The 220,405-nt window shown below is 41.3% G+C and overlaps 8 protein-coding genes across 10 annotated transcripts; 6 read left to right on the top strand and 2 right to left on the bottom strand.

The window, feature by feature from the left end:
* Nucleotides 1-275: 275 nt before the first annotated feature.
* clstn2a (calsyntenin 2a) lies at nucleotides 276-151,241 on the bottom strand. The gene is made up of 18 exons (XM_070974154.1): nucleotides 151,093-151,241; nucleotides 75,842-75,964; nucleotides 45,640-45,835; nucleotides 43,113-43,224; nucleotides 42,533-42,629; nucleotides 37,025-37,174; nucleotides 33,837-34,022; nucleotides 32,706-32,963; nucleotides 30,901-31,022; nucleotides 17,149-17,311; nucleotides 10,589-10,755; nucleotides 9,816-9,964; nucleotides 6,661-6,866; nucleotides 6,348-6,515; nucleotides 5,934-6,079; nucleotides 4,462-4,582; nucleotides 3,476-3,666; nucleotides 276-3,295 (listed from the first exon to the last, which is right to left on the bottom strand). The coding sequence occupies exons 1-18, from the start codon at nucleotides 151,163-151,165 to the stop codon at nucleotides 3,077-3,079; spliced, it is 2,847 nt and encodes a 948-aa protein (XP_070830255.1). The 5' UTR covers nucleotides 151,166-151,241; the 3' UTR covers nucleotides 276-3,076.
* Nucleotides 151,242-153,884: 2,643 nt separating this feature from the next.
* Nucleotides 153,885-161,261, top strand: nmnat3 (nicotinamide nucleotide adenylyltransferase 3). 2 transcript variants are annotated; one of them, XM_070974528.1, is made up of 5 exons: nucleotides 153,885-153,958; nucleotides 155,269-155,402; nucleotides 156,896-157,079; nucleotides 158,471-158,553; nucleotides 160,442-161,259. In XM_070974528.1, the coding sequence occupies exons 2-5, from the start codon at nucleotides 155,291-155,293 to the stop codon at nucleotides 160,855-160,857; spliced, it is 795 nt and encodes a 264-aa protein (XP_070830629.1). In that variant the 5' UTR covers nucleotides 153,885-153,958; nucleotides 155,269-155,290; the 3' UTR covers nucleotides 160,858-161,259. The 2 variants fall into 2 exon arrangements, with proteins under 2 accessions (XP_070830629.1, XP_070830630.1); XM_070974529.1 differs by having other exon boundaries at nucleotides 153,904-153,958; nucleotides 155,257-155,402; nucleotides 160,442-161,261.
* A 1,628-nt stretch (nucleotides 161,262-162,889) lies between these two features.
* rbp1.1 (retinol binding protein 1, cellular, tandem duplicate 1) lies at nucleotides 162,890-166,192 on the top strand. The gene is made up of 4 exons (XM_070974530.1): nucleotides 162,890-163,054; nucleotides 163,520-163,698; nucleotides 164,412-164,513; nucleotides 165,443-166,192. Exons 1-4 carry the CDS (start codon nucleotides 162,982-162,984, stop codon nucleotides 165,491-165,493), a joined length of 405 nt encoding a protein of 134 aa, XP_070830631.1. The 5' UTR covers nucleotides 162,890-162,981; the 3' UTR covers nucleotides 165,494-166,192.
* Nucleotides 166,193-169,432: 3,240 nt separating this feature from the next.
* On the top strand, nucleotides 169,433-171,278 carry rbp2b (retinol binding protein 2b, cellular). The gene is made up of 4 exons (XM_070974531.1): nucleotides 169,433-169,505; nucleotides 169,917-170,095; nucleotides 170,959-171,060; nucleotides 171,225-171,278. Exons 1-4 carry the CDS (start codon nucleotides 169,433-169,435, stop codon nucleotides 171,276-171,278), a joined length of 408 nt encoding a protein of 135 aa, XP_070830632.1.
* Nucleotides 171,279-172,678: 1,400 nt separating this feature from the next.
* Nucleotides 172,679-179,704, top strand: copb2 (COPI coat complex subunit beta 2). The gene is made up of 22 exons (XM_070973967.1): nucleotides 172,679-172,821; nucleotides 173,275-173,412; nucleotides 173,578-173,664; nucleotides 173,775-173,901; nucleotides 174,077-174,225; nucleotides 174,420-174,566; nucleotides 174,809-174,908; nucleotides 175,010-175,152; nucleotides 175,340-175,539; nucleotides 175,663-175,773; nucleotides 175,872-175,960; nucleotides 176,057-176,163; nucleotides 176,422-176,565; nucleotides 176,825-176,955; nucleotides 177,170-177,377; nucleotides 177,664-177,774; nucleotides 177,878-178,092; nucleotides 178,216-178,354; nucleotides 178,467-178,604; nucleotides 178,695-178,772; nucleotides 178,945-179,106; nucleotides 179,231-179,704. Exons 1-22 carry the CDS (start codon nucleotides 172,819-172,821, stop codon nucleotides 179,324-179,326), a joined length of 2,823 nt encoding a protein of 940 aa, XP_070830068.1. The 5' UTR covers nucleotides 172,679-172,818; the 3' UTR covers nucleotides 179,327-179,704.
* Nucleotides 179,705-180,439: 735 nt separating this feature from the next.
* Nucleotides 180,440-195,600, top strand: LOC139339192 (segment polarity protein dishevelled homolog DVL-3-like). The gene is made up of 15 exons (XM_070974690.1): nucleotides 180,440-181,047; nucleotides 182,777-182,846; nucleotides 185,040-185,155; nucleotides 185,967-186,079; nucleotides 186,227-186,362; nucleotides 187,193-187,283; nucleotides 187,410-187,479; nucleotides 187,747-187,886; nucleotides 188,576-188,652; nucleotides 188,806-188,873; nucleotides 189,020-189,169; nucleotides 191,153-191,284; nucleotides 191,588-191,755; nucleotides 191,940-192,143; nucleotides 194,319-195,600. Exons 1-15 carry the CDS (start codon nucleotides 180,887-180,889, stop codon nucleotides 194,681-194,683), a joined length of 2,061 nt encoding a protein of 686 aa, XP_070830791.1. The 5' UTR covers nucleotides 180,440-180,886; the 3' UTR covers nucleotides 194,684-195,600.
* An 850-nt stretch (nucleotides 195,601-196,450) lies between these two features.
* On the top strand, nucleotides 196,451-209,381 carry LOC139338824 (AP-2 complex subunit mu-A). 2 transcript variants are annotated; one of them, XM_070974095.1, is made up of 12 exons: nucleotides 196,451-196,585; nucleotides 198,039-198,160; nucleotides 202,696-202,961; nucleotides 203,237-203,332; nucleotides 205,124-205,252; nucleotides 205,747-205,891; nucleotides 206,219-206,236; nucleotides 206,814-206,933; nucleotides 207,181-207,316; nucleotides 207,406-207,503; nucleotides 207,852-207,963; nucleotides 208,171-209,381. In XM_070974095.1, exons 2-12 carry the CDS (start codon nucleotides 198,087-198,089, stop codon nucleotides 208,303-208,305), a joined length of 1,329 nt encoding a protein of 442 aa, XP_070830196.1. In that variant the 5' UTR covers nucleotides 196,451-196,585; nucleotides 198,039-198,086; the 3' UTR covers nucleotides 208,306-209,381. The 2 variants fall into 2 exon arrangements, with proteins under 2 accessions (XP_070830196.1, XP_070830199.1); XM_070974098.1 differs by lacking the exon at nucleotides 206,219-206,236.
* A 255-nt stretch (nucleotides 209,382-209,636) lies between these two features.
* pcyt1aa (phosphate cytidylyltransferase 1A, choline a) lies at nucleotides 209,637-217,754 on the bottom strand. The gene is made up of 9 exons (XM_070974789.1): nucleotides 217,391-217,754; nucleotides 214,716-214,829; nucleotides 214,345-214,444; nucleotides 214,030-214,146; nucleotides 213,549-213,700; nucleotides 213,309-213,387; nucleotides 212,664-212,806; nucleotides 212,326-212,514; nucleotides 209,637-212,065 (listed from the first exon to the last, which is right to left on the bottom strand). The coding sequence occupies exons 2-9, from the start codon at nucleotides 214,827-214,829 to the stop codon at nucleotides 211,844-211,846; spliced, it is 1,116 nt and encodes a 371-aa protein (XP_070830890.1). The 5' UTR covers nucleotides 217,391-217,754; the 3' UTR covers nucleotides 209,637-211,843.
* Between the last annotated feature and the right edge of the window lie 2,651 nt (nucleotides 217,755-220,405).

The following is a 220,405-nucleotide window of genomic DNA, read 5'->3' as shown; positions in this document are numbered from 1 at the left end:
GGAAACAAAATCTGACTTCTAGGACCTCTATAGCTAATTTACTAGCATGTTTGTTCAAACCAGACAAAAGCGGAAGTATAAAAACTATAATGTATGATTTCATGGGGGCTTATTTTGGGACCTCTTCGGGAGTCCCAAACTTCTGGTGTTCAAACAGCTGATTTCATATGTGCTGCAGATTGTTTGTGTAGCTTTAATAAAGGTTATGTATTGAGACCTCAGTTTGCAAATACACACACACACACACGTCTAGTGCACAAACAAGGAAGGCTGTGTAGAGTCTAAAACAAGTCTTTATTGGTCAATATACAGAAAGCAGTGGGATGACCACTAAAGAGAGAGAAATCCCAACCATTTTGTTTACAAAAGAAAAAGAAACAGATATATAAAATAACTGTCTTGAACATTTTTACAGGGTTTGTTTTTATATGTAAAAGAATCTTTTTCTCTTTAATCTTTTAGAAGCACAATATGACAAAGGGGGGTGAGGGAAACAAGGCAGTTGTTTCACAATGATGACATCACAATCACAGGTGCTTAAAGGCCAACAGAGGGAGGGGAAGGTGAACGGGAGACGTATCAGTTAAAGAGCTCGGGGGGAGTAATAGTCACTGAGACTGTCTGGACGTGGACAGGTGAGAGGTGATTTCTCTGAGTAGAAATGGGAATGCCAAAGAGATCGGTAGTTACTTTTCAATCATTTGAATGGAGGTGAAATTGTGGAATTACATTTTGTCTGAGCAAGCTTAATCCAGAATAACAAAATGGAATTAATATCAGTGAAGTTTCCACTTTTGCTTGTAGTTCTGATGAAGTTGTGCTGACTTCATGACACCAAGAAAAAAACATCACTCTGCTTCTTTTGCTTTGTGGCTCTGCACCTGACTTTAAAGGGGTACTCCGCCAATTTTACACACTGAGTTCACTTTACTTGTCAAAGAGAGCAGTCGAACAATGTCATCAGTGACTCTGGAGGAGCTTTGTCAACCACAGAAAATAACCCTGATGATGATGTAATGTTATCTTTGCTTGAATATGAGACATTAGACACTGCAGGCATAGAGTTCAAAATTCTTGGGACCAGCTTCTCAAAAAGTTTGTTTTAGACTAGTCTGTTGTGTTAGGCCAGTCTTAACTTTGCTCTCAGATGAGTCTCATGCAGTGGTTTTCATCCTGGGGGGCATAGAGCCACTGCAGGACCAGGGGAAAATTATGGAGTGAAATTGAGTTGAATAAATATGATTTATGTTGGGAAAATAAACAAACCAAAGTGTTGGCTAATGCCATCATGCTGAGCTTTAATTAACTTTCACTTTTTTAGTTGCTTACCCAGTTATTGTAAAATGAACTCTTTTTTTTGCCCCTCTGAAGGGGGCATAAGGTTTGAGAACCACCGGCCTAATGCAAGATGGACAATGTCAAAGAATAAAGACTTATTTTACCCTGAAAAGTTAGCCACCTTGCATCCATCGCTCAAAATTTAGAGCCAAGTTTCCATGGTAACAATCAGTGTCTCCTGCTAATTAGTGTCACAACGTGAAGAAAAGAGAATGAGGCTTGTAATTACTGGTTTGCTAATAATGCTGTGGTTTGACAAAGGTGCGCAGTCAGTCATGCTTTTAGTTTGAAAGTCTTAACTGACACAGAATTCAGAGCAAATTAGTTTTACTGAAGATAATCGAGAATGAGGCAGATTTATGCCCAGTATTCATTAAGATGTCAATCTGAAGTCTGACTGTCAGTTACTGTCAGTGCATCTTTGTGAAACTAGCCCCGGGTTATTTTCCACATACAGGTCTAAGAAGAGATGCTACTGAGTTGCATTATGGGAAGTTTTTGGAGTCTGATCCATATGAGGCTCTAAGTCAGTAAATTGTGGCTTCTGTTGCAATTTTGACCACATTTTCAAATGTGTCTCTCATAAGTTGTGCAAAACTAAATTGCTGGAGTACCCCTGTTTCTGTAGACTGATCTTCTATACTGGGCCCATAATTGCATAGAGGGCTCCCATTACTATGGAATTAAAAACAAAGCAAAGACCGGATAACCAGGAGCATACAGCAACATCATTTCATCTGCTGAAGAAAGAAAGATAACTGATCGAACCCCAACCAGCAAAGGCTACAACAGACCACAGAATCACTTCACTATGCTCATAATTCTGCTTTGTTTATAAATCAGAAAAAATGAGGAATGTTTATGGGCAGAGATAACACGATAACAGGACCTTGTTTCTCTTTAGTGTCCAGGCCACAGAACCACAGCACTGTGATGTATTTAGAGAAAGTCAGCACGGATCACACAGACCTCAGGGACAGAACGGTGTCTGGGTTGAGTTAAAGATGAGAACAGAGGATACACACCGAGTGACAGAACACCTATGTTATACCTACTGTATAGGCCAAACGAACTATATTAAAAGGTTTACAGATACATTAAATAATGAACGTGTATATGCATACATCTCGCTGCTAAACTTGTTAATAACCCATCACATTGCAGACAATCTGTTTAAAAAATAAACACAGAAAGTAATCTGAGGACACATGTAACTGCAAACATTAAATGCTGGGATAAAAGCCCACATTATCTTTGTGTCAGTGTAAGAAATGGAGATGTGTCACTATATTTAAGATCTGACTCATGTTTGTTGAGTTTGAATTACATTTTATCAGCACAGTTCCAGCTAATTGTGTACGTCCAATGAGAAGACTGTGCTTATTTGATATTCATCATATATTTTGCTTCTTTGTTGGCTGTGATGTGAATAGTAATGCACATACAACGTTTTCCAGCACTGTGGGACCACAGCTGATTCTGTACTTCTGACTTTGTCCAGCAGAGGGAGATGTTTCATTAAAAATGACAACATGGAAAGATCAGAAGTGTTTTTCCAGCAACAGATTGTAAATAATTTTGACAGATTTTGTTTCTGTGTGTGCGTGTAGAGAGCATGAAGGATGGTGTGTGTGTGTGTGTGTGTGTGTGCGTGTGTGTGTGTGGTAGTTGGAGAGAGGGTGATAGAGTGAGAGAGAGATGCACATGTTTGTATGTGCAGGTACATGTGCATGTGTGATTAGTACATCATGGAGGAACTGTCCCACTCTACTTTTCCCTTCTGCTTCCTCTCTTTCACCTCTTCTCTCTCGCCTTCTTCTTCCTCCTCCTCGTCTTCATCACTGTTGTCTGACTCAGCACTTGTCATTCCTCCCACCCGTTCCTCATCCTCTTCTTCCTCCTCCTCGTGTCCTTCTTCTTTTACCTCTTCATCATGCGCCTGAGCTCCTTTTATGTTCTAGAAGACAACAGGTAATTTAGTAAAGGTCACCCCCAGATCCCAGATCCAGTTTACAGAGAAAGCAATGCCACTGAGCTATTTGTAAGAAAATCATCTTCTATCCTCCAGTCAGCCCTTCTGTCTTTAGGTATACTGCAGGAATAAAACCCCAAAATTTAAATGTAAATGTCATCCAACCTCCATGGGGTTGACAGTGATCGTGAGTGCAGAGTTGTCCCAGTCGTCCTCAGGGTCTTTGCCCCCATCCTCATCGTCTCTGGACCCCTCCTGATGTGTGGCATGGATCCTGTACACGCCGATGACCACAATCACCACCAGGGCGGCGATACATACCACAATAACCACTGTGGCTGCTGGAGGTGCTGCTCCTGGGGGGAGAGAGGCAAAAGATTGCATGATACTATATTGAATTCGAACTAGAGTCTGTCTCATTTTGCTGTTGGCTGAGAACTGCCTCTCTTCTTGTCTCCCTGTTTTCATTCACCATTTGCTCTAAATTCACCTGTTTGTTTAAGCAATGGTTAAAAAAACTTTATATATACAGCTGAGTCTACTCATACATGGCTGCAGATCTTCAGCTGTTGGTGTTCAACTTTTGGCTTGAGCTAAATATTTTTAAGATATATGCTGCCTCCCTTCTGTGATTAATCCAGTCTTTATGACTCTTGTCTTATTTTTGTTGTCCTCACCATTGTTCTTTTCAGTTCTGACAACATTTTACCCTTGAATTTGATTGCTGAGGTCTGGAGACGTAGTAACTCAATTAAATAGAGCATTAAATCTCCAGTTTGATCGTCTTGTCGGAACTGCTTCAATGAAATGGAAATCAAGGGCACACAATTCTAGATGTCCGTTATTATCATCCACTGCAGTGTGAAAGTGGGTCTGAAACCAACTGCTGTACGGTAAGAACAGAACAGTAGGTCTGAGCTGAACCTGTAGGAAGGAAACACATGTATGTCTTTGTTTTCATTTCCAAATAATAGTCTGATTAACAAAAACGTTGCCCTGTTAGGCAGCAGGTGACAGAAAAGTCAGTGTTTTGTGTTGTTTCCTGACGGCTGGTATGAAAAAAGTAGAAGATAGACCAGTTTAAACATCATTCTGCTCCATCATTACAGCATCAAATATTCACCACAGAAAACATTTACATTTTAGCTTACCTGACATGTGTGAGTTGAGAGTGTGTATCATGAGTGGGTGATGAACGGGTCTCATGTACTGAGGCTGAGCAGCCATATGATTGACATGTCCCACCGGTGCTGAGTGGTGAAGAACACTGACCTACAGAGGCAGACAGACAACATTATCTTCAGGAAAATGAAGGTGGATGATAGGGTGGGGCGGTAATCCAGTAATAAGGTATCCCGCGGTATCTAAAAATAGCAATGGTATCAGTTTCATTACCGTCATTAAAAAAAAATGCTGCGCACATAGGTCTATAGGGGTCTAACATAATTGTAGCATCGTCATAACAAAAATGAAGTCAACTCTGTTCAACGTATCTGGTTGAATTTTTACTTGAGGAGAAGGTGACTGTGCAAAACTACATGCGAAGAACGAACCTGAGCAGTTTTACAGATGTTTTAACACAGGTACGTCCAGGCGCTCATTGAGGTGCATCTGGGCAGAGTACCGTTATCTCGTCCAAGCACACGGAGAAACTCCTCTGTTGAAAACTGTTTTTCAGCCATTTTCTGCTTGCTAACAGTAAAATAAGAATTTGGGCTGCTCAGCAGAGTCCTCTGTGAGCGCTCTGCTCATTCATGAGACGGATCGGTGAAACTAACTGTGTGGTTACGCCGGTCAACAGCTCAGTGACCCGCCCAAATTCACCATAGAAACACCAATGATGTTCCAGAAGGAAGTAAGCCCAGAGATAGGTTATTGCATGAAGAGCGCTCCCTCCACTCTAGAAACCCCCTCCTCTTTATGTAAGCAAGCAGGACCTTTGTGATTGATCTCAAACTAACCAGAGTCATAGGAGGAGACATTAGTAGCGTGTTTTTGGGCTGGAATATAACTTTTGACCACAAAACAGAACAAAACAAGGTAAGACATTCTTTATGATTTAGCAAAGTTTTTTTTCTGTTACTCTTTGGCTGCTAGCTCGCCGAGTTTTCGTCGCAAAGGCAGACATTTTCGTGTTTTCATTACATGCGCATATAATTTCGTGGGGTATCAATTATGTTTTGTTTGGGTGGCAATGCTTGGTAGAGGCTTTTAGCTGAGTTCCTCGCCGTCATTCTGGTATGCTACAAGTTCGGATTGGTGCCTCTTAGCGTGAGCATTGACCGTCTGAACTGTGTGCATGTCACGCTGCCCTGCAAAGTGATTTTTAATTAGTCACGGTAATACCGTATACCCCAGGGAAATTGTGGGGAAAGTTTGACGGTATCAAAATTTGGATACCGCCCAACTCTAGCGCATGATCATTTTTGCAACCACAGAATAAAACAAAATAAAAAAACAAATACGTTTTTGAACAATGAAGAATGCAAAAGAGCATGGGAAAGATTAAAAAAAAAAAAGCATATGGAGAAATGTCAGGGATTAGTTAAACAGTACAGGACATGAGGATGAGACAAGAGTGACAAAGAGTTGAAACGTGGCAATGAAAAGAAATCAGACTGACCTCTAAAGTGAACTCGTTGCTGGTGTAGCGTCCGTTGAGTTCAGAGCAGGTGAGTCTGAACCTTCTGTCAGACAGGGTGGCAGGTCGCCAGTTCCTGTAGCGCACCTGTCTCAGTGCCTGCTCATAGTGGGCCATGGAGTCCACGCCTTGTAACACACAGGAAACACATGTTATACCGCAGCCTAAAATATGTCATGAAGCGCTGTGTGTGAGTCTGGATCTGTACTAAGTTATGACAGGAGACTGCTTCTCTGACCTTTACAGCTGTCCTATTGTATACAGTGTGAATGTTCATCTTACTGCTGTATAAAGGGCAAGCCATTTTTAGCGACATTCTTTAAGATTTTAAGGTGAAAAGGTGGTGCATTTCTTCCCACACATCACCACTCTTCGCAGAGTGTTAGCCCCGCCTACCATAGATCGATATTCCAGAGGTGGAGTTGGTGGCGTCCAGGTGTTTTCCCAACAAAGCACTGTGATGTATCTCCAGACTCTCTCTCTCAGGATTCAGTTCCTCCCCAATTACCAGCACATCACAGTAGTCCAAGTTATGCATCACCTCCATCACACCTGGTCTGCGGGCTGACACCAAATGACAAAAATGAGTTATGTGCGCCTTAACAGCACCTCAGCAGGACTCTAAAACCACAGTTTCTGTCACATTAACTGAAACATTACTACAAGGCTGTCATGACGCGAGAACAACACAGGCAGCCTCTCCACTCACATCCACCGAAGCTGTCTCCCTTCATTACTGTGCTCGTGATGTGAAGCTCTTTGAAGGGTGCCACACCCAGTGGGCCCCGCAGGTCACCGGCAGGCCTGACGAGTCGATTAGATCCTGTAATGGTGATTCTCGGTTCGCTGGGTGGCAGGACCATCACTATCGCCTTGATGTCTGGAATGGAGAGACACGTGTCCTCCCCGAAACACCTGACAGACACACACACACACACACACACACACACACACACAGATGAAGACGAGAGGAGGGAGAGGTTACAGGGAGTGACAGTGCCAGCGTTACTGCTTCACTGCTGATTTGGCTTGATTTAACTGTATTGGTGTTGCTTTTCTATGTAGCTGTCACAAATAATGATCATGAAATGCAAAAATATTGTGTCATACTGTGAAACTGTGTTGACACACACATGAAAATTTTAAGTATTTCTCTATGAGATCAAATATTCATGATCAAATAAGTAACAATGTTACCATTTGTTTGGGAGTTTAACACTATAAACTAAAGTGCTTCATCAGGACTGTGTAGGTGTAGTTTGATAAGATTTGATTGACAGTGGCCTGGCGACATCACTGCCATTACATTTTATTTTTTAGCTGGCAGAAAATGTTCCTGTCGAACCAGATCACTCTCGGTAAGAACCTCACAGAGAAAATACCTGTACTTTTTCAGAACCTTCAGGTTTCATGAGGTCAGGCGCATGATGGCAGATTACTACTATTAAGGGTACCTGAATGCCAGAACAAGAAGGTAATAAACATTTAAATTGGAAAGAATGAAACATTCCCTAATGTTCCTCTTTTATGCTCCATGTTGTGTTCAGAAAATCAGCTGCAAATGAGAAATACTGCCCCAACCACGAGAAAATCATCCTCTAATTTGACTTGATCATTTTCAAAATTGTGCCCAAAGTGATGTTTGTCTTCAATTATGGACAGAAAATGTATTTGATGATGAGAGTGCAACTCCATGGATGCTGAAGTTATCGAGTATTCACTTTGGGATCTCCATTTACTCCAAGGTGTATATTTGGTAAAAAGCAATGGTTCATAGCTTTTCTCATGTCCTGGCATTCAGTTTTGTTTGTTCTGAGCTGTTTCAATATTATCTTCTCAAAATTGTGTCTAAGTGTAATAAATACCCATCTTTTCTAATCACCATATACGAGTCATAAAAGTACAGTTTAAATTCAAGTATCTTTACTATCGTATATATAAAGTGAAGCCTACCATAAAACTTTGAAGTGACAGCGATTAGCTATGACCTCAGCTCTCAGCCATACAGGAATAAATGTCCAAAAGGAAAAATAATCAATTTTAAAAAAAATCATTATACATAAAGAAGGACGTTATCGTAACCCTGTGGTGTTTAAAAATTCTAAATCCACTGACCCTGTGAATACTGGAGTGGCAATTATCAATGCTCCAGCTCTAAGTCAGGACTTTAGACACAAGGACAAGACAGGCAGCATTTAAACAACAACACCTTCAAGAAGAACTGAAAAAATATCATTGACGTGTAATGGGACTTCATCTTGTTGTCTTTGCCTCAGCTGCAAATTCAACATATCTGGTGAGGCAGATCTATCTGTCTTTATCTCGAAGGGAGTCATGAAGTGTTGTTCAGAATTAGTCAGCCTCCATTGCTGCTCCTCGAGCTCCACCCTCTTTATCGACCATCGCACGTCTCAGCTGATTTGACCTGCCTGCGTTCGCTGCTCAACAAATGAGCAGGTGCCGAATGTGTGTGGAGACGTATAAAGTATATGCTGTGAGACACATCACAACTCCACACACACAAACTCGCTTTGTACTTCTATCCTTGTCAGGACGCTCGTTGACATAATGCATTCCCGAACAGGCAAAATTGTCCCCCCTCCCAAGGACTAAGGTCTACACGTGCACACGCGCAGAATTTACAGAATTAGTTTGTGCACTCAACATGAAGCAACTTATTTGCAGTATTAACTAGTTTGTAAGCATTCTTCTCTGTCATTCTGTTGTTGAAGGTAAACTATGTATTGCGTTACTTTATGATTCACAGTTTTCAGGGTATGCAGTACACATACAAGGTTAAATCATGTGGTTCTGATTATGCAATGAGAGGAAAATGGAACAGAAAAGTTATGCTAGCAGAAATGTGAAAGGCTCAGCCATTTATTACCTGTCCATTAGATTTTCAGATCTCCTGTGTGTAAATGGAGAGTTTGAAAATGCCAGGGATGTCATTGAAAAGATTAGTATTAGTCCTTTGAATATTCATAGCAGGTATCAAGGAAATCCAGTCATTTTCAAGATATAGCGCTTTGGACGAAAGTCTTTTGATTTCCGAACAATGTGGTTGGCAGTCAAGATATTTTTGCTTTGGACAAATTTTGGACAAATAGACCGACTGACATCACCGTCCTTGGGATCTGCGGCTATTGGGCAAAGAAAAGTCAATTCAAATCAAATTATATCCAGAGATAGATACACAGAAGGACACTCAGAAAGACTGACAGAAAATGAAAGTCAGGAAGAATGAGACAGGAAATAACACAAAAAGCAAGGAAAACAGACGCCAGCAAGATGGTCTTTCCATTCACCAGAAGGCTTAATGTCCTTAATGGCCAGCTGGTCTGTTTGGTAATTTAATCGTTTTTACACTAATGATCCATCCTTTGCCATCCCACTGGGAGTTCTGTGGCTTAAAGACAAAGGCACACACGACACATCTGACAGAGCCTTCCTTTCATGCTTTAACCACCTTGCCCCTGGCTGTTTGTAACTTTTGCAACCATCTACGGGAATTCAGTTGACCAACTTCTTTTATGTGTTACGCATGTATCATTTCGCAATAGTGTTCTCCTGATAGTTACCTCACACTTTATTCAACAGCTGAGTAGGCCCCTCAGACAGACTACCTGCAAAATGTGCCTCCTTAGTGATCACTACCAAGATGTGTGTCCTCAGCCGAGGTGGTAAACAGAAAGGTCTGAGATGTGCTCATGAGTAAGGCCATAAACTCATCCAGCAGAGCTGCTCAGTGACAGCGACTGAACTGTGCAGTAAATGCCAAAATGTGCGGCTAAATAAATGCAAATCCGGATGTTAAAACAGTCAAGCCGTGAGTGAAAATGCATCAAGTGTATGTGCACTTACTGTACTGTGGTGGTGATGTGTAGCCGGCGGAGGCCTGGCGTGGGGAACTGGCGAGAGTTAATGTAGGAGACCTTTGTCATGGCTGTGTTGATGCTGTCCACGTCCTCTCCTTCCACCACCAGCACAGACTGCGCAGGGTTAAAGTGGAACTGGACACACAAACAATTTGTCCATCTGAGCAAATGATTCCTTTTGACAAAAAACATCAGCCTGAACAGTGTCTTACTTCTATATTATCACTAAGGCAATCTCAGAACTCACTGACAATCATCTGACAACAATTTAGCCTCTGGAGGCAACAGCCCATGTTTCAGGGTGAATATCTGGATAATGGATATCCGCTTCCGTGCACCAGTCCTTGTTTATAGTCTTAATTTAAAAAATGGACAACTTGACAGTTCAGCTAATCTATAATACAGATATCTGCATATAAATTCAGAGAACTTGAAATAAAAAGCTAAATCGTCATCAAACGATAGCCAAGATTGCATTTCAGCCATTCTGACTCTTTTGCTCTCCACGTGGACTATTTACCTGCACACGACCAAAGCCTGCTCAAATGTCATTGGTCAATACAACTCAGACCACAAACTGAAACCAAAACACTTCTGATATAAAATCTTACCTCTTGCCTTCAGTTGTTTGCGTTCATATGCAGACATCTGTTTATAAAAAGTACCCCAAAAGTGGTACGCTAAAAACTAAAAATGTGAAGTCTGTGTGTGTGTGTGTGTTTGCTGTATTTTGGAAACACCTCCATTATTTCCACACACCTTGATGTCCTTAGCGAGGCTTTCAAGGGAGTTAATATCAAGGCCTTCTTTGCAGGCCTGCAAACAGGAGATAACCTTCTGGGTTTCAATGCGGCCTGGTCGGATTGTCAGACCTGACAGGCTGCCATGGAAATACTGGGTGAACCTCGGGGTCGCGACCTCACCACCTAATGAGAGAGGAGAGAAAGGAAGAAATTCCACAGGCAGGGAAAGTGGAATGAAAAGTGAGATACGAGCGTTAAGGCAGAATTGGGAAGGACGAGAGGAGAAGTGACAAATGGGTCAAACAGGGCTATTGTCACAATGTCAGCCAATTCCTAGCCTCACATTTTCCTTGTCTGGGTTTTTCACCTGCCATGCACCAACTCTCCTGTCGTTTCAGACACTGCCACTCACACCTGGCCTGCAGTAACCCCTGCCTTCCCAACATTCCCCATCACCTGACCTCCCCTGCCCACCGCACTTTCTCATTAGCCAAGCACCATACTGTATGTACTGGCCCAATTCCATTCATTCCCCGCCAGATCGTCTGTTGTGCATCTGCCTTAGCACTCCAGCCATTTTCTGTGCCTGTTAAGACCCCCTGCCTGCCTTTTGATAAGGCTCTCTCGCCTGATCCTTGTTGTTATATGTTTGCCTCATCTGCCCAGCCTTATTTTGACTTTTGCCTGTTTTTGACCTCAAGTAAACTTGAACTTTTTCTTTTGCCGGCCTGGTCTCAGAGATGTGCTCTTGGGTTCAAACCTGTTTTTACTGAGCCTTTGCAGGGTAAAAGAGACAACAACATGTATTATGTATCTTTCCAAGGGAAAAGCACACACAGTTTGCTGAAAATAACATCTGTGAATCTGCTTCAGAAAAAGCTTACAGGACCCAGTGGATAGCAAGCTATGAAGAATTTAGCGGTTATTTTTCCCAAAGTTCACAATGGAGGTAAGAAAAGAAGTATGTAAAACAACTCTGACACTCGTTCAGACAGGGAATAAATGCAACGGAATCACATTGACACGGACATTGTGTTTTCAGTTTTCTAATGTCTAATGGAGTTTTCATTAGCAAGGCTGGAATGGTGAACTGTTTAGTATAGACGACAAAAGCATTTGTTTAATTGATAATAATGAACAACTTAACACCTGTAACTTCTAATTTAAAGAACTTTTACCATGCAGGAAATGCTTATAATCACATCTCTGTATTAAATATGCTATGGGAACTCATATGGTTGGATAAAGACAAAAAGCTACCTAAGAGCAGGTGTTATTACACAAACATATAAGTTAGTCGGCAAAACTCAAACAACTATGATATGACACTCTTGCAACACCTGGTACAACTGCAGATATTTTGACACTTCCTGTCAGCTTTATGCATTGAATTTGATGGATGAGTTTGACACATGTAATGCGTGCTTGGCCTGAAATGTTCTGCAACTGCCACAGAAAGTGGAGAGAGTGGGAAATACATCCTTTCATGCTAAATAAATGGAACCTCTAGTGCAAGCCAACACATTGGCACAGTCTGTGTGTGCGAGGTATCGCAGCACTGCAGTCTGTGGGGTCAGCTCCATCACAAATTCAGTCATGCCCTGGCATCTTATGTAGTAAAAGTTTTTCCATCCATAACACAAGATTTCGCCCTGTGGTGCAAGTCCACCACTTCTGATGAAGCCAATATTCATACTCTATGCTGTATCAGTCAATGGCAAATCTAAAAATGTCACAGAGGTGTAATATGAGCTGCTGGAAAGCAGTCTCGCTCTTGATATTGCACATTTACAGCTTCTTTAGGAAGATGCACTTTTGAAATCCAGATAATACACTACTACTGCCTGTCCTGTACTGTCCTGTGCTTTTCTGTTAACTGAAACATTTGAAAGGAGCTCCATCACTATAATAATGTTGGTATTGGTTTATAATAATGAAATCAAACAAAAACAACAACAAACAATAAATAAAATTATTATTACATTAACAATTATCTCCCTTTTACATTAAAAAACAATTTACTGTACTTACAATTTACTATGCAAACACAGAACAGTTGTGAAAATGCTAACACACTTAAAGGATACTTAAATAATTTAGTTTGTTAAAAACAAACAAGGAGAACTACGTGGTTATTTTTTGGTTTCCTGTTGAATAAGACAAAAATAAAGTTCTATAGTAAACTACAGCAAAAACCCACACAGTTTAAAAAGCACAGCTAGGAAACAACCTACATTGCACTTTGATTGACTTGTAATATTTCCCATTCATCACCAATACGCAGGCACGGTTTGTTTGTTTACATGTTTATTCCAGGTCCTTTGTCCAACATATTGGACAACAACGCGTCACTGTTTTCACTCCTGAACTAACAATTGTCAACCTGCTGCAGCAAAATTAAAACCCCTGCTGTCAGACTGAATATAGCTCTTCAAAGTGCTTGAACGCTGGATAAATAATTTTGCTGTATGAGGTTACTAACCCAACTCACCACGATGCAAGCTGGAGGTTTTCCTTGTACAGATCTATTCTGCGGAGCAAGGCTCAGGGGAACAGTGGACAGTAACAGCAGATATTATTCTGAACAGCAGCTACCAGCCAGCCAGCATGGGCTGGAGGCATCTACTCTCTCAGCTCTGTCAACGTGAATCACGCAGCAGTGTACACATGTAGAGCTGATCCTGTCACAGAGACAGCAAACAACTGCCTTCAGCATACAAGGCAACAGGAGAGTTACATTTTACATAGGTCGTCCAGGGCCACAATATTAACATGCTGAGTATTAAGTATCTTTAGTATTGTTTTGAAACAGATTACTGGGATTCTGTCCTTTTTATCAGCGCAGTCGTCCACTCTGTCACATGTTTATCTCCTGGAGCTCTGAGGTGCAGACGGTGGATACTGATGATACTACTGAGCAATAGTGCAATTTTAGGATGCGGTCCATGTTCTTCAAGAACCATTAAAACAGCATATGATTTGCAATATCCATGTAAACAACACTACAACAAACAGCAAAAATTAGGATCACTTCAAACAATCCAAATGTCTGAGGAAGGTGTCTAAACTCATCCTGTCTCTTCTCCCAGCATGGCCATCCGACCAGACACTGACTGACTGGCCTGCGTTTGTTCTGTGTGCATGTATGTATGCAAGGCCATCTTCAGTGTGTATTCACGAGTATGTGTTGAAGTCATTCTGGCATTTGCCACCCACATTTCACTAATCATGATTGTTCTCTGCAGCAGGTTTAAAAGGTCACACCTTGAAGCTTACTTGCTACACTACATTATGGACAATATTTCACAACTAGGTCACAACCAGAGCATGCTCACACACTGAGGTGTGTCAAGAAACGGACCACTGCAATGCTGTGGTTGCATTTTTGTGCATTGCTCTGTCCCTTCATTTTTCATAAGACCACGGTCTAGGAAGTGTGCTTTTTCCCAATGAAACACAAGATAGGCCATTTTTGTGTTCCCCACCTGATAACTAATGTCAAGCCTGCAAACATAAAATAACTAAACGTGATCAGAAACCTCTTTGGTTTTATTTAGAATAAATAACAATTTGACTTGTGGGTGTCACTCTGTGTTCATCAGATACTGCAAGAGCTACAAATATCATCCTCATTATAGGTTTTATTATTCTTATTCTTTATACTTGCCCATGCATTAGGAACAGACATGTAGACACTGTTTGATGACAGTGGGTGTGAGTGAGGAATTTTCCTAATGAGTGTCCATCACCTCCCTTTCTGTCTAAATGCAGAAATATTCCTCATTATTCTGTCCTGCAGTCTCCTTCTCGATCTCTGCTTGAAAGCTTTTCATCAAGGCACCGTCTTTGTGATTCAATTACTAAGTGTGAACTGATTGTGTCTCGACGTGTATGTGTTTTTACAGATTCACAAAAGAGAGGAGGGAAAGGACAGAAGAAGAGGAAATGTCACATGTTGCACGGCAGCTCTTACATACACATTAACACAATGAAGCGCTGACAACTGGGATCTTTTGTAACTAAGCAATCGCTGCTAATTTACATTGAATAGCTGCTGATTTCATTGAAACATGCTGTTTGTAATTCTTCTATTTGTATTTTTGGTTCCCTTTGATTCTCAGGCAATTGAGCCCAGGAGCTACACTGTGCTATTCTCTTACTTGTGTGATACAGTGCGACATCCAGAGAGACATATTTACCTGATCAGTGTGTTTTAAGTCAGTAAATCTGTATGTCAGTATTCTATAGGTCTGAGTTTTTGTTTTGTTTTCAGAAAATGGATCGCTCGTCAGACACAGGTGTAACCAATAACATTGATAACTGCTGCTGCATGTCATTCCAGATCCTTGGCACTTTATGTGTTAGCTTAAACCAGAGCCATAAAGAACCATAATTAATATTATTAGCTACACCTGTGCTTCTTCTGCTTGGACGAGCCAAAATGAGAGAGGTCTAATGGATTACTTTCGAGTTGAAGAAAAAAAAACAAAACACTGTTTATGCTTGTAACAGTACGCTGAGATATTTAATATGGCTTCTTTTCTCATTTCACTGTGTGCTAAAAGAATACGATCACAAAGCACACCGTGCTTCTACTTAAACTGCAAATCATTTTAAACTTACTCGTGTATATGTCAACTGGCGCCTTTCATTATCAGCATAAAATTACCCAAGGCTCTTGATGCCTACACTGTGCTTCTTTGGTAAGTATTTGTGTACTGTACTGTGAGGGTTGCTTTGAAATTGCACACCCACTTTCCTGTGGCACATGAAATGCGATGGTAAACACACATTCCGATCCCAACTCAAAAATAGCTTATAGTGACAAAAACTGCTTAAAAACCTTCTACAACACCCGAACCATTCTCTTGTTAACCTTGTATGGTGACAACACACTTTTTCCTTTTTGCTTGCAGGGCAGTGAATACAGTCGGAATGCCTTTCATTCCACATGTCTCATCATTATGTTGTTGATTGTGGGGAAGAGGGGATGGAGAAATGAGAGGCTGAAAGGCAATCTTGCTTGCTAATGGCCTGCAAAGTTATCAGTTGCGGCTTAGTGAAGCTTAAAGCGGCTTCATTGGGATGTAATAGCTGGCAAAGTTGTCCTCCATTCACTCTAGCTAATCCTTCCTTCAGGGCTTTCTCTCACAATCAGAGATTCATGGAAAGAGGCAGAAAGACCAGGCGCATGAAGCAAGGAAGAAAATGATGACGACAAAAAGAAAATTTGCAATCAGACACAGGATGAAAAGACATTTAAATGCCAACCAAAACAGCATCAGGATAGAAGCTTTAGATGATGCTGGCGAGGGCTGTGAGCGTGATTTAGGCAAGCTGCAGAACGGATCACTACTGTGTCATTCTGCCCTCCTGTAAAGCATTTTTTGTATAATTATTCAAGTCATAAACATGGCAGCAGGGTAGCTCTTATTCATTACATCGTGATCACTACCCGCTCTCGTTCCCTGTCGCTGGAACTGACACGCAGAATTTCCTGTTTGATACCCACATAGCCAGTGCCTCTCCATTTCAAAGAAGAAATGCTTGCAGCCCTGGGGCATGAATCTTAATCTCTTTATTTATCTTAACATTAACACTCCTGCTTTCTCCCTCTCTCTGTTTGTGCTTCAAATGTAATTATCATCATCTTTCAGTTGCTGCTGTTGATGCTGTTTCTCTATGGTTGGCGTATATTGCCATCCTTTTCCAGGTATTTCCCATTTGCATATCTAGAAAAAATGACATACTGTATATTTCACAACACTTTGATTAATTGAAGAATTAAATAATTGTCTCATTTTTTCTCAGGTCTTTTTCTGTGCCAATTGATTATTTGTCATGTATTGCAGAGTTTCTGATCAAAATACTGACACTGTTTAAATACACTGCACAAATTTAGGCTATTCATGTATTATTCAATACAATAGTACTGTTTTGTATTTAATCAAAACTGCCCCTGAGTAAGGACAACGCCCTCTGTAAAGAAAGCAGATTCATTATCTTGCTGTGTACATACACACACTACATATACACTATATATTGGTGACAAATAAAAAAAACAACAACACACACAAAGTGCCTTTGTAAACTCCAGCGCTCTTTGGCACAGACTCTCCTGGAACATTCTTCCAAAAAGTACTCCCTCATTTTAATGTCTTTTTTTTTAACCCCTTTATTGGTTTTCACAACAAGCATTTACAATACTAAAGCTGCTGTAACCATCAATACGCAGCCATTAATCAATTACATAACAGAACGAGCTGCGGTGCTTTCAAAGGAAGTGGTGAAGATGATGTTTCTCCTGTGCAGATATGGCTCCTTTTTGTAGGAATAGCCCTATAAATAACTCAGTTTCTTCATTTTATGCGGAGCATATAAAAACCATAACCTCAAGCTGAAAAGCCTGCTGCATATAAAACAACTGTCAGATTATAGTATAGCTGTAAACAATCCCAACAAACCAATAGCAGTTGTGTCCCATTCCTGTCTGATTTCAGCTTTGTTTAAGCCATGGACAAATTTCTGCACCACTCTAACACTACTGTACATTTTTAGACATACACACACACTGACCTTGCCAGCAGGCGCCCACAGTTAGCTGCGTATCAATCTTGGCGGTGTGGATGGGCCAGTCATCAGTCACCAGGTAGGGTTCATAGGTCACACCATCCACAAATAGTGTCACTGCAGGAAACTCCACATTGATCACGTAATAGTGCCACTCCTTGTCACAGATCTGTAAAGGGGAGAGAGAGGTTGTCATGTTACTATGCTGCAGTGCTATGTGTCCACTTATTATGCATTCAAATAAGAAAATATCCTTGCTTTGCACATACACATGCAAAAATGGGGCAGCTTTAAAAATACATTACTCTGGCAACTATATCTCTTTTTTGGGGGGGGGTCTTATTTAGGTTAGGAGCATTTTTCCGTGGAGGATTATGTTTATAAGGGATGCCGTTACGAAGATGATGATGTTTACTCCAATCATGCAGCTGAGACCGAAAGCGCATCCTTGAACGTTCCCTGCCTTTCTACCGTCAATGAGAGCGATGCAACAAATTCCTCTCCTCATCTCTGGATCATTTGCTCCCTATCATCAGATAGCTAATGAGGTTTCTGTCTAATGAGCTGTTCATTAAAGGCACATGATGAGTGACAAACACGGCTGTGGAAGACCTGGGAAGACCTGGTTTTCTTTGATTATTTGGAGAACTTATAAGGACACGGCCTGTTCTCTCTCTTTCTCCCTGTCTCTCTGCATCATAAACACACAACCACACTCCCCCCGCCTGGGCTACAACAAGATGTGAACACCTTTCCTATTTTGTATACATGTGAGTTGGAGCCACTACGACTGATTACTTTCATCATCGATTAACCTGCAGATTGTTTTCTTGACTAATTAATTCATTGTTTTATCTATAAAATTTCAGAAAAAATGCCCATTATGATTTGCAAGATGTTGCATTATTTGTTTTGTCCAAAACCCAAAGATATTTAGTGTGCTGTAATGTATGAAAAAACAGGAAATCGTCACATTTGAAAAGCTGGAACAAGTGAAATTTTGGTAATTTTGCTTGAAAAATTACAAAATAGTTTTTAAGATTAATATTCTGTTGATTGACGAATTGATTAATTGACTAATTGTTTCAGCTCCACAGGGCTTCTGTTCTTAAATCATTGATTACAGTGAAGCCAGTACTGATGGCTAATAAAACAAGAATTTAGAAACCGTGCTGTCAGCTCACAGTGAACCTGACCTGGGTTGCTGGCTGGGGCCGTCCTGTGTGGGGTTTACTTTGCATATTCTATATGAGTCACCCTGTGTTCACTTCACGTGGGATGGGAAAAGGCAAATAATTCCCACGTCTATGACTGGAGAGCAATTCTGTGATGGGACGACTCCAGATGGTCCATAACTCAGTTGGTTATGCAAGGCTGAAAAATACTGTGCATTGAAAATATAGCACTTTGTCCACGCATCTTGGCTTAGCTGTTTGCATTTTCAGGCACATTCATATTAATAATATTATTATTATGTGGCGAGTCAAAATATATCATTGTCAGAAAAATCACAGACGTACTGCTGAATACTGTTTACAAGTCGGTAAACAGCTAAACAAACTTAGAATTATGGAAACATTGATATAACGTGAACACAGCATTTGCCCTGTGATTGACAGGTGACCTGTCCATGATCTACATTGCTTGGCTCCAGTTCACTGACACCCTGAACAGGATTAACAGGTATAGAAACACAAACACACACAAACACACACACACACACACACACACACACACACACACACACACACACACACACACACACACACACTCATTCAAAGCACCCAGGGTAGACCGTGAAGATTCATGTCATATTATGCCTTATTATATGCTGTGAAATGGATAAATAGGAATAAGTGCTGTTTTCACCTATTTCACCGGGTGAAAAGGATGAATGACAGATACAACCCACCATGAGGTCTTGAAAGCAGCAACATATCATGATGCCTGTTGTCTCACAGGGAGACATGCAAATACCCTTTATTTAAAGCCATTTAAACTGCAAGTGTGCTTGCTTTTAAAGTGACATTTACAGTTATAATGTCTTTAGCAATTTGGTGAAGTCTCAAAGGGTTTAGAAGTCCTCAGGTTCTTGTTCCTCCTCTTATGGTTACGGCATGTTTTTCTGCAGTCGGTCTGGTGAGAAGGATTCAGTTGAATTAACAGCAAACAATTTATTTTTGTCTGAAGAGGAGAATATATGCTAATTCGAGATGCACCAAAAAGAACAGCAGGAAAGGATGCAACATTCAGACAAATTTTCATTTCTTTCCAAGGCTCAGTGGCCAAACACACACACACACACACACACACACACACACACACACACACACACACACACACACACGCACAGTAGTTTATTCAAGCTGTGATATGTGATAACGAAATTGAGACCTGTGCTGGAGCCATCAGGAATCTCCAGGGATGTTCAATTTGGAAAGTAGAGTCTAACCCTTCACACGTGTGGAGGCAGAAATTCCCACAGGGAGGATATCCAAGAAACCCCTCCCACACAGTGTCGTGTCACAGCTCTCTGCAGATACTGGGAAAACCACTACGCTTTTTCTATGGATTCCTTCCTTATAAGAGATTTAAGGCCCAGATTCCAGATTCCTGCTCTGGTTTTCAGATTCCGGTGCTGTTCACAGACTGAGATATCGCATGATTCCAAGCATGTTATTGACAGTGACAGTGTGTTTTAGTTTCATCAGCTCACATTCAGGATCTGTATGTGTACTGGAGTACACAGGCAGAATGGATTGCCACTTTCATTTAGCCGCTGGCTGGCTGACTGCCTGCCTGTGGAGGTCACTGCAAAAGATAGACACTGAAAAATAAGAATTACAACAGGCATGTGATCTTTTTGAACTTGCTGGATGTTGACAGGAGCTGCAGCTCTCTTGGTCATGTTTTTGCCGCTCTCGTTTTGGGCTAATATTATTATAACGAGTTTACAATGCAAACGTTCAGATGTGTAGCAGATATAATCCTTAACATATTTAACATCTTAGCTTAGTGTGTTAGCATGCTGACATCCGCTGATTAGTACTAAAGACAAGGTAGAGCTGAGGCTGAAAGGAATGTCATTAGTTTGGCAGGTAAACAGCTAGTTAAAATTTTGACCTGTTGATGGTGCTAGATGAAAAGTTATTGGATCACCAGTTGTTATAGTTATATAGTACAAGTCATCTCCACCTCCACTGCTGTCACGGCATTTCAATTTTATCCATCAGAGGATCATCAAAGTTATTAGGATTCATCCTCCATGGACCATGAATGTCTGAACCAAATTTAATGGCAACCCAATAGTTTAAAAAAAGAAAGAAGCCCTGTAAAGCTCTGCTCCAGAAAAACTAGAAAGACTCTTGAGTTCAGGCAGTATGGAAACATAACAGAGTTACATTATTTCTCTCTTATCTTGCACTCAATTATTCTTCCTCTCCCTCTTTGAGAGTAATAAATGATAACTGCTGCTGGACTGAATGGCAGAAAGAGGGCATTAACAAATAATGACCCTTATGTCTCTATGCTTGCTTAGAAATGCATGTACGGTGACTGTCCTCACCAGGAGGTTTCAGTACTCTCCTAATCAGACTTTATTGCATGAATATTACAGCACAAATGGAAGCTGGCAGGCACTGAGGGTCAGACAATGAACACAAATGCTGTGTATATCATCATTTAATGTGCACTAGTGTGTAAATAAGAAAACACTGTTGACAAGAACACGGGTCATCTTGTTAGAGACTGACTGAATGGCTTTTAGTGCAATCATTTACTATATGTGCACACACTGCATGTGACTACGGTAATTAAGAAAAGTTAAAGCCATGAATGTAATCCAGCATTTAATTTGTTTATCTTGTTGACTAACTTAAATTGATTCATAACCCGCACTTACAAATGCACATACATGCTGCGGCACACACACACACACACACACACACACACACACACACACACACACACACACACACACACACACACACACACACAACACACACACACACACACACACACACACACACACACACACACACATCATTAGCAGACACCATCAGATGTACTGCTTTTGCTGCAGAGGCATGTTTGCATACACAATGCATGTCTGAAGGCATATTATTCAGTGGGAGCTTGAAAGTATTTCTCCTCTGCACCACTGTAACAACACAACGAATGCTGAAACACTGTAATGAGCTGGTCCCCAAGCACGTTGCAGGCCTGCTTAGAATGAACAGAATCATCAGAGGAGTCCCACAACAGAGAGAGAGAGCGAGAGAGAGAGAGGAGAGAGAGAGAGAGAGAGAGAGAGAGAGAGAGAGAGAGAGAGAGGGAGGGAAGCAGCAGCAGCAGAGGTGTCTCTATGCCTCTGCTAAGACCATGTCCCTGTTAACGTAGATGCATTATAAAATATATTTCGTGATCCATTTTGGACTTCTATTCAAAGTAAATTGCTGTTTTCTTTCACCAAAAACAGAATATTTTGAATAAGACTTTCGTGATGCACTCACAGTGAGAGGATAGTTATCATTTTTGCTCTCTCTCACTTCCAATGTTGACATTTCTACCTTTTTTGACAGAATAAACCGCTTTGGTTGAATAACTGAGGGAGACAGTAATTCAAGAGAAACTCTGAGGAAAGGCCGTGCAATCCTTAACTTTCTATGGATTCGTAAACGTGGCCTGTTTGACGAGAAGTGTGAAAAACAGCAACATTGCCTCCGATGAAAACTTTAAATCTTTACTTCCTTTTATCGCTCAGAATGCTACAGCATGGTGAAGATTTGCGGCTTGTTGGAGCAAAAATTCAGCTTCTGATGGAATAGTTGCTTTTCAGCCAAATGGATTACTGCAATGAAATGACTGATTTCAGCAGGTGAATACACAGCCTACCTCGGGGGCAGGATCACTGAACTTGGACAAAGATTAAAAACTTCAGTAGAACAAGCTGAGGACAGCAGCAGATGCTGGGAAACACAGAAGAAATTTGGCCCAAAAAAAAAAAAAGATGACCAAACTAGTTTATTCTAAGATTGAAAGGGTTCATACAACACAGCGTTTTATGTGTAGCATCTACGGGACCCCTTAGAATAGACCCATGTCACGATCCCAGATGGTGCTTTCTATTATTTCACCTGGTTAGACCTCTTCTGAGGGCTTTTATGCTGGTTTCAGACTACATGATACCAGCCGACTCGACAGATGTAGGACATCAAGAACAAAAATGGGTGTCGGGGGGCGAAAATTGATTGTTTCATCCTGAGTAGTGTATCATAGTGGACGACAACTGATGCTGCATACAGGACGTTGTGAGGCATGGAACTATGAAACGTAGGAAATGTCACTGCTGTGCTTTTTTTCTTTTTTCCTTTTTAGGCTTTTCTGACCAAAAGAGAGCCAGTATCATACACACTGCCATTGTCTGTTTACATTCATTTTCCCAAAAATCAGTCCCTGGCACCTCCTTCCCGTCATGAAAAACCGTCAAGATATGATTGGAGTCTATAATCACCTAATCTGACACAGTAACCATCTTAACAGAAAAAAAAAAAAAAAAGTGAACTTGGCATTACTGTAATCTTGTTACAATTTTGCACCATTTAGGGGTTCCAGGGTCCTGTGGGGGTAAAGGCCAGGAGAGGTTTTTACTCATTCTATAACTCCAAAAGTATTCGAAAAATTATTTACGCAATTTCCCTTTTAATATTGGACAAAATAACAGATATGGAGGCTGTTGTCTGATTTCCTTTATGGGTAAGAGGTCAATCTCCAAAGTATTAACACTGCACCTATAACAGGTATATAGCATACACTTTCTCCCAGCCTTTGCTACATTGCTTTCTTCATACCGTGAGATGACTTCGTATTTCTAAACCTACTGTAATATCGACATTTCACCTCCCAGCCTTTCAATTTATACAGAATCTGGAGTGATCACTCAAATAGAAGAATATACTCTCCTCTTTTGGTCATTCTCTAAAATAGATTACTTCCTTGATTTAGAACTGTGTTGGACATGATCAAGAACTGTACAACTGGTGTCCAGACACTTTCCAATCATTCCTCTATTACTATAACCATCTCTCGTCCTTATAAAGATTCAGCTTGCAGATACCTTCCTGAGCCAGATTCCCTTTGTTGAGTGCACTAACACGCAATAGCAGTGTTTTATTGCTGAGAATGAAACACTAGAGATAAGCCCGTCTATCTTGTGGAAATCTGCCACGGCGTATTTACAAGAGGCTATTATATCTTATACATGGGCACAGAAGAAAGAAGATCTTAAGAGCCAATTGGACCTTGAAAATACTATACAGTCTGGAGGATGAATTCAGGGTGTCACCCAAAGGATATCTGGTAGAAGAAGTAGACGATGCCTGGTCTACTACTCACACAAAGAGCACAGTCCCAGATTGTTTTCTGTGCCAAATATACGTAGGTTATAGGATTCCAGTAATAAAACCAGAGTGGCTTATTGTGCATCTTGATAGGGAGAAAACCAAACATAACCTCTTATTCACAGGGCATTTTCTATCTGCTGACATAAACAGAATAATGAGGACGTTCTGCTGGCTGCTGAAAAGCCCTTTAATAGGGTCAGGTTTATTTTGATGCATTGGAGAGGCTTGGGATGGGATGAGACATCTTTATTTGGATGCAAACCATATATAATGGTGTTCAGATCTGTTTAACGTGATGAACAGTGCCTGGCAGGGATGTCCCATTAGACCACTGATCTTCATGATGCTGATGCTTTGGCACAGATCCACAGATGAAGACTATTGATGATGTGAAGGATATAATGATTGGTAATAATTGGGGCATGTTTTCTTTCTTGTATGCCGACAATACTCTTTTGCTGCTGTCCTCTCCAAACATATTGATTGCCTGCTTTCTGTGAATTTAACATTCAGAGGATAATTTGATGATAGCTGAAGCTTTGCTTTTAGGCATCACTACCCTCCTCTCCCCCTCTCATCTGTCCTGCTCCACACCCCTTTGCTCTGTTATCCTCTCCTGCTATCCTCACCTCCACCTCATCCCTCCCCCCTGACATGCACCTCTCTTCTCCTTCTCTTTTCATCTCCTTCGTTCCGATTTACATTGCTTGCCTCTCCTCTGCTCCCCTCACTTCTGCCAGTGTTGTGGCACTACATTATTGATGCAAGCCTATTATGTGTCAGTGTGGTGGTAGGCCATGACAAGGATCGTAAAAGAGAAAAATCAAAGAAAAAAACAGCAAAAGACAGAAAGGAAAGTGCTTTCCTAATGTGCTCATAAGTGTGTCCATAAAACACACCTTTTCATACAAAACCATCTCATTTCTGATGTAAGATGTTTACACTGACATGCAGACCATGTAACATTCATAACTACAAGAAATAATGTCCTAATGAAAAGTTTTGTACTAATTGAAAAGAAAAATGGTCTAAAGAGAGCATCAAGGTCTGCTTTAAGGAGTTTTACTACAGCATCTATCTGCAGCGTCTGATTCATGTCAGTGACACAACTGACAAAATCTAAACAAAGAAAGATGTGAGGCACAAGACTAAATAAGGACGCAGAACATGGCTGCCACTTTAAGTCAAAGGTCCACTTTGAAATTAGATTTTGCTGCAGGAATTCTGAAATATCTTTGTCTCTGTCTCTTCTGTAGCCTCAGCAGCTCTTACTTGGTTAATACAGCAATATAATATTGGTGAATTATTTAGGTTGTACATTTAAGGTCAGTCAGAAAAGCCCCATTTTTTGCCTACGGTAAGGCAGGAATTAGAGAAGGAGGAGGAAAAAAGCAATGGACAGAGGGGTAGAGAGGTCAAGTCAGAGTGAGAGAAAACAGAAAATGAAGACATGGAATAAACAAGCTGTCAGTATATTAGTGTGCTGACCGAATGCTTATACAGTGCTGCTGAGAAGTAAGTAACTACTCCACTTTTTACACCAACAAACACACACAGTCACTCTTGCTATCCGTCACACTCCAGTCTCAGCACACACACACTGCAAAGACACACACATTAAGTGAGATGCAGCAGCTCTAAATACTGTAGAAATAACACAGGAAGTGCCTGAAGGAGACAAAGTACAGCTGAGCTCTCAAATGACTTCATTTGGGAAACAGAAGCCAGAAATAAAATAAACGCACACACTGGAAATGTATACGCTAGAGGCAATGTTCAATATCTTCTCTGTTGCGCTCGGTCTTTTTCTGTTTTGCTCATACAGAACACCAAAAAATGTGTATTTCATGATTGCCAGCTTGTGCTCTTTTCGACTGAAGTATGCTACATACTGAGTCCTTGTAATAACTGACTTGCAAAATCATACTTATTCATAGGAAATAATATTTACAGAATAAACACAGCAAGGCCAGAGAGCACATGAGGCTGACTGAATGACGGAATGAATTTCATGCAAAACAACAAGCATTTTCACTTCAAGGAGTTTTTTTCTTGACTGTTACAAGATCACTTTTCACCTGTGTGGTAAACAAACACAGCCCTCTTGCACCCTCATTCCTGGCACTTTTGCTTTAGAGGCAGAATGAGTAGGATTTTCCAAAAAAAAACAAGAGTGAATCCGGGGTTGGCTTGCTGCCGCTGTCAAGGTGGCACACTGTTCTGGCAGCCGTGGTCAAGGGGTCAAGGGGCATGTGCTTCTGGTGCCGTTGAGGAAGGGCCAACTTTGAATGTTGTGTTTGCAAACTGCAACTGACACGTCCTACTCATTCTGCCTCCACCTTTAAAAACTGCACTGCTGTGCTGCTATAACAGCATTCTAAATATTATAAGCACCGTAAGCATGCGAGCAACTGAGCTGAGGCACTTTTCTCTTGTGTCTGAGATGGACCTAAATCACTCTCTGAATAAGCACTTGATTGTCTCCTGGTATCTACAACCAAACGCAGAGAGGCAATGCACTCTCATGAACACCACCACCATCCAATTAATCTCAGAAACAAAGGGAGGCTTCTAATAAACACAGGACAGTGAACAAGCCATGGCACAACGAGTATGGTAATAGCAGGCAGATAAGGCACATAATTGCAGATGCTGTATAGACAAGCAGTGAGGGTGATTTTGTGCTACTCCAGTATTCAGTCCCTATAATCAAACTCTGACATAAATGATAAATAGCAGGGGGTCTGTAGCTGTTTCAAGCCGTGCAATTGGTGAAATTGGAAAGTTTGTCTGTAATTCACAACGTGTGACTTGTACACTTCTCTTGGATTGATGTGAAACAACTTCCAGCACCAATACATCTTTGGCTCTTGACTTATGGCTTTTAAATTTCTGGCCTCAGCTGAGAAAAATACTATTTGTCTCAACTCTCACCTCTCTGTTAACATAGATTTTTCCTACTCTAAGAACCCTGTTGTGAGTAAATAACACCTCATTTGTAAGGATTTAGATCAATGCCACATCACAAACACACACTTGTTCTTTATCTTGCTAAGCTGGGCAAACTTGATCCATAGGTATAGTACAAAATGGTCCAGACAGAGAAAAATGACTTCTTTATCCACTTTTTTTGGTTCTGATCTTTAGTTATTTCCCTCTCTCCTCTGCTTTGTGTGGCTCTGTTTGCGTGTCTGACACATTCCTACCCTGTTCGGCTTACAGGACACTAGAGGAGTGAATCTTCATTTGTATAGGACCATTTGACTGTGAGTGAACAACTTTTGAACATCTGGATTCAACTGATAGGCTCTTTAGACTCAGGGACGGCGAATAATGTCCACAGAGAGGAGTGATTCATCCTGTAGTCCATTACCATCTGAAAAAGAGCAGAGACAATAGGCATCCTGTATGTGTGTGTGTGTGTGTGTGTGTGTGTGTGTGTGTGTGTGTGTGGCGTGTGTGTGTGTGTGTGTGTGTGTGGTCCGGGTATACACTCACAGTTAAGTCAGTGCCTGTAGATGTGTGTGTAAAAGTTTCTGTCAGATGAGACATTCCTTCAGTACGTTCAATCGACATGGAAAATGGAAGCCTCGTTCTCTCTCTCTTCGCCAACTTCCTTTCATCCCTCTCCTCTTCCTCCCCCTTCTCTCTTGGGGTGAGAATTGTAAAATCAATAGAGCTAAATGGAGTTGCAGCAGAAGCCATTGAGTGTCCTTTCTAAGTGCTGGAGGAACAAGGACAGTATAGAAGCAGCTGTGACAACCCATAGTGACCTCTTCTCCTTCTTCCCTCAATCCACAACACTCCGTTTTCAACACGCTACAACTCTGAGCTTGTCCTCATTATTCGCCTCAAGGTACTGTAGCAGCTCCTGTTCATAAAGTAAAAGCCACACCAGTCAAATGTCAATCAAAAAACCAAGTGGGTGTCACGGAGAAAAGAGAACCAGGAACTGATGTAGAGGCTGTATTGGGAGCTGCCCACTCCAGACTACTGTTGAACACAGTATGCAGTATGTACCACACACTGTTCGTCATATGGAACGGTTAAATTGATCAGGCTTAGCTGGTTTCCAATTTTGGAAAGCGGAAGTGAACAATAACATGGCTAAATCCAAGCAATCACAACTGTGCGGCATCCCTTATGCTCTAAAAAAGAGAAATTATAAATTTGGATTTTCACATTTTTCTGAAAGCTGAACATTTAAAAGTCCGATATTCAAAATCTACACAGTTGATTTCTTGCCTTAGAAATTGTGAATTCACTGATGATATAGCATGAAAATTGCAACAGTTCTTGTGACGTTCCAGCATTGATACATACTGGAGATCTTTGCCAAATCAATACAGCATCCGGGTATTTTGGGCGCAAAGCAGATTTTGCTTTTGTCTGCATACTGCATGCTACATTTTGGCCAAAGCAGCACATACTGCTAGTATAGTAGAAGATGCACATATGTAATCAGAACCTAATAGATCTATTCCTGTCTACTCTTCAGTACTGCACACTACAGATGGAATAATGTGAAAAGGGCCCACAACACAGTGCCATTGAGCATTCCCACAATGGATCAAGTAGTCCATGGCACTTCAAATACCTCAATGCAATGCCCTTTATAGATGATACAACGGCATTTTTTCATTTGTTAAAATGCTCACTATAGAGTAAACCTCTGAGTATCTGTCGTATGCAGTAGGGAGGAGTGAATGAGTGAACAAGAGAGTTATTTTTCGCAGCCTTTTACTTGTGATAGCAGGAAACAGGTGTAACCAATCACAGTAAAAATGGCTCTGTTTTATCATCTGGTACCCTCGCAGTGAGCCGACATGCACAATATCACAACCTGGAACTGGGTCATCCAAATGGAAGGGAGTCCTGATAAGAGCCCTGCTATGACATGTCAAAATGTCTGCAGAGAAAAAGCCAATTTACTGACAAATATTTGATCAGTATTTCATTCCCTTAAACTTAATTCACCATGGCAATGGTAATGTTGTCCTTGTTGATAAAAGCTCACATTGGACCCTGTGAATTACAACCCAAACCATATTGTAGGTTCACTGACGGTCATGGATGCAAGATGAAAATACATGTGCTTGCAATTTCACTCAAGTTATACAGTTCACTAAACCCTCTGGCATCTTCAAAAAAGATCCAAATTGTATTTGAGGAACACTGCCGCTGTTTTCAAGGACACTGTGCTCACTTCTCTTGGACCTAAAATACAGTGCGCTGCTTCAAGGCACACATTAGGTTTTGATGTCAGTTCTTCAGATTCAAAGAGCAGTGTTCTGTACTCACCATTTTGCAGTGAGATTCAACAATAACACAGACCGAAATCATATGTAAAAAGAGACACCAGTTTCTTCTTTGGCAGAGGCCAAAGTCAACAATCAGCATCTGAAATCCTGCATGCAGAACCAATGGACAAGTGCTTGCCAAAGAATTATTAAAAACAAAAATCCAGGAAATCAGTAGCATAAGCAGAGATACTGGACATAGATACATAAATCAATGCAAGTGCTCCAAACTGTACTGTACATCAAGGCTCAATGAAATGGCAGTTTACTGAAAATATCCTGAGTAGTTTTTCCTCCACTTTGTCCATTCACGGTCCTATGATGTCATTTCTCTGGTTAATCTGGTATTTCAGACCAGTTTCCATTTATATTTCATGAGAATCTCTGCACAAGTGATTTGTACTGGTGAGTAACTCATCACATATTCTCTTTGACTGCACGGCATGCTTCCTCTGCGCTCCTTCCCAAGATCCAACTAAAGGAGAAAATGGGATCCCCACTATTGATGTGCTGTATTTGTGTGTGGGAGAGAATGACAGAGGGAGAAAGAGCAAGGGAAAGATAAGAAGAGAGCGAAAGAGAATGAGATGAACAAGACTGAAATAGGACTGAGTGTTGAGGTTGTTAGCTAAGAAAGCTCAGCAGTCTGCTGCTTGGCTTCTCTTATTTGCATCTCCCTGTTTTTTTACATCAGGAGAAAAGAACACTGGACAGAGAAAAACTTTTCAATCTACCTTTGAACCAGAACAACAACAACCACCTGGCTGGAAGGTACACACCAGCACCGGCAGAGACAGCACCAAGAAAACACACTGGGATGACTGCATGCACACAAGGACTGACTGCATGAGCCTTGCATGTAATTTTTCATGCAAATGTGAACAATTTCTAAAATAAAAGCAGTGATCAGAGTAGACACACATGTTGATGCAGCCATGAGCGCACTCATCTGGAAAGACCCAAATACAAATCTCTGATAATCTGCTTAGTGAGCAAAAACTCCTCACAACTTGCTGTAATTATGAAGCATTTTCTAATCATTTCAGCATAAAGTGGATATACGTTGTATCCCAAGGGTAAACAATTTGATTAGATTTACATCTACCATCCATTATTAGTGAGCTGGGGAGACTGTGGAAGGATTTCTGGGAGTTCATTGGCTTATCATGAAAATCATTTTGACTCCAGGCAGTTTCTTTTCTTTTTACAGAAGGATTTTCTCTGCTCAGTGACTGCCTGCTGAGCTGGAGTGACCAGACACCCTTCAGCTGGGTGATTCTCAATCAAGCGTCTGCCTTACTGAGGTGTCCTTGAGCAAGACCTTTAATCCTTCCAGTCACTGGTCTGATAGTGTAATGTCTTTATGCGGGGTACAAAAATAAGATGTAACTTTGTGGACCACAACTTAAGATATCTATGTTTATATTTAGATTAACTACCTGCCTGCTGTGCATTATGTCATTCATTAACTGTACTGTGCTGTGTACATCTGCAGCATAATTACAGCAGCAAAAGCACTGACACATTTAGAGAGAGAGAAAAAACAACAACTTATTATGTACATCTCTGTAGTTGAAGCAACTTCATATGGTGCAATGTTTTCCTTTCAAAGGCTTTCTGCAGTACTGAAACAGTGAGCTTCACTGCATATTGGTTCAACAACACTCCACAAGCATGGCAGATAATAGAGATCTGCTGCCAGGTGAGCTATTATCCATAACTAAACACAATTTCCAATTTGAGTCTATGCTTGTGTGTTTGTGTTTGTGTGTGTGTGTGTGTGTGTGTGTGTGTGGGGGGGGGGGGGGGGGGGGGGGTCTTCTACAGTGTCTTCTACCCTCTTATCTCCTGCAGCGAGCAGAAGAAAGTGATGGAGGGCCTCAGGTAATTAGAATGGAGAGCCTCTCCCTTCACTACACAAATAATGATAGCCCTTCACCTGCTGTAGAAAATCACCCCGAATCTATGTTTGCACTCAAATAGGACACAGACAAGCTCACACACACACACACACACACACACACACACACACACACACACCCACACACACTCCTCACCTGCTCCAGTTTCCAGTGGAACTCAGCAGGTCTGAAAGTGTCGACCTGAGTGAAATCTCTTCTCAGCAAGAACACCAGGCGGCAGTTGTGAACATACAGAGAGTAATGGTGGCGGTTCATTTCTGCAAAAGGAAGATCATAAGCATGCACGGTCACACAGAGACACAGGCACGTGCACGCAATTAAATACAATCCAGCATTAAACAATGTATCAGTCAACAAGCCTATGCCCTCGACTTCGAGGACAGTTCCTGATGCACCTGCTCCTTAAGTTCTCTTTTGGAGGCAGTTTGATTTGTTTTTCTTGAACCATCCAGAAAATGTTGTACAGTGCAGCTGTGAGAAACTCTTCAGCTACTGCAAATGGGTTCTCCACATCAAAACACAGCTATCAGCATGACAGAAAGGGTCTAGTGAGCGTGCTCACAGTGAGCATACTGCCAGTATTTTTTCATCGAGTGGTGTCTGAAGGAGATGGCGATGAAAGGCAAGTCCCACTTGCTCTGCTTTCATAATACACTAAATAAGCTTGAGGTGGGATGAGGTGTGGGATGTGCAACAGCTTCTCTTCTAAATGCCACACAAGTCCTCAGTTGCGAACTAATGCTTTCAAAGACAATGCTTGTATTGTTTTGTATGAGCATATTTTGGCGTTAAAATGACTGAAATGCGAACAGATGTTTGTCATCCCAAACTTCTATAAGTGCAAATCCAAACATGACAAAGTAACATCTTGAAAATTATTTGATTCTTTGATTTATCATGACAAGGGTCTCAGAGAGTGCATTTATCAATTTCTAAGTGATCTAAATGTGAAAAAGGCACTCCCATTTCATTTTTACTCCTTTACTAACAACATTATAATTTCCTGTCCATGCATATCATTGGATTGTTGTCAAAATTCCCATTTCAAGACGTCACTTTTCTCATGTCCAAATGAATGATAACATGTTAAAATGGACCAAAATTTGAGCTGAGTTTTAGAGACAAAAATGTCAGCATGATAGCATCAGCTAACTCGTGTTTGTTTATTTTCCCAACATAAATTCTATTCATTCAACTTTGTTTCACTTCATGTCTTTCTCCTGATTATCTTCTGTCCAACCCCTGCAGTGGATCTCTGGATCTCTCCCCCCGAGTTTGAGAACCGCTGGATTAGGAACAATTTGGTAATTATACTGACATGCTGCCATTGAGATAATATTGTGATAATTATCATGATGATTATTTTGTCCGTATCTGAGCCAGAGGAATAATAGGATATAATACATGGCCATTTTTCCACAGAGTACGCTGATCTGGCCCTCACACTCAGCCTTCTGGTACCATTCACATCCTTAAGCAAAAAGCTGCAAATGAAAAAAAGGGTTGAGAAGATTTTGATGGTCTAACACAAACTACTCTGCAGTTTTGCATTACAAGATCAGACTACACATTTCCTAAGCTAATACGCCATCTGTGAGACCATTGTGAGAGCGTGAAATGTGCAGATGGCTTGCTTAATTACACAGTTCAGGCAGCTTAGTTCAGACATGCAGTGGGGAAAAAGTTGCAAATTTCAAAGGGCATTGTGGGCTTCAGTCTTGGCTTAATTATCTTATTTTGAAATGATGTTTTTGATCATGTTATGTTCGTAGAATGGTTCTAAAATCACAACAAGAAGAATCAAGTTGTTTGAAATGTGAGTGAAGTTAAAGGTCAAATACAAACTCAGTGTTTAAACTTGTTTTGCACAAATTTGCCAAAACATGTTTGATGGAAAGAATTTGCTTCTGAACAGTGAGCATGTGAATTGTTTTCCTCACCAGTCTTGTCAGAGTTACACAGTAAGGTTTCCTTCTCAGCTCTGAGTCCTGGACTGGGCCCGTGTTTCATCCATGTTGCTATGGTGAACTGATCTGTCAGGTTTTGGGGCACCACGTGATCTGGAATATTAGCAGCCTGACGCCCGTCGAATCTGTAAATGAGGTCGCTGTCTCGGCCGCTGTCAGTCAGGAGAGACGCCGTCCAGTTTGTGGAAGGGGTGGGGGCAGGAAGGAGGTCGGTGCTGCCTGATGCTGCACCTGGATGTGCCAATCAGAAGATACGATGCTGTCAAGACGGCTGCACACAATCAACCTGGAGAGAAACTGCTTCTCCAGAGCGATCTTAATTTCCATGTGATTTTTGAATAGCAGAAATCTGCAGACATCAGTTCAGAGACCCAATGTTGTTCGTGAATGTCACAAATCATTTCAAGACTAATCATTTCATTTCAAGGTAGACGGTGAATCAATGCATGCTTAGAAATGGTGACTACTTTGTTATTAGTGCACCTTATTTAATGCACCTTTTGAGATTTATTCTTTCACAAGACACAATACAACTAACAACTTGCATCCAGAAATCCTAATCCTAATCTTAACCTAATTGTAAAACTGACATCAGTCCTTTTTAGACAAGTTTCAATAATGAGGAGACATAAGAAAGCAAAAAATATAGAAAATGATCATTGTGTATAACATTAAATCTCTTTAGACAGTTAGTTTCCCTTAAAAATGAATTCATCCTAATTTGTCAGTGGGAATATTCTCTTTGTCTGTTTGACCTGTGCTGTATATTACAGTGCAAAGCCGTGAGCACGTCACAGTTTGGAATAGCACTTGGAAATTTAATTTAAAGTAAACATTATTTCAAAATAGTCTGCAGGATTAAAGTGGCATGAAAACTGGCATATTAATAGGCCGCAGAAGGTATGATGTCAAGAGGTAATTTCTTCTTTGAATGAAATTTTTCCTTGTCTCTCTCATTATTATTCCTACCCTTTGCTCTTTCATAGTCCTCGACTCTTAAATAGCACCTCACTATTTCAACAAGGCATTTCAATCCATCATTTTCCCACTTCTCGCCTCAACTTAAACTACCTTTTCTCTCTTGTTCCTTTTCTCTCTACTTACCGCAGAGTTTTTGCAAAGACTTCTCAGAGTACGTTTCCCGGTCACAGCCCTTCCCGATGTGATTGGTCTGCAGCTCTACCATTGCCTTCACGCCAGACAGGGGACCTCCACATGTTTCCAGGTGCATCTTGGGAAACAGCTGCCTGCTTCCAGTCCCCGGCTCATAGTCCACCCGCTTGTTCCAACCTTTGAGGGTCAAATTTTGTTTAGCAGTTGTATTCACATGAGAAATAAATGAGACATGATGTCATTGTCACTACATGTGTCACTACATGGATAGCTGTTGGTCCTCTTGAATGTTCCACTAAAATTGACCTTCTCTCAGGGTAGTACTCTGAGATCACATGCACACTGGGAGAGCTGAGCATCAGTACCATGTGGTTTCACTGACAACAAAATTGACAATTTATACCCATCCTAATATAGTCCCATTTGACTTGAACCATTGTGGTGGAAATATACAATTAAATCCAATTTGCTTATCGTAGTGTGTAAACCATAGTAACGATACATATATATTTATATTATATATATATTTATTTCTTTAAACCTGGTTCCATGTACGACCCACATATCTCTTGTTGCAAATCTTTCCTTCAACATTTCAAGCATCACTGGAGCAGTCCACAGAAATGCAGGAAATCTTATTATATGTTCTACTGTAGGTGGTTTCATAATGAGCATGTGAGTCTTGAAAGAATGACAGGTTGGCAACTTTGGAGCCTGGAATTTCCTCAGTGAAATAATGCCCTGTGTCAAGTCAAAAGGACACTGAACGCATGACAGGCTTGATAGAAAGGGGTGCTTACCTTCCATTAACTGTCAGTGCCGTTTCAAGGTGCTATATTTTCATTACCCAGGTGTTAGAACTATCCTCATTGTACAAGAATCCCTGAATCACAGTGCTGAATGGGATGTGTAGAGGGATGTGTAGAGGAATGTGTGTGTGTGTGTGTGTGTGTGTGTGTGTGTGTGTGTGTGTGTGTGTGTGTGTGTGTGTGTGTGTGTGTGTGTGTGTGTGTGTGTGTGTGTGTGTGTGTGTGTGTGTGTGTCTGCGTAGGTGGACACTTTGGGGATCTTGCCAAGCCTACAGATTATGATATCAAGTCTCCTGAGACAAACATTCACAAAGAAAGAAAAGGGGCTGTGACCAGGTAGGAGTGAGGAGGAGTGAGAGGTGAGGTGGAGCCAGATGCATTTAGCCTCTATTTATGCCAAGGGGCATTCTTCAAAAAACAGCTGCAGAAGCACTGCTGACCTTTACAAACAGATGATAAATAAGGTTGCATGGACAAATGGCTTCAAGTTTGAATGCATCATTGCTTTATGTATTATTCATGGATTTAAGCTACTATGGGTTAATGGCTTTACAACAGGATTATGCAGTATGGCTTCTTTTATGAGGCAAATTGCAAAGCATTATTCAATATTGATGAGGACGTTAGCAGGGTATGATAGCAAGTGTTTCTTTGTGATTCATATGCAGTGTGTCGGTAACACCGTGTGCCCATTTTTTCTCAATGTTCTTTCCTTATTAGCAAAAGGAAGATCCAGCTGGTATTTTTTTGTCATTTTGTTGATTTTGTGATTTGTTAATCACTATATGCTGGCTTAAAAATAGCCTGTACCTTCTATTCTTCAATTATTTCTTTGGTTAGGGCTACTGTGTTAAAATCAATGGCCCCTCAGAGCTCCACTGCACATGAAGATGACATTTACATAAAGTTTTAATGGCATTTCAGACTTTCTCAACACTGCACAGACTCTTTCTCTCTCTGCACCTCCACCCCTCTGCGATATGCACTGACATTTCTCTCAGTGAGTGTCCCTAAATCCTAAACAACTGGCATTCACGTCATTTTCAGTATGTGCTCTCTTTGCACTAATGGATGTGAATCTAAGGTCTGAAACATTAGGCTTGGTCAGCTGTGATTTTAACTAAAATGATCTTTGAGCACAAACTGATGACGCCATTAGACACAGTGCGAGATGTCCAACACTGAAATCACAAGTATATTTTGGGTAGCTGAAAAACATCCATCAAACCATCATGAACATTTATAGCATGTAGCCATGGACTTTAGCTGTTGTTCAAATCAACAACTTGATTTACTCTAAACAAAAGACACCCACTTTTTAATGCACAGCAGTATTAATTTAATGTATTATCACAAATAACTGTATCCAGCATTGTTGTTTGATTAAGTTGTTGTGGCGGTGGTAATTCCCAGGTCAGAGTTCATCACATACACTCTGCACATGTCTTGATATACCCTCCACATAGGAAGCCCTTGCAGCTTTAGGGTTAAACCACAACATCTCTGATTTCCTGCAAGGAAAGGATCTCTCTCTCTTGTTTTCCTCACATCATCTGTAATAAATTCACCCAAATTACTTAAGATAACTTGCATTATTCTTGGAGCTCTTAAAAATATGATGGAAATTAATGAAACTGTTCAGGGTCATAGATTCAACAACAGCATTACTTTATGCTTAAGAAACGTGCCTTCAGATAATGAGACAGTTTTGTAGTAGATTGGGGATTTAGATTTTACTAACTACACCGCACACAGGAATATACTGTATCCTGGTTAAGTCATTTATCTCCACCCAGATCTGTGATTTTTTTAAGACTGTAGAAATAACTATCACCTCTTTCCTTCCATGTAACTTTGTTTCTCCCTTTCCTCCCTTGAGTTGCCTGCTCATTCGGTCTCTTTCTTTATCTCGTTCTTCCTCCCCTTCCTCTCTCCCCTTTTATCTTTCCTCTGTCTTCCTCCTTCTTTCCTGTGTGAGCATGACTCCTGAGATGCTGTCAGTGCTGACAGGTGAAGCAGCAGGGGAGACAGGCTGGCTCAAATGCCAAGCTGCTAGCATGTTAAAGGAGAAAAAAAAAGAACACACTCCAGTCAACTTTCCCTCTGGAGGTTTTTGTCAGGTCTTCTGATTTCCTCGAGAGACGTTCGTTCTAAAATGAGATAGAATTCCCTTGAGGGGAAGGATCTGCTCAGAGACTACACTGAACCGCCTGCTCCAATTTGGATGGTATTGTTTTATATTAAATTATGTTTAAACAATATGTCAGTGCACTTTATTCCATGCATAGCAATAAGTTAATTTCTGTAAATTATTGCAAGGTAAATGAAGGCACTTTGAACGTATGTCAGTGGCTCTTTATTATCTCTGACCTTGCCATCCAGGTTTGCAGACAGGCTTGACATCAATATGCACAGCTACATCCTCCTTTGCTCTCTTCTGACCACAGTCAAAGGCCGTCACCATAATCTTGTAGCTCTGCTGCTTGTCATAGCTCAGCCGCTCTGTGTTTCTGATGTTGCCTAAAGGGAACAGAGGAAATACAATTCAAATTATTCACTGATAAAGAAACATAGGCTGTTATGTTCAGTTGACAATAAGATAGCAAGAAACACTTTGCACTGAGCAATAATTGAAACTGACTTTGCATTTAAGAAATGGCTCCTTTAACTCTTTGTGCTTATTGAAACCTTTTAGTGAAAACTCAAGGTCCAATAACCTTGTATTGCATTTAAATATCTAAGCCTCTTTGTAAACAGTCAATGTAAAATTGCATTGATGGATTATCTTCACCTGTCACCAGGGTAACAGTGTAAGAACAACGTGATAGAGAGATGCTACAGACATGTGGATTTTCAGAAACGTGGCTCAGGTACAGCCTCTCGACGAGGTTATACACTGAGTTTAATACTGTCCTTTCACACCGGTAAAGTGCCTTCTTGACATAATGTGTCTTCATGGCGTTGAATATTGTCAGCCAGCTTCGGATTGGCTGCTTCCATTAAGCTTTGTATTTCCACAACTTTTAGATTGTTCTTATTGTGAACCCTAACCCTGTGTGAATGAATCACATATGCCTCTAAAAGGACAAATGAAGTATTTTAAGTTGAATTGAATTTTCATATTCTTTATTTTATTAAAATCTCTTGGTCGTGGCTTCTGTCCTCTCTGTCTGGCATATTAAGTAGCACAGGGTGACACTGAATGTTAAAGAAAGTAATTGTCCCAATGAATAGAGTCAATATGATGAAGCCAAAAAGTACAAAATATAATAAATTCATAAATAAATTTGAAGAAAGGCATGAAGAAAACGATTGATGGCTGTTTGTCTCACCAAAACAGCTTTAACACTGTGCAAAACTTCATTCACGACTGAACAGAGAGCTGCTCCAACAATTACTTTGTTGTATATTTTAGCTCTGTTTACAGACTTTGATTTGAAAGTAAAAAGTTACTGTCTGTGAGCGTTAATGCGCTATTGATGACACAACATTTGCGTTACCTTCATCAAAATAACTACAGAAGTAAAAGTAGTGTCATACTTGTCTATATCTTATGGTCATATTATGCTTTGTAATAATTACATTACTGCTACTACTGTATAGCCCTGGCATAACAGGAATACAGGAATTTTGCTGAAAAGCTTCATAAGATGCGTTTTTCCCACTCACGTGTCCATGCAACAGATACGCTCTAATTTGAATCTATGCAGCAGAGTGCACGGCCCTGTGCAGGCTTGCACATCAGTTGCGTCTCACGGGCAAGTCTGTTTTTTTTGATAATGTACATGTAAACAAGAGGTTAATGCCGAACAAAACTAAATCAATATATTTATCTACCTTTTGCAGCTTTGGTCGAGCAGAGTGTGGTGCTCTCTGCACAGAGCCAGCCACACACACACACACACACACACACACACACACACACACACACACACACACACACACACACACACGAGCCAGGTGACTGGTATGTGTCTTGATATCAGCTGTATTTTCTATTTTGTGTTTCTGAGTTCTGTGTTGAAAATGATGGAAGGCTGAACTTAGCTGAAAGTTGACAAACACTTAAATACAGGTGGTAAGATGTGACTTGATATTGTAAAGGTAATAATATCAACCAGAACCCTAGTAACACGTTATCGTTAGCACCAAGTGACACACACAACACAATGAAGACAGACTGCAGTCCATTTCATTGACCACTGGACATTTCATACATTTTATTCGTTAGATACAACCTCATTCATTTTTAGATTTTAGTATTAACTGTTTTGAAAGTTTTAACATTTTTAAAGACAAAAGCTCGCAGCTACTGATTCATGAACAGCTTTTATAGCAGTGCAATATTTTGTGTTTCATCTCATCAGTATCTTCTTGTTTATTGTATATTTCAACAGCATGCTTTACTGACTGAGCTAAACTTTAACAATGCAACAGTGAGGTTGTTGTACATCTCGAAGAACATCAAAGCAGAAAGAAAATAGGACTAAAATCTTTTCCAATTGATGATTAAACACATTATTTATATGTGAGGCTTTAATACAGATGTTTCTCAAGATAAACAACAAAAAAATGTCACATTCTTCTTTTGTCATTTTGCATCAGTCAATGCTGCCACAGTCTGTCTCCAGACCTACGAGGACAACTGAAGCTATTTTTGTTGTTTGCATCCGGAGGCTTGGCTGTATGAAAGACTGTCACTCTGATTGCTGTCGGAGAGCAGAGGAGAAGAAAAGAGGGGAGACCAGAGGAGAGGAGGTGCAGCGAGCGCTGGAGAAATCAGTTCAGAGCACAGCGGTACAGAGAAGAAAAGAGCTGAGCTTGAAATGTCATAGGAAGAGAGGTCAGGAGGCCAGAGTCAGACCGTTCCAACACAAGTCCCCTACAGTGACTGTTTGATCTGCAGCTGGTGTGAAGAGTAACAGCTAAGGTTCTGGAAATCAACCATCTGCCACTTTTTCATCAACAGGGACGCTGATAATTCAACTTAACAAGACATTTTACTCTCGAAGCTCAGTTCACTTCAGTCAGTTCTGTGCTAGTTACTGAGGACATTAACTCCAAACCACGCCTCCTGTCGGTCTATCTTCATGAAATGATGTTCCTGAAATATGAGCTGCTCCCTGTGCTAAATATTCAGAGTATATGTGAGAATGAATCTCCCACCTGACATCCTCAATTGCAGGTGAATGTACACAGGCTGCAAAACTGTCAGCAACCCAAAAGAAAAAACAACTTAACACTTTAATTTTTAACTGTACGACCAACCCAAGACATTTTGTAATGTGGCTGATTTGAAATTGATGTGGGTCTTTCAGTTCCTAAGTTAATACTATATTTAATTATATCACAGCAAAGAGACGTTATACAAGAGCTCAATTTGACTGCACCAACCGTCCGAACAACCCCGCCTGAAATCTGAACCCTGTTAAACAAGTTGTTTTAAAGGTCCAGTGTGTGGTATCTAGCGGTGAGGTTGCTGACTTGAATAGCCCCCCCTCACTCCTCCCTTTCCAAGCATGCAGGAGAACCTTCTGTGTTCACGAAACAAACTCCCTCTCTAGATATAAAGGGCTCGTTCTAAGGTAACGAAACACAATTCTCATTTTCAGGTGATTATACACAAATGAAACCATAATTATGAATTTTATGTACATTCCATTTCTGCCAATATATTGTCTTAAATCTCACCCTGCAATCCTTTAAATGGTTCTATTAGGTGCCATATATCTTAGCTCTCACTGCAAACAAAGGTAGTGTTTATGAATTTATCTATTCTTAATTCACTGTCAGTTTTAAGATGATCATACTGAGAGACACATACTGCAGCACAGCCCATTTACTTCTATATTTTATCTTCCCTCAGTGCACAAAATTACCTTGTTCTATAAAAAAGGTCTAAATAATGTGCTTTGTCTTCGACTTTCTCCCCAAATAATCTTATTGCACCTGGGAGGAGATCGAATCAAATAAGCCAGGCTACTGTAAAATCCAGTAAGTAAAAGACCAGGAGGTTAACCTAAAAAAGCAATGAGACAAAATAATAAATATGACCCTGAGAAAGAGAAAGATTGAGTAAAGAAAGCAGTGTGTGGTTCTGACTGATTCATTGGCAGAAGTCAACAAACACACACACACACAAAGCCCTGCAGTCTCCCTTCACTTTGAATTACGCTGCACTCAGATCAGGACGGTGTGGATGTGGAAGCTCAGGGAGAAGGCAGCACAAATCCCAAAGCTGAAAATGTTATATAGGCAGATATGCTCAGAATAGCTCTCAATTTGAAATAAAATACTCTCCACTTGTGAACTAAGACTGGTGTGCAGCCACAATAGACGAAAATGAAATCTAGAAAGGAAGCTGTCAGAGTAATGTGGATCCTAATCAAGTAACGTTTGAGCTACTTCACAGCCCACAACATTATTGCAACAGAAAGAGGAATCAGGTTCCCTTTTCATTTTTCTATGTGTATTCACAGTAATCTGTTTGGTAAACATCCATAAAAAGATGCCTGGTGCCATGCCTGCTGTACATACAGATAAAAAGTTTCAAAGCAGTTTGTGGATTAACAAAATCTCTAATCTTCCACCACTTACGAGCAAGCGAATGTGACTTAACAGCTTCAAATCATCGTCGTATTATTATTTTACACAGCGCTGGTTTCTGTTCGCTGTCTGTGCCACGATTCATCTCTGGGTTCAGTCGGTCTGAGCTGGCTCTCTCATGTCTATCTTTAGTAGAGAATGTTCCTGTTCATACGAGGTTCAGCTGCTTGAGATCATAGAAAGAACATATGCAAATGTAGCCGAAGAATGGCATTTAGCTTTCATCAAGACATTTACCATGCTGTTTGTGCTCGAGTGAGGCAGGAACAGTGCTGCTATTTGTGCATTTGAAATTCAAGTCTCAAACAAGGTTCAAATGAAGTTTTAAGTGAAATGATTAAAGGCAGGAGTTTGTTTGTCGGTTGCAGTTTGTAAACACAACACAGTTGGCGCCTCCTTCCCGGCGCATCAATTTTCACAGCTTTCTCAATACAAGCTGGCCCCTGATCACTATGCTTTTATAGAGTCCCATCCTTACACACTGTTATTGGCTGCGAGCGATACACCCACTGCCTAAAGGTTGACGCCCAGAAACGTCCTGACCAAAGCAAAACGAGAGGACAGGCAGAGGGCAGGTTCTCTGCAGATACCACCACACACTTCAAGTGGGTCATTCTGCCTTTAAGTAAATGATCAAATCCATCAATCAAATAACAGCATTCACCCTATTTTGCTTCATTTGAGAGGGCAGTCTCATCCAAAGGTCCATTTAGTTTCTGCTGTGGTTTCTTTTGTTTTCTGACAAATTGGTTAGTTGCTGTCAGAACAAACAAAGAACTTTAAGTCCATTCCAGAATAAGCCGGGGGAGGCCGCTGCCATTAGGGCGTGCCGTCGCCAAAGAGGGGGGTGAGTATGTTTGGTCTTCAGCAATGTTTGAGCGGATGTCGCCTGTCAGGGTGGCATCCACATGAATAGCAGGACTAAAGGTTTCCCAGCAGCTTGTATTTCATTTTAACAAGATGATCAATGTTATTCACTTCAGTCGTCAGCGGTTTTAGCGTTGTGGCCTATGTAAAAAAAATGACATGTTAGCTTAGAGCTCATGACCTACTGTACAATTTTCACACTAATTGGCCATGCTAATAATAAATAATTTAATTAATTTCATAGAGCCTCCAGGCATGCAAATTGTCCCTGGCTGTGCTATCCCACTTTCTCATTCTCTCTCAGACATACACTTCACTCCCAATCACATCAGCAATTATAGCTGCGGTCCAGTCTTCCTTTCAGCCGAGCCAGTCTAACACACACAGAAATGCACACACACTTACCATTGCGGTCTATGGCAAATGGCGTCCCTGCAGTGACAATTTCATAGTTGCAGATCTGGCTGTACTGTGGTGAGCAGTCCTGGTCCCAAGCTTCCACCTGCAATATTACAACAGACAGTTTCTTCACAGTTCTCCAACAACAACACTGAAAAGACAGTAGACCACACAGAGCTGTGTGGGGACTTCTTCTGCACACAGCTGCGGTGATACAGAGGCTCAAAATTTTGTAGTACAAGGCTCAATGCATGTGACTGGCAAAGGACATTATTCTAACTGATACGCTCTCCGGACCGACTGGGCCCTTTCCACTGCTGAGGAATGTTAGATTCCTGCATTTTCTGAATTCATTAATATTCTGCAGGATGGACGTGGCCCTCAGGCTGCCAGTTGATGTTCACTGAGTTTTGGGCTGGGTCTGGATTGAGATGCGGACTGAGGTCCAGACTTTGAGAAGCCTTGCTGTAGCGAACTGCAACATCTCAGAGTGCCATCATAACTTGCATAGTCATCTTTCAGGTTGATTCTGACAACAAAACAATGGCACAAAATTCAACAAAGCTTTGTAATATAACCAAAATACCTGTAAAATGCTGTCATAGATCTTGCCTTCTGTCACCAATGCCTTGTACAGTGACTCCCGAAACACAGGGCAGAACTCATTGACGTCATCCACCTGGATGTGAACCACCGCCCTGAATGGAGGAAGGAATGAAGGAATGAATGCAGGGAGGGAAGGATGCAAAGAAAGTGGAGTGGAAATGATTGATGGAGAAAGGGAGGAGAGAGGACATAGGAAGAGAAGAGATGGATGGAGGAGAGGAGAGAGGAGGGAAGGAAAAATCTCTTGAAGTCATTAGTGATGATTGAAATTAATTAAGACTGAAAGTATTTCACTGTTGATCTTAAAACCAGTGGTTAGCTGAAGGCAGAGGAAAGTGAAAAGAAGTTCCTCTGCTTATAGATTTGTTCATAGATTGAGAAGAGTTGATTAAAAGTTACCACATATACAGGTAAGGTTTGTTTATTGCTTTATGAAAAGGGTTCCAGTTACTAATTAGACAGTAATTGGTAGGTTTTGCTTAAGGGAGTTGACCTGTTGCCCACTGTAGTTATATTTAATAGGCTTTTCTACTGACATAGACTCATCCACAGCAGATTTTGCAGCCAGAGCTTTTCAAGGTCCTAACTTATCTCTGTAGCTTTCTTTCAATTTCCTTCCCTCTTAGTCTGATACACATAAACATACAAGCTCATCTGCTGGAATGGGCTGCTGAAGATATTAACTAGGCACTCTGATAACATTTGTGCACTAAAGTACATAAATGAAGCTGTAATTCAGATGCATCATGAAGTTTTATTCACCGGTGACCTTCCCTGACAACAACTCACGGTGTATCTGAAGAAGCACATCTGGCTAATTAATGACATTAGCTTAATGAGGCCTATTTAGAATGTCATGCAGTGATAATGTCACACACACACACACGCACGCACACACACACACACACACACACACACACACACACACAAACACGCACGCACGCACGCACGCACGCACGCACGCACACACACACACACACACACACACACACACACACACACACACACACACACACAGAGTGCATCATTCATCATCCACTGGTGAAATTCATCACAGATCCCTGAGCTGATAAATGTCTCTCTTCTTCTCTTTAGTAACAAGCCTGCAGCAGCTTATTTTAGCAGCTCCTTGTCCCCGACTGATGGACCAGAGGGTTTGATTTGCTGCTGTCCATGCCAGTCTGCCTGCCTGTCAATCTCATTCACATAGCGCTGCCACACACACATGCGGACACGCATAATATTGATGGGCCATTAGGGGGACATATCCTGAGATCGGAACAGCAAGTCTCAGCTGTCACTGCTGCCGCGCTGAGAGATCTTGGGGATAAGAGAAAATAAAAAAAGAAAGAAGACAGAAACAGTGAAGGCGAGATCTAATTATGGTTTCAATGTATTTTTCTTTAGGCTGTGAGTGCAAAATATGAAGTTTTGTATTTTTGCCTTAAACACCTTAAAAACCCATTAGTGTGTTGGTATTTTTACATATAAACTAATCTAAAGAGAAGGCTTATTGTATTATACATATAATAAGAGATACAGTTCTAATCTTTTTTTCCAGTTAGAGGATGTCTCCCTGTCATGTATTGGGTTTGTTCTCTGTCTGTAGACACCAGGATAAGTGGCTTAAGTGCTGCAGTGGAACTAAGTAACGGGGATCCTAAATCACAGAGATGAGCACTCAGAAAACAGTTTCCAGCGCACACTCCATCCCAGTCATCTATCTCACAGGTTCTCGAAACCACAGGTGGAAAAATGACTTTTGACCTCTTCTCTCTTTCATTTAGGTCATGCTTGGCAATCACACAAAAACATGGCCAAGAAAATCTGCAAAATGCAGTCTAGCAAAGCAGGGTGCTGTTCTATAATTACAATGTTAAGCTTTAATTAACACCGTCACAAAGGTGTTAATTCGAGTATCCTGCCATTTTTCTGTTTGTGTCAGTGACTCGTGACCATTGCTCCACTTTGCTGATAAAGTTTTCCTCCGTTTTTAACACATTGTCAGGATTTTTCAGACTTTTTGAGAACTTGATATGACTCTTTTGTGCGGCTGCCTTTGCAACTTTGATTTAAGTACTTTTCATGTTAATATTTGTTTCTATGTCATGTCATCCACCCACTTAAATCAGAATTACTTTGACAGCTAAACAAGTGAGTCATTCTCAGATAAATAATAATTGGCAGTATGTGACAGCTTTAATACAGGGTCTGGCAATCTCCATTTTCATTTTTGAGCTTTGAGGCAGCATACAGACAGTTTCAAAGATACAAACATGTAAGCTATTCAGTGGGTGAAGTGTTCGTGAAGTCACAAAATGCATAAAGCTTTAGAGAATACATGTCGTGAAACACACACAAAAACACTTCTTGGAAATCGTCTTAATGCAAATTGATCATTTGAAGCTTCAGAAAGGAAGAATTAAACTAGACTAAATTAGACTAGATCTGTCTTATTGACAGCTAAACTGAACACACTCACAACACATGGACACTGGTTGACTCACTTGTGGGATTTCTTCCAGTCGGCCCCGCTGGGTCCGGCCCCACAGTCGTAGGCCTGGATTATGAAGGTGTACTCTTTCTGGCCCTCACAGTCCACGGGGCCACTGGCCCTCAGAACACCTTCTCCTGATGTGCGATTCAACACGACTGCTTCAAACGGAGCATCCTGACCATAGATCTTAAAGGCACAAATCTCCCCTAAAAAGACAAGGAAGGAGAGGTGTAAATGATTTATACTGACAATATCACCACAGAGACATAGCTATTGTAGTGTTCTCCACAGTATCTCCTATCTTTAGTGGGAACCATGCTACCATTTCATCAAAACTCATTTATTCTGCTGTTGTGCAAAAAAAGAAGGCAGCACTTTCAATCTGTACTGGACACAACAATGTCATTTAGCAAGTCAGGAGCTCAAAACTAAGAAAGGCAAACAAAGAAAGTGTGAGAAGTAGCAGAGCAAGGACTTTCGAACACATTATTTGGACGATCTTTAGGACAGTAGTTTGTGTATCAGTCAGACATCTTGACGAAACCCCAGGAGTTCTAAAGAAGAAAGCCAAAAATAGAGAAACCACAGCGATATAATGGGCTTCAACATGCCTGTTCCCCAACAGAGGGTGAAAATGTTGCTCAGCATGTGGCTCGTCAATGAATGGACAAACACCAAGAACTCTGGGTGCTTAATATGGAAGCAGTCGACACAACAACTATCACACTCCGAGTGAAAGACAAAGTCTGATACTGCACTTAATTTCAGGCCAACACTGTGGGAACAAACAAATCATGGGAAAACATCTCCAAGTGCTGGACTTTTTTCATTCAGCCATTCTTCTTTCTCAACACTGCTGGTAAAGTATTATTTTGCTGTTTGTTTCTTCCTTTTCCCCCCTGTCATTTTCTCAAACCAAGCAGCAGCTAGCAATTGGCTCAGATGGTTGAGGATGTATCAAAGTGCGGGTAATGAAGTAAAGACTAACAATACACACTGTGACACTTTCTTTACAGCACAGCTATCACTTCAAATTTCGGCCTGAGTCCCATTTCTGGACACAGCGATCTTTGTCAGCATGAGCCGCTCATAAAAAAAACAACAACACAGTATACAGCTCCTGGAGCGCAGTTAAGAGAAACATAATTTCTGATATGTGTCAAACTCTGCCAGCTCAACAAAAGACAAAATTTGTTGTGCTCACCGAGCGTTCTACCACACATACTGAGTGTTCTGTGTTTGCCTAAACGTGTGTGTGTTTCTGTGTGCAGATCTGGTTGTGAGTCTTGAGTCATCTGTGGAGTTCATCCCCTGCACAAGTGTTCATTTCAGGGATTTGGGAAATCTCCTCGCGCAGGGCACAAAATGCTGCAGAGCTCTGACCCTGTGTTGGCTGATAGCTCTCAGAACACAGAGGGACACAGCGGAAACGGAGAGCTACCTAGCTATGGGAATTCTGCTTGCATGCTCAAACCCCACTGACAAACACAAAGACAAATTTCCCTCTCACTACTGGCTTCTTTCCACTTCAGTTCCTCAAGTCCTCGTATCCCGCTGTCTTAGAGCCACTCATTTCTCTCTCTTATTTCCTTTTAACCTGATTCAACTTTTTCAAATCCCCTTCTTGGTGAAATAATGCTGCTGCCAAACATGGTGGGCTTCAAAATTTGATCCCTGACCAATTTTCCATATGCCTGGTGCTCATAGTTGCCTGTTTGAGGAGTCATTGAAATGAAAAAAGTCCCCAGTATGGCAGCAGGATGTGGTTTGTATAGAAAAATACTAACAGGGGGTGGTATGGGAGAAGGGCCATAAGCACACATCCATACACACAAACTGTGCCAATGAGGCCTTAGATGGGACCAAAGAGGGAAGGATCTGGTTTGAAAATGCCAGTTATTATAATTCACTGCTGCAGCCCTTCTGCATAAACCTTGACTTAGTGGTGGGGAGCACGAAAATGTACTTCCACTGAACAGTTTGGGGTTGGATGCGAATCCATTTTCCGCTCCATCTGCTGTGGCAAATTCATTTTTCTGGATTACATTTTACAGGAAAACGTCATGGAGAGGTGGAACGATAGAGAGAGAACTAGAAGAGGATGGAGAGAGAGAGAGAGAGAGAGAGAGAGAGAGAGAGAGGTGAGGATGAGGAGAGATGTGATGTGCCAATGTACATGTAAATGGTAATGACAGAGATTTCTAACAGATTCCTACTGTGTCAGCAAATGTGTTCTTTACACACTCACACTTTCTTTGCTGCCACTTCTCTCAGCTCCACCAGAGGGAACGCTATAATTTTCACCACGCTGTGGTGTATGGATGAAATGAAGTGTAATCTTTTGGCCTATACGTCACAAGGGAAAGGCGTCGCTTTCAAAGTAAATATCTTGGATTTTTGCTTCAGGGACCTGGCCTGTTGCCATGGCAGATTGAGAGTAAAATGGAGGAGTCAGCGAAAAATGGTTCGATTATAACATTCATCTAAAATAGATGGCACTCCGCAGAAAGCTTGAGCGGCATAAACTGCATTAACGGAAAATGTCAAGCTGCGAGGGAATATGTATTTCACAGGATGTTAAATTGTCTATATGATGGAAATGGGTAAGATGGATATAATTATGAGAAAATGACTCTCCAGAAACGTCACAAGGAGCCAAAATTAATTTGTAAGTGATCTGTAAGTCCTAACATAAGTAGCAGTACTGGAGAGAGCAAACTTTTTTTTTCTGTTTGTTGGATTTAACAATTGCTTAAACTTCATTTTATTATCCACGGCTGTTTTATAAAGGGTAGAAGAAACCTCAGATGTCAAATATAGTGTTTCTAATCTCAAAACCAGGTCTGGCTATCGGTACATTTCAATTTGTATTACTGGCTTGTTGTGACTAATCTCTCCACTTCCTGGGGACCTTTTCAGTGAGCAATCTATGCTTCATAAAACCTTTGCATTTTGCTCACAATTTAGTACAAATGAATTCATGTTCATGTCATTAAAAATGAATACTTCCAAAGCGTGCAAAATTAAACTAAACTGACTGATTGTGAGATCAAACTGGTTTATAACAATAATACTCATGAGTTTGTAAAGTTTGCAGTTTGTAAACTTCAGAGAAAGGCACTGTGAGAATTCAAAGCAGACTTGTTGTCCATAGAAGCTTTCCATCAAAAGAAACCCTGTCATGAAATATGAATTTATTACATAACAGTCAGCTACGTCAGTAGTAAGAGGACTTCTAAAATGACTGAATTTTCTTGTATTTTCTCTTTATAGATCAGGACTTTTTTCTTATTGTGGCTCGTATACTGTCTGTTGTGTCCTATATTGAGGACATTAAAACAAGCTGAGTAGGTATACACCGTTTGTGCAATGCACAAAATTAGATTAAAATATCAAATCAGCCGTCTTATTACTGAGCTCATCTGTAATTTCTGTCTTTGTTTGTGGCTCTGCTCCATTTAAGAACCTCGGTGTACCAGCATGCACAAGCCAATACTTAGTTAAAGGTTAAGCTTCTGATGTGCGGGTGTGACACAGGCATGAAAGGCAGTGTTAAAATTACAGGGCTGACCTGAGCAACACGATGAAAAAAACAGCACACACTTAAACTACACCAAGACGCTCTCTGAAATGGAAGCAAGGATCAGTGTTTAGTACAAACTGCGGTCAGAACCTGCGATTTCTGTCTTCAATTGGAGGTTTTGGGTAATTCACCCCCTGATGACAAGAAGACAATTATGTAAAGTAGACTGGCTGCTTCAGTCCTTTGGGTTAAAGGAGAGGTACAATTGTGTATCATCAGCATGAAAATGAAAGAAAATGTCATGCTGTCCAATAATGTGACCCCTGGGTGACATCAGTGGGAGCAAATTAGGACGCGGAATGAAGGGTTGAATTTCTGTCTGGGATGACAGGCGAACGCTTCACCAATTAGTGCCCTACAAAAGGAAACATCTTTCTTCTTTAGATTTCAGCAGTTAAGAATGTGATGTACCACCTTGAATCATGATTGTGATTGTGTGACCTACCGTGCTGTAACAGTGAAACTTGAAGAGCAACTTCAAGCGTATAAATCAAACACTTGTTTCCTTTGCTCTCATTTTTCATCAGCTGAAGTAAAAGATCTAAGTTGCTGGATAATGGCCGTAATTCAAACATGCTGTCATACCTGTACCTGAGTATGCAGGCCAGGCGAGAACTGGAATATAGTTTTCAGCTTCCAGCAACTGTGTACAGGTCCTTGCAACATGGGGTCGTGCATTATCTTGCTACAACATGAGGTGATGGTGGATGAATGTCACAACAATGGTCCTTAGGATCTTGTCATCATATCTCTGTGCATTCAAATTGCCATCAATAAATGGTGCCTCAGCAGCTCATCTGGTAGAGCACGTAGCATGTATCAAGGCCAAGTCCCTACTGAAGCGGCCGGGGTTCAACTCCAGCCTGAGGCCCTTTGTTGCATGTCCTCCCCTGCCCTTCCTGTCTCTCTCCAGCTGTTGCTACTGCAAAAATGACAAGAACAAACACAACAGAAATGCTCCTGTGTATCGTCTGTACCTTTTATGTGCCTGCACCATAACCCCACCATGTTCACAATACTCATATTAGAAAGCCACTCGCACACACAAAGCCATACACTCTGTCTGGCACAGTGAAATCCAGGTGTCATCCCTGAAGACGACACCTCCAAGTGCCAGACACCATCAAAAGTGAGCATTTGCATTAGAGATGCATTATTAGTACCAGGTGTAAATGTAATCAAGTTAAATCATATCTGGATATGAGACACATTTTATTTGAGATGTAAAGGGGGTGAAATATGCATTTAAATACATTTCTGCCTAAAATTTGAGAGAAATAAGCCTTTTGTGTGCACAGAAAAAGTCTCAGATCGATGAAAACCAATGAAAAACAGGAGCAAAAACAAAAGTGTGTTCTGTCAGGCACTGAAAGCCTGACGTGAACCCTCTTTCTTAGTCAAGCCTCAACAGAGAAACAGAAAATTCAATCATGTTAATTCCTATTCTTAATCAAATACTGTTGTGACTCCATCTGGTGTGTCTGTGCCTGTTTGTCTGTCTCTGCGTAGAGCTTTAGACATAAAAGCTTCAGAATCTGACTCTGTGTGTGTGTGTGTGTGTGTGGGGTGGGGTGGGGTGGAGGTGGCAGGGGGGGCATTGTAAGACTTTGATTAAAGTGTTTCTAGGCAGACAGTGTACTTTAAGCCCTGATTCCTCCACTCTCCTGCCTTCAGTACTGAGCTCACAGTCACCCTTGTTCTTGCCATTTAATTAGTGACTGGATAACGCTTCATCTCACTGCTGACCCACAGAAACACCCTCACTCCACTCACTCAGACACACACACACACTCACACACACACACAATATACAGTATGTGCACACACATGAATTTCACACACGTACGTGATGCACAGTGAGCAACAAAAATACACACTATGGATGAAAATGTAAAGCATGCTTCATTAAAAGGTCTCAGATTTTAATAAGGCTTTATTGACTCAGATTTGCGTTTTTTTCACACTCAAATTAAAACACAAAGGCTACAGCTCTATTAATCTCAGATCTCTCAAGATTTCAGGAAGCCAGCAGCACACTGACAATAATATGATTATATTAAATGAGTCTTCATTTTTTTCAGAAATGTGTTGTCTAAAATGTCACCAGATCCGCGGAGAGGTTTGTGTTTTTCATGTTTAATCTTTTGCGAATTTCACTGCAGACATAAGAGATTTCCACCATGAAGAGGCAGCTTGCTCTAAATAACCTCATGGCATATGGAGCACACGGCGGTGTATGACTGAACAAATAAGGGAACGTGTTCTAAGTCTTCTCCTGCTCTGGAGCTTCAATCACTCCAGCTGTCCCAACTTCTCAGCAGGAAGAGCTGGAGAACCAGATACTTCATGTCTCGCTCTGCCTCTCATGGCAGCCTCAGCCTGTGCTTTAATGGACACTGCAATGCAATTCATCCATACATTGAATATTAAAAACACTTCAATGTATAATGTGGTCCCATTTCACAACTCAAGTCTCAAACTAGCGTGGAATTGAGCCAACTCTTCTCTAACACAGTTTCAAAGTGAACTCTTTAAGCATTGCAAAGGTAGGATTTATTACAGGGTGACAGACTGTGCAGGTGAAGCTCGTAAATGTCTAACTGAAATCACATTTATAATGTCAATGTGCTTTTTAAATGTATTGTTTATTGCTTTTCATTATTAAAGGGAACAAAAAAAGGTCTTTTGGTGAAATATCAGAAAATGGATATGCTTAATAAATTGTAATGCGGGTACATTCGAGAAAAATGTCTCTAATTGTACTACGCAAAAAAGAAATAGGTTGCAATAGGTTGTGCTTTGTTTGCATTGTCTGTTTGTTTGTCTGATCATATGCGGGTGTGCTCTGAGAAATGTGATTTTGGTTTTTCAGTACTTATAACTCTTTAAAAATCTAAAAACATATAAGTGTCTTAAGTTGCAGCTGCAGTCTCTTTTAAATCCCTGCTCATCTCAGCCTTCATAGAAAACATGAAAACTCACATATTACATACATGTGAGTCGCACACAGTTCCTTTTCTGTATCGAGGCTGGACATTTCAATTAGAAGTTTTATTCAATGTGTCTAAATTGTTTTGAAGGTGTGGATATAATGGACAGCCCATCTACTTCACGGTGCATTTTCCTCTTATTCAAAACATTAGAATTAATTACACTGGCTGAACATTGGAACTCTCTCTCTACTTTTGTAGGTTGAGGGAGGATGGACGAGGAGGATCAGGATGAAAACAAACGACGGGTCACAGCCTTCCACTAAGCCTTTATCGTATTGGCTTTAATGGGATTTTCTCCGTACTGTCTCAAGGTTTTTGGTGGGGACACGATGAGGACACTGAACAGCAGGCAGTTAACTGGAGGATAAGTTGTCAAATGTCAGTGGTGGCTCTGTAGATTTGTCACTGCCTGACATATGGCTTTGTAAATCTACACTCAAAGCATTTCTCTACTACTTCACATCAAACAAACTTAAGAATAGGGAGGCACATTGCAGAAAGCACAGTTCATTGCTTTAAAAGTCATGACTTAGACTTAGAGGTCAATACTGTGTTACAGTCAAAAGGGTCCATGCGCTACATCACTGCATAGTATGATCTGTTTAAAGTTCTGCATGTGCATCCTCGTCACCCACTCTTTGAATACTAACAAATACATAGAGTATTGATTAAAAGCTTCTCTTTACATAGAGACACCCACGCACACACACGAAAATACACCAAGAACGGCCTATAAGCAGCTTTCAAATAATTTCAAGAGTTCTTTAAAATCAAGCTTTAACAACTCCTGAAACGTCTCCTCTGCCTTCCCTTCCTCTCCTCAATCCCATCCAGAAAATTCTGCCATGAAAAGCCTTGCAGTAAAGAAACAATAATCTCCATGAATTTCCTCATGACTCGTAGGCTAACAGGCTAGTATACACACAGTGCAGTGTGTGTCAGTGTGCATGAGTGCATGCATTTGTTAACGGGTGCAGGCACAGTGGGCTCCCAGTCAGTCAACGAGAAACATGCAGGAGCAATTCATCAGAGTCTCGCTGGGCTCCTTCAGATAGCCAGCCACTTCCTAATTGCATCTGGGAGTCACACCATCCACTTGACCTCAGGGTGACAAATCAACAACTCCCTTAGATGGGAAGCCAGCACACACACACACACACACACACACACACACACACACACACACACACACACACACACACACACACACACACACACACACACACACACACACACACACACACACACACACACACACACACACAACTCAGGTTATCTATTCACCCAGGACTGCTGATGCTTTGGACAACACAATATAGGAATGGGACTATTCAATATCGCAGACAATCCACATTCATTCTGCTGCGGGCTTTGGTGGTCTGCAATGCAATTAGCGTTAATTGCAGCCTCTGAAGTTGTGGGATTAGAATTCATCAGATGAACTGTGACTGTCAGTGTTGCCTGTTAATTGAACTGTGTGAAGATGCAGTTGTGTGACTTAAATGCTGAAGAGGAGAGCTCTGAAAAATTCTGACCAAGGTGCTTAAAGCTGATATAAAGTGGAGTGTTAACCACTAAAGTAAGGCACAATTATGAGTGGTTTAAGCTGCGACTTTTACAGAAGCTACTTGTGACTTAAGGGTGGGTTTGAGTGCCACGACAGGCAGGGAAATAACTTGCCTTCAGCTAGGCGCTTAACTAGCTAGGTGCTTGAATTTAATTTCAATTGAAAATATGTAAACAGGAAAAAGTAAATAGGCAGGAGGCTGTTTATCACGTGAAGCATGAAATTGTGAAAACTGCATGTGTGGGTCTGGCAGGGTGTATCAAAAGTTGGACCACCGTGCAAGCCTTTTTTTTTTTTTTTTTCCACTTCTATGTGTCACAGTGTAAAGAAAATTCAGAACCAGGGCATGAGTATAATGATAGGGAGAGCAAACAACCCCCAAAATGGATGAAGAACACCAGACACATGAGGAGGATACCAGCGACATGCAGTACAGAGGAGGTCAAAGAGATACAAAGAGTGGATTAAAAAGTGATAGAGAGGAGAGGAGAAGCTGCAGGGAAAATAGAAAGGAGGAGGAGGAAAATAAGGAAGGATACACAGCGATAACACAGTGTGTGAGATAACTAATGCAAGTATAAACAGCACTATCAACCTCTTGAGTATCTCAGTGTGCTTCCCCTCCTCCTCCTCCTCACCTTCTCCTCCCAGTGTCCCTTCTCCCTTCCTCTGCGGCAGATTTCACAGCGGTAAGCAATTATTCAACTCTTAACATCAGCGCTCAGATGCACCGCTCAACCTTGCCCTCCTCCACCCCTGACACGCCTCACCCACGCTTGTCTCTGCCCTCTTTCTCACCTTCCTCCCCTCCTCCTCTGTTCCTCAGTCACCTGCTGTTCGCCGCAACTGACAGTTCACTGCTCTCCAAGGGTCACCAGTTGACAGTTAAATGGCTTCTTCAGCGGGAGGAATTTTACGATTTGGGGATGCATGTGTGTGCAGTTGCTCTCTCACAAACACACACATGCATATAAACAGACACACAAAGGAGAAAGGGTAGCAGGTTGAGAGATGCTGGCCAGTGTCACACGCTCTGAACTGAGGTGTAAAGGAGCCAAACGCAGACCAAGATTTGTAGTCATGCATCTGAGGAGGAAAGTATAATAACAGTATGATACATGATGAGGATATAAGACATATTTTCAAAGGACATCTCGTCCCACACTACAGAAAAATCAGTCCCCACTATTGGAAAATGCAAATAATATATCATCAGTCAATGAAAACCTTCATCCGCTGTATTTTTTTTATTTTTCCTAACCATCTCCTATCATCTGGGTACCATCAAAGTCTATAACATTTTCATCTTATTGACATTTCAGTCTTGACTAAAGTGTTGTACTGACTGACTGGGCCTCTCTTTCTGCATGCAGCGGAGCTTAAGGAACATCTGAACAATACTAACAACAATTTGTCTGTTTGAGGCAACGTTTGTGATTCAGAATGATAACATTTGAATCCCCATGAGACAAAATTAACATAACCTCACACTGACCGTTCTCTGAAGTCCATCTGCTGCCCTCGTAAACCTTTCCATACCTGTCCTCACCTGTCCATTATCTTTTCAACCGAATCACACCTCTCCAAAGTGACATTCACATCTTTGTGCTTCTTTTCTTTTCTGCGGCATGGTTCTGAGATAATCACAGACTGCCAGGTGCAGCAGGGTGTCTCCATAAGCCTCTGAGCTGTAAATGTCACAATGTCTCCGACTAAAACGTCTGTCAGCTCAGCAGCTCACCGAGAAGAGAAGGACATGGCCGGTCGGTTTATAGAAGACACACACTCACATGCACACGTACGTTCATGCGCATGCTCAATGTACACACTAACACGCATGCACACTCACTAGCACAAACATTTGTACATGAACAAGACAATGCAGTGACAGTATAAGAGTAAGGATTTGTAATAATTGATCAAAAAGTCTGGTTTTAAGCATACTATATATGTGCATTTTATCTGCTATGCAAAGCATTCAAAATGAAAAGACATTTCTCTCCCCCTGTCTGTCTTGTCTAGGCTGTGTCAGTGCGGGTTGTGATTGACACGTTGGGCCCGTCTCTCTCCTCCTGACTGCAGCTGCACTCAATCGAGCAATCAGACCCATCCGCTACTCAGTATACAAGCATCCGGGTTCTAGCTATTCGTCGAATCATCAGCCTATCTGCGTGGTAACGACCAAGACCAAGATATCGCTAAGTACCTTTTGATTTTTCGCCTTGTCTGCTACCTGCCTTCCTCACCTCCTTTTTGTCTGTCTGTGCTGAGGCACCAGTCCCACACCTGTCTTCATCTGTCCCCTGCCAGTCTGCTCTCACTGAAGAAACTGGACTTGTCACTTCCTGGACTCAGTGCTCTGGATTTCTCAGCTCATCTGGATTCACCTGTTACACACTGTTTGACTGTTAACCTTTGACTCCTGTCTCGTCTCTCTGAGCCTGGTATCTTGGGTCCTAAAAACTATACGAACTCTAACACATTCTGCTTTTTATGACTTGCTCAGTTACAGCTGTGTGGCTGGTAATGTCCAATCATAATCATGCAGGAGTATAGTACAGACTGCAGGCATTATGACCTGGCACTATCACTGTTTACTCTGCTAATTACACTCATGCTAACACCATTTGTTGCTGCAGCTCCCTCCACCACCCCACTGTTCTCCTTCATGTGGTATTGCTTGGATTCACTGAGAGCTACCTTAAAGAGCAGCGCTTTTTAGAACAAATCTAACTGTATAACCATTTGCTATAAATGGTCATTTCCTTTACAAAAGTGTCTCTGACTGAACCATGTTTACAGAAACTGTCCAGCTGTTCAAAATCAAGAATGCCTCATAAATAATACAAACAACCTGAAGAGGTCACACACAAGCAAAGGCTATAGTTGAAAGTTGACAGCATCCTAGAGGTGAGACCACTGTAGTGTGAGGGCTCCTTTGACTAACTACCTATCAAATTACGTCTGCTTCCCAAAAACCACTGTGACTACATTGTATGTCAACACTACTAAGCATTGAATTTTATCAGCATAAGAAAAAGCTGAAGAGCATGTTTCCGTATCTATACTAAGGTTTAAGGTCATCTAAAGTATCAATACTTCAATAATTTTTCGATACTGTGCATTAAAAATGATACAACCTCCGTTAATTACACATTCAATAGCAACAAGTACTACAGCCATGAAAAAATACAAATCAAGCAGATTTTCAACCCATGAAACCAATGAAACAACAAGGAAGAATTATAGGAATTATTATTAAGAAATATATTATTACAAATGTGTTGGTATGTGTTGAGTGACTTCACCTGCACCGGAACTTTTTGCAGGTTGTTAGTAAAAAAAAGGACAAAGCAATTCTACTTTATAAGCTTAGCACTTTTTTCTCTTTGCCATAATATCAAAAGATGCATAGAGTATTATTTTTCATATCGGTCTTGTATCAAAGTTTAAAATTCTGGTATCATGACAACATTTCTAAAGAAAGATGTTTTGATTCTAAGATGAATGTGAGATTTGGGTTAATGTATATAAATACACTTGATTGCTTCAGATAAAATCACTAGAGGAATGTGAGACCAACTTAATTGACATATTTATTGACATGTACAAAAACAAGGACAATAGGAAACTTGTTTCAAAACTGTACTCCCATTTTCAATTCAATAAGAAACACTCAACAGGTAAGGTTAGATTAAAATGGGAGAAAGAATCTCAAACTGTCATCACAGAAGAAGATTGGTTGAATATTTGCTCTGTGCAGTCAACTTCTACTAGTTCTGGTCTCTGGAGAGATTTCTGCTGGTGGAATCTGGTTAGATATTTTACAACTCCTAAGTTAAAATATGTACAGACAGGGGAGACGGCCAGGGGACTGTGTTGGAGGAACTGTGGTGAACAGCTAGCAGACCATTTTCACATATTTTGGAGCTGCCCAGCTGTTCAGCCATATTGGCAAAGACTGGATCGATATTGTGACCAATATTCAAAACATGGAAAGGATGACCTTCTCGTTAAATCTACAGACTGATAAATATATGCACTATTGGGAAAAATGGATTGTGTACATGTCCACAAGAGATGCTCATCGAGCCATCATGTATTTGTAACTCCATCAGTATATTGTCTGAATGAATGTATAGGTGACCAAATGTTCGTTCTATGCTTTTCTGTATGTTGTCTATGTTCCTTTTATAAAAAATAAAGTACAAAAAAAAAATACGCTTGATTGCTAAAATGTGAGTTACTATGACATGTGTGTCTGCATTCCAAGTTAAGTGTAGGTTGCATCTCTGTGAAAACTCACCTGTTGCCAAGCTCCACAAAATTCTAATCATGGAACCACATCCCACATTAAAAAGACCAGGACTCAACGTAAAACCACAGCAGACTGTACCTGGGCTGTGGTTTTATATTAAGTCATAGCCGATATGCACACTGCATAAGATACACTCAGCTGTCAGTTTTTTTGCTAACATGAATGCAGTCTAATGCAACAGTCCTGCTCTAAATCCTTCCTTCAGGAAGGTTGTAATGTCAAGTTTTTGTTGAAACTGCTTTAGAGACCATCATTTTGAGGGATGTAGCTGCTGGTGTTGTTGAACTGTATTGAATTAAATAGGGTAGATAAAATAATAGAAATTGTTGGTACAATGCAATAAAAATTCAAACAGCCTGCAAAATGACCACACAGTTCAACCAATACCTCTATAAAAGTTTGCACCTTGCAGATTTATTGCAGGACTGTTGTATTAGACTGCATTGGTTTCAGCTAGGGGGTAGCTGATAAACTGCTAACTGAGTGTAAATTGCATAGCAGATGCCAGACTACAGCTCTTGCTCTATTGGCAAGTCATCATCAAATCATCAATTCTAACTATCTGAGCAGCCAACTAAGAGACCAGTATACCACAACTTGAAGTCCGATATGTGACACAGCATTTTCCATTTGCATTAGACTCCAGTACAAACATTCAGCAAGGAGTCTGCATGTAAATACTCCATCACCTTATCAGGTTGTTATGGCATTAGCAAACAATGGCCTAATTATAAGTTCAGCACGAGTATTCAATTAAAGTCCCTTTTCTCTCCACCTGTTCAGCTTGCAGATATTTGCCACTAAGTTACACCGTCGTTTTGCATTAGACTTGTGTGCCAGCAACTTTATATGCTTGGTCTGAGCTGCAGGCTGACCTGTCAGCTCTCACTGGGTTCACACTCCTTGCATCACTTCACTTTGCAGGGAGTCATGCTGTTCTTTGTTGAAAAAATATTGTTTAATGCAGCTTTACTGAAGATGTCAGCAGAGCTGCTGCGTCACTATGCAGATTTATCCAAACAGAAAGAGGCATATCTCCTATTCAAATCAGCGCAACAGACAGCACCAAGTGAAACTCAGCATAAATACATTTATCCGGCTCTTTTGTATCTCTCTCTGTCGCTCCTCTGTTTTTCCCTCCACTTGCTCTGAACACTTGGGTACAAAATAATTTCCACATCATCTCTTCTGTATGTTAAACTAAAGCTTTAGTTAAAGCAAACACAACATCAATGAAATCTGGCAGCTGGCATTTGCGAACCCCAGGAGACCTTTTGCCTCCTAATGCACGCTTATTAAAATGACACAAGTAAACCGTCAGTCAGGCAGGCCAGCAGGGGTGTGGGCTAAGAGACCGCATGCAGCATTCATCAGGAAGGTAAATTCAGAGAAAACATCTTGAGAGGAGGTAATGAGCAGTGTAGTTTTGATATGCTGTGGAGGTTAAGATAACCTAATCTGTCATCTTTCATTGATCACTGCATGCTAGTTATGTTTGTCATAACATACGGCAGGCAGTAGCTCATGCGTGCGTCCCTGTCATGTTTGATCATTTGTCAGCTGTGGTAAAAGTGAAGGGGTCTTTTTGTTTTCCAGTGAGAGCGGCTCACACCTTAAGCTGTTATGCATCTACTTTCTGTCACTGCACACTGTAACAACAACATTTACCAGGTAGGGTAGCGATGCTAAGACCAATTTAACACACATGTGGAGAAAACACACTGTAGACACAAAATCACATTGTGACACTGGAAAAAGAATCATCTAAGACAAGAGCAGAATCTGAGCATCAGTGATTTGCAATCCAATTAAAATGAGGATAATGTGCCACACGGAAACAGTGAAAAGGTCAGAGGGCATTTCAGCCATCAAAGAATTGTCCAAGACTGACGATGTGAAGTGTCTGTTCTCCACCACAGCAGATCTGTCAGCACATAACAGCCCACCCATACGGACTGTGAGCTGACAAAATCCTCACCTCACATTGACAGCCCCGCTTGTGATAGAGTTAAATGACACAAAAAGGTCAACAAAAGGTCTTAGAAGGGCAGGAAGGGGGTGGTATTAGACTGTCTTCATCTGTTTGTCCCATGGGAGGTAGAGGAACATAGATTACGGAGTCATCCCCCATTCCCTCTTTTTTCATTTTGCCTTTATTCTCAATTTCTCTCTCACAATTAGCAGAGACAAAGATATCCTCAACGGAGAAGCACTAGATAAAAACCTGTGACAGAATACTGATAACGCTACAAGAAATCATAAATTAGCAGCTGCAGTGCTGTGGAGTGCTGGATGTCATGCTTGGTATACCATGTCTTCACAGTACTTGCGCGGTGCCTTTCATTTGTTTTTAACTATTTATGAACATTTAGAAGGCCATATTGAACCATTCTCTCTAATTATTGAATGAAATTATCTTAAACCTCTCTGCTTAAAGCATTAGTTTATCTTTTAATACCAGTTGGCCTGTTTGTTTACTGGCAGTGAAGCCCTCAGCGGGCATTTGATCTATATTTACTCTGAGCTGATATCATTACTATTGTTTCCAGCATCCACTCCATGTGAACAGAGGAAAAAAGTCTCTTAAGGATTTAAACTTGTTTGACTCTTTAGATGCCCATCATGGGAGATTATCATCGCTATCCTTTGGGGACATACATCAGGGTTTTCTCTTCATTCTGCCGTGTCTCTTGAAATGACCAGTGACACAGTCAGCCGTCAGAAACTCAAACAGCGTCTCAGTGACACCATTTTCAAAATACTTGATGGACATGTTCTTCCTACAATATATCTGTATTGTGAACTTTTCAAAGCAATTTCCTGTTACAGTGTTCTGCCTGGGAGGGAAACAGAGTCATCTAAAGCTAGCGCAGACACATGAGAGTGGTTCTAAGTATATGTTAGCTACAGCTCTGACTTAGTTCTGTTCAGCACTTGACTGATGGCCCTCGCTGCCCTCATCCATTACTCTGTCACTCGTTTGAAATTGCCTTTCACACATTCTGGCACTTCTGGAATAGTGAGCACTCCTCTTTTTTCTCTGGATAGCTCAATGAAGACGCAAAAAATCTTCATTTTACTTGCACGGCCGTCGAATCCAGTGGGACCATTTCAGAGGCGATCTACCTCTGCGCTGTGATCGATATGCCAAAATGAGCAAAATACACTGAGCAAAGGAATTAGGAAGGACAGTGGAAAGAATCAATGCACAAACATGCTGCAAAAAGAATAGAACTGGAGACGACTCTTGCCTCTTGACTGGATGTCAGAAATGATATGACATGTGTGAGTAGGCGCTGTGAAATGCATGGAACTTGACAACTGTCAACTGTGTCTACTGATTTCATCAATGTAAGAATTAAGCTTCTGGATGCAGCACATCTATGTGTAAATATGTTTTTCAGCATACATGTAAACTGTAGTCTTGACCTCACTGCCTTCTCTCCTGACTCTCGTCATGTCTCCATTCTGTCCCTGTGTGTGGGCCTGGAGACATGACAGCTCATTCCTAGACACTATTAATGACAGAGCTCCCCTTTTCTCTCACTATCATCTATCACCCCAAGCCAGACCGGCCATCACTCCTTCACTAAATTACAACCCACTGCATGAGATATAAAATAGGGTAATGGGCTGAAAATTAGCCAATTACAATCATTACACTGCCATAATTGACCCTGGAGACCCATGTCCAGCAGTACACACTCTACCTTAAGGTTATCTGTGTGTTTGTGTGTGTGAGGCACTTAATTAGGAGTAGATTAGACCATGAGGATGAAATCTAATTTATTGAACAGCAGCAATCTAACAGCTGACTGGCAGTAAACAGGGAGCATTTTAAGAGTGAGTAGCTGAGATGCTTATAGCAAAGACTAGAAAAAAATGGAAAGAATAGGAAAAAAAAGGAACAACAAATGAATAGCAGGGGAAAAGATGCGTGGAAGGCGAGGTATGTATTTTATCCACAAGGGAAAAATGAAAGACTAAAACAGGGGAAAGGAATATAAATAAAAAACAAGCAAAAGAGAAAAATGGGTCGTTATTTCTCAAGGAAGAGCATAGCCGATAGATGTCAGCACCCAAATATTATCTCATGAAATATTAAGAGTAGATCACAGGCAATTAGTCTAAAAATTAAAATAATCTAAAAAAATAATAAAATTACACTTCACATCTTTTCCAGATTTAACAAACAGATATGATGTGGGGCTCTTTTTGCTCTTGTTTTGTGTTCCATAATATTTTGGTCGCTTTCTTTGGTGAGGGCTTAATGTGAACCTCTTTGAAATCACACACACGCTTTCATTTCTGTTCTGCTCATTTTCCACCTTATGTTTTCCAACACCTGATATGAGATTATGCAGAAAAAAAATCAAGCTGTGTTTCGATTATGGCATCAATGCCAGAACATCAAAACAAAGATTAATGGGGGAGTCTTCCCAGCTCCGTAATCCACCAGTTAGCCTATACTGACGGCCTTTTCGTCACTCCGCTGACTCCTAAAGTCACCTGAAGGCAGCAGCTACCTGTTTCATCTGCACTCTCTAATTGGAGTGATGATTTTTGTAAAGCCAACACCAGAAGCGCTAATAACACCAGAAACATCTGTGCTTTACACTAACAGTCTCATTAAAATTAACTATTCTTCTGCAGTTTAAATTAAAGCTGTCAGAGACGGATGCATTGAAAATAGTGAGACGCACTTTGAAAAATCACAGATGAATTAAAACTTTGCCCACTAATAACTCCCTCAGGACCGTCCGTTGAGGTATTTGGGGTAATAATCAATTAATGAAATAAAATTCAAATTAAAATGTGGCTGTGACGAGCATGTCTGGGTTAAACCTTATAGTGGCATTCCCAGACAGAAGAGGATGTTGCTTCTAAAACACTTTTATTTTATGACAACATGAATAGTGAGAAAGAATTTAATAACACCGACAAAATCACTTTGTCCTTTTGTACTCCTACTCCTTATTTACTCTCTCGCTCTCTCTCTCTCCAACACAGATGTAATCTCAAGGTCTCTCAGACTGAGGCATCATTGAATAAAAAGGCTGTTTGTCTCTTTCACCTTGACAGAAAACAGCACGACATCCATCAGATTTAGACCACGATTTTCAAAGGTGCCCCATAACCCAGTGTAAAAACCACAGCGATTGAAAAGGTATACAAAACGACAAAGAGAAAAACGACAACGACAGAAGTGACATCTTAAAAGAGTCCGTTTGCATTTGCTTCATTCAAATTGTACTTGGATAGTAAAGAGTTTGTACACTCTTAAAACAAAAACAAAGATTTGTCTGAACTTACACTTAGACTGTAAATGATTCTGTATACAGATCTACGGCATGCTGTTGTGCTTCTTGATCCACTGCAATCTGAGCAAGTGTTTATGTTTAACTTACTAAATTAGGCCACAGCTCTAATCAACATTCTGCACAGTTCTGTGCTGTACAGACAATTTATAATCAACATGGACATGATACATGACACACCTGCAGCATTGTTCTCTATAACCACAGATCCTCTGTGGATTTTTAAATTGCAGAGTGACTGTATCACAGGGCTTATGCTAATTTCTCGCTTGTAAATGTTGTGCACTTAACTAAGCATATTCAATATTATAGCTTGATACCAATATGATATAATACATAATTAAGGAGTCATTTTAGCAAGATGCAAAGCAAAGCAATCTGTGTTTCTGTTTTGCCAAAAAATACTCTAATTAGCTTACTGTGTGGACTTTCAATGACATTTACTGTGCCAGCTAGCATCAGCCAAAAGGGACACAATATGTGGACTCTATGCTGAAAGCTAATAACAGAATTAATGGTGGAGCTGAACTAAGACTGAGATTTGTTAAATAAGTGAGCAAGATACAGTTAGACTGAGTTTCATTAACTTAATTTCATATTTCTCAAGTGTACAGCAATTTGGGGGAAAAATGTTTATTAAAGGAGGGCTGTTCTCAAACCACAGCCATGGCCCATTCATTCTCAGAGAGTGTTTGCATACATGGTCTTAGCTAGTTCACCATTTATCATACAGCGGGCATAAAATATTAATTGGGTCTCTTGAAAGAAAAAAAAAGCTATCAACATCTTCAATTAATGTCAATCAGGGAGTGCTGTTGTGAAATCAGGATAATGACAATGATGAGAGAGGAGAGGGAGTTGAAAGGGGAGAGTATAATATTTTCTGTGTGATTTTTTTTCTTTTTTCTTCTTCTACCTTTTATCTTATTGTAATCATACTGAATAAATGAGTTTTCTAGAGAGTAGTAGAGTAGAGGCTAAGATAAATAGGAATGGGAGGGTGGAAGGGTCATGGATGACGGAGGATAAAGTTAGTCTGTGTGACTCTGATGTCGTACACAGGTCCAAAAGCCAGATTATCCTATTTTATGCTCACATGAACAAGGCAAATGGAGCGAGGAAGATATGCAAATTGCTGTCTAATTGGCCTGTCAGGATACTGAAGCCCTGTCAAACCACTGTCAGAGAGGGAGAGAGCAAGAGCGAGAGAACATAGAGAATTACTGGATTAGTTTCAGCTGCCATTCACTGCACATTTCATTAAGTAATTTCAGCTCACATCGCGACCATGGGTCAGTGCTCTATCCTTGAAGAGCAGGTTCTTTCCAGCCGGCATTTCAAGAAAAGAGAGGCAGCACTTCTCCTCACTGCTCTACGTACCACCTCCTCCTGTCTGTCTCCCACAACCAAAACACAGACACTGCCAGTAAACAAGTCTTCACTGGCTCCCCTCCTCTGCAGATGGCACAAGGAAGACACATTTGAATGCAGAGAAGGTTACAAGAGACTATCCTATGAAACAAAATATTGAAACTGCAATAAATCTGTTTACAAATGTCACTCAAACAGCATTCTCCGTCATCTTCTCTTTCCATTTAAACTAGTGTTAATAAACGAACTTCATAGATTATTTCATCAATACTTGTATGAACACTGCTTCTTAATGATACATAATATATGAGATTACTTCATATAGTACTGAGAGTTTGCTGCGTGCTCACAATCGACAGATCACTAAGCTCTGTTCCCCTTATATACTGATTTCTATGCCTTTCCGTTTTCACACAGCACCTATAAACTTAAACAACAACTGGTCCTTTATATAAGACAGAAGCAGACAAAAGCAGCTACTTATCTGAAAAGCAGCACAGAGCTTCATAACATTACCCTGAACTCTGTCAGCATCTGAGACCAGCTTCCATACATTGGGGAAATACTACATGGGATATACTTGTAGGTTAATACTGTGCCATTTGGCCTTGGAATATGCAACAGTATGTATCATGCTAGTTAGCTGGACATGCTAATGATTGGAGCTTACACTAGAGCAACTCTTTACATGCTGATTATTGCTTTTACTGCAGTATTTTGGAAGTAATTTGATGGTGACATAAGCGCACGCGCGCGCGCACGCACACACACACACACACACACACACACACACACACACACACACACACACACACACACACACACACAGCCAAAGCTCATTATGAATGGACACACAAAAAAATGGAATAGAGAGCATTCAAGAAATTGAAAGTCATCACATCGTGTCAAAACATGAGAGAAAGATCCAGTTCAGAATAGAACAAGGGAGTAATAGGGTAATAAGGGAAGAGACTGGGTCCTGCACAAAATCAATCAGAGGCTAAGAGGTTGTTTGACGTTGTGAGCAACTTGCATTGATGACAGAGCTCCAGTGGAGCATAACTGGACATGTAATTACTCTGAACATCTTATATGGATCCAATTAGCTTGCTTCAACAGTGAGAAGCCATGGTGATTCCCATCACATGAACGGGCTTTCCCATGTTCAGTGTGTCCCAGAAATACATGCCGTACCAAAACAAGTAGTAGATCTTTTCAGCAACTGGAACTTGACATTTTTGATTAGATGCAGCTTACTTTGGATTGTCCTCAGACCCTGAAACAATCTGCTGGATGATCAATCAATTACAGATTACAGAAAATCAATTACAGAAAAAAATTATTCCTCTATCTTTAAATTCCCTTGTTAGGTAAACTGTTGTTTCACTGAAACAAGACACAAATGCAATCAGCCTCAATAATATAGAATTGAAGATGGCATAGCAACAATATTCAATTAAGGCTGCACACTCAGTTTAAGCAGTAAATATCAGTCTCCTCAAAGCCACCAATCTCCGTTAACAAAAACAGTCATTTTTACCTTTAATTTTCATACTCTGGATTTAGAAGTCAGTATTCAGCTTGGTGCTATGTCTTCCATCTGCTGAGTGACCTAAACGCATGGAATGCAATTATTAGGTTGCTTCAATTAAACGTGAATGCCTTCAGCTGAATGCATCAAACTGCTCTCTGCCATCTTTTACACTGCTGTGTGGGAGGTCACTCTCTTCATGTCTTCACAAACATGGGGACACTAACATGAATGTGTAGCTGGACTGACTACCAAAACACACACAGAGGGAGTGTAGCAAATAGTAAATAGTTGCTTGCTGCTATAATAATGTTCAAAATGGTCTCCTGACACTGATTAAACCCTTAAAAACTCATCCAAACTACATATTTAAAAGTTATTCCCATGAGGAATATCCCTTCATACTAATATGCAAATATAATATAACGTCACCTCATCATCCTAACACTGCACAAGCAGCTTATGATGTTCATCATGCTTCCTTCCCACGACATGTTTTCTCACCATCTAATCCAGCATCAGCTATCTGACACACTGTTTTAAGTAACATTTGCCATAACTTTCTTTGTAAGCACCCTCATGCGACATGTGTCCTGTCAGCAACTGACATGAATCATCATGGCAAGCTAAGGCTGTCCAACATTATCTAGCACACTACAGATTATATGGAGGCAGTCAATAGAAGAAACACAAGAAAAAACACCATATGGACATGTGCACAAGGTTAACAGCTTGATTTTCATTGGAGGGGTCTTTAATAGTACAGTCACACACAGGTGGGTTCTAAAGGAAACGGAGTATGCGTAATCCATTATATCTTGTTGACAACAGAAGGCTACAAACATTAACACAAACCCTGAGACAAACAAACTCACATCACCTACAGAACAAGTGGCAAATGTGTTCTTTTGTCTTCTGCTGAATTGGCTTTTTAATTAGGACTCTTCATGACGTGATGCAACCTCTATAACAATGAGTGAAAACACATTGAACAACACATTTAATGAACTTGGTCTTTGCATGTCTTTTTAGAGGCGTGTTCTCTCCCTCTCAGATAATTAGAGACATATCTAGATACAGTGCAATTGTTCACAATTCAATACAAACATGATCTAGGATGAAGATAAGATGCACTGTGATTCAAAGCTGGGCCAATACAATTTAGCTCAGATGTGATTTTATATTATATCAGCTCAAACTTGATGGGATTTAACATTTTTACTTGAATCAAATGACGGGATGGACAGATTTCTGTATCTTTTTTCCAACGTGTATTAGCTTTAAACCCCTTCTGCTTTTAGTTATAGTTACAATATGCTTTGTTTCAATTCCAGTGAAAATCACAAAGTCTTAATTAACTATTAACCAATCTAACTTAGATTCAGTAATTATTTCAAATGCCTGCAAGTGGCATGTGGAAGCATAGTTGTAGAACAGAATCACGGCTCTCCTCTCTCACACATTGTCTACGACCTCGGCTACATTCAAATATTGTCAAGCACATCCTAATACGACTTGAGAGAATTCCATTAAATTCATTAACAAGCACAGCACTAAAATCAAAGACAATCATTATGTAGGTATTATTCATATGCTCCCCAGTGCCTCTTTTTTTTGCAGCACTGTCCCAGAATACTTAAAACTTCAAATTTCTCTCTTATAAGTGACTCATTTTGTCAACATCAACCTCAAAATGCTAAATGAATATCAGGGCTAGATGCTAATCCACAGGACACAAACTAATGGAGCAAAAATCACTGATGGAGAACAGCTTCCTCCTTTGATTATATTCAGTTCTGAGAAAAATCTGCTGTACTTTGACATTTAATTTTAGGAAACTTAATAATTTAATAGAATTAACATTTTGATAGTAAAATGTTACTGCCTCCCCCTTTCTACAATGATTAGAACAAGGTGAAAATGTGAAAGTCTTTAAAGATCCTCGTGTATAAACAACAGGCCCTCTGGGAAAAGCCAGTGGCAAGAAAACCCTCATTGGGTAAAGCGTGCAGGTCAGATATAAGTGAGAGCAGAATCAATACATGTGACAAACACGAGGTTTCTCTGCTTTGTAATAAGAGAAAGTCATTGTCTCAGGCAGGAAAAATATGACTGCGGGTGCGTTCGGAGAAGTTCAAATGAAGATCTACTGTGATGATGGACAAATGAGAAAAAGCAGGAGAGAGAGAGTGAGCGAGGGCAAGGGGGAAACCAGAAAAAGGATTGAGAGGACTGAGAGGGAGAAAAAAGGGGAATGTACCTGTCCTGCTGGGAGCAAACACAAAGAGATGGGTGTGGAGGCGTAGCACTGAATCTCATGTCCTAAGGCAAGGAGGAGGTATCAATACACACACAATCTGACAGCTCACCGAGAGCCAGTTGCCTGCTCTGAACAGAAAAAAGGAAGGGAGGTACAGTAAGAGGAGAAAAGCTTGCACAGACAAAACTGTACTACAACTCCAAAACCACAGCGGACTTGTGTCTGAGCCTGGCAGAACTTTCAAAAGTGTTGTATCCCTTTTTCTGAACATCTCCACTTTTTGTGTCTGTGGCATAGTAGGAGGTATTACACACACACACACTCACACACACACACACACACACACACACACACACACACAGTGAAAGCATGTAGTATGATAAAGCATATTACAGTAGTACTCCAATCAAAACCGGTACGACTTTACAAACGGCAAAGCTTGACTTAACTGATGATGTAATAGTAATGCTGGACTTATAATATAATAATAATAGTCCAGATCCACATTTTATCATGTTTGTATAATTGGGATATTTTAATTGGAAAAAAAAAAAAAAACTTGCACTCATAACAATGTAATAATCACAGCTTTTTTACCACTTGGAGACAAAAGAATGAACTTTCAACATAACATTGATATATAAGCATTTTTAAAGTTGTTGCAGCAAACATGTTGGCATACTTGTCTATTTATGCATCCAGCAGACAGGAGCAACATAAGCTCTCATTCTGAGTCATGTTTATAGCTCAGTTTTTAGCTCTGTTTCGGTCTCCATCAGCTTCTGAGGGGAATATCCGGCTCTGGGGCTGCTAAATGTGCCACTGTGTTGACGAGCTAGTCACTGATTTTGTCTGTATGCCATCTGGTGCAGGGCAGTTTTCCACTGAAAACAGACCCCTGCTCCAGATGGAAATATGGTTGATGAGAGCCAGGAGACTGTACTAAAACAGTAAACCTGGGGGCCAGAAAACCGAAACAAGGTGCTAAAAGATGCGAAAAAGCTCTGTCAAGCTGAAGGGAGCTGCAGAGCAAGGAGGCAATTCCTTGTACATTCCTTTACACGCAGGGATTTCAGCCTGTTGACATGAAAATATCAATTAGTGCTTTAACTTATTGATGTGATGTTAAGACTTTATTCAGGGATTCACATTCACAGATATGATACTGACTGATGAAATAAGATGTCTGTGCAGATCTGCTAATGCTAGCTGCAGCAGAGAGAAATCCTGCTTGCAGATGGGTGTTGGCCCTCTAAAGACCAGACGGAATCTTTGATGTTCTGCGTCTGTTTCATGTTGCAGACCTGCCTCGCTGTTACCTCATGACTAAGCGCCCGCTGCAGAAATTTAACAGCTACACAAAGGCAAAGAGGACAGAGTGAGGGAGAGAGACAAAGAAGGAGAGAGAGAGGCGGGCAAAGTGATATGTTCCTCTCCTCGGGGCGGACAGACCGACACCTGCGTGGTTTGATCAGACTGTCCCTTCAATACTCTCGCTTGTCCTTTGATGATCAATCACATCATCTCTGACTATTCCCCCTCTCTGTCTCTCTCTCTTTCTCTCTCTCTCTCACACACACACACTATTTCCTGGGTCTACCTTTGTTTTTCTCTTTCATCTCCCAAGCTCCGTTTTTCGAACATTTTTGTTTTTTGGCTCTCTCCCACCTTGTTCCGCTTCCTCTTTTGCCTCACCACCTTTGAAGTGTGTCACGGCTCCTGCTTTGTTGGGCCCTACAGTTTAATTAGCACCTCTGTTTTTGTCACCTTGGTGCAGTTTCACTTCCAGGTAGTCACCGTAGGTAGATTGGGATTTAGCAAAGTGAAAGTGACAATTGTTATTATGTGAAGATGTTTTCTACAAGACAACCAAAACCAGAGCCATGATCTGTTGTAAAATTGCACGTTGATGCAATCACGCAGTTAGTTTCCCTTATTTGTTCTTATTTTCTATTCTCCTCTTAAAGTCCTGTCTTTTCAGATTGTGACTCTGCTGTTCCTCAGCAGATGGAAAATATTTCAAAAATAAAAAAATATATATTTTTATGGTCATGGTTGTTTCTGTACAAAGGAAAAACACAATACAGCTGTAAGCAAAAGAGCATTAGGCAGCAGTGAGAACGTGTCGATCCATTTAGTGGTTTTAATCATGATTGCAAAAAGCAACGGGGGAGCTACGGACCACTTCCTGTTTGTGTCTTCATTACAACAAGTGACAAAAAAATGATCATATGATCGTTCCTGACAGAAATCAAGGAATATTTATACTTTTCAACAGTTATTCAACCATCCATCTCTGTGCCTCATCAACAAGTCAGGTATTGTAAATAATGCATGCCCACATTCAAACAGCACGTTTCTCATTACAAAAATCCTTCTTACTGCTGATTTTCAACTTGTAAGATAATGAGCAAATACATTTTCTTTATCATAAAACAAGCAAGAAATTGATTTTGACTATGTGCTTAGCAAAGGTAGGATGACTGGCACAGACAAAAATGGAAATTATTTCTGTTTTCTGTTTTTCTCAAGAGTAAGTAACTGAAAAATGATGAAATTTGGACTATATGTTAGCATTCCTGACAGCAGGCAACAGTCTGACTGAAACAATATTATCTAATGTTGATATTATCTAATTGAAGCCAGGCTCATTCAAAACACGACTGAGATATTTGAGCACAGCAACAGCATCTAAAGCATGACTCCTTGCAGACCAAGTGAAGATTAAAAAAAGTGTTCTTGACTAATTAAAATTTGTGCTTGATTTCACTTGACCAAATTATAATTGTTAAGACTCCTGTTAGTGGCTTCAAAACCAAAATCTTAGTTTTGGCATCATGCTGACATTAGATGGACTAATGGACTGGATTTTGACACAGGTACCTTAAGGAATTATGTATCAGCTGTTCATACAACTCAGACATCATTTCACAAATCTGGAAAGTTTCCATGGCAGCAATCGCTTTATCATTTGCTGTGACAATCGTGAGTTAAACAGTAGAAATACACCTTTTACCTCACAAAGCAATCAACCAAGAATGCACGATTTGCATGTATTTGATTATGCAACACAGTTCCTTTCTGGATGGTGCATTTTCACACAGGGTAAAGTTAGTCTGAACAAGATGAAGTTCATAATAAATGCCAAACATGCCTTCTTTCCCATGTGGTACATTTAGCAGCATTTATTGACAGACAGTAAAAAAGAAGCTGAAGAGTTACAGCCCAAAGTAAGGCCGTCTCAGCATTGGCATTTCAGCCATCTCACAAGTGTCTGACAGAACAGATGCACTTAAACTGCAATCAATGCAGCTGTCTACACTGGCCACAAAAATCTACACAAATCTATTTTATTGTGTCTTTATTGTATAACTGCAGCGACTGTGTGTTGGGCTGCAAGAGTTTTCCAAGCAGGTCTGAGCCCACAGCACACACGAGACATGAGGATCGAAGCGCCGCTTAGGGTTTGGAGCCTATGTAAACAACAGACTGATGGTGGACGTTCAATGCAAAACAGCGACTGTAGATGGTGAATTGATTAATTAGTAGGAGATAAAGTAGAAAAGTACACATCGACAAAACATTCAAGCTCAAACTCAAAAAAGAAGGGCAAGAAGATTACAGATACTGTACCTCTGGACTTACTGTAAAACATGAAGAGAATGACACACACACACACACACACACACACACACACACACACACACACACACACACACACACACACACACACACACACACACACACTAAACCAACCAGTGGGAATAATCAAACATGTTTTTTGCAGCAGCTGCTGGTGATGAACCTCTCTCAATTTCTTTGTCCATCTGTCTCCTCCATTTTTTTACTCTCAGCTATCTATTCTCCCTTTCTCTCCAATTCTCCAACTACTTTTGTTCCTTTACCCTGTGCGAGTTCGGCAGAGGAAACAATGTACCACAGCACATTATTCTGGTACCATGATGAATGGGGAGAATCTGTGCCTGTTGACTGTGGCCTTGAGATAAAGAATAAGCGAATGAAACTGTCTGCCTGCCTTTCTGCACCCTCGAGTCCACTGCCACCGCTCCTCATGCTAATTTGATTGAGAACGCTCGATCAGCACATAATCCGCAACCCACACACCTTTGCTCCATGGGAGGTGTTTGCGGGCAGGGGGGGTGCACAGGATAGAGGATGCCATCATGGCAAGCAGTAATAACAATTTATCTCCAGGATGCCTGTCTCAGCATATAATGTTCAAGTTAGGCCCACTGTGGGTAGTTTGCATCAAAGAGAAATGTGGAACAGCAGGAGAGGAAAGGACAGAAAGAGAGACAGGAAGGAAAAGAATATTCAGATAGAAAGGTGAGAAGTGAAGGGGGGGGGGGGGGGGGGGCGGGAGAGGAGTGGCACGAGTGATGGAAGGCCAGTGGACGGGAGAGGGAATAAAGGATGACAAGAGAAAAGTACAAAAGAGGAGAAAATAGGCAAGTACTTAACAATCCTGGACTGTGTTCCCACACTGCAATTAATGTGGAGCCAGAAGGACAGCCTACTCCATTCTGCAGTAAAACAAAACCGGGATTGATGAGAGTGTCTGTAGCGCATAAGTGACTGAGTGTATCCGGGCTCGCTAGGAGCAAAGTGTCGAGATTGAGGAGAGGAGAAAGGGCAGTCCGAGTGAGAAAGGGAGAATGTGGCACTACGTGGAAAGAAAGACACAAACGAAGGGAGAGAGTGAGATAAAGATTTGAGGAGGGAGCTGTGTGAGTTTGTGCAAAACAAGGCAGAGCTGTAGACAATTGCAAGGGAAGATAAATTGGGACAGAGCTGCTCTTTTGATGGCCGTTTTTTTTCTTTTTTTCAGAGTCTCCTTGGTAGCGATTGTATGGGTTTCATTCATTAGGCTGCATGTAATGAAAAACAAGGGGAGAAATATCACCAGTCAGCAGCCAGTGCACAACTCTGCTTTTTCCTCTCAGGCAATATTTCACCCAGCTTGACCTTCTCAAGTCAACAAACCAAAGTGTTAATCATGGAGAAAAGCAATCAAAATTCATTTCCTCTTTTGTTTGGCTGCTCGTTGCGGTGTCATTAAACCTTCACTGCGTCATGGATTTGGTTACTAGGGAAATCTATGTACTGTAAATTACAGTAAGTCAGTCCTGCTTGATTGGAGAGGAACAATGTCTGTTAGGAATACCTTCAGCAGCTCCACTTGAGTGCTATGAATAAAAGATGAATAAACTTCTTGCATAATATATTCTGTACCATTTTTCGTGCTTTGGATAAAACTTAAACCCCACCAAAGGATCATTAAATCTTCATCTTCAGTACAATTTTGGATTACAGTGTGCAGTATATGTACAATACAGGCCTGTCCAAAGCCCTGTCAGGAGAAGCAGAACCAAAGAGCCTTTAACATGGATCCGGGTGGTTTCATACTCAAGGTCAGCTATTTATTACACAGCATTTCCCACAAAACATTGAAAAACATAAAATTATGGCTGAACCATACGAATAGAAAAAAAAAAAGAAAAAAAAACACGCATACACACAAAAAGGAAAACTGAGGGAGAAAAATAGCCAATTATCACTTTTCCATGGCTGTCAGCACTGGGATTAATGGGAGCCATTTTATCATAATGAGCTGTTAAGCGTTAGAATACTTTGTCCACTTACAAGAGCTCTCTCTGTCTCTCTCCTTCCTGTCACTGTCAGCGCTGCTGTACCTGCATGACAGCTGTCTGATTTCAGCTCTTGTTAGACAACACAATCAGCAACTGAAACAGTCATCTGGAGATGAGGTCTATAATGATATGTTACTGTCAATATCACACATGTACGCTCCCAGCAGCCAGTTTAATGGAAACCATTAATGGGCTCTGTGGCTATCTGCCTCAGACTTTCAAAGGAATAAAAGGTTAAAAAGCACAAGCGCAGCCCTGAAGTTGTTCTTCACGACACTTCAAGGAACTTTTACAGCCCTACAAGGCTGTGGAAACCTTTTCTCTGACAGCTACAGTGAGCTCTCAGTAAACAAATTTTGAAATGCAGAGCATCGCTAAATCTAACACTGCCATTAAATACCGCTAAAGGGGACATCCCCTGGTCAAGGTCCCTTGTTAATACATTTTTAAAGAGTAATAAAGACTTAGCAATTAATTAATAAACTCACAACATTAATAAATGAATGGCACTGTGGCTAGGACCAAAACAAAACCAAGTGCTACTTCATAGAAATGTATGAGTAATGAGTGTTCTGGTAACAAAATAAGCAAGACAAAACGCTGTCTTGCTCCTTTTGAGGTGTCAAATTTTAGAAATTAAAACTGTGCTTTCTGTTAGATATCATAGTTTGGAAACCAGCTCCACAATCACATTAAGATTTAGGCTAGAAAATGAACGCTGTCATCATGAAAAGCAGACATTGCTCAGGAACGATATGATATTGTTCCACTTTTGAGGACAGCCTTTGGTCGGGTTAAATACGGCAGTTCAGCAGCAAGAAAAATGGTGACTCATGGCTTCAATTTCATGACTTAGACCCCCTGTCAGGCGGGAGTGCGAATGCATTTCCATAAACCTCTTAAGTGGGAATCAGTCAGTCAAAATCCATGCTACTGTGATTTTAAATCACCTAAAACCCAACAAACAAACAGAAGAAGGTTTAAATGTAATCATATACTGCTGGTAACCACAAACAGCAAACGTTTCGTTATTTGGCAGCCCTCTGTCTTGTGAGTTCTTGAACAATTAAATACAATAATGAGAAGAAAGTGCCTTTAAAAAAAAAAAAAGAAAACCATTTGTTTAACACTTCTGTGGGTGATAAATGGAACCCAGTCTGCATAACAAGCAGTGAGTACAGCGAACTGTCGCATCATCTGTTTTTGTCTTGTGGTGTGAAGTTGCCACAGTTGCCTGGACACAATATAGAAGCATCTCAGCCACTGAGTGTGCGTGTGTGTGTGTGTGTGTGTGTGTGTGTGTGTGTGTGTGTGTGTGTGTGTGTGTGTGTGTGTGTATACTACTCGTGTTGTGGGGACAGTCACACTGAGGTAACTCCTCTTCTTTATGGGGACCAAATGCAAGTCCCCGTTAAATTTTAGGCTGAAGTACTAGTTATCATTATGGTTAGGGTAAGTCCTCAAGTGTGTGTGAGAGAGACACAATGTGTGTGTGGGAGGATCTATATTCTGTATGTGTGTTATACTCTCTGTGGATACTTGAGCGTGCACATACTGTGCAGCAGATTTTTTCTCTGTGTGTGTATTTGTTGTTCCTACCAGCGTAGGGGACTGGAGCGTCCTTGTCTAGAGCCACCAGCGGAGGGTCCAGCAGCACTGTGTCCATGTTCTCCGTGATCACACCATGGTAAGATGTCTCTATCCACGGCTTGTGCTTGTTCACTGTGGAAGAAATGGGAAAAGAGGAGGCATAGCATCAATGTTACTGTCTTCCTTTGTAATTTTGTAGCAGTACTTTTTCTGTAATGCACATTTCAGTTCATAGCATTACTGAAAGGGTAGTTGCTGTAATTTCCATGCTTTGTTGTTTCTTGTTGCGTCTGAACATACTGAGTCACTTCTCCCCTGTTTTAAAACACAAAGTTGTGATCATGCCCGTGGTTTGTGATTGATCTCAGGTTTTTACAGATGACAGGGAGACTAATGGAAGCGGGACACTGAACGTTGTGAAAAAAAAATTATTAATGTTTGCTGTATAGCTTTACATCTGTGAATGCCTTGCTTTGAAAAGGGCTCTGTATTCCCTAACAAAGCACTGCCGAGAACTACTAACAACACAATTCCTCACTTTTACAGGAGAAGAAAAACAGTGAAACCGTTCACATTACCACTCCAACCTGCTTTTTCCTCCCAGTTTGTCTACACTGTATACACCCCTTCTCTGTAATAACTCTCTGTTGGCCTGGGGAGGTCGCAGACAGCCATGTGTCTCCTCACCAATGGCTACACTGCCAGTTACACTCGCTGGGGCACTGTAGCAAAGCTTTTCACTTCTAAGATCTTGACTTAATGGGCAAAACAACAGGATCTCAGCAGCTTAGAAAAACTTTCAAAACCTTGTTATACCTATCATCTCTGATTCCAAAAAAGTTGGGACACTTTGTAAACCATAAATAAAACAATGTGATAATTTGCTAATCCTTTTTTTACATGTTGAACAAGTTGGGAGAGGAGCAACTAAAGACTGGGAAAGTTGTGGAATGCTCCAAAAACACCTGTTGGGAACATTCCACAGGTAAATTCATTGGTAACAGCTGATAGTATCATGATTGGGTATGAAAGGGGCATCCTGGAAAGGCTCAGTCGTTCACAAGCAAGGATGGAGAGAGGTTCACCACTTTGTGAACACATGATTGCATGAAGGACATGGGCTCAGGAACACTTTGTAATACTGCTTGTTTGCAAATGACTGCATTCTGTTTTTATTCATGTTTCATACAGCGTCCAACTTTTTGGGGTATTGGGGTTGCATAATCGCTTGTTTTTAGTGAGTTCAGAGATGTAATCTTAACCCAGACTTATCTGGGACATCTCTGCAAGGGTTCTACAAAATGGAGAACCCAATCACTAAGCCACAAATGTGATTGAAAGGTCAGGAGGATGAAGCTGGAGATTAATGCAGATCACCATCACACGTTGTCACTGACACTGTAAATTAAACGTCCTCCCACTTTGTCACAGCAGGATCTCACAAGTCGATAGAGACCGGTGTGCAGGCCACAAGAACAACCATATGTGCATGTGCGCTTTAGTGTACTCACACACGCACACACGTATATGCAAATATCCGTGGTGCACAAGTGTCACTCTTTGCAGGGAGCTGGGATGTCAACTTGACCTTTCAATCCACTGAAGAGAAACGCTTTGTCTCATGCCAATGAGCAGATGACATGTCCAGCTGGCAGTGATTTAAAATGCATCAAACTGTTCCTAAAACATTCTCAGAGCTTATCATCCGTTTGGATCATTTCACTAGTTTTGTCCCACTACTCCATTTTCTCCCTCACCTGTCAGGTTGAGAGAACAGGAGCAAAGTAAAAAAACAGGAAACACTTGTTAGGTCGGTGCAACGGCATCATGTTCGTGTTCATTCACATCGAAAATGTTGTGAATGAAAACAGAAATTAAACTTGGCAGCTTCTTATTAAAAGACAAAAAAGTGGTTACTTAAATGATTAAAGTTTGACGCTAATTTTCAGTGGTTTGTATTGGCTTTAATGACATGAAAACAATATACTGATGAGAAGAAATATCATTAACAAAATGCAATTACTGCACCAGTGTGTTACTTCTAATTCACACTCGCCTTCTACTCCTTCAATTCACTGACAGAGACTGATGACTGCTGATCATTCCAGACTCTCAACCTGCTGAGACCGGAGTAGGGAGTGGATTATACGGAGTGAAAGAGAACCACAAGGGAAGACATTATTCATACTAGGAGTCTCATCTCTTGCTCATGCAGGAGATAGAAAGTACTGCAGCGAACAGCATGACTCTGCTCTGCTGGAAAGTGGAGAGAAGAGATTGGAGGCCCGTCTTCCGAGTGGTGTTTCAGCATCTTTACACCTGGAGTATTTTACTTGTAATGGTGGAAAAATCAGTGGATTAAAGCACCCCAGCAAACACACTTCTATGGTGTCTTTTAGATACAGCTTCACCCTTATACAATATTTACAGCTTTCTTTGGATTTACTCCTCTGTGTTAGTAAAATTTCCACCCAAAAAGCAGAAGTGAAAAGAAATGAAACTTTCTTACAAAATGAGTCTTCAAAACTAAGACCACATTAGACTGAGGCGCTGAGGTGACTATTAAACAGACTATAAAAATGGGCATCATTCAAGCGAGGCTTCATTTCTGTGTGCTCGCACTTGGCAGTGGAAATACATATTAATCCATCGTGCTCGCATAGCATTTGATTTACATTTGAAGATGTCTTCACTAAGTCTAATAGTAGCCCACAGCTAGCGCAGTTTACTCATGGATGGCAGGTTCAATTTCTAGCTCAAGGTCTTACATTTATCCCAAACAAATTGGGTGGTGGTTGAGGCAGCGGAGCTGTGACTCTTTAAAGGGAGTCTAATATAAGAGGTGTTTTGTAGAAAGAGCACACATCAGACCAAGGAAATGGGCTATTTCCAAAATGGCTTTCATGACATGTAGTACTGTAAAGCCATTAGTGATGCATTTAAGGTATTCATCCATGACACCCTTTTACTGAAGCTGCAGCAATGAAATAAAAATTGAGGCAAGCTTGCAATCGAAGAGAAAAAACTCTGCCAGGAGCAGCTGCCAAGACAAAGTCAGCCCTGCTCTAATATACCGTTCAGCAGTTTTCTAAAAGATCATCTCTGAAACTGAAACAAGACTCTGCAGCCATGTTAGCAGCTCTGTGGGGCTGTGCTGACACACAGTCCCCCCATATGTAGACGAAAGCACATACAGTGAATCCTAGAAACGCCGCTAGGCAACCACTTGCTTTAAAATATCAGAGCAGGTGCGCCCCATGTATTGAGGCTGTTAGTCCTCTGCAGCGGCCACAGGTTCGACTCCCACCTGCGGCTCATTTGCTGCGTGTCATCCCCTCTCTCTCTACCCCCTTTCCTGTGATACCTTTGGTTGTCTCTGTATTAAAGGCTGGAAAAACCAAAAAAAAATAAATACAAGGGGGGTAATACAAGGGTTGGGTTAACTAGCTACTAAAAATAAGCAAGGGACAATGTTTAGGTGGTCAGAACCAGATACCTGGTTGGGAGTGAAATGTTGTAAACATCCCTGTATTATATAAATAGAAACACAAAAGGGCATATAAATTCAGCACCTAGTTTAAATATGCATAAGTTTAAGGATATGTACGACGCACTTACACATTACGCTTCACTTGTCATTTTAAGAGAAGCTACTGCAAGAGAGACAACTGGTCGGAGCGGGTGATTACGAAAATGGATTGGACAGATAGTAAAAGTGCAGTCATTGGTGGAGTGTGCTTCTGCGCCTCTTGGGCATGATAATGCTCATCCTGATGATGGCACAAGAGGAAAAGTCAGGGGATCATGAAAATTCTCACAATTCATCCCAAGAGGGACATGAACGTCCACACAAAATTTCATGACAATCCATGAAATGGTCATTGAGACACTTCACTGAAAACCACAAATTTGAACCTCACAGTCAGGGGATCACCAAAGTCATGTGGTTACAATGTCTGTGAGCCATGAATGTCTGTACAAAATTTCACAGCGATCCAAGTGGTAGTTTTTCACTCTGGACCAGAGTGGCGGACTGAGTGACCTATAGACAGACATTGCTATCTACAGATCCATGCCAGTAGCATAGCTAATAAAAAACACTGTTGTTGTATGTGGTTTCTCCTTTAATGAGATTACAAGTGTCTTTGGCCTTTTCCTAAGGAACATCTGCAGCCATTACAGCATCAGATTGCACATTATGGAGGGCTAATTCACTTAGTCGAAGAAACTAAAGTCTAAAAGTGGATATAGTACAGCACTGGATAAAATCTGATATGACAGTAATATGAAGGCAGAAATGCACAAACAAGATAGTGCTTTCCTGTTAACAACATTACTGCAGGGGATTGTCAACTTGTCCATCCTGATACTGGAATAAAAATATCTGTTAGTGTCTTCCCTCGGGACTGAGGCTCATGAAAACATATTACTACAGGGACACAGCCGGTTCATAGTCTATATTTAATTTGGGTTCCAGCTCAAGAGACCCCACATTATCATGTTATGTATTGACCAACTGAAGTCATGTCAAATCTATTCCTTGTTAGAATTTATTTGCCTGCAATGATATAATGGAATAGAGTCATGCCACCATAGACTACAGTAAGGCAAAATACCAGCGTCACAAAAAACTAGTGCTGTCAATCGATTAAAATATTTAATTGCGATTAAGCTCATGAATGTCATAGTTAATTTGCGATTAATCTCCCTTGAATTTTTAATAATATAATTAATAAAAATTAATTTTCATTTTAATACTGTTATCAACATGGAAAAGTGGATAGGCTTGCTCTGTGCTAATGTTTTTTCTTAAAAACAACGTGTAGTGTTTTATTTCACACTAACATTCTCACTTTGAGCAGTCATTGACATTTGAATGAATCAAATCTCACACAATTTAACACTGTCAATAAACAGATGACAAAAAAAATAAATACTTGGTCACAAAAAAGCCCCTTCAACAGCCCTTTCTAAGGGATCAAAACAGGGTGATACAAAATAAAGTTACAAAGTGCACACCATTGTAAATTACGACTCAGGCTATAGTGCAGTTAAACCATGGCTTGAACTTTCCTTTCTTAAGTTTCCTTTGAACACAACAGCATCCATATGCCTCTGTCAAAGGCTAACCATTGTCACCTGGTTTTGACAAGGAGATGGCAGAGAATTCGCATTCGCCGTATGTTTGGCCATCAAGTGGTATTTCAGACTGGATGTGCTACAGTGACAATTCAGTTCACACCGACAATACGCACAGATAACTTTGGTCTTGTCAGTCGACCCATCTGGCAACTTTTTGAAACTAAACTTTCCATTCAGAATCTTGTTCGCATCCATTTTGCCGTTTCGCACTCGACATCCACACAAACCGGTAGCCTACTCCTTTACAGCTAGCGAGTAGACAAGACCAAACACGTGCGTGGGGCGTGCCTATTGTTTTGTTTCCGGTTTACAATTGGATCCCGTAGTTTTTCTTACGTTACTAGCAGTGGCCAGAGCTTACAAAAAACTACAAGTTCACTAGGTCACAAAGAGCGTTACTCTCGCGATAAAAAAAAGTGACGCTGTTAAAATTGTTTTGCGTTAACGCATAAATAATGCAATATTTTTGACAGCACTATAAAAAAACCCTTGTTCTAAAGGTGCTGAAAAGACATTTAAAATATACTGATTCTGAAAGTCCCATTTCCTTAGGCATGGTAAGTCAGAGCTGAGGGGCCTCCTTCAGCAAACTGGCTCATCCACAAACCAGGCTGCACAGACAAACCACTACAATGGTCATGAGGTACTTGACAATCTATACAGAATTTTGATTTTCTTTAATGCAGTGTAAATCACAAATATAGAAGGGAAGACAAAAACTGGAGGTGGTGGGGGTGAGTTGCGTGGGTGGGTTGAGAAGGGAGAGATAATAAAGAAGAGGGGAGCCAGCAAGAGAATGGGGCAACTGGGGCAGAAGAGATAACAAGCGTAGCTAGCACTTCCTGTATGAAAAATAGACTGCTGCCTATAGCATCTAACAAATTCTTCAATCTGTTTTCTGATCAAAATATTACATTTAATTCCTATTGGATACATTACATGCCTAACACCATCCATCATCAACTAATAGCACTGATTCGAGGGGGATCCATCTCACTCATGTACAGAGAGATCTTGCAGAGGCCTCAAAAATGGTGATTTAGGACAGGGCTGTTTTTTGATCTGTCATGTAATTTGTGTTTAACTTTAATTTAATAGATTATTCTTGTTCTTTGTCACATTCTGAGCCTGGGCCAGTTTGTGACACTAATCACTGCAGCTTTCCAATCCAAGCTAAGACCTTGGGTATACAACTCATGTGTACCATGTAAATGTCCCTGATTGGAATGCTTATCATGTGTGATTTTCCACATTCACTGTGTGCTTGTTGTCTCTCTCGTCAGTCAAAACCATCCAATATGTCCAAAAGGTCATAGAAAAAATCAAGACAAATGGCGAGGCACAAGCTACTGTAGCAGCCTATTTGTCACATGTCATCAGCCTTTCTCTCTCCTTTCTTTTCTCTCTTTGCTGTCAACAATCAAATTAGAGGAAAAAAGCAATAAATCACTCATGTAAACAGTACAACAGGTCCCAATGGATCTGTGTGATATCTGAGATCATCCAGAGAGGGATTTTAAAAACTCAGTCAAAAGAAGATGAAGTTTCTAACCTTGTTAGCATGTCCATATGGTGTTTTTTTTTTTTAATATGCTACGTGACATATCATGAGTGAAATAAGCAGTCAGCGCCATGGCTGAGCATTTATGCCGTGGAACAATGACAGTCTCACAAACACGGATTCAGACAGCCAGGGTTTCATACTTAAACTGATGAACCAATCCCATTAGCTTCCAGGTCACTATACTGATTTCTATAATTCTGACAGAAAACATCACAACTTCATGGTTGATCCGGTTCCAACATGTATGGCTGAGTTACTCTGAAACTACCATTGTTGTTGTGTACAGAAGCTCCAAAAACAGAAAACAAGCAGAGATTTGAGCTTTTAAGGCATGAAGGGTTTTACTGCCCATGGGAAATACTTCAAAATACGTAATTTTGATTAACAGAGATTAATCAATGCCTGGAGAAATACTAAAAAGTTATGTTTTTTTTTTCCAATTAAATATTTAAAAAACACTATTTCTGCTTTAATTGCAAAATGCTATTTCAGCTCCATGTTAATCACTTTTGGTGTTGTTTTCACACACCTCATTTTAAACCAGAGAGGACTGGTGTTGAAACATGCAGCAACGAAATGATGCCCTTCTCTTCTTTCTCTTTGTTTCTAGCTTCAGTAGCAGACATGAATAAATAAAACACAACTGACTTACAATTATTGTTAACTGACTGCATGTGAATTTAACAGAAATTCAGAGCATGAGAGACGATAAAAACATCTTTAATTATCTCACAAATACGATACACATTCATCTTGTACATATGAGAAAACAGCATGACAGACATCACAATACTAAACGATATCTTTTATTCTCTAATGAGGCACTCAAAACAAATCACCCCATTCTGGACCTGTCTCTTATAGTGATGTGTCCGTGTGGAAAGTGTTTATGATGCTGTTAGTTTAATAGAAAATGCGGTCAGAGAATTAAAACTGCAGATTCAGAGGCATTCAGCTCAGTTAGCAGGTGATAATTGCTTCAGTGGTGAACAGTGAATCTCAGCACAATTCCACCATTAATTGACGGCAACATAACATCTAAACTACGAAGGCATTAATCATGAGCTGTATAGCAGTTAAAGACGGACATGAGCAGACATGATGGACAAGTTCAATCCAATATGCAGATTTACAGCATGGGGCCACATTATGTGTATAGAAAATCATTCAAGCAAACTAAGATTTCAGTGATGCTAATTATCGATCAATTGTACCTTCTTACTCACATAGAACACAATTTGCCATAATGCCAATGTTTCTGATTTGACCTTATTTATGAAAACAGCAGTGGAATAACTTCATAGCTTTGGTTATGGCCAATCAAGGATTTCTTGGGGGGAGTGCATTAATCAATATTTTATAATAGCAAGGATCAAATGACCATTGCAGGGTTTCCATAAATATGTTTTCATGTACATTTTGAAGTATCGCACTAAAGCAGGTTGATTGAAACAGCAAAATTTGAAAATAATCCCTTAATTCCACCAAAAGGTTTTTACATTCCCTTAAGAGCTTCTGCACTTAACGCTTAATGGGAGATGGGAACACCTTTTTTGACATGGCAAACATTTAACTCACATGACCAATCAGCTGTTTCTGAAGATGAAGAAGAAGAGGAAGCTGTTCCCACAGATCTGAGGTAGCCTTCCTCATATTAACGCGTCATACAAACAGACAGAAATGTCATATTTCCATCGTGTTTTCGACATATTTTCACCATTTGAGGTTCGACTTGCATTCTTTTAATTGCATCATCTTGTTGCATCCTCTTCTTCTGCACTGGTATTATGGTTTCCCAACTGGAGAACTGGCACCACCTACAGCTTAGCTTGATGAACCAACTCTTAATAATCGCATACCACTAGTGGAATGAAATGAGCATTCATTCACACTTTCTTTTGCTCATTTTCTAGAAATTTGGTTAGAAATTTGGCAAAACGTTTGGATGGAAACATAGATTAGGTGTAATGTGAAAGGGCTCACTTGTGGTGACAAACCCACAGAAAATTATCACCAAAATCTGCCACATGTGCAGTTTGCTTCAGCCCTAAGGGGTGTTTTTTGCATTATTAAGGTCACTGTTATAGTCTTACGGCCCCCGACTTGGTTCATTCTAACTGCATTAGCATCTCTGGTGAACACAGTGGACCATTTAGCAGCTAAAGAGTTTTATTTTTCCTAAGTTTGTCAAGTGGTGAGACATAACAACTTTGTAAGGTTCTTTCTTTAACTGTATTTTCCTGCTTTCTTTCTCAGGACGCTGCCATTGATTTATCACTTGATTCAGGTACCTAGAAAGCTTTTCTACCTGGAGGGACGATGCGTGCTGGACATTACCATGAAACTCTGAGCAATGGCCAATAAGGGAACTAACTACAACAGCAGTAGATTAGGCATTAGAAACTCCCACACCCAAGAGAGGAGGGGACAAAATCATTATATTATGTCCATAAGTACTATTTGCATCCACTCTGACTTTTACAGTCCCTCTGCTGAAGTGGAAGATGCAGTTAGCAAGATCAGAGTAATTAGGCATATTGACTGCTGCATATAATTCCTGCACTTTAAGCAGATCTAGGTTGGAGCTGACCAGTGGGTCATTTTCAGAACATTAGTTCTTCCCACTCACTCTCTCCCAGGACCCTTCCTCCTCGTACAGTTAGATTTGCAGGCAGTGTTGTTGTTTTCTTAGTCTTTTTTTTTTCTTTCTTAACAACTCATTAAAGGGGCCATAAACTCTGATCTCCACCAACCACAAGCTATAAACCCGCCCCCCCCCCCCCCCCACCACCACCACCACCCCCACCCCCCACCCCCCAGTTGTGAAGACAATTACTTTACGGAACATTTTGATTTAATTTGGTTTTGTCCACAATCCCATCAAGACAATCTGGTGGTTGCTTTCCTATCTGAACGATAACACGTGAGATACAGATGTGCCATAATTGCTCTGCGTCATGCAACTCCCCTTTCCCGTCCCCAGCCCGGTGCTGAAAGCATCTAAACAAACTGAGGAGGGAAACAAAGCCACCATGTTTAATTGGTATCGAATATTTTGCACGTACCAGTGCATTGTCTATGGGCACGCAAGAAAAACAACTGCCATTATTTCGGTATGTCTGACGACAGAGTGTGCAAGGGTGTGGATGTGTTTGCAGAATAGATGGCCATGGACAAAACCTAGAGAAGAGAAGAGAAGAGAAGAGAAGAGAAGAGAAGAGAAGAGAAGAGAAGAGAAGAGAAGAGAAGAGAAGAGAAGAGAAGAGAAGAGAAGAGAAGAGGAGAAATATGTAATTGCAGCAAGAGGAGAGAAGGGAGAGAGGATGCAGGGTAGAAAGTTAATGGTCTGTGGTTGTATTGTATCTCCTTTTGAGCTTTAGATGAAACTCAGCAGGTTTCTAATTCTGGTGGATCTGATGAGTCAGCAGAATCCCATGGAAACTATGGAGGGTGAGTGGGTGGGACTGTGACAGAAAATGATACTTATTAAATAAAAGAAATCTGATGTCTGTTAACATAATGATGAATGTGATTTACCAGTTTATCAAGAAACAGTACATCACAGATTGAGGGCCCGAGACAAAATAACTAACAAGTCATAAGATAAATGTGAAAGGCACGACAGACTAGATATTAGATATTAGATCGATATTATCACTCAAACATCAGAGTGGCTCACCTCCAGCTTATAAAGCATGGCATCTGACAGAGTTCCAGGAGTTTTGATTGCATTTTAGTCAGATGAGTCAGCAGTCAGCTCCTTCATTTCATTTAACAGACACACTATTTGCATTAGCACCAATTCTCAAAAACAATAATCAGAGTCATTACAGTTTTAAGCAAACATTCCAATTTGTTTAACTCCCTGATTACTTCTTTATTAATTTTTTCTCAGCTGTGGCATTTCCTGACGCCAGAGCTAAAGCGATACCCGGGGAGTCTCAAAATGTCAATTGTTTGCCATTAGAGTGCTTGGCATTCACTATAAGGAAATATTGAGAAGAAACTGGGTCTGCCTGCCTTACAGAGTGGTACTCAATAATAAACCATGTTTGTTTTTCCTTCTTTGTCTGTCTCTTCTACTTGTTATGAATCATTTGTTGATTTACAGTACAATGGGAGAGGAACGGAGCGTGTCTCGGATAACTAACAATGGCTCTGATTAGTTTCTGCAGAAGAAGAGATGCTGAGTGCACTGGGTGATGGCTTACTGTCGATTAGTTTCACTGAGTGGGCCAATGAAGAGGCACGACAAAGATTTGAAAGGAGCGAAGTAAAAGTGGAGTGGAGGGAAAAGGACAACAAAGAGAGAACAGAGAAGGAGGGAGGAGGTGATATCTCCTTTAACAGAAAGCAGCAGGCGGCGAGAGGAGCCATGGTGGGGAGAAATGGGTGCCTGTGTGACTGACTGGATTGAATAAGAAACAGTTCCACTCCGCAGACCCGGGCCTCATGTGATGATCAAGCAGCATAAACAGTCACCATTTGCACTTACTTCAACTCACTTCAAATACAACAATCTGCTACGTGTTGAAAAACTTTCAATGCAAATTCCACACCCTGACTGGCTAGAGAGAGTGGTTCCTCCATCTGTTTGTGTCTACTTTTGGATCACAGATTCAGTGATACTTTTTTTTCATGTTTGATGCAAAAAAGACTTTAAAGAGTGTGGTAGCTGAGAACAGGTTTGGGCAGATTTATATGGCGTGCACAAGTTCCATTCCCCAACAAGGAAGACGTATGTGCCAGTTCATCACATGGCATTGTAAATGAACAGATTAAGGGAAATGCCAATATCATTTAAATCTGCTTACTCCTGTCTGCATCCTGTCAGCATCACCAAAATAATTTCATAATGTATGCATGCACTTCTGCATCTTTTGATATCATGTTTTCTAGCATATTCAATCAAGCAGTTTAAGATTTGGGGGGAAGTTCTACGAAGTAGTGAAGTTGTTTTATGAAGAAAAATGACAGGCAGCAGATTGTTTCCTCTGAGGGGTTCAAACGAAGCCCCTGGTATCTCCAGCTACACTGAATGTGCGCAGACACCAGCAGGGAGCAATCTGGCCTGTCCTCTCCATTTTCTAACTGTCAGTAATTATGGTTTCATCCAAATGCAGAGTTGTTAAAAGATGAATATCTAAAGAGTTGAGAGAGTAAAATGCAAATCAAAGCGTGTTTGCTGTTGAAACTACAGAAACTACTGTTATGCAAATAGCGTATGTGGCTGTGACAAGATTACAGAACTAACTGAACATCAGGAAGACACATTTTTGCTTAGTTTTACTCAAGATTCAACGTTTTACACTGCTTTAACTTGTGTACACTCACTCTTATCAGTTAATTCTCAGCTACAAGCCTCTTCCTGGCTAGAGAGGAGTTCAATTTTGAATCTCTTCCTGAAGCTTTTATTACTATTTGCTCTTTATTATTAGCAAAGAGCAATGAACATAAGTTTAATGTTAGCTCACTGTAGTCACTGCTGACCATTCACTTTTGTTAGAATAATAAATATCACTGGCAGCAGATAATATCAGCTACATAATGCTAATTCCATCACAGCTCAAGTGAAACTTTTGGCTGGAGTCTGGCTAATGTGCTGTCTGAAAGCCTGTGTCTCTGCTCAGCCAGAGATCGATGGTGAGGGAGCAGTAACATCACTCTGGAGCCTCGCTTAACAACCAACAGACTGGTGAATATTCAGTGGAAATATCATCTATCTGATCACGTCACATCAATTTCGGGAGAATCATATCAATATTTGAGGTTGAATAGTTTTGCGTTGGGACTTCTAGTATATACAGATTGTGATAGGCAACAACTGCAATTTCAGTGTTCCAGATCATGAATATTTCATGTATTCTCATATTACTATCTCCTTTTCAGCTTGTAGTTAATTTTTTGTCCCTTTCACTAAAAGCTGCTCAACAAAAGGTGATAAAAGATCTTGGAGTTTTAGCTTTTTATGAGTTTAGTGCTTTGCAAATGTTTACAGCTAAACCCTTTCAGATTCAGTTAACAGTCTGAAAGGATCTGGATGTGCTAAAATGCTATCAAACCCCAATTCTTCTCCCAGCTAATTCACTGACTAACTAGGTTCCTCAATATTTGCTTTCCCTGTTTCTTCTTTGTCACATTAGCTCCCTGCTCTACCAGGTTTGGCATTCAACACACCATGCTGGGTAAGAGACACATCACTTGATCCACTCCAGTCATGAAAGTTGTACTGTGGCAGACATGTTTGGTTGCGGCGCTTCTTATCCTTTTTGTTGCTGACTCACGTCTTAGCTGTATCAGCTGTGTCTGACTATCCCTTACTTTTCTCACCATCTGTCTCAGATCTTTTGTCTGTCACTGTCTGCCGCCGTAAATCTGTCATCTAAACCCACTTAACCGTGTCTTTCTTTTCCTCACTCTCTCACTCCCTCTCTACCTGTCAGTGGTATCAGGTAACAGGTGTTAGCCGTCAGTCTGATAATTTGTTGGGACTTTTTCCTGGGTTCCTGGTGAAGGCTTATATTAAATGTCCCTTGACTGAGCAAGCAACAAAGACCTCGCCTTCACTGACACTGACCTGTCAGGGAAGGCAGCGCAGTCAAAAAGGGGATGGAATATTTAACACGGATTTCAAACTGTGGCTTGCTGTTGACGTTTCTAGCACTGCAAAACAGAAGAACGCTGTCATCCTCTGATACACTTTTACTCGATCAGTAAGATACTATATCCTACCTCAATTTCCAACATCTACAACTCCACCAGCAGCATAATGAACTAAAAAGAGCATGAGATCTGTTATATCTCAGCAAACTGTAGGATGTCTGATTCAATTACAGCCCAGAATCTGTTCCAACAGCTCTCTAACAAGAAGGGAGCAGGAAATTACTTCCACTTCCAAAAATGGCTAGGCCGCTCCCTTTGTGATGAAGATGTCACACAGATATCATTTTTAGGATATGCAACATGGACTGAAAGAGACTCTCCATTAAGGTAAAAGACAAACTAATGTCCTCATAATACACTGACCCTCCTGTGTACACACAAATATTCCTTTAGAGCTGCTGACCGTACTCAGCGATGCCTCCAACAAACTTGCCATCGTAATCACAAATAAACATGCTGTCACAGGTCATGTGGGTGCTGTTATTGCTATATTAGAATTACTTGTGTCCACAAAGTGCTCTTAAACATAAACCTCATTCTCTTCAGGGTTAACAAGTTCTTCTGCTGAACTCGCTCAGAAACTGCCATTTTCACAGTACCAGTTATCAGCCATTGTGTGACACTGTGTTTCTGTCCTAAGAAGTATTTATTCAGATTCATTTGATGTGTAAAAATGTGCCATGGAATTAATTCGGATGGCGAATCCAGTCTTAAAGAACTTGAAATATAAAGGCATGCCATATGGCTGGAAAATAGTTGCAAATCCACGTATGGTACCATGGATAAAGAGTGAGAAATCACTCCAGGGAGGTTAAAGTTGCTGGCAGAGGCATTTTCAATGCAGGAGAAAAGCTTTAGTCATGGCTGAAGGGTCCTATAAGCCCCTCTAGACAAGTATAAGCATGAAACACAGTTACTTTGCACAGCAGATTCATTTACTACACACAAATGTGTATGCAAACACACCAGCACACAGTAACCCAACAACACTGACAGAATTAGCAAGTACTGCTCCACTGGGAATGAGGCTTTAGAGTTTTTAAGCACTGTTTTATTACTCTCACAACAGTCCTCTGGTCATAGCGGCATGCACAGGAGTGGGTGTCGTATTTGAGCTCCAGGACTCAAAAAGATAAAAGAAAGTTAAAAAAAAGTTTAAAGGTGTCAAAGCACACCGACTGATTCCTGAGTGATGAAGTCAGAAAGTCAAAAGAAACTGGACAGTGATTTGAACTGAGCTGACGTCAGGGGGGTTTGTGTGCATGTGTGTGTGTTTCGACAGTATAATGTGTAAATCACTTCAGCAACCTTTTTTATGAGCATAAAGAAATTTGAGTCTTAATTAGCCTACAACGTGAAACCCACCATAACAACAAAATCAGACTGTGGCTCAGACTTAAAATTAACAATACTTATTATACTTCCCCATATCTGTGCACGCATGAACAAACAAACGAGTGAACGAACCACACCTTTTCCTTCACCGTGTTCAGAGCAGTGTGGAAGGTCAGTATGTCTTACAGTAATCTGTATGTCTGTAATCCATGTACATAATTACCCTGTCAAACTAGCCTGACTAATTGATTGCACATTTGTGTTTTTCTTTTTTCCACATAATGAGCATGATGAATAAACACAGCATACAATGTTAAAACAATGTGTGAAGGGCTAAAATGGAACATTCGCTTCTGTTGCTCAGGCTCAAGAGAACAGAAATCCTGGCATGTTTTCAAAATGTTTTCCAGTGTCTTACTCGCAGCACGGTATCGAATACCACTGATATTAGCACTCAGTGTTGTCTACTTACGTGAAAAACCCATGCAATCCAACACAGCGCATCACCGAACAGTCTGTGCCTAAAAATAAACAGCCTGAATTTGGTATTACATACAGACGGTAGGCCACGCCTTTGTGCTGCCATGGATGTGTATGTTGTGAGCAAAGGTCTCTGTAGAGCTACAGGACATTAATCATATTCCATGATATTATGTTAACTCCAATAATCAGTAACCAGGAGCGAGCTTGTTATGGGTCAACAGTGTAAATGTTTCATCTTCACTCCAATTCCACTTGTTTTTCAAATGGCCCATTTCATTATGGTCTGAAGATAAACACTGTTGATACTAGGCCTGTGTGGAGCCATTAAGACTGGAATGAGGCTCTTACTATTGGAAAACTATTTTCTTAATCTGTTAATAAATATTTCAGGGTTTCCATCACTCTCTGCCTCTCTCTACATATATATATATATTTATACCTGCTCATTTTATGCCTCCAGAATCACAAACACACACACACACACACACACGCATTCACACACACAGCTCGAGGCTATATCCAAACCACCATGGTAGAGAGGACCAGGGGTGATAGACTATTGACTGATAGAGCTCAAGCAGTCCATGTAACTCTTGGTGGTTAGTCAGTCATTTCAGCAACAGCCTTGGGCAACCTGCTACTATTCACAGTGTGTGTGTTTGTGTCTGTGTGTTCTTGCATCAGGATTTGTGTGTTTGTGTTTTTGCTGTGGACTGATGGAATTCCCAGAAGCCTGTGAGAGTGACTGGGAGGATGTCTGACAGGTCAAGATAAACTGGACCAACAGCCAATAACACGGAGGCAGTGGGCTTCATAAGAACAACATGGCCAGCAGAACACATTGTCTGTTCTGCATAAAAGTTGTCTGGGATTTAGCGGGATATGGCACTGCATTCAAGCATGTAGTGGAGCTGGCAATGCACAGGGGCTGTAGAGGTGTGTATAGGTTATAGAAGCATGTGTGCATGTGTGTGGTTCAATGTAAAGGTGAGGAAATAAGTGCAAAGGAAACAAAGAAAGGAGGAGGGAGCAAAATGAAAGTGAATGTAACTGCAATGAGAGAGAAAGATGGGGGGAATATATCAGGGATTAGTTATGGACCAAGAGGTAGAGCAGTAGATAAATCAGCACCACCTCAGGGCAGCAGAAGAGGAGGAGTGCTCAAAGTACTCCTCATGTTTTTAGATTTCATCCAGAAGAAATGGTTTGAAATGGAGTCGTCTAATATAACAACAGACACGTACGTTACACCAACACCGCGGCCATCACAACCTGACAATGCAACTGAACCGGTTATCATCCAAAGGCTGCATGGAAGAAGGGGAAAGGATAGGCAACCTAGCTTTAAGATGTGTGTGAAGTGCCATGGTGGTAAGAGACTTTCATCTTTTACACTATCTTAAGTAGACACACTGATAGATTTAATCCATACCACCACATGCCACTCCTCTGCCACTTCTTCCTTTACCCTTAAGTACCTACACAGATAAGAGCAGACACCATTAGGGCCTTTCCTGCAACAGAGGTCGACAAACACGCACGCACGCACGCACGCACGCACGCATGCATGCGCGCACACAGAAACAAACAGAAACAAACAGAAAACAGATGGGAATCCTGATAGACTGATGAATGCACCCAGCTATGTCAGTGGTAAAAAGGCGCAGTGTGTGTTTGTGTGAGGAGTGTCATTTTTCATTCCCTCTCTCAGCAGGTTTGGCCCTTGATGTTTGGATAATCTTGTGAACTGAAGGCTCCATTAGTCCCTGAGGTGACCAAAGGAAACTATTTGCAAATTTAATGCTTCATACTGTTCATATTGGCTGTATTATCAACTGAGAATGTCACATTCTGCACATAGATACATTTTAAAAACTGCAGTTGTAATATACCTATTATTAGTTCAAGTTAGCTGTTATTTATAGCCTCACTGGTGCAGAACCCTATGTTGGATCCCACAAATCACCATGAGCCAAAGGAAGAGCTTTCACAGATCCTAAACATCTTGTTTCTGTGTCTGGGCTTCATCTTATAAGGTTCTTTTGTAGAGCGATGCCCAGTGAGCAGGATCCAGCACAGCTCAACAGTTATACTCCAGGACATCAAGCCAGTGTCTCGTCTCTCACACACAGAGCGTACAAGCATTCCAGGCTGATAGAGATGTTATTCCATTCAAGTAACAGGCAAAACTTCTCCATTACAAAAAAGAATTAGCTTATAATAAGAAAAGAAAGTAGGGCATAATTCCACACAGAAAGGGTTGGAACAATGAATCTGACCTTCTGACCGACTGAGACCTTCCTCGAGCCCACCAGAGTTCCAGTGAACCTCAACCAACACATTATGAGTGAAACACTACCTCATGGAGCGTGAAAGTTCATTCTGACCTGGGAAACAATGGATGAAAAAAATCAAACTTAGGGTCCACTTAGAAGTTTGGGTTTTTTTTACAGCTTTTAATTGTATCCCACAGTCTTCCTCTTCATCAAACTCCATCTGCTGAGGAAGACCATGACATGTGGTGAAAGGCTCCAGATTCAGATCCAGATCATGGATCTAAATATAGTACAACTGAAGAGCTTTTAATACCTATTATTTGTCAATTTGAATCAAAATTATTTAAGACCCTACAGATACTCTGCTCCTGCGTGTGCGTATGTGTGAGGAAGAGATAGTAAGAGAGACAAAGGAGAGGCAGGGAGGCTGGGCCAGGGATGAGCCAGCTAAGATCTATGGGCTGTCAGTAACACTAATCAGGCTTTCCCCAGCAGCATTCATCTCTGGAGCAGCACCACAAACTGGGCGCTGACCAGCAGCCGGCCAGCCAACTAACCACAGGCTGCCATGGCTACAGCAACTGCCCAGTGATAACGATGGGGAGGGCAGATTCTTTCAAATAAATGACTTGTCATATTGAGTAGCAACTGCTTTTTTGGATCTTTTGCTATCTTAGCTATGATTTCCTCATTTTGAAAACTGTCTACTTGAGGAAGCTTTTTGCCTTCTGCGAGGGTCCCTGTGGTGTTGTGACTTCCTGACTTACTTGTCAACAAGCTGCCTGGCGAAATAATTGTTAGCAAGAGCAAAAAGAAATAAGAGCAGACAGGGAAAACTAAGATGCAAGTATGTATCATATATTTTCAGCAACATGCTGAATGGAGAATGAGACGTCATTGTGAGAATGTGACGAAACACCATTCAGGCTATGACTGACTTCAAGGGAAAAGCCAAAGAAAATACAGTCAGCAGTCCTTCAGACGAGCTAATAGCATCTGAGCCCTTTTCATTCTTGTTACTCTACTGCTGTGCCATTTCCAAAACCGCTGCCTCTCCCGACCAGCTTTATGTTCACTTTCAATCCTCTGCAGATTGCATCTGACTTTGTCAAAGTTGTCCGCATTACATTTGAAAGAATATGTCATTGGAGTAAAAAGGCAAGTGGGAGGAGGAGTGGGGGCCAAAGTAATCAAGGGAGCTGAAAAGCGTGAAAGTACCATTACTCATAATGCCATATACACATAGGAAAGATAAATGACTGCAATCCAATGGCAGCCCTCTAATACTGGATCCAGTTAGGCGGAAAGGAAGAGAAAAACCTTCCCCTTGCTTACCATCTCACCATTGTTTCACATAATCGTTACACATTGGAAGCTCATTTGAAAATACATGTCCTAAAAGCTGTGTGAAATAAAAGAACTGTAAGACAACATCAGTAGCTTATGGCTTTATAAACCAAGGTCACATACACAAACTATGACTCTGTTGTGAACAATTTCTACATCCCAATATTTGCCTCACACCATGAGCTTACGGGTGTTTTGAGTCTGTGCCATTTGTTGCAGGTGTTCACAGGGTTGTGGCTGTCAAGATGAGGCTAGCAGCCACAATACAAGAAAAGCAAAGCAAGAGAAAGAGAACAAAACTCTTTTCTGTAACACGCAAAACAAAAACTGAAGCTGAACAACAGCAGGTGAGACGCTACCTCCGTCTTCAGCAACTGTGGTGGCTTTATAGGTGCCAGTTATCTCTGCCTCCGGCAACATGCTACAGAGTGGAAGGCAAGGCACCACATCAAGATGGAGACGTGGGCTGGGGAAGCTGACCAACTGACGGAGAAGGGAGGGGGACGACAATACAGTCCACTGCCTCAAAGCTCCTCCTCCACAGGAAAAGTTACAAATTGCAGGGATTATGAATAAAGGCTCACTGTCAGACATTTTTCAATAGCTTCCAGGTCATGTGACAATAACTCCAAATCACCACATTGTATTACTATTTCTTTTGATCAAAATTAAGTATTTTTTTTCAATAGCTTTCATGTCATGTGACCCACCTGTTGATATTTGTTCACACTGGAATGCCATTTTCCTTCAACCTTCTTGTCTTCACTTTTTCCATCAGACGCTGTGCCATTTTGTCCCTTTCTGCCCCTTTTCTTTATCTGCCCTTGGTTGGTTGCAAAAAGTCACAGCGTGATTTTTCTCATGGCTCTCTAAAGTTGTACAGACAAACTGTTCACCCATGCATGCCACACACGTTCTCCAGCCTTTGCCACCTTTGCCCTGACTTGCAGAACCTCACAGGTCTGTTAAGCACACTAATTTCTGCACCTACAGTGATTTGAGTACATACAGTCAAATAAAAACGCATGCAAATAAAAACACATTTCAGAGGCATTAACTCTCATGAGCAAACTGTGCCAAGAAGCATGACTGACGTAAATTATTTGTCATGGCTTGTACAACACTGGTTATAAACAGCAGCTCCTCTTGACACGAGCATCCACCTCCTGGAGTGATTTTACTCTCCTGTCATTTTTCAGAAGTTGTTTAGCTCCTCAGAAAGCCGTGGGAGCTGGGGAGAGAGTTAACAATTGCCAACTACACAAAACTTTCCGAAACAAAAGAAAGAGAGCGAGGTGAAAAAGTCAAAAGAGAGGGGGGAACAGAAATGGAGAGAAATAAGGAGAGTTAATTAGGGAGCCTCTACTTGGAACCAAGAGGTTCACATAATAAGTATTGAGAGGCTGAATAACACTCTCTAGAACTAGTGTCATATACTGAAAACAACCTGCAGTAATAGTGAGAAACACTTATGCAGTGTTACATCATGTTTCCCTCCGGGCTCGAACACAGAGGTTCCCATCATGCCACAGCAACGCCTGGGTCAGGGTTGCAAATTAAACTCTGACCGTGAAATTATTTTGATGGTTTCAAAGTAATATTTTTTTTTTTCATACAAATTGTCATATTGTATGAAAATGCTTTACTGGCTTTGCTCTTCACAGCCACTGCTTAAGGTAGGCTTAAAAATGGTTATGTGCAAGCAGGGGAACAGGTCTAAAAATAACTGCAAGGTACTTTGTGAGAGAAGCCCACTCATTACAACATAAAATATTATTTAAGCTGCAGACAAATCTGTCTTTTGATGTAACTTGTCATTATGTCACACCAAACGCAGGCTAATTGGAAACACTTCATTACAGTCAAAATATCTATTCCTGTCAAAACAATGATATTGCAGGAATGACTCTACATGACTCTATGACGAACATTTTTCTTTTAAAGCTGAGAGGGGAAAGATGTCAGTCCAAATAACCCAGACAAAAGGCAGCAAAAAGCTACAGCCTTGTGATGGAGAAAACTGACAACAAGATATGATCGTGATGAATACTATTAAATTAAATGTCTTATCTAGTTTCCTGGCACACATATTTTTTCATTGTTCCCCATTCTTGGCAATTCTGCATCAAGCAGATACACAAGCCTGACAATTAGATGAGTTACTGCAAAAATGACAAGTGCAGCAGCATTCACCCAATGTGAGAAACAGTGGGATATTTACAAGATGATAACGCAGTACAGAAATACACACTGTGGAGTTACTACTGCATCTTTTACAAAACCATATTTCACAATGTGGGTTTGAAAAACACGCCTCTCTCTCTCATTCGCATGCCAACACACACGCAAGCACACACATCAACCCACCTGTAAAGATTTTGGGAAGGGAAGTGTTTTCAAACTCCACCACTCAGGCAGAAACAGGCTTGTTTTCCCACCACAGTGTGTTCTCAGAGGTGAGGACATGACACTCAAAAAAAATGGCCCGACACATTCCAGCCATTCCAGCCAGCCAATGGCATTACAGCCAGATATGTTGATTCATCAGCAGTAGACGAAGCATAACAAGACCTTGATGTTTACCACAAAGAGAGTTGTTTCCCTTAATGAGAGACAGGCATTTAAAGGTTAAATTACATATCTGACTTCATTGATCTGAGTCTGCTATGACCTTGTTTCAAGTCACTTTAAATGTTGCTGTAATGATGAAAGTTTCCAGTGTCAGGTCAGCGCAATAATCTTTCTAATATGTATCTTTGTAGCAGAAAAAAGCAAGTAGATACAAAATGAACTGGGCCACATTGTTTATTTTTAACTTATCATTCAAACTTCATAAACAGGAATAAAAAAAATATATAACCCAGTACAAGCGAGCCAATAATAGCCAATAAGCCAATAGATCACAGTGCACAAACAGCACAGGGCAAAACAGTACAGCAAAAAATGCTTTACACTGTAGACATCAGCAAAATCTTCATGATTACCACTTCAATCTGTAAATTCACCTTCTTCTCCCACCTACTCGTCTAACAATCCCATACCTTTCCATCAGACTTCCACCATTTTCACTCTCTGCACAAAACCTCTGAGCACAACGTTTGCCTGGAGTGTCACGTTTAAAGGAGTAATCCATCTGGATACAGTGACAGTACACCGGTATAAATCTGCAGTGATTGATGTTATGGAACTTTTCAATAAGGCTTTTTGTGAGTGCAGTATTGTAAGATAATTGTTGGGTATAGGCTGAACTTTCTGAATTCAGATTAGGGCGGCTGGGAAAGTATAAGAGAGCTGGTTAGAGTAGCTATTTCCTCTTTTATCAAAAGTGTTCCTTTCTGGTCGACTGAGGCTACCATGATACTCATTTATCATTCAATGATGTGTACATTTGGTATAAAAGACCGATACCAAATACATATTTCTGTTGATGTCTGACTTAAAACTTGCTGGAAATGTAAATTAAGTTGAAAAAACATGACAAAAATGACCACCAGACAACAAAATGGACCCAGAATTGCGAGGTAATTTGCTGTTTTTGATAATAGTTGAGTTTTCTATTCTGGAAATGGTCCAGTTGCAACTTTGGCCAACAACCTCCTCTCACGTGTCTCCCCTCTGCTTTTTCACTTTCTTTCTGTCTCATTAAACAAACAAAAACTTACAAAGTTTCCGTCTGGCTATGTGTCCTCTGGCAAAAGGGGCATAATAGGCTTTGACTTTAAAAAATGAGTTGGCCTGCAGGGGTGAGGTGGCAGTTACCTTGTACAGGGGTGCAACCAAGACATTAAAAATGCAGAAGGACTAAGCTGGTAAAATGTCATTTTTCAAAAAAGACTTAAATAATTTCATTGTTGATGGAAGAAATGGACATGGACATGCAATAAAAATCCATGGACATGACCTTGATGTCCTCATTGGTACTTTCAGCCTTGATACAATATACGACAGCAAAAAGGGCCACAGCACAGTGTGAAGACCAGTCAATAATCCGATAAGCAGAAGGGCAGACGAGACAAAGTCAGTGACGAGTGAGCTGGTCACTCAGAGGCGATGCTCATCACCAGAGAGTGCTTTATCCAGAGGTGCTGTAGCACTGAGGGGAACAGAAGTGTTTTCAAATCATTGTTTTTCTCTTTGGCACAGCTGACCCTTTTCTCACAGCTGCAAGTCAGTGACTCTCTCTCCGATCTTTCCTATCAAATTCTATTCACTTCCCTTCAGGCTTAGAGTAGAGATTCATTGAACCCAGATCCACCTTTCATCACTCTCACGAATTACTCAGAAGACTGGCATTAAGGCTGGGTCTAGTTTGGGTCACATTTAGAGCCAAATATTCAATATTGAATTCACATCTTCAAGCTTTCGAGTAGGGTTGGGCAGTTTACTGTTTTAGTCACCGTCACCAGTGTGACCTGATGCCACAACATGGATTTTGCAAGTTTTAGCATCTGAAAAATAATGCATTTTACTGTGACTACTATTTTCCTCACTACAGCTCTGACCCTGATAACATGGAGATGTGAAGGTAACATCATGAGCAATGTTCGCTGAGTTTTCAGTTGTTGGCTGCAAGAGCCAACACAAAAGTCTTCATCTACTCCCACCAGTCAAGGGAGTGAATTCCCAGTGGATTGACTTGATGGAAATGTCCCCACAACAACAACTAAGAAATCCTCAGGCTAACTTCAAACTTGGAACCTGCAAGTTTTGCCATTTCTATGTTGCTTTCCTTCACGGAGAGCTTTTCTCTCTGCACTTTCCATGTAGCTTGTCCAATGCTGGTGTCTGTTGCTGCTGTATGTAAATATACTTGATTGACTGTTGTACTTATATAATATACTGTGGGTTTTCTGCCAAATAAATGCTGCTGGGATGCCTAATCGAACCATTTGACTAAGTCTGAGAAAGAATCACATTACATTAAATAATTAATCTGTGGGCCTATTTCTCATTTACATTCCTATGTGGAGCCAATAAACACGTCCATTTTTAAATCTTATTTTCTTTCCAAAGATGTGTTGCCCTACATTGATAGATTGACAATGATACATTGATAGAGTAAAAGGAGGTAGCATCCTTTTATTTTTGTGATATTTTGATATAATACCACCAGCATTACAAAAAAATACACTGATAGAAATTTTCGGTCATATCACTCAAACGTACTTTCTAGAGTCTTCGAACACATGACCAACCAAATGAAATGTTTTGGGTTTTTTGGTTTTGTTTTTAAAAAGAAACCTGGAACAACAACAATTGTAGTATTTTATGTGATTTCTATTAATGTCATGACAAAATCACTTTTTGATTTTGATTTTCATCCAATCATATATTTCCAGTAAATTGCAATCATTAAAATAGGTCAGAAAAATCTTAATCACAAATTTTCACCCAAATCATTTAGAGCTAAAATGTGATATAAAAATCTGCTCATAATAATTACTCAAAACAACTGAAAAATCAATTCTCTTACAAACTGTCAAAAAAAAATTCTGTTTGGAAAAACTCCAAAAAGCATTTGCTATGGTCACTAAAGCTACTAAGGACAACACAATACACATCATAATACACGCATACATGCACCCAGATTGATCTGCAGCCAATACACATGCAATGAGCCAAGGTAGAAATATCTTCACAAAATGACACCATAATTGATCCAGAGTGCTGAATCTCTGCACGAAACATTCTTGGCACTGTAATTGGCTACGACTGCACAAGAATTGCAAGGAACAATAATGTGACTCAGAACAAAGTTATTTAACTGGTATTCATGCTGCTGCTACCTCTGGAACATTATGCTTGGCCTGCTGTTTCATGCTGCGCTCTGAACAGTGGTAGTGCAGTAATCATTAGGCCTTTGTGCTGCTCAAGTCTACACAGCATCACTGCATGGCAACTGCTTCATGGCCACTTGATAAAGGCATCAGGTCCAGAATGCAAAACAGCTACACACAGGGCCAGCGTTTTCTTGAACCAAATTTTCTGTGGTGCTGTGGACACAAATTCTGTATGTACCCGTAGTTCGTTGAAGCTGAAGAACTGAACAGATGACTCATAAAGTCTAATGAGGGGAGGCCAGCCTCTTTTATCGCCACAACTATGATTTCAAAGTTGCAGAGCATGACTATGTGGATGATGTGTGCTGCCTAGATATGAGGTCAATTCAGGTCTTTTAAATAAGATGATTCACTCATTGGGGAACTGCATCTCAAACAAGCGCAGAAGTGTAGTCACTCAAAGCCCCCTCACTTATTCCAATACTGTGCCTGTGCACCAAGCTTTGAAGTCTGACATCTGTGTTTGTTATATTCTCACAGCACAGAGGTCTTTAAATCCATCTCTGGCTGGCTTCAGTTTATGCTAACTGAGATGCTGTGTAAGGGCTAAAGGCAGATAACACAATCTGTACTTATGTTTGACTTCCTTTTGGAAGAGAATTTCAAGGAAAGAGAAAAGATTCAGGAGCTCGCCCTGGTAACACTACTCACTGCGTTAGATTGCATCACTCCGAGTCTACCTTTGTCCCTTTAGGTTAAAAAAAAAAAGCTGTTTCAGTGATAAAAAATGACTGCTATGCCATGAAAGCTGAACAAGTGGCACTTTGAGTCCAGGGAAAAAAAACACACAAGAAATTCCTCTGGAATGAAGCCTTCGACCATGGTGGATGGAGAGGCATCAAACAGTGTGACGAAACCATCTGACACATATGAAAAGGTGCAGAGAAAACAGGAGGTAGAGAGGCGAGGGGGAACAAGAGGAAATCGCTTAATAGACAAACCATTTAGATGGTAAAATGTGTGTGAGTGTGTGTGTGTGTCAAAGAGAGAGAGGCAGACACACAACTGGAAATAGGAGGTCATAGGGAGAAGCAGAAAGTCAGTGGGTGAAAAGATGAAACAGGTAATTTTCATTTTTCCACATAAAATTCCTCTCGCCCCAACTCTGACTGCCCCCCCTCACGACTCCACCTACACTCCGCCCCATCACATTTTCCCTGCCTTTTGACTCTTGATTTGAATTTAGACAGGGAACACTGAGCAGAGTGCAGGGCTGAGGTTTACAGCGGGTGATTTGTCCTCTCTACCCTTGGAGTCTGAGGGACAGAATTCAGTTCTTTCCAGCCATGCTGTGTAGCAGACACACCAAAAACAGGAAGTCATTTTAGAGGTTATATAATTTTGTGTCCAAGTGGGTAGAGGTTTCAGACATTTTCAAGACCAGTTCAAGTCCAGCTGGGGACCCTGTTGACATGTCGTCCCCTGTCTCTCCCTTTATTTCCTGCCGGCTCTCTATCACCTCTTATCTACAAGAAGCCAAAAACACAATGTGTGTACAGCCAAGTTTCCCTAAAAATCTTGCTATTTTTGCACAATTGCACGATTTACGTCCAGTGCCAAGATGCAGTTTTAATGCCATGGGTAAGTAGGCTACGTAGTTAATGGTTTCTCTTCTGTCTGTCTTAATTGTGTTTATTGTATATATACAATCAGAGCTCTGCTCTTGGTGTTTTATTTTGAAAAAATGGCAGGATTCTTGATGGTGTTCCTGTGTCTGCCTTCCTGCCCACCCCGATCTGCTCTGTGCAGCTTGACGCAGCTCCTGTCAAAATCAGGCTGGGTGCATATTCTCTGTGGAGCAGAGCACAGAGTGGCTTCTGGGATGTTTCTGAAATGTGCTGCGACACTTCAGGTGGAATCAAAGCATTCTCTGGAATGGCTACAATTAGCTCCAGCGGCGACATTACTGTGAGAAGAATAAAAAAAGAGAGCTTGAGAGAAAAATTCAAACCCTACTTACTTTCTCACCTCAACACACACACCTGGTGGGTCGCAGCCTGAAGTGGACATGATTGTTGGTAATTGGAACATATTGAAATATTAAGTTTGGAGGACATACTGTATATAGTACAAGTAACTGTCACTGGGGAAATGTTGGCGGATGACATACGAGAGAAGAATAGAATAAAGGAATAGCCAGACAGGCAGAAGCATTGAACCCAGCAATGAGAAACAGCGCTGAAGAGAACATATCGAACTATGTTCTATTCTCCACACTGAAAACTTGTAAGTAACAGTTGGCGTCTCAAGTCAGTGAATCACACGGAGAAAAGTCTGTCCATGAACCAAAGGTTTTACAATTGAGGGTAAAATGCTGTTTGTTCTTCAGCGCCTTGGCAACAGAACAAGAAATAAAACATTTTGTTGTCTGTTTGATAGATTACCATCTGCCCACTATTCCCACAGCATGATTCTTCAATCAGACACAACCATAGATCTTTCCAGATAAATCCCCCTCTCTAATACTGTAAGGGTAGATGGGGGGAGGCAGAGAAAACAAATCAAAAATCTAATTTAACTCACAAACAGTCGAATGTGTACATCAGATTACAATCAAATTGAATTTCCTACTCTCTGTTTCCCAAGTTGCCTTTTTTTATACATCCGCTTGTACACAAACCTCCTTCAGTTGTTTGCTTTGATATTACAAGACATCAGCTGGGGCAGTCCCTGGTTTCCATCAGCCCATACTGAGCACCACAGTGCTTCTCTGCGCGTCTTGTGACATTTGTATTTTCAGAGGGGTGGGCTCGTATGCTTTTGCAGCAGCAGCATTTATGAACACAATAGACACTAATCATCTGCAGGTAATTTCCCAAGGCAGAAAACTAAACTCCTAGATTTCCCTTGAGGTGGCTGTCTCAAAATGCTCCCTCTCCTTATGGTCGCTGTTTTACATACTTTCGATCTTTCTCATGTTTTCATCATCCTCTCCTTATCGCCCCCTGGCAGACTTCAAAAACAGCAGCGATACTTTTACAGGACTCAGATTGTGGGTTGGTAGGTGTGCATTATTAATTTAAACAAGTTAATTTCAAACAAACAAACAGTATTTTATATGTGTGAAGAGTTTCTAATACACCAATCAATAACTTAGTAAGAAAACAGACATGAGTTGCTATTTTGTCATTTTCCAACTTAAATGACAGCAAAAACCTGATGACAGAGCAACAAATTTCTCCCTGCTCTGCTTCCATATTGTTGGCTTCACTATCAATAGGTCCTGACATTAATTAAATCTCGTCCAATCAGGACTGAGGATCTTATCCCATATTATTTGTACAGCTGAGTAAAAACAGGTCACTGAGGTCATAAGCTTCATAGTGGAGCTAGAAAGATGTGACCTAATCATACAGGCCTTGTTTGTGTGTGTGTGTGTGTGTGTGTGTGTGTGTGTGTGTGTGTGTGTGTGTGTGTGTGTGTGTGTGTGTGTGTGTGTGTGTGTGTGTGTGTGTGTGTTTTATTTTGTATCCCGATGCTGACTTGACACAAAACCACAGGAACCTCAATTTGGTGTCCACCGTGCTTTTTAAGGTTAGGTTTGGATGAGGGCGGGCATTAGGGTTAGGCATTCAGCTGTGAAGGTGAAGGTGTGGGTAAGGAGCTAGGAAACGCATTATGTCAGTAGAGTGCCCAACCGCGGAGATAGAGACACAAACGTGTGTGCGGAAGAAAGGCTTTGACTCATATGAGGCACTGGAGATAAGCTATGGGGTGTTAAAAAACCTCAACTAAGAAGTCTGCAGTTAAACACAAAGGAGGTGAATCATGACCTCACATTAACTGCAGAGCTGGTTCTTTTATTTGTGTTATTCAATTAGTCTGAGAATTGGAGACAGCTGCATGTTTTATTTTTAGGGTTTGTTAAGAGTATGCTTAAAAATAGCATTAACTTTCAAGATCCAGTCATAAGTGTCATCTCTCAGTCAGAGCTAATCTCATTTTGCATACTTTCTCCACCCTCTTCACTCTTATACTGTATTGCTTCTATTGTTTTCTCTCTCTCCCTCTCTCTCTCTCTCTCCCTCCCTCTCCCTCTCCCACTTAAGAACGATCACATTAGGGGATACATTAGGTGAGAACAAAAGGGAGAGAAAATGCAGCTAGCGGACAAACTGTTAACACAGCAAGGTCAGCAGATAGCCATCAGACTGTTATCAGGAAAGGTCACAGCCATAATGATAATGTGTGTGTGTGTGTGTGTGTGTGTGTGCGTGCGTGCGTGCGTGCGTGCGTGCGTGCGTGCGTGCGTGCGTGCGTGCGTGCGTGTGCATATGTTTGTGCACACATTAAAATGTGTATAAATTAACATGTTTTAAACAGATACATGATGAAGTCTCACAGTGTAAAGGATCATTTACATATCAACATTTCTCTACATCGTTCCAGGTAAAGCTTTATTCTGCTCTGTTTTTAGTGTTTCTTCTGTGAAAGCCAAAGCTGTTCTGAATCACAAGGAAGTATGTTACCGAGGGATCGGACCATTAGCAGTCTGTCTTTCTCACGCCATGTTCCCCCAGGCCTGAATCAGACCGGACGTGGAACACTGCTGGAACACTTCATTTTGGAATCCATGTTACCCCAACATGAATGCAAAAGTGATCAATGCATGGATACTGATTGATGTATCATGTTACTGCTGTTACTGGCGTTTTTGGCTCTGGGTCTGTTATTGATTTGTCAAAAAATAGCTCACCTTCTGTGTACCTAGCAAATTTAAAAAAAAAAACAAAAAAAAAAAACTTTTGAATGGATCAAATGCACTTAAAGGGTTTGCTTCTGTTGTATCTCAGTGGTGCTGTTGTTGTTAAATGTATCCTGCTGGCAGTTAAAATGTGAGTGAACTGAATGCAAATTACAAATAGGTGGTTTTACTGTGTATACTCTGTTTACTTTGCAATACATCACCAGTGTGTCTGTACCAGTATACAATGGCCCATACAGTCTCTTCTATATGTGGCACTTTTTACTGCACATCTGCTGTCTCCATAGCTTCAGTTTCTTTTCATTCTCCTATAATGTGTTTTTGTCCTCTGCCTCCTCCAGTCTTTTTATTGATCTGTCTATTTTCAGTTTCATGCTCACTCACACACTCGTATAGCATCAGCATGGGTGGCAACCCCGCCATCTGTCCTCTTCACCCTCCTTCCCTGTTTGCTGCTTGCTAATATGCTGGTTAATTATAGAAATTCAGGGGATCAGTGCAGCCTCTTCATGACATAGACTGTGTTTATTGTCTTTGGGAAGAGCTGATTCTAATGAACTCATAAAAACATTTGGCCTTTAAGCCAGCCAGTCAGCCACAGTGTCAGGGAACACATTTAAGGACATTCACATTCACAACACTTATAGTGCAAATTCTTTACTTCAAGCCTAGCAGGTCATTTCAGGGGAAGATGAGTAGCTTGTGTAAAATTGCTTGAACAGCTGAATTCCAAATTGGTGTTGTGAAGCTAGTTAGCTCATCTGTAAAATCCTACAGATGGCCCAAAATAATATAATAATACAGTGTGTATTATATTGGACCCTTTTCCAAAGTACAAAAACAAAATGCTGTATACTGTATGCATGTTGATACACACTTGCTGAGATGTGTACTGATGATTTGAAGCATAATATATTAATATTTTACAGCAAGAGGTGTACTGTTCCTGCAATTTAGCATTATGGGGAAATAAAAAATGTGTTGTCTGAAAATATTTTGGATGGTGCAGAGTATGAAACATTCATGTCCTTTGCCAGTCTCATGCCTATTTAAGTGACTGCACGACCTGTGGTTGTTTCATTGAGATAGTAACATGTTTTATAATCATGGTACAATTTTATGGCCTGTACTACAGAATTTTTAACCTCTGTAATACCAGTGTTTTGTGCAATGTTAATGTACAGCTCTGTGTGGTCACTGTATCGTATGATTATCATGGTCATGAATGGGACAGATGGACAGACAAGACCACAAAGAAAACACTTAGCTAGGAAACACCCAATCCACTGCCTGCACCAATTATTTTGAAAAGGGGAAAGAGAGTGAGGATGCATCAAGCAAGGGGCTTCAGGTTGAAATCAAGCCCAGGCCACTGTGGTAAGGACGCAGCCTTAGCAGATGGGGGGCCTGTTCCACCAGGTGAGCTATCAGGATGCCCCATCTGCACCAAAATTTTTGGTGCAACAAAGAAATATAAATCCTGTTCAACAGGCAAAACAATAGCACTCAAAACAAAACTGAAACTACACAGAAACAGAGTCATTCAAACAAACTAAAAGATAACAAACATGTTATTTTACTCATAAATAAATAGAGAATTTTAAGTCTTGTAAGGATGCAGGCCACAAAGCAGTCCTAGCTCAGACATTTCTGTGCCGTAGCTGAGGTTATTTAGACCTTGGGTTGCAGGTGGGATGGCAGATGTCTGACGATGGAGCTAATCAGACTTCCTGCTTGGTCTAATGGCTGAATAATTGTCCCAGGCTTAGCCATGGTCTGATAACGCCCTATCAGCCCGGAGTCGTCTTACAGAGCAAACAGGGATGGAAAGTAATGCAATAGGGAGAGTGGGCAAATTTTATTAGAGATGATAAAGAATGGATTCATAAGTCTGGATGGAAATAGCAAGAAGCTGTGAGCTGCAAAGCTCATTGCTCTGAAAAAATGGCTCTCATCCTCTGACCTTTCAGATACAGAGCGGGAGAGAAAGAGGATCTCATTGAGTGTGAGGAAGTGTTCCTTTGTGTGATGAATTATTGTCCCACCGTCCATCACATTTATAGACTTTTGTATTTCTCTCCTATAAAAAGCAAAGCAAAGGGAACTTGGTTAACAAATAAGAAGGGTTAGTTTTAATCGTTACGGCATTACACTGTCGTTAAGAGAAACATTAGCTCATATCCTGACATACTCTACATGTATAGAGAAGCTTAACATACTTTCATTGGTTACATTATAAAAATGAAATCAGAACTAAAAGGACTTTAAACCTAGCAAATGAATTTAGGAAATAAAATTCATATCAATTACTGATGACAGTTCTATCTCCTCTGCTGACCAGTGTTCATTGTGTGTACAATTGAAAGGCCTCCGAAGGATAAGACTGGTTCTTTCATGTGCAAGCAACATAAATTTAGTCAGTCCTAGTCCTATATGGAAAGACCTCTTTGAACTATCTATGCACATGTACTACCTACACTTTGCAGAGAATAGTAGTAGTAATAGCAGTACTTGGTAAAGTGTAGTCCACTGAGTTTACAACATGGTGATGATATGGCTTGACTGGGGAGTCAACGCCATGCCTACCTTGTGACAACAAACAGGTACTTGCAAACATCATTGTTCTATTTCCATGCATTCACACAAATACATGCAAAGGTTGAGTCCATTTTACACTAATATGCTTTTGAGTACAGACTTACATGAAAGGCCAGACTCCTAAAAAGAAGCTTTTCATATCCATGGCCAGATACTAAATCACAACAAGTACTGAAAATATCTGCCTTTCCTTTATTTCCTAAGGTAATTAAGAAAATGCACTAGAGAAGACATAAATGTGCTCCACAATGTATCAGAATTCTCTCTGTGTTTTTTTAAACAACTTAATTCTCAAATGTTCACAATTTCAGAGAATTCTCATTCATTTGAACATATTTAGTGTAAGTGCATAAATTGAACCTGATTCAACCTGCCAACCGATCCAAAACATCTAACAGCAAAGGAGTCACGACATGAAGAGTAACAAGTGGTTACTGAAGCGTTACAAAGCACAGAACCACTTTTAGTTAAGCACCTTTTCAGAAAAATGGCATGCAACTATATACACCTCACCACCTGAATGAAAGATGCAATAAGACTTTAAGGTTTTTACAACAAAGGTAAAACTATGGATTAAACCAGCAGTAGACAAGTTAATTGCTTTCACGTATCATTATGCAGTAAATGCTGATTGCACAATATAATGGCTACAAAATAATGATACCATCTGCGTTACGATTGGTTCCTTTTACATGAGCCTCGCCTTCACTGTGCCACAGGTTACAATCTCCAGGAAAAATGACTGGCGATCTAGTCAGGCTGGCACAGTTTCTTTGTGCTTTCATGTCTCCATTATAGATCAGATGAAAGAATGAACTTGCGCTTTTTCTCCAAATGTTTTCTTCTCCTCCCCCACCCCAACAGCAACTCCTGCTATAGCTGTTTGTTTGTACGAAGCAATATTTAAACCATGGTATTACTCCATATAAAATTATAATAATTTCACTTCACTAACTCTTCAGTGCACATTCTTCTTTCTTCTCTCTGATTTCCAAAGTGGTGTTGATCATTTCTTCACAGACATTTGGAAACAAATGCAGTGTGCCATGTGCTTTTGGTTGTTGTTGGGCTCTGAGGAAAGTGATCTACAATAATACCACTTGGAAATGCTAGAGGGGGTCCAAAGGTTGCCTATTTCCACTTTCCGCTGAACACTGAATGAGTTTTGACTGGATCCACTTGCCAAATACAGTAGATGTACAGCAGGCCTACAGACTTACAGTCACCCACACATTGTCACATCTACATGTGAATGCATACACATGTCCAGTGCATACTGCACTAACACAGGCTCAGATCTAGACACATGCATGAAGTCTGCAGTTTTTATCGTGTATCTGTTTTATACACTTGTTTGTTGAGTATTTGCATAAAAAAGGCTAAAGAGGAGACAGAGGCTACAATTGAGCTCGAGCTAGACATCATCCTATTTACATCTGCTGCACTATTTCCTCCTAGGTAATAATGCTTTTCTGTATTTCCCCTGTTAAATAAACATACGATTAAAACATTCAAATAAACTTCTAACTCTGAATCATTTCTCTTTATTATAACTGTCACTGTTGCTGGTCTCCTCAAACAGAGAGGAGAAACCACACAAATACACAAACATGAGTGCACACACACTAAAACACATGTCAACAACCGCAACCGACACGTGAACCAACGGAACTTGAAAGGAACAGATTGTGTAGCTGGTATTTCACTCTGCTGAGTAGAACAGAAACATTCCCCCACTTTTCACTGATAAAAGCAAATTAAAATCCCCTTACACTCTGGCAGCTCGCCACTGGCTCCTTCATTCAGTGAAGAATTTGAAATCAATTTAAAAGAGTCTTGGTGAAAGCTTTCGGTGTTTGCTTTTTAAACATTGTTGGCGCTGAATATCTGATTACAATGTCAAGTTATGCTCTTTAGATTGTGTACAAACTAGAATTACCACCTCATGGTTGTATGTCTCCACCAGACAAATTACAGTCTGCCCATAAAAGATATTAAGCATATCTTCTGGAGAAATGGTAGTCATCACAAATTATTGACATGTATGATTCCAGTGAATATTTTCCAGTGAGAAACATGCTGTCTTCACTTAGAGACTGTTTTTACAGAGGAGGACAGAGGACTGATAGAGCTTCATCACATGGTGCAAACATTCACCTGAAGCTCAATATCAGCAGATCCAATGAGCCTGTGGAGACTATAATGCTTCAAATATGGATGTTGCTGCAAAGAAGCTACAAACTGTAAAACGTGGATGCTTCACGCACATCTTCAACTCAGCAGCACAGAAGATCTACACAGTCAGCACAGTTTGAAGGAGGACACCCAAGATTAGAGTCACTGATCTGACCAAATGTGAAACAAGGTCACAATCTCACTTCTGTTCCTGAGTTATGGTGTTGAATAACGGCCAGAAAAGTGTTTTGCAAACATTATGATGTTACAGTGAAGGTGACCTTTGGCCTTTTGGATATAAAATGTCACCACTTCATCATTTTATCCTGTGAGACATACGAGTGACATTGTGTCATAACTAGCATATGAATTCTTGAGTTATGGCCTAAAATGTGTTTTGTGTGATCACAGTGACCTTTGACCACCAAAATCCATCAGTAATCAGTTCATCTTTGAGTTCAAGTTAACATTTGTGTCAAATCTGAAGAAATTCCCTCAAGGTCTTCCTGAGATACCGTGTCCATGAGAATGGGACAGATGAACCACCCAAATACATAATGCCTCTGGCCACAGCTGTCACCAGCGCAGAGACATAAAAATTGCTTTATATGTCAGACTGCACCTGTTTGGACTCCTGCACAATGACAATGAGATTCATAACCATGAAGTGAGTGACAGCATCCTGTTTGGAATCTCTGTCTCATTACCTCCATCTTTTCTTCAATTCAACATCAGTGACAGGTCTCTGTGTTTCCATATCTCCGTTAATTTCAGTGCTTTTGTTGGATGTTTTTCATTAAAACGTGTTGTGAAAGAATTCATTCACAAGAACAGCATAGATGGATGTACAGACAGACCATCTGAAAACATAATGCTTCTGGCCACGGCTGTCGTTGACAGTCACATTGGTGCATTCACGAAAACAGAATTCAATCCAATTGCCTGTTCTTTACAGTATCCACTGTGATGGCTGCATTCCTCACATCTGTGAGCAATGGTTTGCGCAATAATATATGTGTATCATCTCTCCACCAAACTGTTAATTTCATCCATTTCTTCAAGCTTTCAGCTTCCCCCGGCCTGTTTCTTGTGAATTTTTTACAGTGCATTTTGTGGGGTTTTTTTCACGGATGTGATTTGGTGTGTAACTGTGAGCAGCTCTGCCGCATGGCTGGATGGAAAATTCATGTACAGTCTTATCACCAGCTCACATGGTTCTCCCAGATTGTCCACACTGGGTAATAAGGACAGATGTTGGATATGTGGTGCTCCTTCATCTCTATGTCTAAATTTGTTTTGGCCAGTCTGAGTCATATCTCCAAGAACAAAAACGGTCTTTTAAGTCACTCACAATATTTTACTTCATCAAACTCTTTCCTTTCATCTCAGTGACATTTAAATGGGCAGACGTGATTAAGCAGATGTGTATGTTTGTTTTTGATCTGTTATATTTAATCTGCAGACCGACACTGAAGCTCTGTATGATTTCATCAAGGTTTAATTAGGAAATTGTGTCATCTTACCAAAAAATGTCAACAAGCAGGGAACCATACATACATAAAAGAGAATATTATTTTTTCCATCATGTTTTTTGTTTTAGGTCTCACCTTTAACTCTACATGAATTTCATTGGTTCATTTAACTTCAGAAAGGAATCCTGATTTAAGCAGGACCCCCTAAAGTTAAATACCTCATACAATCAAAGTATTTCAAATGTGGTGTTTGTCAAAAAGATTATTGCACTCATGCTTTCTTGCATCGCATCAACAGTTTAAAGTCACTTTAAAATTTTGTAGCCGGCAGTAAGTCACGCTTCAGCAGAGTTCAGGCAGCAGCTTAGTGATGCACTAAGGCGGCCAGTGTCCCTCACTGACTTTAGCGGCCCTGGGGAGAAAGCAATGATGCAAGATCAAAAGAGGATAAACCACCCCAAACTCTCCATTTCAAACATAATGGGGAGTTCGTGGGTGCAGATAAGCGGGTGGATTCTTGTATAGCTGCATATAAAAATGGAAACAATATTCACCTCCCCCCTTTTTATGTCACTATACATCTTCAGACCAGCGTATCCTCAGTTGTATGACTTTATGACCCACAGTCTACATTAATTCAAGTCATCAGTGTTGGCAGTAGTGAGCGTCTGCATCTCAAGCAGAAATTTTCAGCATGATGTGTCTGTTTGTGGTCAACCAGAAATACGGGTCAGCAGACATGGCTTCTCTGCTATCTGATGGCAATGCACCAGACCCCAGTACCTTGCCTTGCAGGTGGTGTGCCCATATGGCAGCAGCTCCACACTGCTACTTGGGCTGCGGTACAGTCCCAGGCACTCATACTCATTCAAGCTCTCCTTCTGAGTCAGGCTCCAGCAGAGGACCCTTCCTCCATAGTCAAGATGAGGTTGATTCATTCCAAAGCTATTGCAGCTATTTAGGGGGCTTGAAGTTGCTGTTACTCTGGCCCCGTCCTGAGACCAACTTGCCTTGGCAGACCCTAGAAGAGCTGTTGCTCCTATGAACACCTTCCAAGATCATTGGGGGGGAGGGGCATGAAATAGCTGAATGGGTCAGCATTTTATAGTGGAAACCTCGTCTATATACGACATAAAGAGCACTCTGACCACTGACCAGCTGGACTTGCATCACCAACGGCTGTCAATGTGGATAAATGGATGGTACGATGAAACCAAATTTTTTCAATACATACTAACATCTATAAAACTTAATATCTCAAGCAATCTGCTTGGGCTGTCAGTGCAATGAAGGGCAGTAAAAATAAAAATGAAGCATCAAGCTTTTTCCAGAATTTACAAGTGGTATAACAGGGTTAATGAATATGCCTTGATGTTCTTTTTTCTCACCATTATCATATAGTAGATTGAGTAATTCAGTAGCAGGTGTGCAGTAGCAGTAGTAGTAGTAGTAGTAGTAGTAGTAGTAGTAGCAGTAGTGGTTGTAATAGTAGCAAGAATTTAGGGCACCGTTTCAAGATAAGGTTTAATTAATCTTATGCTGCAAAGCAGTTGAGTGAGTTTCTCCAATTCCCTGTTGGGTTAAAAACTGGAGAAAAGTTAAAGAGAAATGTTATTGAACTCCAGCTGCACAGTTTTCATTGAAGCATCATGATTTTAGTGCTGTATCTCTCTACCTGCCTTTGCAGCTCTTCTTTCATGCAGTGAAGTTACTTAAAAAGGCTAATGTTGCAAGACATTATCTTTAAAGTTGCCATATCAAATTCTAGTCTATTGTTGCCTGAGGGGCTAATTGTGGCCAATGCTGGTTGCAAGTGCAGTGGGTGTGTGTGAGTGTGCGTGTGCCCTTTAATCGCAAAAACATGTGCACCCTTGCTGTCCAAGGAAAACCATGTATCTCCAAATATTTAGATTTTTGGATACACTGGACGATTAAAAACTCCTTCACAGGCTGAGACGAATAAAATGCTCTGGCTTGTTCGCTTGTTATTTAACATTTGAGATGAACTTTCATATGCTATATTAAGCTAAGTGGCACTTTTTTCAAGGCTTTCAACTTGAAAGAAAGACGTTGGTTAAATTTATGAAAAGTACTTGAAATTACGTGAGAGAACCTTTCTTCATTTGTCATTTCACAATAACAAGATGTGTTTTCAGTACAATATTGTTCAAATGAAATTGGCAGTCTCTGTGAAATACTCATTTAACTGGACTCAAGCAACACTGCTACACTGACAGAGGGAACAACCCCCCATGTACATGTACATGTGGTCTCTGCCCCCCAGTCTGATCTACAGATGTGTCTTCAGTAGCAAGGCCAGACAATATATACCAATATATAACACTGACTATTACATGCTTTATATGTATATATACAAAGACATGTTTAAATATTCATATTGTAAGTAGGACATGACTGACATCAAGGAACACACGCACGTTTGTATCATTAACCTTAACACACACACACACACACACACACACACACACACACACACACACACACACACACACACACACACACACAGAGTAAACCAAGAAACATGACACAGGCTGATGTGCACATGCTCGCACTTGCCATTTTTTTCCAGCCATTCTTATATGTATGTGCAGGCATGCACAGTGAGAGCAAACAAAGGCTTACACAGACACCACACATGACTAACCACACTGCTTTCTACATTTGTAAACATCCTGTCTGGATCCATGCTGATAGTCTTTATCATCCCTGCACCGCTGCCCGACTCAGTCGTCATGTCACACAGCATACCTGCTATTGTCAGGGCAACATTTAACAGAATGTGACAGTGTTGTAGATAAAATACACTGGAGAGACAGGGTGAGGAAATAATGTGTCATTTTTCTGAAACAGTATTAGTGTGTGTTTGCTTGTGATTCTACCTGTATTCCTGAGGGCAGAAAGAATTTAACAGCCATCTCAAGGTTTTTGTTTGTTTGATTGCTTTACAAAATGTATTGTCACTATCAGTATGGCACTGGACACTCCATAAGATGTGATCTAACAGCAGAATGCAAAAAAATATTTGGACATTCCATGCATAAATATCTACCATGTGTACTCTGAACAGCCAACTGATGTTATTTGTCAAAAGTTGTGTAGAGTGAGGTTGAGTTTGAATAAAGTCGATTAATATTATATTAAGTTGTTTATTTTCATTCAAATACATGTACAGACTGCTGTTCAGCCGTTCTGACATACTTCTGTGTTCTGTTCAGTTTCCAGACACTACCAGTACCACATGTTGAACAGATGTCATTTGAAGTTTTGTCAATCTTGGAACTACAGAAATCGGGTTCAATCAAACCAAACTGTTGGCAGTGTGTGAGATTTGGTAATGCACTGAATCTTAAGAATCCTGTATGTTATGAACACAGCTGTGCAGCCCACAAAAGCAACCAATTACAATAAATAAAAGCGCGTGAAGGTGCAGGTGAAGTGAAACCACTGATCAATGTAACCCTGCAGTGTGGTGCCTGAACGCGTTCACTGAATGATAGTTCATGAACTCGTTTTATTTTGGATGAACATGAACTGAACGTACTGTATTACTGCCTGATGAAAGTTACTGTGAACTTGTTCATTCTGGTGTCTGTGAACGGCACGCTCTCTCAGTTTTTCGTTCAATAGGGTACCAGATTTCTATAGAGCCTTCCAGGCGAAAACCTGGCTAAAACACACTATAAACAGGCCTTGATATGTAGCGGAAAAAATACCCAATCTGGCAACACCAGCCACCAGTGTCGCAGCGTCACATGCGTCATCAATACAAAAAGCAGCATGGAGGCGACAAAGAGCAAGGAGGCGTCGTATGATCATTTTAACTAGTTTTATGACAAGGTCGGTGAGGATGGGAAAAATCTTACATTTCTGTGCAAACTTTGCCCTCCGGCTTTCAAAAAGAAAATCTGCACTTCAGTCACATGGGGTGAAAGCTGCAGCTGCTACTAGTGTGGACTGAATGGACAGCAACAAAGCGTTAAAGCAAAAATGGGGAAATGCTGTCACCTCAATGCTAATGTAAACCCTGGTTGGATAAGGATTCAAAATTGGATATGAAGATGAAATCTGATGCATACTCTCAGTGTTAAAACTGATAAAACAATTGCTGTCTGTGGTTCTATCTGGGCTGTGGCAATAATTTTGAAAAAATAATAGCTCGCAGCAACATATGGAAAAAAAAGAATTATGAACTAGTTCATTTTTGGAACGGTGAACTTAGTTCAAAATTTTGAATTATGAACTGTGAAATGAACTAGTTCATTTTAAAATTTGTGAACTGAACTTTGAATTCAGTTCATGTAGAAAGTGAACTTTCCCAACACTGTAACCCTGTATCCATACACTCTTTCTCATTTTCTCAAAAATTACCTCCCTAAGTGGACATCATGCAGGTGCACTGCAACTGCAACTTTGCCAGCTTTTTTCCACCAACCTGCACCTGTTTGGCATTTTGGTGTCTCTCAGTGTGGGAGGAGGAGCACGGCATAAGGGGGGGGTGTCACTTTAAATCTAGTTGCACACTGCTCCTCTGATGTCAAGATTGGCACTGTTGTGCACTGTCCCTCACACACTCACTGGTCATGTGAGATACTTTTCAGTTTTCTTTCAAATTCCACCCTGTGTCCATGTGCATTTAGCATGCACCACTTGCCAGCAGCCGTGCAGTTTCCAAAAGTGCAGCCCCACTTCCTCAGCACACTTGACTGCGCTTCATGCCCTGCTCCGTGGCTAACAAAATTTTCACCCGAGGAGTCTTCACTTCTGAGTTAAGTAAAAAATTGGTTGTCTGCTGCAAGACAAACAATGTTCATTTTAACATGCAAATTGTATTCATTGCAAGTCTTGTAAATACTAATTTACTATACATTACTATATATATACTATACATTACCTCCCTAAGTGTAGACTTGGTTGCAACAAGAAAGTACAATATGAATGCCTATGAATGCACTGTCCCTTTGGTCAGAAAGCAACACGGCACAGTGCTATTAGTTGAAAACAATACTGGCCCATCTGGATTTCTCCCCATCCTCCTGATTACCACTCCAGTAAAGAACAAACCAAAGGCACATTCTGGTTTTCAACTCACCTGCACATGGGCATATGAGCATGTTATTCTATGACTATGGTTGAAATTGGCAAAATAGCTCAGTATTACAGGGACTACATCATAAGAGGATAATGCTATCTAGATACAGTACAGTGCATGCAGGAATATATCACACAGCCTAAGCCTGGGATTAAAATATTGGTGTGTCATACATGCTACACTGCATTCATTTTTATTGGACTACCCTGTGTGTTGTAGTCCAGTGTGATGTATTGGGGGTTCTGGTAGACTAATGGAGTGTATGGGCGACTCTGAGTAAACATCCTACAGATGATAAAGCTCCTGCATCCAGCAGTGATCTATTCCTGGATAGGAGCACAATCTGTTTCTACTAGGACAATGCACATACACATTTATAAAGAGACACACACAGGCGCGCACACACACACAGCTATTCCTGGACACACAGCCAGACAGAGGGGTTGGCCATGTCTGGCTGGCACAACCAGCAGCACAGCTGACACTGCAGGTTGTCTATCTGTGCATGTGTTCTTATATGTCTATGTTTGTGAGGACCAGTTTGAGTTTCAGGCCTTGAGAGTGAGGGTAGTTTTGGAAAATGAGCGGGCCTGACACCAAGGTGAGGCATTAGAGTGCAATTCCACAGCGAGGAGAGGTTCTAAGGATGCTGCAGCGGCCAACCTTCCCCAGGTGGGTGACGTATATTATGTGTATTGGGTTTTTATGTTTTGTGTCACATTACATCACATCTCTCCCACTCCTTATCACCCACAACATCTTTTGTTTTAATTTTTGCAAGTGTTTATTTCCAGATGGTTTCCTTTAATATTTGTATAGTGTCCTTCCTTGTCTATTGGCTCATTGATCTGTTATGGCAGGAAGATTTGGACTGGATTCAGACAGCCTCTCTAGCATGAACAAAATATAGTTCAAATGCAGCTTTCAACCAAAAAATATCGTGAATCTTGCATAAGGATCATGATGCAACAGCCCACCCGGGGGAAATCAGATACTAGTCCAAGAAGTTTCCTCTGGCCCTCATTTCTTCAAAAGCTTCTTTAAGACATGGTTTTAGGATTAAGGTTACAATTACAGTACTGTATATTTTTGTCAAAGTAAGGGTTAGGGGCTAGACAGAGCAGTGAGGGACACCAAAATATATGGGACAAACAGGTAGCTGTGGGCGTGCGTGTGGGGTTGTGTGCATGCATTTGAGCTTTTGTTTCCTTGTTACATGCACGTACATTAACTCCATGGCCAGGGGGTGCACTGTCCTAGATAGTGAAGGTGTGAGCAGTCTAAGATGCAGAGCTCAGTGAAAAGTAAAAATGGAGCACCGGTTTCTGGGGGAAAATAATTTAAAATTTAATGAAGACAGAAACTTAACACTCTAATGAGCAATGACTCCATGCAGTTGCAAAACATGTTCAACCCACCTCTTCAATACCCGGCCAAGTCACAGATTTATGATACTGGTTTATAACATAAGAAGAGTAGCAGGGTTTTAATGAACCTGGATTTACAGAGGAAGGTTTAAAAGTAAGTTAAAGGGAAAGAGTACAGCCAATGAAATACTCCATGCTTTTTCTGTGTGCCCCAGTTTAGCCAGTGAATATTTGTAGCTGTTATCTATATTTTGAAAAAAGCAAAGAGCTTCCTTTGCCTCTCATCAGTAAAGTTCCTGTACATACTCTGAAAGAATCACTGGAAAATATATCCTTTAGCTCAATGGTACTAAAGTGGATAAAAATCCTTTTTTAAATGAAAATCAGATAGACATCATTAGTTCGGAGGCATGCAGGCCTATTTTTGGAGGAAAGATCTGATTTTGGTGGGGAAGTTCAAATAAACATTCATCTATCTATTACTTGGTGTCAGTGGAGCAGCACCAGGGATTGTCTCATTATTTTTGTGAGAGAAAGCATGAAAGTGAAGCATGAAGGCAAATTAAAGGTTGTTGACAGAGCAGAGGTGTCAATACCAATAAAGCAGACAATCATCAAGCTTAAAAGAATAAATGTGTTGTCCACATGGTTTACCAGTTAAAATGCCAACAATGAAACATTATATGCTGTTTCGGTCCGACCTTTGGTGCATCTCTCTCTGTCCCTTATCACATGTTATCTCTCAGCTTGCGATGTCTAATAAAGGCATAAACGGGGTGATTTATACATAATAATGGTTACAACTCCTACATGATTATTTGATACAGATGTAAACACCCCTAAATCAGTGATGAAACTGTGCATTTCACCATGTCGAGCTGTGAAGGAGGACCGAAGAATGACTACATCAGTGGAAACTACTGACATGCGTGAGATCAAGCCAACAAGACGTGTTGTACCAAGTTGAATTACAGAAAGAACAAATATGTGTATTTCTTCTTCAAATTATTGTAAAAACGTTAGCTACTCCTTAAAACCACAACCACAGCTCCTGTGTTGACTCCTAACGATGTTGGCAGGAAGGATATGCCACTTGCTTAACAGCAAAATTAACGACATGAAATGAATTATTTAATAATTAATTAATTTTAAAAATATGATTGCGACTGTCAGTCTATGTGTGACTATGTGTATTCCTTGAAATGTGCTTTACCTGTCCCTTTAGTATTCTGGTGCTCAGTGTGCATGATATGACGGGAGAAGAAACACAACAAGGCTGATGTTTCATCTACAGTACAGGAACATTAAGTGTGGCAACATATTTGTCACGCCACATGTTTGCGTGTTGCCACTCTGAAACTTCTTGACAACAGTATTATTTTAATACTGGTGTGCACCCTGCTTTCTATTTGATGAACCATTTTCCCCATGTGTGGCCGACAGTATTATTACTAGGGACGCGGCAATCCACTTTTTTCACCTCCGATACCAATATCTGATGTTTAGTAATCAGCCGATACCGATCCGATACCAATCCAGAAAAACAGCGCTGAATTACCTAACAAATGGTATGTCTCATTGTGTGGAAAAGACCGGGATCATAGTGACTTGACTTAAACATTTCTTTCCTGTTTTTGTTTTTTTTTAACAAACAGATATAAATGTACTGAGTTATTTATTTAATAACTATGCGCCAGTACAACAATATTAAACCAATAACTTCTCTAGCTTGGTCAAACACCATGTAAAAAAAAATATAACAAGTGTAACTAGATCTGTCATCACTCACAGTGCGCTGTGATAGAAGTCCCTGGTTGACAACCAGCTGCATTGTATGTGCAACGCAGCCTAAACTACGCACTCTCATGCTGTCCATTGCCTTTTGCATGTTGCTGGCGCTGTCCCTCAGAATCACGTGGACTTTACTCAACATGCGTCATACATGTCCTTTAGGGTGGCTGCGATCGCATCGCTGGTGTGTGACCCATGGAAGTTTGTAGCATTGAGCATTGCACTGTGTGGCACGTAACTCTCATCCAGCCAGTGTGCAGTTAAACTTAAAAGTGACACGGGACATCCTCTCCATGATTTTTGTTGCCTGCACACTATTACGTGGAAATTTTCCACCTCTTTCCTTCATCTCCTTCAAAGTCAACTGTGTCATATCGCCTCCTTTTTGTTTATTCAGTTCAATGAACTCAGCGTGCTCCCTGGCGTGAAATCTCTGTAGGTGCTTGATCAAGTTGGTCGTGTTATAACTTGACGTTTTACCACCGCCCCTCGGAACATTTACTGCGCAGGTATTGCAAGTAGCCGTCGGGTTTGTAGGCTGAGACAGTTTGAAAAAGTTCCAGATAGCCGATCCTTTCGCTCGCTCTATTTTGAAAACAATGCAGTCCACATTATGTGCGCTTCAGCACTGTGTGTTGCTTGTGCATGACGCCCCTCACAGCGCCTCTAGCATAGCGTTAGACTGAATAGATCGGCCCCTATGTATCGGGTCCATTGTCACCGATACCCAATCTAGAATTTTCTTCAATATCGGGACCGATACCAATACCAATATCGGATCGGTGCATCCCTAATTATCACTATAGATAAAGACATAAGGACAGAGGAAAAGAGAGGAGAGGTGAGGCTGTACTGTCAGGTAATGTTGACACATTGTCAGATACTCCTCCAGGGCTTCCGGGGACAGTCTTGTCTTAAGTCTATAATACCACTTAAGTCCAGCCAAGGTTCTCTGCGAATCATGGCTAACACGACCATGTGACTATGGATTGCAACCTTAAGATTTGCTCTTGAGGTTGCAATCCATAGTCACGCTCTCCTAAGAATCCCCTCTGATCACTTGCAGAGATGTTGAGAAACACTGAATACCGAAGTTACTGAAAGATTATTTTCTTGAACAGCAAAGGCAAAGGTGCAAAAGGATTTTTTGAAGACTACTGTAAGTTACAGTTACTGAGTTGCGACAGTAAAAGGTGTCTTTGAAACTGTGAGTATTTTAAAAGACTTTGCAGGAATGGGAAGCAAGTCCTCATAATGTCAACCACAAACTTTTAGAGCGAAGACTTGGGTTAAGGTGAGGGTAAGAAGTATGATTAAGTCTGTGTAAGTCTACGTAATCTCCCCAAAAACGATGGAAACACGACTGTGTGTGTGTGTGTGTGTGTGTGTGTGTGTGTGTGTGTGTGTGTGTGTGTGTGTGTGTGACAGGAAGAGAGGTGATAGAGTGGAAACAAAATAAAGCAAAAACAAAGAAAGCGAGTCAACATGAGATAATCTGCAATCATTCAAAACAGGAGAAGCTCTAACCATATCTCAAGACAGGTAATTGTATTATCTCTGTAAATGTTGTATTTTTCATTGAAGATTGTTTATTCATGCATAAGGCGACTGGTGTTTCTGTAAACTGTCTAAAATGATCAATGGCTCTGCTTTACACTCTTGCAGATTGTGTTATTCATCTTCCTCTCTCTCTCCACAACCTTTCTCTTCTGGAAGGGTCTCAATTAGACAATCCTGGCATTTGAAACATTAAATCTGGGCTGAAAGGATGTGTGGATTGTCCTAGAGGCAGAGGTGGAGGGATTTTATCTGGATGACTCATACACCTGGGTAGAATCAAAGGATCAAATTCACTTTTCCAAGACAGACTGTCTGAGAACTTGAAACAGTGAAAGAGTCTGATGTGTAACCCCATTTTCAGCCAAAAAGAATAAATGGATTTCATTAAATAACTGGATCTAACAACTAAGGAGAGTTACATACAGTGACAGAAAAACGTTATTACGGTGGACCCTACAAATTTAAATGAAGTTATTAGATGACTGCCAACATCAAGAATTACATACAGTATGTTATTCACTATGGACACTGACTAACAAGTGAACCAATGCAAGTAGCTACTGTTCCACAGCCATTAGAGTGCAAAGCTAAGGAACTGTAGTTGTGAAAGAAAGAAAGCTGACATCTTAGTCTACATTTATAGCATGTTGCAAAACATTGGCAACTTGAATAATCATTAAATAAAATCTATATTTTTACACGCTGCCATTACCTGGACTTTTAAACCTCTGAGTTAAGGGTATGATGCCACTCACACGTTACACTTTATTTGGTAAAGAGCTATCGACACACATTTGGTAAAAAAACAGACTTTCTTTCTTTCTTTTTTTCTTTCTTTACAAAAAATACCATTCAATTCTCATTCTTTTCATTGGGAGAGATGGAATCTGCTCTTTTCTTCACACAGTGCAGATTCTGTCAGACACGTTTTCAAGGATGAAGAAGAAAGTGTGTCAGCAGCTACTTTCATATAGTCTGGAAAAAGATGCAGAGACTTCGGTATTGTTAGGTTTGTCATTCTTTTTTACGGTAATAGTTCAAAGCCATGTGGAACACATAAATCAATTCAGCTCAAAATTGTATTGACACAGTGATTATCTCTCAATCAATAAGATCAGCTCAGAGAAAGAAGTGAAAGTTGTGAACTAAGAGGCAGAGCATAAGACTTCTACTCTCTACTGTTGTACTGCTCTGGCTCGTTTATGCATACTGCCAGAAACCAACCTTTTTGTTATGAAAAAGAGATTTATTTGAAGAGAAAAACAACGTGATATTAGAGGCAGTAAAGAATTACGTAATGCAATCTCAACAGCAATCAAACTGAAATAACATTGTTAAATTCTGACATTCGTATTTAAACCAAATACTGTATCCACTAAAGTTGTGCAAGTACACATTTGTACTGAATTAAATAGAATTATAAAGCAGTCACAGAGTACAAATGCATCTACAGAAGGACTAAGTGGAATTCTTTAGATCCTTCATCATCATGATGTGTGTGAATAAGACTACAGCAGTGCATCAACAAAATACAGTGCTAGCTGAGAGTGAGTGTCAGGACAACTACGTCCACTTTCACATACAAACAGACAGATCTTTCAATTTCCATCTTTCATAATTCCAATGAAGCATTTTAAGAAGGGCACAGAGTGTCGCTCACAGATGTTCTCTCTCTCACACACACACACAAATTAAGACATGTAGGTATAACAGCAAGTTGGAAACACAAGGGTTCTTCACCATCACCTCTTGAGCAAGAATAGAAACATGCTGTCATGTAGCAAGGATGAGGATGTACCGTAATGAGGAAATAATTTATTTATCCTTTGATTCAAGCAAGAAGAAAATCAGCTAACCTCTATGCCATGGGGCTTATTTAGAGGAATACTAGCTACTCAATCATGTCATTTTCTTTTGAGTTCCCCAAAAGATTAAAAATAATAATAAGACAGCTCATTACAAAATATGATAAAAGAGACTAATAATACACTATTTACAGGCTATGTTTACATAGCACATCGGCAGTGGAAGCCCGCTGAGACAAGAAAGGGAAGCTTTTTGTTTTACTTTTCAGAACATTTAACTTGAATGATGAGTGGAATAAAACCGAACATCTGCGAATCCTACAACATCAAGGCATTCATCACACAGATACTACATGTGACAAGCCAGCCCCACCACCCAGCCACAAAGTTGTTCATACTGAAGGAGCGAAGAGCGACAAAGGGAGAAATAAAAGGAGTTTGGGAAGAAGGGAGTGAAATAAGGACAGGGAGTGAGAGATTAATTCCTTGTCTCTCCCAGGCTGTTTTGATCTGCCTAACCCATTGTTCCAGGAAGTGAAATCAAATCAGAAATCATCCAGTTGTCCAATAATGCATTTTGCTCTTATCTTTTGTCAGAGCACAGAAAGAACACATGGCAGAAAAAGACAAGACGACAGAGGTTAGAAACCACTCTACGAACAGACACACGAAACGTTTCCATAGATATACCATCACTTTTTATCTTATTTACAGTATGTTCATGTACAAATCAAATATATTTTTCTGTGTATTGTCAATATAGACAGCTGAGTTGCACATTTTAATATGCTTTTTCGATTTGAACGACAGTAAAAGCAGAGGATGCATAGTGGTGTGTTACTATTCTGTCCTTGTATTAACCCCAGCCAATTATAAATCCAGGCAGGTGATGTTTTCCCCAAAATACTGCATCAAATTCACTACCTGTATTTTCATTTCATCAAGTCTTTAATGCAAAGTCGTCGATTGCCAGACTCCAGCTTGGGCTTGTTAGCTAGTCTTACAGTCAGCATTTTGCAGCACACAAAATGAACCTGGAAATGCATGAAACAGAAGTGCAGGGAGTGATGAGCCCTAGGCGAGCCAGAGAAACTCTTATTTTCTATAACACAACATCACAAGCCCCTGAAAAACTAGCAGCACCATCCATCAGCGATGATATCTCAGCTGACAAGAGCAGCCCCAAACCAGGCAGCAAGCCAATACACCACATCCAGTTTGGCCCGGAAGACCCAAAATATATAATAAATCATGATTTATTAAGTCAGTGTAATACATACTTAAATTAATGTGATATTCAATAATAAGCTATGTCTTCTTAATGCCAACTGATAGGCCAGTTATTCTGTTAGGTATATAAATCCAATAAACATACTGGAAAGATTTAAAGAAGATTTCTCTTCAGCAGTTTATTTACTCAAAGGATTTTATGGCAGAAAAAATCAAAAAGATTTCAATCTTCTTACTTGGTGTTGGATCAAAAAGGAAAGCAATTACTGCCCCAAAATCACTCTAATGGGAATACTTATCCTTGAAGAGTGTCGATCTGTTTGTGTTTGAGCTTGTGAGCAACTTTTCATCAGCTTGTTTCGGCGTCCTTCGAGCAGTTTGAAAGTCAAACATTGGCTGCCCTTCCCTCCCTCAGAGTTTGTGCTGTCTCTCTTCCCACCACCTGCTGGCCCAACTGTGTCTCACTCAGTCTGTCAGTCTGTTGTTGTATTATGGTAATCATTGTGCATGCACATGTGCACAGTTGTGTGTACACAGTTTAGGTGACACAGCTCTTGTGTGAGTGTGAACCCTTCAAACTTTCATCCAATATTGTCACCAAACAGAACAGCTCAAGGGAGGATTTCTGAAAGCTCAATGTCAATTTCCTCCCGTCCTCTTCTGCTACCTATCGACATTTAATTTAATACTGCCGGACAGCACTGTAATCCCATAGGAAGGGGGGAAAATGAGAGACTACAACAAAGATAAGGTTCAACAAACTGTGCCAGAAATTGTTTAGGTGTTAAATCTCACATTAAGAACAAGCAGTGGACAACACAAACTTTAAAACTTAGAATGCTGTTGTGATTTGCTTGTAAATAATATTTACAGAGCGTCTGTAATGTCTTGAGGAGAGACTTTTTGACTCTGAAAGCTGGCTTTCATTTCAAACTGTTATCTGCCAATCTGCACAGAGGCCATACTGTCTGTAGATCATATTTCTAAAGCAATGTGTTAACTGTTGCTTCATTTTATTCCAGAGATTAACTCATTTTAATTGCTATTGATTATTTAAAACAAATAGCACCTCAAAAGGACACTGAAGGGCCAGTCATAAAAGCTTGGGAAGTGGAGGAAACGTCACGTTAATTTTACCTTTCAGATTAATATATGTGCAGCTCACTGTTCAGTATCAATCTACAAATGGCCTTACAGGAGAGAACGAGTGTTTGAAAGAGAGAGATGAGTATGAGTGGGCAAATGAGAGAAGAATGGTAAATGTTTTCTGTCAAGATACACATTACTAGCTTCAAAGCATATTTTCTTCCTCTGTCTTTCTCTCCACTTGTCCTCATTCCCCCATCATCAACACCCAGAGAAACTACAGTATTTCACTCAGAAACTCTCAAACTTTCCTATTAATCTAGAAGTGTTCCAATAATACCAATAATAAATAATTATTAGGATTATTACAGACTATTATTAATAAATTTCTGATGATGATGGTGATGATGAGGATGATGATTATTACATCATTTATAAATATTACAATGAGCATAATTATCAATTATCATCATTATTATTATTAATACACCTTATCTGTATTTCTATCCTTTAATTTGTTTATTTGTTGTTCTTTGTCCTGCCTCATGTCATGTCTCATCATGTATGTCTTCCTGTTAATCACTTATCTTGCTCTATTAATCAACATAAAACAGTATACTCTTGCTCAAATTATAGCAAATATCCATATTTACTGTATTTCATCAGCTGCTTAGTTTGAGTGCCTTTTCTTTCATGGGTTTTCTAAAAATCTGATACTGTGAAACCAGATTAGCACAGGCTCTCGTGGCTAGTACAGGGCTGCACTGGTGCTACAGAGGTTAAACAGTCTTGCAGCACAGGCCACAAATACAGACCTCCTGTCTCAATAGACTTAAATGCATTAGAGGCACATCTTCCATGTACCAATATGTTGGCCAGCGTCTAGGAATAATTTTTAAATGCACTAAAGACTACAACTACCAATTAAAATAAGGATGCACCATAAAATTCACCTCATGGACAAACAAGCAGCTCTGGCTACATCCACTCAAATATGTTTTCACTTTAAAACTGCATTTTAAAATGAAAACCATCTCCATCCAGATGTTTTTAGCATCATTTCAGACTGTCTCACGCACACACATTGCAAAGATGTACCGCATGGGTGTCATCATTTCATTCATCACACAGACTGATTTCTTTGTAGCACGTGTGACATATATGTCCCACTGTACAGTCCTGCAGCAGTCAATGCTGATGACAGAAGACATATTGAATTATTTGTGATTCCATCAGTGAGCAGTTCAGGCTGAAATACATGAGCACTTTATGCATCTCTCAGGTCATAACTTGAACAGAATGCAGCAGCATTTGAAGAGAGAGAGGCATAAAAGAGAACAATATTTAAGTGATTAAGAGCTATTTATTTGAAAGCTGCCACCCCCTTCGCCTGACCATTAAAAAAAAGCTTTCATTAGTGTCTTTCGTTGACCAGATACTCTTAGAGAAAACAGGCTGATATTGTTCAGTAAAATGACTAATCAAGGTAATCACAGTGGTTTCCTTTTAATGCTCCACAGCAACTCCCAAGTCCAAATAGCCCATTAACCGTTTGAAATGAAATTATGCCATTATCGGTGGAAGACAGGGCTATGCAGGTTTTTTCTACTGTGTTTATGGAAATAATAGCATGGGAGTGACACTGTTTTTAATAAAGCATCTGCTCAAATGATGACTTAAAAGATGCTTCAGTTTTTGCCACAGCTGCACTTGCTTTCTCTCACTGTTTTTCATCAGTAAAATGCATCTTGGTGTTTGAAGCATAAACAGGGTGAAGGGCTATGAATAGCTAATCAGTTTTTAGCCACTTAAGGCAAATGTGCTTCATCTATTAAAAACTCTGATAAGCTTAGACCTTTTCATGGTCTTAGCTCAAAGAAAAGGCGATGGCTGCCTTCCAAATACTCTAAAGCGGTGAACTTAAAGTGTGTGGGGTGGTCCCAATCTGAGATAATTTAATCATACATTTAAACACTACCCATTAGCCCTGGTCTTATAGCAGGGCACAACAAATCAAGCTTTTATAGCATTTTATAAACTAGAGCATTTACATTTGATCCCGACTGTTCCAAAATCAATATTGAATAACATTTCATTTCAGACACTGTGCCTAATTATTCTGCCTCAACTGTTCCCTCTACTAAAGCCCAACCAACGTATGGCCATGGTCGATACAACAGTTGATTTTATCTGATCACATCGCGTCCTCCTGGTGTGCAGCTGCATTCAATCACTCAGTCGAGGCTCACCTGCCGTCACAGTATATAAACCCTGGCCCTCCACACGGTCTTCGTCGAATCTTTCATTCATCTCCGTGGAAACAACAGAGACCCAGCAGAATCTGCTAAGTACCTTTTGATCAGTTTTCCTTGTTTGCTTGCCTGTCTGCCTTCTTGACTCAACTTTCTTTTGTATGTGCTCAGGCATCTTGCCCTCACCTGTCCTCGTCCCAGCCTTGTCAGTCCACGTCCTGGAAGGAAGCTGGATCAACACCCATCTAGCCTCCACCTCTTCAGGATCAACCCCAAACTCTGAAATCTCTCGACTGACTTAGACTGTTTTTGACAACGAGAACCTTTCCCAGTCTCTGTCCTCTCTGCTTTAAGTGTGGCATTTGGGTCTGTATTCAGTTAAACTCAGGCAAAGACAGGTTTGAGGCCATTACATAGTTTGTCCATTAAATTTCAAGTGTAAAATGTTGGTAACAGTTCTTTAATAGCCAAATGTAAGGGATCATAATCAAAAGACTTTAATGTGCATATTATCTTTCAAAAGTTTGGAATCACTTGTTATATTGATGTTTTTCTTCTCTCCAAAAATGACTATTTTGACACAGATAAAAATATAATTCAGAGACCAAATGTGCATTGTTTAGATTTGAAATAGTTGTGGCCCCAAAAGAATAATAATTAAATGGCTAAAACTTGCATTCAGTCAATGTCACCACAGTGTTGCAGGAATGGGGAGAATACTAACCACTTTTCCCTGCAAATGCCCTTCAATGTTGAATTTGTTTTCCAATCCAGAGAAGTGTAAGTGACCCAAGATCATTATTGAACCACAACAGTGCAATTGGGCTCTACATATTTTGAGAATTCATTTTTCTTTGGTCCCTTTACAGTCTACTCAGCAGTTAGATTTAACATGTTTAAACTGTTACTTTTTCAGTCCATAGTATGTTCAGCTGATATTCTGTTATCTAGTTTCAACAGAGGTAACCCTTGACTAGCCATCTATTTCTGTTTTGAAGTTTGCTAAAGCAGTAAGTCTGTTAATTCGAGCTAGAGCTCCCATTATAGGTATTACTGTGGACTCTGGTTCCTATTCAAATCTGCACAGACTTTGATACTAAGCTTCCAATTTCTTTTACCAGTGGCTGGTGATTTCTTATATTATTTAACTGTTGCTCAGAGGTATCTTTGTTGCTTTCTGCCCTCTCACTCGTCTGGTTGAACCATTGTAAAGCATTTTGTTCTCCATGTAGAAAACATTCCTTTTTTTTGCAAACCTTTCATGCAAAATCTATTTGTAAAGAGGACTTTCTACAACCTAAAAGCATAAAAGACCATTAAAAAAAAGATTAGTCCCTTTTTTTCATCATCCTCATTAATTGACTACTGGTCTGGCTCTACCCTACACAAAACTATACAAAATGCTGTGAGACACTGCCCAAATCTAGTAGACGTCCTATTTACCAGTACTGGGAGACACTAGAAACACTGTGGGAAACTCCTTCTGTGGAAATTTAGATTCTATAAATAACATCACAGACAACCTAGTTACAGAAATAAACAAAGGTTTTCACAAGTTACATATATTGTAGGCTATAACTAGGCCACTTAATCAATTTCAAAAGCAAAGGGTAGGATTAGGCATTTAAACAGAATTTGTTTGGCAGAAAACTTGCAGTATATTACAGAAGTACAAGAGCCAATCAAGTACATTTACATACGGCAGCAACAGACACCGGCGTTGGGCAAGCTACTTGGAAAGTGTAGTGAGCTACCAGTTACTCTACATTAAATTAAGCTACCCCCAGAAAAATGTAGCATCTCAGCTACATGGAAAGTTTACTACTTCAAACTTTTTATTTTGTCTTTTACATTGAACCAACTTCATTCCAAGTCAGTGCTGTCTCAGTGATCAATAAAACTGTCAGTCAAACACATAGGCAGGCAAAAATATTATGTTTAAATGCCAATTAAACAATAAGCTGTGTTTTCTGCTCCAAAACCATTATGGCTACAAAAACAAACAAACATTTATGTTTGCTTGTGTTGCAAGGGTATGCTCAATTTAGACTGAACTGCAGGACAAACAGTTAACAGATAAGCTGTTATCAGAAAACAGCGACTACCACCACACTACTGAGAAATGTAGTTATACTAATATACTTCAGCAGAAAACCCAAAGTATATTGTATAAGTACAGCAGTCACTATACGACGGAGCATGTCTATGAAGTACAGTTACATACAGCATCAACAGACACACATACAGGCACAGTACGCAGCGAAGGGGGCTTTCCTGTAACAACAAACCAGCTGAGTTTGTGTTGCAGAATGAAATGTGCAGATAATGTTAGGTCTGGATAGAAAACACAAAAAGCAACATGAAAAAAACAGTTTCCCATATCCAAGCTACCACTCTGGTTATTTAATTGGATTCGAATGAGGCTTAACATTCACACAGTTTCTCTTGACTGTCCGTCAAGGTTAAACATTCCAACACTGCTCCAGCGTGTGAGTCTGCACTTGATGCCAATAGCCACATTAGCCGCAGAACGTGCCAACACCAAATTCAACAGGTTAACCAGCAGAATTAACAGTCAAGCAACATAGAAATGGCAAAACATACAGGCTCTAATTTTGACGTTAGTATCGATCCATCCTTGAGCTTCAGTTTTGAAGTGAATCCTGCTTTGTATCGGCCCTCAAAGCAGTCCAAAATCAAATGATTAGCACACGTATAACATTACAACTGTTAGCCTAACAGCTTCCCAGTTTTCCATCAAGTTGATTCACTGGGTCTTCACATCCCTGGAGGATGGGAGGAGATGAGATTTGTGTTGGCTTGTGTTTGCAACTGAAATTAGTGTGTGCTGCTCGTAATGCTAGCTTCATATCTTCATGTCACAGGAGTCGTCAGTTTAATAGCAAAGAAAATAGTAGTTAGTGGATGCAACTCCAGCTCGTTGAGTACATGCATAGCCCTCCACCTGTATGTTATGGCAGCCACAGTAAAGCGCAGTATTTTTAAGATGGTAAAACTCCCATCACAGTAATGACGGTTTTGCAAAATCCATGTTGTGGCATGACGTAACAAAGGTGGCAGCCAAAACAGTATACCGCCAAGCCTAATGTAAGGACAGATGTATCCATAATTATTCATTATGCTGAGTATTAACCAGAGATGTATGAAATTGAGATCACTGTAAATGTTGATGACAGCATAATGGGTGAGAAGATGTACTTGTTATGTAAATGAATAAGGATTTAAGAACAAAATTGAATGAAAGTAAATAACATTACTTTGAAAGATAAGGAAATTTGAGATAATTCTGCAAAACACAGAAAGCACAGGCACACACAACGCAGGCACACGCACACACACACGTGTATATATAGCATTTCTGCATAATATAGAGAGAAGCACACAGTATGCACATTCTGCTTAAGAGCTGTCCTGGCACACCATGTCAGGATAAAAAAATATAAATGACGTTCTGCTCTGTTTGCCTCCAAGATTGTGCTGACAGTGCAACACTGCATATGAGTAATCATATTCCAGAGCACCCGAGGGCACACTAATACTCTTCAGTAATATAGAGTGTCAACTAAATGATTATAGTAGATGATGGCTTTGACAATACCTCCCCAATTTAGACACACAGTTTAATAGATATTGTCAACATGAAGTAATAATTTGCATCTCTTTTTTTAACTTTGGCACATTTGGTGCTAAATGTTCATTATTTATCAGTCAATGTGTCCAGTGCTGTGACATCTTTAGACTTAACTCCATCTTAAAGGGGCATTCCATCTATTTTACATATGAAGCTCAGTCATGGGGAGCACAACTAAGCCTGGCCTCCATGGCTCCGGAGAAGCTTTTCAGTGTTTGAAAAAATAATCCCGATGGTCATCATCTCAGAAACAGAAAGACTACTTTAAAAAATGAAGGTGTGGGGTTTGAAAGAAGCCTGAATTTAGGAGGCAGGCAGAGTCTAATAAAAGCTGCAATTAAGTTGCATTATAGGAAGAGAAGAAGAGCTTTGAGTTTAAACCATAATAGAGACTAAAAGTCAGGATAGCTCTGCCTTTGATGTTTCAATTTAATAAGAATTTTTGTTCCCTGTGTCATTCTGTTTTCGTATTCTCAATCAAACCCATACATAAACCAAAACCAACAGTGAGTCTCTTAATACCATCCCACATCTTCCCCTGTCTGTGGCACTCAGCCCCAAGTTTGTTTTGAAGATGTAAATCCATAAAAACAGTTCCCAAACATATTGTTTCACGTTTTAAAACGGCTAAAAAATTGTCTAAAACAACTGGATATTGTAGCTTTGAGTAAATATCCCAATTCAAAGTAAATACTGCATGTGTAATTATTTTCAGCCACGTATTAATACACATTTGGTGAGGCAGTGAGTATTTACAATCGTGGAACAATGTATGTGGGATTGACTCAAAATAAACTACTGTGTGCTCATGGAAAAACGTGTCATGGTGGGCAATATGGCCAAAATCTTCTATTACAGTACATGTACAGTAATTTTCTATTACGGTAACAGTATATATTATGGTTTAGTAATTGTTATGTAAATCTAATTAAGAAATGGCTTAAAATAACTAGATCATATCATACTTCATCATATCTAATTACTTACTTTTTTTATTTAGAACTTCAGGCCAACCATAAATAGAGACGTAGTACGACCTCTGAACCTGTAGCCTGTATCAGGGTGTGACTGCTCAGGAAAAACTTGTTAGGATAAAATCATTGTTTTGGTCTTTTCATTTGACGTTCTGAAAGTAAGAAAAATACTGAATATCACCAGCCACTTCATCATCATTACTTTATCTTTTATCTTTTTCTATTGAGCCATTTTCCAAAAGTTTATTGTCGTTTTGCCACTAAAGCATTTTTTCCCCAACAAATTCAAAATGCTTTCATGAACTGGGTACAGCCTGAGCTAATGTTGCAGAACATAAATTAGCAGCAGGGACCGGCAAAGTGGAGCACTGCTTTTATGAAAATGTTTTAGATTCTTACTTTTATTATGTAGACACCAGATAAGTAAATAATTGTTTGAAGAATAGAGCTGCCACGATTTGTCGAATTATCAGTTGATTGAAAGAATTTAGTTGCCAGCTATTTTGATAAAAAATTCATCTTCTCAGTCATTTTTCAAGTAAAAATGTCAAACACTAACACGTAAGGATTTGCTGTTTTTCTTTGTCATCTATCACAGTAAATGTACAGTCTTTGGGTTTTGGTCTGATGGTTGGACTAAAGAAGCTATTTGATGACGTCACTTTGGGCTCTGAAAAGTTGTGAGCATTTTTTACAATTTGCCATTTTATCAACTTATGGATTAATGAATTATTTGTGAAAATAATCAGCAGATTAATCAATAATAAAAGAATCATTAACTGCAGCGCTACTGGACAATGAATTGGATTAAAACATGAATGGTGGTACATGTACAGAACTGAACTCATTTTTGAGACAAGCAAGTCCGTAACCTATACAATATTCATGGAGTGACAGCAGTAAGAGAGAATGACACTGGTTTTAGCTGCAGCCTTGGCAGACATACCACAGAGGCGATCATTAATCATTTAGACTTCCCTACCACCATACTGTGCATTAGAGACTTAGTGCACAGGAAGTGCACATGACAGTATGCTGTGTATGTGTGGTGTGTTTGACTGCTACAAAAAACACCCACCTACAACTATATTATGAACACAAAAAGCTGCAAGCATCCACACAAAAAGTTACAAGCACCAGGGATTTCTTTTCACAAGTTCACACACAGACACACACGACAACATCAGGTTTATGTGCAAAACTGCTGACATTTGGACAAACAAGCACTAGGGTTCATCACTGCACTGTGAGCTGTTTTTGGAAGAAGTGAAAGGTGGCTGACTGGGATCAGTAAAGAGAGAAACATACGTAAAAGACACATAAATGATCAAGGTAAGAAATGACAGCAAATGTCACAGAAGAAGTCAGAGACATGCAAAGGGTAAAGAGAGAATCACAGAAAGAGGGTGAGAGGGAGGAGCAGATGGAGACAAAAATTGACATTTGACATTCAAACCACCTTTAATGAGTCACTGCAGCTACATGTGACATGACGGAGGGGAGTAAAAATAACCAAAAACATTGACACAGAAAGCTAAAACATGCCACCAATTTGTAAATGTAAAAAGCAACACATCATGTGGACCTGCCAAACAAACAGCACAACACACATACCAGATACTTTCAAGAGTCCAACAGAAAAGGGGACTAAGAGACTATTTTTACAGGGAAGGACAGAGAACAGAGAGTTTTGTCACATTGTGCAACAACAATCACCTGAAGCTTATTAGGAAAATCAGTGCGCTTGTGGTGGAGGGAAGGGGTGGAGCAGACTGTTCTTCCTCCAATGGGAGTTGTTTCTTATCTGAGTCGAGGGTCCAAGGACAGAGGATGTTGTTTGCTGTACAGATTGTGAAGCTCCTTGAAGCAATTTTTTTTTTTTATGGGTGACACAGGGCTTTATAAATAAAATAGATTTGACTTGTTCTTGTTCTGTATGTGTGTCTATTAGTGTGCAAGTTCAGAGAGAAACAAATAACAAATTCCTTGTATTTGTTCCAATGCTTGGCCAATAAACGCTGATTCCAACACAACACAGAGTTACAGCGATGACAATGGCTTCAAATATGGATGTTGCTGCAGAGAAGCTACAAACTGTAAAACATGGATGCTTCATGCACATCTTCAACCTGGCAGCACAGAAGATCTATACAATCACCACAGTTTGAAGGTGGGCACCCAAGATTGGTATCAATTCAGTATCTAATCAAATGTGAAATATGGTCACAACTTGCACTGAATAGTGGTTTTGCTGAACATTATGTCACAGTCACAGTGAAGTGAAATTTTGTCATAATTCGCATATGAATTCCTGATCTGTGGTCAAAAAGTGTTTTGTGAGGTCAGAGTGACATTTGATCACCAAATTCCAATCAGGTCATCGAGTCCAAGAAAGCATTCACAAGAATGGGATAAACATACAACCCCAAAATATAATGCCAAGGCTGTCGTGAGAGATATCCAGAAGGTACAACAGAGACACAACACACACAGAGAGTGACCAACTAGATTCTGGCTGGCAGAAACAGATGCCCAAAAATAACAGCAGCCTCTGCCTCGAGTGTGCCCAGCCCTGCCTACTGTGACATTACCTGCCTACCACCACATAACCGTGATGAATCACTCTGGGGCTTGGGCCGACCAACGCTCACACCACCAAACAGTGAGCGGTAATGGCAAATGTCCCCACATTGCACAGTTTCTCTCCCTTTATCTTCCCTCTTTTTCTGTCATTTTTTTCATTCTTTTATCTCTGCCTCTCTCTTTCTCTCTTTCATGTCACTCCTCTGTCCTTGGCTTCTGCACCATCTCTACACTGTCTCTTTTCCGGCCCTCATCTTCTCACCTGGTCTGACTCTTTTCTCTCTTTCTTTGTATTTTCTGATGCACCTCTGTCCTTCATGTCTTCTTTCAACTTCACAAGAAATGTGCAGGTTCAATACATAGAAGGAAACTGCATAGAAAGATACTGGAGGTAGGACAGACAGTATAATAACAGCTAATCTGATGATTTGGAAGAATTTCAGCAAGTCTACTGTGAATGGGGATAGTTACTGAGCTCTTAAACGAGCAGATGGTAGATCATGTCAGTCTGCTGAAATGTGAAAGCCATGACAGTGTACTACATGTTAAACCATATTCATTCTGCTCTGTACACCTGGTAATGAGAGACAGCTCAAGACTTCAGACTTGAGAGGTTTGCCGGATGAACTGTAATTCTGAGGCAGGCAAAGATATTTCTGGGAAATTTCACAGTGTTGCCAATATTTTCTTCATGGCATTTGTTTTCTACATCATCTCTCAGCAAAAGAAATATGGACGATGAGGTCGCTACAGGGGGGAATGTGATATTTGGAGTATTATAGTCCCATAGTGCTATAAGAAGACTGTGGAGGGCATTTTCAGAATTTAATAATAAGCCAAGCCACATTACTCTCAGCAGTTTGTTTTAATCTACCACAAGGATCAGTATGGGAAAGAAAACATTATTTATCATCACTTTTCTTCTAAAAATCAATATCTTGACAACGGGGATGAATTACATATTCTGCAATAACAAAGAGGATAGCAACACCGCCCCGTATTTTTCTCAACTGGCGCCATGGCTACAAAATTGTCCTCATTTCTCAAAGACAGTTGAAATAACACAGGACTAAAAGAAGAGTGTCTTGTGAAGACATGGATACTTTTCAACAGAATACCTGTAAGAGCTGCTGAAATCCAAGATGGTGAATTTCTGTCATGACTCCCAAAGCAATTAGCAGTGCTTCCCCTTCACTTTGCTTCTCTTCTAAGTAAAGAAATGATGCTTAAGAGGCAACCAGCACCTTGAGAGGTTAACAGTGTAGCTCTTTAATATTGTATGATGTCTCAGCTTTGTTGCTACCAATGTGAGCAATCCTACAGTATCAGTAATCCAAGTGGACAGAAAGGAAGAGAGACAAAGGTCGAGTGGTTAACAAGAGGAGTAAGCTGGCCATCTTCTCCCTGATTTGTCTCATCTGCAAGCATCTGTCTGATCCTTTGTGGAGCTGCCATCTTGGACCATTCCACTCACAGCTGATGCCTATTACTGGGGAAGACAGCAGCCTTATTACAGAGGCTGAGAAGCTGCTAAGTGAATGTGTACGTGTGTGTGTGTGTGTGTGTGTGTGTGTGTGTGTGTGTGTGTGTGTGTGTGTGTGTGTGTGTGTGTGTGTGTGTGTGTGTGTGTGTGTGTGTGTGTGTGTGTGTGTGTGTGTGTGTGTTTAATTGTGCATGAGGGAAGGAGGGAGGATGTCAGTGTAAGGGCCATGGGGGAAAAGGGCAGCTGTGGGAGAGAGTGTATGAAGGAGCCAGGCAGAGAAACAACACGCTCATGTCCAATAAAAGCAAACAGCCATCACATCCCTAAGTTGCAGGCTTGGAGCTACCATACCTGTGAAAAGGAGTACTTTCCTTTCTGTTGATCTGACAACTCAGAACCATTTTCTGGCCAATTACTTTAAATAAAGTGTAATGGGTGAGTGATCACACAGGGAGAGGAGAGGAAAGGGGAGAGCACACTGCTGATGTGTTTTAAAGCTAATACGTCCAAAACAAATACATCAGCAGTGTGATCTGTGCTATTTTATTCACCTCCATACACTTACATTGTGATTACTTCATCTGTGACCCTCTCCCCTCCTTTAGGCCTCCTCTCTCCCCACAGAAATGCCTCTGGGGCATTGGATTTCCTTTACAAAAACACTCAATAAATATGTCCCGTGACACTTAATAGTGTCATCACAGGCTGAAACCACCACCAATCCAGGCTTTAAAAGGTGAACGATAACTGATATTCAACACAATGATGGCTTTTAAATTATACATTTATCATTGTAATGGGCTCCACTTCGACGCAGTGCTTTATATAGTAAATGTAAAACATAATTCAATAACATAGTCAATGTTGCCGGTGGATCACATAAATGGTAAAATGAAAGCTGTTAAGTTTTTATTGTCTGCAGCGTTGAATTTATTCATCCAATAATCTGGAAGAGAAAAGCACATTTCTGACAATAGTGTTCTGGTGAAAAGCAAAATTTTTAGTCTCAAGAGGATATTAAGTGTATGTTGCCATAGTGAAGAGGCTGTTCCAAGTATTTCCTTGTTTTCAACTATCAAATGTAATTTTTGCAATCTGATGTGCCAGTATGGTGGCACTGCCTTTTCAACTCAATACAATAAAGTTATTGTGTGCTTGTGAAGAAAATTGAGTATAATTACACAGGAAAATTCCCACAGAGATACGGGGGTGAGCAATCCACACAAAAAGTCTTGGCAATTTAATAGAAATTTAACAGTTCAGTCGTGGGTTAATTGTGACAGGTAGACTGAGGAGACATTGTTACTTCTTTCCAGGCTTTTTGTTTGGAAGACCATCATTTATTTGATCTGACTGCCCTTTTCTCTCAAAAAATGATGCAGAAAAGTTTATTTAGAACGGAGAAGGAGTCATTTCACTGTCTGGCAAAGACATAATGTCATTGTTTTTGTCTGCTGCATCCGTCTAATCAGACAAAACAGACTGTGTTTGAGTGTTTTCCTTTAACAAAACTATTCAGAAAGTGCAATAAATCGTAAGTCATCTTTGCTTAAGTACAACCAACTTCGATAGAAACCACAAGCCAAAAAATGAATATTCAAGAAAAAAGATTGATAGCAAGACACAAGAAGAGTCTGTGGCAGCATCATCCAGCACAGCACAGCAACACCTCATGTGGACAATCCTCAAAGAGAGAGAGAGAGAAAGAATCACATGTGATCCATGTGGGATAGTGTAGTGTATGTTACAAGACATAACCAGCAGGGTAAGGACCAATTATCTTTTTATGAACAATGTTTCAATTAAACCAATTACCACACACACACACACACACACACACACACACACACACACACACACACACACACACACACACACACACACTTCACACCCTTACAATACAAAGCAGTATAAACACTAAAATGCAGCTTTTTCTCAGTCTTTCTTTTGGAAGTGTCACCTCAGACAAAGATGTCATTGTTGTATGTAAGTGTAAGCTGATGCGAGATTTCGTACATCAGAATGGCCAAAGGCCTAGCAAAGCTCTTGGTGATAAAAGCGTTGTTTCATTTTGCATCTGCAATTATGAATGTCAATCGATTAACAATAATGAGGTTGGAAAAACCTGAGCAAGCACCTCTATCAGACTGTGCAAAAACAGTGCTGAAATTGCAGAAAGATTAATAGGATTTTTTGCTGACAGAGAGCAGAGTTGTAATAGCAAAAGCAGTGGACCGTGAATAAAATAAACAGAAAATGTCATTACACCAAAGTAAGTAAAAATTAAAACTCATCTGTTGTGACATGGAGTTGATGGGAAATGCTGCTATGCTGACACAAGAGTGGTGGGTGGTTAAATACTGCTCATTCCTTAGGGACAAAAAGAGAAAGAGAGGTGGAAAACAGGGAGGTCAAGGGTGACTATAGCTGCGTTTCCATTACAGTTGTTCACAAAATAAAAGCAATATTTCTGAAATTTCGACAAAGTTCAAGTGCTACTTGCAGGTGTTTCCATTGAACGGCATTTTGCGAACTAACCGAAATTCTCGTAAATTCTCGGCCGTCCCGCGAGACTGGAAGATGGCCGAAAGTGTTATGTGTCTCGGTACACTGATCTCAGGAGCCGCTACGGCTGTTGCTGTACTTACTATGAACAGAAGGCGGAGGCAACGTATAACTGTTCAAAGGCGAAGCCCTTATGTGTGGCAGCGGCCACGAAGAAGGGATTTCTTACAACATTTTCGGATGACCCGGGCCACGTTCAACGAGCTTTGCGATGTTCTTGAACCTCTTGTGGCACCAGATGCGACATGTAAATGCAAAAAAAGTGTTTCCATTACACTTTTGCGATACACTTTTATATCGACACGTCTGAAAAACCACCTCATGAGAGCGTAAAAATGTTTTTGCGATATTTGAGAGGATTTTCGAAATATAGGTGTTTCCATTACCAGTATTTTATTGCGATATTTAGGTTTTGCGCATTTCTAGGGGTAATGGAAACGCAGCTTATGTAAGTTAAACAGCTTGGTGGCGCATCAACAGCAGGACAAACTCAGCAGTCAGGTTTTGGATGAAAGGTCATATGAGCATATAGGAAGTGTGGAGGAGGTGGACCAAATGAGCAACAACAAACTATACATCAAAAACACTGCAAATGGAAGTAACAGCGGCAAAGATGGGGAGCAAATTACAAATCGGAAATTGAGGCTGTGTTCTGACACATTCAGATTTATGGTTGAGGGAAACATGCAGAAGGTGACTCACAATCACACTACTTGTTTTGTGGCAGCACATTGTAAAGGCCCCGTGAGCCCTATGCACACAGTTTATCTTTCATGTGGACACACACACACAACAAATGACACTTTGAAAGTATGAAAAAACTGGATAACACAAATGAGGTCATTAACTCCCTGGAGAACACTTCCTGTTACAGAAACCAGTGATTCGGAAAAGTCAATATTTGAGCAGGTGCGAAACCATACCAGGTTTTCATCTACAAATTATGCATAGTATTAAGTAGATAAATAAGCAGGGTTCCAGCTGTTTTATGTCAGTTTATGATTAATGTATGAACAGTTTTTTTAAGGACATGACTACTACTGTGTTCACGCTATGTTAATTTGTATTTAGAACAACGGCACCAAGAATAAAATATGTGTTTTACTAAACTAGAAAGCCTCTTTTTATGTCTCTCTGTCTTTAATATTTATTTCCTGCCAAAAAACACATCATAACTTCCCCACCTGTGCAGTACACAATAAAAGTTAGCTGAGGAGCATGGGCAAAGTGAGCAGAAAAAGAAATAACAGACCACAAAAAAGAAGAAGAAAGTGTGCTTTGTCCTTAAATAAATATTTGTGAAAGACCCAGAAAGAACAGAAAATAAACCAGTTTCTCTTATTCCCACCGGTCTGAGCATCATTTCTAATTAAACAGCAAACATCTCCACACAAGAATATCTCAAAAGAAATGCTGTCCATTTCTCATTATGGTACAGGATAATTTATTTTATAACTTCAAAACTTTTGCCACTTCAGACTTGAATCAAAAATGCACTTCTCTACTATTCCATCAAGGAGGTGACATCATTTTTCAGGAGAAAATTGAATTAGGAAATTAGGAAAAACAATTTCTCGGTTGTATATATAAAACATATATAGAGGTATATGTTCTGTTCACCAGTCAAGCAAACTAATCTATTTTTAATCTGCCTGTTTTACAAATTTTAATTTCTTTTCATGCAACATGACATCACATTACAAATGTAATCTAAGCCAGAGAGGCATGAAGCACATAATTAGCAGGTGTCGCAGGTAGACATATTGGTACGTGTACTACGTGATAAGCTGCTACAGTGGATTTTGCACAAAAACTCCAGTATATACACAGAGACACAATATATGAATGTGTTACACATACACACACACATTTATACATCATCTAATTTATCTACACCAGAAGAGACTGAGTAAGGGGATGGAGAGCAGATGAGGAAGAGTACAAAAGAGGAGACATGAACCACAATGGCAGAGGCGAGGACACACTCTCTGTGGTGAGGTGAGGCTCAACAGTGACAGCCTTACAAAAGAAGATGATAAAAATACAAAAGTGATCTGCAAGAAGAAATGGGATATTTGCACTGACAAACACAAATCCAAATCCTCAAAGCTAATGTGCTGCTGCCGGGAGGGGAGAAGAAAAAAGAGGCAAAGTCAATGACACACACACAGAGACAGGTGGGGTGGTAGAGTGAGAGAGAGTCCTGGAGGAAGACAGGAAGATAGACAGAGAAACAGATAACTCATCTGACTGATGACTCATGAAAATTAAAACCTTTCTTCTTGAGGACATGCTTTCATTTTCCCTCCCTGCTGTGATTCCTTTCTTCCTGAGCAGCAGTTGTAGCTTCAGGTACACCAGGTGCATGAGCCAATTGTGTGCATGCATGTGACTGAAGGTGTGAGGAAAAACCACACAAACTCTCTGCCTCTTTCTCCCACATATACACATTAGGTTTTCAACACTTCTATATAGACTTTCATTCATTTCCTGGAGACTTACCACAACCACAACCATAACCACTACTTGCCTAACCCTAACCTTAACCCCAGTCTTTACCCTAAAATTTAATGATTTACATTATGCCAGCCTGCATTTTGTCCCCACAAATAAGACAAATTCCCACAATGTGACTGTGTTATCAGATTTATGTCTCCACAACGTGAGTAATACATGCCCCACACACACGCACTCACGCACTCGCACACACACACACACACACACACACACACACACACACACACACACACACACACACACACACACACACACACACACACACACACACACACACACACACACACACACACACACACACACACAGCTACGTTCTGTCTCCGCTCAAAATATTCCTTTGTTGTTTTAAAAATGATTTGCTTTTCAGTCACACACTGAGTCGCCTTGCAGGCAAAGTATTAGGAAACTTAAAAGAATTCCCTTTGGCATGACTCGCAGTAACACCTGTGATGTTACACTATATAGTTTCACTTTGTAGCCTACCTCTCCAAAATTCATGAAAACCTGTGGTTGTAGAGCATCTCCAGAATCATATTGCATGATGGAAAATAAATGGCTCTTTCATGGTTACTGTGGGAGGGAATCAAAAGCACCAAAAAAAAATCAAATATAAAGCCATTTCAAAGCGTATAGTAAGGGTTTGGACTGACTATACAAGAGACCCACACAGGACAACTTGAAAGGAAGATGAAGGAGATGACTCAATCAATGTGTGAGTGGGTGCATTTCTGTGTGTATCTGTCTCTTATATTTGGTTGGACATGAACACACACTACAGTGTTAACACATTGTATTAGGTGTACAAATACACAGCAGGCTAATAAGTTTGTATTGGAATTATAATTAAAACAGCGCGCAGCGGTGCATGTCTTCATAACCTCAGGCTTTATCATGAGTCACAACAGACTGCGGCCTATTGTTTAATAAAGGATTGCTAGGCCTGTGTAGATATAGACAATAGAAAACATTTCAATGACACCAGCTCATGGGACACAAGAGAAGTACTGTGCCTTGCTCAGTAGCCTCAGTTCAGTTGGTAAGTTGCTGCTGAACATTGCTCGAAGCCAAACTCTGACTGAGGACCAGCCATTTTCAAAATTGGTAGTATTGAATGCTTTGACTAAATAAGACTAAAAAGACAAAAACTCTCACCTTTCCACTAATGCAAAATCTCCACAGAAGTTCAGAGGCACTCATCCTCCTCCTTATTTGCCCTGGGATCTCCTCTTGCTGCACTAAGGCTATTTTTCAATATTTTACTGAAATCTCAGTGAGAGCAAACAAACTACATTTGAAGAACCTCACTGGGAAAAAAATTTGACAGACTTTTACTTGACATGAAGAGAGAGTTCCAAGATAAAAATGATGGCGGATGACCACAGTCATATATTCATCCATCCATCCATTTTCTATACCGCCTATCCCTTTTCGGGGTTGCGGGGGGGCTGGAGCCTATCCCAGCTGTCAATGGGCGAGAGGCGGGGTACACCGTGGACCAGTCGCCAGTCGATCGCAGGGCATCACACATGACAAACAACCATTCACACTCACAGTCACACCTAGGGGCAATTTTAGAGTCACCAATTAACCTAATGAGCATGTTTTTGGTCTGTGGGAGGAAGCCGGAGTACCCGGAGAGAACCCACACATGCGCGGGAAGTACATGCAAACTTCGCACAGAAAGGCCCCGCCTGGGGATCGAACCGGCAACCTTCTTGCTGTGAGGCACGCGCACTACCTGCTGCGTCACCGTGCTGCCGTCATATATTCAGTAATGAAGAAAATAAATGACGGATGCTGATTTATCACTGGTTTCCATTTGCCATAACTTGGTTTATCTTTCCTTGGGCTCAAGCATAACACTCAAGGTTAGGAATCTTTCATAAATGAAGCCTTTTGTACAAGAAAGGCTGAGTCTAGGGCAACTGGATTTTGCTGTGATTACCTGAAAATATTTCACCTCTAATCCAGGGGGCTTCTTCAGTTCTAACTGACTAGTGGACAGTCCCAGCCATTTGTCACTGAATGAAATACTACCACCTGAAATATTACAACCTATTTCAAAATAAAGGCAAAATGAGCAGAACGTTATTTCTGCACATAACACTGGTGATTCAGAGATTGAAAGCTAGTGCAGTGTAGAAAAGTATTAAACTTCTGTTACCATCTCTAAAAACATCACTATCTGGCACTATCCATACCTTAACAAGAAATGTTTTCAGACAAATATTTTCTTTATTTGCCCACAATGGTACGTTTTAGGGACATAACACCTCTTGCTGCACATAACATTCATCATGTGTGCATTTAGTTTAACAAGTAAAAACTAGAATTCAAAGGAATCCTTTGTCTTTCAACAGAATGCAACAGATCCAAGTCACTGGCCACAACTGGGGTCTGTGAGCAGACATCATTTAATAAAAGGATTCATTATGTATGGGTCATCTTCTCAAATAAATTCTGGAGCCTCACCGCACCAGCAACAGAACAAGAACTGCTGTTCCTCATCAAATGTTAGCCAAGGGAAATCCTTTTCCCATGCTGCATTATTTCAATCAATTTTCCCTCTCGTTTCACCCTTATTTTCATTTGGCAATGTTTCAGTTGTTTCTTTTGGAAATATTTCAAGCTCAATAGACGAATGCTGTGTTTCATTTACCGTGGAAGTCAGAGCTGTGAATGATACACACCTGAGCTGACCACGTTCCAGTGCAATAACATGGAAAATCAAGATGAACACAGTATTGTGCCCACAACAAACACTGTAGCCACATATCAACAGATGTTACTGTCCGTACAACTAATTTATTTTTTTTGCACTTTTTTGCATTTATTTGCACGGAGCCGCCATCTTGGATTTGGAAGTCCGGGTTTGTGAAGTTCTTCTGAATTCAGATTTCCCAGTAAAAATGGGAAGCACCCTTATTTCATACATTAGGAGGCACAGCATCCCTGTACCAATAAGGCAGCTGTTCCCTAGGAATTGTGGGAATTGGCATTGGATGTATGATCTCTAGACAGCCAAGAAGAATTTTAATTGCATGAAAGTCTACAACTACCAAGTAGAATAGTGATGTGCCATCCACTGACCTCACCCACACAAATAAACGCACAATCCTTCACCTCACCTCACAACGAGTCTGTCTACATCCACGCTAATACGTTTTCACTGTAAACATCTCAGCACCATGTCAGTCTCAGACACACAAATCACAAAGCTGTATCACACAGGAGCTACTGCAGAAATTTCTTTCACTGGACGGACAGATTTTTTAGCAGCACATGCACCATACATGTCACACTGTACATCCCTGGCCTTCATTTGACAGGCATAATGCTGATCATGTGGCCTATATAGGGTAGGTGTACTGTGTGAAGCCTCCCAGCACGCACTGGGCAACAGAGTTACGTACATAAACATAATATGTTATGTGTGTTCCTGTATTATTTTTACTGGTATTATTTTGTTCTACATTGTGCCCCACAATGTTTCCAATCTTTGAGCGCTTCAGTAGGCGTAATTTATTATGAGCGAATGTGGCTAGACTGTTAGTGATGTTGTGTGGATAGGCAAAAATCAACATATAGCATTTGGCTCACAAAATAATTTACCTGTGGTTAATGAACTCCTTCCAGTTTAAAATAATTTGTTTTAATCCATGTGAATGCAGTCTATACTCATGATGCAAATACAAACATAATGATGAAGAAATTACAAAACCTCATCACGTCAGTTTAATGTAATGGTTTCTGTCCCTGTAAGCTGTCTTTTAACAGAAAGTTTTTAATTAAGTTCATGTCTTGCTTTTAGGGATTGTTCTTTTTTTAAATGTTACACTAATTATGTTGTGTATTTTATCATATATAGGTATATAGGTTTTAATTCATCAGTGTGAAAATGGCATGAAGAATGATAAATACATAACAATAATTATTAGTATTATTATAATTATAATAATAATAATAGCACCACTAGCCTGTATGGGTTTCTCAAGAATCTGATCACCTAAAATCACCATCCCTGTAAGAAAAGTCATTTGTGTGTGAAAATGACTTCGTGTGACTTCACATCTCAGTCATGATCCAGCTAGCTGTTAGCAGGCCTGCACTTTTGCAGGTTATAGGTTTTTGCAGGACTTGCTGCTCTGACAACAGGTGCAGATAAATTTTAAGCCAGCTTTGAGGAACTGGAAAATCTAGACTTGTGTTGATTCATCAACAGTCAAATCAAGCATCCTTAGTTATCTGTGTACGAGTTTATCTGCCTGGGTTTGTATTTGCAAACAAACACAAAGACAATCACAATCACTGCCAATCATTGACTGTGTTAAAGAGAAGAGCCGTGCAGACCTGACTACAAACGCAATCCAACCAAATGACTGATGTCAAAGATCTACATTTCACAGTTTTCATTCTGATCCTTTGCACCACTGCCCACCAGATGTATGAGCGTCTCACTCATGGATCACATATGGCTCTGTTTTTGAAGAAGCAGCTTGCATCTCTGAAGCATGAAATTCACTAGGGTACGTCTATAAATCCCTGTATTTACTGACAATCGACATGAAATTAAAACACTTAAAGCTAGAGTAGGCAGAGTGTTTGTGAAGCATTTTTTGTTGTATTCGTTGGAATTGTCTTTCCATCCCAGCAGCAATCCATAAATCAAACGTTCAGACAAAAAGAAGAAATCTGGTTTCTGTGGCTGTAGCAGACCCGTATTAAGTCCATCCAATCATTTCATTTGGCCAAAATGAAATGATTGGATGGCCTTCCTGCCTGTCTACCTACACGCCTACCCACGTGCATTCTGCCTGTGCACACTTCACATATGACCTGAGTATTCCTGAGCCGAAGAACAACTGAGCTCTTGCTGCAACAACAGACTCTCGTTCAGCCACTAACCCTGTAGCACAAAGCACACACCCACAGCAGCGAGCAGCCAGGGCAGTTCGCCAATTCATGCTGGAAGTAAGGTACATTCATGACTGCTACTTTGCTTGTGTTTATATATTTGTTGCCGTTAATTTAGTTGTTTACGTATTTATTGAAAGAACTGGTCTTTTCATGACTTCTCCTCTCCCCAACGCTGCCTTGTGGCTTTGGAGGAAGGCATGAAGGGAGAGGATGGGATTTTTCAGTTGAATACTTTCAAAATCTGCCTCACTCTTGCTGATTTACCAACTCCTCAATCACAAATGAGCTTCAAACATATAATTGCCGAAAAAGCAGGCCAACCCGTTTTGAACACAACTAGAAACATGGCTGTTGGAGAAAAGACTGCTTCAAGATGCCCCACTTCTGAAACCTTATTTTAATTCCAGCAGATACAAGATGGAGCTGCGTGGCAAACGGATCATGATGCAACTGCATCCAGTTAATAAGAGGGTTTCTTACATGAGCCCTTACTTTTCACTGAATTAATTCATGCTTCCAAATGACACCCTGATATATTCTTGAGTGACACCAACTGAAGTTTGAAACAAGCCTGAAGACAAGCTGAAGCAAGCAAATACATACACTTGACAACACACTGAACAACTGGTCAGTAACGACTGGAGTTCTGGAAGTCAATGTCCCCACAAATCCTGCAAGAAAATCATGTTTCAAATCTTGAAGAGAACAACTGGATTTGAAGATTTAAGACCAGAATTTTTACTTATCACACACTATGTTTTTTTATCTGCCAACCGTCAGCACCAATTGACCCAGACTAGAACAGAGCAGACCTCAACCCTTGTACCCAATCTTTTGATGTTGTAGGGTCATGGTTTAAGAAAGCTGGTACTGTATCTATGCAATTCTTTCTCTCATTCTCTCTGTTTCTTAACTCTCTTGATGCCTCTTACATTTGTGTTCCTAAAGCACACAGGAGAAAATCATGTGAAACGGTTATGATGAAATATTTGTCAAGAATCATCATCCATGTTATATAAGGTTTAAAAAAAGCATAATTCTCCTTTTTTTTTCTCTTTCTACTCTTTCCTCTCCCACTCCTGCCCCACTGTCTCGGTCTCCCCTACAGTACCACCTCAGTCATTTACCAGCCACCAGGTGAAGCTTCAGGGGGAAAATATGTGTGGGATTATATTAATAAAAAGAAAAGTAAACATGTTTACTCAGGAAGTTTCAAGGTACAAGAGTGTCGGAGTGTGTGAGTGTGTGTCGTGCATTAGTGAGAGAACTAACAAGAGTGTGTGAGGGTGTCTCAGAAGTCAGCTCAGCATGCAGTGTTTATCCACCACATATTGAGCAGTGCTGACCAGAAAGCCCCACCGGGGCCATTGGACCAGCTGGTGTAATACTGGCGTATACACACAGCGCAAAACACAAACACCTCTCTGTCACAGACACACACACACACACACACACACACACACACACACACACACACACACACACACACAACAAACACAGTCATACTCGCATACATCATCCTATGGCAGCCCTTCCATTTTGCTTCTCTCCTCCACCTTACGCCTCATCAGACATATTATAATTAGCCGTGCTGAGTAATTAACATCCAAATTAGGGCATTCATTTACATATTTTCCCTCATTTGCATATGCTTTCAGCAGCATACGGACCTGACGATCCTCCACACACTTATAAATGTCAGTACAAAGCAGGGTACTCAGTCTTTTTCAATACAATCGCCTGCCATCACAGCACATGCACACATCTTTTTACACATAGCATACATGTATTTTTTTTCTCCTTCTAAAGCATTAGAAACAAAAAAAAATGATAGTAACAAAGAGAGAATGTTTGAGTTGGGGGGTGTGAGAAAAGGTACAAGAGAAAATCTGGACAGGCTAGGAAAGGGAGAGAATATAAATGGGACAGAGGAGGGGGTCGGTAATAGAGGTACCCAGGATAGAGTGAGAATGTGACACTCTCCAGATGAGAAAAGGCAAAGTAAGACAGAAAGAAGACTGCCTCGCCATTTATACATCTCACTTAAGCCCATAAAACTTTGAAATTGAACCCATGGCTGTGGAGAGAGGGAGAGAGAGAGAGTGAGAGAGAGAAGCAGCTTTGGAAATCAGAACGAAGACTGCTCGGGCTTGGAAAAAGAAGTAAGGAGGAGAATGACGAAACACTTCTCTCCCTCTGTGACATTTGCCCTCTGAGTGGCATCAGCTCAACGGAGCGGAGCAACCAAACAGTGATGCGGAGTCGAAGGGAGAGAGAGAGAGACAGGGAGAAGAGCACGAGTGAGACAGCAGAGGAAAGAAAGAGAATGGAAAGGGCATGAATAACAGTAAAGAGGAAAAGAGTGACAGGACGGGGAGAGCAGTTCCCGCCAGACATTGTTTCAGCAGTCATCGCACAGAAGAGGAAAAACCTGAGTTATGCTTCTGCATTCCACATCGCTTTCACGATTTATGTTCCGGCGAGGATAATGCAGCTAGACGGCTCTGTTGAAAAGACACCCGTAAATCTGATCTTGTTTCCGATTTTTTTTTCTCCCTTTTCTTTCTCTTTCAGTGCCCCTCTAATCCTCTAAGTCTGTGTTCTCCGGCATTCTTCTGCTCCAGTCTATTTCCTGACTTCTTATGTAAAGGTATTCAGCAGCAAGCCTGTGTCTCATGTACATACTCCATTGCGCTCAGTTTGTAGAGCTTGTAAATACCAAATCAACGCACACACACAGACAGACAGACAGACAGACAGACAGATACACACACACACACACACACACACACACACACACACACACACACACACACACACACAAAAACTCATTCTGTGTTCATCTTATAAAGCAAGCAAACAGCACACAGAGGCCTTGGTCAATTTTTACAAAGTCAAAGCAACTTCAGGCATTTCAGAAAATGTTTGGTAACGTGATATTTGACAACCAGGCCAGATTATCTACCTGTGCATTGCATAGCCACTGACAACTGTGGAGATGTATATAAACACACACACACACACACACACACACACACACACACACATATATATATATATATAGCATATATGGCAATCAATGTTGTTCACACATCACATCTGCCTTTGACAAGATGATTCATGAACTTTCTACAGAAAACAAGCTCTTCTCTGAAGTTAATCTAAACCTAGTTAAGCTTCCCTATGGCTCAGGGCCGTATGGAGGTCCTTCACAAACAGGGAAAAAAAAGGATCACGTTTGGTTGAGCGCAGACAGCCAGTCAGCTCAGTGCTCTCACCCGAGAGACCCAATTAATACCACTGTAAACCGCCACTGCCCTTCATAAGCAGCACCAGTCGACGCTGTTTGCGTGTTTGAGAGAGACACAGAGAGTATCTCACAGTGAGGATGTGATTGAACGCAACGCTCTCCCCATGGCTGCCCTCCCCAAGCACTCAACGATTATTGTAGACAAAAATCATCTTCAGATCACCGGCCAATCATGACCTCCAGCATAACCGATGATATCCTCAATGAATGTTGTTTTTATGATGTTGATGTAAATACTTAAATGCTAATTTGAGAATTCTTTTAGTCAGTAAGTGAAAAAGTGGTGGCATGGAAGTGTATGGATATATTTCTGTCTGTACAAGGGCCCATGGAACCTAAGGCTAGTATCTGGGGGCTGTATCGTCCTGATATTCTAATTAATAATATGTGCATACACACAGCAAAAAAAAGGCCTAGTATGGATAAAGCATACGAATCAATGTATATCAATAGCAAGAATGACATATATACTCAGAGGTAAACTGAATTTGAGCGAAATGATTTGGGGACCCTTCATACATTTTGTGGAACATGGTGACTTGGGGAGTGCATTGATATGAGGAGACGACCTGGATGATTTATGGCAGATTGTGAAGTTTGTCTGAGCTTGTGAAAAACCTATGGATTCATTGCAGGCACATTTTTTTTACTTTACTACATATTGTTCATTGTTAAAGTATATGTATATTATATTTATATGCATAGATATATTTTTACACACTTCAGGGTAAAGACAGGAGTGTTTATTCTACTGTTGATGTGGTGCACCTCTTGTATGCATTGAATGTGTAAATGATAAACATATTGTTGACAACAGTAAGTGAAATAGTGATGAGCTCTGTGCATTGTCAGTCAGCTGGTGTCAAATGATCTGTCCACATATCTGACGGTCAATTAAACGTTTAAGCCATTTTTCAAGCTAAAATACCAACTATTCCCAGTTTAACTTAGTCGTTTGTGAGGATCTGCTGCTTTTCGTCGCCTCATATTTTCAGGTTTACAAACGTTAGTTCAAGTCCAATGGCTGTTTTTCACTATTATGTATATTTTATAGTTTAAAGCAAAAATCAATTGATGATGAAAGCGTGAGTTGCAGCCCTAACGTCTACAATGGCGGGTATTTTTCGTCTTTTTTCATTTGTGCTCCAAACACACCACAGTAAAACTACATGGAGCTACAACAAAGCTGTCATTCCCCACCAAACTGAACCTGTCCCGCTAATTGCCCTGTCTGCCATTCGTGAACTTTGACAAACAAGTCAATAATTGCCAAGAAACACACGCACACGCAGTCCGCTACTGAATATTCAGCAGAACTTAACAAGAGACAGACAAGAAAAACCTAAATGGCGACGAAGTTATCGGATGGACGGTTGGCTCTCTGCTTGCCAACTTGGGCAACTCAAATGCGAAAAAGCAGCTTGTTTCCCCCCCAATTTTTCTTTTTCATGTTCCTACCTTTTCCGCCGAGAGCGCAGGAGTGGCCCCAGATGAGCCAAAACAGCAAAACGGGGATCCCGAGTGTCGGCATGGTTGTCGAGCTGTGTAGGTGATGTCTCCTCGTCCTCTCCTCCTCTGAAATCCTGGTTCACCTCCGGAGCGCGAGGATGTTTTCAACTGGCCGGGAGCGCGAGGGATAGTCTGTGGGTAGAGAGACAGTCACTGGTAACTGTAAGCAAAGAGAGAGAGAACGGCTGACGTTTAAATAGCGTTGACACAACAAGGTTTCCGGTTACCGATTTCAAAATAAAATAAACTTCTCTATCAACGTTGCAGAGTGTCACGCAAGGGTCCTAAACTAAGGTTGTATTTATACAGGGTTAAACTTGGATAATTTTTACAAACTAGTTTTCGCACTCTGACGATTACGGATGGTCCGAAATAGGTTTCCTCAAGCATGACAAATTATACAATTTTAAGTTGAAGAAAAAGGCATCCTTCTCGGGTAAAATCTGTCTTTATTTGGCAAACTTGACACATCTGTTAATCAGAAAGAAGGAGCAAGAGATGGAGATGAGGGAATGTAGGGAGGGGATCTGGCTGAGATGGGTGTGAATGTGTTGGTAGTTTGGTGTTCAGAGGGGAAAAGATTGATTTTTACTCCCCGGGAAAGAGTTGCTAACCCAGAGTTAGGTGCCAGTGATTGCATTCCTCAACACGAATGCAGTTACACTTATTTTAACAGTTCAATAAACCCCAAGCTAATATCAATTCTCCCATTATTCGTGTTTTTCAACACATGAAACTTCTAAATCAGTGTTTTCCAATTTTTCCGGCTTGTGGCTCTTTCAAACAAAGCAATGTCCATGTTGCTGTTAATAATGTCTACCAAAGTCCCCCCCCCCCCCCCCCCCCCCATTTTATGCAAATCATTTTCATGATATTACCCAGTAATTCAGAGGAAAACAAGCAAGGATTAGAGGAAGATCTGAATAACTGACTTGAATTACTGTTCTAAATTATCTTCAGACACATTTGTTTGACATTTGCTCGTTATGGTAATAGTAACAGATACAAGATCAGATTTAATCTTAGATCAGTGGCCACACATAGCTGATGCCCACCTGCTGGGCATTTTGGTATTCAGATTAGTCAGCAACCCATGTGCAACCTTGAGTCATTTTATTAGCTGTTACACTCCATTAACTGCCTGTGTAAGTTAGGCTGAATTTGGAGAATGTGAAGAAAAAAAAAGGCTTTAATTAAGGAATAACAAGAGTTGCTGATTTTTTCATCTTCTCGCAGAAATGCTCCTTTCATAATCGAATGAAGCAACTGCCATATATGATGTTTTTCCAGCTGTATCCTCCTAACAAGCACCCAAACAGCACATCTATACTCCCCCTCACAGATTTGAGTCTTTCAGTTTTCACCCTGTGGCAGAATCGCTGGTTTTCTCTAAAGGCCGTATGTTCTTCATTTATTCCCCCATGTTTCGTCTTCTGTTGGGTGTGGGTGTGTGTGCTGGGGATTAGAGAGAGTGAGAGAGGGCAGACCTCAAGTGAGTTAAGAGGATAACAAAGATAGAACAGACGCGCGCGCACACACACACACACACACACACACACATGCAGGGCCGCATTTACATGCACACATAGTCACTTACACACACATGCTCCCAGTTGGCTGTTTCCATGGGCAGTGGCAGCTAAGTTGGAGCAGAGCGGTGATGCGCAAAAGACGGTGCAATGAGCAGATTTCCCTTCTACTTGTGGTCAAGCCATCAGCTCAGCCATCATTCAGGAGACAGAAGGAGTAATTCACTGTGGCATCACCGAACTATTGCTTTTTATGTTATCCACAAGTACACATTTTACTCTCAACATTACACACAAGCTCATAAGGAGTAAGCTAGTTGTCTTTTTGACTTTCCACTTTTTCCAGCTTTTCTTGCAAGCCTAAACAGTGTTTGGCTAATAAATTATTCAACAGTTTATGACTGTTAAATTATTCATATTATTAACAAATACATTCATTAAGCTACTGTATCCTCACTGTGATAAGAAATTACCTTAAAAAGCATAGAACATACAAATGTTAACCCTGGATTACTTCAATCAGTATGCATCAAAATGTCTTTTTCATGTGAACAACATTCTGTGCCAGCGATGCTAACAGCATACACTGTCTCAACCTGATTGTCTCATGCACGTACAGTGTGTTTGTATGTGCAATCCCTGTAGCCATAATTGTCTCCAATGGAGTGGAATAGAATTTTCTAGTGTTATATACCAGTGGTCTGTGAAATGACATGGCACATACTTGAGTCTTCATTATTATTATTTTAAGGTTATTTTCATCCCTCTGTGACAAAGGAGAGTTATTGGAAAAGCCATTTGCTGTACAGCCATTTTGCAGGTTGCACTACAGACAGTCAATTAGTGTGTTCGACAAAGCTTTTCCTTTTCATTTGACATGCAGTTAACAACAATGGAAAGAAAGGTTACTAGTAGCACGTAGGTGTTTGATGCTGCGCGACTGTAAAGGTCAAATGATGATTATAGTCGGTTTCTTCTGGGAAGATGTTGTCCTCAGCCGCAGTAGCTCAAGCATTAAATTAAAGCTCAACGTAACACTGATCTCAAAGTACTGTAATGTTGGCCGTCTTTACTGTATGTAATTGCAAAAAATTTACCAGCCGCTTGTACCGTGTGTTTCAGTACCGCGGAGAGCTCCGTCACTTTGCCCAGAATCAGCCTCCTTCCACCTGAGGGCGTACTTGAGCCAGTTTTGCCTCGGCGGAACCATCCAGCAGTAGCTTCACAGAATGGGGGAGTGGAAAGAGTGTGACACTGTTACCAAATAGCAACAATGTGAATCGAAGGTAATGAAGTATTTATCATTTCTACCCTTGGTCATTTTTCATATTACATTTTGTCATATAACCATTTGAATATGATACTGTTCGGTTTCATTTACATCCCGTCTGGCGAGTGTTTGTCGCTTGACACGTAGTTTTGTTCGCTAGGCTAATTGATGTTAGCCGCTTGTTCAACGTCAAGGCTCCATTGACTGAACGCTGCTGCAGTTCGTGTGCTGTCCGGTGACTGAAACGATACTGTTACAACTGTCAAAAGACACACAGCAACTGTTTTCTACGTCTCGAACGTATGAACTTGATGCTGAAATGGGAAAGGCGACAGTCTCTTGTCTGTTGATCAGTCCAGGCATCAGTCATTTGAGCTGTATGTCCACAGCACTGGACCGCAGAATGATCACTCTCCGACAGGAAGCTACTGGTAATTTAAAGTCAAAGACGGTGGACATCCTGCAGTTTGTTTATTGTCTGCACTTTCCTAATACATTTATTTTCAAACAAATCCAGCACGGAAACAAATACACCATCAATATACTTATAGGATACATTACATCTGGTGGTAACATGACTTTATAGCGTTTTTATGTGAATGATATTTCTGTTGGTCAGACAGAAGGGTCACGCTAAAAAAACGTCGTAAAGTCTGATAGAAGTATTATATAGTGCATAAAGTTAACCATTTAACTTGGAAATTAAATGTTTAAAGTCAGAGAAGTTCTTCAAATGATGGCTGAATGCTTGCTAGAGAGGCTAGTTAAAATAAACCACCTTTCCGAACAATGTAACAGTATATATATATATATATATATATACACACACACACGCACACGCACGCACGCACATGCACACATTAGAACAAAATGCCACTGCCGTTGTTCCCCTCCTCCAGTGTCTGACTCCGGCAAAATGCCGCCACATTTATTCTTGTCTGTGTTTCTAACTGCTTTGGGTGTCCCAGTGATAAATGGACAGAGAGTGGCTATGCTGTGAGTTGCCTCTCACTGGGACCACCTGTACTAACACTGCTCATACATATTAAGGTGCTTTGGGATTCCAAACTCCCAACAAATGACAAATTGGTTGCTAACCTTAATGCAACTAAGGCGAACCTCTGCAAACTGTTACAGCATGACAGATAGGTAAAAGTACAGACTGACTTTTAGATGTGTAAAAGCATAATCTTTCTGCACATTATCCTGTATAATGTCCCAGAAGACTCTCTCTCTACTTGTTAGCTACCTTCTGTCTTCTGATGTTTGCGCCCTGTCCTGCGACTCCTACAATGTTACTAATTCTTTCTTCAGCTTTCCTCCTAGTGGACTGAGGAGGTAAACCAAGATGGCCACCTGCCGTGTTCCACTAGTCCTGCTCGCTTGCGGCTCCTTTAATCCCATCACCAATCAGCATATGAGGCTGTTTGAGCTGGCCAGAGACCACATGCACAGCACAGGTACGATCCAGACATCATAGACACTGTGTCTGCTTAACGTTTGTGTGTTTTTATTTGACTTTCTAGATAACCTTCAGGGTCAAATCAGCTGCTGCTGTAAAAGCTCCCCGATAATAGCCACCAATTAATATTATTTTAATGAACAGAGCATCAAATGACAATGTGCACAGTGAGGGAGACTTTGCTCACAGTGATTAACCCACAGAGAATTATGACTCAACTCTGCAGCTCTGCAGGGCTTTTTTAAACTCTAGCTCACTGTTTTTCGTTTATGTCGACATATTTACGGTTTGGTTTCACCGCTCTCATCAGCCTCATGTCCAGCAGCAGGAGCAGGCAGCATCTGTTTCCAGCAAACAAGCCCTGATAAACCTGCTGTCTCTTATCTATCCAGCACCAACCAGCAGACATACAACGTTAGAGACTAGCTGGAGGAGTTGGTTGAATGTAAGAGCTCAAAGGAGAATAAATGTGGGACTTCCATATGTCAGGATGCCATAAACTGAATGCTAATGTTGCTTCATGTCTTCCTGATGTGGAAGCAGGCTCTTTACTAAAACATTAGCTGTAACAACTTTATGAGGCTATAACAGAGCTTTGTTTTTCAGCTTATTGTGGAGCCCCCTAGTGGCCCAAATATCAATAAATGCAGCTTTAAACAAAGCCAAATTCTTGTGTTTTTGCTGAACTGTAGACCACAAGAAGAATCAATTAAAAGGAAAATTTGATTGCATTGATTGTTTACACACAAACAAACAGTAATATGTAATTTTTTCTGATGCTGCAGAAATCTCGGTTGCACTCCTTGTTGTCCTCTTCTACACTCCGTCAGCTGAGGCTGTGCTGTGTGACGTGCTGCTCGACAGCCACATATAAAAAACATATCAGCACAAACAGTCTCCTTACATTAAACCCAGGCCATTTACTTCCCAAGCTGCTGTAAATAAGAGCACCAGCCTGGACGCGTGGTCACACGACATCATTATAGCTTAAGAGTTATACCGTTCCTGAGTCAGCTCTTTCTAAGATGCTTTATGAATCAGTGCAGCATTTCATTGGGCATGAACATAAATAATGCTCTTACAGTTTCCCTTTGACCCCTTACCTATAACACATCAGGTGACTAATTTGAGGGCAATTATAAAATGACTATAAGCTGCATACAGGAGCGGTTTTCATTCTCCTGTTTGCTGAATGTTTGCACTACAGTTGCAGATCTGTTGTCATTTAACCACTCAAATGCACAATTTGCTTCTGTATTCACTGATCAGAATGAGATTTTTAAACTTCTACATTATAAGTTACAAGTAATTATATATTTTGATAATTGTCATTATCATCAGCCTGTTTTAAAAAGATTAGTTGCAGCATTTCTCCTCAAATGTGCGATCTGACAAAGAAGTAATAATATTAACGTAAGATTGATCTGATGTATGTTCCATTTCTCAGCTGTCATGACCCAGAAAAACTGTATTAATCGTCTCTCCCTTCAGGCCAGTACCAGGTAGTGGGTGGCATCGTGTCTCCAGTGAGTGACGGCTATGGAAAGCAAGGCTTGGTACTGGCTAAGCACCGGATTGCTATGGCAAAGCTGGCACTCCAGAGCTCCAACTGGGTCACGGTTGATGAATGGGAGAGTCAGCAGCCAGACTGGACAGAGACTGTGGTCACCATGAGGTATAAAATGCTTTTACAGCATTGACGGAGTTAAAATAGCTTCTTTTGGAAAAAGAAGGTTGTAAAGGAGAAACTGTAGGATAATATCAGCCATTGGTCCCTCTGTGCTGCCTGTCACCTGTTGTCAAAGTACACCATTGACTACATCCACTATTACACAAGACATTTATAATGCAGTAAGTCATTCCCTGTCCATCCATTCTATGATTACGGACGCTCCAGTGGTTTATTAGAGAGGGGATTTACTTCACAAAAAAGCCTTTTATGCAGAGTACAGGGAACATGCTATGGCTTCGTGTCACCAGACATTGTGGGATGTCTGTCTGAATCCATGTGAATGCAGTATTATACAAAGTGTTACTCAGACGCTGCTTAATGTTTCCGTTAGCTTTTACTGTCCCCGTTACATCCTTCTTCATCCTTGATGGGATATAAGACAAATATTTTTTAGTTTCTGACATGTCCTAGTTTTACCACAGTACCAGCAGAGTTCACAGGGATGCACTCTCCTCTGCTGCGCCTCTGCCTGCCCTGCTGCATGCCAACTTCAACCGCTTATGTAACACAGTGTTGCCTGGTTCCCAGAGCCTAAATTACAGGTTCTGGTTGATTGGGAGCTGCCAGACTAGACTCGACTCATGTCAGGTCTGGGTTTTTCATGAGGTGAAATAAGGGGTGCAGGCTGTTAAAATCACTGGCCAAGTGGGAACTGTGTGGTTGCAAACGGCTGTTTGGCACATGAATATGGGTGAAGACAGGCCAGCAGCATTGATATGAATAAGGGCAGTCTGACTCCATATGGCAGAAGTTTACTGTCCGGAAATATGAAATTTATTTCTGCTGTTTTGCCCAAAGGAATTAATCATGTAATTAAAAAAATAGTTCCTCACACTGTATTACTGCACTCACTGACTTTATGTCATGCATTACATTTAGGCTTGTTTTAACAAGGTCTCGTATCCTTGCTCCATTAAACTTCTTTTATTTTATTCCCTCTCCTTCTCCCCTGTTCCACTTTTCTCACAAATCTCTTCATGAGTTAACACCAACCCTCCCAGCTGGTTGTCTCTAAGCAGTGTTTGCGCAACATGGGTGCTGATCAAGGGGCCTGTTGTCCGGAGCAGGCCACGTCACACGTCCTCTCACCCCCCTGCACACACACACACGCACACAAATGTGCTAGAACACCTTTAAGGAGCTTAACTTGAAAACACTGAAGTTTTTCCTTCATCTTTGATGGACGCATGGATTTTTCTCTTTCTAATTCAGTTCAGTTTGATAAAGCTTTACTGGCATTAGATTGAAAAACATGCATATACATAAACCATTTCTAAAAATAAACTGATGAATTCTGTGTCTCCCTCTCTCTCATACCTTTGGTTGTTGGGCAGGTATCATTATGGGCGTATTCTGAAGGACTATAAGCAGAGCAGAGGAACACATGACTCCAGTGGAAACAGCACTCCACTCTCAAGTAAGGACCTCTTGTTGTTGGATACTCGGGATTAGTTCAGAAACCCTTTGACCACTTAATTTGCATTGGCCGTGAATTCCTCTCATTTTGGGACGGCAGTGTTTGTTGGTTGGTTGGTTGGTCAGTCTGTCACTCAGTCATTTTGTTGGTCCATCACTTTCGTCCAAATGTATCATAAATATCTGATATAACTGTTTCATGGGTTGCCATGAAAATTGGTACAGACATTCAAGATCCCCAGAGGATAAAGTCTTTAAAGACTTTGGTTTATGGTCAAGTACCTGCAAAACCAATGACATTCCCATCAGCCTCAGCTACACTTTGTATTTAGTGCTAGTTAGCAAATATTAGCATGCTAACATGCTTAGACAGTAAACATGGTCTTTATCCCTGCTGAAAATCAGCATGTTAACCAGTGGTGGAAGAAGAACTCAGATCTTTCACTCAAGTCAAATTAGTAATACCACAGTGTAGAAATACTCTGTTGGAATTTAAAATCCTCCATTAAAAATTTTCTTTGAGTAAAAGTGCAGAAGTATTAGAATCAACATATACTTTAAGTTCCAAAAGTAAAAGTACTCGTGCAGAATCATCATCCCTGTCAGAATAGTTGGATTTGGATCAATCCCACATAATGTGCCTGTGCTTAATGCGTGCAAAGTCGAAGCCTAACGGTGCTCTGTGGTCCTGACTAAGTGTGGTTAAAGAGCATTAGGGATAGTTTTAATACTTTTGAGACTTTGTGTGTGTGTGTGTGTGTGTGTGTGTGTGTGTGTGTGTGTGTGTGTGTGTGTGTGTGTGTGTGTGTGTGTGTGTGTGTGTGTGTGTGTGTGTGTGTGTGTGTGTGTGTGTGTGTGTGCGCGCGTGCGTGTGTGTGTGAGTGTGAGAGAGAGAAGGTCAAACTCACCAATACATAGCTATAGCATGTGTGAACATGATGTTTGTTATGTAACTGGAAGATAGCCAATCAGTATTCAGGAATGTTTTCCTGGATTATCTGTGATTTGTCAGAATCATTGACAGGGATATCCGTCCAGGCCCTTCTGCTGCTTCACACAACATGATGACAGCTTTCATACATTCATTCAGAAATTGAAAAGTTTGTTATTTTGGTCTCCTTTATAGTTATTTCTAACAGTTCAGTTTGAGTTTTTGGCCTCGGTGTGATTTGTTGTAGCCTGCAGCACCATGAATGTCTTTTCAGTAGTGCAATTTGTAGAACTAGTAAGTCTGTTTTAGTTATCTTCTGATTTCTCATGTGCCTGGTCTACACTCACAATGTTCACTCACTTTTTCTTGGATATTTTTAGCACAAAAAAATAAAGAAAATAATAATAGAATTTTTACTCCTCAACAGCATGGGTATTGCCAGGTTTTTATTTTGATTGTAGACTAGCCAGTTGGAAAACACCCAGTGGACTCTTTCCATGTATTCAAAATAGCAACACCTAAGCCCTAAACAAACACCTAATTATCTCAATCTTTGCCATCAGGTTTGCTCAGAAAAAGGAGAAATGAAATATCAGTGATTTAGTGAACAGGGTGATCACCAAGTCATTTGAAGGAGACCAGTGATGCCAGAAAGGTGACAATCCAAATTGTGAGTGACTGATGAGCGAATGCCCTTTGAAGATAAAACAAAGGATCGTCATCAAGCATCATAAACTATCTTATTAATCCTGGACCTTTTTATTACTCAAAGTGAATCATATCGAGCAGTAGATCTGTCCCCTCATTGCAAATCAACGCTTCTCTCAGCTCATGTAGCTTATGTGAATACCATATTTGTCATGCCATGTTTTATTGTTTTATCCTTTTTATGCTAAATATTCAAAGATTAATAAAGAAGTAAGCAGTCGTCCTCCTCATATCCCGCCTCTCCCCTCAGGCCACTGTCCCCAGCTGAAGCTCCTATGTGGAGCTGATTTCCTCAACACTTTCGAGATCCCTGGCCTGTGGCGGGACGACCACGTGGAGGAGGTGGCCGGGCGGTTCGGCCTCGTCTGCGTCAGTCGAGGGGGGCTCCAGCCCGAGCGAGCCGTGCACGAATCGGACACCCTCTCACGCCACCAACAAAACATCTTCTTGGTGAGAGAATGGGTGAGGAATGAGACGAGCGCCACTGAGGTCCGCCGGGCTCTGAGACGGGGGCTGAGCGTAAAATACCTGATCCCAGACTCAGTGATAGAATATATACACCAGCACAACCTCTACACAGAGGACAGCGAGAGGAGAAATAAGGGCACGGTGCTGAGGCCACTCACCAAACAGGCACAGCAGCCTGTGAAGAGCCTGGATGACTGATAGATGGTCGTACATGGGAGCCCTTGAAGTGTGAATTCATTCACAGATCAGTGCTTCTCTTCAGGGACTGTAAGCTCCGTTACCTTCTACTGGACTGCAGTGTGATAGAGGTTTCCCTAACCCTGAAAATGTCTGCAAAGAAAGACCTAATGTGTTTTCCAGGCATCACTTATTTTCACTTGGAAGCATCCACACAGTGCTGCAGTGTCTTTTGAATCATGCCCATGATGTGAAATACTGAGCCTCATCTTTGTGCTACAGTGTCAATGAATGTTTGTTTGCTAAAGGTATTCACCCTTTGTAGTTTTACACATTGCACATTATTACAGAGTGAGATAAATAGACATAAAAGCCTGTATGTTTGAAGTGTTTTTGTCTGCCTGGTGTTTTTTCCTTGGAGCACTTTAAATGTATAAAATCATAAACCAAGCAGGGCCTTAAAAGGGATTTTAGAAATAATGAGCTCATGAATCCAAGTCCCACCTACAATCCAAATCTCACCCACAGACACCAGGAAGAAAGTTTTTACAATATGCACAGAGATTCATGCATTGAGAACATTCAGATATATTCATAAAATACACGATATCTGATTTTAAAGCGATAAAGTCCTGCACTCGTTTCAGTCTCTGTCCCTGGTAAAGACAGGCATTCAGTGACTGATGGTAAGATATATTGCAAAATGAGAACAAAAGATTAAGCTTGGAAGCTGAATCATATGGAGAAAATTGATCAAGTCTTTTCAGAAAGCAGACGAAGTCAAACGCATCAGAGATGTCCCAGAAGATGTCTTCTTTTTGTCAGTAAATGACCGGCTGCGGTGTCAGTAAATACCATATCCCAACATGAGCCTTTTGATTCTGTTGGTGAAATATTGAAGCCTTGATACCCACCATGAGTGTATCTGTGTGTTTTAATGGTATGCATGTTAACCGCTGTAGGCTACCAGGATTAAGTTTTTAATTGTAAAAATATGAAGAATATGTGTATATGAATCCTGTTATTTCTCACACATAGATCATTGTTGGTGTCTCTGCTCTGCAGCAGCCTCCCAACAGCAATTCATTGTGGATCTATTCAGCTTCCCCATTGTCGTCCACACACTGTGTCTGAGAGGCCTGTATGATTTTCCACCAAAGGATTTAAAGTAATCCTGACAGTTGCTCAGCTACGGGAGGTGTTTTCTCACTGAGGCCAATGGCTGACAGCGCCACTGCGAGTGATACTAACTGGCATCCTTTGAAAGACGCTGTGTGTGTGTGTGTGTGTGTGTGTGTGTGTGTGTGTGTGTGTGTGTGTGTGTGTGTGTGTGTGTGTGTGTGTGTGTGTGTGTGTGTGTGTGTGTGTGTGTGTGTGTGTGTGTGTGTGTGTGTGTCTTTGTCTGTGTTCCAGTCAGTAAGGGATCTAGACAGTGGGTTCGCTGCAGCTGGCCCAAAAGAGAGATTATCAAATTAATTGAGTTATTTAAGTGAGACAAAAGATGTGACAGTCCTATTGTGCTGCATTTAATTGTTCCAGCTGGATCATTTTAAGCTCAGGTGATTCTGCTTTTGTACTGTGCATATTATCCACACAGAGTGCTCCATTCAGCCACAATCACAGGCTGATCAATGGTCTAATAGATGTTTGTGTCATTTTAATCCATTAGTCTGATTGTTGATGGCCCTGCAGTTTGATTATAACATGATTAAAACGGCTGCATCTTATACAACAGAACCAAGCCAAATCTGCCACACGTGGAACTCCATATAAGTGAGCCTGTGTCAATTAATAAAGGAAGTGTATTCATCCTAATCCCACATAGGCGGCGTAAGCATTCTGCAACAAAAAGCACATGTGTATATCCTACATTATGTATGCATGCCTCATGTTCCCAGTATACATTACGTAGGGAGAGCATGGTGAGGATTGAGGGGTTACATGGTGTCGACAGTGGGAGGGGAGTAGGAGGTGCATACATTTTCCATAAAAAAAAACAAAAAAACGGCAGATAATCGGATTAACGTGAGTGCGGTTCAAATTGAGCCTTTTTGACAGCGGGTTCTGCACTCGGTCACAAGTAGCCGTCCACAGTGGACCTCCTCATTCACGGGAAGTAAGGAAACCAGCAGAGAAACAGCCAACATGCCAACCGATTTGAACGGATATTGGAAAATGATTTCCAATGATAACTTCGAGGAGTACCTGAAGGCCCTCGGTGAGTTGAGAGCAGCAGGGGATAGAGGGTGACAGGCCTGGGAAAGGCACGGGAACAAACATATCATCATTGCATCGCAAATATCGAGCACTTAATTCCAAAACTGACCTCATCAACCCTTTAAATCATTCTGTACTATTCTTAAAAATCCTGTGTGAGCGTAAGATTACAGCCATCCAGTATGTTCATGTCTCACATTGTATCAGTAAATTAATGAGAGAAATACACATTTGTTGCGATACTTCATATCTTCTAGTTACTTCTGTGTAATGATTGTGGTTATCATCTGATACCAGTCACTTTTAAGGCTTATCGCAACATAAACAAGCTGGATTGAAAAAATGTCACATATACACGGCAGCATCTTACAATCATTTCATGTGTCTGAGACTAAAATGCCCTGCTTCTCATGGTCCTTCTCTCCTGTCTTATTTATTTTCCACTTTCTTTGGGGACCTGTCGCAGATGTTAATGTTGCCATCAGGAAAATCGCCACCTTGTTGAAGCCTGACAAGGACATCGTCCACGACGGGGACCACATCATCATCAAAACCCTCAGCACCTTCAAAAACTACAACATGGACTTCTATGTGGGCAAAGAGTTCGAGGAGGATCTGTCTGGAGTGGATGACAGGAAATGCATGGTGAGTGTTTGGAGCAATGCTTTCAGATGGGATTTAATATATTTTTAACGAATGCATGCAACCTTTTTAGAAACCTGTTAAAGCACGTCTTTAGACTCTAAGGTTAAAATACATTGCTGCAGGTGAAGGGACCTGTGGCAGTAATCTCCCATTGGTGGAAAAGCTGTAGGTGTGTAAAATGACTTTTTCTTGGTGGCACCTCTCCAGATTATAATGAGCATTTGGTTTGGTGAGATTTGGCCATTTTATTTTTTCCACCGAGTTCCAAAACTTTCCTCAAACTTTTCACATTTTTTTCAGTGAATTGGTGTAATGAAGACTGATATCAGATACTGCAGAAAAATAAATGGGCGAGGCAAGATTCAAGACTCGCGTTTATTTCATCAGATTGTGTCCCTGAATGCCAAATAGGATCAGAGATTATCTGTGGTCCCCCTTGGAAAACCTTTTTTGTATGCTGATTATAGATAAGCTATAAGCTGTTAGGAGGGTGGCTGAGACAAAGGGCCACGTGCGTCTGTATGTGCACATTTTATCTGAATAAATATTATAGATTATTGAGCTTATAAAGAGGTGGTGGAGGAAGGACCGAGAGACTCCCAGTCAGCATATATATGTTTAAATCTTTATTTTTATGAGAGGAAACTTGAATCCTACACCCGTGCATCATGCATTAAAATCCCATTTCCTCCTCGACCTGTGACCTCATGCAGACCACTATCACCTGGGAGGGAGACAAGCTGGTGTGTGTGCAGAAGGGAGAGATTGAAGGAAGAGGCTGGACCCACTGGGTGGACGGAGATGAGCTTCATCTGGTGAGAAAACATCAGCTCCTGCCATGAATATTAACGTGTGCAATTTGGACACTTTAATCCAAACCCCAAATGCCTCTCAGCGCTGTATGCGCGGTGCATATATTTTTGCGTGTGACTCATGAATTGGCCCACTCACTCCAGCAGTCGTAACAGCTGTGTGAGGTGCATGCACACTGAGAAAAGACTTTTTGAAATTATGTCAGTGGAGGTAACGCATTTTTTGATTCTCAAATCTTCCATCCAGATCAAAGTGACACAAGATGACGCACAATTAGAAATTCAACTTTTGTGCATATTTTGAAATGAAAGCCATCCAGATTCTGCTACTCATTCATCTTATCTTCCAGTGATCCAGCACATATCAACACGGCTCCAGCCATGTTATTATCTCGACTTATGTCTATCAGAAGGACTGTGTTAACCTTTTTTTTTTTTTTTAAGCATCTCCTCTGTGAAATTCATTATGTGGCCCAGTGTGGCCTGTAATGAAAGCATTAGAATCTGAAAAGACTTTAAAGTAATGACTAGCGAATTACCATTTTCATTAGCTCAGCATTATCAGATTTCGGTCTCTTTGATTGCTGCTATCAAAGCTAAGAAAAAATAATCTGCCAAATTATTTGGTTTAAGTGATGCCAACAGATGTTTTCAATCAGCAGCCATGAAATTAGTTATTAGTTGATATTTCCCAAGAGCTGGAGGAGAGTTTAAATGTAGAGCAACAGTGCCCTCTGGTGGGACAAAATGCTTTGCAAGGTGGATGCTGGCAGATGTACAAGCCCACTAAATTACCCTTAATTATTAGAACTACTGCACATTCAAGGCCTATTTGCATCCTTTACTAATGATTGACACCCTTTGTTTCTTTTTCTGAGTCAGACCAACTTTTTTAACTGTGATTGCTTTGAATTGTCTTTTGTCCTCTGCAGGAGCTGAGAGCTGCAGGAGTTGTTTCCAAGCAGGTCTTCAAGAAGACCTAAGATGGCTCTTAATGAACGAGACGGTGCCCCCGGCTGACACTGATTCACAGAGACATACCAGACACATCCCATGTTTCCAATATACCATCCAACTTCCCTTTGGCCCATTCGTACATCTCTACATACGTCTGTCTACCAACCTGTTGTGTATTTTTTCCATTTCAAATACTATTTTTGCCAGCCATCACATTTTACAAAAGTTTCCATCAAGATTTTTGCCTTACTCTGCCAAAGTGAATTCATATTATATATATTACCATACAATTCAGCACAGTGAGGGCCAGGCCAGAGTTTGTATCATGTAACATCACGAAATACAACACTGTATAGTATGTCTGTCTCAGGGTGGTTGTGCTTTTGATTAACAGGTTTAGATGTGTTGGACACATACATACTGCTACTGTAGGTGTAGCTGATCTGATAACGCCATGCTCTGAAATGACCAGTGGGAAAGTAATGAATGCAGTGAAGAGGACGGTAATACACCAAGTGAAGAGGGTTGATCCCATTTTAGTTCTCTGAATGACTGCTGTGGATGGAAAAGATGGCATCTGAGCGTGTTTGAGGGCCGTAAACTTCTTTGCTAGTTTCCAGAATGGATATCAGTTATGATGTGTGTGTATTTATCCCTCCCAATTCCTTTGGGACTTCGCCATTGATAGTCTAAACTAATCAATCAATAAAGTAAACAGCGCTCAATACTGTCATTTGTGTTTTTCTGAATGGTTAAACCTGCCATTTCTCTCCTTTTTTTTCTTTTTTTCAGTCACAATTGTTTTGCAGTTCAGTGGCAAAAAGCATTGAAGTGATTGGTTGTTATTTACTGAAGTTTCACAGGCCAACAGATCAGATCAGGCATTAGAAGCCTCTTTGATCTGAAAATGTCTTTCCAGACATGCATGAGGAATCTGAGGGTCTCAAGTTGAGAATTTCAGTGGGTGAAGTGAAGCCTGTCGAGCTTCAGCCAGAAAACTCGAGACACACTGTGCTCTGAATCAGCTCATCTGTCAGCTCACTTTGTGCAGTGCCATTACCAATTGGGCAGTCTATATAAGCTGTCCAACTCACTTGCTCATTCGTTGCTGCTGCTGCCGCCGCCGCTGCTGCTCTCCCTGCTGTTCTGCCTCCTACTGCTTCGTATGCATTCACACTCCTCCACCACCCCGGCATCTACCTGCAGGCCCTGTTTATTTATGGTTCCCCCCTGGAGTTGTTATTGATCTCTCCTTGCTCTTACTTTGACTGGTTTAGAAAATTATGCTCCCAGGGAGGGGCCCAAAGTAATGTGTGGCGCCAGGGAAAAGTCTTCATTTGTATTTATTCTCAATAAAAGGTTTCTACTAAGTACATGAGATGTCTGGCTGAAAGTCAGTCACCCAATGGTCAACAATCAACAGGCGAAAACATCAATACAGGAGAGGATTTTCAGCATTTGTCCTCCTCTGCTCAAAAATGTGTTATTGTTACTTTGCTGCCATGTTTGACCTTCACTGTGCAGAATCGAGGATGTGCAGAGTTTTACACAGGAAACTATTTGCACTTTCAGCTTATTCACCTTAAATCTGAGGTCAAGACATGCTACAGAGGGCCATGATTTTGTCACCTTACAACTGGGTTTTAAGCCAATCATGGTTCAATATGCAACTTATAGAAGTGTGAAACCTTGAAACCTCCTGCACACATACTGTACACTGAGAATGTACTTCTTGTGTCCAGTACTTGAAGTTGTAACCTGTAATATTTTAGTCCTGGATGATTTGGCAACACCTGTGGTTATTGGGGACAATGCTAAGAAAATTTTGATAATGCAGAATGTCATTAGATATCACCTGTGTTGATCACTGGCAGCTGGAAATACACTTTGAGCAGTTACATAGTTTCCTGTAAATCCTGCTTCATCTACATCCAATGTGGGAATGGTGCACTCTGTCACCGATGCTGTAGTATAATTTTTTCTAATATGTGATGATATGTGATGACTGGAGAAAATATTATAACCAGTGGTAACTGATAGTAGTTGATTTATTGGATGTGATACCGTGATAGTATCTGATTTGCTGAGAGTGACATTAAGTGAGATTAGAGAGTTAGATTAAGATCCTGCCTTCATTAATCACCCACACAACACAACATGCATATGCTATTCGGTGCACACAACAACATTACATGCACACGCCATGCTTCGGTGAAATTGCTTCCTCCGCATTTAACCCATCCTGGTCAGTCCTTCCTCCGCGACAGACCAGGCGCCAGTGCCCGGGGACCGAGTTCCTTCCTGTCACCGTTGGTCAGGTGGTGATCTTCTTGCATGTTTTTGGTAGGGTTTGGTAGGGTGAACACGGGGAGAACATGCAAACCACACAGAAAGGCCCCCGTTTTCCTCGAGCAGCAGGCACCAAAGGCATGGTGGAGGACACGCCACCAGTGCCCACAGCAGGATTCAAACCGGGACCTTCTAGCTGTGAGGCGACAGTGTTACCACTTGTGCTACCATGCCACCCTGGATGGAGATACCATGAAATCATAGAGCATCCTTATCAGGGCTTTCTGGGACTTTCCATGACCTTGCAGGTGTCTTTGCAGCTGTCTTGGCAGCTGTTTCTCTGTGTGGCCTCATATAACCTTAATGTCTGAACGAAGGCCTTTAAGCATGTATTCTCTTATAACCCATATTTGTGTGTTGTACTATAACTACTGATGGATTGAATGTTCTTATAATCTCACTATGATTTGATATAATCTCAAAGTGCACTTAATGATAATATTATTGTGTGTTATGCCTTCATACTTTGTAGTATGCGTTTATTACTTTATATTGAAATTTGTTAATCTTTTAAAAAAACAGAACTCATGACGGCCAAAAGATGATGGTGTAATTTGGGAAGAACAGAAAGAAAATAAAAGAGTGCATCCTTAGATTGCACCTTTAATGAATCCACACAAATCTGGAAAGAAAAGGGAGATCCAAGGCAGATCTGCTGCCAAAAGATTACCTAATGGTGTAAAAGTAAAGAGACCTTAGAAATGAAAAGAAGACACCCCCAGGGGCGTGGTGAGACCTGAACTGGACAGTATAAAAGACAGAACACAGACCACTGTAGGTCAGAATTCTTCAGGTTTGCATGCTGTGCATTTCTGAATGCGTTCTCCTTTGTTGCTGGCAATAAAGTATTTTGTTCTTCAGACTCCTGACTCCTGCAGATCTTCATTAAGTACCTTAAAGAGGATTTCTCCTGAACAATTGGACTGCTGAAGTTGAGTTTTTTGGCCCTTTGTGGTTTGTAAATTTGGTTTCAACATTCCACAACAATGTCTACCATGTATAAACATGAGTAAACACATTTAAAGGCTACAGCAGAACTCAGGCCTGGCATTTTTAGTATCAAAAATTGAATTTGAGACGATGAAAATCTGCAGGATTAAAACTTTATGATTCACAGATCATGCATTTTTCTATTCAACAGACTGAAATTAGCCACATTTGATAATTTCCATGTCAATTTGTTCTATTTACAAAATTAGCCATAAATGGGCCATTTAGTAGATCACTTGAACTTTATTAACCTTCATGCTCAAAGTTCAGGTATTCTGGTTTAGTATCTGATCTTGCCACTGAGAAAGAGAGCGCACACTGTTGGCAGATGTTACAAAATAGCTTCTGCTGTCTGTACATTGTACACTAACCATTGGTGTGGGGGGGTACCCTCATGTATGCCCTTCACAACCTCCCCCAATGACTGTGTAAATGCTGAAAGAAAAGGCCTCCCCCTCCCCCTCCAAAACAACTGCCCCTGCCAATCCCCTTCAAGCTGTAAACTCACTTATCAATAGTTTTCTGCCCTTATGTCCCCTGACTCAAATAAAAGCAGGAGGTCTCCCCGCACCGTCCCCCTCCTTACACTGTCTAAAGTCTACACAACACTGTCACCAGCTGCCACCATGCCTGCAGACTTCACTGGGAAATGGATACTGGAAACCAGTGACAAATTTGAGGATTACTTGAAAGTGCTGAGTAAGAAACTTTTAATTCTGGTGGGTTTGATTTTAAGATGTCTCAGTGCTTTGTTAAAGCAGTGTTACAGGGTGAGGTGACAGGTCGGACAAGCTCCACAAAACAAAATCATCCAATTTCATGCTCTCTGGATCTCTCTGCAAGAGAGTTTTTCTCTCCTTTTGTTAGTGTTTGACTTAATCCGGAGCCGGTGCAGAGAGGTTTTTCTAAGGTGGTTATTTCACCACAAATACAACAACGACGACATCAAATACTTACAATTATTCAGATTTAAAACTCACGCCTAATGAATTACGTTATTTTTTTTCAATTGTGGACAGAAGTGAAACTTTAAACGTCACCTCATCTCTTCCAGTAAAAATATACTTTATGCTCTGAAACGTGTAACTAATCTTTCTCTTCTGGCTTTAGATATTGACTTTGCTACAAGGAAAATTGCCATCTCCCTGTCTCAGACCAAAGTGGTGGCTCAAGATGGAGACAGGTTTGACTTCAAAACACTGAGCACCTTAAGGAATTATGAGCTCTCCTTCACTGTAGGGGTGGAGTTTGACGAGTACACCAAGGGACTGGACAACAGAAATGTCAAGGTGAGTTGACCTCTCATATATGGAGTCCTTGAAGTGACAAGAGTGGGTGATAATTTATCTGATGGTTTGATATTTCCCATTTTCCTTGTTGCTGATATGATAATTAGAGTGGTGTTATCTAAGTGTGTGCAGGGTAAAAACTGGTCTTTGATATCAGCTGCAAACAGACGCAACCAACATTTGTGTGCCGGTGACAAAACATTGAAAGAGATTAGCAGTGATGCACTGTTACATTGAGTGCAGTGGATGGGAGGCGCAGAGCACAGGAGGCTTAAATATTGTCAACCTCTCATAATATCACAAAATGACTTGCCAATGGTACATCAGACACCTGCAGGCATTTTAGACCCTTTTGATTATGAAGCTCCAAGGAAAATAGAAAATGTTGTTGTGAGAGTAAATTATGTTTTTTTTTTTTACATTTTATTCATGAAATAACTGGAGGTAGTGGGAAAAATAAAGCACTGTATTTTAAGGATTCGTGACTTTATAATGCTGGTTGTTATTTATTTATAGTGTGTGTTCAATTGCATCACATGGCTTAAATGTGACTATTTTCACTTCTGAGACTCCCCAGAGTCACACTGACTGATACTTAGTTCATTTTTATGCCAAAAGAGCTTATATAAGAAGTCTACACAAACAAACACAAACACAGTGCTAATTACACTTAACATGTAAGCATGTCTTAACTGGTGACGTCAGGATGGAAAAGTGGTAAAAGTAGTCCTGTAAAAGTAAAGGAGGCAGTTTTAGTGACAAGTGTGTTTGTAGGGGGATTCCTTAACACAAAGTCAAAAATACATTACAGCATTATGAATGAGGGTTATCGTTTCATACGTGCACTATGTGTTGCCTTGTAGAGTCTAGTGACCTGGCAAGGGGACAAGCTGGTGTGCACTCAGAGAGGAGAGAAGGCCAACCGCGGCTGGAAACACTGGATCGAAGGAGACAAACTCTACCTGGTGGGTTGACTGTGGTATCTGTCAGGATAATTAGATTTTTGTGAAAGATGTGAAACAGAACATGAGCCGATGCTGTTGTTAAGTGTTGTAAATACAGTTCTAACATTGTTATACTATCTTTTTCTCAGTGGAATGATATTAACTGATCCATTTTCCTCTCACAGGAGCTGACGTGTGAAGACATACTTTGTCTTCAGGTGTTCAAGAGGAAAGAATAAAAGGCAAAATATCTGTTTTTGCTTTCATTCACTCAGTTATCAAGGTCTTTGTTTGCTCCTCAATGACATGTTTTTCTTAAACTCTTGAGCAAAATGAACGAAGGTGCTTTTCAGAGAACATGTTGTGTCATGTATGAATAGAGACAAGCCTGTGAGTATTATGAATCCGCTGTGAGTTTGGGTGTTTACAGCAGGTCTAACATCAGAAGAAATGAAGCTGGTTTTTGACAGAAGAGACTCGGTATCATCTTGCACAAACCGGCCGCTTGAGAGTCAAATTAATCAGTATTTTTCATTAAAACACTCATAATTAACATAACCTAATATACTCCTCTTGGTAATGCAACAGTACGTCTGTGTAGACACATTTTGCACAAAGTACTTATGAACCGAGTTTTAATCAGAAGCATCTCATTGTTTTATCAGTTCCACGTTACATTAAACACATCTTTGGGCTGACAAAGTTGGTTATTTCATAAAGCAATGCTTAAATCGCCATCTGCTGGAAAAATATGGTAACATGTTGGAGGTGAGATGACATCTAATAATATAAGAACATCAATAAATATAAGCCTCAGAAATTACACCTTCGAACTGTTGATGTTACCTCAAAATGAGCCATCAGTTTAACTGTACTCTTGAGGGTGCACATGGGTGTTTTATAACATAATAACTGGCAGCTATTTGAAATCAAATTAATTCTTCTTTGATGCCACACAGTTAATATAATCAGTGCATGTGTGTGCTGGTGTTCTGGTACAGAGATCAGGTGCCACTCATTCAGCTCAGTTTCTCATCACAGGGGCTCTTCATTATTATAGCAACATTCTTCTTGTTATAAGATAGTCTGCCTTTATGTTACAATGATGTTTTACTCATCAATAACAAAACATCTTCTCAATCTTAACAAACTTTCCTCAGTATAAGACAAGCTGGTTGCTACAATGAGGAAAAGTGACAGGAAAACATGACACCTTGCACATTACAAATTACATAGTAATTTTTGATGGTTTTAGCAAATGATAAGCAAATGATGCTGACATATGTTATGTTGGAATTTCCCCTCGTGGGACTAATAAAGGAATATTGAATTGAATTGAATTGAATTGAATTGAATTGAATTGAATTGAATTGAATTGAATTGAATTGAATTGAATTGAATTGAATTGAAATGAAACACAAAAAAATGCACTCTCGTGATGTGTTGTAACTGGCCTCCAACTGATGTTTGTAATCTGTGACGAATATGAAATAGAGCAAATGAGTAAATGTCTTGGTATAACGGCAGAACCACTGGCGACAAACTGAGCAGGTTCTCTTTTCCTGTCACCGTGGCAGCCCATCGTCTGCCGCAGTCGCAGCTGACCGACTTTCATGTCACGTCACCACTTCCAAGGTGTAACTCTCGCGAGATCGACTTTCAGGAACTTCCACGTCAGTACCCAGTGCTCTGTTAACTGAAGTCGCAACATTTGGACCCGGATTGCAGTTGTTCACCACACATTTATCTGATCTTATTGTGACAACGCAGGGATAAAACATGGTAAGAGAAATTTAACGTAGTTACCAACATGTTTCTTTTCCGCGCATGTCATCCAATTCATTTTATAAAAGGACGGTTAAGCAGTGTCAATAATGCATCCTTGTAAATAGCTTAGCGGCTAACTAGCTTGCGTTAGCGCTGTAGCTAAGGGCTTCTAACATTTCTAAGTATTGCTATTTGGACGCTTTGTGTGTGCTTACAGTTATTTTGAGTCAGTTGTCGATTAAATGACTATAAGACGTATAAATACAGGATTATTGGAACCACTGAAATGTATTGGGAGAAATGTTAGCATGCTAACGGTTATTGTGGCTTTAATACCTGCCATACGATTCCGGGTTTCAACATCGACGCCAAAGAGTTCTTATTAAATCGTTAAATGACTCTGTAAAGCAACTCATCTTGAAAGTTTGAACAACATAGGAAAAGACACTGATACCCTCTATCTTTCAGCCTCTGAGGCTGGACATTAAGCGGAGGCTGACAGCCAGGTCTGACCGAGTGAAGAGTGTGGACCTTCACCCAACTGAGCCATGGATGCTGGCCAGTCTGTACAACGGCAGTGTCTGTGTGTGGAACCACGAAACACAGGTACGAATCAAAAGCCCACCCATACAAAGTAGAAAGACGGCTAATGATGGTTAACAATCCATGTTTGAGTCTGTTAATTTACAATCACAGACTGATTTGACAGACACTTAACCGCAGTGATGATGCAGCAAACAATAGCCAATTCAACAATGTTCTTTCTTTCAGACACTCGTCAAGACCTTCGAAGTATGTGACCTCCCTGTAAGAGCGTCTAAGTTTGTGGCAAGGAAGAACTGGGTCATCACTGGAGCAGTGAGTGACATCTAACTGTCTGCATTGATGACACTTGTCATCTATAACTACAGACTAGTAGTATAGAGTATGAGCCTAAATGCGTTTTCTCCTTTTTTCTCCCTGTGCAGGATGACATGCAGATCCGTGTGTTCAACTACAATACCTTGGAGCGGGTCCACATGTTCGAAGCTCACTCTGACTACATCCGTTGCATCGCTGTCCATCCGACACAGCCCTACATCCTCACCAGCAGTGGTACGCAAGTAAACTCATGTTATTTTGATCTGTAACATACTAGACTCTTGTAATTTATTCACCACGAAACTTACATTTGTCTTTATACTGCTGCCCTGTTTATATATATATATATATATATATATGTGTATGTTTGTGTGCACACTTGCATGAATGGCTTTCTGTTTCTGCGCAGATGACATGTTGATCAAACTGTGGGATTGGGAGAAGAAGTGGTCGTGCAGCCAGGTGTTTGAGGGTCACACACACTATGTTATGCAGATTGTCATCAACCCCAAGGACAACAACCAGTTTGCCAGTGCGTCCCTGGATAGGACGATTAAGGTAGACGCAGCTTGCTGTTGTCTCCTTTGCTGCTGCTAATTTTATGTTGTTATTGGTTTTTAGTGCTGCAGGATGCCCAGATCCTACTGCAGCACTGCAGCTTCTTTAATGACTATTAATTGAGCTTAGTCTTCCCTAACACATAATTAAAGTACATTCAGTGATGCTCTGTCATGTCCTCTGGGTTGTTTCAGGTTTGGCAGCTTGGCTCCTCCTCTCCCAATTTCACTTTGGAGGGTCATGAGAAAGGAGTTAATTGTATTGATTACTACAGTGGAGGAGACAAGCCCTACCTTATCTCAGGGGCTGATGACCGCCAAGTCAAGATCTGGGACTATCAGGTTAGAAAACTTTTCTTTCAGGGGGGAAGGAACAGTCATCATGGATCTAACAAGCACTTAAGCGGGGCACAGGCTAATTTCCTACTGAGAAATTGTCTTTTGTGTGTTATGTTTTATAGAAAGTCAAATATTATAGCTTACTATAAAAGTTGATAGATCAAAAAGAATGTATGCATCCTTTCAGTGAGCGTTGCATTGTGTCTAAATATAAACATATCAACTGTCTTCTGTGTGTGCTGTAGAATAAGACCTGTGTTCAGACCCTGGAGGGACACGCCCAGAATGTCTCTTGCGTCAGCTTTCACCCAGAGCTGCCCATCATCATCACTGGATCAGAGGACGGTGAGCAGGAATCCCACTCATCCTCACCTGCATACACAAAGACCTCATCTCATGGCATCACTGATCACTGCTTCATGCAACGTTACCTCCTTCCTCTGTAGGTACGGTGCGTATCTGGCACTCCAGCACTTACCGCCTGGAGAGCACTCTGAATTATGGCATGGAGAGAGTGTGGTGTGTGTGCGGTCTCAGGGGCTCCAACAATGTGGCGTTGGGCTACGACGAAGGCAGCATCATTATTAAGGTGAGTGGAAGAAAGAGCAGTTCTTTAAAATGTATTATGACTTTAAGGAAACTCCAACAAAAATTGCCATTTGAAATTTACACCATTGTTTATTTAAACAAGCAAAATCTGAATTATATAACTAAATACCCAAAACTAAAATCTAAAATATTTCTTTCTCTTCCTATCATTCTGCCCCCTGCTGTAGGTGGGTCGGGAGGAGCCGGCCATGTCTATGGACACTAACGGAAAGATCATCTGGGCAAAACACAGTGAAATACAGCAGGCCAACCTGAAGGCCATGGGTGACGCTGAGATCAAGGATGGAGAGAGGCTGCCATTGGCTGTCAAAGACATGGGCAGCTGTGAAATTTACCCCCAAACCATCCAGCATAACCCTAATGGAAGGTATGCATACTGTACACTCAGCCCAGGCAATCTGACGTCACAAATGTTTATCTTGTAGCCAGATAAGAGGTGAATTTATACTAAGATCTTTGTCACTCCTTTGTGCGTTTTTGTGTGCACCAGGTTTGTTGTGGTGTGTGGAGATGGAGAGTATATCATCTATACCGCAATGGCCTTGAGGAACAAGAGCTTTGGCTCAGCGCAGGAGTTTGTCTGGGCACATGACTCATCTGAGTAAGTATGATGTGTGAAATAGGTGAGATACGTCCCTGCTCTATATCTCTGTAGCAGAGAGTTAAGAATTAACTGATACACTCTTTTTTTCTTAACAGATATGCCATCAGAGAAAGCAACAGTATCGTCAAAATCTTCAAAAATTTCAAAGAAAAGAAATCTTTTAAGCCTGACTTTGGAGCTGAAGGTAAAGTGGGCATTGTTGTGTGGTAGACTTGTGGTTTTGGAAGCAGATGGGTCCCACTGTCTTCTTCACTGGATGTGTTGCCGTTCTTCCCTGCAGGGATCTATGGAGGTTTCTTGCTTGGGGTGAGGTCAGTGAATGGCCTGGCATTTTATGACTGGGAGAACACAGAGCTGATCCGCCGCATCGAGATCCAGCCCAAACATGTAAGATGGCCCACTGTTCATTTCCTTTTTAGGTCCTGGTCTCAGTACAATATAAGTGTAGTCTCTGGCAATGAGATGAGGGAGGCAATTATTTAGTTCTACACATTTTGATTTTTTTTTTGTGTAAGTAGCTACGAAGGCAGTTTCGTGCTGCTGTATTTTGATCTTTAACAATGTTGTATGTAAATATTTTATTAAATAGCTGCCGCAGGCTGTTGTCCAGTAATTTTAGTAACACTGTCATTTTCTCTTGTCCAGATCTTCTGGTCAGACTCTGGTGAACTGGTCTGCATCGCTACAGAGGAGTCCTTCTTTATTCTGCGTTATATGGCAGATAAAGTAGCTGCCTCTCAAGAGAACAATGAAGGAGTGACTGAGGATGGTATTGAAGATGCCTTTGAGGTGGGTGTGTGGATGTGTATGCATTCACATCTCTGACTAGGAGCCCTGATTTATTTAGTTTTACTTTTATGTGCTGAAAATATTGACTTGTTTTAATGTGTGTACTAATTAATCTTATTTATACCCAGTGCTATTCCAAATTTTGTTGTTAGCATAGCTTCAACTTAGTGCTTTATATGTAGCCTGGAGCGGTGTTTTCTTCACTTTAAAACCATACCTTACATCTATCACCTCTCTGTCCCTGTTTTTTTATGTCCAGGTCCAGGGAGAGATCCAGGAGATTGTGAAGACTGGCCTCTGGGTAGGAGACTGCTTCATCTACACCAGCTCTGTGAACAGACTCAACTACTATGTAGGAGGAGAGATCGTCACCATCGCTCACCTGGACAGGTACAAATACAGTGTTTAGCTTGAATTTAAGTGGGTATATGGTATATTTAAAGACTGTGGGCACTATGTAAATCTTACTGGCAACTTGGAAACTTCATTCTTATAACAATAAACCCTCCACAGTTGCCTACAAAGTCTAGAAAACCAGCAGCTCAGCTCAAAAAGATGATGTGATAGCTGCATCTTGTACACCTGCTCCCTTTTCTCCTTACAGGACCATGTACCTGCTAGGTTACATACCAAAAGATGACCGTCTGTACCTGGGAGACAAGGAGCTCAACATTGTCAGCTACTCCCTGCTGGTCTCCGTCCTGGAGTACCAGACTGCCGTAATGAGGAGGGACTTTGGCATGGCTGACAAGGTGCTGCCCACAATTCCTAAAGAGCAGCGAACCAGGGTGGCACATTTCCTGGAGAAACAGGTAAGCAAATACAGTAGGACTTGATATCCCTTTTAATTCAGGCTGTCAGTTTAATGTTAATTGAGCTTAAAAAACAGAAAAGATGCAGTAGTTTTGGTACCCAACTTGATAAGAGACTGGACTATGATGAGGTTGTGCAGTGGCACCAACTGTGATGTGATAGCTGATGATATTCTAATTGATGTCATAGTTAGGTTTTTGTTGGTTGGTTTGTTTTTAAATCCAGAAAGGATGTACACTTTGTGCTTGTGGCATGCTGATGGATTTTGTGTGTTTGCCTCTTCAGGGTTTCAAGCAGCAGGCGCTGGCCGTGTCCACAGACCCAGAGCACAGGTTTGAGCTGGCCTTGCAGCTGGGAGAGTTGAAGATTGCCTACCAGCTGGCTGTGGAGGCAGAGGTTAGAGCACACTCTGTATAGCATATCACGCCTTTTCCACATCTTAAAACACTGCCAGAGGCTCACTATTCGTTACTCATATTTGTCATTCTAACCCCTGCAGTCGGAGCAGAAGTGGAAGCAGCTAGCAGAGCTGGCTATCAGTAAGTGCCAGTTCAGCCTGGCCCAGGAGTGCCTGCACCACGCCCAGGATTATGGTGGCCTGCTCCTCCTTGCCACAGCCTCCGGTAACGCCACTATGGTGGGCAAGCTGGCTGAGGGGGCGGAGAGGGATGGCAAGAACAATGTGGCCTTCATGACCTACTTCCTGCAGGGAAAGTGAGTACCAGATGTGTGAGACTGAAAGGTGGTGACACTGGTGGACAAGTCAGGCAATAGATGTGTATTGATCAAATGGAATATGTGGCGACCTGTGTGACTGTTCTCCGTCTTTCTCCACAGACTGGATCAGTGTTTGGAGCTTCTGATTAGGACAAACCGACTACCTGAAGCTGCCTTCCTGGCTCGCACCTACCTGCCCAGTCAGGTGTCCCGCGTCGTCAAATTGTGGAGGGAGAACCTGGCTAAGGTCAACCAGAAGGTCAGTACGGGATTATTGCTACGGCAAGGAATCTGTGTAAAATCTGAATAAAGTTTGAGTATGTGGCTATTTCTTCTTGACCATGACACGTTACACTGGATTTTCATTGTAGGCGGCTGAGTCCCTAGCAGACCCTACAGAATATGAGAATCTGTTCCCCGGGCTGAAAGAAGCCTTTGCAGCTGAGCATTACCTCCGAGAGACCTGCCTGGGCACCACAAGGCCTGCCAGAGATTATCCTCTTGTCACGGTGAGTTTGTAACTCGACACATAAGGTAACTGTGTTGTGTGCAGACACTGTATCTGTAGTTGTATCTCAACCATCTCAATCACTTTTCAGCTCAATGAAGACAGGAATATTCTGGAGGAGGCTCAGGGATACGAGCCCAAAGGAACCTTCATCCCTCATGTCTCCAAGGTTTTTTCTTCAGCTTACTTTAATACTGATCACATACTGTTTGCAAGCAAGTTTTATTCACCCTCTGCACCTTCTGTAATCTGCAAAAATATGATTTTACAAAAGGATTTAAAAAAAGAGGAATCAGTGCTCAGTCATATTCAAACATTTTGTCATTCACCTTTCCTGACAGACACAGGATAGCGAGGAGTCAGTGGCTGCAGCTCCTGTCACTGCAGCAGCTGTAATGTCTTCACTGCCTGAACCTGCCGCTCCAACAGCAGCGGACAAAGAGGAGGAGGAAGAGGAGGAGGAAGAGGAGGACCAAATCCCTGCGTTCTCACAAAAAGATAAGGTTGGACATCTGTCTTTCGCTCTCTCCGTGAAAAAATATACAGTGACATACGAAATAATTGGAACATTTAAGAGAAAAGTAATCTTGTAGAAAGTGATTCTCCTTTGTGCGTGTTTTTATGTAGATTCTGGACGAGCTGGAAGTAGACCTGGACAACATGGAGCTGGATGACATCGACACCACAGACGTTAACCTTGATGATGACTTTCTAGACGATTGAGACCGGCCTTACCACTCTGCTCCTTCGCAGCCTTCAGAGCTTATTTAAAAAAAAAGAGAGAGAAAGAGACCAAACCCTCCCCCCCTTTTTGTATTTGTACGTAAAAATATTCTATTGTCATGTCCGTCTACTGGAGTGACAGAATTTAAGTAGATGATGATGATGATGATGATGATGATGATGATATCAGTGATGTTTTAAAAAGTAGACAGACCATGTCTATTTCAGACTCTCCATTTTGTACACCATTTATTGATTGTTTGAGAAACTTTCACTAACTGTCCATTGAGTGATATGTTATATTTACTCTTCGCTTTGTGTTGTCTGTAATGGCAAAATTCATTCAGTCAAATAAACTGCGGTTGCTGTACATATTCACATTTGACTTGAGAGTGTTTTCTACTGGAAACTAAAACTCTGATAATGCCATGTAATAGTTTCAATACATAACCCTGTTAGAGAAGTGGAATGAATGTTGCATCGTGTAGTTAACCAGATATGGCATGCCATCTGTCAAAATATGAAGCAGATATGACATGCAGAAATTAGTTTGCCTCATCCACAGACTGTATGAAACATGGACGTAGTCTCTGTGAAGTCACCCATAGGATACTGAAGATTCACTGTGAAGCTCAGTGGTTCTCGCAATGTCCATCTTTGCAGTGCCTGGCTCTGCCAAACTCCCAGCTAATCCAAAAATGGGCCATCAGGTGGAGTGTAGGTGGAGCTGAGGCATGCTGAATGAAGCCTGGTTGCTGTAACCTAGCAGCTAGCTGTCACTCAAACCAACCATGCCTATAATTATGCATAACTTAAAGCCTTAATGTAACTTAAATTAGGAAGTTACATAAAAATGTACCCCCATACAGCTGCCAGGAACAGGAAAATTAGCTGTAGAGACCAAAACAGTTACTTACCAGGCTATAAACATGTTTATGTCTGCTGTAAAGTTGTGCATTTTAAGATGGGGGGGGGGGGGGTGCATTGATTCACTTTTGGAGCCAGCCTGAAGTGGCCATATGTGGAACTGCGGGAGCTGTATGACCGCCCCTGATCGCTCATGCGCTGCAGCAGGAATGCTGTACTTCTCCTCCTCTCCTGTGGATGGCGCTCAACCGAGACAGGCTCGGGTGATTCTGTGCAGTTTCGTGTGCAACAAAGTACCGAGCTTGGCAGCTAGCGAGAAGGGAAAGCCGACCCTTCAGTGACTGTTTATCTTTGCTGCGTTTTCAAACAGTTTTTCAGATATTTCTAAGCTTTCAGCGGCACACTGGAAGTTTAATACAAACGGGAACCGACGCGATTCAGTCTTCGGACGGTGTTAGGACATTTTGTGGGGCATCAAGGGGCTTTTTTGAATAGAAAGGCAGGTAAAGAAGCATTAGCGAGCTGGCGTAGAGAAGAGAACCAGGACTGCGTAGCGTGTCGGTCAGCCACGGAGAGCCGGGAGGACTACGGCACAGCAGCCGCCAGCGCCACGGGGAGTCGGGGCCCGAGAGGGAGCCTGCCAGGCCCTCGGCTTGATGCACCCTGCCTGCCTCGCCTTAGCCGCAGTCCGAGATGGGGGAGACCAAAATTATCTACCACCTCGACGACCAGGAGACACCATATCTGGTGAAACTGTCGGTGCCGGCGGACAAAGTCACTCTGGCAGACTTCAAAAATGTCCTCAAGAAACCAAATTACAAATTCTTCTTTAAATCTATGGACGATGACTTCGGGTAACTGTTACTGGGTTTATTGTGTTTATCATGGAATCAACATAACACCCCCTTACGTTAGTGCAGCTCGATTAACGTAAACTTGGTTGTTGCCTCCTCCAGCTGGCTTGTCATCAGTTTGAACGTTACCTGGCAGTCGATCATTAGCTAGCTACGTCCATTGCAGATCCTTTGTTAGCTGCTAGCGCAGAGCTCCCATCGTTAGCAGGTCTGTTCAGCGTCCCGACCCCGTTTGTTTACATTGCTCGTGTGGCTAGCCCCTCTGTCTTGTGCCTTGCCTTCGTCTGACCAAGTTTGGTATTTGTCAGTTTCACGAACGCCAGCTAGAGTCCTGAATGACATTTTAATCCATATCAGAGAAAGTGGGAACAAGGGCAGGTAGCAAAACTGATAATAACCAGTTACTGAGGGTACTGCTGTCAGTTGCTGTGTAGCTAATGTATGGTATGTTTATGCTAACAGGCTAATGTCAGAATGTGAACGGCCGGTTTCAGTAAGCTAGTCAGTGAGTCCAGCAGGCCCCTGCTGTTGTTGTCTATTAGCCCGAGGAATGCAGAGTTGGCCTGAGGAATGCTCTGTTCATCACTGTGGCAGCTTTATGAGCGTGTCCTTTTGTGTTAAAACACGGCTGGAAAAGTAGACGTTTTATGTTCCTCCAGACAGTGCCCTCTGCAGAGTTAAAAAGGGCCAAAATGTGCTGTTTCTGTTACATTTCAGCCAGGTTTCCAAAGTTGTTTTTGGCTAAATTCAAACCAGGGTGGGGCAAGAAATTTTTAACATTTGCAAGTGGGACAGACATGTTTTTAAAAGGAGCCACAGCTCTTCATGTTGGTATGAGTGAAGGTATATTCTGCAAATAAACTATTGAAACCTTTACTGTGGTATTGATTGAGTAACCTGTCTGACTGGAATAGAGACTGGTGTCCATATTTACCAAGACTCTCAAAGGAAGTCTCACTTACCATCACTATTCCCTCTTCTCTGAAAGGCACAGCTAATCTCGTCATGGCCAGTGGTCTGAGGTTGAGTTGTCCTATGGCCTGTTTGACAGTGTGTTGTTGAGGTACCGCCTGACATTGTGCAAGCAAGCACTCTGTTGAAGATTGATTCGGAAGTTCTGCTGAAAATTCACACATTTGAATTGGTTAAAAACATTCTGGCGAAACCGTGTTTGCACACGAACGTTTGCTTGCCTGTCGTTTCAGAGCAAAGAGCTTTCCTTTTCAGCAGCACTTGCTGTGTGGACAGACACTAAAGACTTCTTATATATAATGCTTGATTTATTTCGGACGTGTGTTGGCTGCACCCCCTCTACTCACTGGCTCCTACTCTACATTCAGTTGGATTGCATTACACAGTTGCATGCAGAAATGTTGCTTTTATCCTTTCTTTGTTTCCTTAAATATGTCATTTCCTCACCCTGGTGAAAGCAACAAGGAGCAGTTTTATCTTTGCAGGAAGGTTTAGGAAATAACTTCATTACACAGTAATCAGCACTGACATTTTTTATAGGTAATATTGAATATATATGAGTGGCAGTGTGTGAAAACGGTGTACTAAGAGCACCATCAAATCAGCATTGGATGTCCCAGTTGTCTGTGTCTTGTCCTGACTAATGGAAGTATTGCCCATCTCAATTGCCTCTAAATGTAGCCTCATGTTTTATTGCCCCAAGAGTGCTTTTGTGTTGGTAAAGGTTTACTGAAACAGAGCTTTGTTCTCTTTACAGGGTGGTAAAGGAGGAAATATCAGATGACAACGCTAAGCTGCCCTGTTTTAATGGACGTGTGGTGTCATGGGTAGGTTGAAAATACATCCTGGAGTAATTTTCGGATTTGTTTAATTATTTGTTGTTGTGCGCTTGCCTGTGTTCACTGTATTTGTGTGGTCAAGTGGCTGTGTGGCAAGTGCGTGCGTGCATGTATAACAATGATTCCCATCTGTTGACCAGTGGCCACGACCATATTCTGTCTCCAGGGAGAAGCCCTCAGCCTCTGCGTGATAATGTCATTATCACATAATGATCCTAGGAGCTACACACGAATGCAGACACCCTGCTCTTGTGTTTTGAAGGACGTTTTTTAAGAAAAGGCATTACAATGCAATGTGTTTTAAGTAATTTCATTCGAGTCCTCACACATGCTAGTCACCACACGCAACACATGCATGTACTTGCATGTAGTGTCTCATTTAGAGGCTCTGAGCAATAACTCTCCTGTCTGCACAACACAAGAGACATCTGGTGCTGGTGCACAGCCTCCCTTCCTCTCTTCTTGACATTGAAATTGAATTAAGAGCAAGTAAAATCACAGGATAGGAGGAAAACACCCCATAACAAAGAGCCTCACTGCATGTCATCTAACAAGAAGATTGAATCTCACAGGGTGGGGAGAATAAAGTGAGAGTGAGAGTGTTCTGTGTCTTGATGTGAAAGGCTGATGCATTCGTTAATTAAATGCAGTGTGGTTATAATTCCAAGTTTTATTTGAGAGTCATCAACACAGCGTTATCACTAAACATGCATGTGTTCAATCCAGCATGCTTGTTCTGATGTGTCCCTGCGTTGTAGTCACTTTCATTAGACAGCGTGAAGGTTTGGTTTGGCTGTGGTTCAAAGCCAGTTTCACTCTTTGTGTGTGTCTTTTAATCTGTTTGTTATCTCTCAGGGACTGTTGAAATGTTCCGTGTACAATGAAATGTTATCTCTGTCACAGTGCGTCCATTTGTTTGTCTCCACCGTTCATCTGTTGTTTCAATGACCTGATTGATTGTCCTCTGGGGTCTGAGGGCCTGGCTCGCTATCATCACATTACACCAGGCCGGCACCCTCCATCTGGCCTGTTGTATTTTATTGTCAGCTGACAAATTTTGTATATCACATTATTTTCTTTACACCTTATCTTAGTGCACCTCAACTGTCCTGCTGTAAATACATTTTCCCCCTTTCTTCACACATAGTGGACTGCCTGTCGCTGAAAACAAAACAGTACAAATACAGTATATAGGTATAAACTGGATAAAAGCGAAAACAAAATGAGTAGCAGAGCTCATGTTCATTATTGTTTTAACTTTCTACTACTATTACGTCTGCCTGTTTGCCTTGTTTCACCACAAAATCGTTAAACTGGTTAGTGGATGGGCCACTTCTGACTCCCTGCAAAACTTCATTTGTTTGCCAGTTTGCTTTCATTCAGAGTCGCTGTCTCGCTTTTTCTGTCACTCACACAGATGGATGTATTGATTAAAATTCACAGCAGATACAGGACACGGTACTTGTTGAAAAGGTTCTGAATTATAGACAAAAATAGTCCAGGTATGAAATAAACAGTGAGCAAGTATTAGCTACTTCACCTACAATTGCCTGCTAATAGTGGAGACTGTTTCACACTGATTTCATGTGAGCTTTTAAACTCATTTTGCATGCAAATCATGCATGCACGTGCTTCCTATCTAATATGGACAACATCCAACATGCCGCAGAAGTCAAGCTCCATGGCGGATGGATCTTGAGTGAGCAGGACTAACGTTCACTGGAATTTGCTCAAAGTAAAAGGGGAAAAAAAAGATGGAAATGTAAACAGCCCACTATCCTAATGGTAGAATTTACCCGTCATATAATTTCCCCTGAAAACACAGTCATGGTCTATTGGATCCCTCTTTTTCCCACACTTTGGTGACTTAGGCAACGCTGTCAGGTAGACGGATCGCAAGTCTTGGCGCACGCTCTGCCTTTCACAACTCAGCTGCCTTTGTAGAGCTTTGGTCTTTCAGAGGGACATTAGTAGAAAGCAAATTAATTTTTACGTTGCCCCTAAATGCTGACCAGACTTGAAGCAGCGGCGTTAAAACGATATACCACCCAGTCCTCAACTGTGGTGTGGTATAAACACAGCAGTGCTCTGACGGGGGTCTGCTGCCCACTTGCTCCGTGTCTGTCAGTGTGTTCTTCCCACTTGAGTGTTTGACTGACCCGATTCTCTGCCTGTTGACAGTTGGTCTCTGGAGACGGGGCCCACACAGACGCTGGCTCAGTGGTGGATAGTTTAGAGGCGGCACCCCCCTTGGAGAGGACCGGGGGCATTGGAGACTCAAGACCGCCCTCTTATCAGTCAGTATATTCAGAAAAGACACTGGTGTGTTTCTTATAGCATGCATTTGGGAGATTTTGTGTGTGTGTGTGTGTGTGTGTGTGTGTGTGTGTGTGTGTGTGTGTGTGTGTGTGTGTGTGTGTGTGTGTGTGTGTGTGTGTGTGTGTGTGTGTGTGTGTGTGTGTGTGTGTGTGTGTGTGTGTGTGTGTGTGTGTGTGTGTGTGTGTGAGAGAACGAGGGAGATGCCATGCGTGCTTTGTGTTTGGCTCAGTGCGTGTGTCTTGAATGAGTCTGTCTGTGTTTCTTAATAAGCTCAGTGCCAGAGGAAGCTGCAAATTGAATGGGGAAAGTATGACATCTTGTGACTGCTCAGGAGGAAACTAATCTACCTATTTTCTTCTCCTGGCATATCATGAGGTTATCTTAATCCAGACATTTGAATTGGTCATGTGGAGCACTGATTTCCACTTCCTGTCACCAGTCTTTTAGTTTTTCAATACACTTGCCAGTCATTGCCAGTTTTCACATTTGTGAGTACAGTCCGGTTCTGCAAGTAAAGCAAAGTGTTAAATGTATAGATGGCAAATTAAGGTAATGAAAAATATTTCAATCAACATAAGAATAGGGTTGCAATTGCAGTTCTTGATAAATATTCAGCTACAGAGTGCAACCTTGAGTACACTGAGCCAGAGAAGACTTTATGCTCAAAACAGTCTGTAAACATTTGCTTTAGTGGCTCTTAAATGAACTTAACTGCCTTGATAAGATGCGGTGTAATTCCATCTCTTTTTAACACCACCTTTGGCTTCTGTGCACCGTCTCTGTCTGAAGTGGGAAAGCAGCAAGCGGTCGGGACAGTTTGGACAATGACACAGAGACTGGCTCCATGGTGTCGCAAAGGAGAGAGAGGGAGAGGCCGCGGCGGAAACACACCAACGACCACGGTCAGTGTTTTTCTCATTGTACTCTGTATCAGTTTCATTTCCAGAATTGCCACATCTGAGCTTTTAGCATTTTTAATGAAACACCTATATTTTCATGTATTTGTGTATACTGGTGTCATCGCAATCAAAATGATGATCTCACTGTAGGTGCAAGGCAGAACGGCTACTCATCGCGGGCAATGGGACGAGGGGGAGCCGAGTACGACAGCTGCTCGTCCTTCATGAGCAGCGAGCTGGAGTCTACTTCCTGCTTTGATTCAGAGGATGATGACGCAACCAGCAGGTCAGACGTCCTGTGTAGCTTTTCAGCTTGTTGCTCATAATTGCAGTTCCTGATGAGAGCAGGCATTTTAGCTTGAGGAATGCATCTGGAATTGCAGTTGATGGGTCTTGGCAGAGATTAGTACGAGATTAGTCTGGTGGTTTTTGTGGGGTTCTCCTCCAGGAGTCGTAGAAATATCTCCAGCCCACTTTAGAGACTCTGCTGTTCTCAGTTTTCAGGCATCTCTCAGGATGTTTTCCTGTTGATGCAGCTCCGAATAGATCTGGATAAAAGCTTCGTCACTGTATGGGTTTCTCTCCGCCGCAGAAAGACATTTCTGGATATTTGTGTCCATCAGTGATTTGATGACCAGTCAGGTCATAACTTCTAAATGAAGTGGCTTATGTGCCATTATAGAAAAGTTAAAATTGATCCTAACTCCCAGCAAGCACCGCTGTTATTGTGGAAACAGAGTTTAAATGGTTTTTATTATGTAGTTAACAGAAAGGCTTTAATTTGGTGTTTAGACGAATGACATGGGGAAAGTGGCTTGTGTTTCTGTCCAGGTGGTTTTATTCATGATCTATTATTTATGATCTGTCGTGGTTTGTGTGTGGCAAGTGGGAGAGCAAGTAGTGTTTTGACCACAGTTAAACATTTTTAAACACCAACTAATATGAAATAAATAATACATTACAATTCATTTTGACTTTTGGACTTTACAGAGCTCGGATCACTCGAGTCAGAAGCAATCTTACACAGTTCGAATGTCAGCATTATGAACCAAGCTTCAAACTGTTCTCGGTATATCCTTAATAGTTTATAAAAATATGTGTTTTTCTTCTTTTCAGATTTAGCAGCTCCACGGAGCAGAGCTCCTCTCGTCTAATGAGACGACACCGCCGTCGCCGACGGAAACCGAAGGCCTCCAATATGGACAGGGTGAGGCCACACACACTTTGGACGTACAGGACTGCAAATCAACCCCAGACCCTCTTTATTGCACTTGTGTTCTTTTTCTCATTTTTCTCTTTTTTCTTTCCAATTTTCGTCATTCTTCCCCCCCAGTCTTCGTCATTCAGCAGCATCACAGACTCCACCATGTCTCTGAACATCATCACTGTCACTCTCAACATGGGTAAGTCACTTGGGCATATGGACGCTGCACACAGAATGCAATTAGATTTGTTGGGACAAGCAGTCTTGTCAGAATAAAGCCTCCTTACACGGCCACACACTCAGCCTAAGTTCAAAAATTCCTTTCACAAGATGGGGAAAATGTGCAAGTGTAACCAATTTGTTCCATATTGATGCAGTTCGTGGTCATCTTTTCCATCTTTAATAACTTCGCCGCTGCTTCATTTCATTCTTGGATGCACACTGACTGTTCCTCTCCTCTTCACAGAGAAGTACAACTTCTTGGGCATCAGTATTGTAGGTCAGAGTAATGAGAGGGGAGACGGAGGAATCTATATTGGCTCTATCATGAAGGGAGGGGCTGTGGCTGCAGACGGACGCATCGAGCCCGGGGACATGCTGCTGCAGGTGGGTTTGTGTATGTGCGTGTGAGACGGAGAGAGAGAGGGAGAGAGGTGCACAGAGCATGAAAAAATGTGTGTGTGTGAATACCTGGGACTTTGACCAGGAAAGTGTGTGTGTGTTTGTGTTTGTGTGTGTGCGCGGCTCAGTCAGTGCATGTTGTGTTTGGGTTTAGTGCCGGCACCTGCAGTGAAGTAAAAGGACTTAGTAATGTGAGACCCGTCAAGGTTTTTTTTTTATTCAGATGGCCATGTGTAAAAGATTAAAGCAATCTGTTTCTGAACTGTTCTCAACTTTATGATTTTATCAACTATTGTTTTGCATTCTGTTCCTTTCCCCCTTTATTCTCATTTCCATCTCAAACACATGACAGTATAATGTAGAGTGTCATGTTGTATGGTCATATGTTTCAATCAGCTGTGGTGATTGTTTTCTGTCTTCATTATTTGCTGAAAACCCACATCTCAATTATAATAAGGCACCACATGTGGAACAGTTCCAGTAATGGGTTTGTGTAATGGGACTTACTGGAATAACTGTAACTCTGTGAGAGGTTTATACCAGGTTATACAGGAATACAGCATTTTAGTGTTTGGCCCATCCTTTATTGTCATAATGAATCCTATTTTTCTACAAATACATTTTTACAAGCTGAGAGATTGTTTGATTATCTCCTTTCATCTTTATCCCTGTAGGTAAACGACATAAACTTTGAGAACATGAGCAATGACGATGCAGTTCGAGTTCTGAGGGACATCGTGCACAAACCAGGGTAAGCAGCAGTCAGGCACACAGTTACACTTACATGCATGTTCTTTAACAATGGTACACTGAAATATTCTTGCATAAAATGCAGTTTTGAAACGATGACCTAGCCAAAATCTAGTGAAGTTTAGTGAATCTGTTCTCCTCTGGTTGTTACCAGCCCCATTACTTTGACTGTGGCTAAGTGCTGGGACCCGAACCCTCGGAGCTGCTTCGCTTTGCCGAGGAGTGAGTGTCTGTCTTTCTTTTTCCTTTTTCATGTAAACAAGATGAATCCCTGCAAACACATGCAGAGCCATCTGTTTTAGTGTGTGTCGCTCTGGCATGATTCAGATCACCAGCTCTCACTGTGTATCCTACGTTTATTTCAAAAGGTGAGCCGATCCGGCCCATTGACCCAGCCGCGTGGGTGTCCCACACGGCGGCCATGACTGGGGTGTACCCTGCATATGGCATGAGCCCTTCCATGAGCACCGTCACCTCCACCAGCTCCTCCATCAGCAGCTCCATCCCTGAGACTGAGCGTGAGTCACATCACTCCCTGCAGCGGCTCGTTGTGGCACTTTTCTCTTAACTCTTAGTCATGCTTTTCCATTTACTTTCCTTTTGTCTCTAAAGATTTTTGCTCACGCTTCCTCCTGTTTGAATTTGCTGTTTTTACAGCTTTACATTATGTGCTATGTTTTCTTTTGGATTTTTGATAACCTATTTGCACTTAGATACATTTGACTGTTTACACTATTATGATGAGGCATTAAATCCTCCAGGGTTGTTGGCATTTCAGGATTTGAACATTCAGCTCTCATGTTGGAGCCCCCACCCTCTGACCTCCAAAAATGCAGTAATATCCGTATCTTCCTCAGTCGTGTTAGTAAATTTGAGTGTGGCCCTGCCCTCTTACTGCATTCCTGTGACTTCTCTCTGTTCCAGATTTTACTGTGTTCAGCCTCATAGCTTCCATCTGCTCAATAACTCTTGTCAAAACTAAGCCATAACTCACAACGCTCATCTTCCCTGTAATCTTTGGAAGAATAGTGGAGGTTTTTTTTCTTTCCGGAAAAAAATCTTTCCTCTCTCAACACACTTTTGTAACCATGGCTTAGGTTTATGTAGATTTTCTCTCTCAGACAGAACATACATTTCACATGATCACATGCTACAGAAAGGCTGGAAAAATCTAAATAATTTTGATACTTTTTGCTTGTGTTCCCATGTAATTCTCAAGCAAATTTGAAGCAAACTATTGTAGAAATGAAAGCAAAACAAAATGCAAGTTAGGTGCGTTTCCATAAAGTGGTTTGAAGCAAATAAACTGTAGCTTCATCAGAAGTAGAAGAGAAGTAAGAGAAGTTGAGGTTGCAGTGAAGCAGAAGAAGAAGAAGGCTCGATACGTTTGACCAAATTTAGAAAAGGTGTTTCCATCTCCTATTCTCTTTCAAAAAAGGTGAAGTTTAAAAGAAGAAAAGTGTCTTATCCTAAACATCAGTTTGGAGTATAATTGGAGCCTCAAAGTTAGTGTGATGGCTTCTTTCTACACTCACTATTTTGCACCAGTGTTCAACCGTCATACAGGTAGAAATCTGTCACGGACAAGATGGGATCAACAGTTTCCCCACTGACAAAAGCCTCAACAGGACATGGTGCAATGCAGCCACTCAAAAGGTTGAGTTTTGCATAAAGGTTGTCCATGTTGTTAATGTGCATAGCCGCAGCAGCTTGCACGAAATTGAAACTTTAAGGGAAATCCGGTTTATGTGAGAAAAAATAAATTGGTGTGTTTGTGAATGCTGGAAGTATTTTAAACTAGAGGTTTGAAAAATGATTTGACAAATACCAAATAAGTTTTAAATTACGTCTCTCCTTCAAGGATTTAGAAATATATTTAGTCATGTACTTATCAAGTTATTGAAAACTGAAACAATGTAAAATGTACACATGTACAATACTCTCAAGAGAAGACGTTCACACCCTTGTGAACATGTGGAGGGCCACAGTGCTTCCTGAAAAAGAAAGGAAATCACTGACTGAAGCAGACGTACTTTAGACATGTTGAAGGGAAGTGGGAACAACATAAGGTAAATCAGAACACTTTCTCAGGATATCTTATCTTGGAATGCAGTGAACCTTAGTCAGATGACATGTAACGATGTAATAGTGTTTGAATTGGACTACAGCTGAGCTTGAATGAATCAAAAGTCCTCCGTCAAGTGAAGATCCAGCCTATTCCAGTGTGAGTCTTGGTCAAGACAGAACAGGGCTGGAATTACAGTCAAGACCACAGGAAACCAAATATTATTTGAGGGAAATTTTGGAGTTGTCTAGATACCATAACAGCACTCAGCTGTGTTGTCATTGAGTTTGTAGGAAACCAAACAAAATGTACCTTTTTGATATTCATGTGAGATTAATTCCTTTGTTAAACATAAAAATCTCATCCAGATTTCAGACCGATGAGATTCAAACTACTTCAGCTCCTGTGCTAACGCCTGTCCTCTGATCTTTCCCAGGATTCGATGACTTCCATCTCTCCATCCACAGCGACATGGCAACAGTTGCTAAGGCCATGGCCTGCCCCGAGTCAGGTCTGGAGGTGCGGGACAGGATGTGGCTCAAGATAACCATCGCTAACGCCTTTATTGGTATGTGAGAGCAGAGGGTCCAGCGTTTGGTATTCATACACATCCCTGTTCTTTATCTGCTCACTTCAGTTCATAGACTATTGTGTAGTGTGTCTCAGTGATGTGACTGAAGTGATGCCTTAAAGCCTCTTACATCAAAACAGTTCTCTGAACATTAAATTGAGCTGTGGACAAATAAATGTCTCATAAATATAGCTGATTCAAATCATCTTGGATGTTATTCTGTATCATGAAATGGTCATAGACATGATGAGTAAAATGACATGTCCAGGACCTAAGATGTGTGCGCCTTTGTGTCCTCAGGCTCTGACGTGGTGGACTGGCTCTTCCATCATGTGGAAGGGTTCTCAGATCGCAGAGAAGCCCGCAAATACGCCAGCAACCTGCTGAAGGCTGGCTACATCCGACACACTGTCAACAAGATCACCTTCTCTGAACAGTGTTACTATATCTTTGGAGACCTCTGCGGCAGTGAGTGACTCTCTGCTCTGTGATTAGCTGAGATCTGCTTTGAGCTTTTGCCCTAAAAGTGCTCGTTTGGCTTGTTTGTATGTGTGCGTCCTGCGGCGTCTACACAGTCAGCAGGACAAACTGTACACATCCAAGTTTCCTGCAAGTGGGGTGTCTAAATCAGTTTTTCTTCTATCTCTCTCAGACATGACCCACCTGTCTCTCCATGACCATGATGGTTCCAGTGGGGGAGCCTCAGATCAGGACACTCTCCCCCCTCTGCCCCATCCCGGGGCTGCCCCCTGGCCCATGGCCATGCCCTACCAGTTCCCCATTCCACACCCATACGACCTGCCACAGCCCTTCCACGGTGGACCAGGCGCCGGCAGTGCAGGAAGCCAGCACAGTGGTGAGTGTAGTTCGACCAGGCTATGTGTGTCCATCATAACCAGCAATCTGTAGTGTGGAAAAGGAAATTAATGCCATATTAATATTGTACATTATATATTCCATCCAAAGTCTTATCTTTTTCAAACACTCACCTTTTCTATGTAAAGTTTGTGGTTTGCTCCTTCACAAAGAACTGCAGCAGTCGTGACCTGGAATTCGTATCAGTAATGATAGATGTTGATGATAAGAAGTTTTCATGGTTTCATGGATCAAAATGTCCAGAGAAACTTCTCCAGTGACTGCAGATTCCTTTTCTCCGTTATCCATCTGTGGTCTACAAACACTCACTACGTTTACATGCAGTCAAGTAACCCTTTCATAACCGGAATATCAGCAATAACCCGGTTGCGCACGGCCATGTAAACACTAATAACCCTTTTGAAAAACCCGAATATGACCCCTGGGTTACTCCTTTTCTAACCCGAATTTTTGGTCATGTATACGCCTATCAGAATATCCCCATCGAACGGAACCTTAATTTGTGTTTTGCGCATGTTCTATTCGCAAGGAATCTTGGTCTTTTGAGTGCAGGCAGCATGGATATGGATGGCACAGCTCCGGCTCCATTTCCAATTTCCCTCCATGAATGAAGAAAGTGAGACAGAACAGTGTCAAGTACTGGTGGTGGGTCAGTACCAGCACCAAAGCGCAAATGAAGGCGGCTGCTACCGCAGTTGTTGTTGTTGTTGTTTTTAGATACAGGAAGAAGAAGCTGAAATGACGCGTATTGCATCATGACGTTTTCCGTGCGTCGACATGTTGTCCGTGCATCGACACGTTGTCCGTGCGTCAACACGTTGTCCGTGCGTCGACACGTTGTCCGTGCGTCAACACGTTGTCCGTGCGTCAACACGTTGTCCGTGCGTCGCTGTTTTGATCGGGAAATCCCAATTGATTACCCGTCTGCTCACGCATGTAAACAGGTTAGTCCGAATGTTTCAGAAACCAGAATATTGACCATAACCCGAATATTGACTGCATGTAAATGTAGTGACTGTGTTGTACGCTACATTGCAAACACGCTAATGGTTTTCCCAAAACATATCTAAAACCTGATCCTTCAGGCAGAGCTCCAGATCCTACGGGCAACAGAAAAACAGTAAAAAGTCAACGCAGCTGATATGAATTCATGCAAACTACAGCTGCATTTCTTATGAAGGAGCAAAGTACAAACCTTTAACAACCACTTTTCAAGTCTACAGAGATTTGTCACTTTGCACAGACGGATTTAAAGGATTACTCCCAACATATGTTTCACGTCTCGTCTGCTGTCTTACCTCGAGCCAGATGAGAATATCAACATTCATTTTTATTTCCACGCTTGCTGTCCATCTGTAGGTCCAGTGCATTTTAAATTAGCTTACTTCAAAGACTTGAAGGAGTGAAATGTATTCCTTCCAGCAGCTCTAAAGCTGCCTTGTTTACATGTTTTATTTTGTTTATTTTAGCGAGTAGAAATAGAAAAGCAGACACTGTGGTTTTAGGAGTAGTTTGCTTACGCAGTGGAGATATTTACTGACAGCTGGGCCCACTGACTACAACTCAAATGGCCTGTCCTCATTTTGTGGTTGCTCACTGACATTGAATGTATTGCTGGATAGTTAATTAGATTACAAGACACAACATCAGTTTTGGAGTTGTTTACAAGGTGTATTTTATTTATTTTGTAGTTGGTGTTGAATTAGTGCCAGACCTGTCTATCTGAAAGATGCAGAGAGATAAAATCTTTTCATTTGTCTGTGGCTTTGATGGCCACTAGTGTGATTCTCAATATGTCAGAATGTTCCGTTAAGCGTAGAAACTGTTGTGGTTTTTAAATTCATCAGTATGAAGAATTTACCCCCAAAGCAAGAAGGCTGTTCGTGGCAATAAAATGAAAACATGTAATTGCCTTCAGTAATGGCAGAGCGATGCCTGTGAAAGGCAGTGAACGCTCAGTGGCCATGTCCGCATTAGTCATGCAGCTCTCCAGAGAGTCTCTCACAAACCGGGTCAGTCCTGCCTGCGTCACGTCGCTGACACGCAGATGGGAGTGAGTGTCTCACTCAGTAGGTCGTTCAGACTTAATTAAAAAAACATGTGTCTGTATGTTACACTCAGATAATAATCATCGTCTCTTCTGCTCTGTCTACAGGAAGCAGTGGTTCAAACTGCAGTAAGAACGAGGGGCGGAAGTCCGGCGGCAGTGGCAGCGAAACGGAGATCAGGAGCCACCGAGCTCCAAGCGAGCGCTCAGTGGCTCCCCCTAGTGAGCGAAGCGTCCGCAGCTCCCTCAGCCACCGCAGCGCCAACTCCCACTCCCACTCAATAGCCTATGGTCCTGGCCTTGTGTATGGCCCCCCTGGCCTACCCCCCCAACCCCCACACCTGTCTACAGCCGCACCTGGCGCCCCACCGGGCAGAGAGCTCGCCTCTGTGCCCCCTGAGCTCACTGCCTCACGCCAGTCTCTGCGCCTGGCGGTGGGCAATGCCGGGGAGTTCTTTGTTGATGTGATGTAACACAGACCGATAACGAAGTAGCAGATTGGGCTTTCTTGTGTCATTAGAAGGCTGAGAAAGACAACAGGACAGGAGCGAGGGAAGATTGCAAAAGCTGTAGCCCAAGACCTTGATTCCACTTACCTAAAAGCAGAAATGGAACAAACCCTGTTGTGTGTGCTGAGAGAAAATGTTGTCCTCTCTTGTGCTTTTCCTCCTAGTAGTAGTGGCCATACTTTCTTCAGTGAAGAAACCCCCCTCACTCAAGATGGAACCAAAGCGCCTCTCTCAGTTTCTGCTGCTCAGTGGGGAAGCGTTTGAGTAAGGACAAAGAGCAAGAGAAGGAGGGAGGCAGCGGAACTGGACAGCTGGGGACGATGACTCAGCGCTTTTCTACATGGATGTTTTTCATTTGTTCTTCCCTCCTCTCTGCCTTCCTTATCTCATTCTCTGTCCTCCTCCACCCCTGTTCACGTCAAAACTGAGAGAAAGAAGCCTCTTCCCTCCTTCTCTTCTTTCAATTCTCCCCGACTTCTAACGAGAAAAAAAACAACCCGAAAGAAAGCTGAAGTGAACACTAACGGTTAACCTTATTCAGACTTTTTAAACGTTTGCTTGACTTAAGAGAGAAAGAAGTGGGGAAAAATGTGTATGTAGTGCAAGAGAATCGCAGTCCTTCTTACCGTAAGAATGCATTTGTTTTATTATATACGTAGTTGGTCACAACTAGTTTCATTTTACGCTAAACGTGAGCATCCAGCTTCAAGAGTCATTTTTACACTACACAGCTGCATTTTCATCTGTTAACCAGAGCAATTTCAGACTCTGTGTTGTGATAATGTATAGTGAGACAAAAATTTCTTACCATGTCTTTCACACTACTCTTTTATCGAGGAAAAAAAATGTCTTTTTATTTATAAATATAGTTTTATGACTTAGTGCTGCTTTGTGTTGTGTTTTGATTTGAGCGGTTGTGCGTGTTTTTTGAAGCAGAAAGTTTGCTGCTGCTGCTGCTGCTGGTGTGTGTGTGTGTGTGTGTGTGTGTGTGTGTGTGTGTGTGTGTGTGTGTGTGTGTGTGTGTGTGTGTGTGTGCGTGCGTGCGTGCGTGTGTGTGTGTGTTCACGGTACCTGAGGTCATGTTTGCATTGAAAGTCAGTGGATTTCAGACTGTCCAAGAGCAGGAATGTGAAGGTTAGGCAATCTGGTGCACAGATGTGTGTGTGGGCTGCGGTTGTGTACAAGAGGATCAGCCTGTGTGCCTTTAGATTTGCTTCAGAATTGAGCGACCCCATGAAAAATGCTGCCTGTGGTTAGAAGGGGGGGATCTCCTGTGGAGGGGCGATTTTATTCAACTTGGACAAAGTGGTTGAATCAGATGGACTCTCCAGGACAGAAAAAATAAGACCACCCACGCGACCCTTAGTTGGAGGACAAACGCTTCTTGTTTCATCTCAGGGAAATTAGTTTTCTGTGAGTGAGTTAAAGAGCAGCTATCCGCCTCTGGAACTTGAAAAGTACCACTGTGCTCCCCAAGATCATTTAAATAAGCAAGTTGGACACGTGCCAGCATGGTCCCAAAATTATTTTAAAGAGCGGAATCGCCCGCCGTACTGCCCATTATAGTTACCATAGACATAACAATTAATGACTTGCCATGAAATTAATAATAACCGACCAGTAGCCAATGTAGCTTATCATAACAAGGCCTGGGTGCGGTTAACACATCGCTCCTGCCGCGCCTTTTCCTGTCACAGCGGAACGGTGGTGCGTAAGGACGGCGGGTCAGCTGACAGCTATCAGAGGACCAGGAGGAAGGAGCGGAATTAGCGGGTGTGTGAATTGGGAACCCACTAGACCCTGACATAGGCTATATCCGAGGCAAACGGGGAGAGAAAGCCTGTTGGTGTTCGTGAGAGAACTAGGGTAAGTTCACCAAAGTCGAGACGGTTACATGTTTCTCGTCAAAATGATCAACTCTATTCCGGTAACCGTTTAAGACAGCCGTTGAAAGTGTTTCAATCGGGGGCGAAGCTAACATTAGCAACGTTAGCTTGCTGCCGCTCCGTTAGCTAACGTCAAGCTAGCAGCGGCAACTACTACGATAACGGAAAGGTGTTGTTTCTCGCCTTTCTAAATAAAAGCATATTGTATACCATTTCTGCAATATTGTAACGATATAGCGTTATTGTCGACCATCAGGGCTAAACTCAAATTGTTAATTTGTAAGTTGGCGACATGTTATAGTTCTGCATACTGTATGTTCGTCAAACGGTCTGATTTTCTTCCCACCGGAAGTCTATTTAAAATTCGGCACGGCTCGACGTGTTCGCTGAACACCGCCAGTTAGCCTGCTATCGTAAGCTAAATTAGCTAGCTACCGCTTACTCGATCTATTCCCCATCACTTTGATCTTATCTGAAGGTCAAGCCCCCATCAGTGTTGTAGCCATTTACGTATGTTTAAAATAAAGCGTTACAAGCAAACCTGTCCCTCACTGGTCGAGGAACAAATGGGTAAATATGAAAAATGTATGAACGCTAGGAAATGGCCCGAGTGAGCAGACATCTTGACTTCGGCCAATAAAAGGGCGAATAAACCCGCTCACGTCTTGTGCACGGGTTATTCGATCACGACTCAGGAATGTCCATGTGAAGAAATTATTTTACTGAACTTAAGCAAATGATTGTGTTGTACACTTCTCTTTGCGCCGTGTGTTTAAGTTGTCTGGCCTCTGTCTTCGAGGAATTCCAAACATGTCCTTCATCCCCCTGGTTTCCAGAAGCTTCATTCTTGAATGAGGACAAACTCCTATGATTTGTTGGTTTAAAACACAAACACTTAATGCTAGCCGTCTAAAAGCGTCGCTGCCTCTGGGTGAATTTTGCTTTCTTTATGTTTTGATCTTTGGATTTCATGTGTTGTCTAATCCGATCCAGGGTGCATCTGGTAGTAAAATGCAACCCAGTAAGAGCAGCAGATTTGTAGCCGGCAACCTGGTGACACCCTGCTTCAAAGTGGTGCCTGCTAATCTGCTGTTAATTCTTACGTTGGAAGAAAACAAAGAATTGGCTGTGGTGCTAGTGGAATCATTGATGTCTGTATTGGAGTAATATTTGATGCATGTATGTGTATGCAAGAATCAGAAATGAGTCACCACAGTGGGGCAGCTGCAGGGTACATTCAACTGGCAATAGAGTGGTGTGTGTGAGTGTGAGAGAGTGAGAGGGAGCGACAGAGAAAGCGGATGTGAGGGACAAGCGCCTCCCTGTACTGTTGGTCACCCTTCACTTCTCACTGCTTTCACTTCTCTATCACCCCTTTTTCCTTTCCCCGTTTCCTTCCTGCAATCTCTGGCTCCATTTCTGTCTCTTCTCAGGCGGGGTTTGGTTTCACCATGGCCAGTTGGGACTGAGAAGCAGCCACAATGATTGGAGGATTGTTCATCTACAACCACAAGGGGGAGGTCCTCATCTCCCGGGTCTACCGAGATGACATTGGGTATGTTTTACAGTAAAGCAAAGCTGCTATAACAGTCCTACATTTTGTCATGTCCTCATGTCAGTGACGAGGTCTGGTGGGGTCGGACAGGTTGGGATAGATTCTGAGGGGATGAGAGAGGATTACGCCCCTCCTCCCTGCTAAGAAGTTTACATTTGTGTGTTTTGTTATCTCCTCTAAAATGTGTTTGAAAACGTACTTAAGCCAGGATTACATTTAGGACAATGTCGCTAACTGTTAAGCCTCTTTCACACATAGTTCCCGGTAAATTGCTGGGATAACCTTTCAGGCACCACTAGGGATTTGAACTATTCTCTGATGCAGCTGCCTTTCTCTGTCACACACATGCACTGCAACCCTGAATTTATGTAGACATTACCTGGAAGAGCTGTCTGTGAGAATGCAAATGTCCAAATCAGTTGGACTGGACATTATACGGACGACCCTGCCAGCACCCTTGTACAAAGTCTGTGTAATGACCCCATGTGTGAGTAGAGCAGGTTACTATCCAGAGAATTCACAGCGAGCGAATGGACGTGTTGATGACCTTGGTGGCCACCCCTTACCTAAACCAACTGGAGTATTTCCAGTAGACGAGAGCGCGTCTGACAAGGACAGTCTTTTGATGTGTGCTACATGTGTCAAAGGCCAACTCTGGACTTTGTCCAGAGTTCATATGAGAAAACTGCTTCTGTCTGTAGTCAGCGCTCTGTAGTCTAGCTCATTGTCCCGCCCACAGCATTATCTGACTGGTTACACGTCATGAGTAATGGCCTATCAACACTGAAGGTTACTGTGCCTTAAACAGGCAAAAAGAAATGTATGTGTAGACTGGAGCTGCTCCGCTGAGTGAGTGAGTGAAGCTGATGGAATATGAAGCACTTTTCTCTTTATGAAAGTAACACACGCAATTGTCTGACCCATGAGAATTTGTATGCACAAGAGCATGTGTACTAACCAATTACCCAGCCAACCAGAAGGAGTCAGCCTTACTGTTCACACATGCAGCTTCATTCAGGAACATTTCTGTCTTGCACCTTTTCACACGTCAGTGCAATGCCAGAATAAATGGGACAAGGGACAGTCCAGCAAATGGCAAAAGCAAACCGTATGGATGTCAAGCACCATAAAACTCAAAGAAAGCTAGAGAAGAAGAAGAAGAAGAAAAAACATACTTTATTAATCACACACATTACATGCACAAACATGCACGTGCCATGCTTCGTGAAATTATTTCTCCGCTTTTGACCCGTCCATCGTCCGTCCTTCCTCCACGGCGGACTAGGAGCTGTAGGCTGCCAGCTGACAGCGGCGCCCGGGGACCCAGTTCTTTTTCGTCACCATTGGTCAGGTGGTGATCTTCTTGCATGTATTTAGTAGGGGTATATTTTTTTTTAATGGAGGATACCCCAGGTGAACACGGGGAGAACATGCAAACTCCACACAGAAAGGCCCCTTTCCTCGAGCAGCAGGCACCGAAGGCATGGTGGAGGACACGCCCACAGTGGGAATCGAATCGGTGGGCGGTGGAAGACATCTCTCCACGTGAAAACGTCTTTCATCAGATGGACACAACCCTTTATGTCCTCGTCCCTGCAATGTTACCGCTTTCGTTCACAGCACAGCCGTACCTGCATTTCAGGGATAGACTGCATGTGTGAAAGGGGCTTTAGACAAAGAACACAGTTTATTAAAGAATATAATAACATGCAAAGATTCTCACAATAAGTGAATGATAAAATACAATCGACTATAATCCAAAACACACACACACAAGTACAATTATGATGAAAAAGGAAAAATAATCTCTCGACTCACATTTTCCCATGTTATGAGGTAATGATTTGGTTCACTCGTGTTTATCAAACCACACCTTCTGTTTAAAAGATTAGGTGCAGCTGTGTGAAAAACTCTTCCAGATTGACCTCAGTGTTGACAAAAGACACAGGTTATTAAGAATTACTATGTGGACATGAGTTACTGATGGCTAGCATCCTTTTACTCTCTATCTCTCTCTCTGTATATATATATATATATATATATATATATATATATCCAGCCTAAGATGGACGACTAAAGCCCTGGCTCCTGGCTGAGTCATATCCAGCGCAGACTGGGGTGATAGACTGAAAACGTGGCCACATGTGACCTCATCACATTTTAAAAGATGTGGGTCAATGTTTGGTACTTCACACGTGTCAGATTAAAGGCTACATCCACATAGATATGACAGGAACTGAGCCGTATGGGCAGAAGAATATAGGATCTGACTTATATACTGTCTCTTTCTTCTTTTCCTCCTTTCCTTGTTTGTTTGTGACTCATTGTTGATGTGATTCACTTGTAATGAAGATACCAGATCTCCATGCTCACACCCAGTGATCACTCTGTGTTTTGTGTAAACCCAGCCACAGTCGGTGATTAAGTTGAGGGTAGACCTACAGTGAGGGCTGGCGAGGGCACAGGGGTAGAAATTGATTTCCTAGAGTCAATCATGTGGGTCCACACAGCAGCAGTGCTCGGTCAGTAGGTTATGCTTTTGTGCACACTCTTAACATTTTATCTCTTGAGCCGTTTTTACTGTAGTTGTAGGATTAGAGGAGCAGAGAAGAAATAAATATACCATACCAGGATCCCTTCCATCATTGGTCCTGAGCCGAGGCAGCAATCAGCAGTGTAATCATGGCTGCTTTGTGATTAATCATTGCTTCCTCCTCCGAGCAGCAGCACAAATACATCTGCTCACGTCTCCCTCCTCAGACTCGGCATAAAGTGTACGACAGAATACCGACGAATATGTGCGAAAAGGAAACCGACTGAATTCAGGCCCTCACGATGACAGTTCACTTTGCTAAAAGGTGTAAAAAAAAAAAAAAGAAGAGGGGAAACTCATTTTGTGAGAGTCTCATGAAGACAACAGCCAGGGAGATTTCTTATGTTGAGAAAATCTTTAGGTTTTGTCTCCACATGTCCGCTGAAAAGGATCCACTTGAAAAAAATCAGCCGTTATGAGAGACACTAATGAATCAAGATGGCCTTGCCATGCTGTCGTGACAATGGCACACAACTGCTGACTTGTTTCCAACATGTTAGGAGTCAGTGATGGCGTCATAATAAACACCATGTTACTCACCTTGTCTGTGTACATGATGCACGAAAATGTCTCTTGTGCATTTTTGTGTCTCTCCTCTCCTTTTACTTCATCCTTTTTTTCCTCTCTATCCTCTGTATCACCATTTTCCTCCATCTGTCCATCTTGGCCCCTGTAGGAATAGGTAAGAGATGCTCGAGCCTATCAAGCATGATCCCATCCCCTCTCATGGCCACCAATCAATGACTCCCTGAAACCCCTAACTGCATGCCCATCGATTCCACAGTCAACTTCCTGATACTTCCTCCGAGCATGAGTCACCTGTCATGTCATTACAGTGGTAAATGAACCACCATGATACTGAGATACAACAGCCAATCAATCAGAAGCAACAAATTCAGCCACTACTAGAGCCCTTCAGAGTACTGATGCTCACAAACCGCTCTACCAGTGCCTAAGCATGTAGTCTGAGCATGGGATATGACAGACAAGTAGTCCTCTCATTCTTTGATTCTGCCCTTATTTTTCACAAAGAAACTGAAAGATCGTTTCAAATTAATTTGATGGGGTCTCATATATTCAGGTTTGATAAGGAAGCAGTTCAGTGGACAAGGCGGACATCATGGCGGCCTCCTAGACTAACATATTGCACTTTTGATGACGTTGTGTCAATGATTTGTTCTTGTACGTCTCCAGTACATTGGTTTTTCATAGTACCATTAAAAAATGTGAGTTGTCAGTTAAAGAGAAGCTGAATTGTTAACCTTCCGGCTTGGTTCTTCTGACATTAATATTGTTTAAGGTATTACACTTTTTTTTTTTTTGATACCCTTAGCTGAGACTGTGCCAGCTGTTGATGATAGTAGTCTTGAATATCAGTAAGGTGGACAGTTTGTGCCTCTAAGACGTTCTCTGGTCTTTCTCAGTAGGATTTGGCGTTCTTGCATCCTCTGCGCTAAGCCCTGTTATTTATATATCCACTGTAATCAGGCCAGTGTTTCCCCAATGCATCATGGTGCAGTTATTCTTTCAGGTGAACTTCAAAATAAACAATTAGTCCAACTTAAGATCAGATTTGGAACGTACATGTTTGTGTTTTTCCCATGGAGTCTGTGTAGTCGTGCTGTAGCCTGGATGTCGACATAAACTCTCAGAGCCTTCCTTCTCCTTCCTGGTAATTATCAGCATTTACACAAAACAGCAGTCCTTGTCGCTGTCTAAATGCACCAACTTGAGGCGTCCTCTGCCAGCTCAGTGTTTTGATTGTTGCTCAGTCCTTGAAATGGGGGGACCTGTTGAGGTCAGAAGGGCTTATTTATTGAGTCCAGTGCAGGACTGAATATGTGGATATTTTTTTAATGGTTTCACAGGAACGATTCTCTCAGCTCCTTACATAAATGCCTCTCTCTCTCTTCCTTTATCCTCACCCTCCCTCCCGTCTCAGGCGTAACGCGGTGGACGCGTTCCGCGTGAACGTGATTCACGCCCGGCAGCAGGTCCGATCCCCGGTGACCAACATCGCCCGCACCAGCTTCTTCCATGTCAAGCGCTCCAACATCTGGTTGGCGGCCGTCACCAAGCAGAATGTCAATGCCGCCATGGTGTTCGAGTTCCTGTACAAGATGTGTGACGTCATGACGGCCTACTTTGGCAAGATCAGCGAGGAGAACATCAAGAACAACTTTGTGCTCATCTATGAGCTGCTGGATGGTAGGATGCAATCATTTGTTTGTGTGTTTGTTTATGTATGCAAAACCTGAAGTCTAGTTTCAGTCTCATGTTTGCAGTTACGCAGGCTGTTGCATTAGCTGCTCTTGAGGGACCCAAAAAGTGACCTCCTGACTCTGCATCACGCACAGATTTGTAGTAATCTAGTGTCTCACTCACCAGTCAGCACTGGTTCTTTCCATTGCCACAGTCCTAGTTTTTCCTTGTACCCATCTTATCTGTTATGGACACTTATCTGTCCGTGTTTGCTCATACAGAGATCCTGGACTTTGGCTACCCCCAGAACTCAGAGACCGGAGCTCTGAAGACCTTCATCACCCAGCAGGGCATTAAGGGACAGGTCAGTAAGACAAGTTTATTGTTTACATTTACATGTCCTGAGTCAGTGAGCTTGATCTAGGTTTGACATTTTTCTTAGACTGATGTCCTTGATTAAAAAGCCTGATCCATTTCCAGTCCTTTGTTTATCATAACCCATACTACCACAACATTTGATTAGACTAGAGCCTGCAGAGTTCCTGAATGCAAGAGGCTGCGAGTGACACGAGACATGGCACATCGCTGTTGAAAGCAATGCATTTGTAAATTGAGCCGTGGCAGAGGAGTCTCACAGAAGTACAGTGAAGGTCTCGCGTGACGAGCAGTGTGTCGGCGCGAGTTCAGCAGGCTGTCTGTAAAATATGTTTGTCATGAAAACTGCAAAAACTTCATTGCATGTGTATGTGGATTTCTACTGGATGTATTTAAAACAAGAAATGTCATTTGACTGTAGTGTCCTTTAGTGTCGGCTAGTGTTGTTTTTGGCGGCCTGTTTTAATTTTAGTCTTAGTCTAGTCTTTGTGTCAAGCTGTCATTTTAGTTTTTATTAGTTTTAGTCACGTCACGTTCATCGTTTTTAGTCTACTCAAGTTTCAGTCGACTAAAAGTCTGAGCATTTTAGTCTTATTTTAGTCAGAATTATCCGTGACTACTTTAGTTATAGTCAACGAAAACTGATGACATTTTCGTCTAGTTTTAGTCAATGACAATCGTATTTTAGTCTCTTTTTAGTAATGCAGTTCTATTTAACTCAGTCAATATAGTATAAGTACCTCGTAGTATAGACGAAACCAAAATTTTCTTTTAACCAAACCCATTTCACAATTCAAACAAGGTTGTCTTATTATTATATTATTGTTAGCTAATAGCCCTGCGATCGGCTGGCGACCGGTCGAGGGTGTACCCCGCCTCCCGCCCGTTGACAGCTGAGATAGGCTCCAGCCCCCCCGCGACCCCGAAAGGGATAAGCGGCATAGAAAATGGATGTTAGCTTATAGACTCAAGAATACATCCATTCCAGACACAAAGAGGCTCTGATTTGAATTTACAACATATTTATTTGACCAAGCAAAGCTGGCTGGCCGGCCATCGGTCCTGTTCTCTGTGTCAGCTGTCTGTCGTTAACGCTAACCTACCGCAGCTGCATCTTCTAAATAACGCCGCGAGTGGAAACTAATGCCGTGACGTCACCTGCGACTGCGCAGTGCGACCTGATGCAGCCCCTGAAGCGAGACACAGGAAACAGAAATACTGCAAAATAATAATAACAACGCGACTAAACGAGACGACATAACGTTAGAAGATTTCGTCTCGTCTCGTTTTAGTCAACGAGAATGAAGAGACATTTTAGCAGAGTTTAGTCTTGTTTTTATTCGCCGTCAATATTGCATTATTTATTTAATTGTAGTTATCGTCACATGACCAGCATTTACGTTGCATCCCGTCTCGTTTTCGTCACGTGATAAAGGTTCGTTAACGACGATATTTAGTCATAATTTTCCTTAACGACAACAACACTAGTGTCGGCTATAAATGCTTGTGTTCATTATGTGATTAACCAAAAATTGCTTTGAAATCTGATCTTATTTTTCTCTCCTTGTTTCCCCCATCTTGCTGCCGTGGACGCTTCACAATTCAGCACCAGGTAATAAACATCACACACTGTAGCTCAGTAAGATTCATTGTATCCGTGTGTGGCGCCGTGTCATTTTTGCTTTCCGTCCTGCTCATGATCCCCCTTCATGCCTTCTTTCTGTTCTCAGCCTATCAGCCTTCTCCTTTTGTTAGCAGTGATACAGTTTCTCTTCCTGTCCCCCAGACAAAAGAGGAGCAGTCTCAGATCACCAGTCAGGTGACGGGGCAGATCGGCTGGCGTCGCGAGGGCATCAAGTATCGCCGCAACGAGCTTTTCCTGGACGTCCTGGAGAGCGTCAACCTGCTCATGTCACCACAAGGTTTGTTTATGTGGCCTCCCCAAACTGGGCGGGGACTGCTGACGTGAATGATTGACTGAAATGTGCTGGTAGTTCACCACTTCTTTGTTAACATTGATTGATTTTTAATGTTTATGTCTTAATATATCATGTAGAGCTGGAGAGAGTCTCTCCTTTAGCATTGACTTATCTTTGCCAGTCAATTAAGAACCAGTTTCACCACAAGGTCTAATGTTCCGAGGCTTTCTATCGTATCACACCATCATCATCTTCAGTTTATGTAGCTGAAGGGAGTTTACAGTTTCATTCTCAGATAAAGACATGTTACTCATTACATGATAAGAAATTCCAGTCTTGTGTTTTGATTTTTGATAGCATTGTTACCCTTTTGTTGACATTTGGACCTGTGAGTGTGGAGCAGAATTAGACTCCTCAAAGCAACAATGTGCAGAGAGCGAGGTGTCATTCACAGTCTGTCCAGGTCTGGACTGACTTTTCTTTCCCCTCCTGTCCAGGCCAGGTCCTGAGCGCCCACGTGTCTGGCCGAGTAGTGATGAAGAGCTACCTGAGTGGAATGCCAGAGTGCAAATTTGGCATGAACGACAAGATTGTCATCGATAAGCAGGGCAAGGGAGGAGCGTCTGATGAAGCAGGGAAGAGGTGAGCGACACAGCGAGGCGGGTCAGCAGATGGCAGATTGAATGTCAGAAATCAACTGTATTTTGATAAGCGAGGCTGAGAATGATATGCAATTTATTTAAGTTGGTGCTTTCATGTGATTTCCTGCTTGAAAAGCCTGACAAGGAAATGTATTGTTGAGCCAGTTTTTAAGAGGCCACCTTGTCTGTTAGCCCCGTGTCTGTGTTTTCAGTGTTGTCTTGCTGTTTACAACAAGACAGGCTTTACAATTTCTTTTTAATTTTTCTTTCCTTTGGATGCATCTCTCCTTTCTTTCCCTCTCTTTCTTTTCTATGTGCTGTACCTCAGTGATTTAGGGGGAGGAAGGTACTGTACTGATAAGTGTCCTCCACCTCTGCCACCTCGGCACACACACACACACACACACACACACACACACACACACACACACACACACACACACACACACACCTTGTCTTGTCTAAGCCTTTAAGCACATTAAGAATCTGTACATCTCATGCAGTGTTGCTCCCCACACACTCGATACAAATCAAACACACCTTGTCGACTCTTCAGTGTACTGCCCGGTGGTTGTTTGCCTATTTTGTGGAATGGTTGGTTTGTTTTATTCCCCCACACCTACCTGCTTGACTTTTAACTCTTTAAACACCTAACGGGGATTGTGATTTGATTTGTTGCACAATAGTGTCATTTTTATGTTTTGAGTTTTTCATGTCTTGTTACCAGCAGTTGTGTCCCTACATGTGCTCATATCTTAATGTTTCCTTTTAACCTGTGGACATTAGTTTAGGGAGAGTAGTAGTTCAGTCTTTTGAAGAATTGGTGTCATTATTAGATAGAATTTTTTTTAATGATAAACAAGTGGACTAATCTTCTTTCGTCTCCTTTTTGTGTGTCTCTGATGTGTTTTTTCTGTCGGCAGTGGGAAGCAGTCCATAGCCATCGATGACTGCACTTTCCACCAATGTGTGCGCCTCAGTAAGTTTGACTCAGAGCGTAGCATCAGCTTCATCCCCCCTGATGGAGAGTATGAGCTCATGAGGTCAGTAGACGGATTTAAAAAAAAAAAAATGTTTTCAAGCTTTTATTTGTTATTAAGCTGTCCAGACAAGAGCAGACTGTGACAGAAAAACATTTGAGGGCACGGGGCATGAGATTTAATGTGCAAACCATATTACACGTATGCTAGTTTGTGTCGGCATGGTCCCTATATCTAAAGTTTGTTTGAAGAAGTGAATGAGAAAGGCGAGGATGAACATTTTGTGTGTTCTCTGCCCCCGTTCTTGCAGGTATCGCACCACTAAAGACATCATCCTGCCGTTCCGAGTTATTCCTCTGGTCAGGGAGGTTGGCCGCACTAAACTTGAGGTTAAGGTGGTCATCAAGTCCAACTTTAAACCCTCGCTGCTGGCCCAAAAGATCGAGGTGAGCTCATCTTATCAAATGTCATCAGACCCACTTTGGAACCCCTCTGCAACGATTGTTTTAACATTGCTTCATTATTGACTCCTCAGGTGCGTATCCCAACGCCCCTCAACACCAGCGGCGTGCAGGTGATTTGTATGAAGGGAAAAGCCAAGTACAAGGCCAGTGAGAATGCCATTGTCTGGAAGTGAGTCGCAGCTCTGCCCGTACATTCACCAACAAATTCACTTTTCTGCTTATGTCCAGTTAATGATCAACAGCTGCTCTTTGGTTTGTTTAACCTCAGACACACAGTCATCTCTTTTGTAAACCCTCTTATTTATTCTGGTGAGGTTTTTAAAATGAGGCTTTCTGTCTGTGTGTGTGTGTGTGTGTGTGCGTGCGTGCGTGCGTGCGTGCGTGCGTGCGTGCGTGCGTGCGTGCGTGCGTGCGTCTGTCTGTCTGTCTGTCTGTCTGTCTGTGTGTGTGTGTGTGTGTGTGTGTGTGTGTGTGTGTGTGTGTGTGTGTGTGTGTGTGTGTGTGTGTGTGTGTGTAGGATCAAACGCATGGCTGGGATGAAGGAGTCTCAGATCAGCGCTGAGATAGAGCTGCTGCCGACCAACGATAAGAAGAAATGGGCCAGGCCTCCCATCTCCATGAACTTTGAGGTCAGAACACATTGATAGTTCGTAGTCTCTGCCTCCCTCTCTGTCATACACACTCACTCAAGTCTGATCCCAGCAAATCACAACCTGCTCACCTCACAGACACACACTCAGAGCTCACGGCTGCAGTGAGAACCCAGCAGCCTATGCGTCCTACAGCTGACAGCGTGCCCCGACGCGTCCTTAACCCTCCTCTTCTCATCCCGGCAGGTCCCCTTTGCTCCCTCTGGTCTCAAGGTGCGCTACTTGAAGGTGTTTGAGTCCAAGCTCAACTACAGTGACCACGACGTCATCAAATGGGTGCGGTACATCGGCCGCTCCGGCATCTACGAAACACGCTGCTAAAGCTCAACCCCGCCGGGCAGCGATCTGACCACTTCCCCCCCCCCATCTATCTTGTTAAGATTTTTTTCTTCTGCCCCTTCCTACTTTGTCTCTCTCCCCCCCTCAACCCTTCCAGCTTCTCTCATACAACCCCACCCCAGTCCCCCTCCACCACCACCGCCACCCCCCACCCCTTCCTAACTAGGTGTTGGAGATTGAATTTACATCGTTAAAAAAATAAATATGATATAATGCACAGATATATGCAAAATGTGAACCATTGTATCGTATATATCTCGTAGTGATGAGTAAACCTGTAAACCAACTGGTGTCCAAAAGAAAAAGACAAGTGATGCAGGTGGGAACCAGGGGGGAGAGGACTGGAGGCACCCTTTAGGCATCTTTAAAGGGTGTCCTGTCATGTTTATTCAGTGTTATTGTTCCGCTATCTTCTCTCCCGTTACTTTAGAAGCCAAGAAGTCCTAGAGTTAAGCGCTGGTACGGTGGTTTGTAGCTGTTGTGGTTAAAACTGAATCCTGATATAGTTCCTGTGTTTGAACCTCTGTCTCAGTAGAGTCTCCCCTTCAAATTGAGATGCATTGTCTGATTCTGTATTGTGGATGGATTGATATTTGATATCTGTGTTTTTGGGAATGGTCATGGATCAAACGTCTCATTTCAACATCTCTTTCGGGTAGTTAGGAAAGATAAGGACCTGATAGTGACCGAGCTGTTTTTCTATTTCCTGGAGACTGTATCGTTTCTTTCCCTTGCTTTCTTTCCCTCCTCCATTAGTCTACCAGCAGTCAGTGAGGTCAAAGTGAAGTTAAAACATTGGGGAAACATTCCAGACAGTTTTGAGGTTTGACCATCATCCCGATAAGCTCGTACGTGACTCAAATTTCCTGTTTCTTAAGCACTAAGATGAACTTTGTCACATTATTTTGATTGAAAGATGCTGTGGGGAAATCTGGCGCTGGGAGTATGTTTGCAGTGAGGTGAGGTCTCCCCCTGGTGTTTGCCTCATCACTGTCTGCTTCTTCATGTTTGTAGCCCTGGTGACCGTTCTGTCCAATAAAATCTGACTATATAACCAACCCTGCCCACCCTCTGCGTGTGCCTTATCATTCGGCTGATGTTATTGGAGATTGTCTTTATTCTATTGTATCGCCGTTTCCTCTTGATATTGTTTGACATGAGGGAGGGGCTGGTGTAGGAACAATGGATTCTGGGCGATGGTGGATGCAGCGGGGCTTTGGGTCGTCCAGCTTTCATCCTGACTGTTCATTTGAGAAATATACTGGCTCATTACATAAAAGCACAGCAGACAATAATAGATCAGGGTCAAGAAATGCTTTGGCCAAACATGTTTTAATACATTGTTCCTGACTTGCTCTTCCTCTACATCCAGGACATCAAACAAAAATATCCCCAAACAGTAAAATAACATGATTAAAACACTTGCTGTTAAAAACATTTCCATTTGTTCTTAGTAGTAGTGGCTGTTTATGGGCTCCAGTCTCTGCCACCTCGAGCGTCTTACTGACAGATTCACACTGATTTAAGGGAAGCGATTCCACAAGAACCGAGGCGAGGCTTCCCAAAAGTAGCTTAGCACCAAAATCTAGGCTAGTGTTCCTCTACTAATTATACTTGTTTTGTACTTTTAATACCAAAAGTAGGACTTCATAACTGTGGGAATAATTTCTCACTTATTCCCCGACCTGTAAAATGACTTGCTTTTGGGAAACCAAGCTTTAAACCGATGAATCCAACATTTATATTCCCAGTACTTGACAGTATTGCATTACATCTTCAGGTGACCTGTGATGTTTCATTTTTCAGTTATATAAGAGACACAAGACATGCTATTATCAGTTGAGATGCAGGGCACACCACGAGGCCAGAAAATCTCAAATATTTGACCCCCTCTCATTGCCTCAGTGCTGTAACAATGGCTGTGTTCAGAAAGGAAAAATAATGCTCCGACTTTGTGCTCATCTTAGGAAACTGAATCCGTTCAGGGAAGAAGGAGGTAGCTACAGAAATGGTGATCTGGTGTTTCACTAATGCAGAAATCTGGACCCCTCACGCCACATGTGACAGTCTGCATCTAAACTGATGCACATTTCTCCTGTAAATCGGTGTAAACTCCAAATCTGTACATTTTTGGGACAACTTGCCACGAATGCATGCTGTCAATGAGGAGGCTTCATTGATGAAGCAATCTTATTTTGTGCTTGTGACTCCCAACTAACCAAAAAATGTAGTTTCTTCTACGAAGTATGGCATTTCAACAGCTCTCAGGTCTTCTTTGATATATGACAACATAACATCTTCTACTGTCATCAACCCAGTGTCTGATGAAAATTCGGACTTCCCTACAGGCCCAGGTGAAGCACGATCTGCATCACCAAAAAATACACATATGTAATTCCAGCCCTGCTCACGTTGATTCACTGCTCAGACTGTCAAAGCACTTCTAAACAGGGATTATTAAGATCATTATCTGTACAGACGACAAGGAAAGAGGGAACCTACAAAAATAAGTGTGTCTAGATCGACAGTTAAATGGGTCATCCTTGCATGACTTTCATTTACGCCACAAGAAAGGCGTCCAGTCTGAAACTAGTCTTCCAAAGACTGAATCTTGTCAACAGACAAAAAAAACATTTATTACTACGTGTACGCAATTAAATCACAGCTGAACCCAGATGTGCAGCATTCTGTGGAGAACGTTGACAGAAGACATTTCAAACATGCTCACGTAAGAGCTTGCACACACAGACATCACATGCACATACACACGGACACACATAGCCCCGAAGCAGGCGGACAAACGTGGGAAGAAGCTGCTGTTTAGTAGACATCCAACACTCGACTCTTAAGATTCACCTCAGACTGATGTAATCTGGAGTTCCCTGTTATTTAAAAAAAAGACAGGTTGGTTACATGTTACGATGAGCAGAATATAAACTGCCCCACAGATCGTTTAAAAGTCCAGTTTTCTGACCCGCTCTGAAAAACCTTCCCCCGGAGACATCCAACAGTGTCTCCATGAGGTCTCAGCTCAGCCCTGCCACACCAAAATAGATGTGCTCTTCCCACAAGTGACCAAAAACCTCCTGCTAAAGCCATGATAGAAACAAAAACACAAACTGCTACCTCACTGCCATGCCAACCTTGAGAATACCATCATAGATGGAAGAGTGCACTGAGTGTAAGCCCTGCAAATATTTCTAAGTGACAGTGAGCAACTAATAAACTCAACATTGAAAGTGAACGAGATACATGAGAGTAATTTTCAAAGAACGAGTGGTAACTTTTACTGACTTCGACAAAAGAACCAAAAGAACAAAACTGGCTGCTGAAAAGAGGAGAGCTGGAGAACCTGGCTGCTCAAGTGAACGGGACACTGAAGTGCTAAATGTCAAAGTAAATCCATACACAAACAAAAAAATGGAAGCAGGAGCTCAATGAAAACCATGTTACTCGGCAGCTCAGTTAACCGGTAGCACTGACTGCGGCGCCCGACACGAGTGGAGAATTCAGACGCGCTCTAGTTTTCGTCGTCCTCGTCGTCGTCGTCATCGCTGATGAGGTATCCGCGGGCCCCGCTGTGGTGGGGCGGAGGCGAGGGAGGCGGGGAGGTCTTGGTGAAGAAGGGGAGACGGAAGGTGGGAGAGGGGGAGCGCTCCTCGCGGGTGGGGCTGCTGTCGGGGCTCTGTCTGGGGCTGATGGCCTGCAGCATGCGGCCCTTGCCTTCCTTCAGCATGTGCTTCTGTGGAGGTGAGACGGAAACATGAAGACATCATCTTTTATATGGACACACGTTGGTGAGTGCCTTTTAGTTCATGAATGTTTTCATACTTTGCAGAAAGTGAGCGGTTAAGGTCATACTAAGACAGGTATGACAGGTTATAAAGGCTTCCATCCCTCAGCAACATGTCTCCCAGGCCATCAACAGTGTACATAAGGATGTGTTCTTAGCCACACCGCCTGATTAAAGAGTGATGAAAGACACAACAAAGCCATCCTCACCAGAGCTCCCTCGGGGCCAAACATCTGCAGGAAGTTGCCGATGAACTCTCTGGATTTCTCTTCCCATTTCTGGATGAGGTCGATGCTCTTCTCCTCCACCTTCTGGACGAACTCTTTGCTCTTCTCCTCCACGTCACGCACCTTCCTCTTCACCTTGTCCACACGCTCCTGCAGGTGGTACTTCTTCTCCTGATAACAGTGGGGACAGCAAAGGTGACAAGATGAGACGTGAATTACCTCACAAGCCAACAAACGCCAGCACATTACCACCCCTCTTCTTTTTACACGACACTGTACAGTCACGGTCACACAGTTAAAACCAAAGCTACGTTTCTTACATTAATGAAGCTGACGTTGAGTTCCTTTGCTGTGTATCCTCTCTGCAGGTTGCGTCTGACGTACACATCGTAGTCGCGGACTATGCGTGTGATGATGTCAGAGGTGGAGATGCCCTCTGTCCGCTGGGTGGGGGCGAACATACCTGTGGAGGGCAAGATGCAGCTGAGGATTGCAGTTTATAGATTTCATTTAAGAGGTTGCAGCAAAAACCTAATACATTCAGGACATGGAAGGAGCTTAGACTACAAGTCTTCTAGTCATCTGCACATCTATTGCCGAACATGAGCACTCAGACTTTGCTTTGCATACAGCAGCTTGTGGATGAGACACTCACTGATCACCCTTTAAACAGATATCAAGTGGATGTTAGCATCGTCAAATATTATTTCATCAAGTCATTTCACTTTCTTTCTTTGTTTGTGTGCTGCATATACAGAATGTGCATGTGTGTCTGCATGCATGCACTGGTTTATGTTCTTTATACTCCTCTGTGCAAGGTTTGAGAAAACTATTACACGCAGGCACAGTACACAAAAAGGATGGAAGTATACTGTCAATACACAGTGCTATACAGCACCATATCTGCATTGGAGGCAGTAGAAAATACTAAACTGTAATCACTTGTGTACCACACCACCACTCACCGGCTTCCTTGATGTGCTTGTACACGTCATCGCTGCCCGCTGAGGAGTATGGGATATCGTCATGGGCCACAAAGTCAATCTGGAGAGGTCATTACAACATACATCAACACAGTAGATTCACATCTACAAATTGTACAAAAACAAAAATACACACACACACATAAAAAAAAAGCAGGGAAAAGGTTACAGAGGATCAGATGTGGTGGCTCGCCCACTCATTTCTTGACTTCATCCACTCACGCGATGTTTTGCGAGGAACTCTGGCGTTAACGTCCAGGGAGCGTTTCGCACCACTTCATCCACATAGCGGCAGTGTCTGATGGCATCGTAGCGCTCGTCCTCGTTCATCACCGTGAAGCCCTTGTATTTATGGGTCAGGTCATCGCTGCACACTTTGAATAATTACAAAAATATAGAAATTACTGTTTGAAATGCCTTAACCATGAGAAAAGGCCTTACTGCTACTTCAGCTTAGTTTTTCTGTTGCAATGAAAAAACAATGAAAACTGCCCTACTTATCCTTCTCACGTATGAAACAGACCTATGAATAATACGTCACAGTTCCTCATCTTGCACTTTTATCAGTTATCTAACTTTTCCCAGATGTCTGAATTCATCAGACTTGCACTGGGAGTGTCTTCCTGTTTTTTTGAGTTTCACAGCAGCTGATAAGACGTCTGCTGCTGTGACAGCCCACATGGACACAGACAGACACGCTTACCTCCGACGATGAGGTGCGTATTCGGGAAGAGGCATTTTGCCTGCATGAGCGCTCTGGCGTGACCTGAATGGAAAACGTCAAAGATTCCATCTGCGTACACCCGCACCGGTCTGTCAGCTGGATGGAGAGAGACGAGACATCCACAGATGAAAGATGTACTCTGTACAGAGTGAAATTAAAAGTGTGCTTGCTTGTTCACATGTGACTGTGAGGGGAATAATGGATAGAATGGGAAACATAAATGGTCTCATAAAACCAGACTGAGAGACTTGGAAAGAAAAACATCAACCGAGTGAAAGAAAGATTCAGACTCACGTGGCGTTCCCCTCTTGGCCTCCTCCATGTTGACTCTCTCATAAGGTTTACCATCAGCTGGCTCCAGCTCATCGGCGAAAGGTGCAGGGTGCTTCAACCCCTAAAAGACCCACACCGACAGAAGGGAAAGACTTCAGCAACCAAGGACTTTTTCTATTTATCCACACAGAAATCAGAGCTGTACGTTATAGTGAATCATTTCGTCCTCCCTGGTGGGATAAAATAAAATTAGGATGCTCTAATTTTGTGATATTCTTTCCTGGACAATCTGACGTTGAATCTGATGTACTGTGGGACATTAAAGGTCCAATCACACTTTAAGTTCCACAGAAAGCACTGGACAAACACGCCGAGGCACACAGCTAACTCACCACTGTACATCTGGGGATTTTCCCAAGCCTCTCGCCCTCCTCTGTCTCCCCATTGGAGCCGTCTCTTCTCCTCTTTCTGGACAGCAGCAGCCCGCTGGAGCTTTGAGCCTCCATCTGTGTCAAAATAAATGCAATTAAAATACAGCATACTTCACATAGACCACACGCTGTTTTGCCATCTTCTGGCAGGATTGAAAGAGAGACACACAGACACTCAGTTCTTCTCTGTATAGTGTGCCCACATTCGAGACATGAACTCTATGCTACATAATTATAGTAAGCATTATATAACATATACTGTAGCACAGGCAGACTGTAAATCTAGAGAGCAGTGAGGTGATGGCAGATGACACATCTTCAGTCAACTCTGACCTTGTAACAGAGGGAGAATTAGAGAAGTATGTGTCTCGGCTCATTGAACCATGCGCTTGTTTTTCAGTGACACACATATGAAGGTCAACGGAAAAGGGAGCAAACACCACCTGTTTCAACACGAAACATTTTGTTCCTAAACATACAGATAATTAAGCATGTCCAGCCTTCACTTCAGGCTCCTGGTCTGGTCGGCTGTCATGTCTAAAGACCAAGCTAACGTCGCATTTAGCATCAGATGATCAGACGCTGTTTCACCAGACTTCAGCTGACTTTGTTTTGTAACAGCCAGCTGGATGACTTTCTTGTGACCATAGAGGCTGGTATGATTAGGGCTACTTTTAACCAAATACAAAACTTTATTATCCAGTAGAGCAAGAAAACGCTTCATGTACAGGCTTTCAACAAACTCAACGTCCTGGATATCTGTATTAGATAATAAAAAGCTGGGCTGAAAAATCTTATCATTTTGATTATCGACTAATCTGCTGATATATCTTCTCAATTCACCTGTGAATAGTTTGATCTATGAAACATCAGAAAACAGTAATAAAAAAAAAAAGGATGGCCTTCATAATTTCCCATAGCCCAAGGTGACATTGTCAAATATCTAATTTTGTCCAGGCAAAGGTCAAAAACCAAGATATTCTATGCACAATTACATCAAAAACAGAAAAGCAGCACATTGTAGGAACTGGAACTGCCAAAAGTAACAAAACAAAAACAAAATCTTGCTTGAAAAATGACTTAAACGTTCAATCATCAACACAGATGAAGATTAAGTTTTGGGTAATTAATCGACTGTGAAGAACCAAACACATCTGGAAGAGTCAAAGATCAGTAACTATAACCGTCCTGTGTATCCCAGCAGAACAGGACCGAGGCCTAAAATAGCCGTTGAATTTTAACATGCCATTAAATTCCTTTAACAAAGTCTGACACACCTTCGAAGATCTCATCCACAATGAGAGTGCAACATCCACTCGTCTGCACAAATTTAGTGGAACAATAAAAAACGACTGCTGAATTCCTCCAGCGAGGGTTGCTGTGTTAAGGGTTAAGGCTCTGCCCCATTCCACACATTCCACCTCACTACCCACAATGAAGGTACGGGTCATTAAAGGGAGGGTTCATTATCTTGAAATGTCTTGCCTTGTTGCTTCTTTAACGCACAGCTGTGCCTGAACAACCCTTGGCAAGACTTGTGCTGCTGTGTCAGTTATGAAAGTGTGACTCAGTACAGCGAGTGACGGACATGGCCGTGCACGAGCCTGGTGGTGACAGCTACCTGATCCCACACTGGGCACTTGCACAAGCGACCCCCTGCCTCTTTCTCTTAGCAACAGCTGAGCCCTGAGAGTGAGAAACCCTGCAGGGCTCTGACACACCGACAGAAGATTTACATGAAGTGCACATGTCGTCACAACTGAGACAGCCGGCTAGAGTTAAAAAGCAACACAAGGACAATGTCTTGCATAACCAGATGCTTTGCAGCAGTGATTCATGAGAGCCACTTCAACATTATTTGGTGAGAAAATGCCTCTCAAAAGCTAGATCTTAAGTGAAAAATGCCAATTGCACATTCCCACGGCCCAAGATGAGGTTTTCAGACTGCTTATTCATGCATTAACTTTATTTGTCCAAAACCAAAAGATATCTTATTTACAATCGTATTAAACAAAGAGAAGCAGCTAATCCACACATCTGAGAAGCTGGAATCAGATAATGTTTGATACTTTGTTTGACAAAGGTCTCAAATGACTAACCCATGACTCAACTGGGACTACTCACTGGAAACTGTGGTTTTGAGTATAACAGTGAACATGGAGATCCTTCAAAAAGTCAGTGTTGTGTTATTGTGCTTACAGTACAGTTAAAGCACAAAAATCTAGAGTCCATTTCGCTATTGGTCCAATGGAATCCATTCGAGGCCTCCTGAAGGCTCCCGGACCACACTTTGAGAACCACTGGCTTCAGCTGCATTTCACACAATGTTCCCAGTGTGTGCTTTCTGTTTATTGTAACAAATCACTTCATGTTACACAATAGATCACTTAACGTCACATAAACAGACACAGATATGCCAAAAGTTGGCAAACTCAAAGACAGAAGTGAAACCAGTAACCAAAACAGCTGACAGTGGAGCTGAACTGGTGACACTGTATGAGCAGCTGAACTGTCAAACCCCGGCTTACTGGACGCTTTCGTCTCGGGCAAAAATCCTTAAAGTCAATACGCTAATTAACCCGTAACAGTGATGTTAGCTAACTTTAAACAACTACACTAAGTTCCTGCTTACTTACCGTTCAGTCTTTTGCCCGGAATACTGCTTTGAAGGAGTGGGCGGCTTCCTCGCCTAGAACCACCTGCAGGTTAACCAGCTAAATACAAAAAGCCAGCTAGCGCTGCTAGCTGCCGTCGAATGCTAGCTCGCAAGCTAGCTGTCAAGCTGGTTGGCTTGTTAGCTAACTTTAGATGTTAGCTCGCTGGTTAGCTGACACCAGCAACAACGGTAACAACGAATAATCCTGTGTGTCCGACGCTCTGGTGCTCGCTGTGTTGCTGGCGGAAAACTGCTACAATCAGAAGGACAGACAAATTATCAGTAGTTACAGCTTGTACTACAACGCTGACAGGTCAACTACACAGGAACTACAAAACTTCGACAAGGAACTGACATAAGGAGTCAGACATTTCCGGTTTTGAATCATGCTGCCACCTAGTGGAAAGACTGTATGTGGCAGAAGGACACTTCAAGAACACGTCTTTCATTTGATATTAAGCAACATGCTTTCCACAGACGGCAAATTATGGACAAATCACTTCTCACATGGAGGCAATAAACATATTTTGTATTCTACATTTATTTCAGTTATTCATTGCATAGGCCTTTTTCCACTGGTGGAAAAGTATTAAGAATTTTATTAAGTAGTACAAGCATAGTGCAAAAAATACCATGTCTGACATTCAACATTTTAATCAAGTAAAAGTATTTGTGTTAACAGCCAATCTCAATCTGCAAAGTCACCAGTGACTGTAGCTGTGAAATAAATGTAGTGGAGTAAAAAGTGAAATATCTGCCTCTGAAATGTAGTATAGATATATTGTTGCTGAGAAAAGACAACACAGAGGCCCCAAAGGTATGAAGTGAAGGGTATAGAGCTAAAAACATGATTCTTGAGCTGATCCTCTGTCCTGCAGAGAGCTCCAGGACAAGGTATAATTTCTCTTGAAGATCAGAGGGGCACAGGCCATGATAATTGATACCCTAGACGTGGTGGTAAAGTTGTGCAACACACGTTGTGTACATTAGTACATTGCAGTAATGCAACTATTCCATGGTCTCCTTTATTAACAGCATGACTTGAAATAAAGAGCAGGGAGCAATAAGGTGATTGGCCACAGTAAAGAAGTGTATATTACCACCAAGGTCACATGCAATCATCTTTCGAAAAAGTGTTTTAATGTCGTTAGCAACAGGATGTAAGATCCTTGAAACTTTTTTTTTTTTTTTTTTTGTATTTTCCTTTTGCAAAACAATGGAGATATAAATTAAAATCTAATTCAACATTGTAAACCCTTTGTAACATTTACTGTTGTAATTTTTAGAGCCATTACAAGTGTGATAGTTCATTCTTAAGTTTATCGCTTCAGTGTACTGTCAAACTGACTAAGACTCATCCAGACTGACTTTAATCAGTGGTAACAAGTGCTAAACTGATGGCTCAATTTGTTGTTATATAAATGTTTACATTTTGCCAGTATAAAAAAGTGTTACTTTGACAAGCCTGCAAAAATAGTAATAATAATGTCAGATTCCTTAAAGCACTGCACCTTTTTCTTTTTTTTGCCCTACTTAAACCATCTGCAAAACAAGTTGATTTATTTCGTGGGGCGGCTGGTTGTCTCACTGTACAGGCAAAATAAATGTATATCATTTAAGAGTAACAGGTACTCTTACCCTTCCATTTCTGTCATATGCACAGAGCAATTAGAGTATGATGCTCACCATTAGCCACCTGGTAGAACCCCTATAGACTCCCTGTCTCCATCTTGCACTCTTTGATCGCAGCCTTACCTCCTGGTTTGAAGGATAGAATTTGCTTCAGTGTTGAAATGACAAACACTGTGTCGACATGCAAGAGTGGAGGAAAATGAAGACAGTCTCAAGAAAATTAAAAGAATGCAATGAAGAAAAAGTTCTTCAGCTAAAAAAAACGAATGGAAGAAAAAAAAAGGAAAATTTCCAGGTTTTCTCTCTGACTGAGATAGGAAGGACACAGAATATAAGACAAGGGAAAAGAGGTTTGGGCAGGAAATTGCCAAACTTGTGAACACAGAATAAGAACTCTGTAACTTATTTTGTGCAGTTATGTGTATTTTTCCTATACAGGCATTCAGAAATGCTTGTATCAATGTGGAAAAAACAATAAAAATGGTGTTTTGAAGTCTCTAGACAAGATTTCCCAGGCTGTGTTATGTTGACTTGGTGCTTAGACGAGCTAGCCCATAATTCTTGCATATTTCTTGGGGACTTAAACAGCAGTTGACTCGGCTCCCCCTCTATTTTTTGACTGGTCAAGACCAGAGTTAAAAGGGCATATCCAGCTGTTTCCTGACAGAGGGTTAATTTTTACCTGCCAGGCATGTTTTGTCAAGAGTCGGGTTACAGTAGGATGGTGCATCTCACTGCATTTTGCATATTTTGTCCATGAAACAAACAGAAATATCCATTTTTGTCAGCTAAAGATTTAGGAAAATGCTTTTTTGGAATGCATAGATCCTGCCTCCACTGGTGGCTTCATCCAGGACTATGACTGGTCTGCCTGTGCACCCAGTAGGTGCCCTGCTCTCACAGGGCTGTTTTCTTGCACCTTTACAAGAGTCACATTTTGTTTGAAGTTGGTCTTTTATTGCTGCTTCATGTTCAGTGTGCTAATGAGCTCTTCCACGTCTCAACAGAAAAAGCATGAGGGGTGGAGTTAGGCCTGCTTGCCGTTCAGTGGCCAATGGACAGGCCCCAGTATTAGCAGCAGTATTTATGAACAGTTATGTTGTGCAGTGGATTAGACCAGGACTTGAGAGATGCAACAGCAGGTGAGCAGGTTTGGTTTTCTTTTTCACTCCAGTTGCTGTGTCAAGTGTAAAAGTAGAGATTTTCAAATGAGGCAAACTTTGCTTTGCACTGACTTTTTGTCAGTTCTCTTGTCTTGGTGCAGAAAATTGTATTCAAAAGATAATCTGCGAATGCCAAAGCAAAAGAAAATTGGTTCTACTAAACTACTATGATGTAAGGTTCTGTAATAACTGAAAAATAT

The sequence above is a fragment of the Chaetodon trifascialis genome, chromosome 11 (genome assembly GCF_039877785.1).
Source record: "Chaetodon trifascialis isolate fChaTrf1 chromosome 11, fChaTrf1.hap1, whole genome shotgun sequence".
In the NCBI taxonomy this organism is placed as follows: Eukaryota; Metazoa; Chordata; class Actinopteri; order Chaetodontiformes; family Chaetodontidae; genus Chaetodon; species Chaetodon trifascialis.
Note: the sequence above shows the minus strand (reverse complement) of the source record. Positions and strands in the feature narration are given on the sequence as shown.

Excerpts from the sequence above, each read along its gene's own strand:
- clstn2a (XM_070974154.1), bottom strand. The coding sequence starts at position 151,165 with ATGCCGACACTCGGGATCCCCGTTTTGCTGTTTTGGCTCATCTGGGGC. Across the intron at positions 43,225-45,639 it reads GACTGGAAGAAATCCCACAA|GGCGGTGGTTCACATCCAGG; the intron begins GTGAGTCAACCA and ends TCCTCCATTCAG. Across the intron at positions 4,583-5,933 it reads GCAACGAGTTCACTTTAGAG|GTCAGTGTTCTTCACCACTC; the intron begins GTCAGTCTGATT and ends CTGCCTCTGTAG.
- nmnat3 (XM_070974529.1), top strand. The coding sequence starts at position 155,291 with ATGGCCACCTGCCGTGTTCCACTAGTCCTGCTCGCTTGCGGCTCCTTT. Across the intron at positions 157,080-158,470 it reads GAGACTGTGGTCACCATGAG|GTATCATTATGGGCGTATTC; the intron begins GTATAAAATGCT and ends GTTGTTGGGCAG. Across the intron at positions 158,554-160,441 it reads AAACAGCACTCCACTCTCAA|GCCACTGTCCCCAGCTGAAG; the intron begins GTAAGGACCTCT and ends CTCTCCCCTCAG.
- rbp1.1 (XM_070974530.1), top strand. The coding sequence starts at position 162,982 with ATGCCAACCGATTTGAACGGATATTGGAAAATGATTTCCAATGATAAC. Across the intron at positions 163,699-164,411 it reads TGGATGACAGGAAATGCATG|ACCACTATCACCTGGGAGGG; the intron begins GTGAGTGTTTGG and ends GACCTCATGCAG. Across the intron at positions 164,514-165,442 it reads ACGGAGATGAGCTTCATCTG|GAGCTGAGAGCTGCAGGAGT; the intron begins GTGAGAAAACAT and ends TGTCCTCTGCAG.
- rbp2b (XM_070974531.1), top strand. The coding sequence starts at position 169,433 with ATGCCTGCAGACTTCACTGGGAAATGGATACTGGAAACCAGTGACAAA. Across the intron at positions 169,506-169,916 it reads GGATTACTTGAAAGTGCTGA|ATATTGACTTTGCTACAAGG; the intron begins GTAAGAAACTTT and ends TTCTGGCTTTAG. Across the intron at positions 170,096-170,958 it reads TGGACAACAGAAATGTCAAG|AGTCTAGTGACCTGGCAAGG; the intron begins GTGAGTTGACCT and ends GTTGCCTTGTAG.
- copb2 (XM_070973967.1), top strand. Across the intron at positions 174,226-174,419 it reads CCCTGGATAGGACGATTAAG|GTTTGGCAGCTTGGCTCCTC; the intron begins GTAGACGCAGCT and ends GGGTTGTTTCAG. Across the intron at positions 175,961-176,056 it reads GCCTGACTTTGGAGCTGAAG|GGATCTATGGAGGTTTCTTG; the intron begins GTAAAGTGGGCA and ends TCTTCCCTGCAG.
- LOC139339192 (XM_070974690.1), top strand. The coding sequence starts at position 180,887 with ATGGGGGAGACCAAAATTATCTACCACCTCGACGACCAGGAGACACCA. Across the intron at positions 181,048-182,776 it reads TCTATGGACGATGACTTCGG|GGTGGTAAAGGAGGAAATAT; the intron begins GTAACTGTTACT and ends TTCTCTTTACAG. Across the intron at positions 189,170-191,152 it reads CTCCATCCCTGAGACTGAGC|GATTCGATGACTTCCATCTC; the intron begins GTGAGTCACATC and ends GATCTTTCCCAG.
- LOC139338824 (XM_070974095.1), top strand. The coding sequence starts at position 198,087 with ATGATTGGAGGATTGTTCATCTACAACCACAAGGGGGAGGTCCTCATC. Across the intron at positions 203,333-205,123 it reads GGGACAGGTCAGTAAGACAA|AGGAGCAGTCTCAGATCACC; the intron begins GTTTATTGTTTA and ends CCCAGACAAAAG. Across the intron at positions 207,964-208,170 it reads CCATCTCCATGAACTTTGAG|GTCCCCTTTGCTCCCTCTGG; the intron begins GTCAGAACACAT and ends TCATCCCGGCAG.
- pcyt1aa (XM_070974789.1), bottom strand. The coding sequence starts at position 214,829 with ATGGAGGCTCAAAGCTCCAGCGGGCTGCTGCTGTCCAGAAAGAGGAGA. Across the intron at positions 214,147-214,344 it reads GGCCAAGAGGGGAACGCCAC|CTGACAGACCGGTGCGGGTG; the intron begins GTGAGTCTGAAT and ends CTCTCCATCCAG. Across the intron at positions 212,515-212,663 it reads TCAACGTCAGCTTCATTAAT|GAGAAGAAGTACCACCTGCA; the intron begins GTAAGAAACGTA and ends CACTGTTATCAG.